This window comes from Peromyscus eremicus, chromosome 1 (genome assembly GCF_949786415.1).
Source record: "Peromyscus eremicus chromosome 1, PerEre_H2_v1, whole genome shotgun sequence".
In the NCBI taxonomy this organism is placed as follows: domain Eukaryota; kingdom Metazoa; phylum Chordata; class Mammalia; order Rodentia; family Cricetidae; genus Peromyscus; species Peromyscus eremicus.
In genome coordinates, this window is record NC_081416.1 from 168,540,987 (window position 1) to 168,776,522 (window position 235,536).

General features: G+C 42.8%; 2 protein-coding genes, 1 long non-coding RNA gene and 2 pseudogenes across 4 annotated transcripts; 3 read left to right on the plus strand and 2 right to left on the minus strand.

The window, feature by feature from the left end:
• Positions 1-16,085: 16,085 nt before the first annotated feature.
• LOC131895470 (carcinoembryonic antigen-related cell adhesion molecule 1-like) lies at positions 16,086-27,526 on the minus strand. Its single transcript, XM_059245929.1, is given in 6 exon segments — positions 16,086-16,384; positions 20,055-20,354; positions 24,815-25,069; positions 25,555-25,830; positions 26,774-26,902; positions 27,463-27,526. Coding segments are annotated over 6 exon segments (1,323 nt in total).
• Positions 27,527-44,739: 17,213 nt separating this feature from the next.
• Positions 44,740-48,409, plus strand: LOC131895536 (carcinoembryonic antigen-related cell adhesion molecule 1-like; annotated as a pseudogene).
• Positions 48,410-49,515: 1,106 nt separating this feature from the next.
• LOC131895619 (carcinoembryonic antigen-related cell adhesion molecule 1-like) lies at positions 49,516-205,778 on the plus strand (annotated as a pseudogene).
• LOC131924979 (uncharacterized) lies at positions 122,978-139,034 on the plus strand. Its single transcript, XR_009383117.1, has 3 exons — positions 122,978-123,326; positions 134,624-134,896; positions 137,589-139,034. It is a non-coding gene; the product is annotated as an uncharacterized LOC131924979 (long non-coding RNA).
• On the minus strand, positions 151,131-154,457 carry LOC131924933 (CD177 antigen-like). 2 transcript variants are annotated; one of them, XM_059280186.1, is made up of 6 exons: positions 154,324-154,457; positions 153,371-153,475; positions 153,144-153,284; positions 152,111-152,347; positions 151,896-152,021; positions 151,131-151,600 (listed from the first exon to the last, which is right to left on the minus strand). In XM_059280186.1, exons 2-6 carry the CDS (start codon positions 153,432-153,434, stop codon positions 151,362-151,364), a joined length of 807 nt encoding a protein of 268 aa, XP_059136169.1. In that variant the 5' UTR covers positions 153,435-153,475; positions 154,324-154,457; the 3' UTR covers positions 151,131-151,361. The 2 variants fall into 2 exon arrangements, with proteins under 2 accessions (XP_059136169.1, XP_059136174.1); XM_059280191.1 differs by lacking the exon at positions 154,324-154,457 and adding an exon at positions 154,252-154,319.
• Positions 205,779-235,536: the final 29,758 nt, after the last annotated feature.

Below are 235,536 nucleotides of genomic sequence, written 5' to 3' on the forward strand. Positions count from 1 at the left end.
GGTGAACCTTGAGATTAGGGAAACAACAGTGAAGGGACACTTTAGGGTTCCTAACAAAGGAGGGAGGGGCTGGGGACAGGAGGGCTCTCAGCACTGCCAGGCCAGGGCAGAGAGGTTCTCTGGGTAAGTCAGAGCCTGGAGATGCTAGACACCATTCTCAGGAGGACACAGGCTCAGAAATTCTTCTGTCCTCAAGAAAATGAAACCCTGGCATGAACATTTGTGACCAGATCAACCACACAGAAGCTGAGGCTCCTTCAAATCTTCCAGAAGCAGCTGCGTGGGGGACAAAGGTGGTTCTCCTGAGAACCTAGACAGCGGTAGGTAGGTCAGAAAGGGAGACTGAGTCTGGAGGGAGCTCTGAGGCCTGGGAAGGTAGACCACCTGGGTTTCTGTGTCCCTGTATAACCACCCTGGACTCTGGATGGGAAAGATCAAGGTCCCTATCTCTCTCACCCAAAAAAAGGTATGCTGGGACATTGAATAGCTAGTGGTCACCAGAAAAGGAGCCGAATAAACAGAAAGAGAGTAAGGGAGGGAAAAGGGAGAGAGGGAGGAAGGAGGGAATGAGGGAAGATGAAAAGAAGGAAAGAGAAAAGGAAGGAAGGACAAAAGAAGGAATGAAAAAAGAATAGGATGGAGAAAAGGAAGGATGAAGGGAGGGAAGGAAGGAAGGAAGAGATGGAGGGAAGGTAGGAGGTCTCTATGAGTTCAAGTCCAGCCTGGTCTATGGAGTGAGGTCCCAGCTAGCTAATGAGATCCTGTCTCAACAAGAAAGCGAGGGGAAGTAGAAAGTGATGGCTCAGAGGTTAAGAGCACTGGCTGCTCTCACAGAGGACCTGGGTTCAGTTCCCAACACCACATGGAGGCTCAAAATCATCTGTAACTCCAGTTCTGAGGGTTCGGATGCCCTCTCTTGAACTCCGTAGGCACTGAGCACACACAGGTACACAGAAGTGTGTGCAAGCAAAACACCCATGTGCGTATTAATAGATAAACTCTGTTTTTAAGAATCCAGATGTGGTAGGGGAACAGGAAGAGAAAGCACACATGAAGAAACAAGCTTGTCCTGAAACAATGACTGTTGAAGGAGAGATGAGTAAATGTAACGTCATTCAGAACTACTTGACTTTTCCAGACAGTTGTAAGTCCCTGCTCTACAAGCTGACAACGCAGTCAGACATCCCAATGAAAGTACTAAGTAAGTTATACAAGTCTTCAGGACAGGGAGTGATCTGGAACAGATGGAGCAGAAGATATCACTGAAGTCCCCTTTGACCAGGGCCTTTACACAGAGCATTCCCAGCCAAAGTGCAGACAGGCAGGGGCAGAAATGGCACCACTCCACTCTTCTCATGACTTACAGCCACATTGGTGACCTGCATGGGTCACGGACCCAATCCCCTTTGCTGGAATCCTGCTCCTGAGACCCAGCTGCTGGCAGACCTCAAGCAAGTTCTATACATCTCTGCTCCTCGGATTCTGATATGAAGCAGGAACCATAGCAGTTCCTACTTAAGGAGACTGGAGTCAAAAGTCAAGAAGTTAATCATTGTACTTAGAAGATAGTTGGTGGATAATAAACGATTCCTATCACCAGTGCTACCTACATCTCTATCCAGAACAGTGCCACATGTTTTGAAAACCTCAACTCATTTATTGGTTACATATTTCCATTGTTATACTAAAAATTTGTAGAAACTCCATTTTTAACTTTATCGAAGTGGGAAGGGTCCATGCTACAGAGCACACGTGGAGGTCAGAGAACAACTTTGGTTCTCTCCTTTGACCTTTACATAGATCCTGGACATCACAATGGAGCCAACAGGCTTGCAGGGCAGGCATCTTTACCCACTCAGCCATCTGGTGAGACCTGTAGAGACTCTATTTGATTTGTCCCTATCTCCCCAGCACCAGGCCTAAGTGTATAACCATAACAGGCCATGATGGCAGCTCTCTTTCAGGCTGGGAAGGGAGTGACCAACAACAGCTGTCTCAAACCACATCAAGACATCCCAAATAGCCAAAACAATCCTAAGACCTTAGGCATCACATGACTTGATCTCAAACTATGCAGCAGAGCAGAGTAATAAAAAAAAAAAAAAACAAAACATGGCAATGGCACAAAAACAGAAATGCAAAGCACAGAAGTACATCAGAAGATCCAGAAATGAATGGACACAGCTCCAGCTACCTCGTTTATGACAAAGGTGTCAGAAACATGCATTAGACAGCGCATGGAAGCTGGCTCACACCTTTAATCTTAGAACTCAAGGGGCAGAGACAGGTGGATTCTCTGTGAGTTCAAGATCAGCCTCGTCTACACAGCAAGTTCCAGGCCAGCCAGTGCTATAATACATAGACACCCTGTCTCAAACCCCTAACAGTTACAACAAACATACATTGGGAGACAAACCTCTCCTACCAATGGTGCTCTGGATAGTCACCAGATAGTCATGGACAAGAAAGAAACTACATCCAGATCTCTGAAACTGCCAATTCAATTTGAAGCAATTCAAAATGAAGCACAGACTTTAATGTGAGACCTGAAATTGTGAAAATGTAAGAAAATACAGTCAAAAAAATCAAGACACAGGCATCTGGGGCTGATGACTCTCAGTCGGTAGAGAGCTTGCATTCGTGAAACCCTAGGTTCAGTCCTCAAAACTGCACATATATTAATACTATTGATTCATCTCACATGTTAACAAACCACATTTTCCAGGACTGGATCTTGCAAAACCATGTAAATAGCTGCTAACGTATAAAATTGCAACAGAGATGTGTAAGCAGTTGTCTCTCTCACCCTTCTTTTCACTTGTGTGGTTTTAACAGGGAGTGGAGAAACTTTTGCTCTGTTTTTTTGTTTGTTTGTTTGTTGCAATGATTGGTTTAGTTTTGGGTTTTGAAAGAGCATCTCACCTACAGGCTACCCTGGAAGTCCAGATCCTCCTGCCTCAGCCTCTGGAGGCTGGGATTGTAGACTCACTGCCTCTCCTCTCATCTGGGCCCTAGTCTCTCCAGGGCTGCTGCTGTGGCAGTGTTTCTCTGGTACTGTGTAGGGGAGGTTGTGCCTCACAGGTGGGAGAAGAAACGATGTGTCATAGTCGTGAGCACACAGGGTGCTGTCCGTGAGGCTCCTGGAGGAAGGCTCCACCACAGGCACATGGTACGATTACTCAAAGATCACCCTGCCTGGCCTGAAATGATCAATTCATGATCAAGTGATCCTGAGAGTAAACTGCTTTGTAACACCACATGAATCACCTGGATAGTCTAACTACCATCCCATAATAACCAAGCTGGCCAGTCTGCCTCACTAAATGAGGCAGGGAAGAGCACTCAGAGATGAGGAGAACAGGCCTTCAGTGAGGAGCAAGGCAGGCCTCAAGCAGATATTACAGTGGCAGGCCGAGATTACCACCTAAGTCCTATGTGGGAAGGAGGGAAAGGTCAGCTGATGAGGATTCCAGCAGATGACTGCATCCAAGATTTGCATCATTTTCAAAGCTGCCTTCTATCAATGCAGGCCCAGGAATGGTAGATAAAATTCTTCCTCTTTCCCTAAAATATTTATAAATTTCAAAGGCTAAGTGTTATCAACAGACTCTCCATAGAAACTTGATGATAAGGATCATGGATCAAAGTGAGTCTGCAAGCTGAATATACGATAGAGACCCAATGTTTTCTGCCCAGATGCAAGCAGGCTCAAGATCAGGAACAGATGACATTTCTGACTGAGTCTGGAAGTAGGAAAACGTGCATTATCATCTCAGTTCAGAGGCAGACCAACAGGAGCAGGTCTCTCAAGCAATGAAGGCTCAGCCCACTTGCTCTACTGGGGTGCCTGACAGATTACATAAGGCCCACCCACATTAGGAAGACCAAATGCCTTTACTCAGTGGACCCATTTAAATGTTAATTTCATCCAAAACTCCCCTCACAGAAACACCCAGAATAATGTGTCACCAAACATTTAGACACTCCATTCCATACCCAGTCACACTGGTACTTCAGATTACCATTACACTAAGTTAGTAATGTAGTTCAGCAAAACAATTCATTCAACACTTGCATGACCCTCATTTAGAAGGTACATGATGCTCATAGCTAAACCATATGCAATTCCCTCCATCTAATGCAGATAAGAACAATACCCATAGATAATACACAGCAGCTAGCATTGAGCGCCATTAGGTGGCTAAATTTGATCTGTTTACAGCAGGAAAAGACTATTATTTCTCAAAGGACTTCATGAAAAAGGCAGTGCTTGTGTTGGAGAGGTGGCTCAGTGGGTGTTATCACTGGCTGTTCATGACCTGGGTTCAGTTCCCAGCACCCACATGAAGATTCACAAGCATCCATAACTGATCTGACACCCTCAAATGGCCTCCATGGGCACCAGACACTGAAAGGTGTGCACATACCTACATTCTGACTGAACACCCATACACAGAAAACAGAATCAATAAATCTAAAAGAAACAAAAGGATAGCATTCCAGGAGGCCACAGAAAGATAACAACATCATGACAACATCATAAGGGATGCATGCTTTTTCCTTTTTTCTGAAGATAGATTTTTATTTTGCCTCACATAATATATCCTGATTAAGGTTTCCCCTCTTCTACACCTCCCAGTTCCTCCCTATCACCCCACCTCCAGATCCACACTCCCTTTCTGTCTCTCATTAGAAAACAAACAGGCTTCTAAGGAATAATAATAAAACAAAATGTGAAATAAATTTAAACTTATTCGCCAGAATAGGACAAAATAAACCATCAGAAGGTGTTGTGGAATATTGTACACTGTGTGAAAATGTATTGCTGTGGCTGGTGTAATAAAATGTTGAATGGCCAATAATAACTAGGCAGAAGTTATTGGCAGGACTTCTAGACAGAGATAGGTGTAGATGAACAGTGTTATTTAAATAAGAAACACAGAGCCAAATGCAGAACTGAAAGCCCAAGTGGTCAGAGCAATAGTTAAGAGCTAAAAACCTTTTCTTACCTTTCACTGCCGCTGCTGTCCTTCCCCTCAGCAAGAGGCCTACTTCCTGTGTGTTTGTCCTTTTATTGACTTTCTGTTCTGCCTTCTCATTGGTTGTAAACCCAACCACATGACCTCCTTGTCACTGTCTTTCTGTACAGACCTCCAGGTCTTCTATTGTTGATATTGAGATTAAAGCCCTGTGTCTCCATGCCTGCTGTATCCTTGAACACACAGAGATCCACCTAACTCTGCCTACCAAGTGCTGAGATTAACGGTGTGCACCACCACTGCCCAGTTTCTGCTATGGCTTGCTATTAGCTCTGACCCCCAGGCAAGTTTATTTATTAAGATACAAATAAAATCACATTTCAGTACAATTAAAATATCACCATATTTACCCTTTTCTATTTTAATAAAAAGAAGAAAGAAAAATGTTATAACTAATATAAGAAAAACTATATACAAAAGTACAATAAGTATATACCATATATACAAGCTATAAATACCTAAACAATGTCTAGTCTATTTGCATTTGACAAATTCAGAGAAAATAATTCCATTATATATGCTATTTTGGTAAGTCCAAAATGTACCTGATTTACTTTCTATCCTAATTTATATTACTAACAGAACTATCTTATAATGTCTTTCAAATTTATACATTTACTCTTTAATGAGTTTCTTTTCTAAAATTCTTAACAAGGAAAATCATAACTATCTAAACTTTATAACGATCTAATCTTCAACTCCCTCAGAGACTCAAGAAGGAAATATTATTACCTAATAAAAATAAAAACAGGAAGTGCATGCAAGTGGCTTCCCAAAAAATGTGAGTCGACAGAAACAGCCAGCTGCCTGGACAGTCACCTGAGGTTTCTCCGCAGTGTTGGGGCATCATCTTCAGCCTATAGGCTTAGCTTATCTGACAGACTCATTTGTGAAGTAGGATGTACACAAGGCTAACAGTTCGACCTCACATTGGGTGAGAGCAGTCCATGTACCAGAAACACCTGAATTCCACTAGTGTCATGTCATGATTCAGGATTTTAAATTCTGGAAATTGTTGATGTTTTTTTAATTCAGCTCTCCATTCTTCTTGGCTGTGTGTGTGTGGCTTCATCTCAGCATCCCGTTCTTTTCCACATCCCTCTATTAAATGCCAGTCTACTATTGAGAGGCATGAGCTTAGTTATTCTTCAAGAATAACTGTTTCAGCTGCTGTTCCACTGCACATCAGAAGCCATCGGCCCACTGCCTGTTCAGCTGCCTTAGAAGAAAGGGGCATGGTACCTTTTCTGGAATGTGAAGGTCACTTCAGGGATGGTGCCATATTGTCCTGGCCTCAGATGATGACTGTTGCTAAAGCCACAACCACACTTTTCTTGGCAAGAATCGGTAGTCCTTTGTTTCATGTCCTGTCTGTCCATTTTGTCCTGTTTGTCAGCAGTCAATTCAAGAATACTTTCTTGTCCAGTGGCTAACTTTTGCCACAATGAAAGTTGACTCCATATGCAGTTTCTTCAATGCCCATATTTTCTCTGAAGTAAATTGGTACTGCCAGGAGTTGACATGTCTCATAGTCATAACAAAAAAGAAAATTTTCTAAGTTATTAAAATATTTTGAATGCCATATTCTGTAGATCTCTGAAGGGTTTGAAGATGACCTGTCTATCTAAAATATATCTACTCAATCTTGAAAAAACACCTAATAAGACTACATCTTCAAGTGTAATATCTAACTACTAACTTTCATTTCTTTATATCCTAATAGTTGGTAATAATAACATTCAAGGATCAGAAAATTGCATTACATTGTTAAATAAATGGTATAAGTACAATATCTTGAACAAGATTAGAAATATATGTATACCATTTTCTAACAATCTCAAACTCAACATATATATAATTTGTATACAATATAAAAAAATCCAATCCAATGTAAAGTATTTAAAACTAGTAATTGTCTTTTTTTAAACAAGCACCTTTAATATAATCTCCTTTGTCTAGTCTTTTTTCTAACCCTTAACAACAACTTGTAACCAACCCTCCAAAACCATGAAAATTATCCCAGACCCCAAAACCCATTAAAACACAAAAATCCCACCCACCCCACACCACCTCTTTGGAAATGTGGCATCGTATTCCTAAAATTGCTTCCTGCTGTGTATGGGTGAAGATATCTTTATTCTGAAAAGAAAATTTTAGGTTAATTGTCAAATTCTAGGAAAGGTAACTATAGCCTTCATTATCCAGTCTGTGTATAATGCCAAAGTTCAGGGTTTATCTCAAGTCCTTACTCAAGTAGTCTTTGAAACTGGATCATCTCATCTAGCCCTTTCAAAATTGCATGAGTACTTTGCAGTCCAAAGCTGATCTGTAAATGATGTTTATCAGCTTAGTGATATTATTATTGTCCATGTGGAATTGTTGTTGTGGGGTCCCATCTTCTCCCTGGAGACTTCAATTGATGTTAGGCCTGGCCGTGATTTCCTGCAGAAAACTGATAAGAGACTCAAACACAAAGACATGTATACGCAGCTAATTGGAGTCTTTTTTCTTGAATTAGTTAGTACTCTACATAACCGTTAATATCTTAACAAAGTTTAATATATATATATATATATATATATATATATATATATATATATATATATATATCTTGTAAATTTTGATATAAAATTCATACTTTAAGAAAAGTTTAAAGAATCAGAATAGAATCAAAGAATTCAGATTAGTATTAATAGGATAGTCCCTTAATTAATTTGTTTTTTTATTTGGCTTTTTCTCCTGTCCCATATCAGAAGATGGCTCTTTCTTCAGGCATGATACAGGGAGTTTGCTTTTTCCTTTTAACGACATGATTGAGTTTAAAGAAGAAGGGAGCCATTCTCCAAATCCAAAGTCAGCTTTAAATTTTAATTGAACTGGGACTACAAGAAGACCAATAGTGTTAAATTTCTTTAGAGAAGAGCAGAAACAAACATTTAGGAAAACTTATGAAATTTTGTAGATGATATACCAGTAGGCCATTTTACTCTTTTTCCTGGGACAGATGATTTGTCCTTTTTCTTCAGTTGTCTCATTTGTCCAGTGTTCTTTAGGTTCCTTAGCCTTCATTCTCCTGAAAGACAAAAACAAAAACTTTTCCCCAAGACTAATTTTGTGGAGATTCCCTTTTGGCAAGTTATTGTCTGATTAAACGAAAAGGCATGTGTTAATGGTATAAGTTAGTTTAAATTTGATGGTCATGCTGGTTGATTATCACCTCTTCTAATTAAGAGGTCTCTCTTGTTCAAAGCAAACCTTTATCAATTTTGATGGTATCCACAGCTTATCTTCTGTAGAAACAAAAGCAAAACCTCATCCCCAATGTAACACATATCCTGGTTTCCATTATGAGGTCAGCATATCCTTAAAGTATATAGGCTGATTTAATTCTGTACGTTTTTCTGTTACCACTGTCTCTCTGCAGCTGTTGTTCCTTTCTCATTAGCATTGAGAAAATTCAAAGTTAATAGAGCATTATGCAGTCTATTTCTGTTTTTTTAACCCTTTCTGTTTATTTAGCATATCCTTTAGAGTTCTGTTTGATCTTTCTATAACTACTTGGCCTGTAGGATTATGTGGTACACCTGCAATATACTTTATATTGTAATAAGCAAAAAACTGTTTCATTTTAACAGAGACATATGCTGGAGCATTGTCAGTTTTAATTTGTGCAGGTATACCCATAATAGCCATAACTTCTAGCAAATGAGTGATTACAGAATCAGCTTTTTCAGAACTCAAAGCAGTTACCCATTGAAATCCTGACTAAGTATCAATGGTATGGTGTACATATATCCATTTTCCAAATTCTGCAAAGTGAAACACAGCCAGATTTCATTCCTCTGAGTACCCTTTGGGTTACATCCTGCTGGTAATGGCATCTGATTGTAAAAGGAACAAATAGGACATTACTTTACTATTTCCTTGGCTTGTTGCCAGGTTATAGAAAAATCCTTTTTTAAACCTTTATTATTGACATGATGTTTTTTGTGAAATTCTGAGGCCTCCAGCACATTTCCTATCAATAATTTATCAATCTCATCATTACCTTGTGCTAGAGGGCCTGGTAGACCCGTATGGGATCAGATGTGAGTTATATATAAAGGATGACTCTTTTTCCTGATTGATTGTGTCTTGTAACTGAATAAATAGTGAAGTTAATTCTGAAGCATCAGGGATAGATTCTGCAGTCTCAATATGTAATACCACTCTTTCAGCATACTGGGAGTCAGTAACTATGTTGAGAGGTTCTGAAAAATCCATTAATACCAACAGAATAGCACACAATTTTGATTTTTGAACTGAATTATGAGGACTTTGAACCACTTTACTTAAATTTTCTGATTTGTAACCTGCCTTTCATTGTTTGTTTGCATCTGTATAAAATGTACAAACTCCAGATATGGATTTTTCCTGTACAATTTGAGGCAAGATCCAATCAGCTCTCTTTATAATATCAATTCTATTGCTTTTGGGATATGTGCTGTTAATTTCTCCAAAAAAATTACTGCAAGCTCTTTGCCAAGGTTCACATTCTGTCCATAATTTTTTAATTTCCTCCGAAGTTAAAGGTATGACAATTTCTGCTGTCTATTCCTGCTAATTGACGAAGTCTCAATTTTCCTTTCAAAATTAAGTCGGAAATTTTTTCCACACAAGTTTTTAATATTTTATTTGGTTTATTGGGTAAAAATATCCATTATAATATAATATCTTCCCTCTGCATTAATATTCTTATAGGAGACTGCCTAGAAGCTAAAATAACCCAAAAATTCAATCCAGCTACGGATCAATACAATCCACATGTCCTTCATGTACTTTTTTTTCTACCAAGGCCAATTCTTTCTCAGCTTCAGGTGTTAATTCTCTTGGATTATTTAAGTCCTTGTCACCTTCTAAGGTTTTGAACAAATTATTCACTTCATCATTTTTTTTTTACCCAAACAATAGTTCGTAGATGAGAAATGTCTCCAAATAGTCTTTGAAAGTCATTAAGAGTCTGTAGTCTATCTCTCCTAATTTGCACCTTTTGGGGTCCAATTTTCTGTAGACCTATTTTATATCCTAAATAATTAATAGAATCTACTCTTTGTATCTTTTCAGGAGCAATTTGTAATACCCAGCAAGGCAAAATTTTCTTTACTTCTTCAAATATTCTTTCTAAAGTATCTGCATTTTAGTCGGCTAGTAAAATATCATCCATATAATGATAAATTATACATTTGGGAAATTTTTTACATATCACTTCCAATGGTTGTTGTACAAAATATTGGCCCAGGGTTGGGCTATTCAACATTCCCTATGGGAGAACCCTCTATTCAAATCTTTTAACTGGTTGGGAATTATTCTAAGTAGGCACTGTGAAAGCAAATCTTTCTCTGTCTTTTTCTTGTAAGGGTATTAAAAAGAAACAGTCTTTTAAATCAATAACTATGAGAGGCCATCCTTTTGGTAACAGAGTAGGCAAAGGAATTCCAGATTGTAGAGAGCCCATTGGCTGAATTACTTTGTTAATTGCTCTAAGGTCTGTTACCATTCTCTATTTACCAGATTTCTTTTTAATAACAAATACAGGAGAATTCCAAGGGCTGGTTGATTCTTCAATATGATGAGCATTTAACTGTTCTTCTACCAGCTCTTCTAAAGCCTGTAGTTTCTCTGTTGTTAAAGGCCATTGCTGGACCCATACAGGCTTGTCTGTTAACCATTTTAAAGGTAGAGCTGTTGGTGTCTTTGGAAGATCATCAGTTGTTGTGCCCTGTTCTTGTATAATATGGATGGCTGGTGACCACTCATTAGAATAATACCTTCTAATATTTTCCTCAGGAACATGTGCTAGTTGATGATTTGTTTTTGAGGTTTGAGGGATGTTAATCTGAGTATTCCATTGTTGCAAAAGGTCTTGACCCCATAGGTTCATAGTTATGTAAGCCACATAAGCTCTTTCTGGACCTATACATTTGAGCCATCTTGCACTCTGTTTCACTTGAGATAATGTTCCAATTCCTAACAGTTGAACATTTACCTCCCAAAGAGGCCAAGTTGGATGCCAAAATTCTGGTGCAATTATGGTCATGTCAGCACCTGTGTCTACCAGACCAGACAACAAAACACCATTTATTTTTATTGTTAATTTTGGTCTTTGTTCATTTATAGAAGTTTGCCAAAAATTTTTCTTTATGGTTTCTCCTGAATTTTCTGTTCTCTGTTTCATCACCTCTAGCAGACTGGTTTATTCCAATAGGCATTTGGTTATTTAATTGCTCTGAGTAGGAGTTTCTTCTTTGACTGCAGGAAAGGTCTGAACTGGATTCACTGTGGGGGCCTTCCTTAGGCCCCTCTGGGAGTTTCCAGAAGACCAAGGAAAAGTATTACCTTGCCTGTCCCTTGTTGATGTACATTCATTAGTCCAGCATTTTCCCTTATCACACTTTCTGCATACTCCAGAAGGAAGGGTCATTCTGTTGCCATTGTTCCTTGAAGAAACATTGTTCCTAGGAATGCCCTGTTTACAGTCCCATTTCAAATGTCCTTGCTTTCCACACCCAAAACATCTGACTTTCCTCAAACCTCCTAAAATTGCTTCTCCTTTCCACATAGCATCATGGTCATGAGCCTCAACATTAAACGTGTCTCTAATCCAGTCTTCTAAGGGTGCAGATCTTGCTTTTAATGGCCTGATTATTCTTTTGCATGCTTCATTCACATTCTCAAAAGCCAAAGATTTGATTATTATCTGGCTAGCTTCTGAATTCAGGCCCATTCTCTTTACTGCTGAAGTGAGTCTTTGTAAGAAATCTGTGAAAGATTCTTTTGGGTACTGTATAACCTTTGTAAATGATTTAGTTTTCTTTCCTGGTTCTTCAACTCTGTCCTATGCATTCAAGGCTGCCATTTGACATAGAATTAGGGTTTGGATATCATATAAACATTGTGTTTGTATTGCAGCATATTGGCCTTTTCCAACAAGCTGATCCTGGAAGATTTGTATACCTTTATCTCTCCATTGTTTTTCCATGTTTTTAGCTTCCTCTTTGAACCACATTTGCCACTGCAGCTATGCCCCGGGTTCCAGAACAGCATGTACCAGCTCTCACCAGTCCAGTGGTATAATCCTATTATAAGTTGACCAGGAGTTTAACATTTGCTTTACATATGGGGAATGCATGCCATAAGATACTATTGCCTCCTTAAACTTTAGTAAATCTAACATTTCAATTGGAGTCCAAATATTTTGTGCATTCACTTGACCAGGTAGCTGCTCTACGGTTACCAGATAAATTAAGCGTGATTGTGTGAAAACAGGCTTTCTTTCTATAACCTTATAATCCAATCCTGAAACAATTTCACTGTTAATTTCTTCTATCTGAATCTGAATTTCTCTATAATTCATTTTAACAAGTTTAACAGGTTTTTCTAAAGCTTTTATCCTGGCACTTAAATTGACTATCTTTTTAAATAGAAAAATAAAGATAAGAAAAGTAATAATGTGCATAATCCCATCAACATTAATCTTCTCATATAGTTGTTCCATATTCAGACTGCCTAAAATTTTATCAAACAAAGCCCAATTTCCTTCCAATGTACACATAAAAACCATTTTTTTAATGTGGAAAAAATTTTTGTTTTAAATAGTTTTTTCCTTTAAAACATCTGATATCTTACTTGACTTACCAAGTTTGCATAGAACAGTAGAAATCCGAGAGAATTTCAAAACAGCTACCTAGTGTCCGAGGTGTGAATCCAGAGAGAGAGAGAGAGAGAGAGAGAGAGAGAGAGAGAGAGAGAGAGAGAGAGAGAGAGGAAGGAAGGAAGGAAGGAAGGAAGGAAGGAAGAAAGAAAGGAAGGAAGGAAGAAAGAAAGCATAGCCTCGAGTTCTTGCTAAAAGCTTGAATCTAGCCAAGTGTTCCCACTTGAGCCTAGTCGAGCCTGTGCTCCAGATTCCTTAAGCTCTGACACTGTGTGTTGGTGTTTCCATGCAGCTGTTGAAATTACAGTCCAGTGCAGCTGACCGGTAGCTCTGGCAGGCCTGAGTTGTTTGTAGCACTGGCTTTAAGCAAGTAGCTCCAGCTATGGGTAACCACTTGTAGCTAAGGTCAGTCGAGCCTGGGGCCTAAGCTGAGCTGGGCCCAGGCAGAGAGCCGGGCCCACCCAGGTGGGAAACTGGGCTGGGCCGCCAACCCAAGCCAAGCGGTTTTTAATGAATTTTTGCAATGTGGCTGCCAAATGTAGATGAATAGTGTTATTTAAATAAGAAACACAGAGCCACATGCAGAATTGAAAGCCCAAGAGGTCAGAGCAATAGCTGAGAGCTAAAAAACTTTTCTTAACTTTCACTGCCGCTGCTGTCCTTCCCATCAGCAAGAGACCTACTTCCTGTGTGTTTGTCCTTTTTATTGACTTTATGTTCTGCCTTCTCATTGGTTGTAAACCCAACCACATGACCTCCTCTCACTGCCTGTCTATACAGACCTCCAGGTCTTCGAGGGTTGGTATTGAAATTAAAGGCGTGTGTCTCCATGCTGACTGGATTCTTGAACACACAGAGAACACAAGAAGTAGATAAAAGCACAGAAACCCAATCATTCACACTTCGGGATCCACAAAAACACTACACTGGAAGCCATAATATATAACAAAGGACCTGCTTCCCTGGACAGAGTCAAAGATGGCATCTGTAATGAAGACAGTAATGTTTCTTAAAATACAGAAAAGGTTGAATTATCTATTTAAGTGTAGTTTGGAGTGCGGGAGGAGGAATGCCAGCCAGTCATTCCTACAGTGGTAGGTGACAAAGGGAATCCTGCTCCCTTCTGCAACCTGTGGCCAAAGCCTCTGGGAAGCTGTTCCATTGAAGTGATAAGTATTCTGAGAAGTTCCCACTCTGTGAACTTCTCCCACCTCCAGTTGCTTGTGAGGTTTTCCTTAGCTTTGCCTGGCACCCAGGCAGGCTGCAGATGAGGAGGCCTCTGATGGGAATGTGAACACCATATCCACCTCCACAGAGCATTCCATGAAACACTCTGCAGGCTAAAGCTTTGTGTTTCCAGTTCATGAAGCAAGTGTCTCTCAGTGTCTGCATGCTGTCACTCCTCCTCACAAGTCCAGGGAACAACAACAAAAACAGGATGAAGTCAGGTTTTCTGGCTGAAGGGAATCAGTATTGACCATGAACAAAAATTATCTCCAGTTGTTGCATGCCTTCTTTTAAAGTATTTTTATTATTTATTCAATGTGTTCCATGATTTTGAGGATAAAAACTTAAACTTTTTTATTTATTATTTATTATAGGGGTATGGGTGTCCTGTCTGCATGTATATCTCTGAACTGCATGCACACTTAGTGTCCGGAGAAGCCAGAAGCAGTCATTGGATCCCCTGGAACTGGAGTTACAGATGGCTTTAATCCATCACCCCAGTGCTGGAATAGATCCCAGGTTCTCTGGAAGAGCAGCCAGTGTTCTTCATCACTGAGCCATCTCTCCAGCCCCCAACCCAAACTTTTCAACCCATCATTCCAGTCTCACATTGTCTGCCCTGCTCCCTTCTGACCCCTGTCCCTCTCCCTGTCCCTCTGTGCTCTGTTACAGTATACATACACAGCTACTTGCAGCTCCCAAGCCCGGTGCAGCCTCACATCATGGACCACACAGGTTGTCCTAGAAGGCCCTGTCCTCACCTTCCATTCCCCCTGAGAATTCAGCTCTTTAAAATAGGCAGAGCAGGCTCAGCGTGGTGGTGCATGTCTTTAATCTCAGCACTCAGGAGGCAGAGGCAGGGGGATCTCTGTGAATTCAAAGGCCAGCCTGGTCTACATAGAGAGTTCCTGGGCAGTCAGGGTTCCAAGTTAAAATTCTTTAGCTAGTCTCAGCACCACCATTGTGTTGGTACTAGTTAATATCCATTTGTTTACAAAGATCATTATTTTGTTTTTACCTGAGTAATGCTCTATTATGCAAATGTACCATATTTATCCATTCGTAGTTGAGGGACTTCTAGGTTGTTTCCAGTTCCTGGCTTGTGTTACTGATCCTAGCCATTCTGACAAGTGTAAGATGGAATCTCAGAGTAGTTTTGATTTACATTTCCCTGATAGCTAAGAATGTTCAACATTTCTTTAAGTGTTTATTGGCCATCTGAGATCCCTCTACTGAGAATTCTCTGTTTTAATGTGTACCCCATTCTTTATTGGATTTTTTTTGTTGATGCCTAGTTTCTTAAGTTCTTTATATACTTTGGATATTAGTCCTCTATTGGATATGGAGTTGGTGAAAATCTTTCCTTATTTTGTAGGCTGAAATTTTGACCTGTTGATGGTGTCCTTTGCCTTACAGAAGCTTTTCAGTTGTATGAGGTCCCATTTATTAATTTTTCATCTTAATTCCTGTGCTAACAGTGTTCCATGCTGGATATTGTCTCCTGTGTCTGTGAGTTCAAGGCTATTCTCACTCTCACTTCTATCAGATACACTATATCTGGTTTCATGTTTGGGTTTGTTTTTTTTTTTTTTTTTTTTGGTGTTTCAAGACAGGGTTTCTTTGTGTACCCTGGTTGTCCTGGAACTCTCTCTGCAGGCCAGATACTTCTCTCCTGTTCCTGTTACTACAAGACAGATGAGTATTGGGGACAGTTCTCCCATGGTCACAGTTTTAGGACTGGCTGTCTCACAACTGATCTAACAGTAGTTGGTTTGTTTGTCTGTCTGTCTGTCTGTCTGTTTGTTTGTTTGTTTTTCATTTTTCAAGACAGGGTTTGTCTTTCCTGGATCTAGCTCTCTAGACCTGGCTGGCCTTGAACTCATGGTGATCCACCTGCCTCTGCCTCCTGAGAGCTGGGACCAAAGTTGTGTGCCAACACTGCCTGGCTTTTCTATTTTACATTATTTTAAAATTTTAAATTTGGTAAGGTTGGCCTTACTTCTGCAGAAGGATTTTGAGTCCCTCTGAAACAATTAGAATCTCGTTCTTTGGAGAGATGTTATGTCAGGTCAGTGGAACAGTCTAGATACTGTAATTCACTGGAGCCAAGGCTGTGTTTGTGTTTTTCCTCAAGGTGCTACCCAATGACTTTTTACAATGAAAATATGGAAGTAGAGATGTTTGGACAAAGGGACAAAGGGGTACACAGTGTGACTTGTTGGGTCCCATTTGAGATTCCTAACAGAGTTTATGCTGAGGGTGCTGTGGTTCAGGGACAGCTTCATACTGTACGCAAAACCCAGACTCTGGCCATGGAAGAGCCAAGAGATGGAGCTATCAGGGTCCTTTGAGAAGCTTGTCAGGAGCACATAGTCCAGGTCTTTGACTGTGGTGTTGATGACTTGGATGAAGGACAGAGTCATTGGCTCTGTGGATAAACAGTGGAGGGGACCAGCTGAGAGTCCTTCACCCTTACATCTCAGTCAGCTCCCACAGCTCACAAAATGGCATGGCTCTCTGCAAGAGCACATGTTTGGATTCAAGACAGGGTGTGAAAGACAGAGCTGAATCTTCCTGCTCTCCAGATCTCCCACAGTGACCCCTGATTCAGGGTATTTGTGTAGATACCATACTGGGTTTCTCTTCAGCCCACATGTCCAGATATCTCATGTGGGTGGGGGTTTATATCCAATTGACCTTTGTTCATTTTCTCCTTCACACTTTCTGTGAGTGTGGTTAGGTCCCTCCATGATGAAATAGCTTTCTGTATCTTTTTCACTAAATAATTTTTGGGCCATTGTCAGGTGTTTGATATTGATTGACATGAATCAGGGAACCCTATAAAAAGTTTGAGTCTAGGAAATGATCCATAAGACTAAAGGTCACCTCGTAAGGTCTCCATGGTGGGGAGGGTGAAGCCATGGCTGTGGACAGAGGGCTTGTGCTACCCACTGCCTCTGTGATCCTGACTCAGTGACTGTGTTTCCTGTCCCAGTTTCCCTAAAAGGACGAATGGTAAATTACCATTGCCATGCCTGCAAGTTAACTTTAATTGTGAACAATGACCTGACTTTTCACCAAGCAGTATCTGCTCCCATTTGCCTGCAGGAAATAATCCATAAATTGGACCCCTGGAGATCAAGGAGCTGCCATGTGTAGAATTTTCCTTCTATCTCTTTTGGGCTTTTGACCTTCCTGCAAGGTCTCAGAAGACCATTAGAAGAGCTGGCTGATTGCCTTTCCTACCTCTCCACCGATGCTGAGCACACTGAGTCTCAGGAGGAGATGACCTACCTCAGACATGGCTCTCAGAGGCTGACTGTCAGTAGGCTCCTAGCCTACAATCCATCATTGTACCCTGTCTGCTCCAACAGGAGGACAAATTCCAATCCAGTCTACAAGCTTCCCAGTACTCCTGGTCCAGTTTTGGACACACTTCTAGAGAAATGCTTAGTGTACTCATCTCTCTGTGAGACTCTCCTTGTTTCCTCAGTCATGCCCTGCTTGAGTTCTGCAGGGTCTTTCTCAAGGCCGTGTTAACGATGAGCATCTAAGACCCTGGGCAGTGTCTGACATGCCTGGGCTTAGTTACCTCACCCCCTCTTCTCTGAGTTTGGAATCAAGTGAGGCATCCTGATTTTTGCTGTTTTTTACCACTGTGTGTCCATTATCAAATGTTTTAACCACAATGTTGGGACCATAACAGAGTCATCCAGGACTGACAACCCTGTGTGTGAAGTAGGGTTAGCTCCACCCACAGCCCAGAGTGCTGGAATCCAGGTCCAGAGGGGTTCTGTGCAACAGGACTTATGTGTGACGTTGGTGAAGAATGAAGAGTCTGACCACCGATTGCCTTTCACACTGATGGTCCCCACCAGCTCAGGCCATCTTCACTATACAAGTTCTAATGCATTCAAGCAATCAAGCATGAGCAATTCATAATAATTTCTTATTAATAATTTTCCCAAATCATTAACATTTATTCATTTTAGTTTTTGTTTTTCATCCCGTTCCCTTGATGTCATTGGCCTTTACCCCATATCATTATAGATTCAAACCCTGTTATTAGTTCTTAACAATATGATACTTTCATATTTTTGTAATCAGCTGAGTATATTTTCACAGCAAGGATATCATTTTCAGGTGTAGGCCAATTTCTAAGTAATCTGTAGATCACTTTTATGTGGACTACAGTAATAATCCAATTCTTTATAAGTTTTCAAAATAGTAAAGATTATTACCTAACTCTTTAACTGCTGGAATAAAATTTTCTATTTTTCCTGATAATTTCTGAATGATGTTTTCCTTTAAGGGAACTGGGAGTTTTAGATTTCTTTATTGATATTTGACATTAGAAAAATATCTGAGTGTTCATGTCCTGGTGCCAGAGAAATGTATGACCATTCATGTCCTATATCTTTTCCTCATATGTTCCTGTAAGTATTGAAGGTCAACTTTTAAGAAATCATTTTCCAAGTTCTTAAGTTCTTTGGAGTATATTTATCTCTTTCTGGAATTGAATAAGCAATAATCATTATCCTTAGTGAGTTCTTCCTGCTTACTCAGGATGACTGCCAAGGCAGCCAGAGACGAGCATACACACTGGTTTCTGCAACAAAACAGAGCTTTATTCCCAGTAAACTCAGGCAAAATCACAACTAAAGAGCAAACTAAGATTTACCCTAAGAATAAGCATAGCCAAGAGAGGCCTGAAGCCCATGAGCTCCTTAGGATCAGCACAGAGGGCTGCAATATTGTTTCCATAGGTCTTTCCAAATGGATGGGATTCTCCAAAGGGCCTTGCCTTCTAAACAGCTCCATTTGCAAACCATTTCTGTGCCTTTCCCAGGGGTGACTGCATGGCTTCTACCAGGAGAGGCTATAGAGAATTACTTGGGATGTACAGTGAACTGCACAGAAGCAAACACAGTATCAAAGTTTTCCATTATCATACATACTATGTAGAATCCTGCGTCTTTCTGAGTTACATTCTGCAAGAGCAAGGATCCATTAGGGTATATCATAACTCTGCTGCTGTATGCAAGCCCTGTTTCATTTGTAAAACTGGATGTTAAAACTTGTGCAATTAGATTACTCTTATTAAGAGTATTTTTCTTGTTCCAGAAAAAGGCTCGCACTTTCCCTGGAAGATTGTGGACAAGTAGAAGAACATTCTTCCCTTCAGTAACGTGGGGTGGAACTGCTTCAATATTGGCTTGGGCTAGTTTAGGAGAGCCTAACAGGGAAGAGAGAAAAATCTATCAATATTGGGACCTTTGCATTTTGTTGAATTTTGAAAGCTGAGTGTGTTCAACACTCAGCCTTGGTGTGCGTATCCTGTTGGGGAGAGATCAGCAGCATCACCATCATTCATCAGTACCCCTGAATCTTTCCACTGTATGAAACTGTCTCCTCAGTGTCTACACAGCTCACCCCTCACTAAACCCACATCCCTGCTCACACTCAGAATCTATGGTGAGTATCGGCATGTCTTGTCTGACCTCCCCTTCTAAACACCCTGTGTCTTCATTTTCTGACTTTTTCCTGCTCTGTTTCTTCTGAAGTGCTCGGCAGCCCCTGGGCCCACCTTCTAGATGTCCTTGCTGCTCTGTCTTCCTGTCCAGTGTACTAGGGCTTTGTGAGGAGGACTAGTTTGATTTTGGTTTAAAGCCCACTGCCTGGAGCAGGCTCAGTTACCTGTGAGCAAATCAGTGTCCCAGAGCCTGGGGTTTATTTGCAGATTCTCACGATCCTATATAATGACTCTGTCTTTTACTCTCCTCAGTTTGAGTTTAACTTGGAGAGTCACCCTGACAGAGGTGTGAATGTCAGACTTCAGGATAGTGGCCAGTGCTGATAAACAAAGGCCAGGGTGGTTGGGAACTCGTAGCACTTCTATCTCTGCCTCTGGCATGCCAGGGTGAAAGGCATGATGCAGCTTGTGTTCAGTTTGCTTGGTGTTTTATCATGAGGTTAACATGAATCCATCTTGAGCCATATTTTTCTCCCTGTGACTTTTACCCATTTTGCACAGTATTGATAGAGAAATTACCCCCACCCCAACACTATGGAGTAAGACGAGAGCAGAGATCACTCACGTATGTCCAGCTTGATGGGGTCACTCCTCTTGGAACTGATTGGATTGGAGAGCTCACACTGGTACTTCCCAGAATCCTCTCTTCTGACAGGGTCTATGTGGAGGGTACTATTGTTCTGGGACAGCTTCATTCTTTTCGTGAGCCCCAGACTCTGGCCATTGAAGAGCCATTGGATGGAGATGTCATTGAAGAACCAACTGATATAGATCCCCATGTCATTTGAAGAGCAGCTCAGGAACACAGAGTCCAGTTCTATGACTTTGGTATTGGTGACTCGGATAAAGGGCAGAGTCACTGGCTCTGGGGATAAACAGTGGAGGGGACAAGGTGAGATTCCAACACAATCAGGGATCTCAGCCAGCTCCAGGGCCCACAGAATGAAGTGGTTCTCTACAAGATCACATGTTTGGGTTCAATATATAGTCTGTAAGGAGAGATCTGAATCTTCATCCTACCCCATCACCCACAGTGACCCTGACGTAGGGTATTGTGTAAATTCCACCTTGGGAGCCACTTCAATCCCCCGTGTCCAGACATCTCATGGTGGGTAATGTATTTCCCATTGAATTTTGTGCAAATTCTTGCTCACACTTTCTGTGAGTGGAACAGTCAGGATCTGTCTCAGTTTCCCTATAATAGAACACATAGTAAATGATCCTTGCCATGCCTGCAAGTTAACCTTAAATGTGAACAATGACCTCACCTTCCACTAAGCAGTGTCTGTTACTATTTCCCTTCAGGGAATTTTTTTTTTTTGGCTGGACTCCTGTTGTGCAAGGAGCTGCCATTTTACACCTCTATTTCTTTAGGGTTCTTGACCTTCCTGTGAGGTCTCAGAAGACCATCAGAAGAGCTGGCTGACTGCCTTTCCTACCTCTCCACCTGTGCTGAGCACACTGTGTCTCAGGAGGAGATGCCCAGGTGACCTACCTCAGACATGGCTCTCAGAGGCTGACTGTCAGCAGGCTCCCAGCCTACAACTTATCATTGCACCCTGTTGAAGGGGAAACATCAGTTTCCATTTTGAGAGTTGTCCCCCATCTCGAGGTATCTGCTGACCTGGGGATGAACTCAGAGCTGACCAGTGACTGAATTCATGTGGAAATGGGCTGGAACAATAAATGTGAATGTATATATCCAGGACCCAGCTCAGCAGGATATAGGGAGTAAAAATTTATGTCTCTATAGATACCCTGCATACTGTCAGCATCCTGGGGCTTACTGCAGACATCCTGTCAGCCATTAGTAAATTCATGCTTATACTTCTACCAATAACTTCCAAGAGTTACCTCACCCCTAGCTCCCCCATCCAATTCCAGGACACCAAGATATATATCCACTGCCTGTAAACGTTTTCCTATCTAAACACCTTATAATAAGTGCCCCGGGCCTTCCTCCTTCACTCAAGGTAACTGAGTGTCAAACAGGGTCCTTCCCCTGGCTTGAAGAAAGAAACATTTTGTCTTTGCGTGGAAAGTCAGCTCCTTGATAGTCTTGTCCCAACGGAGGCATAACATTGTCAGCTCCAAAGGAAGGTCCAATTCAAACCAGTTTACAAGCTTCCCAGGTTTTCTGACCCAGTCTAGGATGGAGGTCTGCAACAAAGCTTCTGGTGCTCATCTCTCTGTGAGACTCTCATGGTTTCCTAAGCCAGGCCTGGCTTGAGTTCTGAAGCGTCTTTATCAAGGCCATGTTCATGATGAGCATCTAAGACCCTGGGCATAGTCTGACATGCCTGGTCTTAGTTACCTCACCCCCTATCCTCTGAGAGTTTAGGTATCAAGTGGGGCATCCTGATTTATTGCTGTTTTTTCCACTCTGTGTCCTTTACTGAATGCTTGATCCACCATGTGGGGACTATAACGTAGAGTCATCTGGGACTGACAACCCTATGTGTGAAGTAGGATTAGCTCCACCCAAGGCCGAAAGGTTATAGAGAATTACTTACGGTGTACATGGAACTGCACAGATGCACTCTCATAATCGTAGTTTTCCATGATCATGTTTAGCATGTAGGTTCCTGCATCATTCTGAGTGACATTCTGGAAGAGCAAGGACCCGTTGGGGTATATTATCTCTCTGCTGCTGTATGCAGGTCCTGTTTCATTTGTATTACTGGGCATTAGAAATCCTGCAATTTCATTCCTGTCATGTACAGTTTCTCCCTTGTGCCAGTAAAAGGCTGCCACTGTCGCTGGCAGATTATGGACAAGTAGAAGAACATTCTTCCCTTCAGCAACATGGAGCGGAACTACTTCAACAGTGACTTGGGCAGTGGTGGGAGAGGCTAAGAGGGAAGAGAGAAAAATCTATCAATACAGGACCTTTGCATTTGGTAGAAATTTGAAACCTACATGTGTTGTTCAACTCTCAGTTTTGGTGTGTGTCCTGCTAGGGAGAGGTCAGCAGCACCACCCCCATTCATGAGTACATCTGAATCTTTCCGCTGTGTGAAACTGTCTTCTCAGGTGTTAAAAAGACTCGGTGCCTTCATTTTCTGACCTTTCCATGCTCTGTTTCTTCTGAAGTACTTGTCATCCCCTGTGCCCACCTTCTAGATGTCCTTGCTGCTCTGTCTTCCTGCCCAGTAGTACTAGGGCTTTGTGAGGAGACTAGTTTGATTTTGGTTTAGAGCCCACTGCCTGCAGCAGGCTCAGATACCTGTGAGCAAATCAGTGTCCCAGAGCCTGGGGTTTATTTGCAGATTCTCAGGATCCTACATAATGACTCTGTCTTTTACTCTCTGCAGTGTGAGTTTTACTTGGAGAGTCACCCTGACAGAGGTGTGAATGCCAGTCTCCAGGATAGTGGCCAGTGCTGATAAACAAAGATCAGTGTGGGTGGGAACTCTCTGTCTGAAGTGTCCTGGGGTTAAAGGCATGCAGCACTGTGTTTAGCTTGCTTGGTCTTTCATCGTGAAATTAACATGCGTCCATCACCAAGCTGGCTGTATTTTTCTCTTGTACCATGTTTTTCTCCTTGTGACTTTGACCCATTTTACACACTGTTGATAAAGAAACTGCCCCCACCTCCAACACTACAGAGTAAGAAGGAAGGAGAGGTCACTTACGAATTATGTCCACCCGGATGGGGTCACTCCTCTTGGAACTGACTGGATTGGAGACCTCACACTGATACTCCCCGGAATTCTCCCTCCTGACAGGGTCTATGCTGAGGGTCCTGTTTTTATCAGATAGCTCCATCCTGTTTGTGAGCCCCAGTCTCTGGCCATTGAACAGCCAATGGGTTGACGACACATCATGGATCCAAAAGAGGGACATGTTCCAGTCTTCCATGTCGTTTACTATGCAGGTCAGGAACACAGAGTTCAGTTCTTTGACCGTGGTGTTAGTGACACGAATGGAAAGTTTAGGTATCCGACCTAAGTGGAGAGTTAGGTATCTGATAAAGTTTGATAAGTTTAGGTATCTGATAAAGAGTCAAGGGGACCAGCTGAGAGTCCTTCACCCTCACAGATCTAGGCAGCTTCCAGGGCACACAGAACAAAGAGGCCCTCTGCAAGATCAAGTGTTTGGGTTCAAAATAGGGTTTGTAAGGGAAGATCTGCATCTTCCTCCTACCCCAATCACCCACAGTGACCTCCAACTCAGGTTGTTTGTGTAACTACCACACTGGGAGGCTCTTCAGCACCAGTGTACAGAAATATGGGGGGAGATGTATTTCCTGTTGATTTTTGTACAAATATTTGCTCTAACCTTCTGTGAGTGTGAACAGTCAGGTCCCTCCGTTATGGATTAGCCTTCTGTTTCTTTTTCATTAAATAATTTGTCATGAGGTTAAGATGGCCCAGCTAATCTTTGAGGTGTTAAAGCCTAGACCTCAGGACTGAGAGAAATCTCTAACTGAAGAATTTCTATTGGAATACAAGTTTTATTTCCTGCCCCATGGGTATGGATTAAATACCACAGAGTAGAATGGAGTAATCACAGTGTTGACCACCACAGCCTGCCAATCTAATCCTCAATATTTAATATATATTTTTTGAGACTGGGTCTCACTCTACAGTCCTGGCCAGCTTGGAACTTACTATGCAGACCAGGCTGCCCTCAAACTCACACTGTCTACATGATTCTCCCTCCTCAGTGCTGGCATTAAAGGTTTGGACCACCACACTCAGCCCACAATTTTTTTTTTGAACCTTGGGAAGAGTAAGCAAAAGAGCATCATCAACTGGTCAGTGATATGGTTCACCTTGACTCAGAACAGGGCTCCCAGGCACCTTAACCCATTCTTCCCATTCTAGAGATTCAGAGCTGAACCAGCCACCAGTGAGACAGGAGCAGAGTTCCCTGAGAGCAGAGCTCTGCACTGCTGGTCCCTTCTGTGGAGAATATTCTCCCTAATTAGGAAAAAAGAATGTGAGCACAGTTGGAAGCCCTGGGTGTTTCTTCTAGGTCATGGAGGTCATAAAATGAAAATGGAGGGGACAGGAAGGCTTGTGTTAGTCACAGAAAGAAACCTTGACCTTAAGGTTCTCTCTCCCCTGGGAGTCCCTCACACAACCTGAGCCTTTCCAATGCTGGGAGAACCTCCTGCTCACATTCCAAGCTCCATTCCTATCAGGCAGGAGAACTCAGAGAAGCAGGAGATGATTAGACATAGGGATGGAACATGCAGCTCAGTGAAAGATTTTGCTTGTTCCCACAGACATGGCTGGAAATTAAATGCTTCTGCTTCTTCCCAGGAAGGCAAAAGACTCTACCCCGAACCCTGTGCTGATATTTCAAAGATCCATTTACTAAGGACTGTAATGTTCTTGACTGTGGTGCTATTGACTCCAGGGAAATAGTTATAGACGAGGCAGATAGAGGATCCACTTTGATTAGTATTGATGTTGGGGATAAAGTGCTTTTGGGAGGATGACTGGAGCTCTCCATTGACAAACCGAGAGTACTGTGGAGTTGGGTTAGCATCTGCGTGGCAGGAGAGGCTGAGGTTTGTTCTTGAACGAAAATGAATATTTAAGGGGAATATGATCGGGACATCTGGACCATCTGGAGCAAACAGAACAAAGCCACAAGTGATGGATATGCAGAGGGAAGGTGAAATGCTGGTGTGTGGAAGGCCATAGTATCTCTTTGAGCTGTGCAATGACTGTAGTTGAGAAGGTCCTACCCAGAACTGGGGTGCAGATTAGCAGAAGAGTATTCATGCAGCATGCACAAGTCCTGATCCATCTTAAGCAAAACACACAAACATCCCCACTGCACACTTATGTGTACACTGTGCCTGAGTCTGACATGTCCCCTCTTTTCATCACCCTGAGCCTCTCTAGGCAGAAGAAGTCCCTCCAGCCCCTTCAGACTAAATGCTGTGCCTGTCTACATGTGCTTGGGTAGGTAGGGCCTGGATGCTCTGGCAGTCTAGGTATCTATATGGTGGTCTGTGTCATGAACCCAAGGGGACCAGGAACTAGTATGGTAGCTCTAGCCCTCTGTATTTAGGCCATTGGGGTCAGGATGAAACAGAAAATACTAACAGGTAATGTTCAGAGAAATTGGGTGACCTCAGGAGGCACTCATTGGGTTCCATCTTGCACACTCATAGGGTCCTGTGTCAGTCCTTACAACACTGAGTAAAGTGAGAGTCCTGTTGTCCTCAGACAGCATCAACCTGTCCTCCTCAGAGAGGCTTTGGCCATTTATCCTCCACAGGTAGATTATATTCTGAGTCTTAGGCTCACACATTAATGCTACTGGAGATCGCTCTCTGGTATAAAAATTCTTGCTTGTGGTTTTGGGCTTGGGTATCATTGCTGTGTGGACAACAGAGAGAAGATTACCTAGTGTGGTACCTCTGATTTTTGCAAGGGCATCTTTCTACCAGGGATAGTCTCTTAACTTCCCAACAACACAGATCCTTAAAGAATCATGTAGGAAGCAAATTATGGGCAGATGGAGTGGCTGAGTGCTCAGAGATAATGGGGCCTCCTGTGTTGTGTGTGGGAGAAGCAAGGGCTTTCTCATGAGTGAACTGAGCTGCAGTGTTTGGTGATGGACAGACTCAAAACTTAGAATCAGAGACCTCATTTTATCTCCTGGTCCTCAGGGATCCATTGCCTGCCTTGAGATACAAGGTTTGAGTCCCTCCAGCTGCACTGACCTCCCTGATGAGTGTAGACCTGGTCCCTAAGCCTTTGTTGTTCAGGGCTGTCCTACAGATGGCTAATGAAGAGTCCTCCCTTTGAGCTTCCCTGAGAAACCTGAAAGCCTGTCAGAGATCTCACACAAATCACGATCAGGTTAGAATTCAGAATGGGCTGGGCCATAAATCTTGTGTTTGATGTTGATTGACATGAATCAGGGAACCTTCAAAGAAGCCTGAGTCTACAAAATGATCTAGAAGACTTAACATCTTCTAGAACCACAATATGTGGACCATAACACATAGTCACCCAGGACGAAATCCCTGTATGTAAAGTAGGATTAGCCCCACCCAGGACCCAGATATTACAGAGAATCACTTACGGTATATACGTAAGTTCACGTATGCACACCGATCATTGATATCATATACGTTGTATGGTCCTCCATCGTTAAGAGTAACATTCCTGATGAACAGTGATCCATTGTTGTATAGTTTCTGTTTGCCTGTGTATCGTTCCCCTGGAAAATGTACTTCTCCATCACTTGAAGAATATCCAATGTATTGTGGTTCATGTGTAAACAAATCTCTATACCTGTGCCAGGCGAAAGTACCCAGACTCAAATTGCGGGCGTGTAGAAAAACATCGTCCCCTTCTCCAACATAGGGTGGAACTATTTCAATCATGGAATACCGATTAGAACAAGAAGTGGTGGGCGAGGTCCAGTAGGTTAAAAGTGAGGCTGTGAGGGAAAAGAGAAAAGTCTGTCAATATTAGGACCTTTACATGGTAGAAATTTGAAACCCGAGTGTGTCCAACTCTCAGTCTGGGTGTGTGTGTCCTGTTGGGGATAGTCAGCAGCACCACCCCCATTGCTGCTCTGACTTCCTGTACAGTAGGACTAGGGCTTTGAGGGGAGGACATGTTTGGTTTTGGTTTAGACCCCACTGCCTGGAACAGGCTCAGACACCTGTGAGCAAATGCGTGTCCCAGAGCCTGGAGTTTATTTGCAGATTTCTCAGGGTCCTATGTAATGAGGCTGTTGTTTACTCACCCCAGTGTGAGTTTTACTTGGAGAGTCACCCTGACAGAGGTGTGAATGCCAGTCTTCAGGATACAGAGGTCTGTTCTGATAAACTTACACTCATTACATCTGAGTTTTTCCTCCCCACTTCCAATTCCCATCCACTGTGAGCTTCCTGTTGCTCTCAGGCTTCAAGTAGAAGCCAGTTCCCTCTCCTAGAAGACCCCATCCAATCTCTGAGATCTCCTACTCTCTTCTCCAGAGGACTATCTCCTCACCTATAAGCAGGAGTCCCCTCCAGGAGACCTGTTCTTTGTGGTGTAGGGCTGAAGTGAGCTCCATAGTCTCTGCTGTGGGTTATGCTCTTCCTCTGGAGAGGAGATTTGCCTCTCAGGTTGCTGCCAAGCTGGGCTCCTCTGGTGTCTGCTCTGCTTTTATTCCCAGAACTGAGCCTCCTTCCAGAGGAGGGCACCTCTTGAAGTCAGATGGGCTGGGGGTGGAGTCTGTGTGTGTACATTGCTCTGTTCTTCTGTGAGTGCTGCCTCCCATCCTTCTATTCCTTTCTGGTTCAGTGTTCTAGAACATACTTTGAGCCCCGAGTCTGAGAAGTGTCCTGTGTTCCAAGAGAACAGCAGCCCACCCCAGGGCCTTGTCCCTAAACTTCCTATAGCGGTGAGTGTATTTCCTTGAGAACCCAAAACCTAGCAGAGCCCAGTCTGCCCTGTGATCTCAATGCTCAGGAATGGAGGGATTTACTCCCAGCACTGAGTGGCAGTCCTCTCTAGGGACTGGAAAAGGTCCAGCTGAGTGATGACTATGGAGGGTCCAGATCCATCCTCACTGGTGTCACCAATCACGTGTCTCATCCAGGGATACCTGTTATCTCAGGGGTTCATACCCTGGTGTGCAGGATGAAGTGACCTGTGTGTCCTAGTAGAGGACCCTGTGCTCCAGGGCACCAGGGAGAGCACCCTCACCCTGGCTTCCAGTCCTGGCTAAGTGTGATTCAGGTCTGCCCATGCCCTCCCTGACCTTTCTGGGTTGCCATTGTTCTCCTTGGTGGTTGCACTGTGATCTTCCTGTCTTTCCTCATGGATGATGAGAGAAGGGAGGGGACTACACAGGGTCTCCTTGCAGAGTGGGGGTCTCTGAAATACAGGAAATAATTATGTGAGGGAGCTCCAGGTCTGTTGGAACTGGGATAGAAACAAGGCTGCAAGACAGGTTCCCACCTCAGGGAGAGTTTTCCCTGTTGATATGAGGTTTATTGTCACCCCCTCTTGTTCATGAGGAGACCTGCAGATCATGGCTCTTGTCTGGGCTGCCACAATGATTATAGCCAAGTTCCAAATGCTGGAATGTAGCTGGGCAGCAAGTTTCCCAGGAAGGTCCCAGTGTGCAGCCACCTTTGAGATCTAGGTAGATTTTTGCTGGAGACTGGAAGAGCTGAGGTGAGATTCACTGCCGTTTTGATCTGCAGTTCCATGAAGACTGATGATGTTGAGTCCCATGGTTAAGACAATTTGCTGGAATGACATCTTCACTCAGGTGTCATTTGATGTCTACTCAACCCCAAATCTTCAGTGGTTCTTTGGCGATCACAGGCCTCATTCAAATGTCTCTGCCTAGCTTCCATGACGCTGTAACCTATGGCAGTTTTGCCAGGTTAGCATTACCATAATTCAGGCACAGTTCTCTTCTTTGGAGGGAACCTTAGAACTCCCACAAAGAGCTGGCATTTTGTCTGTCATGGGAAGCCATTTTCATTTAACACTTTAAATGCCATACTCAGCTGATCTCTGAAGAGTTTTTAAGGGCCATCCTTTAGACATATGTATAACTTTAGATATTTGTTCAGTCTTTATTTTGAAAACCTACACAGCATGTGAAATAAAGTTTATCCTTGTCAATAAACTGCATTTGTTTTTAGCACGACTACAAACAAAGTTCTGAGCACTTTTTGAGGTGGCTGACTATTAACCTGAATGTCCTAATTATAGCCTAAAAAATTACAATTCTTGAATTGAAGCTCTTTTAGTATCAAAATAAAACTTTAAATCAAAATTACAACTCATACAGAGACAGGGAGTCTTATAAACCCATCCATATAGTACACAGATAAATTGGGAACTTCATTTTTTATCCTTTCATACAGTATATTTTGCATCAGTACAGAATATCACAGTTTCTTGTATGTCTCAGTTGACCCAAATAGCTAAATCTGAAAAAAGTAGCAAAGACAAAGAGGCCAGATAAACATTTGCAAGTCAGTCTCTCTTGGCCTGAGTTGACTGAGGTAAGGAGAGACATGTCATAGGCTCTGTGCCAACCTGCTTATGCCATCATCTGGCTGCATGGTATAATAGGAATATCTCAGTTCTTGGTGTTCTAGCTGTGGTCCTAACACCTTGTCTTCTAGTCCCCTGTCTCATATATTTAATTTTCCTTTCATCCTTTCTCACCAATTCACCCTATTTCTCCAACCTCTGATATTCTTTATCTAGAATAACATAGCTCTCTGCTATCTCAGTCTGTGTGAAAGCTGGCCACATCTTATCTCATGACATTAAACCTCTGTTGGTCTTTGTAAGTCATGTTTTCAGTCAGAAGTCCAACTAGGGATGCCAGTCCGTCCAAGCTGGCATCCATCAAAACCTGGCCAGAGGCCAGCAGTCCTAAGCCAGGAGGTGACCTTGGGTGATTTTTTTTGAGAGAGAGCTTCCTTTATGGAGCTTTCCTACTTGGTTCTGTTTCTGGCAGCATTTTATGTCCTTTTTTTTTTCTTTAAAAGAAACTTGATTTATGATGTGCATGTGTTTGTCTCTGTGTGGAAATACACTGAGTGCTGGTGCTGGAGGAGGACTCCACAGGAAGCCATAGGACCCTGGAGCTGGAGTTACAGGCACTTATGAGCTGCTGCTGTGGGTGCTGGAAACTGATCTGGTTCTCTGAAAGGGCAGCAGGTGCTCTTAAATGCTGAGCCATCTCTCAGGCCCCCTTCTTCTTCTTCCTCTTCTTCTTCTTCTTCTTCTTCTTCTTCTTCTTCTTCTTCTTCTTCTTCTTCTTCTTCTTCTTTTTTTATGCTGAATGCTGTTTATTGAAGGAGGGAAGAGGTCTTAAGTACAGGCTTACAGCACAATGGGAGAACCCCTGAGGGCAGAAGTTCCCTACCAATGTTTTACAATCTTGCATCTAAGCTGTTAAAGCCCATTATGCAGGATACACAGACAAGGAACTTTGCTTAAGCATTCAGGAGGGTGGAACCCAGCAGGGAATTAGCATAGGGAGGATAGCAAGGTCAAGGTCAGCAAGCAAGGCAACAGTTACCCAAAGGGCGGGGGGGGGGGGGGGCTACAGGTCCCCCTTTTACTAAAAAATGAGCTTCTGACTTAGGTTGCATGGGAAGTCAGCAGGTCACCTTACCCATCATGGAGATGCCTGCCCAGGCCACACAGGTGCTCTGTCTGAGGATGGTGAGCGCCCCCCAAACATTACCCGTCTCTGAATACTCATTATCATACAGGCTCAATCCTGTGTGAGTTGCAGAGTTAACTGCTGCCAAAGATCTCAAAGTGGCACTGGGCTGCATTTTCTGTCTTGTCCAATTTAATTGGATTTCTGAGGCACAGTCCTCGGGGTCCTGAGCTGATGTATTCTATTAGCTCAGATACGTATCTGTATCAAGTGTAAACTAGAATTGGCATAATTACTAGAAGAATCTTTGCATATATCCAACCACCAATGATTGCAGACACAGTGAATTTTGAGAACATCCAAGGACAAACATTTTGGTTTAACCCTTGACATCTTTCTGAGATAAAGCTGGATCCAGAAAACCTTTATTCAGCTATATTTTAAAAACAGCAAAAATTTATTGAACACAGTAAACAAAAGTTCATTTATGTTGTCTTGATCAAGGAATAAAAATGTTTACATTTTTAATTATCACAGCCTTTTCAGTGTTGTTCCCCCAATTTTTCAGGTTGCTCAGGCCTTACATCAAAGAACATTATACTGGGAAAAGAGAGAATTGCCTACATTCCCCATTTGCAAAGTTTTCTATTTGTATTTTTCCTTACACATAAATACATTTAAGTACAGATTTGATATCCTAGTTATCAACAATGTTGTTCTTAAATCATGATTTTTTATAAACCTTGTTTTTAATACATTTTCCTCCTACGTTATTCTTATCCTCAGGGCAAAACTCACCACAAAAAAATTCATCCCAATCCATTATATCGCAGGAACCCACTGTTACTTAAAAACAGCCATTTCTTTCAAACAAGAGTTGAAACCAATTTACACACATAATATGATGTAGTAAATTAAGATTGCTTATGTATAGATTTTCAACCACTAACTCTCATGCTATAAGCTTTATGATAACTTATTGTAACAGATTTTACAGATTTTTTTTTTGAAGACAAGATTTCTCTGTGTATCTTCAGAGCCTGTGAAGGAACTCACAGAGATCTGTCTGCCTCTGCCTCCCTAGTGGCGAGATTAAAGGTGTGAGCCACCATCACCACACACAGATACTTTGGCTTGGAGGAAACTTTTTTTTTCTGTCTTCAAGTGTGCTTTAGTTCTTTTTTTTTTTAAGGAAGTTTTTATTCATTTTACATTCCAACTGCAGGTCCCCATCCAATCACCCCTCTTGCACACTCACTAGACTCTCTCCCCCATGACCCAAAGACCTTCCCTTTCTCCAAAAGAATGAGTCCTCCCATGGGGAGTAAGTATTGTACCAATTCCCTTCCCCCTGCGTCAAGGCTGAACAAGTCATCCCACCATATATAAAGGGCTCCAAAAGCCAGCTCAGGCACCAGGGATAGATCCTGATCCCACTACCAGGGGCCCCTCCAACAGACCAAGCTGCACAACTGTCTCCTGCATGCAGAGGGCCTAGGGAGCTGCTGTAAACAGTCAACTGGGCCAAGCCTGTTGGGAGCAGATTGGGATTGTGAGGGTCTGAATCTGGCCCCACAAAGGCCCTTGAAATCCACTCATGTCTTCTGCTTAGGTTTTGCTATTGTCAGGTGAAATGCCCATCTTCTTAAAAATCTCTCTCTATCTTTTGTTATTCTCGTCTTTAGTTTCTGTTGAAATAGTTAGTCACCTTGGCTCTGCTAAGTAGAGACAATCCACCCTGACTTCCTGTGGCAGAGTCTTTGTCACCACCCCAGCTCCGAGGCTAGTGCTGTGAGGTTTGTGTTTAACTGAGCTCTTCTCCTCTTTTCCAAACTTCCCTTGAGACTCAAAGATAGAAAGTGTGTTTGCTTCCTGACTTCTGTTGGCATCTGACAAGATGCTGTTTGCACTAGAGATATGTGATAAATGATGGTGAAATTGAAAACTGGGGACTGGAGAGATGGCTTTGTGGTTAAGAGCACTTGCTGCTCTTGCAGAGGATCTGGACTTGGTTCCCAGCACCCACATGGTCACTCACAACTGTCCTAGGATCTGACATCCTCTTCTGGTATCCAAGTACACCAGGAATGCACACAGTGCACATACACATATAGAAGAAAAATATTCATAAGAATAAAGTAAAAGTAAATCTTAAAACATACTAAATTAAAAACTTTTTATGATCTTCCCACATAGATTTCATTCATTTCTTCACTTACTCTCTTAGTAAACATTAGTTTCCTGAATGTTCCCAGACAGTAGGCTCTGTATTAGGCACCAAATACACTGACAGAATGAAATGTGGTAGTTCCTGAGGAGCTCACAGCTTAGTGAGGAAGACAGCCAAATAAACAGGTGGTTACAGATGAAAGAATAGAGGGAGTTAGGGATACAGGGGAGGGGTTCCTGACTCAAACTGCAGTGGTGGTACTGAGGGAGGTAGAGAATTTTAAAGTGTAGCCCTGGCTGGCCAGGAACTCTCTATGTAGACCAGGCTGGCCTTTGAACTCACAGAGATCCCTCTGTCTCTGCCTCTGCCTCCTGAGGGCTGGGATTAAAGACATGCACCACCACGCTGAGCCTGCTTTGCTGTTTTTAAAGAGGCGAATTCTCAGGGGGAATGAAAGCTGAGGACAGGGCCTTCTAGGACAACCTGTGTGGTCCATGATGTAAGGCAGCACTGGGCCTGGGAGATGCAAGTTGCTCTGTAAACTGTAACAGAGAACAGAGGGACAGGGAGAGAGGGACAGGGGACAGAAGGGAGCAGGGCAGACAATGTGAGACTGGAATGATGGGTTGAGAAGTTTGGATTTGTTGCTGGAGAGATGGCTCAGTGATGAAGAACACTGGCTGCTCTTCCAAGGACCTGGGATCCATTCCAGCACTGGGGTGATGGATCAAAGCCACCTGTAACTCCAGTTCCAGGGGATCCAATGCCTTCTTCTGGTTTCCCCAGCACCAAGTGTGCATGCAGTGCACAGATATACATGCAGACAGGATACCCATACCACTATAATAAATAATAAACAAAAAAGTTTATGGTTTTATCTTCAAGGTCATGTAACACATTGAATATATAATAAAAATACTTTAAAAGAAGGCATGCAACAACTAGAGAGAATTTTTGTGTAGTCAATACTGATTCCCTTCAGCCAGAAAACCTGACTTTATCCTGTTTTGTTGTTGTTCCCTGGACTTGTGAGGAGGAGTGACAGCATGCAGACACTGAGAGACACTTGCTTCATGAACTGGAAACACAAAGCTTTAGCCTGCAGAGTGTTTCATGGAATGCTCTGTGGAGGTGGATATGGTGTTCACATTCCCATCAGAGGCCTCCTCATCTGCAGCCTGCCTGGGGCCAGGCAAAGCTAAGGAAAACCTCACAAGCAACTGGAGGTGGGAGAAGTTCACAGAGTGGGAACTTCTCAGAATACTTATCACTTCAATGGAACAGCTTCCCAGAGGCTTTGGCCACAGGTTGCAGAAGGGAGCAGGATTCCCTTTGTCACCTACCACTGTAGGAATGACTGGCTGGCATTCCTCCTCCCGCACTCCAAACTACACTTAAAGAGATAATTCAACCTTTTCTGTTTTTTTTTTTTTTTTTTTTTTTTTGGTTTTTCAAGACAGGGTTTCTCTGTGTAGCTTTGCGCCTTTCCTGGGACTCACTTGGTAGCCCAGGCTGGCCTCGAACTCACAGAGATCCGCCTGGCTCTGCCTCCCGAGTGCTGGGATTAAAGGTGTGCGCCACCACCGCCTGGCTTCCTTTTCTGTATTTTAAGAAACATTTCTCTCTTCATTGGAGATGCCATCTTCGACTCTAGCCAGGGATCAGATCCTTTGGTATATGTCATGGCGCACAGTGCAGTGTTGTGTGGAATCCCGAGTGTGTGAATGAGTGGGTCTCTGTGCTTTTATCTATTTCGTGTGTCTTTTCTTAGGCTCTTTTCCTTCTTGTATTTGTATTTTGCTTTGGGCCACCAGGTCACAAATAGTGACCCAGAGATTTCTTAATTATGAAAGCTTGGCCTTAGTTAGGCATGTCCCACTAACTAGCTCTTATACCTTAAATTAACCCATTATTTTAATCTACATTCTGCCACGTGGCTAGTTACCTCATCACTCAGTACTGCCCATGCTGCTTCCTCTGTGTCTAGCTATCAACTGTACCTTCTTCCCAGAGTCCTCTCTCTGCCTAGAAGTTCTGCCAATAACTTCTGCCTAGTTATTATTGGCCATTCAACTTTTTATTACACCAACCACAGCAATACATTTTCACACAGTGTACAATATTCCACAACACCTTCTGATTGTTTAATTTGTCCTATTTTGATGTGTCAGTTTTGTTTTATCCCATATTTTATTTATTATTATTCCTTAGAAGCCTGTTTGTTTTCTAATGAGAGGCATAAAGGGAGTGTGGATCTGGAGGTGTGGTGATAGGGAGAAACTTGGAGGAGTAGAAGAGAGGAAACCTTAATCAGGATATATTATGTGAGGCAAAATAAAAATCTATCTTCAGAAAAAAGGAAAAAGCATGCATCCCCTATGATGTTGTCATTGTTATTCCTCTGTGGCCTCCTGGAATGCTATCCTTTTGTTTCTTTTAGATTTATTGATTCTGTTTTCTGTGTATGGGTGTTCAGTCAGAATGTAGGTATGTGCACACCTTTCAGTGTCTGGTGCCCATGGAGGCCATTTGAGGGTGTCAGATCAGTTATGGATGCTTGTGAATCTTCATGTGGGTGCTGGGAACTAAACCCAGGTCATGAACAGCCAGTGATTATACCCACTGAGCCACCTCTCCAACACAAGTACTGCCTTTTTCATAGAGTCCTTTGAAAAACGATAGTTTTTCCTGCTGTAAACAGATCAGATTTGGCACCTGATGGTGCTCAATGCTAGCTGCTGTGTATTATCTATGGGTATTGTTCTTATCTGCATTAGATGGAGGGAATTGCATATGGTTTAGCTATGAGCATCATGTACCTTCTAAATGAGGGTCATGCAAGTGTTGAATGAATTGTTTTGCTGAACTACATTACTAACTTAGTGAAATGGTTATCTGAAGTACCAGTGTGACTGGGTATAAAATGGAGTGTCTAAATGTTTAGTGACACATTATTCTGGGTGTTTCTGTGAGGGGAGTTTTGGATGAAATTAACATTTAAATGGGTCCACTGAGTAAAGGCATTTGCTCTTCCTAATGTGGGTGGGCCTTATGTAATCTGTCAGGTACCCCAGTAGAACAAGAGGGCTGAGCCTTCCCTGCCTGAGAGACCTGCTCCTGTTGGTCTGCCTCTGAACTGAGATGATAATGCACGTTTTCCTACTTCCAGACTCAGTCAGAAATGTCATCTGTTCCTGATCTTGAGCCTGCTTGCATCTGGGCAGAAAATATTGGGTCTCCATCGTATATTCAGCATGCAGACTCACTTTGATCCATGATCCTTTTCATCAAGTTTCTATGGAGAGCCTGTTGATAACACTTAGCCTTCGAAATTTATAAATATTTCAGGGAAAGAGGAAGAATTTTATCTACCATTCCTGGGCCTGCATTGATAGAAGGCAGCTTTGAAAATGATGCAAATCTTGGATGCAGTCATCTGCTGGAATCCTCATCAGCTGACCTTTCCCTCCTTCCCACATAGGACTTAGGTGGTAATCTGGGCCTGCCACTGTAATATCTGCTTGAGGCATGCCTTGCTCCTCACTGAAGGCCTGTTCTCCTCATCTCTGAGTGCTTTTCCCTGCCTCATTTAGTGAGGCAGACTGGCCAGCTTGGTTATTATGGGATGGTAGTTAGACTATCCAGGTGATTCATGTGGTGTTACAAAGCACTTTACTCTCAGGATCACTTGATCATGAATTGATCATTTCAGGCCAGGCAGGGTGAACTTTGAGTAATTGTACCATGTGCCTGTGGTGGAGCCTTCCTCCAGGAGCCTCAGGGTCAGCACCCTGTGTGCTCACAGCTATGACACATCGTTTCTTCTCCCACCTGTGAGGCACAACCTCCCCTACACAGTACCAGAGAAACACAGCCACAGCAGCAGCCCTGGAGAGACTAGGGCCCAGATGAGAAGAGAGGCAGAAGGTCTACAATCCCAGCCTCCAGAGGCTGAGGCAGGAGGATCTGGACTTCCAGGGTAGCCTGTAGGTGAGATGCTCTTTCAAAACCCAAAACTAAACCAATCATTGCAACAAACAAACAAACAAAAAAAAAACAGAGCAAAAGTTTCTCCACTCCCTGTTAAAACCACACAAGTGAAAAGAAGGGTGAGAGAGACAACTGCTTACACATCTCTGTTGCAATTTTATACGTTAGCAGCTATTTACATGGTTTTGCAAGATCCAGTCCTGGAAAATGTGGTTTGTTTACATGTGAGATGAATCAATAATATTAATGTATGTGCAGTTTTGAGGACTGAACCTAGGGTTTCACGAATGCAAGCTCTCTACCGACTGAGAGTCATCAGCCCCAGATGCCTGTGTCTTGATTTTTTTGACTGTATTTTCTTACATTTTCACAATTTCAGGTCTCACATTAAAGTCTGTGCTTCATTTTGAATTGGTTCAAATTGAATTGGCAGTTTCAGAGATCTGGATGTAGTTTCTTTCTTGTCCATGACTATCTGGTGACTGTCCAGAGCACCATTGGTGGAAGAGGTTTGTCTCCCAATGTATGTTTGTTGTAACTGTTAGGGGTTTGAGACAGGGTGTCTATGTAATGTAGCTCTGGCTGGCCTGGAACTTGCTGTGTAGACGAATCTGATCTTGAACTCACAGAGAATCCACCTGTCTCTGCCCCTTGAGTTCTAAGATTAAAGGTGTGAGCCAGCTTCCATGCCCTGTCTAATGCATGTTTCTGACACCTTTGTCATAAACGAGGTAGCTGGAGCTGTGTCCATTCATTTCTGGATCTTCTGATGTACTTCTGTGCTTTGCATTTCTGTTTTTGTGCCAATGCCATGTTCTTTTTGTTACTCTGGCTCTGCTGCATAGTTTGAGATCAAGTCATGTGATGCCTAAGGTCTTAGGATTACTTTGGCTATTTGGGATGTCTTGATGAGGTTTGAGACAGCTGTTGTTGGTCACTCCCTTCCCAGCCTGAAAGAGAGCTGCCATCATGGCCTGTTACGTTTACACACTTAGGCCTGGTGCTGGGGAGATAGGGACAAATCAAATAGAGTCTCTATAGGGCTCACCAGATGGCTGAGTGGGTAAAGTTGCCTGCCCTGCAAGCCTGTTGGCCTCATTGTGATGTCCAGGATCTATGTAAAGGTCAAAGGACAGAACCAAAGTTGTTCTCTGACCTTCACAAGTGCTCTGTGGCATGGACCCTTCCCACTTCGATAAAGTTAAAAATGTAGTGTCTACAAGTTTTTAGTCTAACAAAGGAAATATGTAACCAATAAATGAGTTGAGGTTTTCAAAACATGTGGCACTGTTCTGGATAGAGATGTAGGTAGCACTGGTGATAGGAATCGTTTATTATCCACCAACTATCTTCTAAGTACAATGATTAACTTCTTGACTTTTGACTCCAGTCTCCTTAAGTAGGAACTGCTATGGTTCCTGCTTCATATCAGAATCCGAGGAGCAGAGATGTATAGAACTTGCTTGAGGTCTGCCAGCAGTTGGGTCTCAGGAGCAGGATTCCAGCAAAGGGGATTGGGTCTGTGACCCATGCAGGTCACCAATGTGGCTCTAAGTAAGTCATGGGAAGGGTGGAGTGGTGCCATTTCTGCCCCTGCCTGTCTGCACTTTGTCCTGGGATGCTCTGTGTAAAGGCCCTGGCCAGAGAAGACTTCAGTGATATCTTCTGCCCCATCTGTCCCAGATCACTCCCTGTCCTGAAGACTTGTATAGCTTACTTATTACTTTCATTGGGATGTCTGACTGCGTTGTCAGCTTGTAGAGAGCAGGGACTTACAACTGTCTGGAAAAGTCAAGTAGTTCTGAATGACGTTACATTTACTCATCTCTCCTTCAACAGTCATTGTTTCAGGACAAGCTTGTTTCTTCATTTGTGCTTTCTCTTCCTGTTCCCCTACCACATCTGGATTTTTAAAAACAGAGTTTATCTATTAATACGCACATGGGTGTTTTGCTTGCACACACTTCTGTGTACCCTGTGTGTGCTCAGTGCCTACGGAGTTCAGGAGAGGGCATCAGATCCCTCAGAACTGGAGGTACAGATGATTTTGAGCCTCCATGTGGTGTTGGGAAATTAACACAGGTCCTCTGCGAGAGCAGCCAGTGCTCTTAACCTCTGAGCCATCACTTTCTACTTCCCCTCGCTTTCTTGTTGAGACAGGATCTCATTAGCTAGCTGGGACCTCACTCCATAGACCAGGCTGGACTTGAACTCAGAGAGACCTCCTACCTTCCCTCCATCTCTTCCTTCCTTCCTTCCCTCCCTTCATCCTTCCTTTTCTCCATCCTATTCTTTTTTCATTCCTTCTTTTGTCCTTCCTTCCTTTTCTCTTTCCTTCTTTCCATCTTCCCTCATTCCCTCCTTCCTCCCTCTCTCCCTTTTCCCTCCCTCACTCTCTTTCTCTTTATTCGGCTCCTTTTCTGGTGACCACTAGCTATTCAATGTCCCAGCATACCTTTTTTTGGGTGAGAGAGATAAGGACCTTGATCTTTCCCATCCAGAGTCCAGGGTGGTTATACAGGGACACAGAAACCCAGGTGGTCTACCTTCCCAGGCCTCAGAGCTCCCTCCAGACTCAGTCTCCCTCTCTGACCTACCTACCGCTGTCTAGGTTCTCAGGAGAACCACCTTTGTCCCCCACACAGCTGCTTCTGGAAGATTTGAAGGAGCCTCAACTTCTGTGTGGTTGATCTGGTCACAAATGTTCATGCCGGGGTTTCATTTTCTTGAGAACAGAAGTATTTCTGAGCCTGTGTATTGGTGAAATTATTATGGCTACTCCACGTAGTTAAAAGGAGATTTATTTAATGGTGTAACTTACAAATTAAGGGATATGTAGTTGTGGGGTCTGGGGAAGGTGTATCACAGTCCAGCGGTGTTCTCTGGAGCTCTGCTTGGTTCATCTCCACTAAGTCTCAATGGGGGTTAGAACTTCCAGATCAAAGCTGGAATGGCTACCCACTACACCTGTGTCCTCCTGAGAATGGTGTCTAGCATCTCCAGGCTCTGACTTACCCAGAGAACCTCTCTGCCCTGGCCTTGCAGTGCTGAGAACCCTCCTGTCCCCAGCCCCTCCCTCCTCTGTTAGGAACCCTATGGTGTCCCTTCACTGTTATTTCCCAAAATCTCAATGTTTATCCAGATGTGGAGTGGGACAGGCTCTGGGTCACTGGGACAAGAGACTTTAATCCCCCTCATTTAGCACACAGACAGATAGAAGTGGCTGCCCTGGGACTTGGGTTAGGGACCTCTGCAGGGGAGACAGGGATGTAAGATGACAGGGAGGGAGGTTTTTAGTTACTTGCTTTAGATTAACCTTGAAAACACAACAAGAGACTCAATAAAGCTTGTCACTGAATGGATTACATAACAGTTGACAAGTTAGTAGCTTTTTTAGGATTAGGATTTTACAACTTTTATCCCTTTTAAGTTTGAGCCTTAAAGATTTGAGTTGAAAATTGAAGGTAAATATTAGTCCTTAGTAAGTGGATCTCTGAAATATCAGTACCAGGTTTGGAGTGGAGTCTTTTGGCTTCCTGGCAAGACGTTGAAGCATTTAATTTCCAGCCCATGTCTGTGGGAACCAGCAAAACTCAATCCTCACTGAGCTTCTTGCTCCATCCCTAATGGACTCCTGCTTCTCTGAGTTCTCCTGGCTGATAAGATGGAGCTTGAAATGTGAGCAGGAGGTTCTCCCAGCCTTGGAAGGCCTCATGTTATGTGAGGGACTTAACAGGGGAGGCAGATACTTAAAGTCAAGATTTCTTTCTGTGACTTACACAAGCCTTCCTGTCCTCTCCATTTTCTTTTTATGACCTCCATGACCTAGAAGGAACACCTGGGGCTTCCAACTGTGCTCACATGCTTTTTGTCCAAACTGGGGGAGAGAATTCCCCACAGATGGGGACCAGCAGCCCAGATCTCTGCTCCCAGCTAGCTCTGCTCCTGTCTCACTGGTGGCTGGCTCAGCTCTGACTCTGTAGGATGGGAAGAGTGGGTGGAGAAGGTGCCTGGGAGCCCTGTTCTGAGTCAGGGTGAACAATGTCACTGACCATTAATGATGCTCTTTCATTTATTCCTCCCAAAGTTCAGAAAACAAATGTTCGCTGAGTGCGGTGGTCTACGCCTTTAAAGCAAGCATTGAAGAGGGAGAGACATGTAGCTAGTGTGAGTTTGAGGCCAGCCTGGTCTGCATAGCAAGTTGCAAGTATGCTAGAACTATACAGTGATACCTTGCCTCCAAAAAAATTTAATACTGAGAGTTAGAGTGGCAGGCTGTGGTCAGCACTGTGATTATATCTTTCTTCTCTGTGGAATTTAATCCATACCCATGGGGCAGAAAATAAAACTTTTCTTCAAACAGAGATTCTTCCGTTTGGAATTTCTCACAGTCCTGAGGTCTGGCTTTAACACTTTTAACATTGGCTGGGCCATCTTAACCCCAACAAATTATTAAATGAAAAAAAAAAAAAACCAGAAGGTTATAAAGTAGGGACCTTACTGAAAGTGTGAACAAGAATTTGAACAAAAATCAATGGGAAACCCACCCCCATGAGATATCTGGACATGGGTGTTGAAGAGTCTCCCAGTGTGTTTTCTAGACAAATAACCTAATTCAGGGGTCACTGTCGGTGAACTGTTTAGGAGGAAGATTTGGCTTTCTCTAAGACCATGTCTTGAACACATGCATAAGATCTTTCAGAGGTCCCCTTCATTCTGTGAGCCCTGTGACCTGGCTGGGATGTCTGAGAGTGAAGGACTCTTAGCTGGTTCCCTCCATTGTTTATACATAGAACCAGTGACTCTGCCTTTCATCCAAGCCACCAGCACCACATTCAATGACCTGGACTCTGTGTTCTTGACCTGCTTCTCAGAAGACATTGGAGTCTACATCCAGTGGCTCTTCAAAGGCCAGAGTCTGAGACTCATGAACAGGTTGCTGTCCCAGAACAACAACACCCTCTGCATAGATGCTGTCAGAAGGGAGGATTCTGGGGACTATCAGTGTGAGGTATCCAATCCAGTCAGTTCCAAGAGGAGTGACCCCAACCAGCTGCACATAATCCATGAGTGACCTCTCCTCACTTCGTACAAAATAGTGTTGGCGGCAGGGATAGTTTCTTGATCAACCGTGTGTAAAATGAATAAAAGTCACAAGAAGAAAAATATGGTTCAAGATACAAATACAGCCACCTTGGTGATAAAAGCATGTTAATCTCCTCATAAAACACCAAGGAAACTGAGCATAGTGCTGCATGCCTTTAACCCCAGCACAGCAGAGGAAGAGACAGGTGGGTCCCTATGAGGCCCCAACAACCCTAGTCTTTGTTTATTAGCACTGGCAACTGATTCCTAAAGACATTCACACCTCTGTCAGGGTAATTCTCCAAGAAACCCTCAAATTGAGGTGAGTAAACAACAGCATCATTACATAGGACCCTGAGAAATCTGCAAATAAACCCCAGGCTCTGGGACACTGATTTGCTCACAGGTAACTGAGCCTGCTCCAGGCAGTGGGGTTTAAACCAAAATCAAACTAGTCCTCCTCACAAAACCCTAGTACTACTGGGCAGGAAGACAGAGCAGCAAGAACATCTAGAAGGTGGGCCCAGGGTTTGACAAGTACTTCAGAAGAAACAGAGCATGGAAAGGTCAGAAAATGAAGGCACTGAGTCTTTAGAGGAGGAGGTCAGACAAGACATGCTACACTCACCAAAGATTCTGAGTGTGAGCAGGGATCTGAGGGCCATGAGTGGTGAGCTGTGTAGACACCAAGAAGACAGTCTCATACATTCTAAGATTTATGAGTACTGCTAAATGGGGGTGATGCTGCTCAGCTTGCCCCAACAAGATTCACTAACCAAGGCTAAGAGTTGAACACACTCAGGTTTCAAATTTCTACCAAATGCAATGGTCCTAATATTGATAGACGTTTCTCTTTTCTCTCTTAGCCTGACTTGTAAACTACTGGACCTATTCCACTACTGACCAATTCACTGTGCAGGCAGTCCCTCCTCTTGTTGCTGAAGTGGACGATGTCTTTTTACTTGTCCACAATCTGCCAGTGACAGTCCCATAATTTCATTGGTACAAGGGGAAAAGTGTTGATCAGAGGAATGAAATTGCACAATTGGTAATATCCAGAGGTAAAATAGAACAAGAGCCTGTATACAGCTGCAGAGAGACCATATACCCCAATGGATCCTTGTTCTTCCAGAATGTCACTCAGAAAGATGCAGGAGTCTATTTGCTACGTGTGAGTATGGAAAACTTTGATGAAAAAAAATATATGCAGTTTCATGTACACTGTTAGTAATTGTCTGGAACTTCTGGTGGCCGAAGCCATGCTGTCACCCCCTGGGAAAGGCACATAAATGTTTTGCAAATGGAGCTCTTTAGAAGGCAAGGCCCTTTGGAGAATCCCATCCATTTGAAAAGACCTATGGAAACAATACTGTAGACCTCTGTTCTGATCCCAGGCAGCTCATTGGCTTCAGGCCTCTCTAACTTTGGCAATGCTCATTGTTATGATATATATATTGTTTTGTTAGTTGTGATTTTGCCTGTGATTTCTGGGAACAAAAGCTCTGATCTGTTACATAAACATTGTCTCTGGTGGTCTCTGGATGCCTTTCGAGTCATCCTGAGTGAGCAGGAGGAACTCAGTAAGGTTAATGATTATTGCTTATTCAACTCCAGAAAGAGATAAATGAACTTCAAAGAACTTAAGAACTTGAAAACCGGTTTCTTAAAGGTTATCTTAAAAAATTTTAGGAACATATGAGGAAAAGATACAGGACATGAAAGATCAGACATTCCTCTGGCACCAGTACATGAACACTCAGATGCTTTCCAATGTCAAAATATCAATAAAGGAATCTAAAACTCCCAGTTCCCTTAAAAAAAAAGTACATGCAGAAGTTGCGAGGAAGAATAGATATTTATTCCCATCAGTTAATGAGTTAGGTATTAATCATTACTATTTTGAAAACTTATAAAGAATAGAATTACAACTGTAGTTCACATCAAAGTTACATACAGATTACATAGATATTGGCAAACACCTGATCATGATATCCTAGGCATAACAATACACTCAGCTGATTACAAAAATATGAAAGTATCATATTGTTAAGAACTAATCACAGGGCTTAAATCTCTTACTTGTACAAGTGTGTTTGTTGCTGGCTAGGGCACACTATGAAGAAGATATAACCATTTGGCTTGCACTATAATGATAGGGGGTAAAAGTCAGTGACATCAAGGGAGTGGGATGAATAAGAGAAACTAAAATGAATAAATGTTAGTGACTCTTGGGAAATGATTACAGAGAAATGATTAGGAATTGCTCATGCTTGAATGCATTAGAACTTGTGTAATAAAGATGGTGTGAGCTTGTCCTGACCATCACTTTGAAAGGCAACTGGTGGTCTCACTCTTCATTCTTAACCCACTCCACACTTCCATCTTGTGGCACAGAACCTGCAGGAAATTGATTCCAGCTCTCTGGGATGTGGGTGGAGCTAATACTACTTCTCACATAGGCTTGTCAATCCTCGATGACTCTGTGTTATGGTCCCCACATTGTGGTTCAAATATTCATTCAGTAAAGGACACACATTAAAGTGTGAAAAAACAGCAATAAATCAGGATGCCTCACTTGAATCTACCTTCAGAGGAGAGAGGTTGGGGTAACTGAGTCCAGGTACATCAGACTCTGCCCAGGGTCTTAGATACTCATCATGAACATGACCTTGAGAAAGACCCTTCAGGACTCAGGCATGGCCTGGTTGAGGAAACGATGAGAGTCTCACAGAGAGATGAGCACCCCAAGATTTGCTCAAGAACTCCATGCCAGACTGGACCAGGAATCCATGAGAAGCTTGTAGAGTGGGTTTGAATTTGATCTCCTGTTGGAGCTCACAAGGGACAATGATGGATTTTAGGCTGGGAGGCTGCTGATAGTCAGCCTCTGAGAGCCATGTCTGAGGTAGGTCACCTAGATATCTCCTCCTGAGACTCAGTGTTCTCAGCTTATTGGAGAAGTATGAAGGGCAATAAGCCAGCTAACCTATGGTTCTGAGACCTCCTAAAAAGGTCAAGGGCCCTAAAGAGAAAGCAGGTTGGGGGGCAGGGTGGAAGTATACAAAAAGCAGCTCCTTGCCTTCTGGGGATTCAGCCCAGGGATTATTTCCTGCAGGAAAATACTAATAAAAACTGCTTGGTGGAAAGTCAGGTCATTGTTCACATTTCAGGTTAACTTCTATGCATGGCAATGATCATTTATTATGTGTCCTATTACAGGGAAACTGAGACAGGAAACAGAGTCACCAAGTCAGGGTCACATAGGCCATGGGTGGCACAAGCTATCTGTCCACAGTCACATCTACAGCCTCCCTACCACTGATGCATTACTAGGTGACCTTCCGTATTTTAGAACATTTTGTAGACTCAGGCTTCTTTGAGGGATCCCTGATTCATGTCAATCAACATCAAATATCTGACAAGAATGGCCCATCTGTGGCTGAGCTCTACTCAATGCCAGCCAGATCCTGTGTGATCTGTGGAGGATCTCTGACAGGTTGTAAGGTTTCTCAGGGAAGATCAATGAAAAGACTAATCATGAGACATCTATAGGACAGCCCTGAACAGCAAAGGCTTGGAGGGTGTTGGTCTACACTGTGTAGAGGAGGTCAGTGCAGCTGGAGAGACTCAAACCTTGTGTCTCAAGGCACTCAATGGGTCAGTGAGAACTAGGAGACAAATTGAGGTCTCTGACTCCAAGTCTGGAGTCTGTCCATCACCAAACACTGCAGCTCAGTTCACTCATGAGAAAGCCCTTGTTTCTATCATACACAGCATAGGAGGCCCTATTATCTCTGAGAACTCAGCCACTCCATCTGCCTATAATTTGCTTCCTACCTGATTCTTTAAGGATCTGATTTGGCAGGGAGTTAAAAGACTATCCCCGGTTGAAAGACGCCCTTGCAAGAATCAGAGGTACCACACAGGTCAATCTTCTGTCTGTGGTCAGCACAGCACTGCTACCCAAGCCCAAAATCACAAGCAAGAATTTCGATACCTAGGAGGGGTCTCCAGTAGAATTAATGTGTTAGTTTAAGACTCAGAATATAACCAACCTGTAGAGGATAAATGGCCAAAGCCTCTCAGAAGAGGACAGGCTGAAGCTGAGGGCCACAGGACTCTCACTTCACTCAGTGTTGTGAGGACTGACACAGGACCCTAAGAGTGTGAAAGACAGACTCCAGTGAGCACCTCTCGAACTGACCCATTCTCTATGAACATTACCTGTGAGTATTTTCTGTTTCATCCTGGCTACAACTGCTGAGATACAGAGGGCTAAAGCTACCATACTCGGTCCTCTTGGGGTCATGAAACAGACCCACCATGCAGATACCTAGGTAGGCCTGGGCATCCTGGCCCAGCCCAAGCACATGTAGCCACTCCCAGCATTGAGCTAGAATGGGCTTGAGGGACTTTCCTTGCCTAGAGAGGCTCAGGGTGATGGAGATAGGGGACATGTCAGACTCAGGCTCAGTGCACACAAGAGTGTGCAGTGCCGATGATTCGTGTGTCCTGGTGGAGATAGATAAGGGCTTGTTTATGCTGCATGAATGCTCTTCTACAAATCTGCATTCCAGCTTTGGGCCTTATCTGTTCAACTAAGGTTATTGCACAGCTCAAAGAGATACTATGGCCTTCTACAGACCAGGACTTCCCCTTCCCTCTGCTGACATCATGTGTGGCTTTGTTCTGTTTGCTCCAGATGGTCCACATGTCCTGATCCTATCCCCCTCAAATATTCATTTCCATTTAGGACAAACCTCACATCTCCTGCCACACAGATGCTAACCCACCTGCACAGTACTCTTGGTTTGTCAATGGAGAGCTCCGGTCATCCTCCGAAGAGCTCTTTATCCCAACATCAATACTAATAATAGTGGAACCTATACCTGTCTCAACTATAACTTTTTCCCTGGAGTTAATAGGACCACAGTCAAGAATATTACAGTCCTTAGTAAGTGGATCTCTGAAATATCAGCACCAGTTTTGGAGTGGAGTATTTTAGCTTCCTGAAAAAAGCAAAAGCATTTAATTTCCAGCCATGTCTATGGGAACAAGCAAAACTCAATCCTCCCCGAGCTTCCTGCTCCATCCCTATGATTAATGGTCTCTTGCTTCTCTGAGTTCTCCTGCCTAATAGAGATGGAGCTTGGAATGTGAGCAGGAGGTTCTACCAGCATTGGAAAGTCTCATGTAGTGTGAGAGACTTCCCAAGTGAGGGAGAGCCTTAAAGGCACGCTTTCTTTCTGTGACTAACACAAGCCTTTCTGTGCCCTTCCTGCATTTTCATTTTATAACCTCCATGACCTAAAAGAAACACCCAGGGGTTTCAACTCTGCTCACATGTTTTTTCTCCAAATTGGAGGAGAGAATTTCCCACAGATGGAGACCAGCAGTCCAGATCTCTGCTCCCAGCTAGCTCTGCTCCTGTCTCACTGGTGGCTGGCTCAACTCTGACTCTGTAGGATGGGAAAAGTGGGTGGAGAAGGTGCCTTGGAGCCCTGTTCTGAGTCAGGGTGAACCATGTCACTGACCAGTTGATGATGCTCTTTTGCTTATTCTTCCCAAGGTTCAAAAAACAAATGTGGGCTGAGTGTGGTGGTCCAAACCTTTAATGCCAGCACTGAGGAGGGAGAATCATGTAGACAGTGTGAGTTTGCCTGGTCTGCATAGCAAATTCTAAACTAGCCAAGACTGTACAGAGAGACCGTGTCTCAAAACAAAATGAATATTGAGGATTAGAGTGGGAGGCTGTGGTCAGCACTGCGATTATTCCCTTCTTCTCTGACGTATTTAATTCATACCCATGGGGCAGGAAATAAAATTTTTCTTCCAACAGAGATTCTTCAGTTTGGAATTTCTCTCAGTCCTGAAGTCTAGGCTTTAACACTTTTAACATTAGCTGGGCCATCTTAACCCCATCAAATGATTAAATGAAAAAAAAAACCCAGAAGGTTATAAAGAAGTGACTTTACTGTTCACACTCACAGAAAGTGTGAGCAAGAATTTGCACAAAAATCAATGGGAAACCCTTCCTCATTAGATATCTGGAGATGGGGGTTGAAGAGTCTCCCAGTGTGGTATCTGGACAAATACCCTGACCAGGGATCACTGAGGGTGAACTGGTTAGGAAGAAGATTCAGCTTCCTCTTTAAAGACCATGTCTTGAACACATGCATAAGATCTTTCAGAGGTCCCCTTCATTCTGTGGGCCCTGTGACCTGGCTGGGATGTCTGAGGGTGAAGGACTCTTAGCTGGTCCCCTCCATTGTTTATACATAGAACCAGTGACTCTGCCTTTCATCCAAGCCACCAGCACCACATTCAATGACCTGGACTCTGTGTTCTTGACCTGCTTCTCAGAAGACATTGGAGTCTACATCCAGTGGCTCTTCAAAGGCCAGAGTCTGAGACTCATGAACAGGATGAAGCTGTCCCAGAACGACAGCACTCTAAGCATAGACCCTGTCAGGAGAAAGGATTCTGGAGACTATCAGTGTGAGGTATCCAATCCAGTCAGTTCCAAGAGGAGTGACCCCAACCAGCTGCACATAATCCATAAGTGACCTCTCCTCACTTCTTACTCCGTAGTGTTGGGGATAGGGTCAGTTTCTTTATCAAGAGTGTGTAAAATGGGTAAAAGCCACAAGGAGTAAAACATGGCTCAAGATACAAATACAGCCAGGTTGGTGATGGATGCATATTAATCTCATCATAAAACACCATGGAAATGGAGCATGGTGCTGCATGCCTTTAACCCCAGCACACCAAAGGTAGAGACAGGTGGATCTCTATGAGTGCACAACCTCCTGAGTCTTTGTTTATTAGCACTGGCAACTGATTCTTAAAGACATTCACACCTCTGTCAGGGTAACTCTCCAAGAAACCCTCAAATTGGGGTGAGTAAACAACAGCATCATTACATAGGACCCTGAGAAATCTGCAAATAAACCCCAGGCTCTGGGACACTGATTTGCTCACAGGTATCTGAGCCTGTTTCAGGCAGTGGGGTTTAAACCAAAATCAAACTATTCCTCCTCTCAAAGCCCTGCTACTACTGGGCAGGAAGACAGAGCAGCAAGGACATCTAGAAGGTGGGCCCAGGGTTTGACAAGCACTTCAGAAGAAACAGAGCAGGGAAAGGTCAGAAAATGAAGGCACCGAGTCTTTAGAGGAGGAGGTCAGACAAGACATGCCTACACTCACCATAGATTCTGAGTGTGAGCAGGGATCTGAGGGCAGTGAGGAGTGAGCTGTGTAGATACCAAGAAGACAGTCTCATACATTCTAAGATTTATGGTTACTGATGAATGGGGGTGATGTTGCTCACCTGGCCTAACGGAACACACTCACCAAGGCTGAGAGTTGAATGCACTAAGGTTTTAAATTTCTACCAAATGCAAAGGTCCTAATATTGATAGACTTTTCTCTCTTCTCTCTTAGCCTCACTTGTAATCTGGACCCCTTCCACTACTGACCAATTCACTGTGCAGGCAGTCCCTCCTCTTGTTGCTGAAGGGGACAACATCCTTCTACTTGTGCACACTCTGCCAACGACAGTCCCATAGTTTCACTGGTACAAGGGGAAAGCGTTGATCAAAGGAATCAAATTGCACAATTGGTAATATCCAGAGGTAAAATAGAACCAGGGGCTGTATCCAGCTGCAGAGAGATGATATACTGCAATGGATCCTTGTTCTTCCAGATTGTCATTCAGAAAGATGCAGGAGTCTATTTGCTACATGTGACTATGGAAAACTTTGATGAAAAGAAAGCATCTGTGCAATTTCATGTACACCGTAAGAAATTCTCTACAACCTCTGGGCCATGGGTGGAACTAATCCTACTTCACACATAGGGTTGTCAGTCCAGGATGACTCTGTGTTATGGTCCCCACATTGTGGATCAAGCATGCAGTAAGGACACACAGTGGAAAAAACAGCAATAGATCAAGAATCTACCCTCAGATAAGAAGGAGTGAGGTAACTTAACCCAGGCATGTCAGACTCTGCCCAGGCTCTTAGATGCTCATCATGAACATTGCCTTGAGAAAGACCCTTCAGGACTCAGGCAGGGCCAGGCTGAGGAAACCATGAGAGTCTCACAGAGAGATGAGCATCTGGAAGCTTTGCTCCAGACTTCCATGCCAGATGGGACAAGAATCCTGGGAAGCTTGTAGACAGGATTTGAATTTGACATCCTGTTGGAGCTGACAGGGGACAATGATGGATTGTAGGCTGGGAGGATGCTGACAGTCAGCCTCTGAGAACCTGGGCATCTCCTCCTGAGACTCAGTGTGCTCAACATAGGTAGAGAGGTAGGACAAGCAATCAGGCAACTCTTCTGATAGTCTTCTGAGACCTCACAGGAAGGTCAAGAGCCCTAAAGAGATAGAAGAAAAAATGTCCACATGGCAGCTCCTTGCCCTGCAGGTGTCCTGCCCAGAGATTATTTCCTGAAGTCAAATGGTAACAGACACTGCTGGTGGAAGGTCAGGTCAGGTCACATTTAAGGTTAATTTGCAGGCATGGCAATGATCATTTACCATGTGTCCTATTATAGGGAAACTGAGACAGGAAACACAGTCACTGAGTCAGGGTCACACAGCCCGTGGGTGGTTCAAGCTATCTGTTCACAGTCATATCTCCAGCCTCCCCAAATGGAGACCTTTTAGGTGACCATCAGTCATCTAGATTATTTTGTAGACTCAGCCTTTTTATAGGGTTCCCTGATTCATGTCAATCAACATCAAACACCTATCAGGAATGGCCCACAAATTATTTAGTTAAAAAGATACAGAAAGCTATTTCATCATGGAGGGATCTGAAGTTCACACTCACAGAAAGTGTGAGCAAGAATTTACACAAAATCTATTGGATATAAACACCACCCACATGAGATATCTGGACATGTGGGTTAAAGTGAATCCCAGTATGGTATCTATACAAATACCTTGAATCAGGGGTCACTGTGGGAGATCTGGGGAGGAGGAAGATTCAGCTCTGTCTTACACACCCTGTCTTGAATCCAAACATGTGCTCTTGCAGAGAGCCATGCCACTTTGTGAGCTGTGGGAGCTGACTGAGATCTGAGGGTGAAGGACTCTCAGCTGATCCCCTCCACTGTTTATCCACAGAGCCAGTGACTCTGTCCTTCATCCAAGTCACCAACACCAAGGTCAAAGAACTGGGCTATGTGCTCCTGACAAGCTTCTCAAAGGACCCTCAAGTGGCTCTTCCATGGCCAGAGTCTGGGGTTCATGTACAGGATGAAGCTATCCCAGAACTACAGCACCCTCAGCATAGACTGTCAGGAATTTCTAGTGGGACCCAACAATTCACACTATATACTCATTCGTCCCTTTGTCCACACATCTCTACTTCCATATTTTCATTGCAAAGGGTCACTGGGCAGCACCTTGAGGAAAAACACAAACACAGCCTCGGCTCCAGTGAATTACTGTATCTGGACTGTTCTATTGACCTGACATAACATCTCTCCAAAGGACCATGAACCTGAATTGTTTCAGAGGGACTCAAAGACCTTCTGCAGCAGGAAGGCCATCCTTACCCAATTTTAAAATTTTTAAATAATGTAAAATAGAAGAACTGGGCAGTGGTGGCATGTCGGAGCCTGCTGACAGTCAGCTGGGCTGTGGTGGTATTGTGTTCCCCAAAATATTGTGTATCCTAATAAACTTATCTGGGGTCAGAGAACAGAAAAGCCACAATATTAAACATAGAGGTTAGGCAGTGGTAGCACACGCCTTTAATCCTAGCATTCCAGAGACAGAAATCCCTCTTTATCTCTGTGAGTTCAAGGCCGCATTGGAAACAGCCAGGCATGGTGACTCACGCCTTTAATCCCAGAAAGCAGCCTTTAATCCCAGGGAGTGGTGGTAGAAAGTAGAAAGGTTTGTAAGGCGTTGAGGACCAGAAACTGGAAGCATTTGGCTGGTTAAGCTTTCACGCTTTGGAGCAGCAGTTCAGCTGAGAGCCATTGGGGTGAGGACACAGAGGCTTCCAGTCTGAGGAAACAGGACCAGCTGAGGAATTGGCAAGGTGAGATAGCTGTGGCTTGTTCTGTCTCTCTGATCTACCAGCATTGACCCCAATATCTGTTTCAGGTTTGATTTTATTAATAAGACTCTCTAAGATTCCTGCTACACTGGGCAGCTCAGTAGAGGCATGCATGAAGAAGACAGAAAAGAGTGAGCGGTCTGCCAGTCAATTTGGAACAGCTCCCAGTTTATTTCACAGCCATCTTATATACAGTTTTGAAGGACAGAGATAGAACATTGCACAGTGCAGGCACTCAACCAGTATCTATCCTGCCTTGCGTCAAGGAGCTGGCAGTATCATTTTCTATCTCAGTGTATCTCTAGCTGGCATCAGCAGCCTGCGTCTAGCTAGATAGTGTGTTCCTTCTAGTGGGCTAATCAGGACTTTCCTACAGCCTTGGAGCAAATAAGCCTGAACTCTATAGACTCAGAATAAACTAAGTCAGTTGTGGGCTCCCACAATGGCACACAGCTTTGGTCCCAGCACTCAGGAGGCAGAGGCAGGTGGATTTCTGTGAGTTCAAGACCAGCCTGGTCTACAGAGCTAGTTCCAGGAAAGAGAAATCCTGTCTTGAAAAACCAAAAACAAACAAACAAACAAACTACTGTTAGCCCAGGTGTAGGAGAGCCAGTCCCCAAACTGTGACCATGGGAGAAATGTCCCAATGACTCATCCATCTTATGGTGACAGGGGCACAGGAGAAGTGTCTCGTCTACAGAGAGAGTTCCAGGACAGCCAGGGAACACACACAAAAAAAACCCTGTCTTGAAAAAACAAACAAAAAGAAACATAAATCTAGATGTACTGAATCTGATAGATGAGAAAGTGGGAAATAGCCTTGAATTCACAGACACAGGAGACAACATCCTGCATGGAACATTGTTAGCACAATCATTAAGATCAACAATTAATAAATGGGACTTCATATACCTGAAAAGCCTCTGTAAGGAAAGGACACCATCACCAGGACAAAACTGCAGCCTACAAAAAAATGTCCATCAACTCCATATCCAATAGAGGACATACATGCAAAATATATAAAGAACTCAAGAAACTAGACATCAACAAAAAAAAATACAATAAAAAATGGGGTACATATCTAAACAGCGAATTCTCAGTAGAGGGATCTCATATGGCCAATAAACACTTAAAGAAATGTTGAACATTCTTACCTATCAGGGAAATGTAAATCAAAACTACTTTGAGATTCCATCTTATACTTGTCAGAATGGCTAAGATCAGTAACATAAGCCGGGAACTGGAAACAACCTAGAAGTCCCTCAACTACTAATGGATAAATATGGTACATTTGCATAATAGAGCACTACTCAGCTAAAAACTGATAGACCCCAAAATCTAGGGTCTCAAGTGGGTGCCCCAAGAACCCAGACTCCGGTCCAGTTGATGCAACAGCAAAAGGTTTATTGTGGCTGTACAGTTGGGCTAACTCAGCTCCAGAGAGCAAGAGTTGCACCTATTGCAATATCATGGGTACTTTTAAAGGAAAAACCCACAAAAGCCATAAGATTACAATTCCCATACAATTTCATTTCGATTGATTTATGTCTAGAGGCTAATTTCATAAGATCACGGCCTGATCACAGGGTGGGTACAGTCACATCCGCATGCACATTTTTCCCGAAACCTCAAGGGGGGGGGTATCAGGGCAGGAGTTGAGTTTACAAAGGTCACAGTGGTCCTTCCTGGAACACTTGCAATTATCCCAGTCACAGTTGAGCACATCTCTTAACAGAGATCTCGTTACATTGTTACATTGTGGCAGGGGTGGTTGAATAATGGCTGAGTCAGGTTGCCCTTGGAACTAGTTTTCTTTTTAGTTCCTTATTCTCCTGGGGCTTGGAGGGTGTAAGTCTGAAGGGTTAGGGTCTTTCAAAACAAAATCATAATCTTTGCAAGCAAATGGATAGAATTAGAAAAAATATCAGCCTGAGTGAGGTAACCCAGACCCAGAAAGACAAACATGGTATATGCTCACTCATAAGTGCATATTAGTTAAGGGTATGATAATCATGATGCAACACACAGACACAGAAAGGCTAAGTAACTAGGAGGGCTATAATGGGAACACATAGATATCCCTGGGGAGGCAAAGTATATTTTGTGGGACTGGGGTTAGGCAGGAATGGGAACAGGAGGGATCATGTTGGAAGAGAGAGCACAGGAAGAGATGACTGAAACTAGAGGGCATTTGAGGGGTGTAGCAGGAATCTTAAAAGTTCTTATTAATAAAATCAAACCCAGGGCCAGTTATTGGAGTGAAATGCTGGATAATCACAGAGACAGAACAAGCCACAGCTAACCTCACCTGGCCAACTTGTCAGCTAGTCTTGTTTTCTCAGACTGGAAGCCTTTGAGTCCTCATCCAGAATGGCTCTCAGCTGAACTGTGCTGCTAGAAGCCTGAAAGCTTAACCAGCAAAATGCTTAACCAGCCAAATGCTTCTAGTTTCTGATCCTCATGCTTTATATACCTTTCTGCTTTCTACCACCACTCCCTGGGAATAAGGCTCACTTTCTGAGATTAAAGGCGTGAGTCACCATGCTTGGCTGTATCCTTGAACACATGGATTTCTGCCTCTGGAATGCTAGGATTAAAGGCATGTGCTATCATTGCCTATCTTAAGTATCTAGTGGCCTTTCTGTTCTCTGACCCCAGATAAGTTTATTAAGGTACACGATATTTGGGGGAACACAATACCACCACAGAGGGGTGATGTGGAAACGTAGAGCAGTGGAAACTTCCAGGATTCTACAAGTGTGACCCTAGTGAGGACTCCTAGTAATGAAGGATTCAGATCCTGAACTGGCCATCTTCTGTAACCAGGCAACGTCCAGTCATGGGACTGGGACATCAACCCAGCCACAAAACCTTCAACCTACAATCAACCAGCCTGCAAGATGTGTGGGGTCAATGGAGGAGTAGAACTTGTGGGAGTGGCCAAACCATGATGTCATTTTTTAACAGCTGAGTAATACTCCATTGTTTCAACATACCACATTTTCTTTATCCATTCTTTGGTTGAGGGACATATAGGTTGCTTCCAATTTCTGGCTATTGTGAATAAAGCTGCAATGAACATAGTTGAGCAAGTGTCCTGTGGTAGGATGTTGCATCATTTGGGTTTGTGACCTAGAGTAGTATAGCTGGGTCTTGAGTTAGATCAATTCCCAATTTTCTGAGGAACCGCCATATTTTTTCCATAGTGGCTTTACAAGTTTGCACTCCTTCTAGCAATGGAGGAGTATTCCCCCTGCTCCACATCCTCACCAACATGGAGCTGCACTAGGTCTCAGCATACATGTTATGGCTGTTGGCTTGGTGTTTTGTGAGTCTCCCAGCAGTGGGAATGGTGTGTAACTGATTCTATCACCTGCCCTTGGGACCTTTTCCTCCTACTAGGTTGCCTCACCCAGCCCTGATATGAGTGTTTGTGTCTAGTCTTACTGTAACTTGTTATGATGTATTTGGTTGATATCCCTGGGGGCGGGGGAGCTAGGTTCTGGTATTTTCTGAAGAGAAACAGAGAAGTGGACCCTGGGGGAGAGGGGATATAGAGGGAGGATTGGAGGGAGGGGACACTGTGATCAAGATATATTGTATGAGAGAAGGATCAAAAGAAAGAGAAAGCTGTATGATGAAGGCACAACTACACCAGACACATTCGATTGTCCCTCCAGACTTCATTCTCACTTCATCAATAAATCAAAGCAGGTGCAATAAAAATTCATCTCTAAAGTGATTCTAAACCCTTGTTACTGAAGTGAGGTCCATCAACCAGCAGTGATACATTACCAGATCTTGGCAACAGTGTGTGTGTGTGTGTGTGTGTGTGTGTGTGTGTGTGTGTGTGTGTTCGTGCATGCAAGCGCACGTGGGTCCAGGGTCAGCCTAGGTAACACAGCAAGACCAGAGCAGCAAAGAGAACAGTCATGTTGGGAAGGTAGGAGAGGGAGAGGGAGAATAAAATAGGGGGCGGTGGAAAGGAAGGAGGGAGAGGAGGAGGGGGAGGGCAGAGCAACATAGAGACCAGGAATGCTGGGAGGTAGAGGGAAGGAGGAGGGGTGGAGAGGGAAAAGAAAGAGAGGGGACAGGAGGGGAAGGAGGAGTAGGGAAGGAGGGAGGTGGAGGGAAGGAGAGGGAGGGGGCTGGAGGCTTTCAGGTTCCACTAGAAATATCAGAATCTGTATTTAAACAGTAACCTTGTGTGGTTATTGTGTGGTTTGTAAGTACATTAAAGTTTGACAAATTCTTCTCTAAAGTGTCTTCCAATTCTAAATGCGAGTGTTTCACATTCACTGAAAATGGGACTCAGTGGGGGGCAATTGACCTAGTCACCCAGTCTACACTTTTTAAAAATTTATTTATTTATTTTACATCCTGACCATGGCCTCTCCTTCCTCCTCTCTTCACATCCCCACCTCTCACCTTGCCTCTGCCTGCCCTCTCAATCCACCCTCCTCCATATTCACTCAGAAAGGGGTAGGCCTCCCATGAGTATCAACAAAACATGGCATATCAAGATGCCATAAGATGCAGCACCTCCTGCTGTATTCAGGCTGGACAAAGTAGTCCAGCATGAGGAATAAGTTCCCAAGAGTCAGCCAAAGCATCAGGGACAGCACCAGCTCCCATTGCCAAGGACAGACCAAGCTGCACAACTGTCACATATATGTAGAGGTCAGTCCCCTGCAGGCTCCCTGGTTGTTCACTCAGACTCCCATAGGCCAGGCTAGCCATTTCTGTGGGTTTTCTTGCGATGCCCCTGACCCCACCTGGTTCCTACAATCCCTCCCCCCTCTCCTCAGCAGGACTCCCTTGGCTTGGCCCACTCTTTGGCCATGGGTCTTTGCATCTGCCCCCATCAGTCACTGGATAAAAGCTCACCTACCTGGTTTGCTCACTAGGAAACACCAGTGAGGCTGTGCTGCCATCTTGTGACTATAACCGGTAAATCACACTTAACCATTGATGGTGAAGTCCAAGTCCTAGATGTGCTAAGAGAATCACAACCACTTATTAACTGCAACTGACTGTCAAAAACAGCTCAGCCCACATCACAGAGCATGGTCACATTTGAAAAGGAAGGTTTTAATTGATTTTAATTTGAAGTCTATTTTGTTATATTTAGGATAGCTACACCTGCTTGCTTCTTAAGTTCATTTGATTGGAAATGGTTTCGCCAGCCTTTTTTTTTTTTTAAATTTTTATTTTGCAATACAATTAAGTTCTACATACAGGCACAGATTCTCTTGTTCTCCCCCCTCCCGCCCCCCCTCACCTTCCCCCCAGCCCGCCCCCCATTCCAATCTCCTCCAGGGCAAAGCCTTCCCCACAGACTGAGATCAACCTGGTGGACTCAGTCCAGGTAGGTCCAGTCCCCTCCTCCCAGGCCGAGCCAAGCGACCCTGCATAGGCCCCAGGTTTCAAACAGCCGATTCATGCAATGAGCACAGGACACGGTCCCACTGCCTGGATGCCTCCCAAACAGATCAGGCCAATCAACTGTCTCACCCACTCAGAGGGCCTGATCCAGTTGGTGACCCCTCAGCCATTGGTTCATATTTCATGTGTTTCCGTTTGTTTGGCTATTTGTCTCTGTGCTTTATCCGACCTTGGTCTCAACAATTCTCTCTCATATAAACCCTCCTCATTCTCGCTAATTGGACTCCCAGAGATCCACCTGGGGCCTAGTCATGGATCTCTGCATCCAGATCCCTCAGTAGTTGGATGAGGTTTCTAGCACGACAATTAGGGTGTTTGGCCATCCCATCACCAGAGTAGGTCAATTCGGACTGTCTCTCGACCATTGCCAGCAGTCTGTTGTGGGGGTATCTTTGTGGATTTCTGTGGGCCTCTCTAGCACTTTGTTTCTTCCTATTCTCATGTGGTCTTCATTTACCATGGTCTCCTATTCCTTGTTCTCCCTCTCTGTTGTTGATCCAGCTGGGATCTCCCACTCACCGCCAGCCTTTTACTCTGAGGTAGTGTTTGTCTTTGAAGTTGAAGTGTGTTTCTTGTATGCAGCAGAAGGATGGATTCTGAATTCGTGTCCATTCTATTAGCCTGTGTCTTTTTATAGGTGAATTGAGTCCACTGATATTGAGGGATACTAATGATCAATGTCTGTTACTTCCTCTTATCTTTTGGTGGTTGTGTGTGTGTGTGTGTGTGTGTGTGTGTGTGTGTGTGTTTACTTCTTTGGGATTTATTTCTGTGGTGTTATCTATTGCTTGTGTTTTTGTGGGTGCATCTGACTTCCTTAGGTTGTAGTTTTCCTTCTAGTGTTTTCTGTGGGGCTAGATTGTGTATAGGTATTGTTTAAATCTGCTTTTGTCTTGAAATGTCTTATTCACTCCGTCTATGATGATTGAAAGTTTTGCTGGGTATATTAATCTAGGCTGGTATCCGTGGTCTCTTAATTGAGAAGTCGGGTGTTACTCTGATGTGACTGCCTTTATAACTCACTTGCCCCTTTTTTTTTGCTGCTCTTAATATTCTTTCTTTATTCTGTAGGTTTAGTGGTTAAATTATTATGTGGTGAGGGGATTTTGGGGGTCTAGTCTATTTGGTGTTCTATAAGCTTCTTGTATCTTCATAGGTATGTCCTTCTTGAAGTAGGGAATATTTTCTTCCATGATTTTGTTGAATATATTTTCTGTGCCTTTGAGTTGGTATTCTTCTCCTTATTATATCTCTATTATTATTAGGTTTGGCCTTTTCATGTTGTCCCAGATTTCTTAGACATTTTGTGTTATGACTTTTTGGCTTTGGTTTTTCATTGGCTGATGAATCTATTCCCTCAATTGTATCCTCTACACCAGAGATTCTCCCTTCTGTCTCTTTTTTAAAATTTTTATTTTATGTTTTTAATTTTATTTTATAATTAATTTAATTTTACATATCAGCCGTGGATTCCCCTGTCCTCCCTCCTCCCACCCCCAGGCTTCCCCCCCAACCCACCCTACATTCCCACCTCCTCCAAGGCAAGGTCTCCCCTGGGGATTCAGCTCAGCCTGGTAGATTCAGTTGAGGCAGTTCCAGTCCCCTCCTCCCTACACCAAGGCTGAGAAAAATGTCTCAGCATAGGCCCTAGATTCCAAAGAGCCAGCTCATGCACTAAGGACAGGTCCTGGTCCTACTGCCTGGGGCCTCCTAAGTAGTTCAAGCTAATCAACTGTCTCACTTATCCAGAGGGCCTGATCCAGTTGCATGGGGGATTCCTCAGCTATTGGTTCACAGTTCATGTGTTTCCACTAGTTTGGCTATTTGTCCCTGTGCTTTTCCCAATCATGGTCTCAATATCTCTTGCTCATATAATCCCTCCTCTCTCTTGTCGATTGGACTCCTGGAGCTCCACCTGCAGCTTGGCCATGGATCTCTGCATCTGCTTCCATCAGTCATGGATGAGACTTCTATCATGACAGTTAGGGTGTTCGACCATCCAATCACCAGTGTAGGTCAGCTCAGACTTTCTCTTGACTATTCCAAGTAGTCTATTGTGGAGGTATCTTTGTGGATTTCTGGGGACCTCTCTAGCTCTCTGCTTCTTCCTATTCCCATGGGGTCTTCATTTATCATGGTATCTCTTTCCTTGTTCTCCCACTCTGTTTCTGATCCAGCTGGGACCTCCCGCTCCCCTAAGCTCTCTTTCCCTGACCCTTGCTCTTCATTACCCCTCCCCCCAAGTGCAGTTTGTTCATGTAGATCTCATCCATTTCTCTGTCATTGGGCAATCCCTGTGTGTTTCTTAGGGTCCTCTTAACTAGGTAGCCTCCCTGGAGTTGTGAGTTGCTGTCTGGTTATCCTTTTTTTACATCTAGTATCCACTTATGAGTGAGTACGTACCATGTTTGTCTTTCTGAGTCTGGGTTCCTCACTCAGGATGACTTTTTTCTAGTTCCATCCATTTGCCTGCACATCTCATGCTGTCATTGTTTTTCTCTGCTGAGTAGTACTCCATTGTGTATATGTATCACATTTTATTTATCTATTCTTCAGGGCATCTAGGTTGTTTCCAGGCACTGGCTATTACAAATAATGAACATAGTTGGGCATGTGTCCTTGTGGTAAGATCGAGCATTCCTTGGTTATATGCCCAAGAGTGGTATGGGTGGGTCTTGAGGGAGATTGATTTCCAATTTTCTAAGAAAGTGCCATATTGATTTCCAAAGTGGTTGTACAAGTTTGCATTCCCACCAAACATGTAGGAGTGTTCCCCTTGTTCCACATCCTCTCCAACATAAGCTGTCTTCAGTGTTTTTGATCTTAGCCATTGTGACGGGTGTAAGATGGTATCTCAGAGTCACTTTGATTTGCATTTCACTGATGATTAAGGATGTTGAGCAATTCCTTAAATGTCTTTCAGCCATTTGAGTTTCCTCTGTTGAGAATTCTCTGTTTAGCTCTATAGCCCATTTTTTTTTAAATTGGACTGTTGGTTATTTTGATGTCTAATTTCTTAAGTTCTTTATATATTCTGGATATCAGCCCTCTGTCAGATGTGGGGTTGGTGAAGATCTTTTCCCATTCTGTAGGCTGTCATTTTGTCCTATTGACCATGTCTTTTGCCCTACAAATGCTTCTGAGTTTCAAGAGGTCACATTTATGAATTGTTGCTCTCAGTGTCTGTGCTACTGGTGTTATATTTAGGAAGTGATATCCGGTGTCAATTCCTTCAAGACTACTTCCTACTTTCTCTTCTATCAAGTTCAGTGTAACTGGATTTATGTTGAGGTCTTTGATCCACTTGGACCTAAGCTTTGTGCATGGTGACAGATATGGATCTATTTGCAGTTTTCTACATGTTGACATCTAGCTATGCCAGCACCATTTGTCAAAGATGCTTTCTTTTTTCCATTGTACAGTTTTCGCTTCTTTGTCGAAAATCATATGTTCATAGGTGTGCGGATTAATGTCAGGGCCTTCAGTTCAATTCCATTCGTCCACATGTTGGTTTTTCTGCCAGTACCAAGCTGTTTTTATTATTGTAGCTCTATAGTAGAGCTTGAAGTCAGGGATTGGGATACTTCCAGAGGTTGTTTCACTGTACAGGATCCTTTGGCTATCCTAAGTTTTTTTTTTTTTTCATATGAAGTTGAGTTTTTTTCCCCAGGTCTGTGAAGAATTGTGTTGTTATTTTGATGGGGATTGCATTGAATCTGTAGATTGCTTTTGGTAAGATTGCTGTTTTTACTATGTTAATCCTACCTATCCATGAGCATGGGAGATCTTTCCATTTTCTGACATCTTCAATTTCTTTTTTCAGGGACTTAAAGTTCTTGTCATACAGGTCCTTTGCTTCTTTAGTTAGAGTTACCCCAAGGTATTTTGTATCATTTGTGGCTATTGTAAAGGGTGATGTATCTCTGATTTCTTTCTCATCCTGTTTGTCATTTGTATATAAGAGGGTTACTGATAATTTTTTGAGCTAATCTTGTATCCTGCTACATTGCTGAAGGTGTTCATAAGCTGTTTGAGTTCCTTTGTTGAATGGATTAAGTCCATTTGAGTCATAACATCAGTTAAGTCCTTTATTTCTCTGTTAAGTTTTGATTTGGCAGTTCTGTCCAGGGGTGAAAGTGGGGTGTTGAAGTCTCCCACTATTAATGTGTGGGTTTTTTGTTGTTGTTGTTGCTGTTGTTGTTGTTGTTGTTTTTGGTTTTTCAAGACAGGGTTTCTCTGTGTAGCTTTGCACCTTTCCTGGAACTCCCTTTGTAGACCAGGCTAGCCTTGAACTCACAGAGATCCACCTGCCTCTGCCTCCAGAGTGCTGGGATTAAAGGCATGTGCCACCACCGCCCAGCTTAATGTGTGGTGTTTGTATGTGATTTAAGCTTTAGTGATGTTTCTTTTACATATGTGGGTGCCCTTGTGTTTGTGGCATAAATGTTCAGAATTGAAACTTCATCTTGGTGGATCTTTCCTGTGATGAGTATGTAATGTCCTTCTTGTTCTCTTTTGATTGATTTCAGTTTGAAGTCTATTTTGCTGGATATTAGGATGGCGACACCAGCTTGTTTCTTAAGTCCATTTGATTGGAAAGACTTTTCCCAGCCTTTTATTCTTAGGTAGTGTCTATCTTTGATTTTGAGGTGTGTTTCTTGTATGCAGCAGAAATGTGGGTCCTGTTTTCATATCCATTCTGCTAGCCTGTGTGTTTTTATACATGAATTAAGTCCATTGATATTAAGGGATATTAATGACCAGTGGTTGTTCATTTCCATTATCTTTTTGTGGTATTGTGTGTGTACTTCTCTTCTTTGGGGTTTACTGCTGTGGGGTATCTATTGCCTATGTTTTTGTGGGTGCATCTGACTTCCTTAGGTTGGAATTTTCCTTCTAGTGCTTTCTGTAAGGCTGGATTTGTGGATAGGTATTGTTTAAATCTGCTTTTGTCTTGAAATGTCTTATTCACTCTGTCTATGATGATTGAAAGTTTTGCTGGGTATATTAGTCTAGGCTGGCATCCATGGTCTCTTAGTGTCTGCATTACATGTGTCCAGGACCTTCTGGCTTTCAAAGTCTCCATTGAGAAATCGGATGTTATTCTGATGAGTTTTGCCTTTATCCGTCACTTGGCCTTTTTCCTTTGCTGCTCTTAATATTCTTTCTTTATTCTGTAGGTTTATTTGTTTAATTGTTATGTGGTGAGTGGACTTTTTTTTGGGTTCTAGTCTGTATGGTGTTCTATGGGCTTCTTGTATCTTCATAGGTATTTCCTTCTTTAAGTTGGGAAAGTTTTCTTCCATGATCTTGCTGAATATATTTTCTGTGCTTTTGAGTTGGTATTCTTCTCCTTCTTCTATCCCTATTATTCTTAGATTTGGCCTTTTCATGGTGTCCCAGATTTCTTGGACAATTTGTGTTATGACTTTTTTGGCTTTGGTATTTTATTTGACTGACGAATCCATTTCCTCTTTGTATCCTCTACACCAGAGATCCTGTCTTCCATCTCTTGTATTCTGTTGGTTATGCTTGCATCTGTGTTTCCTGTTCGTTTACTCCACTTTTCTATCTCCAGCATTCCCTCTGTTTGTGTCTTCTTCATTGTTTCTATTTCCCTTTTCAGGTCTTGAACTGTTTCCCTCACCTATTTCATTGCTTTTTCATGGTTTTCTTTAAGGGATTTATTGCTTTCTTCCAATTTTTATTTGTCTTTTCCTCTATTTCTTTATAGTTTTCTTCCCATTTTTTGTTTGACTTTTTCTCAATTTCTTTATTGATTTCCTCTACTTTTTTGTACATCTTTCCTTCAAATTCATTTTTCATCTTTTCTTGAAAGGCCTCTAGCATCTTCATGAGGCTATTCTTAAGGTCACTTTCTTCTGCTTCTTCTACCTTGTGGTGTTCAGGTCATGCTGTTGGAGGAGGGCTAGGTTTTGGTGATGCTGTATTGCTCTCTATGTTGTTGTGTGTACTTCTGCCTCGATGTCTGCCCATTTCCTAGTCTAATAGGTATTCGGGGTGACTGTCTCTGAGCGAGTTGCTGTTGGTCCACTCTGTGCTTGTTGTGTCTGTGTCTCAGGGGGCCCTTCTGGGTCTAATCTTAGCTCTTGTTCTAATTGGAGTAGGCAGCTTCTGTGTCTCAGTGAGCTGCTCTTGGGTCAACCAAAGGTAGTTGATTCTGTGACTCACAGATTCATTCTTGGTCTTATCAGGGCTCTTGGTCCAGTCAGAGCTGACAGATTCTGTGTTTCATGAAGCCCTCTTGGTCCAATGAGAGGTGGCAGATTCTACTTCTCAGAAAGCCACTCTTGGTCTAATGAGGGCTGGCAGATTCCCTGTCTCCTGGGGTTACTATTGGTCCAATGACAGCTCTTTGTCCAATGAGAGCTCTCTCTCTAGGCCCAATGAGAGCTCTCTCTCTGGGCTGGATGAGAGCTGGGGGTGTGTTTCCAAGTCTCAGGAAGTGGCGGGGATCTGGGGCAGGTGGGTGTGGGGGCAGAGCATGTAGATTGCAGGATTCACTGGGGGGTCTTGGAGAAGGGGAACCTTGCCACAGTAGCCTTTCCAGCTGGCTGGCAACTGGGGCCAAGTTGGGTGGGTGTTCCCAAGGAACGGCTATGGCCCAGAGATAGGTCCTAGAGGCAGGCCTCCCTGGGTATTCCCTTCCATCTCTTGTATTCTTTTGGTTATGTTTGCATCTGTAATTCCTGTTCATTTACCCAGATTTTCTATTTCCAGCATTCCCTCAGTTTGTGTCTTCTTCATTGCTTCTATTTCAATTTTTAGGTCTTGAACTGTTTCCTTCAATTGTTTAATTGCTTTTTTCATGGTTTTCTTGCCTTTCATTAAGGAATTTATTGATTTCTTCCAATTTTTTTGTTTGTCTTTCCCTCAATTTCCTCAAGAGTATTTTTCATTTCCTATTGGAAGGCCTCTATCATCCTCAAAGTTATTTCTAAGGTTGCTTTCTTCTGCTTCTTCTATGTTGTGATATTCAAGTCTTGCTGTTGTAAAACTACTAGGTTCTGGTGATTCCATATTACTCTTTATGTTGTTGTATCTATTTTTTCATTGGCATAATATGCCTCATGAGATGCCTGAGTCTGAGTGAGCTGCTCTTGGTCCATTACATATTCATCACAGGAAAGATCTGCCAAGATGAAGTCTCAATTCTGATCATGTATGCTCCAAATACAAGGGCACCCACATCTGTAAAAGAAACATTACTAAAGCTTAAATCATACATCAAATTCCACTTCAACACCCAACTCTCATCAATGGACAGATCTTCCAGACCTAAACTTAACAGAGAAATAATGGACCCAATAGAACAGAAGATGTCATGACTCAAAATGGACTTAATAGATATCTACAGGACATTCTACCCTAACTAAAAAGAATATACCTTCTTCTCAGAACCCCATGGAACTTCTCTAAAATTGATCATGTACTCAGTCACAAGGCAACTCTCAACAGATTAAAAAAAAATTGGAATAACCTCCTGTATTTTATTGGACCACATGGATTAAAGTTAGATTCCAACAACAACAACAACAACGACACAAATTACTGAAAGCCTACAATCTCATGGAAACTGAATACTGCTCAACTGAATCATCAATGGGTCAAAGAAGAAATAAGAAAGAAATTAAAGACTTCCTAGAATTCAATGAAAATGAATGCACTACATACCCAAACTTATGGGACACTATGAAAGCAGTGCTAAGAGCACTAAATGCCCACATAAAGAAGTTGGAGAAATCTCACACTAGCAACTTAACAGTACACCTAAAAGCTCTAGAACAAAAAGAAGCAAAGTCACCCAGGAGGAATAGATGCCAGGAAATAATCAAATTGAGAACTGAAATCAATAAAATAGAAACAAAGAGAACAATACAAAGAATCAATGAAACAAAGAGTTGGTCCTTTGAGAAAATCAACAATATAGACAAGCCCTTATCCAGACTAACCAAAAGGCAGAGAGACAGCATCCAAATTAACAAATTCAGAAACAAAAAGGGAGACATAACAACAGACAATGAGGAAATCCAGAGAATCATCAGGTCGTACTTCAAAAACCTGTATTCCACACAAAAAACTAAAAGAAATGGACAATTTTCTGGATAGGTACCACATACACAATTTAAACCAAGACCAGAAAAACAACTTAAATAGATCAATAACTCTTAAGGAAATAGAAACAGGCATTAAAAGCATCCCACTGAAAAAAAAAGAAGTCCAGAACCAGATGGTTTCAACGCAGAATTCTACCAGATTTTTAAAGAAGAGCTAATACCAATACTCTTCAAATTGTTCCATACAATAGAAATAGAAGGAGAGTTACCAAACTCCTTTCATGAGGCTACATTTACTCTGATTCTCAAACAACACAAAAATGCAACAAAGAAGGAGAATTACAGACCAATCTCCCTCATGAGCATTGATGCAAAAATAACCAAAAAAATATTGGCAAACCGACTCCAAGAACACATCAAAAACTTTATCCACTGTGACCAAGTAGGCTTCATCCCAGCAATGCAAGGATGGTTCAACATAAGAAAGTCTGTCAATGTAATCCACCATATAAACAAACTTCCACTGCCTCTTTTCACCTGTGCTAGGGCAGATCTTTGCCTTCTTGCATGTTTCTTTTTTATTTGTAGACAATCTCACATCATAGCTAAAGCTGAGAGAGACCACGGGGTTGGCACAGACGAGTTCCCACCTAGGGACTCGGCTATTCTGAACCAAGCTATTGTTCTGACTCTCCAAAGGTCTGTCCGGATCGAATACTTCTGCTGACTTTTTTACCCATCAGATTTGGTTCCAAATTCTAGAGTCTGCTTCTTCAGCTGAATACTGCTCAACTGAATCATCAATGGGTCAAAGAAGAAATAAGAAAGAAATTAAAGATTCAGTCCCACCTGAGACTTCCTAAGACCCCTTCCTCATCTCCTCTCTTAGGAACTATCTGCAGTCCACACCTACTGTGCCCTCTATCTCACCTCCCTTTTGGAGCTTATAGAATTCCAGATTTTCCTTTTGCAATCCTATCATCTCCTTGGACTACAAACAGCTTGGCCTCAATGCAGCTTAATCGATGGCCAAAGATTGGCAAATTCTCGGTGTCCAAATTCTCTCCTATGGTAACAATTGCCACTGCACAAACAAATGATCCCAAATATCTTCTAACTAAACCTGCTCTGCCCTTCACTTCCAAATGTCTCTTCTAAGGCTTCTCTACTTCCCACTCTGAAAAAAAATCTTTCATCTCTATGATACCTCTGTGCTCTGCTCTCAAAATTCTCTTAAGACTATGGTGTTAACTCCACTTTAAGATTTGTAAGTTCATTGGATATGGTCAAAAAAATCTATAAAATCTGTAACAAAAAAATTGACTTAAAATTGATAACAAATGGATTATACTTAAAAACATCTATACATGGGTAATCTTAATTTACTACAACTTACCATATATAGGATTCATCTCTTATTTAGAATATACTGTATATGTAATTTGGATTCAATTCTTATTTAAAAAATAGATCTACTAAAAGATAGATAGTTTAAATAACAACTGCATAGTTGGCAGCCATCTTAACTAAGGTTAAAGGGTTCACTATTAAAAAGATAAGGAAAGTCCCCAGTCTCTCTATGGACTGCATTTGCAATTTAGAGTTTACTGCATTGTAGGTTTAAAGTTTTATTGAGATGCTGAAAGATCTTCAATTCAAATTTTGACCTTCAATCTTCAAATCAAATCTTTAAGGCTCAAACTTAACAGGGATAAAAGTTGTAAAATCCTAATCCTAAAAAAGCTACTAACTTGTCAACTGTTATGTAATCCATTCAGTGACAAGCTTTATTGAATCTCTTGTTTGTGTTTTCAAGGTTAAGCTAAAGCAAGTAACTAAAAACCTCCCTCCCTGTCATCTTACATCTCTGTCTCCCCTGCAGAGTTCCCTAACCCCAGTCCCAGGGCAGCCACTTCTATCTGTCTCTGTGCTAAATGAGGGGGATTAAAGTCTCTTGTTCCTGTGACCCAGAGCCTGCCTAACTCCACATCTGGCTGAACTTTGAGATTTGTGAATTAACAGTGAAGGGACACTTTAGGGTTCCTAACAGGGGAGGGAGGGGCTGGGGACAGGAGGGTTCTCAGCACTGCCAGGCCAGGGCAGAGAGGTTCTCTGGGTAAGTCAGAGCCTGGAGATGCTAGACACCATTCTCAGGAGGACACAGGTTCAGAAATTCTTCTGTCCTCAAGAAAATGAAACCCTGGCATGAACATTTGTGACCAGATCAACCACACAGAAGCTGAGGCTCCTTCGAATCTTCCAGAAGCAGCTGCGTGGGGGACAAAGGTGGTTCTCCTGAGAACCTAGACAGCGGTAGGTAGGTCAGAGAGGGAGACTGAGTCTGGAGGGAGCTCTGAGGCCTGGGAAGGTAGACCACCTGGGTTTCTGTGTCCCTGTATAACCACCCTGGACTCTGGATGGGAAAGATCAAGGTCCTTATCTCTCTCACCCAAAAAAAGGTATGCTGGGACATTGAATAGCCAGTGGTCACCAGAAAAGGAGCCGAATAAAGAGAAAGAGAGTGAGGGAGGGAAAAGGGAGAGAGGGAGGAAGGAGGGAATGAGGGAAAAAGTAAAGAAAGATAGAAAGAAGAAAAGAAAAAAGAATAGGATGGAGAAAAGGAAGGATTAAGGGAGTGAAGGAGGGAAGGAAGGAAGAGATGGAGGGAAGGTAGGAGGTCTCTATGAGTTCAAGTCCAGCCTGGTCTATGGAGTGAGGTCCCAGCTAGCTAATGAGATCCTGTCTCAACAAGAAAGCGAGGGGAAGTAGAAAGTGATGGCTCAGAGGTTAAGAGCACTGGCTGCTCTCACAGAGGACCTGGGTTCAGTTCCCAATACAACATGGAGGCTCAAAATCATCTGTAACTCCAGTTCTGAGGATTCTGATGCCCTCTCTTGAACTCCGTAGGCACTGAGCACACACAGGGTACATAGAAGTATGTGCAAGCAAAACACCCATGTGTAGCTAGAGTTTTCCTGCAGTAACCGTACAGCAGTTGCCTGATCAAATGACTACACAAAATATTTGGGCTCCAATTGAAATGTTAGATTTACGAAGGTTTAAGGAGGCAATAGTATCTTATGGCATGCATTCCCATATGTAAAACAAATGTTAAACTCTTGGTCCACATATAATAGGATTGTACCACAGGACTGGCAGGAGCTGGCACAAGCTGTTCTTGAACCCACTCAAAGGCTTCAGTGGCTAACTTGGTTCAAGGATGAAGCTAAAAACATAGAAAAACAATGGAGGGATAAAGGAATACAAGTCTGCCAGGATCAGCTTATTGGAGAAGGTCAATATGCTTCAGCACAAACACAATGTTTATATGATGTCCAAACCCTAATTTTATGTCGAACGGCAGCCTTGAATGCATGGGACAGAGTTGAGGAACCAGGAAAAAAAACTGAGTCATTTACAAAGGTTATACAAGGCCCAAAAGAATCTTTCACAGATTTTTTACAAAGACTGGCTGTGGTCTTATTGTGTTTCCCTAAATATTGTGCATCCTAATAAACTTATCTGGGGTCAGAGACAGAACAGCACTCCAGAGGTAGAAATCCCTCTGGATCTCTGTGAGTTCAAGGACACATTGAAAACTGCCAGGCATGGTGACACAAGCCTGAGCCAGGTATTGGGGTAAACTCTGGAAGATGAGAGAGACAGAATGGGCCACAGCTATCTCACCTTGCCAGTTCCTCAGCTGATCCTGTTTCCTCAGACTGGAAGCCTTTGAGTCCTCATCCAGAATGAAACTCAGCTGAACTGCTGCTCGAAAGCCTGAAAGCTTAACCAGCCAAATGCTTAACCAGGCCAAATGCTTCTAGTTTCTGGTCCTCATGCCTTATATACCTTTCTGCTTTCTACCACCACTCCCTGGGATTAAAGGCTTGTGTCACCATGCCTGGCAGTTTCCAATGTGGCCTTGAACTCACAGAGATCCAGGGGGATTTCTACCTCTGGAGTGCTAGGATTAGAGATGTGAGTGCCACCATTTTCTAGCCTTTGTATCTAGTGGCTGTTCTGTCTCTGACCCCAGATAAGTTTATTAGGATGCACAATATTTAGGGAAACACAATACCACCACAGCCAGTCTTTGTAAAAAATCTGTGAAAGATTCTTTTGGGCCTTGTATAACCTTTGTAAATGACTCAGTTTTTTTTCCTGGTTCCTCAACTCTGTCCCATGCATTCAAGGCTGCCGTTCGACATAAAATTAGGGTTTGGACATCATATAAACATTGTGTTTGTGCTGAAGCATATTGACCTTCTCCAATAAGCTGATCCTGGCAGACTTGTATTCCTTTATCCCTCCATTGTTTTTCTATGTTTTTAGCTTCATCCTTGAACCAAGTTAGCCACTGAAGCCTTTGAGTGGGTTCAAGAACAGCTTGTGCCAGCTCCTGCCAGTCCTGTGGTACAATCCTATTATATGTGGACCAAGAGTTTAACATTTGTTTTACATATGGGAATGCATGCCATAAGATACTATTGCCTCCTTAAACCTTCGTAAATCTAACATTTCAATTGGAGCCCAAATATTTTGTGTAGTCATTTGATCAGGCAACTGCTGTACGGTTACTGCAGGAAAACTCTAGCTACACATGGGTGTTTTGCTTGCACATACTTCTATGTACCCTGTGTGTGCTCAGTGCCTACGGAGTTCAAGAGAGGGCATCAGAATCCTCAGAACTGGAGTTACAGATGATTTTGAGCCTCCATGAGGTGTTGGGAACTGAACCCAGGTCCTCTGTGAGAGCGGCCAGTGCTCTTAACCTCTGAGCCATCACTTTCTACTTCCCCTCGCTTTCTTGTTGAGACAGGATCTCATTAGCTAGCTGGGACCTCACTCCATAGACCAGGCTGGACTTGAACTCACAGAGACCTCCTACCTTCCCTCCATCTCTTCCTTCCTTCCTTCCCTCCCTTCATCCTTCCTTTTCTCCATCCTATTCTTTTTTCATTCCTTCTTTTGTCCTTCCTTCCTTTTCTCTTTCCTTCTTTCCTCATTCCCTCCTTCCTCCCTCTCTCCCTTTTCCCTCCCTCACTCTCTTTCTCTTTATTCGGCTCCTTTTCTGGTGACCACTGGCTATTCAATGTCCCAGCATACCTTTTTTTGGGTGAGAGAGATAGGGACCTTGATCTTTCCCATCCAGAGTCCAGGGTGGTTATACAGGGACATAGAAACCCAGGTGGTCTACCTTCCCAGGCCTCAGAGCTCCCTCCAGACTCAGTCTCCCTCTCTGACCTACCTACCGCTGTCTAGGTTCTCAGGAGAACCACCTTTGTCCCCCACACAGCTGCTTCTGGAAGATTCGAAGGAGCCTCAGCTTCTGTGTGGTTGATCTGGTCACAAATGTTCATGCCAGGGTTTTATTTTCTTGAGGACAGAAGAATTTCTGAGCCTGTGTCCTCCTGAGAATGGTGTCTAGCATCTCCAGGCTCTGACTTACCCAGAGAACCTCTCTGCCCTGGCCTAGCAGTACTGAGAGCCCTCCTGTCCCCAGCCCCTCCCTCCTCTGTTAGGAACCCTATGGTGTCCCTTCACTGTTAATTCACAAATCTCAAAGTTCAGCCAGATGTGGAGTTAGGCAGGCTCTGGGTCACAGGAACAAGAGACTTTAATCCCCCTCATTTAGCACACAGAAAGATAGAAGTGGCTGCCCTGGGACTGGGGTTAGGGAACTCTGCAGGGGAGACAGAGATGTAAGATGACAGGGAGGGAGGTTTTTAGTTACTTGCTTTAGCTTAACCTTGAAAACACAAACAAGAGACTCAATAAAGCTTGTCACTGAATGGATTACATAACAGTTGACAAGTTAGTAGCTTTTTTAGGATTAGGATTTTACAACTTTTATCCCTGTTAAGTTTGAGCCTTAAAGATTTGATTTGAAGATTGAAGGTCAAAATTTGAATTGAAGATCCTTCAGCATCTCAATAAAACTTTTAACCTACAATGCAGTAAACTCTAAATTGCAAATGCAGTCCATAGAGAGACTGGGGACTTTCCTTACCTTTTTAATAGTGAACCCTTTAACCTTAGTTAAGATGGTTGCCAACTATGCAGTTGTTATTTAAACTATCTATCTTTTAGTAGATCTATTTTTTAAATAAGAATTGAATCCAAATTACATATACAGTATATTCTAAATAAGAGATGAATCCTATATATGGTAAGTTGTTGTAGTGGGTAGCCATTCCAGCTTTGTTCTGGAAGTTCCAACCCCCATTGAGACTTCGGCAACTGTCACGCCTACAAGGCGGGGCCAAGGGAGGCGCCTGGGGACCGGAGATCTGGATCGGCGAACACTCTCTTGGTTCCAGGACCCTGGATGGTGGAGGTGGACAAAGCAGAGCTCCAGAGAACACCGCTGGACTGTGATACACCTTCCCCAGACCCCGCGACCTACCTATCCCTTAATTTGTAAGTTACACCATTAACTAAATCTCCTTTTAACTACGTGGAGTAGTATGGTGATATTTTATTTGTATTAAAATGTTATTTGTATGTTAATAAATAAAGTTGCCCGGGGGTCAGAGCTATTAGCAAGCCATAGGAAAGCAGGGCAGTGGTGGTGTATACTTGTAATCCCAGCACTTGGTATGCAGAGCTGGGTAAGTCTTTGTGTGTTCAGGGATACAGCCATTATTGGACACACATGCCTTTAATCTCAATATCAAGCAAGGAAAACCTGGAGGCCTATACAGACAGGCCGTGACGAGGCGGTCATGTGGTTGGGTTTACAACCAATGAGAAGGCAGAACAGGAACACTATATAAAGACATTAACACAGGGGTAGTGAGTTCGGAGAGGTAGGACCACTGCAGGAGGAAGGGTAAGGTTTTAGCTCTTAGCTCTGACCTCTTGGCTTTCTTCTTTGCATTGGTTCTGTGTCTCTTATTTAATAAGAAGGTTGGTTGCATCTACATTTGGCGCCCAATGTGACAAGAATCCATTAAAAACTGCTTGGCTTGGCTTGGCGGCAGGTCCGGTTTCCGGCCTGGGCGGCCCGGCTGCCTAGCTCGGGCCCAGGCCTGACTGACCCGCAGCTGGAGCTACTTGCAACTGCTACAAACAACTCAGGCCTGCCCTGCCGAATAGGGCCCATACCCGTAAAGCCAAGGCTTGACTCGGCTCAAGCGGCTACTCTTTCTTTCTCTTTCTCTCTCTTTCTCTCTCTCTCTCTGGATTCACACCTCGAACACCAGGAAGCTGTTTTGAAATTCCCTGGGATTCTACTGTTCTACCCAGACTTGGTAAGTCAATTAACATATCTATTTAAAAGAGAATTTTTTTTTCTACATTAAAAAAAATGGGCTTTATGTGTGCATTGGAAGAAAATTGGACTTTGTTTGAAATTTTAGGCACTCTGACAATGGAACAACTATATGAAAAGGTTAATATTGATCGAATTATTCAGTTTATTACTTTTCTTATCCTCATTTTACTATTTAAAAAGATAGTCAATTTAAGTGCCAGGATAACAGTCTTAGAAAAACCTATTAAACTGGTAAAAATGAATTATAGAGAAATTCAAACTCAGACAGAAGAAATAAACAGTGAAGTTGTTTCAAAATTGGATCATAAGGTTACAGAAAGAAAGCCAGTTTTCACACAATCACCCTTAATTTATCCGGTAGCGGTACAGCAGCTACCTGATGAAGAGAATGAACAAAATACATGGGCTCCAATTAAAATGTTAGACTTATGAAGATTTAAGGAGGCAATAGCATCTTATGGCATGCACTCCCCATATGTAAAGCAAATGTTAAACAACTGGTCAACTAGTAATAGGATTATACCAAAGGACTGGCGGGAATTGGCACAGGCTGTTCTTGAACCTGGACAACATCTCCAGTGGAAAATGTGGTTCAATAATGAGGCTAAAAATATAGAAAAACAATGGAGGGATAGCGGAATACAAGTCTGTCAGGATCAGCTTATTGGAGAAGGCCAATATGCTTCAGTAGAAACACAAAGTTTATATGATGTCCAAACCCTAGTTCTATGTCGAATGGCAGCTTTGAATGCATGGGACAGAGTTGAAGAACCAGGAAAAAAAACTGAGTCATTTACAAAGGTTATACAGGGCCCAAAAGAACCTTTCACAGATTTCTTACAAAGATTGACTTCAGCAGTACAGAAAATGGTCCCGAATTCAGAGGCTAGTCAGATAATAATTGAATCTTTGGCCTTTGAGAATGCAAATGCAGCATGCAAAAGGATAATCAGGCCGTTAAAGGCAAGATCTGCACCTTTGGAAGATTGGATTAGAGATACAGTTAATGTTGAGGCTTATGACCATGATGATATGTGGGTAGGAAAAGCAATTTCAAAAGGTTTGAGCAATGTTAGATGTTTTGGATGTGGAAAGCAAGGACATTTGAAAAGGGACTGTAAACAGGTCATTCCTAGAAATAATGTTTCTTCAAGGAACACTGGCAACAGAATGCCCCTTCCTTCTGGAGTATGCAGAAGGTGTGGTAAGGGAAAACACTGGACCAACGAATGTAGATCAACAAGGGACAGACAGGGTAATCCTCTGCCTCGAGCTTCGGGAAACTCCCAGAGGGGCCTCAGGCAGGCCCCCACAGTAAATCCAGTTCAAACCTTTCCTGCAGTTGTAGAGGAAACCCCTACTCAAAGCAACTAAATAACCAAATGTCTATAGGAATAAATCATGTTAGTCGAGATGATGAAACAGAGAAAATAGGGAATTCAGGAAAAAACATAAAGAAAATTTTTTGGCAAACTTCTATTAATGAACAAAGACCAAAACTAACAATAAAAATAAATGGTGTTTTGTTGTCTGGTCTGGTAGACACAGGTGCTGACATTACCATAATTGCACCAGAATTTTGGCATCCAACTTGGCCTCTTCAGGAGGTAAACGTTCAACTGTTAGGAATTGGGACATTATCTCGAGTGAAACAAAGTGCAAGATGGCTTGAATGTATAGGTCCAGAAGGACAGAAAGGAAAATTAAAACCATATATGGCTAACATAGCTATGAACCTGTGGGGTCAAGATTTGTTACAACAATGGAATACTCAGATTAATATCCCTCCAATCTCAGAAACAAATCATAAATTAGTACATGTTTCTGAGAGAAATATTAAAAGATATTATTCTAATGAGTGCTCACCAGCCATCCACGTCATACAAGAACAGGGCACAACTGATAATTTTCCAAAAACACCAACAGCTCTACCTTTAAAATGGTCAACAGATAAGCCTGTATGGGTTCAGCAATGGCCTTTAACAACAGAGAAACTCCAGGCTTTACAAGAGCTGGTGAAAGAACAGTTAAATGCTCATCATACTGAAGAATCAACCAGCCCTTGGAATTCTCCTGTATTTGTTGTTAAAAAGAAATCTGGTAAATGGAGAATGGTAACAGACCTTAGAGCAATTAACAAAGTAATTCAGCCAATGGGCTCTTTACAATCTGGAATTCCTTTGCCTACTCTGTTACCAAAAGGATGGCCTCTCATAGTTATTGATTTAAAAGACTGTTTCTTTTCAATACCGTTACAAGAAAAAGACAGAGAAAGATTTGCTTTCACAGTGCCTACTTATAATAATTCTCAACCGGTTAAAAGATTTCAATGGAGGGTTCTCCCACAGGGAATGTTGAATAGCCCAACTTTGTGCCAATATTTTGTAAAACAGCCATTATAAGTGGTACGTAAAAAATTTCCTAAATCTATAATTTATCATTATATGGATGATATTTTATTAGCTGACTCAAATGCAGATACTTTAGAAACAATGTTTGAAGAAGTAAAGAAAATTTTGCCTTGCTGGGGTTTACAAATTGCCCCTGAAAAGATACAAAGAGGAGATTCTATTAATTATTTAGGATATAAAATAGAACTTCAAAAAATTAGACCTCAAAAGGTGCAAATTAGGAGAGATAGACTACAGACTCTTAATGACTTTCAAAGATTATTTGGAGACATTTCTCATCTAAGAACTATTGTTGGGATAAAAAATGATGAACTGAATAATTTGTTTAAAACCTTAGAAGGTGATAAGGACTTGAACAGTCCAAGAGAATTATCACCTGAAGCTGAAAAAGAATTGGCCTTGGTAGAAAAGAAAGTACATGAAGGGCACGTAGATCGTATTGATCCAAAGCTGGATTGCATTTTGGTTATTTTACCTTCTAGGCATTCTCCAACAGGAATATTAATGCAAAGGGAAGATATTATATTAGAATGGATATTTTTACCAAATAAACCAAATAAAAAATTAAAAACTTATGTAGAAAAAATCTCTGACTTGATTTGGAAAGGAAAATTGAGACTTCGTCAGTTAGCAGGAATAGACCCAGCAGAAATTGTTGTACCTTTAACTAAGGAGGATATTGAAAAATTATGGATAGAAAATGAAGCTTGGCAAAAAGCTTGTAGTAATTTTTTGGGAGAAATTAACAGCAAATATCCCAAAAGCAATAGAATTGATCTTATAAAGAGAGCTGATTGGATCTTGCCTCGAATTGTGAGGAAAAAACCCATATCTGGAGTTCGTACATTTTATACAGATGCCAACAAACAAGGAAAGGCAGGTTACAAATCAGAAAATTTAAGTAAAGTGGTTCAAAGTCCTTATAATTCAGTTCAAAAATCAGAATTGTATGCTATTCTGTTGGTATTAATGGATTTTTCAGAACCTCTCAATGTAGTAACTGACTCTCAGTATGCTGAAAGAGTAGTATTACATATTGAGACTGCAGAATTTATCCACGATACTTCAGAATTAACTACATTATTTATTCAATTACAAGATACAATCAGAAAAAGGAGTCATTCTTTATATATAACTCACATCCGATCCCATACTGGTCTGCCAGGCCCTCTAGCACAAGGCAATGATGAGATTGATAAATTATTGATAGGAAATGTGCTGGAGGCCTCAGAATTTCATAAAAAACATCATGTAAATAGTAAAGGTTTAAAAAAGGATTTTTCCATAACCTGGCAACAAGCCAAAGAAATAGTAAAGAAATGTCCTACTTGTTCCTTCTACAATCAAACGCCATTACCAGCAGGATGTAACCCAAAGGGTACTCAGAGGAATGAAATCTGGCAGATGGACGTGTTTCACTTTGCAGAATTTGGAAAATTGAAATATGTACACCACACTATCGATACTTATTCAGGATTTCAATGGGCAACTGCTTTGAGTTCTGAAAAAGCTGATTCTGTAATCACTCATTTGCTAGAAGTTATGGCCATTATGGGTATACCTGCACAAATCAAAACTGATAATGCTCCATCATATGTCTCTGTTAAAATGAAACAGTTTTTTGCTTATTATAATATAAACCATATTACAGGTATACCACATAATCCTACAGGTCAAGCAGTTATAGAAAGATCAAACAGAACTCTAAAGGATATGCTAAATAAACAGAAAGGAGTAACCAAAACCCCCAGAAATAGACTACATAATGCTCTATTAACTTTGAATTTTCTCAATGCCAATGAGAAAGGAACAACAGCTGCAGAGAGACATTGGATAATAGAAAAAACTACAGAATTAAATCAACCTATATACTTTAAGGATGTGCTGACCTCAGAATGGAAACCAGGATATGTGTTACACTGGGGACGAGGTTTTGCTTTTATTTCTACAGGAGAAGATAAGCTGTGGGTACCATCAAAATTGATAAAGGTTCGATTTGAACAAGAGAGACCTCTTAATTAGAGGAGGTGATAGTTCATCAACTATCATGAACATCCAATTTAAACTAACTTACACCAGTAACATATATCTTTTCATTTAATCAGATAGTAACTTGCCAAAAAGGAAAATCCCCAAAAAACCTTGGGGAAAGGTTTCTGTTTTTGTCTTTTAGGAGAATGAAGGTTAAGGAATTTGAAGAACACTGGACAAATGAGACAACTGAAGAAAAGGGACAAATCGTCTATCCTAAGAAACAGAGTGAAATGGCGATGGGTATGTTATCTAAAAAATTTTATGTCTTCCTAAATGTTTGTTTCTGCTTTTCTTTAAAGATTTAACACTATTTAACTTCTAATAGTCCCAGTTAAATTAAAATTTAAAGCTGACTTTGGAGTTGGAGAATGGCTCGCTCCTTCTTTAAACTCAAGCATGTTGTTAAAAGGAAAATGCAAACTCCCTGTATCATGCCAGAGGAAAAGAGCCATCTTCTGCTATGGGACAGGAGAAAAGCCAAATTAATTAAGGGACTATTCTATTAATTCTATTACTAATCTCAACTCTTTGATTCTATTCTGATTCTTTAAACTTTTCTTAAAGTATGAAATTTATATCAAAATTTACAAGATTAATATATATAGATATATATACATTTTAAACTTTGTTAAGATATGAATGGTCATATAGAGTACTAACTAATTCTAAAAAGCCGCATATATAGTCTTTGTGTTCGAGTCTCTTATCAGTTTTTTGCAGGAAATCACGGTCAGGCCTAACATCAACTGAAGTCTCCAGGAAGAAGATGGGGCCCCACAACAACAACAATTCCACGTGGACAACAATAACATCACTAAGCTGACAAACATCATCTACAGATCAGCTTTGAACTACAAAGTGCTCAGAGCAATTTTGAGAGCACTAGCTGAGATGATCCAGTCTCAAAGACTAATTGAATAAGGATTTGAGATAAACCCTGAACTTTGGCATTATACACAGACTGGATAACGAAGGATATAGTTACCTTTCCTAGAATTTGACAATTAACCTAAAATTTTTCTTTCAGGATAAAGATAACTTCGCCCACACCCAGCAGGAAGCAATTTCAAGAATACGACGCCCACATTCCTAAAGAGGTGGTGTGGGGTGGTTGGTTTTTTGGTCTTTTAGGTCTTTTAATGGGTTTTGGGTCTGGGATAATTTTCATTGATTAGGGGGGTTGGTTACAAGTTGTTGTAAAGGGTGAGGAAAAGGGCTAAGCAAAGGAGATTAGATTTAAGGTTCTTATTAAAAAAAAAGAGAGAGAAAGAAAGAAAGAAATGTAAATACTTTACATTGGATTGGATTGTTTTATATTGTATACAAATTATATATATTGAAATTGATATTATTAGAAAATGCTATATGTATATTTCTAATTGTACCGTTCATTTAACAATGTAATGCAATTTTCTAATCCTTGAATGTTGTTATTACCAACTATTAGGATATAAAGAAATGAAAGTTAGTAGTTAGACATTATAATAGAACTTGTAGTTATATTAGGTATGTTTTCAAGATTGAGTAGATATATTTTAGATAGACAGGTTATCTTCAAACCCTTCAGAGATCTACAGAATATGGCATTTAAAATGTTTTAATAACTTAGAAAATTTTTCTTTTTTGTTATGACTATGAGACATGTCGGCTCCTGACAGTACCAATCTACTTCAGAGAAAATATGGGCATTGAAAAAACTGTAATTGGAGTTAACTTTCATTGTAGCAAAAGTTAGCCACTGGACAACAAAGTATCCTCGAATCAACTGCTGACGAACAGGACAGACAAGACACGAAACAAAGGACTACTGATTCTTGTCAAAACAAGTGTGGTTATGGCTTTATCAAAAGGCATCTTCTGAGGCCAGGACAATATGGCACCATCCCTGAAGTGGCCTTCATAATCCGGGAAAGGTACAGTGCCCTTTTCTTCAAAGGCAGCTGAACAGGCAGTGGGCCGATGGCTTCTGATGTGCAATGGGGAGGTAGCTGAAACAGTTATTCTTGAAGAGTAATTAAGCTCACACCTCTCAACAGAAGAATGGCATTTAATAGAGGGATGTGGAGAAGAACGGGATGCTGAAATGAAGCCACATACACACATAGCCAAGAAGAATGGACAGCTGAATTAAAAAAACATCAACAATTTCCAGAATTTAAAATCCTGAATCATGACATGAAACTAGTGGAATTCAGGTATTTCTGGTATATAGACTGCTCTCACCGAATGTGAGGTTGAACTGTTGACCTTGTGTACATTCTACTTCACAAATGAGTCTGTCAGATACACTAAGCCTATAGGCTGAAGATGATGCCCCAACACTGCGGAGAAACCTCAGATGATTGTCCAGGCAACTGGCTGTTTCTGTCAACTCACAAGTTTTTGGAATTTGCTTGCATATACTTCCTGTTTTTATTTTTTTGTTAGCTAATACTATTTCCTTCTTGGGTCTCTGAGGGAGTTGAAGATTAGTTAGTTATAGTTGACGATTAATTAGGATAGAAAGTGAATTAGATACAATAGAATAGATAATGGAATTATTTTCTCTGAATTTGTCAAATACAAATGAACGAGACATTGTTTAGGTATTTATTACTTGTATATATTGTATATAGTTATTGTACTTTTGTATATAGTTTTTCTTATGTTAGTTATAAGCTTTTTCTTTTTTCCTTTTTATTAAAATAGAAAAGGGGAAATATGGTGATATTTTATTTGTATTAAAATGTTATTTGTATGTTAATAAATAAAGTTGCCCGGGGGTCAGAGCTATTAGCAAGCCATAGGAAAGCAGGGCAGTGGTGGTGTATACTTGTAATCCCAGCACTTGGTATGCAGAGCTGGGTAAGTCTCTGTGTGTTCAGGGATACAGCCATTATTGGACACACATGCCTTTAATCTCAATATCAAGCAAGGAAAACCTGGAGGCCTATACAGACAGGCCGTGACGAGGCGGTCATGTGGTTGGGTTTACAACCAATGAGAAGGCAGAACAGGAACACTATATAAAGACATTAACACAGGGGTAGTGAGTTCGGAGAGGTAGGACCACTGCAGGAGGAAGGGTAAGGTTTTAGCTCTTAGCTCTGACCTCTTGGCTTTCTTCTTTGCATTGGTTCTGTGTCTCTTATTTAATAAGAAGGTTGGTTGCATCTACAGAGTAGCCTTAATAATTTCACCAATATCTGGTGCTCACGTGGGGCAAATTCCAAAGGTCTGGGTGGCTCCTGCCCTCAGCCTCCTCCCCGGCTAGCGGGTACCTAAACCCGCCTGCAAAGTTCCATATAACCAGGGAATACCTACACGGTTCCATTCCCGAAAAAGGGAGCAGCTAGTCCGGTCTCAGCTCCCTAGCTTAGCCCCGAGACCAGCGAAAGAGGCACTCCCCAGCTTCCTGAGTGCACACAGGCCAGCTGAGGCTCGGCTCCACCATCTTGACTCCAGCGAGCTGCAGTCAGCCAAGATCACCAGCAGGCCCTGCTTTGGAGCTGTACCATCGCCACCTGCTGGCTGAAAAGTGCTACTACACCCCCCAAAACCACAAAAGGTAAGTAAAAGTACCTGATAATTTTACACCTTAAAATTGACTAACAAATTTTGAGTAATTCTTGTAATATGGCTGACAGCATTACCTCACAATAATTTGAAAACCTTTTTGCGTGTATGATGAATGACATCTTCCTGGAAATATATGACCTTCCTAAGGCATATCTGGCCTGTACCATTTTGGCATTCATTGTAATAATCCACGCAGTGTTCAAACACTGGTTTAAAAACAAGAACAAAGATGAGTCATTATTGGGACTGATACAGGCTTTAAGCGAGAGCAATGAAGGCTTACAGAAAAAGATTCTTTCTCTGGAATCTGCTAACCAGGATTTACAGGCTTTCAAAACTAACAATGAAGGCTTACAGAAAAAGATTCTTTCTCTGGAATCTGCTAACCAGGATTTACAGGCTTTCAAAACTAACATTGAAGGCTTACAGAAAAAGATTCTTTCTCTGGAATCTGCTAACCAGGATTTACAGGCTTTCAAAACTAACAATGAAGGCTTACAGAAAAAGATTCTTTCTCTGGAATCTGCTAACCAGGATTTACAGGCTTTCAAAACTAACATTGAAGGCTTACAGAAAAAGATTCTTTCTCTGGAATCTGCTAACCAGGATTTACAGGCTTTCAAAACTAACAATGAAGGCTTACAGAAAAAGATTCTATCTCTGGAATCTGCTTTAATGGATAGCAATGAGACCTTAGAGAAAAAGATTCTCTCTCTGGAATCTGCTAACCAGGATTTACAGGCTTTCAAAACTAACAATGAAGGCTTACAGAAAAAGATTCTATCTCTGGAATCTGCTTTAATGGATAGCAATGAGACCTTAGAGAAAAAGATTCTTTCTCTGGAATCTGCTGATCAGGATTTACAAAACAGGCTTGTACCAAAAATTGATCTTATTGATAATAAATGTGAATATTTAATGGACAGAACACTAATTCTCCAGACACTATATAAGGAAGAAAGATTATCACTAATTGATAAGATAAGGTCCATGGAATCATGTGTTTCTGAGGAACATAAAAAATTCTATGATTCCATGAGAAATCTGGAGTCCCTTGCCAAGGAGGAGGTTCACTCCCTAGAACAGACCCTAGGTGCTCGTTTGCAGGCCTTAGAAGAAACTCTCAGTAAACATGACAAGGGACCTAATAAGCAGAAGGGCAAGACCATAGAGGTTGTAACATCTCCAAATGGCTCTCACACAATGGCTTATCCTGTTATCATCCATGAGAAGCCAGCGGATGACACACACCCCGAGCCATATAATACATATACATTACAACCAATTTCAACAAGGGACTTTAAAAATATAAAGGAAGCAGTAGTTACGTATGGGATACACTCCACATACATAAGACAGATGTTAAACTCATGGTCTACCTCACATAGAATCATCCCAGATGACTGGCATCAGTTAATTTCAGCTGTTCCAGAATATAGTCAGCAGCTACAGTGGAAAAGCTGGTTGAGAGATGAGGCAAAAAATTTAGAACAACAAGGTAAACTCAGAGGTTTTATGATCTCCCAAGATCAAATACTTGGTGAGGGATGTTTTGCTGACAGGAATGTACAAGCCATTTATGATGAACATACAATATCCCTATGCCGTACAGCAGCTCTAAATGCTTGGGGAAAAATTCCAGAACCTGGAAAACCAACTGAGGTATACACAAAGATATTTCAGGGACCTCACGAACCCTTCACTGATTTTTTACAAAGGCTGAACACAGCTATAACAAAAGCTGTATCAGATAAAGAATTAAGAAAAGTATTAACTGAGTCCTTGGCATTCAACAATTCTAATGCAGAATGCAGAAAAATACTTACACCATTAAAGATCAGATCAGCTCCTTTGGAAGAATGGATTCAGTATACTAATGGTGTTGAGTCTCGTAACTACAGTAATGAGGCTTGGATAGGAGAGACAAATCCCAGAGGTGAAAGAAGGCCCCGTGTTACCAAATGTTTTAAATGTGGTACACCAGGTCATATAAGTAAAAACTGTACGTGGGGTACTCCTAGGAGTAATACTCCTTTTAGGAATAGCCTAAACAGGAGACCCCAACCACCTCCCGGATTATGTAGAAGGTGTGGCAAAGGCCGACATTGGACCAGTGAGTGCAGATCAAAAATAGATATACGAGGTAACCCTTTACTGGTGGGAAATGCCTCAGGGGGCCTCTTGCAGGCCCCCAAATCAAATGTAGTACGAACATTCCCAGCCACTGTGGAAGAAATTTCTCTCCAGGACAACTGAATAAACCACTGCCTAATGTAAAAACCGATACTGCAATGGATGATAAAACAGCTCTGATGGATGGATCACAGTTTACAAAGAACACTATAAAACAAATATTTTGGCAGACTTCCATAAATGATCAAAGACCAAAGCTTAGAATTCGAATTAATGGCCTGGTTATGGAGGGCCTGGTAGACACAGGTGCAGATACGACTATAATTACACCAAAATCATGGCATCCGAATTGGCCTCTTCAAGAGGTAGATGTCCAACTTTTAGGGATTGGCACCCTATCTCAGATAAAACAGAGTTCGAGATGGGTTGAATGCATAGGGCCAGAAGGACAGAGAGGAAGACTGAAGCCATATGTAGCAAATGTAGCAGTAAATCTTTGGGGCCGAGATCTGTTACAACAGTGGAATACCCAGATTAAAATTCCTACACTTTCAGAAAAAGAATACAGACCAATGCATGTTTCTAGGAATAATATCATCGCATGCTATAAAAATCAGGCACCAACCATTCAGGCTGTTCACAAACAGAGCACAACTGCTGTTGAACTCTCAGAAGTACCAACTGCCTTACCTTTAAAATTGCTAACTAATAAACCTGTCTGGGTTGGACAATGGCCTTTGACAAAAGAGAAGCTACAAGCTTTAGAACAGCTGGTTCAAGAGCAGTTAAATGCTCAACACATTGAAGAATCTACCAGCCCTTGGAATTCTCCTGTATTTGTTATTAAAAAAAAGTCTGGTAATTGGAGAATGCTGACAGATCTGAGAGCTATTAATAAAGTAATTCAGCCAATGGGCTCCCTACAGACTGGGATGCCCTTGCCCTCTCTGCTACCTAAAGAATGGCCTATAATAGTTATTGACTTAAAAGACTGTTTCTTTACCATACCCTTACAAGAAAATGATAGAGAAAAATTTGCCTTCACAGTACCTAATTATAACAATTCTCAGCCAGTCAAGAGATATCAATGGAAGGTCCTCCCACAGGGAATGTTAAACAGCCCTACTTTGTGCCAATACTTTGTGCAGAAACCATTGGAGATAATTCGTGTAAAATTTCCACAATCCATAATTTATCACTATATGGATGATATCCTATTAGCTGATCCAAAGTTAGATACATTAGAAAGCATGTTTGAAGAAGTAAAAAAAGTTTTGCCTCACTGGGGACTGCAAATTGCTCCTGAAAAAACACAAAGAGGAGATTCTATTAACTACTTAGGATATAAGATAGAGCTACAAAAAATTAGACCCCAAAAGGTACAGCTAAGGAGAGATCGATTGAAGACTCTTAATGCTTTTCAAAAGTTATTAGGAAGCATTTCCAACTTACTGGGTATCATGGGAATACCCAAAGATGGACTACAAAATTTGGCTAATACTCTAGAAGGGGACAAAGAATTAAATAGTCCAAGAGAATTATCAGCCAAAGCTGAGAAGGAATTGGCTCTAGTAGAAAAGACAATTCGAGAAGCATATGTGGATCGTGTGGATCCAGAACTTAAATACATTCTTGTCACATTCCCCTCCAGACATTCCCCAACAGGTATTTTGATGCAGAGGGAAGATATTATATTGGAATGGATATTCCTACCACGTAAACCAAATAAGAAATTAAAGACTTATTTAGAAAAGATCTCTGATTTGATTCAAAAAGGTAAACTAAGACTTCACCAGTTGACAGGAATGGACCCAGCAGAAATTGTAGTACCTTTAACTAATGAAGAAATTTCAGCACTATGGAAAGACAATGAATACTGGCAGAGAGCCTGCAGTAACTTTTTGGGAGAGATTAACAACCACTATCCCAAAAGCAAGAGAATAGAATTCATAAAGAAGACCGAATGGGTCCTTCCTCACATTGTATGACAAAAGCCAATTTCTGGAGTCCTCACATTCTATACTCATGCAAATAAATCAGGGAAAGCAGGATATAAATCAGGAGACTTAAGTAAAGTGGTACAAAGTCCATACAGCTCTGTACAAAAGGCAGAATTGTATGCCATTCTTATGGTACTGATGGACTTCACAGAACCCCTCAATATAGTCACTGACTCTCAATATGCAGAGAGAGTTGTTTTACATATTGAAACTGCTGAATTTATTCCTGATAATACAGAATTAACTTCATTATTCATACAATTGCAGGAAATCATCAGAAAAAGGGAACATCCTATACATATAACACATATCAGATCCCATACAGGTCTGCCAGGACCTCTAGCACAAGGTAATGATGAGATTGATCAGTTACTAATAGGTAATGTGCTAGAGGCTTCAGAATTTCATAAGAAATACCATGTAAATAGCAAAGGTTTGAAGAAGGATTTCTCCATCACTTGGCAACAGGCTAAGGATATTGTGAAAAAATAACCAACTTCCATTACCTGCAGGGAGCAATCCAAAAGGTATACAAAGAAATGAAATTTGGCAGATGGATGTGTTTCATTTTGCAGAATTTGGAAGATTAAAGTATGTACATCATACCATTGACACCTATTCAGGATTTCAATGGGCAACTCCTATGAGTTCTGAAAAGGCTGATTCTGTGATTACACACCTATTAGAAGTTATGGCCATCATGGGGATACCTGTACAAATTAAGATAGACAATGCTCCAGCATATGTCTCCAATAAAATGAGACAATTCTTTGCTTATTACAATATAAAGCATGTTACAGGTATACCACACAATCCCACAGGCCAAGCAGTCATAGAAAGATCCAATCGAACTTTAAAGGATATGCTAAATAAACAGCAACAGGTAACAATGACTCCTAGAAATAGATTGCATAGTGCTTTATTAACCTTGAATTTTCTCAATGCTGATGAGAAAGGAACAACAGCTGCAGAGAGACATTGGACGACAGACAAAACTCCCGAGCTAAACCAACCGGTTTATTTCAAGGATGTGCTGACCTCAGAATGGAAACCTGGATATGTTCTACGTTGGGGAAGGGGTTTTGCCTTTGTTTCTGCAGGAGAAGAAAAGCTATGGATACCAATAAAATTAATAAAAATTTGATTTGAACAGGAAAAACCCCTTGATGAGGTGAAGTAAAAGATCATCCACCAATGTGACATCTCTACAAATTGTAAGAAAAATTTAACAATCAAGGTTGGGGTAGGGTTCTGTTTTTGTCTTTCCAGGATAATGGAAATACCCATCTTCCAAAAATCATAAGGCCTTGGATATCCGGATGTTTACAGCAGAAAGAAAGAATCTATTGGTACCAATCTACACACGGTAAAATCTCACTGTCTAACATCTATCTCTCTATCAATCTAGAAAAGTTGTGGTTCCAATTCAATTATAAGCCAAGCTGGCTTTGGAGATGGAATTGGCTCACTCCTTCTCTAAACCCAAGCACATTGCTAAAAGAAAAGTTTGAGAGATTCTTCAGTACCATATCAGAAGAGCCCTCTGGTGTGAGACAGAAGGAAACCAAGAAAAAGGGACCATTGTCTTCTAGATTCTAATTCTCTCCATGCTTACTCTTGATTTCTCAGAATCCTTTCTTACATGCTATGTCCTCTTTAAATCCAAATCTTCCATTTTGATAACAAATAAGTTTTTCTAATAGCAATCTCAGAAGTCTCCAGAAGGAAGATGGGGTCCCAACAACAACTCTACCCAATCCAGAATGATGCCATAGTAATCATCATCATACTACACTTCTTACCAGAATTTCAGACAATCTTACCCATTACTCTAAGACTTGCTGCAGAACCTACAGTTAGTCTAACTGAAATTTAACTATCTGTGCTTTCTCACAGTACCCAACAGAGATAACATCACCCCCTAAACAGCAGGAAGCAATTCTAAGAAAACGACGCCCCTTCTCCCTTAGGTTTCATAATTCTCAGGGTTATGGATGATGGTTATAGGGTTGGGGGTGGAAGGAAATATTAAACTCAGTACTCCTAAAAAAAAAAAAAAAGGAAAAGGAGAAATGGAATGGATAGGTATAAGACATTATGGTAGATTATTGTGTATACTAGTAAACAAATTTAGTAAAATAGCAGCCTTAAATAATTTGCACTGTAATTTGCACTGTTATGGATTCTTATATGTTGATACAAATGTAAACTATTTTTATATTCCTGTTTAAGATAATTTGTATATTGATACAAATACAGAACTATACTTGTTATAATGTACATATATTTCTACTCTTATTTGAAATATTTGTATATTGATACAAATGTAAATTTATATCTGTCATACTTTATGTACGTTCTACTTCTGTTTAGGATATTCGGTATATTGATATATATTTAAGATTATTGTCATATTGCATATCCCACTACATACTCCTACCTCTGTTATAAATATTTATATATATTTAAGATTATTGTCATATTGTATATCACACTATACACTCCTACATCTGTTATTACATCTTGTGTATTGTCACAATTTTGAAGTCATCGTTCTTTACCATACACTTGCTTATAGACTGTCTACCTTGTTTATGTGAAGCCTTAGTCCTTAGGTTATTTCGGTAGATAAGACTTATAGATTTATAGTCACCTATGCTTGTCATCTCTATAGTTACGTTAGTTAGGTTATACAGATTTACAAATACATAGGTCAGATGGACAGGTAATCTTCAAACACTTCATAGACCTAGAGAATATGGCATTTAAATAACTTAGAATTCTGTCGATGTGAGACACAATTGCTCCTGGCTGCACCAATTTGATCCCGAGAGAATGTTGGGCTTCTAGACATTTCCATTTGGAAGTTTGTCTTCTTGGCACAAAATGGCCTACTGGGCAAAGAACTGCCCTTGCCTTGACGGCTGACAGTACAAATACAATGCTATCCTTTCTGGACAAGCGGGACACAAGGGAAGTGACCACTGTACTCTGCCAAGACAGGGTAAGATGGTCTTTCAGAATTCCTGCTTCTGAAAATGGTCTGTCAGATACTTTAGGCCTGTAGCCAATTTGAATGTACCAACAATGCTGAGAAACATTAGGTGACTGTCCAGGCTGCCAGCTGTCTCGGTCTACTCTCGCAAGATTCCCGAAAGTTGCTTGCATCCATCTACCATTTCTCAGGTACCATTATATTCCTTCTCAGGTCTTTGATGGGATTGAAGACTAGCAGTTATAGTTACAACTTAGTAGATAGAACATATTAAGTATTAGATTCAGGTTCTTTAGGATAGGACACCTTTTGGAATGATCTTTGTAACATGCCATTTACCTATGCTCTATACTTCTCTGGATTTTAATATGTGTTTCTTACTTGATATTGTTTGCATTGGTTGTAGTTCCATCTTATCTAGGTCATTATCCTTCATTATTCCTGGACAATATTTGATAACCATTCCTTTGTATATAGTCTTGTATTAGGTTAGAACTTTCTTATTTAGACAAAAAGGGGGAGATGTAGTGGGTAGCCATTCCAGCTTTGTTCTGGAAGTTCCAACCCCCATTGAGACTTCGGCAACTGTCACGCCTACAAGGCGGGGCCAAGGGAGGCGCCTGGGGACCCGAGATCTGGATCGGCGAACACTCTCTTGGTTCTAGGACCCTGGATGGTGGAGGTGGACAAAGCAGAGCTCCAGAGAACACCGCTAGACTGTGATACACCTTCCCCAGACCCCGCGACCAACCTATCCCTTAATTTGTAAGTTACACCATTAAATAAATCTCCTATTAACTATGTGGAGTGGCCTTAATAATTTCACCAATAAGTTGTAGTAAATTAAGATTACCCGTGTATAGATGTTTTTAAGTATAATCCTTTTGTTATCAATTTTAAGTCAATTTTTTGTTACAGATTTTATGGATTTTTTTGACCATATCCAATGAACTTACAAATCTTAAAGTGGAGTTAACACCATAGTCTTAAGAGAATTTTGAGAGCAGAGCACAGAGATGTCATAGAGATGAAAGATTTTTTTTCAGAGTGGGAAGTAGAGAAACCTTAGAAGAGACATTTGGAAGTGAAGGGCAGAGCAGGTTTAGTTAGAAGATATTTGGGATCATTTGTTTGTGCAGTGGCAATTGTTACCATAGGAGAGAATTTGGACACCGAGAATTTGCCAATCTTTGGCCATCGATTAAGCTGCATTGAGGCCAAGCTGTTTGTAGTCCAAGGAGATGATAGGATTGCAAAAGGAAAATCTGGAATTCTATAAGCTCCAAAAGGGAGGTGAGATAGAGGGCACAGTAGGTGTGGACTGCAGATAGTTCCTAAGAGAGGAGATGAGGAAGGGGTCTTAGGAAGTCTCAGGTGGGACTGAATCTTTAATTTCTTTCTTATTTCTTCTTTGACCCATTGATGATTCAGTTGAGCAGTATTCAGCTGAAGAAGCAGACTCTAGAATTTGGAACCAAATCTGATGGGTAAAAAAGTCAGCAGAAGTATTCGATCCGGACAGACCTTTGGAGAGTCAGAACAATAGCTTGGTTCAGAATAGCCGAGTCCCTAGGTGGGAACTCGTCTGTGCCAACCCCGTGGTCTCTCTCAGCTTTAGCTATGATGTGAGATTGTCTACAAATAAAAAAGAAACATGCAAGAAGGCAAAGATCTGCCCTAGCACAGGTGAAAAGAGGCAGTGGAAGTTTGTTTATATGGTGGATTACATTGACAGACTTTCTTATGTTGAACCATCCTTGCATTGCTGGGATGAAGCCTACTTGGTCACAGTGGATAAAGTTTTTGATGTGTTCTTGGAGTCGGTTTGCCAATATTTTTTTGGTTATTTTTGCATCAATGCTCATGAGGGAGATTGGTCTGTAATTCTCCTTCTTTGTTGCATTTTTGTGTTGTTTGAGAATCAGAGTAAATGTAGCCTCATGAAAGGAGTTTGGTAACTCTCCTTCTATTTCTATTGTATGGAACAATTTGAAGAGTATTGGTATTAGCTCTTCTTTAAAAATCTGGTAGAATTCTGCGTTGAAACCATCTGGTTCTGGACTTCTTTTTTTTTCAGTGGGATGCTTTTAATGCCTGTTTCTATTTCCTTAAGAGTTATTGATCTATTTAAGTTGTTTTTCTGGTCTTGGTTTAAATTGTGTATGTGGTACCTATCCAGAAAATTGTCCATTTCTTTTAGTTTTTTGTGTGGAATACAGGTTTTTGAAGTACGACCTGATGATTCTCTGGATTTCCTCATTGTCTGTTGTTATGTCTCCCTTTTTGTTTCTGAATTTGTTAATTTGGATGCTGTCTCTCTGCCTTTTGGTTAGTCTGGATAAGGGCTTGTCTATATTGTTGATTTTCTCAAAGGACCAACTCTTTGTTTCATTGATTCTTTGTATTGTTCTCTTTGTTTCTATTTTATTGATTTCAGTTCTCAATTTGATTATTTCCTGGCATCTATTCCTCCTGGGTGACTTTGCTTCTTTTTGTTCTAGAGCTTTTAGGTGTACTGTTAAGTTGCTAGTGTGAGATTTCTCCAACTTCTTTATGTGGGCATTTAGTGCTCTTAGCACTGCTTTCATAGTGTCCCATAAGTTTGGGTATGTAGTGCATTCATTTTCATTGAATTCTAGGAAGTCTTTAATTTCTTTCTTATTTCTTCTTTGACCCATTGATGATTCAGTTGAGCAGTATTCAGTTTCCATGAGATTGTAGGCTTTCAGTAATTTGTGTTGTTGTTGTTGTTGTTGTAATCTAACTTTAATCCATGTGGTCCAATAAAATACAGGAGGTTATTCCAATTTTTTTTTAATCTGTTGAGAGTTGCCTTGTGACTGAGTACATGATCAATTTTAGGGAAGTTCCATGGGGTTCTGAGAAGAAGGTATATTCTTTTTAGTTAGGGTAGAATGTCCTGTAGATATCTATTAAGTCCATTTTGAGTCATGACATCTTCTGTTCTATTGGGTCCATTATTTCTCTGTTAAGTTTAGGTCTGGAAGATCTGTCCATTGATGATAGTTGAGTGTTGAAGTGGAATTTGATGTATGATTTAAGCTTTAGTAATGTTTCTTTTACAGATGTGGGTGCCCTTGTATTTGGAGCATACATGATCAGAATTGAGACTTCATCTTGGCAGATCTTTCCTGTGATGAATATGTAATGGACCAAGAACAGCTCACTCAGACTCAGGCATCTCATGAGGCATATCATGCCAATAAAAAAATAGATACAACAACATAAAGAGTAATATGGAATCACCAGAACCTAGTAGTTTTACAACAGCAAGACTTGAATATCACAACATAGAAGAAGCAGAAGAAAGCAACCTTAGAAATAACTTTGAGGATGATAGAGGCCTTCCAATAGGAAATAAAAAATACTCTTGAGGAAATTGAGGGAAAGACAAACAAAAAAATTGGAAGAAATCAATAAATCCCTTAATGAAAGGAAAGAAAACCATGAAAAAAGCAATTAAACAGTTGGAGGAAACAGTTCAAGACCTAAAAATTGAAATAGAAGCAATGAAGAAGACACAAACTGAGGGAATGCTGGAAATAGAAAATCTGGGTAAATGAACAGGAACTACAGATGCAAACATAACCAAAAGAATACAAGAGATGGAAGGGAATACCCAGGGAGGCCTGCCTCTAGGACCTATCCCTGGGCCACAGCCGTTCCTTGGGAACACCCACCCAACTTGGCCCCAGTTGCCAGCCAGCTGGAAAGGCTACTGTGGCAAGGTTCCCCTTCTCCAAGACCCCCCAGTGAACCTTGCAATCTACATGCGTTGCCCCCACACCCACCTGCCCCAGATCCCCACCACTTCCTGTGACTTGGAAACACACCCCCAGCTCTCATCCAGCCCAGAGAGAGAGCTCTCATTGGGCCTAGAGAGAGAGCTCTCATTGGACAAAGAGCTGTCATTGGACCAAGAGTAACCTCAGGAGACAGGGAATCTGCCAGCCCTCATTAGACCAAGAGTGGCTTTCTGAGAAGTAGAATCTGCCACCTCTCATTGGACCAAGAGGGCTTCATGAAACACAGAATCTGTCAGCTCTGACTGGACCAAGAGCCCTGATAAGACCAAGAACGAATCTGTGAGTCACAGAATCAACTACCTTTGGTTGACCCAAGAGCAGCTCACTGAGACACAGAAGCTGCCTACTCTAATTAGAACAAGAGCTAAGATTAGACCCAGAAGGGCCCCCTGAGACACAGACACAACAAGCACAGAGCGGACCAACAGCAACTCGCTCAGAGACAGTCACCCCCTATACCTATTAGACTAGGAAATGGGCAGACATCGAGGCAGAAGTACACACAACAACATAGAGAGCAATACAGCATCACCAAAACCTAGCCCTCCTCCAACAGCATGACCTGAACATCACAAGGTAGAAGAAGCAGAAGAAAGTGACCTTAAGAATAGCCTCATGAAGATGCTAGAGGCCTTTCAAGAAAAGATGAAAAATGAATTTGAGGGAAAGATGTACAAAAAAGTGGAGGAAATCAATAAAGAAATTGAGAAAAAGTCAAACAAAAAATGGGAAGAAAACTATAAAGAGATAGAGGAAAAGACAAATAAAAATTGGAAGAAAGCAATAAATCCCTTAAAGAAAACCATGAAAAAGCAATGAAACAGGTGAGGGAAACAGTTCAAGACCTGAAAAGGGAAATAGAAACAATGAAGAAGACACAAACAGAGGGAATGCTGGAGATAGAAAAGTGGAATAAACGAACAGGAAACACAGATGCAAGCATAACCAACAGAATACAAGAGATGGAAGACAGGATCTCTGGTGTAGAGGATACAAAGAGGAAATGGATTCGTCAGTCAAATAAAATACCAAAGCCAAAAAAGTCATAACACAAATTGTCCAAGAAATCTGGGACACCATGAAAAGGCCAAATCTAAGAATAATAGGGATAGAAGAAGGAGAAGAATACCAACTCAAAAGCACAGAAAATATATTCAGCAAGATCATGGAAGAAAACTTTCCCAACTTAAAGAAGGAAATACCTATGAAGATATAAGAAGCCCATAGAACACCATACAGACTAGAACCCCAAAAAAAGTCCACTCACCACATAACAATTAAACAAATAAACCTACAGAATAAAGAAAGAATATTAAGAGCAGCAAAGGAAAAAGGCCAAGTGACGGATAAAGGCAAAACTCATCAGAATAACATCCGATTTCTCAATGGAGACTTTGAAAGCCAGAAGGTCCTGGACACATGTAATGCAGACACTAAGAGACCATGGATGCCAGCCTAGACTAATATACCCAGCAAAACTTTCAATCATCATAGACAGAGTGAATAAGACATTTCAAGACAAAAGCAGATTTAAACAATACCTATCCACAAATCCAGCCTTACAGAAAGCACTAGAAGGAAAATTCCAACCTAAGGAAGTCAGATGCACCCACAAAAACATAGGCAATAGATACCCCACAGCAGTAAACCCCAAAGAAGAGAAGTACACACACAATACCACAAAAAGATAATGGAAATGAACAACCACTGGTCATTAATATCCCTTAATATCAATGGACTTAATTCATGTATAAAAACACACAGGCTAGCAGAATGGATATGAAAACAGGACCCACATTTCTGCTGCATACAAGAAACACACCTCAAAATCAAAGATAGACACTACCTAAGAATAAAAGGCTGGGAAAAGTCTTTCCAATCAAATGGACTTAAGAAACAAGCTGGTGTCGCCATCCTAATATCCAGCAAAATAGACTTCAAACTGAAATCAATCAAAAGAGAACAAGAAGGACATTACATACTCATCACAGGAAAGATCCACCAAGATGAAGTTTCAATTCTGAACATTTATGCCACAAACACAAGGGCACCCACATATGTAAAAGAAACATCACTAAAGCTTAAATCACATACAAACACCACACATTAAGCTGGGCGGTGGTGGCACATGCCTTTAATCCCAGCACTCTGGAGGCAGAGGCAGGTGGATCTCTGTGAGTTCAAGGCTAGCCTGGTCTACAAAGGGAGTTCCAGGAAAGGTGCAAAGCTACACAGAGAAACCCTGTCTTGAAAAACCAAAAACAACAACAACAACAACAGCAACAACAACAACAAAAAACCCACACATTAATAGTGGGAGACTTCAACACCCCACTTTCACCCCTGGACAGAACTGCCAAATCAAAACTTAACAGAGAAATAAAGGACTTAACTGATGTTATGACTCAAATGGACTTAATCCATTCAACAAAGGAACTCAAACAGCTTATGAACACCTTCAGCAATGTAGCAGGATACAAGATTAGCTCAAAAAATTATCAGTAACCCTCTTATATACAAATGACAAACAGGATGAGAAAGAAATCAGAGATACATCACCCTTTACAATAGCCACAAATGATACAAAATACCTTGGGGTAACTCTAACTAAAGAAGCAAAGGACCTGTATGACAAGAACTTTAAGTCCCTGAAAAAAGAAATTGAAGATGTCAGAAAATGGAAAGATCTCCCATGCTCATGGATAGGTAGGATTAACATAGTAAAAACAGCAATCTTACCAAAAGCAATCTACAGATTCAATGCAATCCCCATCAAAATAACAACACAATTCTTCACAGACCTGGGGAAAAAAACTCAACTTCATATGAAAAAAAAAAAAAAAACTTAGGATAGCCAAAGGATCCTGTACAGTGAAACAACCTCTGGAAGTATCCCAATCCCTGACTTCAAGCTCTACTATAGAGCTACAATAATAAAAACAGCTTGGTACTGGCAGAAAAACCAACATGTGGACGAATGGAATTGAACTGAAGGCCCTGACATTAATCCGCACACCTATGAACATATGATTTTCGACAAAGAAGCGAAAACTGTACAATGGAAAAAAGAAAGCATCTTTGACAAATGGTGCTGGCATAGCTAGATGTCAACATGTAGAAAACTGCAAATAGATCCATATCTGTCACCATGCACAAAGCTTAGGTCCAAGTGGATCAAAGACCTCAACATAAATCCAGTTACACTGAACTTGATAGAAGAGAAAGTAGGAAGTAGTCTTGAAGGAATTGACACCGGATATCACTTCCTAAATATAACACCAGTAGCACAGACACTGAGAGCAACAATTCATAAATGTGACCTCTTGAAACTCAGAAGCATTTGTAGGGCAAAAGACATGGTCAATAGGACAAAATGACAGCCTACAGAATGGGAAAAGATCTTCACCAACCCCACATCTGACAGAGGGCTGATATCCAGAATATATAAAGAACTTAAGAAATTAGACATCAAAATAACCAACAGTCCAATTAAAAAAAAAAATGGGCTATAGAGCTAAACAGAGAATTCTCAACAGAGGAAACTCAAATGGCTGAAAGACATTTAAGGAATTGCTCAACATCCTTAATCATCAGTGAAATGCAAATCAAAGTGACTCTGAGATACCATCTTACACCCGTCACAATGGCTAAGATCAAAAACACTGAAGACAGCTTATGTTGGAGAGGATGTGGAACAAGGGGAACACTCCTACATGGTTGGTGGGAATGCAAACTTGTACAACCACTTTGGAAATCAATATGGCACTTTCTCAGAAAATTGGAAATCAATCTCCCTCAAGACCCACCCATACCACTCTTGGGCATATAACCAAGGAATGCTCGATCTTACCACAAGGACACATGCCCAACTATGTTCATTATTTGTAATAGCCAGTGCCTGGAAACAACCTAGATGCCCTGAAGAATAGATAAATAAAATGTGATACATATACACAATGGAGTACTACTCAGCAGAGAAAAACAATGACAGCATGAGATGTGCAGGCAAATGGATGGAACTAGAAAAAAGTCATCCTGAGTGAGGAACCCAGACTCAGAAAGACAAACATGGTACGTACTCACTCATAAGTGGATACTAGATGTAAAAAAAGGATAACCAGACAGCAACTCACAACTCCAGGGAGGCTACCTAGTTAAGAGGACCCTAAGAAACACACAGGGATTGCCCAATGACAGAGAAATGGATGAGATCTACATGAACAAACTGCACTTGGGGGGAGGGGTAATGAAGAGCAAGGGTCAGGGAAAGAGAGCTTAGGGGAGCGGGAGGTCCCAGCTGGATCAGAAACAGAGTGGGAGAACAAGGAAAGAGATACCATGATAAATGAAGACCCCATGGGAATAGGAAGAAGCAGAGAGCTAGAGAGGTCCCCAGAAATCCACAAAGATACCTCCACAATAGACTACTTGGAATAGTCAAGAGAAAGTCTGAGCTGACCTACACTGGTGATTGGATGGTCGAACACCCTAACTGTCATGATAGAAGTCTCATCCATGACTGATGGAAGCAGATGCAGAGATCCATGGCCAAGCTGCAGGTGGAGCTCCAGGAGTCCAATCGACAAGAGAGAGGAGGGATTATATGAGCAAGAGATATTGAGACCATGATTGGGAAAAGCACAGGGACAAATAGCCAAACTAGTGGAAACACATGAACTGTGAACCAATAGCTGAGGAATCCCCCATGCAACTGGATCAGGCCCTCTGGATAAGTGAGACAGTTGATTAGCTTGAACTACTTAGGAGGCCCCAGGCAGTAGGACCAGGACCTGTCCTTAGTGCATGAGCTGGCTCTTTGGAATCTAGGGCCTATGCTGAGACATTTTTCTCAGCCTTGGTGTAGGGAGGAGGGGACTGGAACTGCCTCAACTGAATCTACCAGGCTGAGCTGAATCCCCAGGGGAGACCTTGCCTTGGAGGAGGTGGGAATGTAGGGTGGGTTGGGGGGGAAGCCTGGGGGTGGGAGGAGGGAGGACAGGGGAATCCACGGCTGATATGTAAAATTAAATTAATTATAAAATAAAATTAAAAACATAAAATAAAAATTTTAAAAAAGAGAAGGGAGAATCTCTGGTGTAGAGGATACAATTGAGGGAATAGATTCATCAGCCAATGAAAAACCAAAGCCAAAAAGTCATAACACAAAATGTCTAAGAAATCTGGGACAACATGAAAAGGCCAAACCTAATAATAATAGAGATATAATAAGGAGAAGAATACCAACTCAAAGGCACAGAAAATATATTCAACAAAATCATGGAAGAAAATATTCCCTACTTCAAGAAGGACATACCTATGAAGATACAAGAAGCTTATAGAACACCAAATAGACTAGACCCCCAAAATCCCCTCGCCACATAATAATTTAACCACTAAACCTACAGAATAAAGAAAGAATATTAAGAGCAGCAAAAAAAAGGGGCAAGTGAGTTATAAAGGCAGTCACATCAGAGTAACACCCGACTTCTCAATTAAGAGACCACGGATACCAGCCTAGATTAATATACCCAGCAAAACTTTCAATCATCATAGACGGAGTGAATAAGACATTTCAAGACAAAAGCAGATTTAAACAATACCTATACACAATCTAGCCCCACAGAAAACACTAGAAGGAAAACTACAACCTAAGGAAGTCAGATGCACCCACAAAAACACAAGCAATAGATAACACCACAGAAATAAATCCCAAAGAAGTAAACACACACACACACACACACACACACACACACACACACACACAACCACCAAAAGATAAGAGGAAGTAACAGACATTGATCATTAGTATCCCTCAATATCAGTGGACTCAATTCACCTATAAAAAGACACAGGCTAATAGAATGGACACGAATTCAGAATCCATCCTTCTGCTGCATACAAGAAACACACTTCAACTTCAAAGACAAACACTACCTCAGAGTAAAAGGCTGGCGGTGAGTGGGAGATCCCAGCTGGATCAACAACAGAGAGGGAGAACAAGGAATAGGAGACCATGGTAAATGAAGACCACATGAGAATAGGAAGAAACAAAGTGCTAGAGAGGCCCACAGAAATCCACAAAGATACCCCCACAACAGACTGCTGGCAATGGTCGAGAGACAGTCCGAATTGACCTACTCTGGTGATGGGATGGCCAAACACCCTAATTGTCGTGCTAGAAACCTCATCCAACTACTGAGGGATCTGGATGCAGAGATCCATGACTAGGCCCCAGGTGGATCTCTGGGAGTCCAATTAGCGAGAATGAGGAGGGTTTATATGAGAGAGAATTGTTGAGACCAAGGTCGGATAAAGCACAGAGACAAATAGCCAAACAAACGGAAACACATGAAATATGAACCAATGGCTGAGGGGTCACCAACTGGATCAGGCCCTCTGAGTGGGTGAGACAGTTGATTGGCCTGATCTGTTTGGGAGGCATCCAGGCAGTGGGACCGTGTCCTGTGCTCATTGCATGAATCGGCTGTTTGAAACCTGGGGCCTATGCAGGGTCGCTTGGCTCGGCCTGGGAGGAGGGGACTGGACCTACCTGGACTGAGTCCACCAGGTTGATCTCAGTCTGTGGGGAAGGCTTTGCCCTGGAGGAGATTGGAATGGGGGGCGGGCTGGGGGGAAGGTGAGGGGGGCGGGAGGGGGGAGAACAAGAGAATCTGTGCCTGTATGTAGAACTTAATTGTATTGCAAAATAAAAATTTAAAAAAAAAAAAAGGCTGGCGAAACCATTTCCAATCAAATGAACTTAAGAAGCAAGCAGGTGTAGCTATCCTAAATATAACAAAATAGACTTCAAATTAAAATCAATTAAAACCTTCCTTTTCAAATGTGACCATGCTCTGTGATGTGGGCTGAGCTGTTTTTGACAGTCAGTTGCAGTTAATAAGTGGTTGTGATTCTCTTAGCACATCTAGGACTTGGACTTCACCATCAATGGTTAAGTGTGATTTACCGGTTATAGTCACAAGATGGCAGCACAGCCTCACTGGTGTTTCCTAGTGAGCAAACCAGGTAGGTGAGCTTTTATCCAGTGACTGATGGGGGCAGATGCAAAGACCCATGGCCAAAGAGTGGGCCAAGCCAAGGGAGTCCTGCTGAGGAGAGGGGGGAGGGATTGTAGGAACCAGGTGGGGTCAGGGGCATCGCAAGAAAACCCACAGAAATGGCTAGCCTGGCCTATGGGAGTCTGAGTGAACAACCAGGGAGCCTGCAGGGGACTGACCTCTACATATATGTGACAGTTGTGCAGCTTGGTCTGTCCCTGGCAATGGGAGCTGGTGCTGTCCCTGATGCTTTGGCTGACTCTTGGGAACTTATTCCTCATGCTGGACTACTTTGTCCAGCCTGAATACAGCAGGAGGTGCTGCATCTTATGGCATCTTGATATGCCATGTTTTGTTGATACTCATGGGAGGCCTACCCCTTTCTGAGTGAATATGGAGGAGGGTGGATTGAGAGGGCAGGCAGAGGCAAGGTGAGAGGTGGGGATGTGAAGAGAGGAGGAAGGAGAGGCCATGGTCAGGATGTAAAATAAATAAATAAATTTTTAAAAAGTGTAGACTGGGTGACTAGGTCAGTTGCCCCCCACTGAGTCCCATTTTCAGTGAATGTGAAACACTCGCATTTAGAATTGGAAGACACTTTAGAGAAGAATTTGTCAAACTTTAATGTACTTACAAACCACACAATAACCACACAAGGTTACTGTTTAAATACAGATTCTGATATTTCTAGTGGAACCTGAAAGCCTCCAGCCCCCTCCCTCTCCTTCCCTCCACCTCCCTCCTTCCCTACTCCTCCTTCCCCTCCTGTCCCCTCTCTTTCTTTTCCCTCTCCACCCCTCCTCCTTCCCTCTACCTCCCAGCATTCCTGGTCTCTATGTTGCTCTGCCCTCCCCCTCCTCCTCTCCCTCCTTCCTTTCCACCGCCCCCTATTTTATTCTCCCTCTCCCTCTCCTACCTTCCCAACATGACTGTTCTCTTTGCTGCTCTGGTCTTGCTGTGTTACCTAGGCTGACCCTGGACCCACGTGCGCTTGCATGCACGAACACACACACACACACACACACACACACACACACACACACACACACACTGTTGCCAAGATCTGGTCATGTATCACTGCTGGATGATGGACCTCACTTCAGTAACAAGGGTTTAGAATCACTTTAGAGATGAATTTTCATTGCACCTGCTTTGATTTATTGATGAAGTGAGAATGAAGTCTGGAGGGACAATCTAATGTGTCTGGTGTAGTTGTGCCCTCATCATACAGCTTTCTCTTTCTTTTGATCCTTCTCTCATACAATATATCTTGATCACAGTGTCCCCTCCCTCCAATCCTCCCTCTATATCCCCTCTCTCCCAGGGTCCACTTCTTCTCTGTTTCTCTTCAGAAAATACCAGAACCTAGCTCCCCCACCCCCAGGGATATCAACCAAATACATCATAACAAGTTACAGTAAGACTAGACACAAACACTCATATCAGGGCTGGGTGAGGCAACCTAGTAGGAGGAAAAGGTCCCAAGGGCAGGTGATAGAATCAGTTACACACCATTCCCACTGCTGGGAGACTCACAAAACACCAAGCCAACAGCCATAACATGTATGCTGAGACCTAGTGCAGCTCCATGTTGGTGAGGATGTGGAGCAGGGGGAATACTCCTCCATTGCTAGAGGGAGTGCAAACTTGTAAAGCCACTATGGAAAAAATATGGCGGTTCCTCAGAAAATTGGGAATTGATCTAACTCAAGACCCAGCTATACTACTCTAGGTCACAAACCCAAATGATGCAACATCCTACCACAGGACACTTGCTCAACTATGTTCACTGCAGCTTTATTCACAAAGGCAGAAATTGGAAGCAACCTATATGTCCCTCAACCAAAGAATGGATAAAGAAAATGTGGTACGTTGAAACAATGGAGTATTACTCAGCTGTTAAAAAATGACATCATGGTTTGGCCACTCTCACAAGTTCTGCTCCTCCATTGACCCCACACATCTTGCAGGCTGGTTGATTGTAGGTTGAAGGTTTTGTGGCTGGGTTGATGTCCCAGTCCCATGACTGGACGTTGCCTGGTTACAGAAGATGGCCAGTTCAGGATCTGAATCCTTCATTACTAGGAGTTCTCACTAGGGTCACACTTGTAGAATCCTGGGAGTTTCCACTGCCCTAGGTTTCCACATCACCCCTCAAATTCCCTCCAGTTTCAGTCATCTCTTCCTGTACTCTCTCCTCCAACATGATCCCTTCTGTTCCCATTCCTGCCTAACCCCAGTCCCATAAAATATACTTTGCCTCCCCAGGGATATCTATGTGTTCCCATTAGAGCCCTCCTAGTTACTTAGTCTTTCTGTGTCTGTGTGTTGTATCATGATTATCATACATTTAAATAATATGCACTTATGAGTGAGCATATACTTTGTTTGTCTTTCTGGGTCTGGGTTACCTCATTCAGGCTGATATTTTTTCTAATTCTGTCCATTTGCTTGCAAAGATTATGATTTTGTTTTTAGCTGAGTAATGCTCTATTATGCAAATGTAACATATTTATCCATTCTTTGTTGAGGGACTTCTAGGTTGTTTCCATTTCCCGGCTTATGTTACTGATCTTAGCCATTCTGACAAGTGTAAGATGGAATCTCAAAGTAGTTTTGATTTACATTTCCCTGATAGCTAAGAATGTTCAACATTTCTTTAAGTGTTTATTGGCCATATGAGATCCCTCTACTGAAAATTATCTGTTTAGATATGTACCCCATTTTTGTTTTGTTTTGTTTTGTTTTTTGTTGATGTCTAGTTTCTTGAGTTCTTTATATATTTTGGATGTTAGTCCTCTATTGGATAAGGAGTTGGTGGGCATTTTTTTGTAGGCTGCAGTTTTGTCTTGTTGATGGTGCCCTTTCCTTACAGAAGCTTTTCAGGTATATGAAGTCCCATTTATTAATTGTTGATCTTAATGATTGTGCTAACAATGTTCCATGCAGTATGTTGTCTCCTGTGTCTGTGAATTCAAGGCTATTTCCCACTTTCTCGTTGATCAGATTCAGTACATCTAGTTTTATGTTTCTTTTTGTTTCGTTTTTCAAGACAAGTGTTTGTGTGTGTGTGTGTGTGTTCTCTGGCTGTCCTGGAACTCTCTCTGTAGACAAGACACTTCTCCTGTGGCCCTGTCACCACAAGACGGATGAGTCATTGGGACATTTCTCCCATGGTCACAGTTTTGGGACTGGCTCTCCCACACCTGGGCTAACAGTAGTTTGTTTTTGGTTTTTCAAGACAGGATTTCTCTTTCCTGGAACTAGCTCTGTAGACCAGGCTGGTCTTGAACTCACAGAAATCCACCTGCTTCTGCCTCCTGAGTGCTGGGACCAAAGCTGTGTGCCACTGTGAGAGCCCACGACTGACTTAGTTTATTCTGAGCCTATAGAGTTCAGGCTTATTTGCTCCAAGGCTGTGAGAAAGTCCTGATTAGCCCACTAGAAGGAACACACTATCTAGCTAGATGCAGGCTGCTGATGCCAGCTAGAGATACACTGAGATAGAAAATGATACTGCCAGCTCCTTGACACAAGGCAAGATAGATACTGGTTGAGTGTCTGCACTGTGCAATGTTCTATCTCTGTCCTTCAAAACTGTATATAAGATGGCTGTGAAATAAACTCGGAGCTGTTCCAAATTGACTGGCAGATCACTCAACTCTTTCCTGTCTTCTTCATGCATGCCTCTACTGAGCTGCCCAGCAGACTGTCGGCAGGCTCCGACATGCCACCACTGCCCAGCCCTTCTATTTTATATTATTTAAAAATTTAAATTTGGGTAAGGATGGCCTTCCTGCTGCAGAAGGTTTTTGAGTCCCTCTGAAACAATTCAAGGTCATAGTCCTTTGGAGAGATGTTATGTCAGGTCAATAGAACACTCCAGATACAGTAATTCACTGGAGCCGAGGCTGTGTTTGTGTTTTTCCTCAATGTGCTGCCCAGTGACCCTTTGCAGTGAAAATATGGAAGTAGAGATGTGTGGACAAAGGGAAAAATGAGTATATAGTGTGAATTGTTGGGTCCCACTAGAAATTCCTGACAGTCTATGCTGAGGGTACTGTAGTTCTGGGATAGCTTCATCCTGTACATGAACCCCAGACTCTGGCCATGGAAGAGACAACAGATGGAACTATCAGGGTCCTTTGAGAAGCAAGCCAGGAGCACATAGCCCAGTTCTTTGACTGTGGTGTTGGTGACTTGGGTGAAGGACAGAGTCACTGGCTCTGTGGATAAACAGTAGAGGGGACCAGTTGAGAGTCCTTCACCCTCAGATCTCAGTCAGCTCCCACAGCTCACAAAAAAGCATTACTCTCTGCAAGAGCACATGTTTGGGTTCAATATAGGGTCTGTAAGGACAGAGCTGAATCATCCTCCTACCAAGATCTGCCACAGTGACCCCTGATTCAGGGTATTTGTGTAGATACCATACTGGGCTTCACTTCAACCCGCATGCCCAAATATCTCATGTGGGTGGTGTTTATATCCAATAGATTTTTGTGCAAATTCTTGCTCACACTTTCTGTGAGTGTGAACTTCAGATTCCTCCATGATGAAATAGCTTTCTGTATCTTTTTAACTAAATAATTTGTGGGCCATTCCTGATAGGTGTTTGATGTTGATTGACATGAATCAGGGAACCCTATAAAAAGGCTGAGTCTACAAAATAATCTAGATGACTGATGGTCACCTAAAATGTCTCCATTTGGGGAGGCTGGAGATGTGACTGTGAACAGATAGCTTGAACCACCCACGGGCTGTGTGACCCTGACTCAGTGACTGTGTTTCCTGTCTCAGTTTCTCTATAATAGGACACATGGTAAATGATCATTGCCATGCCTGCAAATTAACCTTAAATGTGACCTGACCTGACCTTCCACCAGCAGTGTCTGTTACTATTTGACTTCAGGAAATAATCCCTGGGCAGGACACCTGCAGGGCAAGGAGCTGCCATGTGGACATTTTTTCTTCTATCTCTTTAGGGCTCTTGACCTTCCTGTGAGGTCTCAGAAGACTATCAGAAGAGCTGCCTGATTGCTTGTCCTACCTCTCCACCTATGTTGAGCACACTGAGTCTCAGGAGGAGATGCTCAGGAAAACTACCTCAGACATGATGCTGAGAGGATTTCAGCAGGCTCCCAGCCTACAATCATTCTGTGTCCCCTGTCAGCTCCAACAGGGGGTCAAATTACAACCTAGTCTACAAGCTTCCAAGGATTCCTTGTCCAGTCTTTGACTGGCTTCTGGAGAAATGCTTAGGGTGCTCATCTGTGAGACTCTCATGGTTTCCTCAGCCAGACCCTGCCTGAGTCCTGAGGGGCTTTCTTATGGCCATGTTCATGATTAGCATGTAAGATCCTGGGCAGAGTCTGACATACCTGGGCTCATTATCAACCCATCTCTCCTGAAGGTGGATTCAAGGGAGGCATCCTGATTTATTGCTGTTTTTACCACACTTTAATGTGTGTCCTTTACTAAATGTTTGAACCACAGTGTGGGCACCATAATCCAGGACTGACAACCCTATGTGTGAAGTAGGGTTAGCTCCACCCAAGACCCAGAGCACTGTACTCCAGGTCCAGTGGGTTCTTCAACCACAGAATGGATGTGAGAATTCAAAGAAGAATGAAGAGTGGGATCACCAGTGTCCTATCAAAGTGATGGTCCCAACAAGCTCATGCTGTCTTTATTATACAATTCTAATGCATTCAAGCATGAGCAATTCCTAATCATTTCTCTGCAATCATTTCCCGAGGATCATTAACATTTATTCATTTTAGTTTCTCTTCTTCACCCCACTCCCTTGATGTCATTGTCCTTTACCCCCTATAATTATAGTGCAATTCAAATGATTATATCTTCTTCATAGTATGCCCTAGCCAGCAACAAACACACTTGTACAAGTAAGAGATTTAAGCCCTGTGATTAGTTCTTAACAATATGATACTTTCATATTTTTGTAATCAGCTGAGTGTACTTTCATGCCTAGGATATCATGTTCAGGTGTTTGCCAATTTCTAAGTAATCTGTATATAACTTTTATGTAGACTACAGTTATACTCCTATTCTTTATAAGTTCTCAAAATAGTAATAATTAATACCTAACACATTAACTGATGGGACTAAATATCTATTCTTCCTGGCAATTTCTGCATGTGCTTTTCTTTTAAGGGAACTTGGAGTTTTAGATTTCTTTATTGATATTTTGACATTGGAAAAGCTTCTGTGTGTTCATTTCCTGGCAAAGGAGGAAATTCTGACATTTCATGTCCTGCATCTTTTCCTCATATGTTCCTATAAGATGTTAAGGTCAACTTTAAGAAACCATTTTTCAAGTTCTTAAGTTCTTTGGAGTATGTTTATCTCTTTCTGGAGTTGAATAAGCAATAATCATTAACCTTAGTGAGTTCCTCTTGCTCACTCAGGATGACTCGAAAGACATCCAGAGGACACCAGAGACAATGTTTCTGTAACATATCAGAGCTTTTGTTCCCAGAAATCATAGGCAAAATGGCAACTAATGAAGCAAAACTAAGAGTTGCCATAAGAATGAGCATAGCCAAAGTTAGAGAGGCCTGAAATACAAGACTCTCTAGGATTAGCACCGAGGTCTGCAGTATTGTTTCCATAGGTCTTTCCAAATGGATGGGATTTTCCAAAGGGCCTTGGCTTCTAAAGATCTCCATTTGCAAAACATTTCTGTGCCTTTCCCAGGGGTGACAGCATGGCTTCAGCCACCAGAGGTTACAGAAAATTACTTACGGTGTACATGAAACTGCACAAATGTTTTCTTTTCATCAAAGTTTTCCATACCCACACATAGCAAATAGACTCTGGCATCTTTTCAGAGTGACAATCTGGAAGAACAAGGATCCATTGGTATATGGTCTCTCTGCCACTGTATACAGGGCCTAGTTCTATTTAACCTCTGGATATTACCAATCATGCAATTTCATTCCTCTGATCAACACTTTTCCTCCTTGTACCAGTGAAACTATGGGACTGTCACTGGCACAGTGTGGACAAGTAGAAGGATGTTGTCCCCTTCAGCAACGTGGGGGATAGACTGCCTGCATAGTGAATTGGTCAGTAGTATAAGAGGTCCAGTAGGTTACAAGTGAGGCTAAGAGAGAAGAGAGAAAAGTCTATCAATATCAGGACCATTGCATTTGCTAGAAATTTGAAACCTGAGTGTGTTCAACTCTGAGCCTTGGTGAGTGTGTCCTGTTGGGCAAGGTCAGCAGCATCACCCCCATTCGTCAGTACACATAAATCTTAGAATGTATGAGACTGTCTTCTTGGTATCTACACAGCTCACCTCTTGCTGCCCTCAGATCCCTGCTCACACTCCGAATCTTTGGTGAGTGTAGGCATGTCTTGTCTGACCTCCTCCTCCAAAGACTCTGTACCTTCATTTTCTGACCTTTCCCTGCTCTGTTTTTTCTGAAGTGCTTGTCAACCCCTGGGCCCACCTTCTAGATGTCCTTGCTACTCTGTCTTCCTTCCCAGTAGTACTAGGGCTTTGTGAGGAGGACTAGTTTGATTTTGGTTTAAACCTACTGCCTGGAACAGGCTCAGATACCTGTGAGCACATCAGTGTCCCAGAGCCTGGGGTTTATTTGCAGATTCCTCAGGGTCCTATGAAATGATGCTGTAGTTTACTTACGTTCTTAGAAAGTCACCCTGACAGAGGTGTGGGTGTCTTTAGGATACAGTTGCTAGTGCTAATAAACAAAGACTAAGGTGGTTGTGCACTCATGGAGATCCACCTGTCTCTACCTTTGGTGTGCTGGGGTTAAAGGCATGCAGCATCATGTTCAGTTTGCTTGGTGTTTTATGATGAGATTGACATGCATCCATCACCAAGTTGACTGTATTTGTATCTTAAGCCATGTTTTTCTCCTTGTGACTTTTACCCAATTTACACACTGTTGATAAAGAAACTGCCCCTACCTACCACACTATGGAGTAAGAAGTGAGGAGAGGTCACTCATGGATTATGTGCAGCTGGTTGGGGTCACTCCTTTTGGAACTGACTTGATTGGAGACTTCACCCTGATATGCTGTGGATATCACTCTGTATAAATAAAATGCTGATTGGCCAGTAGCCAGGCAGGAAGTATAGGTGGGACAAGGAGAGAGGAGAATTCTGGGAAGTGGAAGGCTGAGGAAGAGAGATGCTGCCAGCCCCCACCATGAGAAGATGTTAAGATGCTGGTAAGCCACGAGCTACGTGGCAAAGTATAGACTAATAGAAATGGGTTAATTTAAGATATAAGAACTAGATTGCTAGAAGCCTGTCACAGCCATACAGTTTGTAAGCAATACAAGTCTCTGTGTGTTTACTTGGTTGGGTCTGCGTAGCTGCGGGACTGGCGGGTAAGAGATTTCTCCTGACTGTGAGCCAAGCAGGACCAGAAAAACTCTAGCTACACTGATAGTCTCCAGAATCCTCCCTCCTGACAGGGTCTATGCTTAGGGAGCTGTTGGTCCGGGTCAGCTTCAACCTGTTCATGAGTCTCAGACTCTGGCCATTAAAGAGCCACCTGATGGAGATCCCCATGTCTTCTGAGAATCGGGTCAAGAACATAGAGTTTAGGTCATTGAATGTGGTGTTGATGGCTTGGATCACAGGCAGAGTCACTGGTTCTATGTATAAACAATGGAGGGGACCAGCTAAGAGTCCTTCACCCTCAGAAATCCCAGCCAGGTCACAGAATGAAGGAAACCACTGCAAGATCATATGTTTGTGTTCAAGATATTGTCTGTAAGGAGAAAGTTGAATCTTCCTCCTAACCAGATGGCCAAAGTGACCCCTGAATCAGGGTATTTGTCTAGATACCACTCTGGGAGACTCTTCAACTCCCATGTCCAGATATCTCATGGGGGTGGGTTTCCCACTGATTTTTGTGCAAATTCTTGCTCACACTTTCTGTGAGTGAGAACAGTAATGTCGCTCATTTATAACCTTCTCGTTTTTTTTTTTTTTAATTTAATAATTTGATGGGGTAAAATGGCCCGGCTAATGTTAAAAGTGCTAAATCCTAGACCTCAGAACTGGGAGAAATCCCAAACTGAAGAATTTCTGTTTGAAGAAGAGTTTTATTTTCTTCAGGGGTATGGATTAAATACCACAGAGAAGAAGGGAATAATCACAGTGCTGACCACAGCATGCCACTCTAATTCTCAATATTCACTTTTTTTGAGACAGAGTCTCACTGTACAGTCTTGGCTAGCTTGGAATTTGCTATGCAAACCAGGCTGGCCTCAAACTCATACTCTATACATGACTCTCCCTCCTCAGTCTTGGCATTGAAAGTGTACACAACCACACTCAGCCAACACTTGTTTTTTTTTTTTTTTTGAACCTTAGGAAGAGTAAGGGAAAGAGCATCATCAATTGGTCAGTGACATGATTCACCCTGACTCAGAACATGGCTCCTAGGCACCTTCTCAACCCACTCTTCCCATCCTACAGAGTCAGAGCTGAGCCAGCCACCAGTGGGACAGGAGCAGAGCAAGCTGGGAGCAGAGCTCTGGACTGCTGGTCCCCATCTGTGGGGAATTCTCTCCTCCAATTTGGAGAAAAAACATGTGAGCACAGTTGGAAGCCCTGGGTGTTCCTTCTAGGTCATGGAGGTCATAAAAAGAAACTGGATGGAGGGCCCAAGAAGGCTTGTGTTAGTCACAGAAAGAAATCATGCCTTTAAAGCTCTCCCTCAATTGGGAAGTCCCTCACACAACACGAGGCCTTCCAAGGCTGGCAGAACCTCCTGCTCACATTCCAAGCTCCATCTCTATTAGGCAGGAGAACTCAGAGAAGCAAGAGACCATTAGACATAGGGATGGAGCAGGACCCTGGGAGAGGATTGAGTTTTGTTGGTTCCCATAGACATGGGCTGGAAATTAAATGCTTCAACGTCTTCCCGGGAAGCCAAAAGACTCCACTCCAAACCTGTAACTGATATTTCAGAGATTCACTTACTAAGGACTGTAATGTTCTTGACTGTGGTCCTATTGACTCCAGGGAAAAAGTTATAGATGAGGCAGGTATAGGATCCACTATTATTAGTATTGATGTTGGGGATAAAGAGCTCTTGGGAGGATGACTGGAACTCTCCATTGACAAACCGAGAGTACTGTGCAGGTGAGTTAGCATCTGTGTGGCAGGAGATGTGAGGTTTGTCCTTGAATATTTGGGGAATATGATCAGGACATCTGGACAATCTTGAGCAAACAGAACAAAGCTACATGTGATGTCAGCAGAGGGAAGGGGAAATGCTGGTCTGTAGAAGGCCATAGTATCTCTTTGAGCTGTGCTTTAACCTTAGTTGAACAGATCTCACCCAGAGCTGGAGTGCAGATTAGTAGAAGAGCATTCATGCAGCATAAACAAGCCCTGATCCATCTCCACCAGGACACATGAAATATCCCCACTGCACACTCTTGTGTGCACTGAGCCTGAGTCTGACATGTCCCCTATCTCCATCACCCTGAGCCTCTCTAGGCAAGGAAAGTCCCTCAAGCCCATTCTAGCTCAATGCTGGGAGTGGCTACATGTGCTTGGGCTGGGCCAGGATGCCCAGGCCTACCTAGGTATCTGCATGGTGGGTCTGTTTCATGACCCCTAGAGGACCGAGTGTGGTAGCTTTAGCCCTCTGTATCTCAGCAGTTGTAGCCAGGATGAAACAGAAAATACTCACAGGTAATGTTCATAGAGAATGGGTCAGTTCGGGAGGTGCTCACTGGAGTCTGTCTTTCACACTTGTAGGGTCCTGTGTCAGTCCTCACAACACTGAGTGAAGTGACAGTCCTGTGGCCCCCAGACAGCTTCAGCCTGTCCTCTTTTTGAGGCTTTAGCTATTCATCCTCTATAGGTTGGTTATACTCTGAATCTTAGGCCAACACATTAATGCTACTGGAGGCCCCTCCCAGGTATAGAAATTCTTGCTTGTGATTTTGGGCTTGGGTAGCAGTGCTGTGCTGACCACAGACAGAAGATTGACCTGTGTGGTACCTCTGATTCTTGTAAGGGTATCTTTCAATCAGAGATAGTCTCTTAACTCTCCACCTACCCAGATCCTTCAAGAATTACAGGCAGTTGGATTAGCTGAGTGCTCAGAGACAATGAGGCCTCTTGTGCTGTGTATGTTAGAAACAAGGGCTTTCTCATGAGTGAACAGAGCTGCAGTGTTTGATGATGGACAGACTCCAGACTTGGAATCAGAGACCCCAATTTGTTTCCTGGTCCTCACTGACCCATTGAATGCCTTGAAATATGAGATTCATGTCCATCCAGCTGCACTGACCTCCCCTACACAGTGTAGACCAACGCCCTCCAAGCCTTTGTTGTTCAGAGCTGTCTTAAAAATCGCTCATGATTAGTCTTCCCATTGAGCTTTCCTGAGAAACCTGACAGCCTGTCAGAGATCCCACATAGAACACCCAGGATCTGGCTGCCATTGAGATAGGGCACAGCCACAGGTGGGCCATTCTTGTCAGGTATATGATGTTGATTGACATGAATCAGGGATCCCTCAAAGAAGCCTGAGTCTACAAAATGATCTAAAAGATTGAAAGTCACCTAGTCATGTCTCCATGGTGGGGAGGCTGGAGATGTGGCTGTGGACAGATAGCTTGTGCCACTCATGGCCTATGTGACCCTAACTCAGTGACTGTGTTTCCTGTCTCAGTTCCCTTATAATAGGACACATAGTAAATGATCATTGGCATGCCTGCAAGTTAACCTTAAATGTGAACAATGACCTGACTTTTCAACCAAGGAGTGTGGTGATATATTGTGTCCCCCAATATAATGTGCACCCTAATACACTTATCTGGGGTCAGAGAACAGTACAGTCACTAGATAGACATAGAGGCCAGAAAATGGTGGCACACACACCTTTAATCCTATCATTTGGGAAGCAGAGATCTATCCAGATCTCTGTGAGTTCAAAGCCACACTGGAAACAGCCAGGCATGGTGACTCATGCCTTTAATTTCAGAAGTGATGGCAAAAAGCAGAAAGGTATATAAGGCGTGAAAACCAGGAACTAGAGCTGGTTAAGCTTTTAGGCTTTTAGCAGCAGTTCAGCTGAGATTCCTCTGGATGAGGACTCAGAGACTTCCAGTCTGAGGAAACAGGATCAGCCGAGGAATTGGCAAGGTGAGGTAGTTCTGGCATGTTCTGCTTCTCTGATTTCCAGTGTTCACCCCAATACCTGGCTTCAGGTTTGTTTTTATTAATAAGACCTTTTAACAACTCATGCTACAAAGTAGTGTCTATTAGTCTTTGCCTGCAGTAAATACTCCCTGGGCTGAACCCCCATCGGGCAAGGAGCTGCCTTTTGTATACTTCCACACCCCACTTGCTATCTCTTAAGGACTCTTGACCTTCCTGGGAGGTCTCAGAACCATCAGGTAGCAGGCTTATGCCTTTCATACTTCTCCACCTATGCTGAGCACACTGAGTCTCAGGAGGAGACACCCAGGTGACCTACCTCAGACATGGCTCTCAGAGGCTGACTGTCAGCAGGCTCCCAGTCTCCAATCCATCATTGTCCCCTGTCAGCTCCAACAGGAGGTCAAATTCAAACCCAGTCTACAAGCTTCCCAGGATTCCTGGTCCAGTCTGGCACATAAGTCTGGAGCAAAGCTTCCAGATGCTCATCTATCTGTGAGACTCTCATGGTTTCCTCAGCCAGGTCCTGCCTGAGTTCTGAAGGGTCTTTCTCAAGGCCATGTTCATGATGAGTATCTAAGAGCCTGGGCAGAGTCTGACATGCCTGGGTTAAGTTACCTCACTCCTTCTCTGAGGGTAGATTATTGATTTATTGCTGTTTTCTTTACTCTGTGCCCGTTCCTGAATGCTTGAACCACAATGTGGGGACCATAACATAGAGTCATCCCGGAATGACAACCCTATGTTTGAAGTAGCATTAGCTCCACCCAGGACCCAGAGGTTACAGAGAATTACTTACAGTGTACATGAAATTTCACATACGCTTTCTCTTCATCAAAGTTTTCCATACTCACGTGTAGCAAATAGACTCCTGCATCTTTCTGAGTGACAATCTGGAAGAACAAGGATCCATTGGGGTATATGGTCTCTCTGCAGCTGTACACAGGCTCTTGTTCTATTTTACCTCTGGATATTACCAATTGTGCAATTTCATTCCTCTGATCAACGCTTTTCTTCTTGTACCAGTGAAACTATGGGACTGTGGCTGGCAGATTGTGGACAAGTAGAAGGACGTTGTCCCCTTCAGCAACACGGAGTGGAACTGCCTCCACAGTGACTTGGGCAGTAGTGGAAGAGGTCCAGTAGTTTACAAGTGAGGCTAAGAAAGAAGGGAGAAAAGTCGGTCAATATTAGAACCTTTGCATTTGGTAGAAATTTGAAACCTGAGTGTGTTTAACTCTCAGCCTTGGTGTGTGTGACCTATTGGGGCAAGGTCAGCAGCATCACCCCCGTTCATCAGTACCCCTGAATCTTTCCACTGTATGAAACTGTCTTCTTGGTGTCTACACAGCTCACCCCTCACTGCCCTCAGATCCCTACACTCTTTGGTGTGAGTGTAGCATGTCTTGTCTGACCTCCTCCTCTAAAGACTCTGTGCCTTCATTTTCTGACCTTTCCCTGCTCTGTTTCTTCTGAAGTGCTTGTCAACGCCTGAGCCCACTTTCTAGATGTCCTTGCTGCTCTGTCTTCCTGCCCAGTAGTAGGAGGGCTTTTGAAGAGGACTTGTTCTTTTTGGTTTTCATCTCTCTACCGAGAACAGTTTCAGATACCTGTGAGCAAATGTGTTCCCCAAATCCTGGGTTTTTGCAAATATCTCTGGTCCTATGCAATGACGCTGTTGTTTACTGGCCTCAGTTTGAGTTTTATTTGGAGAGTCACTCTGACAGAGTTGTGAACATCTGTCTTCAGGATACAGTGGCCACTGCTGATATACTTACAATGAGAAATAACTGAGTTTTTCCTCCCCACACACCAATTTCCATCCACTGTGAGCTTCCTGTTGCTCTCAAACTTCAAAATGTCACTTCTCAGGCTATTTTCCCCTCCCAGAAGACCCCATCCAGCTCTCTACTCCAGAGGAATGTCTCCTCACCTGTGTGCAGGAGTCCCCTCCAGGGGACCTGTCCTTTGTGGAGAGGGGCTGAGGTGAGCTCCATAGTCTCTGCTGTGGGCTAGGTTGTTCCTCTGGAGAGGAGGTTTGTCTCTCAGGCTGCTGCCAAGCTGGACTCCTCTGGTGTCTGCTCTGCTTTTATTCCCAGACCTCAGCCTCCTCCCAGAGGAGGGCACTTCCTGGATTCAGATGGGCTGGGGGTGGAGTCTGTGTGTGCACATTGGTCTGTTCTGTGAGGGCTGCCTCCCATCTTTCTATTCCTTTCTGGTTCAGTGTTCTGGAACATACTTTGAGCCTCAAGACTGTACCCCAAGAGAGCAAGAGACTACACCAAGGCTTTGTCCCTGAACTTCCTATAGACAAGAGTGTATTTCCTTGGAACACAAAAAAAAAAAAAAAAAAAAAAAACCAGCAGAGCCCAGTCTTCCCTGTGATATCAGTGCTCATGGAAGGTAGGATTTACTCCTGGCATGGAGTGGCAGTCTTCTCTACGCACTGAGTGATAACTGGGGAGGGCACAGATACATCATCACTGGTGTTACCAGTCAGGAGTCTGTCCAGGGATACACGTTATCTCAGGGGTTCATGTCCTGGTGTGCAGGAGGAGGTGACCTGTGTGTCCTAGGAAGAGGACCCTGTGCTCCAGCTTCTTACAGAGGGCACCAGGGAGACCCCTTCACCCCTAGCTTCCTATGCTGACTAAATGTGATTCAGGTCTGCCCATGCCCTCCCTGACCTTTCTGGGATGCCTTTCCTCTTTTTGGTGATTGCCCTATGATATCCTTGTCTTTCCTCATGGATGATGAGAGAAGGGAGGGGACTACATAGGGTCTCCTTGCAGAGTGGGGGTCTCAGAGACACAGAAAATGATTCTGTGAGGTGATGGAAACAAGGCTGCAAGATAGGTTCACACCTTAGGGAGTTTTCCCTGTTGTTTATGGGTTTTAATGTCGCCCCCTGGTGTTCCTGAGGAGACCTGCAGCTCATGTCTGGGCAGCTACAAGGATGGTAGCCAAGCTCCAAATGCTGTAATGGAGCTGAGTACAAGTTTCCCAGGAAGGTCCCAGTGTGCAGCTGCCTTTGAAGACCTAGGTAGATTTTTCCTGCAGTCTAGAATAGCTGAGGTGAGATCTGATTTTGACCTGCAGTTCCAGAAAGACTGATGATGTTGAGCCCCCTTTCCCATGTGTTTTTATTAGATTTTTTGGTTTATCTTGTTCAGGGCAGGAATATCCAAGTCCTTTGCTCACTCTAAAATAATTTTATTCTGACTTTTAAATTTTAAAGCAAAGTACATTCATTCACCAACAATAACACATTCTAGACTTATAACATAAAATGAAAACGAAACCAAACCCTGCAAGCTTCTCAGTGTCGGTAATTTCTGGTGTGTTAGTCTGAGATTCAGGGCCAGTAAGTCAGCATTCCCTGGAATTTTCAAAACTTCCCCAATTATGATGATTTAAGCATACTTTGGAAAGCCTTTACTCTCTATAATTTTTATAGCTGAAATTCTTCTTTAAAGAATAGTGGACCCGCCGGGCAGTGGTGACGCACGCCTTTAATCCCAGCACCCGGGAGGCAGAGCCAGGCAGATCTCTGTGAGTTTAAGAGAGTCTACAGAGCAAGATCCAGGACAAGCACCAAAACAACACAGAGAAACCCAATCTCAAAATAAAACCAAAAAAAAGAAAATTAATGCACCCTAAGTTGGTAGTACTTACAAGAACTGCATTGTACAGGGACATTTAAAAGATGAAAAACATAACTTCAAATTTGGTCTCCCAGTAAGGTGACAGCACAGATTTACATGTGGATGCTGCTTGTTAAGGATGTGTTTTACATCAAAACCATTTTCTATGTTGAGAGATCGAGCATTCAGAGGACCCACACAAAGTACAACATGTACATGAACTCAGTAGGGTGTATTTTGTCTCTTTGAAAATACCCTTTCATGTTCCTCTTCCTATAGGTTGTACCGTACCTCTGAATATTTAATTACATATGTACATGCATACATTATATAGGCTAGGATCCACACACAAGAAAGAACATGTGGTTTCCCCCCCGAGATTGGGTGATCTCATTTAACAGTATACATTCTAAGTCTATCCACTTTCCTGTAAATTTTGTGATTTCATTTTTCTCTAGGGATGAATAATATTTCATTTGGTACATGCACTAGACTTGCATTATGCATTCATCTGTTGATGGACATCTGGATTGGTTCCATCTCCTTGCCATATTGAATAGACCAGCAGCAATCATGGGGTGCCAATATCTCTATGATAGGGTACAGGATATCTGGGTTATGCCCAATGTAATAGCTGAGTTGTGGTATTTCTAATGTTTTGAGGGACTTCCACAAGCTCTATATAATGACTGTATTAATTTTCACACCCAGCAGCAGAGAATACGTGTTCCTCTTTCTCCACATCCTCTGCAACACCTGTTGTCAGTTATTTTGATTATAGCCAATCTACCTGGGGTGAGCTGGTATCTCACAGTAGATTTAATTTGCATTTCCCTGATGACTAGGGATCACTTTTTTTTCCTGAGTTGTATCAGTTATTTATTTGAACAAAAAAACTGTACCGTATAGATGACTTACAAATATGTTTTTCTGTTCTGTAGGTTGTCATTTCAGTTTGTTGTTTTAATTTATAAACTTACTGTCTTAGGGTCATTATTGCTGTGATGAATCACCATAATCAAAAGGAATTTGGGGGAAGAAAGGGTGTATTTAACTTACCCTTCCATATAACTGTTCCTCATTGAAGGAAGTCAGGACAGGAACTCAAACAGGGCAGGAACCTGGAGACAGGAGCTGATGCAGAGGCCCTGGAGGAGTGCTGCTTACTGGCTTGCTCCTCAAGGCTTGCTCAGGCTGCTTTCCTATAGAACCCAGGACCACTGGCCCAGGAATGGCTTCACACCCACAATGGGCTGGTCCCTCCCCCATTAAGCACTAACTAATAAAATGCTCTTCAGGCTTGCCTAGAGCCCAATCTTTTTGTTGTTGTTATTAATTTTTTCCCATTTATTTTACATACCAACCACAATTTCCTCTCTTTCCTCTCTTCCCATTCCCTTTCCCCACCTTCCATCCTCCCTCCAACCCATCCCCTCCTCTCCTCCTCCATTCAGAAATGGACAGGCTTCCCATTTGAGTCAACAAAGCATGGCATATCAAGTTGAATAGGACTAATCTCCTCCCCCTGCACCAAGGCTGGACAAGGCATCCTAGCATGGGTAATAGATTCTAAAAAGCCAGATGAAGCACCAGGGACACCTGATCCCACTGCTAGATGTAGTGGGTAGCTGTTACAGTTTGGAACTGGAAGTACTACCTCCATTGAGGCTTTGGTAACAAGGCAGGGCTGAGATAGAGGCCCTTAAGACCCAAGATCTGCATGTGCCGGCTCTCTTGGTTCCTGGATCCTGGATGCTGGAGGTAGATTGAGCAGAGTTCTCCAGAGAACACCGCTGGACTGTGCTACACCTTTCCTAGACCCTGTAACCTATCCCTTTATTGTAAGTTACCCCACAAAATAAACCTCCATTTTAACTACGTGGAGTTGCCTTAATACAACAACCAATATCTGCCACCCAACATGGGGCACAAACCCACGACCCTAAGATTAAGAGTCTCATGCTCTACCGACTGAGCTTACAGACTGTTTACCTTGTTTACATGAAGCCTTAGTCCTTAGGTTATTTAGGTAGATATGACTTTTAGATTTATAGTCACTTATGCTTGTCATCTCTATAGTTATGTTAGGTAGGTTATCCAGATTTACAGATACATAGGTCAGATGGACAGATAATCTACAAATACTTCATTGACTTAGAGAATATGGCATTTAAAAAACTTAGAATTCTGTTGACATGAGACACAATTGCTCCTGGCAGCACCAATTTGATACTGAGAGAATGTTGGACTTCTAAGACATTTCCATTTGGAAGTTTGTCTTCTTGGCACAAAATGGCCTACTGGGCAAAGAACTGCCCTTGCCTCAACTGCTGACAGTACCAATGCTGTCCTCTCTGCACAAGCAGAACACAAGGAAAAGTGACTACTAAACTCTGCCAAAACAAGGTAAGATGGTCTTTCAGAATTCCTGCTTCTGAAAATGGTCTCCCAGATACTCTAGGCCTGTAGCCAATTTGAGTGCACCAACAATGCTGAGAAACATTAGGTGACTGTCCAGGCTGCCAGCTGTCTCTGTCTACTCTTGGAAGACTTCGAAAGTTGCTTGCATCCATCTTCCATTTCTCAGATATCATTATATTCTTTCTCAGATCTTTGATGGGATTGAAGGCTAGCAGTTAGTTACAATTATATATATATATATATATATATATATATATATATATATATATATATATAAAATATCTTATATAGAACATATTAAGTATTAGATTTAGGTTCTTTAGGATAGGACACATTTTGGAATGATCTTTGTTACATGCCAATTACCTACACTCCAGACTTCTCTGGATTTTAGTATGTGTCTCTTGTTTGATATTGTTCATGTTGGTTGTAGTTCCATCTTATCTAGGTCATTATCCCTTATTACTCCTGGACAATATTTGATAATCATTCCTAATGTATATAGTCTTGTATTAGGTTAGAACCTTCTTATTTAGACAAAAGGGGGAGATGTAGTGGGTAGCTGTTACAGTTTGGAACTGGAAGTACTACTCACACTGAGACTTCAGTAACTGTCACGCCTACAAGTCAGGGCTGAGACAGGAGCCCTTAAGACCCAAGATCAGGATGTGCTGGCTCTCTTGGTTCCTGGATCCTGGATGCTGGAGGTAGATTGAGCAGAGTTCTCCAGAGAACACCGCTGGACTGTGTTACACCTTTCCCAGGCCCTGTAACCTATCCCTTTATTGTAAGTTACCCCACAAAGTAAACTTCCCTTTTAACTATGTGGAGTTGCCTTAATACAACAACCAATAGCTAGAGGCCCCACAAACAGACAGAGCTACACAACTGTCTCCCACATGCAGAGGGCCTAGGTCCATCCCATGCAGGCTCCCTAGCTGCTGGTCCAGAGTCTGTGAGCTCCCACTAGCTTGTTTCAGTTTTCTCGGTGGGTTTCTCCATCATGATCTTGACCTCCCCTGCTCATACAATCTCTCCTCCATCTCTTCAACTGGACTCCTGTAGCTTGGCCCAGCCATTGACTGTGGATCTCTGTGTCTCCTTCCATCATTTATTAGATGCAGGCTCTCTGATGACAACTAGGGTAGTCACCACTCTGATTACAGGAGAAGGCCAGTTCAGGCGCCCTCCCCACTATTGCCACTGTCTTAGCTGGGGTCATCTTTGTGGATTCCTGGGAGTTTCCCTTGCACCAGGTTTCTCTCTAACCCCCATATGGCCCCTTTATCAAGAAATCTCTTTCATTACTCTCCCCCTCCATCCCATCCCAGCTCAACCAATCTGATCACTCATGCTCCCATCCCTCCATCCCTTTCCTTCTGTCCCACCGCCCCCACTCCCAGTTTACCCAGGAGATCTCATGTATTTCCCCTTCCTAGGGAAATCCATGTGTCCCTCTTATGGTCCTTTTTGTTACCTAGCTTCTCTGGGGCTGTGGATTGTAGTCTACAAAGGTTATCCTTTGTTTTACATCTAATATTCACTTATGAGTGCGTACATACCATGTTTGTCTTTCAGGGTCTGGATTACCTCACTCCAGATGATTTTTTTCTAGATCCATCCATTTGCCTGTGATTTAAACTTTAGTGGTATTTCTTTTACATATGTGAGTACCCTTGTATTTGGGGCATACGTGTTCAGAATTGAAACTTCATCTTAGTGGACTTTCCTGTGATGAGTATGTAATGTTCTTCTCAATCTCTTGATTGATTTCAATTTGAAGTCGATTTTGTTGGATATTAGGATAGCTACACCAGCTTGCTTCTTAAGTCCATTTGATTCAAAAGACTTTTCCCAGCCTTTTACTCTGAGGTAGTGTCTGTCTTTTAACTTGAGGTGCGTTTCTTGTATGCAGCAGAAAGATGGGTCCTGCTTCCGTATCCATTCTGTTAGTCTGTGTTTTATTATAGGTGAATTAATCCATTGATATTAAGGAATGTTAATGACCAGTGAATGTTAATTCCTGTTAACTTTTGGTGGTAGTGTGTGTGGGGTTTACTGTTGTGGGATTATCTATTGTCTGTGTTTTCATGGGTGTATCTGACTTCCTTAGTTTGGAATTTTCCTTCTAGTGCTCTCTGTAGGGCTGGGTTTGTGGATAGGTATTGTTTAAATCTGGTTTTGTCTTGGAATGTCTTGTTTACTCCAATGATGGAGATTGAAAGTTTTGCTGAGTACATTAGTCTAGGCTGGCATCCATGGTCTCTTAGTATTTGCATTACATCTGTCCAGGTCCTTCTGGCTTTCAAAGTCTCCATTGAGAATTCAGGTGTTATTCTGATGGGTCTGCCTTTATAATTGACTTGGCCTTTTTCCTTTGCCACTCTTAATATTCTTTCTTTATTCCATACGTTTAGTGGTTTAAATATTATGTTGTGAGTGGACTTTGGGGGGGGGGTCTAGTCTGTTTGGTGTTCTATAGGCTTCTTGTATCTTCATAGGTATTTCCTTCTTTAAGTTGGGAAAGTTTTCTTCCATGATTTTGTTGAATATATTTTCTGTGCCTTTGAGTTGGTATTCTTCTCCCTCTTTTATCCCTATTATTCTTAGCTTTGGTCTTTTCATAGTGTCCCAGATTTCCTGGACATTTTGTGTTATGACTTTTTTGGCTTTGGTATTTTCTTTGACTGATGAATCTATTCACTCTACTGTATCCTCTACACCAGAGATTCTGTCTTCCATCACTTGTATTCTGTTGCTTCTGCTTACATATGTGTTTCCTGTTCATTTACTCAGATTTTTTCTATTTCCAGCATTCTCTCAGTTTCTGTCTTCTTCATTGTTTCTATTTCAATTTTCAGCCATTTGAGTTTCCTCTGTTGAGAATTCTCTGTTTAGTTCTATAGCCCATTTCTTAATTGGACTGTTGGGTATTTTGATGTCTAATTTCTTGAGTTCCTTATATATTCTGGATATCAGTCCTCTGTCAGATGTGGGATTGGTGAAGATCTTTTCCCATTCTGTAGGCTGTCGCTTTGCTTTGTTGACCGTATCCTTTGCCCTACAAAAGCTTCTCAGTTTCAAGAGGTCCCATTGATTGATTGTTTCTCTCAGTGTCTGTGCTACTGGTGTTCTATTTAGAAAGTGGTCTCCTATGCCAATGTGTTCAAGACTACTTCCTACTTTCTCTTCTAGCAGGTTCAGAGTAGCTGGATTTATGTTGAGGTCTTTGATCCACTTCGACTTAAGTTTTGTGCATGGTGATAGATATGGATCTATTTGCAGCCTTCTACATGTTGATATCCAGTTTTGCCAGCACCATTTGTTGAAGATGCTTTCTTTTTTCCATTGTGCACTTTTGGCTTCTTTGTCAAAAATTATTTGTTCATAGGTGTGCGGATTAATGTCAGGGTCTTCAATTCGATTCCATTGGTCCACATGTCGGTTTTTATGCCAGTACCAAGCTGTTTTTATTACTGTAGCTCTATAGTACAGCTTGAAGTCAGGGATCGTGATGCCTTCAGAGGTTGTGTTATTGTACAGGATTCTTTTGGCTATCCTGGGTTTTTTGTTTTTCCATATGAAGTTGAGTATTATTCTTTCCAGGTCTGTGAAGAATTGTGTTGGTATTTTGATGGGGATTGCATTGAATCTGTAGATTGCTTTTGGTAAGATTGCCATTTTTACTTGAATTGTTTCCTTCACATGTATAATTGCTTTTTCATGGTTTTCTTGGCTTTCTTTAAGGGATTTATTGATTTATTCCATTTTTTTGTTTGTCTTTTCCTAAATTTCTTTAAAGGAATTTTTCATTTTTCTTTAAAGGCCTCTAGCAACTTCATGACGCTATTTTAAGGTCACTTCCTTCTGCTTCTTCTACACTGTGATGTTCAGATCTTGCTGTCTAGGAGGGCTAGGTTCTAGCGATTCCATGTTGCTCTTTATGTTGTTGTATGTATTTTTGCGCTGGCTTTCTGCCCATCTTTTCCTCTAATGGGTGCAAGAGGTGCATGTGTCTGAGTGAGCTGCTATTGGTCCACTCTGTGCTTGTTGTGTCTGTGTCTCAGAGAATACTTCTGGGTCCAGTCTTAGCTCTTGGTCTAATTGGAGCTGGCAGATTCTGTATCTCAGGGAGTTGCTCTTGGCCCAATTGAAGCTAGCTGATTCTGTGACTCAGGGAGCTGCTCTTGGTCTTGTCAGGGCTCTTGGTCCAATCAGACCTGGGAGATTCTGTGTCTCAGGAAGCCACTCTTGGTCCAATGAGAGCTGGCAGATTCCTTGTGTCAGGAAGGGGGGTCACAGGCAGATAGGTATTGGGGTAGGGCATGGGTCTTGTAGATTGAAGGGTCTCATGGAATGTTTTGTGTAGCAGTAACACCCATGCTACCATCACCCATTCACCATGTCCAAGTGAGGAGCTGTGGATTAAAATCAGAGACAAGAGACAGTGCGTCATTTGCCTCAGCAGAATGCCAAATGCCATTTATTGAAGGAGAAAGGAGTCCTTAAATACAGGCCTACAGCACAATGGGAGAACCCCAGAGGGCAGAAGTTCGCTGCTGTTCTACATGCTTGCATCTAAGCTGTTAATGCCCAATATGCAGGATACACAAACAAGGAACTTCCCGTAAACATTCAGTAGGGAGGAAACTGGCAGGGGATCAGCATAGGGAGGACATCTGGTCAAGGTCAGCAAGCAAGGCAACAGCTACCCAAAACGGAGGCCAGGGCCCTACAGTTTTAATGGGGAGCCTGGTTGCAGGAGTGTGAGTGGGTGTAAATGAGTGTGGGTGTGCACCACAGTATGCAGAGGTCAGATGGTAACTTTCAGGAGTTGGTCCTTTCTTTCCATCCTTACATAAATTCTGGAGGTTAATCTCTGGTAATCAGGCTTGTGCAGCAAGTGCTTTTAGTAGGCAAGCCATCTCACTGGGCCTCTATCTTTGTCTGTGTGTTCAACACTGTGTTAATTAGGGTCTCTTACATGAACAGGAATGGTGAGGTGCTTAGCTACTACATTAAGCACTGAAGTGTGGTTGATATATTGTGCACCCCAATAAACTTATCTGGGGGTCAGAGAACAGAACAGACATAATATTAAACATAGAGGTTAGGCAGTGGTAGCACATGCCTTTAGTCCTAGCATCTCAGAGGCAGAGATCCATCTGGATCTCTGTGAGTTCAAAGCCACACTGGAAACAGCCAGGCATGGTGATTTATGCCTTTAATCCCAGGAAGTGATGGCAGAAATGTATATAAGGTGTGAGAACCTGGAACTAGAGCTGGTTAAGCTTTGAGGCTTTTGAGCTGCAGTTCAGCTGAGATCCATTAGGATAAGGACACAGAAGCTTCTAGTCTGAGGAAACAGAATCAGGTGAGGAATTGTCGAGGTGAAGTGGCTGTGGCTTGTTCTGCTTCTTTGATCTTCCAGCATTCACCCCAATACCTGGCTTCAGGTTTGTTTTTATTAATAAGACCTTCTAAGATTCCTGCTACACTGAAGAAAATAATTTCCCATCCCTCAGTGGCCATTAATTACCAATGGGTTCTGAGGAAGGAGTGTGGCCTCTTGAGCCCCTATCTGGTCCACAGTGTGCTGTTGATGGGCCAGGCTTACACAGGTCTTGTGCTGCTGTGATTTCATGAGTTTATGGCCATATCGTGACCATAAACATGAACTTCCTGTGAAGTCTCCTAAACCCATCAGAAGAGTTGGCTTACATCCTGGCACCTGTCCACTGAGTCTCAGGAGGAGATGCCCGGGTGACCTATGAACTGCAGGTGTCATGGCGGTGTACAGCTGGTTCCACACTCTACGGGTCTTGGACAGTCAGTAAAGCGTTGTTTCCTGTCATCTCTAACAGGAAGTCAAATTCTAGCCCTGGATACAAGGTCTCCATGGTTACCTGGAGTTGAATCTGGAACAGAGGTCTGGAACCAGACCTTCCAGATTCTCGCCTTACTGTGGTGAAATTGTAGATCTCCCAGAAAGGCCCTGCCTGACTCCCACAGGATCTTTCTGAGGGCCATGCTGGTGGAGGAACCCCAAGGGTCTGGCTGAAGATAGTCTCCCTTCTGAGTTACCATTCCACAGGTCCTGCTCTCACTGGATAGATTCTAATAGGGGTTCTGATCTTTGCAGTTTGTCTCCTAAGTGTCTGGAGTCTGTGGCACCTGGGAAAAGTCTAATCATGATTAAAATATTTATTCCTTAGCTGCTAGAAGGACAGAAATTTCTGAGCCAAACTAGAGCTGCCGTGAGAAGGGAGTTCAGGGAAAAAATTTTAAAGATGAAAACCAGAAGAAGACCTGCAATATCTACTCAAGCAAGCAAACAGCGGTGTGTTCTTTCAAGTTAAGTGGTGACGGTGATCCAGAACAATCTTTGAGTGTCTGCATAAACAAGTTACAGAAGCCCTAAAATCATTTAGTCATGACAAGCAGATGGTCACAGCTATACATTTTGGGGAGGAGGGGGTCACTGAGACAGGGTTCCCGGGAACTTATCTTCCAGGGACAAATGGCTACTGGGTACCAAGATGGATGCCTAGCATAAAATGGAGTTTCTTTAGCCACCACAACACTAAATGCTCAAAACCCAACATGGGATCACAATGCAAGGAGGAATTGGGCAATGTCCAAGCTGTCAGTCTTGTGTGTGAGGTGTAATTAATCCCACCCAGTGTCCAGAGGTCACAGATAGTCATTCTTGGTGGTGTACATGGAACTGCACAGGTCTCTGGATGACATTCTGGAGCAGCATGCATTACAGAATATTGTTACTCTCCCATTGTGTGCAGGTGCTGGCTTAACTGAATGAGTGGTTTTTAATAATATAAAATTTCTTGTCTGATGCCTAGAATTTTCCCTTTGTACCAGTAAAACGCATACACAACTCTCTCTGACTGTGGACAAATAAAAGCATGTTCTTCCCTTCGACAACATAAGTGGCATTAATTAGTAAGGAGCAGGGCAGCAGTGGGAGAGGTCTGTTAAAGTGAAACTAACAGTGAAAAAAGAGAAACCCATTGTGACAGTTTGAGTGTAGTTGGTCCCCATAAGCTCATAGGGAATGGCAGTATTAGGAGGCATGGCTTTGTTGGAGTAGGTGTGGCTTTGTTGGAGGAAGTGTGTCACTGTAGAGGCAGGCTTTTGGGGAGTCTCATATATACTTAAGCCATGCCCAGTTCTCAGACCACATCTTGTTGCCTGCAAGTCATGATGTAGGACACTCCTCTACTTCTCTGGCACCATGTCTGCTTGCATTCACTGTGTCCCACAATGATGATAATAGATTAAACCCCTAAAAATGTAAACCACCCCAACTAAGTGCTTTTTCTTGGTAAGAATTGCTATGCTCATAGTGTCTCTTCACAGCAATAAAAACCCTAACTAAGACAATCATCAACATCAGGGCCTTTATATTTGTCAGAAAGATGAGCTGCAGGTTCTAAGCAGGTATGTTCATCACTCTGCCTTGGTGTGTGTGTGTGTGTGTGTGTGTGTGTGTGTGTGTGTGCATTTGCATGCTACTAAGTTGAAGTCTGTGCCATGGCCTCTATCCCCTCAGTGCCTTTGGTCTTATAATTTCTTCTGAATGGAACTCTCTCCTTAGATGTCCATATAGCTCATAACCTCACTATCTTCAGATCCCTGCTCACACTCAGAAGGTTTAGGGTGTATGTAAGTTGTGGGATACCTTCCCTGACCTTCTCATCTAGACCCCAGGTCTTCACTTTTGACCTTTCCCTGCTGTTCCCACCATGGCTTTATCAACCTCTGACCTCCCCCTCTAGATGTCCTTCCTGTCCTGTCTTCCTTTCTCCTGGAACTCTGGCATTGTGAGGAGAAGACTAGTCTGATCTTCACTGAAGCTGCTGCCTGGACCAGGTTCAGACACATGTAGGTGAATGAATGAGTGGTCCAGAGCATTGCTAGTAGCCAAGGACAATGTTTAATGCCCTGCATTGTTTTTATGTGGAGAGTTACCCAGACCCAGCTGTGAACTGTGTCTTCAGACTACAGAGGCCAGTGGTGATGAACTTAGAAAGGGATCACTTATGCTTCTCCTCCTTGTACTGGTCAGTTCTTCGTTGTTGTTTGTTTGTTTTGCTTTTGTCAACCTGACATGAACTAGGTTCATCTGGGAAGAGGAAATCACAACTAAGAAAATGCCTCTATAAGATTGTCCTGTAGGCCAGTCTGTGGGGGCATCTTCTTGACTTCAGTTGATGTGGGAGGGAGGACCCAGCTCACTGAGGGTGGTGCCACCCCAGGGCACATGGTCCTGGATTGTATAAGGAGGCTGAGTAAGACATAAGGAGCGAGCTAGTAAGCAGCACTCCCCTGTGGTCTCTGCTTCAGCTCCTGCCTCAGCGTCCCTCAATAGACTGTGACTTGAGATATATAAGCCAAGTAAACCCTTTGCTCCCCAAGTTGCTTTTGGTTATGGTCTTTATCACAGTAAAAGAGAGCAAATGAAGACACTCCCTGCCCACACCAATTCCTTTTCTGGGAGAGCTTGTTGCTGACCTCTGTCCCTCTGTGTTGTCTCCTTTGATGCTCCAACTATAAGCCCTGTGTCCCCTCTCAGGCTCTTGTCCTCCCTAGGAGACCCAGCCAGTCTCTGTGCTTCCTTCTTCCCATCACTCCCAGGAAATGGTCCCCTCTCCTGCAAGTAGGCGCCCCTGCCTAGGGACACATCTGTGCACGATGGAGTTGTAAGGATCTGCAATTCTCTCTGTCTATGGAGAAGAGTGTCAACTCCAGCATGGCTCCCACGCCCTGCTGCTCTTGTGTCAGCTTTGTTGTCCTTCCTTGAAGCTGAGCTTCCTGGCAAGAGGCAGCATCTCCCAGGGTCACTTCAGCTGAGGGCAAGGTCTGTGTCCCTGACTCTGCCCCACCTCTTCCCTCTCAATGTGGGCCTTCCATTCCTCTCCCCCTTTCTCTATTTATGGTCCGGTCCTCTAGAACATTCTTTGAGTAGAAAAGCTAATCAGGAACCCTTGGCCTGAGAGAACAAAGGTCACCCAAGAACTGACCTCTGCCATGTCCTGTCCCTGTCACTGTCAGCACCAGAGAGAGACCCTGTGCTTCCTAAACCCAATGGTGGGTTTCCTCTTGTGACACAGAAACACACTGAGCCCATCTGCCCTTTGTTCTCACTGCTCTGGGAAGGGGGGATTTACTCCCAGCAGGAAGGTGACAGAGATGTCTGTGAGGGCTGGAAAGGAACCAGCTGAATGACGACTGGGGAGGGGATGGAACCACTGTCACTGGTGTCACCAATCAAGTGTCTGATCCAGGAATTAGAAGTTTCATGTCCTGGGTGTGCAGGAAGGGCTGACCTGTGTGTCCTAAAGAGAGGACGTGGATTTCATCATCCTATGAATAGTCTCAGGGAAACTCGCTAACTTCCTGTGTGGTTTGAGCTGTGGCTGTGGTCTGCCCATGTCCTCTTGACCTTTCTGGGATGTCATCTGTCTAGGTAATTCCTCTGTGACCACCCTGTCTTTCCCTCTGAGTGACACCAGGAGGGAAGGGACTGTCAGGAGGTAAAGTAGCATCCTCAGAGACATGGGAAGAAGATGGAATGTTAGAGTAGGCTTGTGGGAGGAACCTCTAGGTGTTGGGACTGGTTGGAATCAGGTGTCTCAGGTAGCTTTCTATTGCTGTGAGAAACACCATGACCAAAGTAACTTGAGGAGGAGAGGGTTTCTTTTGTCTTACAGTATAGAGTCCAGTGATGGGAAGTCACATCAGGAACTGAAACAGAGGCCATGGAGGACTGCTACCTACTGGCTTGTTCCCAAGGCTTGTTCAACTTTCTTTTTTTTATCCAGTTCAAGACCACCTGCTTGGGGGTGGCATTCCTCACAGTGGGCTTAGCCCTTCCACATCAATTTTAAATCAAGAAAATGTTCCACAGATTTGTCTACAGGTAGTAGGGATCTCTGCAGATGCCTTGGCCCAAAGAGGCAAGAAGAAAATCCTGTTCAACAGGACTCAGGAGTCTGTGATGGTTCAGACTTCAGGAGTCTGACTCCAGTCAGAATTTGAGACTGTTTAAATACAGTACAATTGGGATAAAAAAGTTTCTGTGTGCACAAGGAGACATGATTACATAGAAACTCTTCTCAAACCACATGTCAGTTCTTCTGTGGAACTGAAATTGGGCTCTGTAGATAGGCCACATGTGTTATCTTAAGGACCTAGGAGAGTATCTGGTGTGGTCTCTGTCGTACAGAGAGCACAGAGGTCACCTAGGTTATTAACCATCTCCAGTCCTATATATGGGTGCCTTGGGGAGCCCCTGGCCATGTAGATAGCAGGAGGTCATCTAGACTGTTAACCAATTCTGGTCCTGCTTGTTGGAGGTTGTGAGAGCCAGATATGGCCTGGTCCTACAAATCATGCAGAGATCACCTGGGCTACAGGACATCTCCATTCCCAGCCTTCTGGGCAGAAAGCAGGTTATAACTACCCAGCAAGATTAACTTCCCTGGTTTTCCTAGTGCTTCCCTGGTTTTCCTAGTGGTTCCCTCTTCCCAAATGACCCTGGCTTTTGTCAAGTCGAAAAAACATAACAAGCACACCAGGCTTTGAGATTGTGTGTCTGAGGGAAATATTCTTCTGTGTGTCCCAATGTCTCCATCTGGCCTTCACTATGAGATCTGCAGCTCATCTGTGTGGTGTTGCAAGGAGGCTCCAGATGCTGTGTGGGCCTTTATAGCTGTCTGTAAGATGCCCAGGGAACCTTTGAATATCTATCTAGCTTTTATTAAAAATTGGTATGACAGTGGAGATGTCACTGTGATTTTGATATGTATTTCCACAATGGTTAATGATATTGAACTTTTTATTTATGTGTTTTTATCCACTATTTTTTGATCTTCTTTGGAGGTATGTCTGTTTGAAACTTTTGCCCACAATTTTTTTTTGCTGTCTTTTTTTTTGAAAACTTTTATTCTTTTCTCATACATTACACCCCAAGCTCAGTTTCTCCTCCCTACATGCCTACCCCTTCTTCCCCATATCTCCCTTCTCCCTCAGATCAACTCCACCTTTGTTTCCCTTTTTAAAAAGAAAGGAGGGAGCTGGAGAGATGGCTCAGCAGTTAAGAGCACTGACTATTCTTCCAGAAGATCTGAGTTCAATTCCTGGGACTCACCTTGGTTCACAACATTCTGTAATGAGATCTGGCGCCCTCTTCTGGCCTGTGTACGTAATAAATAAAATAAATCTAAAAAAAAAAAATAGGAGGAGGAGGAAGGAAAAAAGGAGCAGGCCTGTAGCTAGAGTTTTCCTGCCTGGCGCACGATCAGGACAAATCTTTGTCACCCGCCAGTCCCACAGCTGCTCAGACCCAACCAAGCAAACACAGAGACTTATATTGGTTACAAACTGTATGGCCGTGGCAGGCTTCTTGCTAACTGTTCTTACAGCTTAAATTAATCCATTTCCATTCATCTATACCTTGCCACATGGCTCGTGGCTTACCGGCATCTTCACATGCTGTTTGTCATCATGGCGGCTGGCAGTGTCTCTCTGACTCAGCCTTCCACTTCCCAGCTTTATTCTCCTCCTTGTCCCGCCTATACTTCCTGCCTGGCCACTGGTCAATCAGTGATTTATTTATTGGCTAATCAGCAACACACTTGACATACAGACCATCCCACAGCACAGGCCTCCCAGGGACATTCATCAAACATGACCTAACAAGATACAATAAGACTGAGCATGAACCCTCATATCATGGCTGGATATGGCAGCCCAGTAGGAGGAAAAGTGCCCCAACCACAGGCAACAGAGTGAGAAACCCACACACACACCATGTCCACTGTTGGAAGTCCCACTAGAACACCAAGCTGCACAACCATAACATATGCAGAGAACCCAGCTCAGACCCACACAGGGTCCACGTTTGTCTCTTCAGTCTCTAGAGCCCTTATGAGCCCTGCTTAGTTGTGGGCCCTGTTCTCATGGTGTCCTGGACCCCTCTGGCTCCTACATCCTTCCTCCCCTCTGGCTCTGCCTAGTGTTTGGCTGTGGGTCTCTGCATTTGCCCATTTTAAAACTAGATTTTGTTTTCTTTTTCTTGATCAGTTGTATTTTGCTTTGGTGTTCTTCTCTTTCTTCTATCCTCTAACCCTGACATTAGGTGTTTTTGTCGTATCCCCAAACTCCCATGTCCTGTTCATACTTTTGGTTAAATTCCTGACATTTCCTAATGATCCAGTTTCTCTCCTTGGTCTTCCATCCCCAGCTCTCTATTTTCTACCTGGGCCATTATGTTGGTGAGGCTTTCCAAGGAATTTTGTTTTGTGTCATTTCATTTTGTTTGGAGACAGGGTCTCACTGTGTAGCCCTGGCTGTCCTGGAACCTACTATGTAGACCAGGCTGGTCTGCAACTCACAGAGATCCTCCTGCCTCTGCCTGACAACTTTTGGGATCAAAAGTGTGCACCATCATGCCTGACTCCACTGAGCTTTTTAAACAGTTTATTGAGTTTTCCATTTCCAGCACCATTTCTGTTTAGGTTTTCTTAAACTCTACTTTTATGTCTTGTATTGACTTTGTTATTTCACTCTTCTTTTAGTCTTTGACTGTTTCGAGAGTTCTTCCAAGTCATTTTCAATAGGGGCTGTTACTGGGGGTTTGTATCTTTCTTCTTCTTTTTTTTTTTTTTGTTTTTTGTTTTGGTAGAGATGTGTTACTTTGGTTATTTGTATTATTTTCATTTCGAAGTTGGGATTTGTGCATCTGGAGTTGGTTATTGGTTGAACTTTTTTTTCTGTTTTGTTTAAGGCCCTCTTCTTTTTGACAGAGGTATTTACAGTGTTCAGGAGGGAGCTGATTCACAGCAGGTTAGGGTGTCGATTTTCTATGTCTGGTATTGGGGCTGCAGCCTCTTCCAGATGTTCTGGTTGTCAGCTATAATCTAAGGTCTGCATCAGCTTGGCTGAGAAAGTTGGAAGAAGTTTCTCTGGCAGTGTGACCTGGTCCTGGGTCTCAGGCTGGGTAGGAAAACTAGAGGGTCCCACTTAGACAGCTGACAGGGCACTGGTGAGTCCCTAAGAATAAAGTCACCTGGATCTCCCAGCCAGTGTGGTGGTTGGAGAGTTCCTCGTGGGGAGCAGGCTGAGAACTGGTGAGTCTCAAAGGGAGAAAAGGGGCCAGGAGGAGGTAGCAGCTCCTAACAAGCAGCTGTGTGTCAGCTGAGCACAGCAAAAATGAAGGGTCCTGGGAAGTGGAGGACAGGTCTTCTCCCTGAGTCTCCTGCATTGAGGGCAGGTTCTTCATATTGGTTTATTATTTGTGTGTGTGTGTGTGTGTGTGTGTGTGTGTGTGTGTGTGTGTGTTTGACACAGGCTTTCTCAGTGAACTTGGAGGTATGTGAGAATCACCTGACAGTTGTCATGTACACTTTTGATTCACACTTCCCTGGTGGATAAGAACACTGAATTTTTCATGTATTTACTCCCCATTTGCACTTCTTTTCTGGATTCTGCTCCGTACATTTGCCTATTATTGCCCAGATGATTTGAGACTCTCTTGCTATCTGATTCACTTTTTGAACTCTTTCTATAGACTCCGTGTTAATTCCTTGTCAGAAGTGTATCTGACAACCTTACCGCCTATTCTGGCTGAATCTTCACTCTGTTGTTTCCTTTGCTGTGCAGAAACTTCTCAGTTTTATGTAATCCCATCTGCCAATTCTTTTCTTTCTTTCTTTTTTGGTTTCTCTAGACAGGATTTCTCTGGCTGTCCTGAATTCACTCTGTATATCAGACTGGCCTCCAACTCACAGCTATGCTCCAGCCTCTGCCTCCTCAGTGTTGGAATTAAAGGCATGTGCCACCACTGCCCAGCTTCATCTGCCAATTCTTGTTGTGATTTCTGAGGCAGTGGAATCCATTCCAGAAAGTCCTTGCTGGTGCAGGTTCTTGAAAGTTTCTTCCTTCAGAAGTTTCCAAGTTTCAGGTCTCACATGGATTTTTGGGCAAATGACAAATAGGGACCTAGTTCTGTTCTTCTATTCAGTTTCCCCATGAACATTGGTCAAAGAGGCTGTCTTTACTCGGATGTATTTTTTTGGCAATGTATTTTTGGTCACAGATCGGCTGTGGCTGCTCAGTTTATCTCTAGGTCCTGTGTTCTGTTGCACTGGTTTGAATGTCTATGTCTTACCAGTAACCATACCGTGTTGTTAGGTTTGCTCTTAGGGATATTTGGCATGGAGCGTGGTGATTCATCCAGCATTCCTTTCTGCTCAGGGTCACTTTGGCCATTGAGGTCTCGTTTGCTTCTGTGAGAATGTAGTGTTTTCTATTTCTCTTCACAGATTTCAGTGTAGCAGATACCTACCAAACTTCATTCCAGTGTTCAGCTAATTGTCTGTTTTTGTTTACGTACAACAGGGCCATTCAATTTCCTTTTACAACTTTGCTTTTTCAAGGTATGTACCAGGGCCTGAGATTAATTCTGTAAGCTACATGACAGAGGAACTCAGGCCTAACCTTGGGTGTAGGGACATCACTGCTTTCTTTAACCCTCAGCCTGTTTTTCCACACGCAGGATCCATGGGCCTGTAATGCATGAGACTTCCTTGTTTTCAATTTCCATCCTCTGCAAATCCCACAAAAACCAAGGGGAAAGTGACTTTTTTTTCTAGCCTATTTATTTTTCTTTTTGTGTCTCGTATTGGATCAATTGGCAGAATAACCCAAACTATTTCCCTAATCATCTTCACTACCTGTCTTAGTCACCTGTATCTTTCAGACTGGCTCAGAACGTTCAGTCAAATCATTGATCTAACTAAGCAGCATTGTTCTTATAAAAATCATCTTCATTATGATCTATAAGTAAGTTGCCCAGTGAGGAGTGGGATTTTCCCAAGAAACAATCACACTGTAATAGATAAGGTGGGATCCTTTCACATAGTAATCATACCGTGTCACACACAGCAGCAGCAGCAAGGGGGCATTCTGGAGACTATTTACCCCAGGTGGGCAGGGCTTTGCCTCTCCAGCATTTAGCTTTGCTATTTGGTGAATTGAACTTCATAAGCTTAATTGCTGACTGCAGCTCCTCTTGACATAACCACCGACAACATTTGAACCCAACTGTGACCCTTCCAGTCTCCTGTGGGTACTCCCTTCACATCATGATGCTTCTCTCCATTTCTTCCCATTACTCACCCTCCAGCACACTCCAGCTTAGCCCCTGCCTCTGAAATGTTTTATTTTATCCTCTGAAGGTGCTTTTTGCCCAGTGCCAGGCTTCCCATGTCTACGAGCCTGACTGATTTGCTCTCTGACATGAAGTATCTACTAGAGCATCAGTTCTCAATCTGTGGGTCTCGACCCTATTGAAAGGGGTTATGAACTACCCATTCACAGTATCAGATATCCTGCATATCAGATATTTACATTATGATTCATAACAGAAGTAATCATAATTCAATGAAATATTTCATAATTATATGAAAATAATTCTATAGCTGGGGGGGGGGGTCACCGCATCATGAGGAACTGTATTATAAGTTCACAGCCTTAGGAAGGTTGAGAACTACTGCTCTAGAGGGCAGATGCCGGAGACAGAATATGAAAACCCTGATGTGTTGCCAGTGGAATCTGTGCTGGAGGTACACAAGAATGAGGACATTGATCCCTCCAGGGCCTGCCCTGCTGAATATTCTATTAAACCTGCCTTCTGTGGGCCAAGGAGAAAACAACCTTTGTGTCCTGAGGGCAGACTTTATGGTGTATGCTTGTCATGTTGTCATTCATCCAAATGTTACTGGTTCTTGTGATCCTCCTACTCTATTTGTTCTTTATGACTTTCTTTCTCTCTCCTGCAGTGGTTTCCATGAAATTAGAAATGATATTGAGATTGTGACAGTGGCAGGAGTTAAAGCTGTTATGCAGGTCATGGGAAAAACCCAGAAGGCTGGTGGCAGAAAACTGTAGATGGAGTGACACACAGATAGGATAGAAGACAAGAGTTGTCCAGAACTAGTTAGAAGACAACTTGATGAAATGACAGTGAGATGAAGACGGACTTAGGCTGAGAGGAAGCTGGCAGTCTGGTACTTTAAACTTTGGTACTTTGTATTTCTGTGCTTTCTGAGAAACCACAGGTGGATGGCCTCTGGGGTGATAACCTCAGATGTTCTGATAATTATTAACCTGCAAAAGAATAATCTGGTATGCTTTGGCTTTCTTCCTGGGAACGTCTATGTGCAATCAAGGGGCATGGGGTACACTTTGCTGATTTCCAAAAAGAACTTTTGAAACTATTGTGAAGAACCCAACTACCTCTTGAATTTTCTCATCCCCTTTTCCTTGTATTATTACAATAAAAGACTGGGGTTGAGTCAGATCGAGAGAAGGCAGAGAAGATGCATGTCTCCAGATCTGACAAGACTCGTCAGCTTGCGCCAACTTGGGTGTCCGAGTCTTTTCTTGTGCCTGCCAGACATTCCTGCCCTTAGAGATCCTTGAAACTGCTGAGTCTGGTCCCCAGCAGGCAGACATGCTCCTTTTTTGAGATCATGTGACCCTGTCATCCCTAAGACAAGTGTGGCTGCTTTTACAGCCCCAATCTCAGTTCACAGACAGGACTGGAATTGAAATTCCTGGTACAGTCCTGGCCCACAAGGGCCTCAAGTGGAAGGTGTGATGGCATGACCTGGTGATGGGGAACCAAGGCAGGACCCAGATTCACTTGAAGGGGCAATGGTCTAGGCACAATGGCTAGACACTCAGAGCCCAGTTCCTCTGTCTGTAATTGTGAAGCTGGGCTCAGTCACTTCAGATCTATGTACATGGGCCTTAAAGGGGATGCTGTGGAACATTCTAGACAGTATCTTAAATAGTGGGAGCAAGTTCTTCCCAAGGACTTGAAGTAGCACTCTCACCTGGAAGATCAGGAGGGTGTGGCAGCCACAATGGGACAGATGCCGCCTGGGCCTGAGGGAGCAGATGGCTTCTGGGTTTCAGGGTCACCCTAGAAGTGGGATGTGGTGCTGCACACTCCCCTTTAGCAGACCCTATTCTTGGTTGTCTATGAAAAGCTGGGTCTCCCACCTGTGCAGGATAAACAGACCATGTGGGTTGACTCTAAAAGAGGGGACTATTGTGTGTCTCTGTTCCTTTCCAGAAGGCTCCTGCCACATAGTAACTTACATTCTTCTTAGCAATTGAGATGGTCACTTAGAGAATTTAAAGGCTGGAAATGTTGTCCTATTGCTAGAGTGCTTGCCTGGCTGTCCCTGGCGTAGGTTTGATCCACAGAATCACAGTGGAGCACACCTGCAGTCACAGCACTTGGTCCCTGGAGAACATGGGGACTCCCTGGGCTACATGAGAGCGGGTTCACACCAACACACACACACACACATACACACACACACACACACACAAACCAGGATTAAAGCAGATGAGATGGTTTAGTGTGTAAAGTGCAGTTTACAAATCTGACACCCGAGTTCATTCCCCAAACCCTGAAGTGAAAGGAGAGACCCCTTCTGCAAGTTGTCTTTTGAGATGCACCCATTTTCTGTCTGTCTGTCTGTCTGTCTCTGTCTCTGTATCTCTCTGTCTTGAGACTGACTGTACGATCATACTTTTCAGGTGGATAGAGCTTCACATTATTTCTTGGAGAACAATGTCCAGCAACACAAATCCCTAACTTCAGTTCTCCCATCTCCACCAGCAACAGCAACGGTCTTCCGAAGTAAAAACACAGCAATGGGACCTGTCCCATTAGCTGCTGCTCATGTATTCCCAGTCTCCTGCCCCTCACTAGGAGGGAAAGGGGAGGAGAGTCCCCAAAGGACACAACCCTGCAGTCCCAGCCTTCAGAGTCAGCAGAGTGAGGCTCTTTCAGGCTGAGGAATTGGTGAGGTAAGAGGTGGTGGCTGTGGCTTGCTCTGCTTCTCTGATCACCAAGCACATTTTATTAGGGTACACAATATATCACCACACACATGGATTTAGAATTGAAAGACGCTATAGAGAAGAGTGTGTCAAAGTTTAATGTGCTTACAAACCACACAATAACCACACAAGGTTACTGTTTCAATACAGATTCTGACATTTCTAGTGGGACCTGAAAGTCTCCGGCCCCCTCCCTCCGCCTCCTTCCACTTCCCTCTCTCTCCCTCCTCCTCCCTACTCCTCCTACCTCCCTTTTCCCCTTTTCTCCCTTCCCCTCCCTCCCTCCATCCAAACATACCTGGTTTTCTTTGATGCTCTAGTCTCCCCCTACTTACATCCCTCCCTCCTCACCTCCCTCCCTCCCCTTTTCCCTCCCTCACAACATGCCTGGTCTCTCTTTGATGCTCTGCCCTACCTCTGCCACCCTCCAGGGATCCATCCATCCATCAATCCATCCATCCATCTCCCCTCCCTCCCAACATGCCTGGACTCTTTGCTACTCTGGTCTTGCTGTGTTGCCTAGGCTGGCCCTGAACCACCACACAACCCCAGTGCTGTTAAGATCTGGTAATGCATCACTGCTGGTTGGTGGATCACACTCAAGTAACAAGGGTTTAGAGATCACTTTAGAGATGAATTTTCATTGCACCTGCTTTGATTTATGGATAAAGTGAGAATGAAGTCTGGAGGGACAATCTAACTTGTCTGGTGTAGTTGTGCCTTCATCATATAACTTTCTCTTTCGATTCTTTCATACAATACATCTTGATCACAGTGTCCCCTCCCTCCACTCCTCCCAGTCCCTCCCTCACATATCCCCTCTCCCCCAGGTCCACTTCTCCTGTTTCTCTTCAGAGAAGACCCAACCCCCCACTGGGGATATCAACTAAATACATAATAACTATGCATTACCATAAAAATAAGCATAGAGCCAGGCAGTGGTGGCACATACCTTTCATCCCAGCACTCAGGAGGCAGAGGCAGAAAGATCTCTGTGAGTTTGAGGCCATCCTGCTCTTTAGAAGTCAGTTCCAGGACAAGCTCTAAAGCTACACAGAGAAATCCTGTCTCAAAATACCAAAAATAATCTTAATCATCATCATCATCATCATCATCATCATCATCATCATCATCATCATAGTGATAGTTAGAGAGACCTGAAGCCCAGGCCTACCTAGGATCAGCACAGAGGGCTGCAGTATTGTTTCCATAGGTCCTTCCAAATAGATGGAATTCTCCAAAGGACTTTGCCTACTAAAGATTTCCATTTGCAAAACATTTATGCTCCTTTCCCAAGGGTGACAGTGTGGAATTCACTACCAGAGGTTACAGAGAACTACTTAGAGTATGCAGTGAACTGCCCAGATGCACTTTTGATTTTCCACTTTTCCATTACAATAAATAACATGTAGGTTCCCATATCTTTCTGAGTGACATTCTAGAAGAACAAGGATCCGTTGTGGTATACTGTCTCTCTGCTGCTGGATGCAGGCTGTGTTTCAATCATATTTTTGGACATTATAAATCATGCAATTTCATTCCTCTGAACCACAGTTTCTCCCTTGTACCAGTAAAACAAAAGGACTGTCCCAGGCATATTGTGTACACGTAGAAAAACGTTCTTCCCTTCAGCACTGTGTAGTGGAACTGCTTCAACAGTGACTTGAACAGTGGTGGTAGAGGCTAAGAGGGAAGAGAAAAAAAATCTGTCAATATTAGGACCTTTGCATGGTAGAAATAGGAAACCTGAGTGTTTTCAACTCTCAGCCTTGGTGTGTTTGTCCTGTTGGGGCGAGGCCAGCACCACCACCACCATCATCAGTACCCCTGAATCTTTCCACTGTATGAAACTTTCTTCTTGGTGTCTACACAGCTCACCCCTCACTACCCTCAGATCCCTGAACACTCCAAATCTTTGGTGAGTGTAGACATGTCTTGTCTGACCTCCTCCTATAAAGACTCTGTGCCTTCATTTTCTGACCTTTCCCTGCTCTGTTTATTCTGAAGTGCTTGTCAACCCCTGAGCCCACCTTCTAGATGTCCTTGTTGCTCTGTCTTCCTGCCCAGTAGTAGTAAGGCTTTGTGAGGAGGAGTACTTTGATTTTGGTTTAAACCCCGCTGCCTAGGGTAGGCTCAGATACCTGTGAGCAAATCATTGTCCCAGAGCCCTGGGGTTTATTTGCAGATTTTTCAGGGTCCTATGTAATGAGGCTGTGATTTACTCTCCCTAGTTTGAGTTTGACTTGGAGAATCATCCTGATAGGTGTGAATGTCAGTGTTCAGAATACAGTGGTCAGTTCTGATAAACAAAGACTAGTGTGGTTGAGACTCATAGAGATTTTTCTGTCTCTGCCTCTAGTGTGCTGGGGTTAAAGGCATGCAGCACTGTGCTCAATTTGCTTGGTGTTTTATCATGAGATTAACATGCATCCATCACCAAGCTGCTGTATTTATATCTTGAGCCATGTTTTTCTCCTTGTGACTTTTACCTGTTCTGCACACTGTTGATGAAGAAATTGCCCCCATCCCCAACACTATGGAGTAAGATTGAGGAGAGGACACTCACGTATTATGTCCAGATGGATGGGATCACTCCTCTTGGAACTGACTCGATTGGAGACCTCACACTGATAGTCTCCCAAATCCTGCCTCCTGACAGGGTCTATGCTGAGAGTGCTGTTGTTCTGAGACATCTTCATCCTGTTTGAGAGCCCAAGACTCTGCCATTGAAGAGCCAACTGATAGAGATCTTCATGTGTTTTGAGAGGCAAAACAGGAACATAGAGTCCATTTCTTTCACTGTGGTGTCAGTGATTTGGATGGAGGGTGGAGTCCCCTGCTCTGTGGATAAACAGTAGAGGGGACCAGCTGAGAGTCCTTCACCCTCAGAGATCTCAGCCAGCTCACAGGGCCCACAGAATTAATGGGACTCTGTAAGATTGAATGTTTGGTTTTAAGGTAGGGTTTTTAAGAGGAGATCTGAATCTTCCTCCTACCCAGATCACCCACAGTGACCCCTGACTCAGGGTATTTGTGTAGATTCCACACTAGGAGCCTCTTCAAATCTCCTGTCCAGAAATCTCATGAAGGAGGATATGCTTCCCATTGATGTTTGTGAAAATTCTTGTTCATACATTATGAGAGTTTGAACAGTCAGGTCCCTCCTTTATAAAATAGCTCTCTGTTTCTTTTAATTAAATAATTGCTATGGGGTTAAGATGGCTGTGGTGATATTTTATTTGTGCTGAAATGTGATTTTATTTATATGTTAATAAATAAAGTTGCCTGTGGGTCAGAGCTAATAGCAAGCCATAGCAGAAATCTGGCAGTAGTAGCACATGCCCTTAATCCCCATCACATGACAGGCAAATATCTGTGTGTTCAAGGACACCACCAGCATGGAGACACATGTCTTTAATCTCAATACCAACCATAGAAGACTTGGAGGTCTGTACAGACAGGCAGTGATGAGGAGGTCATGTGGTTGGGTTTACAACCAATGAGAAGGCAGAACAGACAGTCAATAAAAAGACAGACACACAGGAAGTAGGTCTCTTTCTGAGGGGAAGAACGGCAGCAGCTGGTAAGCTAAAGGCTATTCGTTAGTGCTCTGACCTCTTGAGTTTTAACTCTGCATTTAGCTCTGTTTCTTATTTAATATGACCATTTACATCTACAGATGGCACCAATGGAAGCTTCATCTTCTAATCCAGTCCTTGAAGGCTGAGTAGAGGATGGCCCTCTTCCCTGTCACTTAAGATGCCTCTAAATATTGTGTGCAATATTTAGCAACCACGTGACAGCACAGGTGGCCTCAACATCAAACAAATCCACATGTCCTAGTCAGGACTGTGAGCCAGATGAATGCTCAGACTGATTATGCATAGATTTAAGTCCTTTGAAAATATTTTAATTTATTTGATGTGCATGGGTCTTCATGTGTGTGTCAAGGCACATGCCTGAAACTCAGAGGTTGTTAACTCTCTACTTCCAGCACGTGGGTCCTGGGAATCAAACTCAGGTGTTAGTTTTGGTGGCAGGTATCTTTACCCCCGAGTCATCTTGATGGCCCCCAGTAATCATCATCATCATCATCATCATCATCATCATCATTATTCCTCTCCCTCTCCCTCTCCTTCTTATTCCTTCTCCTCATCTTCCTCCTCCTCCTCTTCTTAATCTACTGTATATTAAGTAATTAAAACAAAATAATGAGTTTCATTGTAATCTTTTAATAAGTGCACATGATTTATGTTGTTCAAATATTGTTTTTTTGAGGCAGAGTCTTCTAGCTCAGGATAGCCTTGAACCCTCTGTGTAGCTGAAAGTGACCTTGAACTTCAGATCCCTCTGACCCCTCTTCCTGAGTCCTGGGTTACTGGTGGGTGCCACCATTTATGTGGCCCTGCGCATGGGAGCATGCTAGGCAACACTGTTTCAGCTGAGCTCCAGCCCAGAGGCCCTCGTTCAGGTTTATGACTTATGTTCCCTTCCACCTTCCCTCAGTCCTCTACTTTCATGTCCCTTCTGCCTAAATTCCACACAGGGAGGACACCTGTGCTCTTTGTCTTCCTGACTCTGCCGACTCTGCTTTACACAGGGTCCTGAGAAGGGCAGGTTTTGTTGATAATGGCCCCTTAGTACGGCACTGCACACTGCACACTTCTTCATCGGTTGATGGACACACTGCTGTCATGAAGGGCATAGTGATCATGGTGACCAGGAAGGAGTCTCCAGAGCAAGCGGACTTTGGTACAGATGCATCGCATGGGGTTCAGGGGCAATCATGCTGTTTCACACAGCTGCTAGCTCCTTGCCTACAAAGTACAAAGCATCAACCTTGAGAGTGTCAGTGTGGTCTGGAGATCTGCTGCCAACAGCATGATCACTGCTGAACTACATGATCACTACTGAACTACATGATCACTACTGGACTGAACTACATGATCACTACTGAACTACACGATCACTACTGACTGAACTACATGATCACTACTGAACTGAACTATATGATCACTACTGAACTACATGATCAATACTGGACTACGTGATCACTACTGGACTACATGATCACTACTGGACTGAACTACGTGATCACTATTGAACTGAACAGTGGAAATGCAATATGGTGATATTTTAATTGTACTGAAATGTGATTTTATTTGTATGTTAATAAATAAAGTTGCCTGGGGGTCAGAGCTAACAGCAAGCCATAGCAGAAACTGGGCAGTGGTGGTGCACACCTTTAATCCCAGCTCTTGGGAGGCAGAGCTAGGCCGTTCTCTGTGTGTTCAAGGATACAGCCAGCATGGGGACAAATGCCTTTAATCTCAATACCAACCATAGAAGATCTGGAGGTCTGTACAGACAGGCAGTGACAAGGAGGTCATGTGGTTGGATTTACAACCAATGAGAAGGCAGAATAGAAAGTCTATAAAAAAGACAGACAGGAAGTAGGTCTCTTGCGAAGAAAGATAGCAGCAGCAGTGAAGGGTAAGGTTTTTAGCTCTTAGCTATCGCTCTGATCTCTTGGGTTTTCATCTTTGCATTGGCTCTGTGTTTCTTATTTAATAAGACTGTTACATCTACAAAATGCTAACAACCAAAATTTGTTTTGTTTTCATTTTGAGATAGAATCTTATGGAGCCCAGGCTGGCTCTGTAAATGATTTTTTACCATTTATTAATAAACAAATCTTGTGCACAAATATTAAGGAAAAAGAAAACCAGAGGCTAATGCACGTGACTTTGAAACACTTCCTGGCTGGAAAAGGCCTGAGCTCCTTCTCACCCTGACTCCTCTTCCTGTTCTTGTCCATCCTTAATATAAATCCCGCCTCTCAGATTAAAAAGCTCCTTTCAATTGGATAATGGAGCAGTGATAGAATTCCAGTAACATTTCCCCCTTTTTGTCTAATGAAGAAGGAGAGGTTCTAAGCCTAATGTAGTAAAACTATATACAATAAGAATTATTATTAAGTATTGTCCAAATAGGAAGGAAAGGTAATAACTTAACAAAAATGAAGCTACATACAACAAGAACAATTATCAGGTAAGAAATACATTCTCAATATGCCATCCACAAGGGATTGGCAAATTTATAGAGATTATTCCATTAGTTGTCTTCTCCTGAAGAGTCCAAAGTTTTGTACATAATATAACTTTCACCAAGATTTAGGAAAGCCGAAACTGTAACTGTCTAGTCTACAACCCCATCAAAGACCTGAGAAGGATAGAATATTAGCTGAGTAAGGAGGATGTGCAGAGCAAGCGACTTCCAAAAAATATGAGAAGTGACAGAAAGAGCTGTCTGTCTGGACAGTTACCCAAGGTTCCTCTGCAACATTGGAGCATTTGTCTTTGGCTTGCAAGCATAAAATATCTGACAGACTTTTCTCAGAAGCAGGAAAATTTTGAAGGACTGTCCTAATCTGTCTTGGCAAAGTTCAATAGTCACTTTTCTTTGTGTCCTGCTTGTCCAGTTTGGACAGCATACTGTCAGTAGTCAAGGCAATGGCATTTACTTGCCCAAATGGGCTTTTGCCACAAAGAAACCAAATTCCATATGAGGTTTCTTTTGCCCATCATCCTTTTTTTTAAAGTAGATTGGTGCTGCTAGGAGCATATGTGTCTCATGTCATAAACAGCCAAAGTCATTAAAACATTTTAAATGTCATATTCTGTAGGCCTTTCAAATATTTGAATATTACATATCTCTCTACATTATATCTCTATATGATCTTGAAAACCTAACTAATATGACTGCAACTTTGGTAGTTATAGGTGGCTATTAACCTGTATTTCTTAATTATGTTAAATAGTTTGCACAGATAACTTTCAAGGACTAGAAATTTACATTACATTACATTGTAAAAGGAATTGCAAAGGTACAATACCTTAAACAAGAGCATAAATGCATGTACAGTATGTTCTAACAACAATAACCTTAAATTTGTATCAATATACAAAAATTCATACCAATGTAAAATATTTGAGACTAGTATTTGGCGTTTTTTTTATTGTTTTTGTTTTTGTTTTTCAAGGCAGGGTTTCTCTGTATAGTTTTGGTGCCTGTCCTAGATCTCACTCTGTAGACCAGGCTGGCCTCAAACTCACTCACTGGCTCTGCCTCCTGAGTGCTGAGATTAAAGGCGTGTGCCACCACCACCCAGCTATTTGTGGTTTTTTTTTAAAGTTTAAAAGTAGATTCGATAATTTTCCCTTTTATCTTATCATCTCCATATCCCCCCTTTTTCTTCTCAGAATGAGATACCCGAATCTAATCTCCTTTGTTCAGCTTCTTCCCTGACCATTACACATAACAACTTGTAACTAACTCCCCTAGCAATGACAAATATCCATCCCCCAGTGAAGGACCAAAAACTACGCACCCCACCTCTTGTGAATGTGGGTGTCATTTTTTCTAGATTGCTTCCTATTGTATTGGGGGCAATGGTGTCTCTAGGAGACCCTGATAAACTTGAAACAGTGGTCAAGTCCTGGGAGAGGTAGCTGTATCATTTGTTGCCATCTCTGTGTGATAAGAAAGTGTAAGGCTTATCGGAAGTGCTAGACTATCTCAGCTAGCCACCTTGAAATTGTCCTGAGCACTATATAGTCCAGAGCCAATCTTTGGGTGATGTTCTTCAGTTTATCAGCATTACCACAATCCAGGTAGAATCATCCTTGTGGGACCCCATCATGCTTTTGGAGACTTCAGAGACCTCTGCTACTAATGTTTATTGTTCACTGTGGAAAACTTAGACACATTAAATGTCATATGCTGTAAATCTTAGGTAGGTTAAAGGAGCATGATCTATTAAATATATCTGGGATATACAGGCTTAATTCCTAAATATCTGCTTCAGACTCCAGCCTGAAATCACACATAGGAAGGTACATTAAGCCTAAGGTTAGAATTAGTACTCTATGAGACCATTAATATCAAAACAGAAAGTTTAAATTTTGAGATAGTATTCACACTTTAAGAAAAATTTTAAAGCTTCAGAATAAATCTGAGGGGTATGAGATTAGTGACCATAGTAGTCCCTAGATTTTGGTCTTCATCTGTCCCATACCAAGTGGTTCTTCTGATAGGAGACAGTGACTGGATTTTCTTTTAACAAGCATGCTTGGGTTTAGAGAAGGAGAGGCACACTCCAACTCCAAAGCCAAATTTAGTTTTGAATTGGACTACACAAAGATCACCTGCTTAACCTGTCTGTAGAGTCCAGCAAAAACAGACATTTTGAAAGGTTTATGAAATTTTACCCTGTTGGAAGTATTCTATATCCCTAGGGCAGATTACTCCTTCTGGGGGGTATAGTTTTTGGGGAGTGGTTCTCTTTTTTTGATGCTACATTTGTTCAAAAGTCTTTAGATTCCTCAGTTGGATGGTTTTATTTTCCTGGAAAGGCAAAAGCAAAACCCTGCCCTGACCTCAAAGTTTTCCCTTTGTTGGGTATCATTTGATGTCATTTTAATCAAGAGGTCTCTCTTGTTTGAATGGAATCTTTACCAGCTTTGATGGCATCCATAGGTTTTCTTCTCCTGTGGAAACAAAAGCAAAATCCACTTTACTTAATTTCCTGATTAATAACCTGCCTTTCTTGATTTATTTGCATTGGTGTAGAATGTAGAAAGTAGAGGCTTCAGAAATTGGTGTTCTTCATACAATGGGAGGAAGAATACAACTAGTTCTTTTTATAAATTGAAGCCTGTTGCTTTTGGCATATTTGTTGTTAATGTCTCCCAAAAATTACTGCAAGCTCTTTGTCAATGTTTATTTTCTACCCATAAAGAGGAAATTTCAGCATTAGTAAAAGGTACTACAATTTCTGCTATATTCATTCTCATTAATTGACAAAGCCTCAATTTTCCTTTTAGAATCAATTTAGAACCCTGTTCTACATAGTTTTTTTTTTCTCTGTGTGGCAAAACTATCCATTCCAGAATGTTAGCTTCTCCCTACACAAGAATTCCAGTAGGAGAATGAGTAGGAGGTAGAATGACCAGGATACAGTCAAGTCTGGATCCAAGCAATACACATGGGCATCTGTAATTTTTTTCTCTACCAGAACCAGTTCTCTCTCAGCTTCAGCTAAAAAGTTTCTAGGACTATTTTAAGCCCTCATCACCTTGTTAAGTTTGAAATAAATTACTTAGTTCTTGTTTTGTTAATCTAGTTGTGGGCTCTAGTCAGTCAATGTCTCCCAGTAATTTTTGAAAGTCATTAAGAGTCTGAAGTTGATTTCTCCTGATTTGTACTTTCTGTAGTTGATTTTTTTTGTAAACCTGTCTTATATCCTTGTAGTTAATAGAATCTCCTCTTTATATTTTTTCAGGAGCCATTTGTAATCCCCCGCAAGGCAATATTTTCTTCACTTTCTTCAACATTTCTAAAGTATCTACATTTGAATCAGCTAGTAAAATATCATTAATATACTGGTAAATTATAGATTGAGGAAACTGTTTACAAATTATTTTCAATGGTTGTTGTACAAAATATTGGCACAAGGTGGGGCTGTTTAACATCCATTGTGGGAGAGCTTTCTATTGATACCTTTAAATGGACTGGGAATTATTATAAGTAGGCACCATGAAGGCAAAGTTTTCTCTATCCCATTCTTTTAAAGTTATAATAAAAAAAAAACAGTCTTTTAAATCAATCACTATAATAGGCCACCTTTAGATAATGAGAAGGCAGGGTATTTCCAGGTTGTAGAGAGTCCACTGGCTGAATTATTTTATTTATGACTCTTAGATCTGTTACCATTCTCCATTTTCCAGATTTGTTTTTAATGACAAATATAGGAGAATTCCAAAGACTGGTTGATTCTTCAGTATGTTGAGCATTCAGCTGCTCCTGTACCAGCTAGTCTGATCCTTGTAATTTTTCTGATATCAAAGGTCATTGTTCCACCCAGACAGCCATTTAAAGGTAGGGTTGTTGGTGCCTTCAAGAGGTCATCAGCTGTTTTGCCCTGTTTGTGTACAACTTGAACAGTCTGTGACTGCTCTAGAAAATACCTTTTAATATTGCTCTCAAAAGCATTCTCTACTTTATGGTTTGTTTTTGAGATTGGAGGAATGTTGATCTCTGTTTTTCACTGCTGTAATAAATCACATCCACATAAGTTCATGGCTATATTAACCACATATGGATTTAATTTTCTTCACTGTCATTTTGGCCCTAAGCATTTGACCCATCTCATGCTTTGTTTCTCCTGAAATAAAGTTATAATCCCTAGAAGCTGTATGTTTACCTCCTAAAGAGGCCAATTTGAATGCCAAGATTTCAGCTCAATTAGAGTTATGTTTGCTCCAGTGTCCATAAGACCTTCATTTTCAATGCCATTTATCTGTATTGTTAACTTTGGTCTTTGATTGTTTATAGAAGTTTGTCAAAATATTTGTTTTATGATTTCTCCTGAAAGTTTTGCTTTATCTTCTAAAGCTGTTCTGCCTTCCAGAGCAGTCTTTTTTCTTTTTTCTTTTCTTTCTTTCTTTTTTTTACAATAGGCATTAGGTCCTTTAATTGCTGTGTGGAGGAGTTTCCCTGATGGGAACAGAAAATGGTTGAACCAAATTTCACATGGGGACCTCTGAGAGGCATCCCCAAGAGTCATCTTGATGGCAAAGGGTTGTCTCACCTGCCCTTGTTGATCTTCATTCTTTAGTCCAATGTCAGCCTTTGCCACACATTCTGCATATTCCAGAAGGCTGGCGCCTTGTGTTTGCATTATTGCTAGGGAAAAAAAAACCAAACTATGGTTTTAGGAATGCTCTGCCAACAGTCCCTTTTTGGGTGACCTTGTTTACCACAACTAAAACATATGACATTTTGATTTTTCTGTAAGCCTTTGGAAACCACCTCTCCTATGCAAGTGTTGTCATGATTATGAGATTCAGTATTGAGTGTATTGCTGTGGGATGGTCTGTATGTCAAATGTGTTGCTCTGATTGGTCAATAAATAAAACACTGATTGGCCAGTAATCAGGCAGGAAGTATAGGCTGGACTAACAGAGAGGAGAACTGACAGAACAGGAAGGCAGAGGGAGACACTGCCAGGCTCCGCCATGACAAGTAGCATGTGAAGATGCCGGTAAGCCACGAGCCACATAGCAAGGTATAGATTTGTAGAAATGGATTAATTTAAGATGTAAGAACTAGATAGCTAGAAGCCTGAGACATTAGGCCAAACAGTTTAAATAATAAAAGGGTCTGTGTGGTTATTTTATAAGTGGACTGTCAGACTGCCTGGGATTGGTGGGACCCGGAGAGAAACTCTCCAGCTACAATGTATCTTGGATTCATTCCTCTATGGGTGCTGATCTTGCCTTTAAAGGCCTAATTACCCTTTTGCATTATGAATTAGCATTTTCTTTTTTTATTTTTATAATAAGCTTTACTTTTTTTTCTTAAAATAGATCCCTCACTAAATTAAAGAAGCACACTTAATACCATTCAGTCCTTCACAGTTTGAATGATGAGATCTTCTTCTACTTGATCCTTTTAGTAATTGTTATTCACAGAAAACAAGTGCTGATGTGTAATCGTGGGTCAGAGTGCTTTTGTCCTGGAACCAGCAAAGCATTTCTGAAAGTCCAGAAGAATCATTTCCACCTTTGTGAAAGTCCAGGCAGAGCCTAGGAATTTTCAGTAGACTGTGAAGGCTGGAATTCTGCTTCAAACTTTTCCTTGAATTTTAAGTAGTCTCTTCTTTTGTCAAAATATTTTATCCACTGCTGGGGGCAGCTGGCCTTGAACGAGCTCCTCAGCGGATGGCACTGAGCTGCGTCCTTTGCCAGTACACCTGCCTTTCCTTCATGGACAGGGATGCCATTCCTGAAGGGGTCATGCAGGGAACAATGTGACTGACATGTGATCACACGACTAGCCTACAACCTGAGGCTGAGGCGCTAAGGGCCCTGAGACTTCTGGTCCCACACTCAGTCTACTGAGGATCAGCCAGCATGGGAGAGTGTGTTGCAGAGTTCAGTTCCTGTGCTGCAGAGTCACAAAGCAAATTCATGGTCAACACAACTCATGGTCACTGAGAAAGCTCCAGCCTCGGGTTGACCCTTCCGGGCCACCATGAATTAACATTTTCAAAAGCCAGATATTCAATTAGTATTTGTCTAGCTTCTGGAGTTGGTATAATTCTATTTACAGCTGAAGTCAATCTTTGTAAAAAAAAAAAAAATTATGAATGTTTCTTTTGGGCCCTGTATAACTTTAGTAAGTAACTCAGTTCTCTTTCTGACTTTCTTAACTCTGTCCCAATCATTCAAAGCTGTTGTACAGCACAGAGTCAAGGTATGTTCATCATATATAGAGTGTCTTTGTACATTAGCATAATCATCCTCTCCAAGAAATGGGACTTGGGAAATTACAATACCTCTAGTCCTACTTCCTTATTCAACAGTCCTAGCCTCATCTTTCCACCAAGTCCTCCACTATAATTGAGGACCAGGCTCTAATACTGCTGTAACTAAGTCTTCTCAGTCTTGTGGGACAACTCTGTTACTATTTGCCCATGAATTTAACATCTACCTCACAAAAGGGAATGCATATCATATGAGACTATTGCTTCCTTAAGTCAACTCTAACATTTCTACAGGATTCCAATGAGCTCTGACACAGCTTTGAGGCTATCTGTCATTTGGTGATTGTTCCTGTGTGGTGACTGGATAAATTAAGGTTGTTTTTGTTTTTTGTTTTTTTTATAATCTTAGACAGTTCCTCTCTAATTTCATAATGTAATGATGAGGTTGGTTCTCATCTAAACTCCTCTATCTGTATCTGAGTATTTTTATTATCTGTTTTAATAACTTCTTTCAATGCTTGTAACTTATCAATCAAAAGTTTATTATCTTCTTTAGTAATAATTTGTAGGACTTGTATATTATCAGTACTAATCTTTTCTAAGGCTTGTATTTTGTGAATGGTGTTTTCAAGGTTGGTTTCTCATCAGTCCATTTCTCCTATTTGGCACTGATATCAAAGCAATTTTTAAGGATAAAATACAAATTGCCAGACTGATAATATGACCGACATTATTTAGTTGTTTATCTCCTCATTTATTTTACCATATGTATCCCGTCCATAGTAGGAAGACAGGGCCTTGTTCTCTGCATTGTGATCATTCCCATTTTTAACATAGGGAAGGTTTTAAGATTATCCTTTCCCTTTTTTCTTTTTTAAATTTGTTTATTTATTTATTTTAATTAATAAATTCATTTAATAGCCTAGTTTACTGTTTAAAAGTTCTCAGGTGTCTTTCCAGTTCTGATGCCTATCCTCTGAAGATTGGGTTGTGCAGATGTAGTGACCATGTCTGACCAGCAGGTGGAGCAGGCGCAGCACCAAGGCAGCATTGCTATGGGAGCTCCAGGTGCAGAAGCTGCAGTGACTGGGCACTCTAGGAGTGCTTGTGCTCTGGCTGGTGCCCTTGGTGACTGCCTTGGGGAAGTTCGGCAAAGCAGCTGGGCTACAGAGGCACAGCTATGGTACAAGGGCCTTGCTGGAGGCAACTACAGTAGCTGTGGGGTGTGGCTTTCCTTCCTGCAGCCAGGGGCTTGATAACAGCTGTAGGGCCCTGGCCCCCCATTTTTGGTAGCTGCCTCCTTGCTTGCCGACCTTGACCAGATGTCCTCCCTATGCTGATTCCCTGCCGGTTTCCTTCTCCCTGAGCACTCACGGGAGGTTCTTTGTTTGTGTATCCTGCATTTGGTGTGAACAGCTTAGATGCAAGAATGTAGAACATTCAGTAGCGAACTTCTGCCCTCAGGGGATCCTCCATTGTGCTGTAAGCCTGTATTTAAGGTTTCCTCCCTCTTTCAATAAATGGCATTCCCCATTGTGCTGGGGCGAATGACCCGCTGTTTCTTGTCTCTCACAGCCCCTCACTCAGACATGGTGATCAGGTGGTGGTAACGCGGGTGCTACCACAACAAACAGCAGCCTCAAAAGTTCCAAGCCCTGAGCCTGTCTCAAGGCCAGCTGAGCTGCCTGGATTGGGAGCCTGGATTGGTTGGAAAAAGCTCCTCAGGCAGGAAAACAGCCTAGAAGGGGGATGAGGAAATAGTGAAGTGTGCAGGCTCCCCTTCTCAGGACTAACAATGGCTCTCATAAAGTCTAACAATGCCCTACTTTGAGTGCCAGATATAAGTGATTTCTTTTACCGTTTATTAATAAACAAATCCTGAGCACAAATATTTAAAGGCAAAAGAAAATCTGAGGCATATCCAAGGGACCACGAAAACACCACCTTGGTTAGCTTCTCCACTCGAGAAGTCCCTTGCTCCTCACCCCACCTCTTCTCCCCCACTTTTGTGGTCCTAATTTTTTTGTTTTAAATTGTTTTTGAAACAGGGTTTCTCTGTACTGTACTGGCTGTCCTGGAACTGGTTCCATTTACCAGGTTGGTCTTGAACTCAGACCCGCAGGCCTCTGTGTCAGGAGTGATGGGATTAAAACAGCGTGTTTCAAACACAGGTCTGTGCCTTTGTCTTCCAGCATCTGTTTCCCCAGGACTCTGATGTTACATCATTGGGTGTGGTGGCACAAACCTATAAGCCCAGGATGGGGTGCAGAAGCAGGATGTAGGGAGATGAGGTGGCTAGTCAAAGGCAGTTCTGATTGTTACCAGCTGTCACCTCCAACCCGAGCTGCTTTTCTGTGTAATCTTTTCCCTCTTTTTCTGTTCATGATGTGAACTAAGGGGGACACTGTGTAAGGTTATTACATAACACTACAGTGATGGAGCAATGGGATCTTATCCTTCTATATGGAAGACTCCAACATGTCAAAGAAAAAGGGTGGCTGGTAAGTATTTGGTTAGTATCTTTTGATAAGGAATTAGATTGAGAGACAGGGCATTAATAGCAACATTTGGGGATGTGTCTGTTGAGTGTGTTTCCAGAGAAAAAAAATGGAGTAGGGGCAACCCACCTGACTGTGGGCAGGGGACCATGGCATGGCTGAGACCCATCATTCCAATGTTGCCATGCTCCCCTTCCAAAATGAGCTATTATGCTGCCAACAAATCTTCCCTCCATTTAAATTTTTTTCAAGTTTGCATCACAGCAATGAAGAAATTGATTAATCCATGGAGGAGTGTGTGTGGACTCCCCTGCCTCAGTGGATTGATGGCCATTTCTGCCTCTCCAGATTCACTCTTCCAGAGTTTCCCTATCTCAGCAATGTGGGTGTCAGATCTATGGGGATTGACTGCCTTAGTCTCTGGGTTCAGCCTTTGCATGTCCAAAAGGGCAGTGACAATTGGAATATGAATTCCTGGCTCCCTCCTTACAGAGCCACTGCTGGGCAGGATGCAAGTTTCAGCCCAGAATGAAAACTCTAAAAACATCAGTCAGTGAGATGGTTCATTGTGGGTAATGGGACCTGCCTCTCTCTAAGCTTATGAATTGAGTTCAATGCCCCAGAACCACATTGTGGAAGAATAGAACCAAATCCTCACACACACAAGCAGCTGAGGGTCACAGGTCAGACTGAGTAAGGCCCAGCGACCAGTGATCCCCTAGGTCCCAGTGAGGCCCTGTGCTTTAGCTACAGCACCAGGAAAAAGAAAGCAAAGCAAAGCAAAGCGAAGCAGCCTTGGAGTCACCCATGTGTTGTGAAAGTTTCCTCTGAGATGGAAACATTCCATCCTGCAGGGCAGCTACTTAAGCAGGAAGCTAAACAACTCAAAATAACTTCAGGAAGTTCCTGAAACCAACCAGATCCCCCAGTCCCCTCTCAGCCAGGGCAAGCAGTAAGTTACAAAGGAGACTCAGAGACCAGACCAGCTGCCTGCAAGAGGTTTAGACCAACTGAGGCACCTGGAAAAGACACCCTCCAGCCTGTGGAGCTGCCTGTAGGCTGTGCCATGTTCCCCAGGATCCCAGCTCTGGGAGCTCTCACTCATGCAGTGGTAGGCTTTGGTGATGAGCTGTCTTGGAGTCATTTCTGCTCCTGTAAGTAATTCTTGACCCAAACATTTTCTTGTAACTCTAATATAAAACGGATTGGTTCACCAAGTTGGACTTTGGCCAAGGGGTCCCAATCTGCAGTGAGTAGATGTGTATGTTGAGTCTCCCCAGGAAACATTTTGTCACACAGCACTATGGAGGCCAGGCCTTGGCAGAGCAATGGATCCCACCATTGGTGTTCAGCTGGTCACATTGAAAAACAAGTATTTGGGGAAAAAACAGTGAGTTTATTATTCCGCATGTGTGTTGAACATGTGTATGTGTCCCCTCTGGGGCACAGTGAGTTCAGTGTCTCCCATGTAGAAATATCAGGAGGCAGAGATGTGTGGTGAGGGTTGATGGCACCAGGACAGCACAGGCTGACACTTCCAAGTGTAAGGTCATAGGTTATGATGTCAGAGGAGGGATGGGTGTGGGTGGCCAATAGGGATTAGGAATCACAGGAAAATGGGTTCATCAGAGAGGACCAAGCCCTCCAGACAAAGGGCTAAAGAGAGCCCCAGCCCTAACACCCAAGCCAGGGTGACAGGGACAAACATATGTGGGGATGAATTTATAGTGATTGAGTTCACATTTTCCAACACGCTGAAGATCCCAAGTGTTTCGTCTCTCTTAAATATGTTTTTAGTCATCACGTCCAGACATCCTTTAATGCTAAAATTGGCATTAACTCCACCTAGAAGATGAAGATCCAGTCAGGTTCAAAGGGAAGGAAGGGATAGTTCAGGAAACCTAAAAAAAAACTCACACCCAGGAATCCAGGCTCAAGCCCTCTTTCTATGGATGCAGGAGCCCAGGTTCTGAATTTTTCCCTCAGTCCCAGGGTTCTCCATCCACACTCCCTCTGCTACAGCAATGAGGGCCTCTGACCTCCCCTCACACCCAGGGTTCAGTCTCCATCCCTCCTGCTGAGTCTCTGGAGTCATGGCCTCTGTCTCCCTCATCCTGGGGATGCAGCCTCCAGCACTCACCTCCTTCAATGGCAATTTCACCATCATAACAACCAGTGTCCTTTGGACAGAAGACAAAGTTTTTGTGGCAGGAGCCCCAATAGTGCAAGCAGACAGGACACCTGTTGATTTTTGACTGATCGGCGGCTGAGGAGAGAGGAGGAGTTGGCTGTACAGTGTGCTCTCAGCTGCAGCCCCAGACAGATCGCTCAAGTCTGTGTGCCCAGATCCCATACTTGCAATATGAAGGCCCCTAAGGAGGACTCTGGTGGTGTTATCGCTGTTGCACAGATCAGCATGACAGGTCTCGTGATATATGGCAGCCAAAATTCCAGGACCATAAGAATACATAAGGACAGTGCCGTTATCAGGATATATACCCACACCCGAGTAATCATACATACGGATATTGTGGACATCCTCATCCTTAGGGATGCCTGTACCTTTGCTCCCCACTAGGAGAGATTTGGGACCTAAGAGAGACAAGAGTGAAAGCCAGGCTTGGATGGGGAGGATGGCCAGGCCTGGGAGCCCACTTCTTGGGTCCCGTGATGTTCCCAGTCACAGGGAGAGCACAGTGCCCAGTGACAATGGGACCCAGCATGTCCTGTGTCCGCCAAAGCCTGCAGCACAAGCCTGGCTCCTTCTGCCCTGCCCCTGCACATCCTGTTGAACAGTCTCCACAGTCTGCCCTGAGCCCTCCTACAGGCTGCAGCCTCACTCTGCTCACCATCTCCTCTACCCTGCTGGATTTGTCTGCACACTCTGCCCTTCACACCCACAGCTGCCTCCCTGTGGTCTGCTTCTCTCTCCTTTCCCACTTCTGTAAAGCTGCAAAAGGACTCAGTGGCTTAGCAGAGTCCCAATCAGGCTCTCAGCATCCTTCCTTCCCTCTTTTTATCCCTCCCTCCTCCCTTCCCTCCCTTTTTTCTTATGTTTTTCCAACCCTGAGTCTCATCCAGTCCAGGCTCCTCTGGAACTCCCTATATAGCTGCAGGTGAAGTCGACTGTCTCCACCCACAGCTCCATGCTGCCATTACAGACAGGTGCCACCACACCCAGTTCACATGGTAGTGGGGAGCAAGTCCAGGGTTTTCCCCCTAATTACCACAGGACTACCTTATATATTCCTATCATGACCCAGATAACAAGGCACAGAGGAAGAGCCTAGGCAGTAGGGGAGCTGAGCAGGAACTCCATGGCACAGAATCCAGTGCAGGGCTGGGCTGGCAAGTATGGGAGTGCGTCCCTCCATCACATCCCACATACCTACGTCTATTAGCACAAGGGTCTCATAACATGCCTCCTTAGGTCCAGCAATCTTGGTTCCCTGTGAGGTCCAGTCAACAAGTGTCTTAGGGAAACCGGAGCCAAATGTCACCATGACCCCCTCCTTACAGAGAAGACTATCTGTGGAGAGGAAAATCACCAGGGTTTGTGAGAGACAGGGAGCCACAACTGATGCTGTACCCATTGCTCTTCTTTTACACCCTTACCTGAGAAGGGGGTGAAGCCCAGCAGGAAGAGGAGCAGGAAATACTGGATGCAGCAGGCTGCCATGGCTTCTCTTCTGCTGGGAAGAGCTGGTCGGGACCTGGGAACTGATGGAAACAGGAGACAGTTCAGACAGACAGACAGACAGGGATTAACCCTTGGCCTGTGCCAACTTTAAGGTATGCCAGAGCGTGAAGCTAGTCTGTCCTGAGTTGCTTGGGAGTTACAGCAGCCTTACTGTGCCTCATGTTCTATGGCTGCAATTTTCAGACTCAGCCATGGATTCCCAACTCCAAGAATCCAGCAAGTCTGTTCCTTCAGTGTCTACATGGATCCTGGGTCACGGAGCCCTCTGCCTCAGGACTTCCGATCGTAAGCAGGTCCTTCTCAAGGTCTCAGGGTCTCAGCTCTCAGCACCCAATCTGCCCAGATCTTGAATCTGAGGGACCTGGCTTGTCTATCCTAGGAATGTGACATTCAGTTTCTGCTCCTCCTACCCCACAGGACCCAAGATTCTGGTCACTCATCTTCCTTCTTCAGGCCTAAGTGTACAGTACTCAGCACCCTGCCATGAAGGAGTAGCAACCATGGGCTCCTCCTGCTGTCATGGCTGGCTGTCTAGTACCCAGATGCCTCACAGAGACACAAGACCCAGGAAAACAAACCCAGCTTCCTAAAACCAGAGTCCCTCCCCCATCCTCCACCCCCCGACCCCGCATCCGATTCAGGTTCCCGGGCCCTGTTCTCCCTCAGACCCAAGACTTCAGTCCCTGTTTATCAGACTCAGGCATCCATGCTCCGGCCCAGGAGTCCAGGCCCAGCCTCTTCCCTCAGAGGCATGACGGCCTGTTCCCTTCCCCTACTTTTTCCAGTTTATCCTCACTGGCTTCTGGGATCTGGCCTTTCCCTGTTCTTTTTCTCTTTTAAGCAGCAGAATCTTTCTGGTTCCACTCACCAGATCTTGGGAGGCGTGTCCTGAAATGTTCCAGTCTCACCTCTGTCTCCTCCCAGGGTCACAGGACGAGGTAAGAGAAGACACTCGAAGTCCCATTGGCTTATGAGAATCCTTTGCAAACTTCATTGGGTAAGCCTGGAAAACGGCTGCATCCTATTGGTCCCCAGAGATGCCAATTACTGGGCTCTTCACAAAGCATGCATGCGCAGAAAATGAGTGTTGGGCAACGGTCAGTGGCAGTTGCTGCTTAGGTCATCCTCCTCCAGTTGCAGGGTCACATGGTATCCTGGAGTGCCACGTGGTGGAAAGTCCGTTGCCCTGTCACTTAAAATGCTTCTAAATTGTACCGATGAGCAGTGAGCCGGTGACCGCACAGGTCGTTATCACAGATATTACCCTCGTCATTACTGTGCGGGTGACCACTCAGATTATACACATTTGTCAGTTCTTTTATTACATTTTAATATATCTTGTGTGCATGTGTTTGACAATCGTATGTCAAGGTGCACACGACAGGGGACAATTTGGGGAGTGAGTTTCTCCTTCCACGCATAGCCCCAGGAGTCCAACTCAGGATTTCAGGCTCGTGGATAGGTCCCTTTACCGGCGGAGTTGTTTTGCTGGCCCTGATTTCTTTCCTTAGAAATAGTAACATAGTAACTATATACAAAGTAACTAGTTTCGAAGCGAAGCGTTTCTAAAACCATGTAACGTACTTCAGATGTTATATTTTGAGGCAGAGTCTTCCAGCCCAAAAAGGGTTGTAGTGTTGAACCCTTTGTGTAGCTGAAACTGACCTTGACCTTCTGATCTCTCTGACCCCTCTTCCTGAGTCCTGGGTTACTGGTGGGTGCCACCATTTATGTGGCCCTGGGCATGGGAGCATGCTAGGCAACACTGTTTCAGCTGAGCTCCAGCCCAGAGGACCTCGTTCAGCTTTATGACTTATGTTCCCTTCCACCTTTCCTCAGTCCTCCACTTTCTGTCCCTTCTGCCTAAATTCCACACAGGGAGGACACCTGTGCCCTTTGTCTTCCTGACTCTGCCGACTCTGCTTTACACAGGGTCCTGAGAAGGGCAGGGTTTTGTTGATAATGGCCCGTTAGTACGGCACTGCACACTGCACGCTTCTTCATCGGTTGGTGGACACACCACCTTTTTCTTTTATTATTGGGTCGTTGGGTATTGGGCAATCGGTCATCTTTCTCTGTGGCTGCTTCTTGTTGATAATGGGGACCCAAGGAAGCTGGGTTGCTGGTCAAGGCTTGGAAAAGCAGGCTGTTTCACTAGTTGTAACATTGGGAAGTGTTGTCTGTGAGGCTTGACCAGTATGTAGATTCTGAGGAATCAGCTAGAGCTGGTGCTGGAGTTGTCTGTTGTTGATTTATTGGGACAGATGGACAAGGGACAGTAAAGTTAAGTAGTTTAGAGAAAAAAAATTTTATCTTGGATGTCAATTGAAACTTTTAGGCCCATGGTCCTTGTAGTTGTGAAGGGGAATCCTAAGACCGGGGAGAGGGGAGAGACCCCACCTTAGGCGTAGGCAGTAGGCAGGGAAACTTGGCTCTTGGATGGCAGGATACTTACCTGGTGTCTGTTTGAGAGTTCTTGAGAAGAGCTAGGACAGTTAAGACTGGCCTTATAAGGTCAGTTAGGGAACACTTGTCATCTAAAAGCTGGGTCTGGGTGTGCTGGGGAGAACACACTTCTAGAGGCTTCAGTTACAGCAGAAGAATCTTTCCTGGGGTGTTCAGGTGGGTCCTGAAATGGAGATATTTTGGGAACATGGGTGATTGGGGAGGGTCATGGCGAACGGTGATAGGGACTGTCTGTAAAGGTTGAGAGAACTTGGCTTTGCTTCCCAAAGAGGGACTTGGAGGATCAAGGGGACAAACAGTCAGTAATGGGGGTTGGGCATTGGCATCTGGGGTAATTGGGGGGGGACTGTGGTTAAAGGAGGGATTTGAAGAGAGGCACAAAGAAAGCAGTGGGAGGTGATGAAGGAGGAATCAGTGAAGATGAGGAGAGAGTTTGTTGGATGCCCTTAGCCCAAGTGAGTGTGTGTTGGAAAGGGGATGGCTCAGGCTATGTCTTGTAATTGAAAGTGTAGAATTTTCTCAGAGTGTTTGATGTCTGAGATGTCTAGACAGTTAATGAATTTTGGGGAGGCAGTAGGCAGTAGATCTGTGGCAATTATTTGGGCAGAGGAAAAGTAAGAGCGTGAGGAGATGAGATTCATTTTGTTTGGGAATAGTTGTCAGTGGGGAATGGGTGACCGTGAGGGAACAGGCATCAGAGGGTGAGGATGAAAATACAAAGTCGGGTTAGCAGAGTGTCCTGTGTTGAAGGAGGGTTAGGTATGTTACTGAGTTGTATAGTCGGGTAGCCTGGAGGAAAGTGGGGTGAGTTGTAAGGGATGAAAAAGCAGCTTGATGACTGTCATGTTGGCATGATTATCATCTTTACTGATAATAGAGGGGTCAGTCTGATACAGCCGACAGATAGGAAGGAGCTGTCACACATATAAAAAGTGCAGGCAGAAGTAGCTGGATGACCCTCTTGTCTATGAGAGGGACGGGGAGGAGGTCTTTAAGAGTTTTGGACAGGAGTGCAGAGGATCTGGGGAAGGTTGAGTCAAAGGGATAAGTGTGGATGGGTTGAGGGGAGGATGGGTAAGGAATGTGAGTGATGTGTTAATGCTAGAAGTTTGGAGGGATGGAATCTGAGATGTGGAAGGGATTGGATATCCCCTCTAAGTTAGGACTTGGGGGCGGGGAAACATTGTCGGGAATGGATTTTGAGAGGGGACCTTAGAGTTTGTTAGATTTAGAGGTGGGCAGAGAGGCAAGAGTGTAGAGACAAAGAGCTAGGCTGTGGAGGGTCTGTCCAGTTTTGGAGAGGTAGGAGACAGGGCCAATGGTCAGTCTAAAACAGTTTGTTTCTGTTAGAAGTGATTTGTTTTGGAAGTATAAGTTCCAGATAGATATTGGAGGCAGAGGGCTGGAGCTGAAAGGAGAGCGTTTAAGTTTTGGGAATTGTTGTTGTTGATGATGGGAGGAAGGAGGAGGTCCAGAAGCAGCTTGGTGTAGGGAATGTATTAGAAGTGAGTATTTAGGAATGTATGAGTGGAGGAAGTTGGCCATGAGGGCAGAGATAAAGGATGGAGAAGAGCAGGGTGGTGTACAGTGATGTGTTATGGGTGGGGCTGAGAGAGAAATTGAGATAGGTGACTTGGGGAGAGGAGATTGAGCTTTGGAAGTTGAAATCTGGTGACTCCTGGAACTGAGGAAGTTGAGGAGTGAGGCAGTATCAAATTGGCTGTCAGAGAGGGAAGGACTGCAAAGGAGGAGGCCATCTATATCATAAAGCAGGCGGGAGGGGAAAGGTGGAAGGCAGGTAGCAAGTGCCTGGCTGAAAAGGTGGAGACTGCCTGAACCCTTCGGGGAGGATTGTCCAGGTTGGTTGCTAGGACTGTTGAATGTCAGGATCCATCTATGTGAAGGCAACAAGGTCTTGGGAGTGGGTGGAAAATCCCCTTAGGTGTTTTGACTGTTCACATGGGAGTATTGTAGGGTGAGGAGATGGGGGTAGAAATGATGGGTTGGAGGCCTAGGCAGAGGCTGGTTAGGGTAGGGAGTATCGGGGTTTGGAGATGTAGGCAGAAGGGTCTTTGAGTATGATGTGCATCGAGAGAAACTAGGGTTGACTAAAGAAGTGGGCAGGGGAGGTTTTGGGATTTTGGAGAGTGGGAGAGTGAAGAAACAGAGGCCAAGGAAAGGACAAGTGGGACAGGAGTGTCTTGGGAGCTGTCGTCAGCACAGAAGGCAAAGTTTATTCCTGTTGGAGAGGACATCCCTTCCTAGTAGAGGGATAGGGCCTAAGGAATGAGCAGAAAGGAGTGGGAAAGGGACAAACCTGGGAAGGTGCAAGTTAGGGGCCTGTGGAGGGGACTGGAGGGCTGGGGTCCTCCCTTGTATTGGAGCAGGGCCAGTGTAAGACTCGGAGGAACTGAGGGTTTTTTAGTCTCGTCTCGAAATGTTGTTTGGATTTACAAAGCTTAATTTACTTTCTCAGACCCATAAATCACTTAAGCTTTCATATTTTCAGACTTCAAATTATTTTCTTACCTACATCACCTATTTGAGTTTCTCTGTCCTTAGACCCTATAACTTACATCATACATTTTTCCTTGACCTACATAACTTTCATGTCTGTTTCTCACATCCTTTAGAAACTCCAAATCTCTTTTAGTGTGAAGCTTATTAGAAGGTGAACTGTACATATCAAATGGGCTGACCAGGCAGCAGGGGGTTTGCTGTTGCTAAAGACAGAGCTTGTCATCTGTGTCCTCAGAGATCTGAGTAGGATAAATTTGAGTAGGATGTATAATTTGAAATTTCTTTCTTTCTTTTCTTTCTTTTTTTTTTCAAGACATGGTTTGTCTGTGTAACAGCCCTGGCTGTCATGGAACTGACTCTGAGGACCAGGCTGGCCTGGAACTCAGAGATCCGCCTGCTTCTGCTTCCCAAGTGCTGAAATCAAAGGCGTGCGCCACCACTGCTTGGCCTTAAATGGTTTTGTATTAGTTAAAACAACAGAGACTTAGTCGTTTGAGGCGGTGGTTCAGAAGGTAGAAGCAGCTGGTCTTCAGCTGTCAGACAGGAGCCACGTGTTGTCTTTAGCAGTCACACAGTGCTGTGGACTTCCTTCAACTGTCAGACCAGGTCAGAGGAATTCTGCCGGTCGAGGAAGAACGCGGGAAAATGACTTACTGTGCCCAGGCCGGGCACAGCAGTTAATCTAAAATGTCCACAGTTTGTGCAGGTTCCTGGCAGCCGGTGAGGCATGGGGCAGTTTAGACCTGTGGTTAGCGTTACCACAGGCCAGGTGGTGTTATCTGTGCAGGGTCCCATCTGCCTTCTTTGGAGGCCTTCAAGTTTCTTGTTAGGAGGGTTCTCTGCTTATTGTGTGAAGTTCTTCCTCGGACATTTTAAATGCCGTATTCTTCACCAGATAGCTGAGGAGTTTGAGGACTAGATACTTATTAATAGACCTGATTTTAGGCTTACCCTTGAAAACACATATAGGAGGCAAATAAAGCTTGTTCCTATAATGAATCATGACAGTAAGTATAGTTCTGAACATTAAAGAATTTGATTATTTATAAGGTGATTGACTATTAACTTGCATATCTTAATTACCTTTAGCAGTCTGCAGAATGTTAGTACAACTTCATCCCTGTTAAGTTTGAGCCTTTAGTGTGAGGTAGAGATTTAATTGGAGATCCTGTAGCATCAAAATAAACCATAAATGCAGTAAACTTTAACCATTACAGAATGTCATTTTTGTGTGTGTGTGACTCAGTTTAAGCTATAGGCAGTGCCAGGACAGAAGGGGTTACCCTGGTAACGCAGCCATCGTGGCCATGGCGGATGATGGGCAGGGAATTTGTTTTTAGCATGGGAGAGGTCCTTTTGGTGGCAGGGGAGAAGGGGAGCAGAGGTGGGTTGGTAGGGATTGGAGTGGGTGGGTAGGTGGGGAGGGTTGCAGAACTCCAGACACAGGCCTAAGAAGCTGTAGCTCCTAGCGGGAGGAAAGGTGTGAGTTTGTTTGGGATTTTGATTGCTGGGAAGAGGAAAAGTAAAGATGGACAGGCTCAGCTTGGGCCTGCTAATGCTCTGTGCTCATGAGCATTGACTCCTCCCAGCCAGCCTCGGCACGACTGCGCCATGCAGAATGGGCAGGGTGGATTGGTAGTGGCGGGGGTGGAGGACTAAGGGGTGGCTGGGGGAGGGAATCTGCAGAGCCAGTGGTCTGAATATAGAGCAGAAGGAAAAAGTAAGGCGGCCCTGGGGCCTTTTGCGAGGGGTGAGTGGCAGATGCCATGGGCGTGGCCTGAGGTGGTAGCAGGCGTGCCCAGGCCTGAAAGATGAGGCCTGCAGCCTCTGTGCCTGTGGCGTTGGTGCAGAGGGGATGTGTGTAGCTAGCTGTGCAGCCTCAGTGGAAGTGGGGGCTCAGGGAGGCTTTGAGGCAGCCTGGGCTGTACAGCCTGCAGGGATCACTGCATGGGCAGCAGGCTAGTGGGGCAGTGGCAGGCTGTGCTGGCAGAAGAGGCAGGCACACAGCAGGATTTTGTTGTGACTCCTAGTCATGCCAGGGCACAGGTGCAGCAGCTGGTGGGCACAGAGGGTTGGACAGTCAGTATTCCTACAGTGCGAAGAGGTTTAAATAGGACACGAGCCGGGTGGTGGTGGTGGCGCACACCTTTAATCCCAGCACACAGGAGGCAGAGGAGGCGGATCTCTGTGAGTTCGAGGCCAGCCTGGGCTACAGAGTGAGTTCCAGAACAGGCTCCAAAGCTACCCAGAGAAACCCTGTCTCAAAAAACAAAACAAAACAAATAAATAAATAAATAGGACACGAAACAGATTGTACATGAAACAATGCAGTGTAGAAAAGCTGAGAGTGTTAAGAGTCACACAGAGGACTTGGAGCAGACAGAAGAAGAAGTGCAGACACGTTCAGAGTTATTGTTGGGTGGCAAAGTGCACCATTAATATTGGGTATGAGTTTCTGGAAGCTATTCCCATCACCAGTGGAAGGCTGGTGGGCCAAGATGGAAGCTATTCCCATCACCAGTGGAGGCTGGTGGGCCAAGGTCGAGAGACAGGGTGTCCCCATGAATCTCGAGAGGTGATAAGGAGATCTCTGGGAAGAAAGAGTCATCATCCAGACTCTGTCACCAAGAAAGGGCACAGTTGTCTTGAACAAATCTGGGACCAGCCATAGGATTTTCAGAGGGGTGAGGGGCAATCGTCAAATGTGAAAGCAGAGCTTACAAACCACACCTAATGAAACAGAGTGTGCTTGTCAGAGGTGTAGGAATGTGGCAAGTCTAGGGAAAACTCACCAGTTAGACACTGTTGGGTGGAGAAGGCTGGCAAGGAAGGTCAGAATGTGTGAGACCTGGGCTGATGAGGTGTCCTGCAGCCCGAATGGAAGTCATGGACGGCATCAGTAAGAGGACCAGTATCAGCACAAGACACCCCAAGAACAAGTTCTCAGCACAAGGGAGATTTATTTGCCCCAGAAGGACAGAGGGCAGGGAGTAAGAGACAGAGACAGGAGACAGAGGAAGAGGGAGAAGGGGAAGGGAACAGGAGAGGGAGGAGGTCTTATTTGTCCTAGAGGGATGTAGGACCACCTCTGGATAGAAAGGAGACAGACGTGACCCATAGGAAAATGGCGGTTTATAAAGGTAAAAGGGAAACCCTGTGTTAGGATAAAGTGTTTAATTTTAATCGGGCATGTTAATTAGGGCCAAAGGGGGCTTTTGATTGCTGGACTTCAACACTTTGATAGCTGGACCTTGGTAGTCAGCCTCAGGAGGAGGAAGTGGCCAAATAAGGGAGTAGACCTTGGTGGCTAGCTTTAGGAATGTAATCTAATGGTTGTTAGCAAGACAGAGGGAATGGGGGAGGGGCAAGACCTGTCAGAGCTGTGTTTGTCATGCCCAGGCCGGCTAGAGTCCCTTCAACAGCTTCAGCTACAGGGTGTGGGCAAGTAAGCCATCTGATCATAGACTGAGAGTAAGGGATGAGGAGGAGTCTGTAATTGGGAAACACACGGAGGACCCCCGGGACCACAGAGGATGTGGTACTGAACCTAAGCAATAAGAGAACACCAGCTCCAGGAACCTTATGAATTAAAATTAGGACATGATGGTTCTAAGGTATTTTTATCTCAGATATGAGGCATAGTACAGCCAGAGGCATCTGGACATAGACAGTAAGACCCTATTGCTAAAGATACTGCAGGACATGGAGAAATTAAACTGGGACTTGATTGGAAACTCCCAACCTGCTGGCTGACTTTCATGGTAATGGAAGGGGCCATATAGGCTGCTGGTGGAGAACAGTAACCAACATTTCTGTTTGTCTCTGTGTAGCTTGAATCTTAATTGGTCTTAATAATAAAAACCCAGAGCCAGATATCAGGGTGAATGCTGAAAGATCAGAGAAGTAAAGGAGCAGCCACTAGAGAGACTTCTCACCTCTAACGCATCCTCAGGCCCCCAAAGGGACAAATCCTGTGTACTTCTGCCTTATGTTCTTCATTCTGCCCAGCCATATCACTTCCTGTCTCCACCTCCCTAGTGCTGGGATGAAAGGCATGAGATCCCAAGTGCTGGGGTGAAAGGCATAAGCCTCTACCACCTGGCTCTGTTTCTCTTTTAGACTGGATCAATTTCTTGGAGCTCAGGGTGGCCTTGAACTCCTGATCTTCCTCCTCCCAAATGCTGGGATTAAAGTTGTGTGTCACCACTGCCTGGCCTCTATGGTTAACAAGTGGCTGGCTCTGCCCTCTGATTTTCAAGCAAGCTTTATTTATTAGAGTATAAAGGAAATACCACCACAGCTATGGACCCTGTGGGCTGAAATACCAAATGCATACAGGATGTGCCTGCTTTTTCAATAGTGGTTTTGTGATTAGGGGTAAAGCCTTTGGTGTGAATGTAAGGTCCGTTCCACACGAGGAAGTTCACATGTGGTACTGTAAGCAAGGAGAACACCTTATCTGGGGAAGTCATAGGTTCCCAGTGAGGAAGCAACTTCTATGGCTTTTCTAGATGGATGTGATGTGCCCATCAAACTGCATTCAAAACGTGTTTACACCCATCGATCAGTTGTTAGCAGCCTCAACTCAACACCCTGTGAAGCTCCTGAGAACCAAAGAATGTTATTGTGGCATGGTGGCCTATATCTTAGCCATAGGTGGACATCTATAGTCACCCTTTCAAGACTATAAGGAGGTGAAAAAATGTAAGAGCCAGAGAAAGGGGTGGAGTGTTGTGTAACAGCTTAGCAAGGTGGAAACATTCCGCCTTTCAGGGGACCTGCTTTAGCAGGAGGCTAAACAACTCAGAGTAGCTTCAGGAAGTCCCAGAATCCAACCAGATCCCCTTGGCCCCTCTCAGCTAAGGCAAGCAGTAAGTTACAAAGGAGACTCAGAGACCAGACCAGCTGCCTGGAAGAAGCAGAACCCAGACGAGCTGCCTGCAAGAGGTTTATTTAGACCAACTGAGGCACCTGGGAAAGATACCTTCCAGCCTGTGGAGCTGCCTGTAGGCTGTGCTGTGTCCCCAGGATCCCAGCTGTGGGAGCTCTCACTCATTCAGGGGTGGGCTTTGGGGATGAGCTGTCTTGGAGTCATTTCTGCTCCTGTAAGTAATTATTGACCCAAACATTTTCTTGTAAGTAACTCCAATATAAAACGGATTGGGGGGCGGTGGTGGTGCACGCCTTTAATCCCAGCACGCGGGAGGCAGAGGCAGGCGGATCTCTGTGAGTTCAAGGCCAGCCTGGTCTACAGAGACCCAGGACAGGCTCCAAAGCTACACAGAGAAACCCTGCCTTGAAAAAACAAAAACAAAAACAAACAAACAAACAAATAAATAAATAAAATGGGTTGGTTCGCCATCTTGGACTTCGGTGGTATCTATATTGTGTTCTCTCAAGGTGTCCTGTCTAGGGTGAGTGGATGTGTATGTTGAGTCTCCCCTGGAAACATTTTGTCACAGAGCACCATGGAGGCCATGCCTGTAAATGCTCTACTTATTACTCAGCCACATTCACCTGATATGGCCCAGAGGAATTAAGCTAGACTGGTAAGGGTGTGCACAGCCACCCTGAGGCTATGGAAACTTTACTGAGAGCAATCAGGCTTTTTATCACCTTATCAGAAAGAGAATGTAATGGCGGTTGCCAGGATCAATACAGTTGTGGTTGTCAAGATACAATGAAGTGTGTAAGCTGTACGGGGTACACCGATCTAAGACCAATTGTCCTTGTGAAGCTTCCATGCTTGACAGTCAAGCATGCTTCCTTGACTACTAAGGGCCTATGAAGAGAAACACAAAGTGTCCTGAACACTTCACTTCCCCACAGAGCATGTGGGTCTCTCAGGAACTGGAAGGCACATTATGCTCCAGGAGCCATAGACTCTAACCTGAAAAACCTATGACATGCCATTCTAAGCAGCTAGGCCAGGACAACTCCCTTGTCCCTGCACAGGGCTTGGCAGTGGTCTCTTCATGATGCCACTGAGTGTTGCTATCACCTCACAGAGCAGAAACCCAGTATTTGGAGAAGAAAAAGTGATGTTATTATTTCACAGGTATGGATGTCTGCTCTGGCACAGGATTAGACTGCGGCTCCCATATATAAATATCAGGAGGCAGAGATGTGTGGTGAGGGTTGATGGCACCAGGACAGCACAGGCTGACACTTCCAAGTGTAAGGTCATAGGTTATGATGTCAGAGGAGGGATGGGTGTGGGCAGCCAATAAGGATTAGGAACCACAGGAAATGGGTTCATCTGAGAGGACCAAGCCCTCCAGACAAAGGACTAAGGAGAGCCCCAGCCCTAACACCCAAGCCAGGGTGACAGGGACAAACACATGTAAGAATGAATTTATAGTGATTGAGTTCATGTTTTCCAACACGCTGAAGATCCCAAGTCTTTCTTAAATATGTTCACTAGTCATGTCCAGACATCATTTAATACTAAAATTGGCATTGACTCCATCTAGGAGATGAAGATCCAGTCAGGTTCAAAGGGAAGGAAGGGATAGTTCAGGAAACCTAAAGAAACTCATACCCAGGAGTCCAGGCTCCAGCCCTCTTTCTATGGATGCAGGAGCCCAGGTTCTGAATTTTTCCCTCAGTCCCAGGGTTCTAGACTCCATCCACACTCCCTCTGCTACAGCAGTGAGGGCCTCTGACTTCCCTCACACCCAGGGTTCAGTCCGCATCCCTCCTGCTGAGTCTCTGGAGTCATGGCCTCTGTCTCCCTCATCCTGGGGATGCAGCCTCCAGCACTCACCTCCTTCAGTGGCAATTTCACCATCATAACAACCAGTGTCCTTTGGACAGAAGACAAAGTTTTTGAGGCAGGAGCCCCAATAGTGCAAGCAGACAGGACACCTGTTGTTTTTTGACTGATCGGCGGCTGAGGAGAGAGGAGGAGGTGGCTGTACAGTGTGCTCTCAGCTGCAGCCCCAGGCAGATCCCTCAAGTCTCTGGACCCAGATCCCAAACTTGAAATATTGATGTAGTCAAGTAGGACTTGACTGCTGGCAGCACTATTGTGCAGATCACAGCATTTGATACACATGGCAGCCAAGATTCCAGGTCTATTGGCATACACCTGGACATGGCCTGCATCAGGAAACTCATCACCGTACACATTGAAATCGTGGGTAGCCTTACCTACATGAATGCCTGAGCCTTTGCTCCTCACTAGTAGAAAGTTTTCACTTAAGAGGCAGGAGAATGAAAGCCAGGCTTGGATGGGGAGGATGGCCAGGCCTGGGAGCCCACTTCTTGGGTCCCCTGATGTTCCCAGTCACAGGGAGAGCACAACGCCCAGTGACAATGGGACCCAGCATGTCCTGTGTCCGCCAAAGCCTGCAGCACAAGCCTGGCTCCTTCTGCCCTGCCCCTGCACATCCTGTTGAACAGTCTCCACAGTCTGCCCTGAGCCCTCCTACAGGCTGCAGCCTCACTCTGCTCACCATCTCCTCTACCCTGCTGGATTTGTCTGCACACTCTGCCCTTCACACCCACAGCTGCCTCCCTGTGGTCTGCTTCTCTCCTTTCCCACTTCTGTAAAGCTGCAAAAGGACTCAGTGGCTTAGCAGAGTCCCAATCAGGCTCTCAGCATCCTTCCTTCCCTCTTTTTATCCCTCCCTCCTCCCTTCCCTCCCTTTTTTCTTACATTTTTCCAACCCTGAGTCTCATCCAGTCCAGGCTCCTCTGGAACTCCCTACACAGCTGCAGATGAAGTCGACTGTCTCCACCCACAGCTCCATGCTGCCATTACAGACAGGTGCCACCACACCCAGTTCACATGGTACTGGGGAGCAAGCCTAGGGCTTTCTCCCTTAATATCCCAGGGCTTCCTCATATACTCCAATCAAGACCCAACAGAACAAGGCACAGAGAGGAGGAGAGCCCAGGCCTGAGGGGACCTGGGCAGCCACTGCAGGGAACACAATCCAGGGCAGGGCTGGGCTGGCAAGTACAGGAGTGAGGCCGTCCATCTCATCTCACATACCTACATCTACTTTCAGGATTGACTCCTGGCATATCTCCTCATGTCCAGTTTCCTTGGTAGCAAATGATTTCCATTCAAATGATCTTTTAGTGAAGCCACTGCCAAATTCAAACAAGATTCTCTTGTGATATTTCAGAGTACCTGTGCAGAGGAAATCAGTAGGGTTTGTGAGAGTCAGGGAGCCACAGTGTCTGTCCCTGCAGTGTTCGGGTAAGGGAGGCCATCACACTCTGAATCATATTCCCAGTGCTCTGGCTGTGACCTCCCTGTCTGGATTAAGAAGGGACTCAGAATCAAGGCTTCCAAGTCTGCAGCTCTGTTCACCCTGTTCCTCCCTGAACACCTACCTGCTCTTCTCAGGGCCTCCTGAGGAAGGCTTGCTCCTCCACAGATGGCTCCCCTTCAGCCATTCTCTACTCCCCATCTGTTTCATGTCCTCGTTAGTGCCATGGGATATTTGAACACTGTGTGAAAATGTATTACTGAGATTGGATTAATAAAAAGCTGAACGGCCATTAGCTAGGCTGGAGGTATAGGCAGAACCTCTGGGCAGAGAGAAAGGATGGAGGAGATGAATCTAGTGAACACCAGACACCAAGGAGACTTGGAGGGAGTCAGACATATGGAATGAAAGAAATGTAAAATGGCACAAGGCTAAATGTAGATGAACATAAATGAGTTAATTTTAGTTATAAGAGTTTGTGGGATAAGCCGAAGCTAAGGTAGAGCTTTCATAATTAATAAGAAATATCTGTGTCATTATTAATGAGCAGGCAACCCAAAGGAAGCCAGATTACACATTAGAATAATGAGGAGGGAGGCCTGGAGTCATCTCTTTCCTTGTGTGTATTTGTGCTGGTGCTTGCCCAAGTGTGTGTGTGCATGTGTGTGTGCTCAGGGGTCAATGCCTGGTGTTTTCCTTAATCAGATTTCATTCCCTGTGTCTACAGGGTCTCTTGCTGAAATAGAGCTCACTCATTAGACTTGACCCACTAATCAGTAAGCCCAGGGCTCCTCTGCAGCAATTGCAGACCCTTTACCATCAATGCCATCTCCCCAGCCTAAAACATTTCTTTGGACTGAGAAGCCCTAGATTACAAACAAATCCCTGGATCCACCTCTAGTGAGCACTGGGTCTGCTGGGTGCTAGGGTACAGAAGTGGCTCTCCACAGATGAGCCCACTGTGTCCCCGTGTGTGTGTGTGTGTGTGTGTGTGTGTGTGTGTGTGTGTGTGTGTGTGTGTGTGAGCTCTGCTATGTGGTCCAGGCTGGCCTCCAGCTGGCAGCCCTCTAGCCTCTGCCTCTGGAGCACTGGGATTGCAGAGCAGCCCTATCTTCACTGCCCACTGGACTGTCTCATTTCCCCACCACAACCCACAGCAAGTGGCAGCATCTCAAGGCAGGGAAGCAGAGCAGCAAGTGCTGAGGACTTTGCCCAATGTCACCAGGCATTAGGTGGCAGAGCTGGACACAGAATTCAGGCTTTCTGTCCCCTTAGGGTCAGGTTGAACACAGCAGTCTAGTTTGAGGACCTTGAAGTTGGCTTTCCCTAAGGACCTGACATGATCATCACATAATGTCGAGTACCCTGTGATGAAGAAATTCTGAGAGCTGGGACTGTGTGTCCACTAGCACCCCAGCCTTCTTGATGGCTCACAGTGGGGTGCTGGCCATTTCCTCATTTCCCAGGTGACAAATGTGCAGCTCCAGCTGCTCTGCTCCTGCAAACCAGATGTGCACTCTCCCTGCTCCACCCCTCCACAGCCTCCCCATTTGCTCAAAGGTGGCCTCTTTGCCCTGGAGCACAGCCACTGGATTCTCATCCACGTTTTCTCTCCAGCCCATGTTGCCTTCTCCAGGAAACCCTGTGGCTTGGGCTGCACAGTATTGCAGAACCCTAGCACTGTCACCACCTCGAATGTGCTGCAAGATCCAGCTGCAAGATCCCAGGGCTGCTGCCTGACTGCCGTGGGTCTCTCTGAGCCCCTTCACTTCTCCTCTACCTATTTACCACCAATAACTGGAATCCTCTTAAAGGATAAGGCAATCATGTCAGGACTCTGAGAAACCCTGAGAAGCCCTGAGAAGGCAGAAACTTCTGTTAGGTCCCCATCTCTCCCAGAATAAAATCTGCTGTCTTAAAATGGCCCCCGGGTCCCCATGTGAGCTATCCTTCCTATTTTATGGTCGCATCCTCTTCCTCTCTGCCTGGTCACTATGCCACAGAAATAGCCCTTAAGGCTAGGGGGATGACAGTGTCAGGGACTAATGGAAGACAGAGGATGTGCTCTGGGGACAGCAAGGGGAGGAAGGCAGAGGCAGTAGAGTGTCACTGTTAATCAAGCACTGCCTCCCTACGGACCAAGCAGGGTTCTGGTGGCCAATGGTGTGTCAGTACAGACATGGAATATGACAGGCACATGGCCCACCTCTAGGTACTTCACAGGCTCCTGTCCCCAGTGTCACAGAGCATTTTCTCCACCCTCCTCAGCCTGGTCTAAGAGGTTCTGGGAAGTGCAGTTTTGACATTCATATGGTATTTGGGACTCCTCTCCTATGTAGACTTGAGGTTCTTAACATCTGGGCAGTGGCTTCCATGATCTAACTCTTTGGTTCATCTTCAAAACGGTCTGCACAGTCACTGACAAGCCGTTTCTACCAGGAAAGCTAAGACAAGTCAGCTCCTTGACGGAGCTCTTTTTGACACCATTGTTAATCTCTGCCAGTTGTGGGTCCCATATTCAGTACTGCCTCAGCTCAGAATGACCAAGCGGAGGTATCTCCCCCGCACAGCCCAGGAGGCCCCTTAGATGTGCTGCATTAGTTTATGCTGTGAAATATTTGTTTACTATGTAAAGATGTTTGCATTTGTTCATGCTGAGGAATATTTGTTTAATTAGGTGAAGGTGTGCTGCATTTGTTTATGTTGTGGAATCTCTGTTTAACTATGTAAAGATGTGTTGCTATCTTACCTTGCCTGTCTAAGGCATCTGATTGATCTAATAAAAAGCTGAATGGCCAATAGTAAGGGAGTAGGTATAGGTGGGACTTCCAGGCAGGAAGAATAAGTAGGAGGAGGAATTTAGGCTGGGGTCAGGGAAAGGTGGGGAGAAAGAAAAGAGATGTCAGAGGCCAGACAGACAGGGAGGAAGCAGGAAAGTAGCACATACAGAAAAACGAAAGATAAAAAGCCCCGAGGCAAAACATAGATGAATAGAAACAGTTTAAGTTAAAAGAGCTAGTGGGACAAGCCTAAGCTAAGGCTGAGCATTCATAATTAATAAGTCACTATGTCTTTATTTGGGAGCTGGGTGGAGGCCCAAAGAAAATTCCAACTATACCCACCCATTCTTAAGATTTTCTTTACCATGGAGCAAGGCCACTGGAGTTCTACACCCTCATGAATGGGGATGAAAGGAGGTGCAGAGAATGGGGGGTCATCTAAGTGAAGTGGGATAAATGGGTGACCAGAGGTCAGGGTACATGGAAATGTAATCAGAAATAAACACTTGTGTTCCAAATGAACCTGGCCAGGTGTCAGGATGCTGACAGTAGCAAGGTGACCACTGTGCACCCCAACTGTCCTCCTTTACATCTCACCTCACACATGGACGGGTCACCCAAGTTCAGTTTTCTCAAACTTATTTAAAGCTCTCCCCAATGGGCTCGTTGTCTCCGTGCCTTGGGCCACACTCCCTCCCTCTCTCAACGGGACACCTCTGTAGATGTAACCAACCATCTTATTAAATAAGAAAGCCAAGAGGTCAGAGCTAAGAGCCTTACCTTTCCTGCTTCAGCAATCCTCTTCAGCCAAGAGAGTTCTCCGTAAAAAGGACTTACTTCCTGTGTGTTTGTCTTTATATAGTCTTTCTTTTCTGCCTTCTCATTGGTTGTAAACCCATGCCTCGTCACTGCCTGTCTGCAAAGACTTCCAGGTCTTCTATGGTTGGTATTGAGATTAAAGGCGTGTGTCTCCAATGCTGGCTGTATCCTTGAACACACAGAGATCTACCTAGCTCTGTCTACCAAGTGCTGGGATTAAAGGTGTGCGCCACCACCGCCACGCTCTTGCTATGGCTCTAATAGCTCTGACCCCCAGACAACTTTATTTATTAACATACAATTAAAATCACATTTCAGTACAAATAAAATACCACCATATTTCCCCTTTTCTATTTTAATAAAAAGAAAAAAAGAAAAAGGTTATAACTAACAAAAGAAAAACTATATACAAAAGTACAATAACTATATACAATATATACAAGTAATAAATACCTAAACAATGTCTAGTCCCTTTGTATTTGACAAATTCAGAGAAAATAATTTCATTATCTATCTTATTTTGGTAAGTCCAAAATGTATCTAATTCACTTTCTATCCTAATTAATCTTCAACTATAACAAACTAACCTTCAACTATAACTAACTAATCTTCAACTCCCTCAGAGACCCAAGAAGGAAATAATATTAGCTAACAAAAATAAAAACAGGAAGTGCATGCAAGCAATTTCCAAAAAATTTGTGAGTTGACAGAAACAGCCAGCTGCCTGGACAGTCACCTGAGGTTTCTCCGCAGTGTTGGGGCATCATCTTCAGCCTATAGTCTTAGCTTATCTGACAGACTCATTTGTGAAGTAGGATGTACACAAGGTCAACAGTTCAACCCCACATTGGGTGAGAGCAGTCCATGTACCAGAAACACCTGAATTCCACTAGTGTCATGTCATGATTCAGGATTTTAAATTCTGGAAATTGTTGATGGTTTTTTAATTCAGCTGTCCATTCTGCTTGGCTGTGTATATATGGCTTCATCTCAGCATCCCATTCTTCTCCACATCCCTCTATCAAATGCCAGTCTACTATTGAGAGGCGTGAGCTTAGTTACTCTTCAAGAATAACTGTTTCAGCTGCTGTTCCATAGCACATCAGAAGCCATCGGCCCACTGCCTGTTCAGCTGCCTTCGAAGAAAAGGGCACTGTACCTTTTCCGGATTGTGAAGGCCACTTCAGGGATGGTGCCATATTGTCCTGGCCTCAGAAGATGCCTTTTGATAAAGCCATAACCACACTTGTTTTAGCAAGAATCAGTAGTCCTTTGTTTCGTGTCCTGTCTGTCCTGTTTGTCAACAGTTGACTTGAGGATACTTTGTTGTCCCGTGGCTAACTTTTGCCACAATGAAAGTTAACTCCAATTGCAGTTTTTTCAATGCCCATATTTTCTCTGAAGTAGATTGGTACTGCCAGGAGCTGACATGTCTCATAGTCATAACAAAAAAGAAAAATTTTCTAAGTTATTAAAACATTTTAAATGCCATATTCTGTAGATCTCTGAAGGTTTGAAGATGACCTGTCTATCTAAAATATATCTGCTCAATTTTTAAAACATATGACTATAAGTTCTATTGTAATGTCTAACTACTAACTTTCATTTTTTTATATCCTAATAGTTGGTAATAATAACATTCAAGGATCAGAAAATTGCATTACATTGTTAAATGAATGGTATAAGTTCAATTAGAAATATACATATAGCATTTTCTAACAATATCAATTTCAAATTTGTATACAATATAAAACAATCCAATCCAATGTAAAGTATTTAAAACTAGTAATTGTCTTTTTCTTCTTTTCTTTTCTTTTTTTTTTAAAACAAGAACCTTAAATCTAATCTTCTTTGCTTAGCCTTTTTCCTAACCCTTGACATCAACTTGTAACCAACCCCCCTAAACAATGAAAATTATCCCAGACCCAAAACCCATTAAAAAGACCAAAAAACCACCCGCCTCACACCACCTCTTTGGGAATGTGGGCATCGTAGTCTTAAAATTGCTTTCTGCTGGGTGTGTGCAAAGGTATCTTTATCCTGAAAAGAAAAATTTTAGGTTAATTGTCAAATTCTAGGAAAGGTAACTATAACCTTCATTATCCAGTCTGTGTATAATGCCAAAGTTCAGGGTTTATCTCAAGTCCTTATTCAAGTAGTCTTTGAGACTGGATTGTCTCAGCTAGTCATCTCAAAATTGCTCTGAGCACCTTGTAGTTCAAAGCTGATCTGTAGATGATGTTTGTCAGCTTAGTGATATTATTATTGTCCACGTGGAATTGTTGTTGTTGTGGGGCCCCATCTTCTTGGAGACTTCAGTTGATGTTAGGCCAGGCCGTGATTTCCTGCAGAAAACTGATAAGAGACTCGAACACAAAGACATATATATGCAGCTAATTGAAGCCTTTTTTCTAGAATTAGTTAGTACTCTATAGGACCATTCATATCTTAACAAAGTTTAAAATGTATATATATCTATATATATTAATCTTGTAAATTTTGATATAAAATTTATACTTTAAGAAAAGTTTGCCAGGCGGTGGTGGCACACGCCTTTAATCCCAGCACTCGGGAGGCAGAGCCAGGCGGATCTCTGTGATTTCGAGGCCAGCCTGGGCTACCAAGTGAGTTCCAGGAAAAGGCGCAAAGCAACACAGAGAAACCCTGTCTCAGAAAAAAAAAAAAGAAAAGTTTAAAGAATTAGTAATAGAATAGTCCCTTAATTAATTTGGCTTTTTTCCTGTCTCATAGCAGAAGATGGCTCTTTTATTCTGGCATGATACAGGGAGTTTGCATTTTCCTTTTAACAACATGCTTGAGTTTAAAGAAGGAGAGAGCCATTCTCCAACTCCAAAGTCAGCTTTAAATTTTAATTGAACTGGGACTATTAGAAGACCAATAGTGTTAAATCTTTAGAGAAAAGCAGAAACAAACATTTAGGAAGACATAAAATTTTTTAGATGATATATACCCATACGCCATTTCACTCTGTTTCCTGGGATAGATGATTTGTCCCTTTTCTTCGGTTGTCTCATTTGTCCAGTGTTCTTCAGATTCCTTAACCTTCATTCTCCTAAAAGACAAAAACAAAAACCTTTCCCTAACACTAATTTTGGGGAGGTTCCTTTTTGGCAAGTTATTATCTGATTAAATGAAATTAAATGTGTTACTGGTATAAGTTAGTTTAAATTGGATGTTCATGCTGGTTGATGAACTATCACCTCTTCTAATTAAGAGGTTTCTCTTGTTCAAATCGAACCTTTATCAATTTTGATAGTACCCACAGCTTATCTTCTCCTGTAGAAACAAAAGCAAAACCTCGTCCCCAATGTAACACATACCCTGGTTTCCATTCTGAGGTCAGCACATCCTTAAAGTATATAGGCTGATTTAATTCTGTAGTTTTTTCTATTATCCAATATCTCTCTGCAGCTGTTGTTCCTTTCTCATTGGCATTAAGAAAATTCAAAGTTAATAGAGCATTATGCAGTCTATTTCTGGGGGTTTTTGTTACCCCTTTGTGTGTATTTAGCATATCCTTTAGAGTTCTGTTTGATCTTTCTATAACTGCTTGACCTGTAGGATTATGTGGTATGCCTGTAATATGCTTTATATTGTAATAAGCAAAAAACTGTTTCATTTTAACAGAGACATATGATGGAGCATTGTCAGTTTTGATTTGTGCAGGTATACCCATGATGGCCATAACGTCTAGCAAATGAATGATTACAGAATCAGCCTTTTCAGAACTCAAAAGCAGTTGCCCATTGAAATCCTGAATAAGTATCAGTGTACATATTTCAACTTTCCAAATTCTGCAAAGTGAAACACGTCCATCTGCCAGATTTCATTCCTTTGATTACCCTTTGGGTTACATCCTGCTGGTAATGGTATTTGATTGTAGAAGGAACAAGTAGGACATTTCTTTACTATTTCTTTGGCTTGTTGCCAGGTTATGGAAAAATCCTTTTTTAAACCTTTACTATTGACATGATGTTTTTTATGAAATTCTGAGGCCTCCAGCACATTTCCTCAATAATTTATCAATCTCATCATTGCCTTGTGCTAGAGGGCCTGGCAGACCAGTATGGAATCAGATGTGAGTTATATATAAAGGATGACTCCTTTTCCTGATTGTATCTTGTAATTGAATAAATAGTGAAGTTAATTCTGAAGCATCAAGGATAAATTCTGCAGTCTCAATATGTAATACTACTCTTTCAGCATACTGAGAATCAATTACTATGTTGAGAGGTTCTGAAAAATCCATTAATACCAACAAAATAGCATACAATTCTGATTTTTGAACTGAATTATAAGGACTTTGAATCACTTTACTTAAATTTTCTGATTTGTAACCTGCCTTTCCTTGTTTGTTGGCATCTGTATAAAATGTATGAACTCCAGATATGGTGTTTCCTACAATTAGTTAAAACTTTTTTCCTTTTATTAAAACAGAAAGGTGCTGTGGAATGTTCTGTATGGCAAATGTGTTGCTCTTATTTTTAGTAAATAAAACACTGATTGGCCAGTAGTCAGGCAGGAGGAAGTATAGGCGGGACAAGGAGGAGAATAAAGCTGGGAAGTGGAAGGCTGAGTCAGAGAGACAATGCCAGCCGCCATGATGAGAAATAGCATGTGAAGATGCCGGTAAGCCACAAGCCATGTGGCAAGGTATAGATTTATAGAAATGGGTTAATTTAAGCTATAAGAACAGTTAGCAAGAAGCCTGCCACGGCCATACAGTTTGAAAGCAATATAAGTCTCTGTGTTTACTTGGTCGGGTCTGAGAGGCTGTGGGACTGGCAGGTGAGAGAGATTTGCCCTGACTGTGGGCCAGGCAGGAAAACTTTAGCTACAGCCGACCTAAACTGTACATTCTTAAGGATAAGTCATATGTGACTTATAAACTATAAAAGAGAGTTATTAAGATACAAGTGAAAGCTTTATCATCTTATAAATGATCAAATTCTCTATACAAAACTATGTTTGGAAACAGACTAAGTATGCTGAATATTAATAGAATAAATTACTTTATGTGTTGTTCTAGTTAGATTTCCAGTAACTGTGATGAAATGCCACAACCCAAACCAACTTGGTAGTTAGGGGTTTATTTAGCTTAAATGTCTTGATCAGGGTGTGTCATTGAGGGAAGTGCAGGCAGGAACCATGGGGAAAGTTCCTGGCTTGCTCCCACAACCTGCTCAGCTGCTTTTCTTTTTTTTTTTTGTTTAATAATTTAATTTAATTCTACATATCAGCCATGGATTCTCCTGTCCTTTCCCCCTCTTTCCCCAATCCTACCCCCCATTCCCATCTCCCCAAGGGCAAAGAATCCCCTGGGTATTCACCTCAACCTGGTAGATTCAGTCCAGGCAGGTTCAGTCCCCTCCTCCCAGGCTGAGTAAAGTGTCCCTGCATAAACCACAGGTTCCAAACAGCCAGCTCATATACTAAGGACAAGTCCCGGTCCCACTTCCTGGGTGCCTGCCAAACAGTTCAAGCTAATCAACTGTTTCACTTATTCAGAGGGCCTGATCCAGTTGGGGCTCCTCAGTTATTTGTTCATAGTTCATGTGTTTCCATTAGTTTGGCTATTTGTCCCTGTGCTTTATCCAATCTTGGTCTCAACAATTCTCGCTAATACAATCCCTCCTCTGTCTCGCCAATTGGACTTCTGGAGCTTCACCTGCGGCCTGGCCGTGGATCTTTGCATCCCCTTCCCTCAGTCATTGGATGAGATTACTAGCACAACAGTTAGGGTGTTTGGCCATCCTATCACCAGAGTAGGTCAGTTCAGGCTTTCTCTCCACCATAGCCAGTAGTCTATTGTGTAGGTATCTTTGTGGATTTCTGGGGACCTCTCTAGTACTTTGCTTCTTCCTATTCTCATGTGGTCTTCATTTGTCATGGTCTCTTATTCCTTGTTCTGCCTCTCTGTCTTGATCCAGCTGGTATCTCCCGCTCCCCTAAGCTCTCTTTCCCTTGAAACTTGCCCTTCATTAGCCCCACTCATGTCCAGGTTGTTCATATAAATCTCATCCATTTCTCTGTCATTGGGTGGTCCCTGTGTCTTTCTTAGGGTCCTGTTTTCTAGGTAGCCTCCCTGGAGTTGTGAGTAGCAGTCTAGTCATCTTTGTTTTACATCTAGTATCCTCCTATGAGTGAGTACATACCATGTTTGTCTTTCTGAGTCTGGGTGACCTCACTCAGGATGATTTTTTCTAGGTCCATCCATTTGCCTGCAAACCTCATGATGTCATTGTTTTTCTCTGCTGAGTAGTACTCCATTGTGTATATGTACCACATTTTCTTTATCCATTCTTCAGTTGAAGGGCATCTAGGTTGTTTCCAGGTTCTGGCTATTACAAACAATGCTGATATGAACATAGCTGAGCAAGTGCCCTTGTAGTATGGTTGAGCATTCCTTGGGTATATGCCCAAGAGTGGTATAGCTGGGTCTTGGGGGAGATGGATTCCCAATTTTCTAAGAAAGTGCCATATTGATTTCCAAACTGGCTGTACAAGCTTGCATTCCCACCAGCAGTGGAGGAGAGTTCCCCTTGCTCCACATCCTCTCCAGCATAAGCTGTCTTCAGGGTTTTTGATCTTAGTCATTCTGACAGGTTTAAGGTGGTATCTCAGATTCATTTTCATTCGCGTTTCCCTGATGATTAGGGATGTTGAGCAATTCCTTAAATGTCTTTCAGCCATTTGAACTTTCTCTGTTGAGAATTCTCTGTTTAGTTCTATAGCCCATTTCTTAATTGGACTGTTGGGCATTTTGATATCTAATTTCTTGACTTCTTTATATATACTGGATATCAACCCTCTGTCAGATATTGGGTTGGTGAAGACCTTTTCCCATTCTGTAGGCTGTCGTTTTGTCTTGTTGACCATGTCCTTTGCTGTACAAAAGCTGCTCAGTTTCAAGAGGTCCCATTGGTTGATTGTTTCACTCAGTTTCTGTGCTACTGGTGTTATATTTAGGAAGTGATCTCCTATGTCAATGCATTCAAGACTACTTTCTACTTTCTCTTCTATCAGGTTCAGAGTAACTGGATTTATGTTGAGGTCTTTGATCCACTCGGACTTAAGTTTTGTGCATGGTGACAGATATGGATCTATTTGCAGCCTTCTACATGTTCACATCCAGTTATATCAGCACCATTTGTTGAAGATGCTTTCTTTTTTCTATTGTACAGTTTTGGCTTCTTTGTCAAAATTTATATGTTCATAGGTGTATGGATTAATGTCAGGGTCATCAATTCGTTTCCATTGGTCCACATGTTGGTTTTTATGCCAGTACCAAGCTGTTTTTATTAACTCTATATGAGACCTTCAGGTCAGGGATCATAATGCCTCCAGAGTTTGTTTTATTGTGCAGGATTCTTTTGGCTATCCTGGGTTTTTTGTTTTTCCATATGAAGTGGAGTATTATTCTTTCCAGGTCTGTGAAGACTTGTATTGGTATTTGGATGGGCATTGCATTGAATCTGGAGATTGCTTTTGGTAAGATTGCCATTTTTACTATGTTAATCCTGCCTATCCATGAGCATGGGAGATCTTTCCATTTTCTGACATGTTCAATTTCTTTTTTCAGGGACTTAAAGTTCTTGTCATATAGGTCTTTCACTTGCTTAGTTAAGGCTACCCCAAGGTATTTTATATCATTTGTGGCTATAGTAAAGGGTGATGTATCTGTGATTTCCTTCTTAGCCTGTTTTTCAACTGTATATAGGAGGACTACTGATTTTTTTTTAGTTGATCTTGTATCCTGCTATGTTGCTAATGGTGTTTATAAGCTGTATGAGTTCCTTGGTTGAATATTTTGGGTCACTCATGTATACTATTATATCATCTGCAAATAGGGAAAGCTTGACTTCTTCCTTTCCAATTTGTATCCCCTTAATCTCCTTATGTTGTCTTATTGCTCTGACTAGAACTTCAAGTACTATATTGAATAAGTATGGGGAGAGCAGATGGCCTTGCCTCCTTCCTGATTTTAGTAGAATCGCTTTGAGTTTCTCTCCATTTAATTTGATGCTGGCTGTTGGCTTGCAGTAAATTGCCTTTATTATGTTTAGGTATGTTCCCTGTATTCCTGATCGCTCCAAGACCTTTATCATGAAGGGGTGTTGGATTTTGTCAAATGCCTTTTCTGCATCTGGTGAGATGATCTTGTGTTTTTTTTTCTTTGAGTTTGTTTATATGGTGTATTAGATTGATGGAATTTTGTATATTGAACCACCCTTGCATCCCTTGGATGAATCCTACTTGATCATGGTAGATAATTGTTTTGATGTGTTCTTGGAGTCTGTTTGCCAGTATTTTATTGAGTATTTTTGCATCAATATCCATGAGGGAGACTGGTCTGTAGTTCTCTTTCTTTGTTGCATCTTTGTTTGGTTTAGGAATCAGGGTAATTGTAGCCTCGTAGAAGGAGTTTGGTAAGGTTCCTTCTGCTTCTATTGTGTGGAACAATTTAAAGAGTGTTGGTATTAACTCTTCTTTGTAGATCTGGTAGAATTCTGCATTGAAGACATCTGGTCCTGGGCTGTTTTTGGTTAGGAGACTTTTAATGACTGATTCTATTTCCTTAGGGGTTGGGGATATTAGGATGGCTACACCCGCCTGCTTCTTAATAACTTTTGATTGGAAAGTCTTTTCCCAGCCTTTCATTCTTAGGTAGTGTCTATCTTTGAATTTGAGGTGTGTTTCTTGTATGCAGCAGAAAGATGGGTCCTGCTTCCGTATCCATTCTTGTTAGCCTGTGTCTTTTTATAGATGAATTAAGTCCATTGATATTAAGGAATATTAATAACCAGTGATTGTTTATTCCTGTTATTTTTTTGTGGTACTGTGTGTGTACTTCTCTTCTTTGGGGTTTACTGCTGTGGTGTTATCTATTGCCTGTGTTTTCGAGGGTGTATCTGACTTCCTTAGGTTGAAATTTTTCTTCTAGTAATTTCTGTATGGCTGGGTTTGTGGATAAGTATTGTTTAAATCTGGCTTTGTCTTGAAATATGTTGTTCACTCCGTCTATGATGACTGAAAGTTTTGCTGGGTATATTAGTCTAGGCTGGCATCCATGGTCTCTTAGTGTCTGCATTACATCTGTCCAGGTCTTTCTGGCTTTCAAAGTCTCCATTGAGAAATCGGGTGTTATTCTGATGGATTTGCCTTTTTAAGTCACTTGGCCTTTTTCCTTTGCTGCTGTTAATATTCTTTCTTTATTCTGTACATTTAGTTGTTTAATTATTATGTGGTGAGGCAACTTTTTTGGGGGGTCTACTCTGTTTAGTGTTCTATAGGCTTCTTGTACCTTCATAGGCATTTCCTTCTTTAAGTTGGGAAAGTTTTCTTCTATGATCTTGTTGAAGATATATTTTCTGTGCCTTTGATTTGGTATTCTTCTCCTTCCTCTATCCCTATTATTTGTAGGTTTGGTCTGTTCATGGTGTCCCAAATTTCTTGGACATTTTGGGTCATGACTTTGTTGGCTTTAGTGTTTTCTTTGACTGATGAATCTATTTCTTCTACCGTATCTTCAACATCCCTTCCATCTCTTGCATTCTGTTGGTTATACTTGCATCTGAAGTTCCTGTTCATTTACTCAGATTTTCTATTTCCAGCATTCTCTCTGTCTCCTTCATTTTTTCTATTTCCCTTTTCAGTTCTTGGACTGTTTCCCTCATCTGTTTCTTTGCTTTTTCAATATTTTCTTTCAGGGATTTATTGTTTTCTTTGCTGTATTTGTCCTTTCCTCTAGTTTTTTTTAATAGCGTTCTTCCCATTTTTTGTTTGTTCCTCCAATTCATTTTGGATTTTTTTCTTTATAAGCCTCTAGCATCTTCATGGTGTTATTCATAAGGTTGCTTTATTCTGCTTCTTCCATTTTGTGATGTTCAGGTCTAGTTGTTGGAAGAGGGCTAGGTTCTGGTGATGCTGTATTGCTCTTTATTTTGTTGTATGTACTTCTGCCTTGATGTCTGCCCATCTCCTTATGGATTTGTTCTTGGCCTTATCAGCACTCTTGGTCCAGACCGAGCTGACAGATTCAGGAAGTCTCTCTCTGGTCCTGATGGAAGCTCTGGGCCAGATGGGAGCTGGGGGCTGGTCTCTGAGTCTCAGGCAGTGGCTGGGGTCTTGGGTGTATGGGTGTGGGGGCAGGGTGTGTAGATTATAGGGGATGCCTGGGGTCTTGGAAAAGGGGAACCTGCCCGGTGGGGTGGCGGTAGGGTCCTGCCTGATGGCCGGAACCTGGGGCCAAGTTGGGCAGGTCCTCCCCAGAATGCAGCCAGTGTTCTTAACCACTGAACCATCTCTCTAACCACAGTCCAGGGATTATTTCCTGCAGGCAAATACTAGTAGACACTGCTTGGTGGAAGGTCAGGTCATTGTTCACATTTAAGGTTATCTTACAGACCTAGCAATGATCATTTGCCTTGCATCCTATTATAGGGAAACTTAAACAGGAAACACAGTGGTTGAGTCAGGGTCACATGGGCCATCAGTGGCACAAGCTATTAGTCCACATACACATCTCCAGCCTCCCCACCATGAAGACCTACTAGGTGAACATCACTCCTCTAGATCATTTCATAGATTTGGGATTCTTATAGGACTCCCAGATTCATGTCAATCAACATCAAACACCTGACGAGAATAGCCCAGCTGTGGCTCAGCATGACCTAAATGTCAGGCAGATCCTGAGCCTTGTGAGATCTCTGACAGGCTGTCAGGATTCTCAGGGGAGCTCAATCATAACCTATCTGGAGGACAGCCCTGAACAGCAAAGGCTGAGAGGGCTCTGGTCTACACACAGTAGGGGAAGTCAGTGTAGCTGGAGAGACCTGAACCTTGTGTCTCAAGGCAGGCAATGGGTCAGTGAGGACCAGGAGATAAAATGAGAACTGTGATTCGAAGTCTTTAGTCTGACCATCACCAAACACTGCAGCTCTGTTCACTCATGAGAAAGTTTTTTTCTTCTCCCATACACAGCACAGGAGGCATCATTATCTCTGAGCACCCAGCCACTCCACCTGCCTCTAATTTGCTTCCTGTCTGATTCTTTAAGGATCTGGGTTGGCTGGAAGTTAAGAGACTGTCTCTGGTCGTAAGAGGCCTTTGCAAAAATCAGAAGTACCACACACAACAATCATCTCTCTGTGGTCAGCACAATACTGCTACCCAAGCCCAACATCATAACCAACAATTCCAATCCCATGGAGGGTGAGGACTCAGTAGCATTAATGTGAGAGCCTAAGACTCAGAATACAACCTACCTGTGGAGGATAAATGACCAAAGCCTCTCAAAAGAGGACAGGCTGAAGCTGAGGAAAACAGGACTCTCACTTTACTCAGTGTTGTGAGAACTTACACAGGACCCTATGAATGTGAACCTGGAACTCAGTGAGGGACTCCCCAAGTGATCCATTTTCTCTGAACATTACCTGTAAGTATTTTCTGTTTCATCTTGGCCCCAAATACCTAAATACAGAGCGCTTGATCTACCACAATCCGTCCAAGTCCCCTTGGGTTCATGACACCGAGCTACCACACAGATTCCTAGGCTGCCAGGGCATCCTGTCCCAGCCCAAACATATGTGGACAGGCCCAGCATTGAGCTTAAATGGGCTACAGGGACTTCTCCTGCCTAGAGAGGCTCAGGGTGATGGAGAGAGGGGACAAGTCAGACTCAGTCTCAGTGCACACATGAGTGTGCAGTAGGGATGTTTGTGTGTTGTGCTTAAGATAGATCAGGGCTTATGCATGCTGAATTAGTACTCTTCTGCTAATCTGCACCCCAGCTCTGGGTATGACCTGCTCAACAAAGGTTAAAGCACAGCTCAAATAGATACTATGTCCTTCTACAGACTAGGATTTCCCTTTCCTGTGCTGACATGTGTGATTTTATTCTATTTTCTCCAGTTGGTGCTGATGTCCAGATCATATTCCCATCAAATATTCATTTCCATTGAAGGACAAACCTCACATCTCGTGCCACATAGTTGCTAACCCACCTGCACAGTACTCTTGGTTTTTCAATGGAGAGCTCCAGTCATCCTCCCAAGAGCTTTATATTCCCAACATCAATACTAGTAAGAGTGGATCTTATACCTGCCTCATCTATAACTGTCACTGTCCTCTGTAAGTCCACAGTCAAGAACATTATAGTCCTTACTAAGTGGATATCTGAAATAGCAGCACCAGGTTAAGAGTAGAGTCTTTTGGATTTCTGGGAAGTGGCAGAAGCATTTAATTTCCAGCCCAGGACTATGGAAACAAGCAAAACTCAGTCTTCCCCCAAGTCTCCTGCTCCATCCCTATGTCTAATGGCCTCCTGGTTCTCTGGTTCCTGGCCAATAGGGATGGGGCTTGCAATGTGAGTAGGACGTTTTCCCAGTCTTGGAAATTCTTCAGTTATGTGAGGGACTTTCCATGGTTAGGAGAGCCTCAAGGTCAAGATTTGTTTCTGTGCCTAACACAAGCTTTATTGTCCCCTCCATTTTCATTATGATCTCCATGACCTACAAGGAACACCCAGGGCTTTCAACTTTGCTCACATTCTTATTCTCCAAATTGGGGGAAAATATTCCTCACAGATGGGGACTAGACCTCTGCTCCCAGGTCTGCTCCTGTCTCATGGGTGGGGTGGCAGGCTCAGTTCTGACTCCATGGAATGAAAGAGTGGGTTGAGAAGATGACTGGGAGCCGTGTTCTGAGTCAGGGTGAGCTGTTTCTGACAGTTGATGATGTTCTTTTGCTTACTCTTCTCAAGGTTCAAAAAACAAATATCAGCTGATCATGGTTGTGCACACCTTTGATGCCAACACTGAGGAGGAAGAGGCAGGTAGATAGTATGAGTTTGAGGAGAGCCTGGTCTACATAGCAAGTCCCAAGCTAGCCAGAACTATACAGTGAGACCCTGTCCCAAAAATATTAGTACTGAGCATTAGAGCTGCAGGCTGTGATCAGCACTGTGACTATTCACTTCTACTCTGTAGTTTTTAGTCCATATCCATGGGGCAGGAAATGTAATTTTTCTACAAAGAGAAATTCTTCAGTAAGGGATTTCTCCCAGTCCTGAGGTCTAGCCTTTAACACCTTTAAGGTTAGCTAGGCCATTCTTAACCCTATGACTAATTTTTTAATAAAAATTAAAAGGATATTTCATAAAGGGAGGATCTGTCTGTTCACACTTACAGAAAATGGGAGCAAGAATTTACACAAATATCATTGAGAAATACATTCCTCCCCCCCCCACCCATATTTCTGGACATGTGAGCTGAAGAGGCTCCCAGTGTGGAATCTACACTGTGGTGGTATTTTACTTGTACTGAAATGTGATTTTAATTGTATGTTAATAAAGTTGCCTAGGGGTCAGAGTTTTAGAGCCATAGCAAGTGCGTAGCGGTGGTGGCGCACGCCTTTAAGGACCTGGAGGACGGTACATACAGGCAATGACAAGGCAGTCACGTGTTTAGGTTTACAACCAATGAGAAGGCAGAACAGCTAGACTATAAAAAGGCATACACACAGGAAGTAGGCCCCTTTCCTCGAATCAACTGCTGACAAATAGGACAGACAGGACATGAAACAAAGGACTACTGATTCTTGCCTAAACAAGCGTGGTTATGGCTTTATCAAAAGGCATCTTCTGAGGCCAGGACAATATGGCACCATCCCTGATGTGGCCTTCGCAACTCGGAAAAGGTACAGTGCCCTTTTCTTCGAAGGCAGCTGAACAGGCAGTGGGCCGATGGCTTCTGATGTGCTATGGAACAGCAGCTGAAACAGTTATTCTTGAAGAGTAACTAAGCTCACACCTCTCAATAGTAAACTGGCATTTGATAGAGAGATGTGGAGAAGAACGGGATGCTGAGATGAAGCCATATGTACACAGCCAACAAGAATGGACAGCTGAATTAAAAAACCAACATTTTCCAGAATTTAAAATCCTGAATCATGGCATGACACTAGTGGAATTCAGGTGTTTCTGGTACATGGACTGCTCTCACCCAATGTGAGGTTGAACTGTTGACCTTGTGTACATCCTACTTCACAAATGAGTCTGTCAGATAAGCTAAGCCTATAGGCTGAAGATGATGCCCCAGCATTGTGGAGAAACCTCAGGTGACTGTCCAGGCAGCTGGCTGTTTCTGTCAACTCACAAATTTTTTGGAAGTTGCTTGAATGCACTTCCTGTTTTTATTTTTGTTAGCTAATATTATTTCCTTCTTGGGTCTCTGAGGGAGTTGAAGATTAGTTAGTTATAGTTGAAGGTTAGTTAGTTATAGTTGAAGATTAATTAGGATAGAAAGTGAATTAGATACATTTTGGACTTAACAAAATAGGATAATGAAATTATCTCTGAATTTGTCAAATACAAATGGACTAGACATTGTTTAGACATTTATTATTTGTATATATTGTATATAGTTATTGTACTTTTGTATATAGTTTTTCTTTTGTTAGTTATAACCTTTTTCTTTTTTTTCCTTTTTATTAAAATAGAAAAGGGGAAATGTGGTGGTATTTTACTTGTACTGAAATATGATTTTAATTGTATGTTAATAAATAAAGTTGCCTGGGGGTCAGAGTTTTAGAGCCATAGCAAGTGCGTGGCGGTGGTGGCGCACGCCTCTAAGGACCTGGAGGACGGTACATACAGGCAATGACAAGGCAGTCACGTGTTTAGGTTTACAACCAATGAGAAGGCAGAACAGCTAGACTATAAAAAGGCATACACACAGGAAGTAGGCCCCTTTTTTTCGGAGAGCTCTCTTGGCTGAAGCAGGATAGCTGAAGCAGAAAGGATAAGGCTCTTAGTTCTGACCTCTTGGCTTTCTTCTCTGAATCGGCTCTGTGTTTCTTATTTAATAAGACGGTTGGTTACATCTACATTACACAAATACCCTGAGTCAGGGTCACTGTGGGTCATCTTCATAGGAGTAAGATTCAGCTCTTTCTTTACAGACTATATGTTAAACATGTGATCTTGCAGAGGGCCCCTTCATTGTATGTACCCTGGGAGCTGGCTTCTCAGCCAGCTCTGAGGGTGAAGGACTCTCAGCTGGTCCCCTCCACTGTTTATTCACAGAACCAGTGATTAAACCCTCCATCCAATTCATCAACACCACAGTCAAAGACCTGACCTCTGTGTTCCTGAAGTGCTTGTCAAACGACACTGGGATCTCAATCCATTGGTTCTTCAAAGGCCAGAGTCTGAGGATCACGAATAGGATGAAGCTGTCCCCGAACAACAGCACCCTCGAAATAGTCCCTGCCAGGAGTTCGCATTCCGGGGACTATCAGTGTGAAGTATCCAATCCAGTCAGTTCCAAGAGGAGTGACCCCATCCAGGTGAACATAACAGGTGAGTGACCTCCCCTCCCTTGTTACTCCATAGCTTTCAAGGTGGGGGCAGTTTCTTTATCAACAGAGTGCAGAATGGGTCAAAGTCACAAGGAGAAAAACATGGCTCAAGATACAAACACAGCCAGCTTGGTGATGGATGCATGTTTATCTCATGATAACACACCAAGCAAGCTGAGCACAGTGCTGCATGCCTTTAACCCCAGCAAACCAGAGGCAGAGACAGTTGGATATCTATGAGTTCCCAACCACCCTGGTCTTTGTAGCCAGTTTCAGGTTAGTCAGAGCTATATAGACTCAAAAGAGAGAACATGAAGCAAAAGGCATAGAAGTACAAGGCCACTCAACTGAATGGACTAGGCTCTGCTAACTCCCCATGGGAGACATTGCCTTGGAGGAGTTGGGAGTAGGGGTATATTGGGTGGGAACACTGGTGGGCTAGGGGAATGAGGAAAGGGGAATTTGTGGTTGATATGTGAAATGAATAGAAAATCTCTTAATAAAAAAGAAGCACAAGGCCAGCCCAGATTACATTGTGAGACCCGGACAATAATAACAACAATAGATGTTAATATAGCAAATAGAAATGCAAAGTGATTAAGAGTTTAGGGTCTGAATCAGACACACAGACTACACTCAGAATCTAGTAAAATATTCATATTACGCTACATCCCATACCACACAATCAAATTTTCTTTAGATTATTTCCAATACCTAATATGAATACTGCATAGACCCTAGTCTTATTCTGTTGAATACAGGAGAAAGATAGGAGGAAACAATACATTTTTCATTCCAGACATACTTTTCCAAGTAGATTGTTTCCAAGGTTTTGATCCATAAACATAAAATTCATAGATAGAAAGGACCTGTATTGAGTTTCTTACTATGTTTGCATATGTATTCATTTTGCATGGTTGTTCCCCTCTAGTGTGTGGAGGTCATAGGACAATTTGTGGGGGCCAGTTCTGTGGGTACAGAGAATTGAACTAAGGTAGGTGAGCAAGCCCTTTATCTGGTAAGCCATTTCACTGGCCCACATGTTTGTGCATTTATATCTATCTGTGTGGCAGTTGGGGGTAGGTACTGGGAGGGAGTACAGCAGGCACTCTTCACAACTGAGCTATTTTGGTGGCCCATATACTGAGTTTCTTATCCTCATGCTCCTTGCACAAGAATCCTTTTTTCTGATACCTGTTTTTTGTGGTGTGTAGTAGTAGTGGTGGTGGTAGTGTGTGTGTGTGTGTGTGTGTGTGTGTGTGTGTGTGTGTGTGTATTTGATTCTTAACTATTGAGCTATCTCTCCAGTCCCATAAACCAAATACATACAGAGATAGCTCAATAGTTAAGAGCCCTGGCAGCTCTTCCAAAGAACAGGGGAACAATTCCCAGGACCCACATGGCAGCTTATTACTGTCTGTAACTGAAGTTCCACGGAATTCAACACAATCTTCTGTCCTCCTCATGTAGAAAACATGCATGTGGTATAGAGGCATATAAGCAGCCAAAAGGCCCATATGATGCATCTGTCATCACAACAAAGACAACATTTGAAATCCAACTTCAAGGTGCTTTCATGCTGTTTCCTAAAAGTCTGATGACTTTCAGCTCTGATCCATGTGAGGTCTTTGATCCATGTAGAGTTGATTTGTGTATGTTGTTAGGTGAAGGCTTAACTTCATTCTTTTACATGGATATTACATCTTCTTAACATCCCTAACACACACACACACACACACACACACACACACACACACACACACACTGATTTTTCTTCCAACATTGTGCAGTCTTAGCAGCCTGATCAAAACTCATCTGGTCACAGAGGGTCAGATGGACAGCAAGAATGCCTTCCAAGTTCTGTAACTCAATAGAACAACTCTGTTTCACACCAATTAATTCAAAAGAGCCAGCAGAAATGTATGTTTTTAACAAACATAAAAAGTGACAGATGAAATGCTGGGTATGCCAAGTGTGCATATCTGACACACATGATAATATAATTGAAAAACTGTGCCCCATAAATACACATATTGATCATTTCAACTAATCTTTAATTTAATCATGGCCAGTGTGCATGAGCAGTTCTGGGTTTTCCAATTCTATTTCATTGATATGTATATCTGCCTTTATGTCAGCAGTATACTATTTTGATTGTTGCAGCTTTCTACTAAAATTATGAAATCATGGGGGATGACCTGCAATTTTATTCTTGTTTTTTTTCAAGATACTTTTAAGGCCATTTATGGTGGTGCTTGCCTCTAACCCCAGCTCTTTGAAGCAGAGACAAGCAGTTTGAGGCCAGCTTGATCTATATAGTGAGTTTCAGGACAGCTAGAATGGACTTTGCTGTTTCTGTGCAAAATGCCACTGGGGTTTTGATCTGATATGCATAGAACTGATAGAGTACATTCAGGGATATTGTCATCTATTTAAAAAAAAGTCCCAGCTACTCAAGAAGTTGAGACAGGAGTACCAAGTTCTAAAAGTGCCTACTACAACCAATTCAAGGCCAGCCTGATTAATTTAGTGATATCCTGTTTCTAAATAAAAATTAGAAGGCAGAGCTTAGAGTATAGCTCAGTGGTAGTGCATTGCTTGCCGTGGACAAAGCCCTGGGTTCAATCCCAGTACTGCAGAACAACAGTAATAATGAGATTAAGTCTTCCAACCCATCAACCCTAATGGCTGTCATTTCTTGTCTTCTTTCATCATCTCTTATTTGGTAGTTTTCTGAGTGCAAGTCTTTTATCTCCTTGGTGGAGTTAATTCTAAGTATTTTATTCTTTTTGGTGCTTTCACAAATAAATACTTTCTTCATTTCCTTTCCAATTGTTCACTATTAAGGCTGGGACTATTTATTGCTCAGGGGCTGAACACTTGCAGGGCATGCACGAGGCCCTAGGTTCAAGCTCCACTACTGCCAGGAAAAACGAAAATCAAATTGTTCATGGTCAATAGCAGTATACAGAAATACAGCTCACTTGGGCGTGTTCATTTCGTTAGCCAACCAATTTACTAGTTTTGCTCATGTAGTTCTGAGATCTTTCTGTAGAATGTTCAGGACTTTCTATGAACAAGTTCCTGTCATCTACAGATATCTTTAGCACTTCATAATTGGGTACCTTCATTTTATTGTCTAGTCTAATGGCTCTGTGTAGCACTCCTAAAGGTCTCTTGAACAGAAGTGGTCACAGCAGCATCTTGTGTTCTTCCTGATCTTAAAAAGAAAGCTGTCAGTCTCCCCACTGCATATGATGTTGGCTGTGGGTTTCCATGTGTGGCCTTTGTTACACTAAGCTGGACTTCCATCCAGTTTCAGTGTTTTTATTATCAAAGTCTGTGAAATTTTGTCAATGTTTTTGTTGATTCAATCTTATTGGTTATATAGCTATTCCATTTGGTTTCTTTCACCCTTCCATATCTAAAGAATCCGGGTTTGTAGGAATTTGTCCATTGCATCTAGGCCACACAACAGTTAGCATATAACTACTGAGTGCTCTTGAAATTCTTCATATTCTTGAGAATGGATGGTGAGGTCTCAAATTGTATTAATATCCACCTCATTTTTAAAAAAATTCATCTGGGAAAAGGTTGCTAATGTTGTTAATCATTTTTTTAAATTACATTTATTTTTATTTTTATTTTGCAATACAATTCAGTTCTACATATCAGCCACGGATTCCCTTGTTCTCCCCCCTCCCGCCCCCCTCACCTTCCCCACATTCCACCCTCCGTTCCCACCTCTTCCAGGGCAAAGCCTTCCTCACAGACTGAGATCAACCTGGTGGACTCAGTCCAGGTAGGTCCAGTCCCCTCCTCCCAGGCCGAGCCAAGCGACCCTGCATAGGCCCCAGGTTTCAAACAGCCGACTCATGCAATGAGCACAGGACCCGGTCCCACTGCCTGGATGCCTCCCAAACAGATCAGGCCAATCAACTGTCTCACCCACTCAGAGGGCCTGATCCAGTTGGTCACTCCTCAGCCATTGGTTTATAGTTCATGTGTTTCTGTTCGTTTGGCTATTTGTCCCTGTGCTTTATCCAACCTTGGTCTCAACAATTCTCACTCATATAAACCTTCCTCATTCTCGCTAATTGGACTCCCAGAGATCCACCCGGGGCCTCGTCATGGATCTCTGCATCCAGATCCCTCAGTAGTTGGATGAGGTTTCTAGCACAACAATTAGGGTGTTTGGTCATCCCATCACCAGAGTAGGTCAGTTCGGGCTGTCTCTCGACCATTGCCAGCAGTCTGTTGTGAGGGTATCTTTGTGGATTTCTGTGGGCCTCTCTAGCACTTTGCTTCTTCCTATTCTCATGTGGTCTTCATTTACCATGGTCTCCTATTCCTTGGTCTCCCTCTCTGTTGTTGATCCAGCTGGGATCTCCCACTCCCCCAAGCTCTCTTTCCCTCGACCCTCGCCCTTCACTACCCCCACTCATATCCAGGCTGTTCATGTAGATCTCATTCCATTTCTCTGTCATTGGGCGATCCCCGTGTCTTTCTTGGGGTCCTGTTTTCCAGGTAGCCTCCCTGGTAATGTGAGTAGCAGTCCAGTCATCCTTGTTCCACATCTAGTATCCTCCTATGAGTGAGTACATACCATGTTTGTCTTTCTGAGTCCGGGTTACCTCACTCAGGATGATTTTTTCTAGATCCATCCATTTGTCTGCAAACCTCATGATGTCATTGTTTTTCTCTGCTTAGTAGTATTCCATTGTGTATATGTACCACATTTTGTTTATCCATTCTTCAGTTGAAGGGCATCTAGGGTGTTTCCATGTTCTGACTATTACAAACAATGCTGATATAAACATAGCTGAGCAAGTGCTCTTGTGGTGTGGTTGAGCATTCCTTGGGTACATGCCTAAGAGTGGTATAGCTGGATCTTGAGGGAGATGGATTCCCAATTTTCTGAGAAAGCTCCATATTGATTTCCAAAGTGGTTGTATAAGCTTGCATTCCCACCAGCAGTGGAGGAGGGTTCCCCTAGCTCCACATCCTCTCCAGCATAAGGTGTCTTCAGTGTTTTTGATCTTAGCCATTCTGACAGGCGTAAGGTGGTATCTCAGAGTTGTTTTGATTTGCATTTCCCTGATGATTAGGGATGTTGAGCAATTCCTTAAATGTCTTTCAGCCATTTGAGTTTCCTCTGTTGAGAATTCTCTGTTTAGTTCTATAGCCCATTGCTTAATTGGACTGTTGGGCATTTTGATGTCTAATTTCTTGAGTTCCTTATATATTCTGGATATCAGTCCTCTGTCAGATGTGGGGTTGGTGAAGATCTTTTCCCATTCTGTAGGCTGTTGCTTTGTCTTCTTGACTGTATCCTTTGCCCTACAAAAGCTTCTCAGTTTCAAGAGGTCCCATTGATTGATTGTTTCTCTCAGTGTCTGTGCTACTGGTGTTCTATTTAGGAAGTGGTCTCCTATGCCAATGCGTTCAAGACTACTTCCTACTTTCTCTTCTAGCAGGTTCAGAGTAGCTAGATTTTTTTTTTTTTGGCCTGTTGCGAATAATCTTTTTTTTTTTTAATTTTTATTTTGCAATACAATTCAGTTCTACATATCAGCCATGGATTCCCTTGTTCTCCCCCCTCCCGCCCCCCTCACATTCCCCCCAGCCCGCCCCCCATTCCCACCTCCTCCAGGGCAAAGCCTTCCCCGCAGACTGAGATCAACCTGGTAGACTCAGTCCAGGTAGGTCCACTCCCCTCCTCCCAGGCCGAGCCAAGCGACCCTGCATAGGCCCCAGGTTTCAAACAGCCGACTCATGCAATGAGCACAGGACCTGGTCCCACTGCCTGGATGCCTCCCAAACAGATCAGGCCAATCAACTGTCTCACCCACTCAGAGGGCCTGATCCAGTTGGTCACTCCTCAGCCATTGGTTTATAGTTCATGTGTTTCTGTTCGTTTGGCTATTTGTCCTTGTACTTTATCCAACCTTGGTCTCAACAATTCTCACTCATATAAAACCTCCTCATTCTCGCTAATTGGACTCCCAGAGATCCACCCGGGGCCTCGTCATGGATCTCTGCATCCAGATCCCTCAGTAGTTGGATGAGGTTTCTAGCACAACAATTAGGGTGTTTGGCCATCCCATCACCAGAGTAGGTCAGTTCGGGCTGTCTCTCGACCATTGCCAGCAGTCTGTTGTGGGGGTATCTTTGTGGATTTCTGTGGGCCTCTCTAGCACTTTGCTTCTTCCTATTCTCATGTGGTCTTCATTTACCATGGTCTCCTATTCCTTGGTCTCCCTCTCTGTTGTTGATCCAGCTGGGATCTCCCACTCCCCCAAGCTCTCTTTCCCTCGACCCTCGCCCTTCACTACCCCCACTCATATCCAGGCTGTTCATGTAGATCTCATTCCATTTCTCTGTCATTGGGCGATCCCCGTGTCTTTCTTGGGGTCCTGTTTTCCAGGTAGCCTCCCTGGTGATGTGAGTAGCAGTCCAGTCATCCTTGTTCCACATCTAGTATCCTCCTATGAGTGAGTACATACCATGTTTGTCTTTCTGAGTCCGGGTTACCTCACTCAGGATGATTTTTTCTAGATCCATCCATTTGTCTGCAAACCTCATGATGTCATTGTTTTTCTCTGCTTAGTAGTATTCCATTGTGTATATGTACCACATTTTGTTTATCCATTCTTCAGTTGAAGGGCATCTAGGGTGTTTCCATGTTCTGACTATTACAAACAATGCTGATATAAACATAGCTGAGCAAGTGCTCTTGTGGTGTGGTTGAGCATTCCTTGGGTACATGCCTAAGAGTGGTATAGCTGGATCTTGAGGGAGATGGATTCCCAATTTTCTGAGAAAGCTCCATATTGATTTCCAAAGTGGTTGTATAAGCTTGCATTCCCACCAGCAGTGGAGGAGAGTTCCCCTAGCTCCACATCCTCTCCAGCATAAGGTGTCTTCAGTGTTTTTGATCTTAGCCATTCTGACAGGCGTAAGGTGGTATCTCAGAGTTGTTTTGATTTGCATTTCCCTGATGATTAGGGATGTTGAGCAATTCCTTAAATGTCTTTCAGCCATTTGAGTTTCCTCTGTTGAGAATTCTCTGTTTAGTTCTATAGCCCATTGCTTAATTGGACTGCTGGGCATTTTGATGTCTAATTTCTTGAGTTCCTTATATATTCTGGATATCAGTCCTCTGTCAGATGTGGGGTTGGTGAAGATCTTTTCCCATTCTGTAGGCTGTCGTTTTGCCTTGTTGACCGTATCCTTTGCTCTACAAAACCTTCTCAGTTTCAAGAGGTCCCATTGATTGATTGTTTCTCTCAGTGTCTGTGCTACTGGTGTTCTATTTAGGAAGTGGTCTCCTATGCCAATGCGTTCAAGACTACTTCCTACTTTCTCTTCTAGCAGGTTCAGAGTAGCTGGATTTAAGTTGAGGTCCTTGATCCACTTGGAGTTAAGTTTTGTGCACGGTAATAGATATGGATCTATTTGCAGCCTTATACATGTTGATATCCAGTTATGCCAGCACCATTTATTGAAGATGCTTTCTTTTTTCCATTGTGCACTTTTGGCTTCTTTGTCAAAAATTATATGTTCATAGGTGTGCGGATTAATGTCAGGGTCTTCAATTCGATTCCATTGGTCTACATGTCAGTTTTTATGCCAGTACCAAGCTGTTTTTATTACTGTAGCTCTATAGTACAGCTTGAAGTCAGGGATCGTGATGCCTCCAGAGGTTGTGTTATTGTACAGGATTCTTTTGGCTATCCTGGGTTTTTTGTTTTTCCATATGAAGTTGAGTATTATTCTTTCCAGGTCTGTGAAGAATTGTGTTGGTATTTTGATGGGGATTGCATTGAAGCTGGAGATTGCTTTTGGTAAGATTGCCATTTTTACTATGTTAATCCTGCCTATCCATGAGCATGGGAGATCTTTCCATTTTCTGACATCTTACCAAACGCAATCTACAGTTTTTAATCATTTTTGAAGAACCAACTTTTGGTGCATCAGCTTTCTTTGCAGTTACTCTAGACTCTGTTTTGTTTATCTTCATCCTCATCTTTAGTTTTTTCCTTCTACTAGCTTGAGGGAACATTTTAGGGGACAGAGGTCTCTTTATAGAACCCAAACTTGTCACAAATTCACAATCATCCTGCCTCAGCCTCTGATGGTAGGGTGCTAGGTTATATCACATCCTTCATCTGCCTCATAGTAGTTTTGAAAGACTTAATATAATAATCAAGTGACCTTTTTTGGCAAAATACCACAAACAGAGAAAGAAAAAAATGTTGCTGCAATTATTCCTACCACTAGTGTTAGCCTTGAAGTCAGGTAGCCTGGTCTATCTCTGATTAACCATACAGATTTAAGTAATTTTTGAAAACCACTTTAAGCTCATTTTTCATTATCTGAATGGAAATAATTTCTATGTGACAGACTCATCATATAGATGAAACCAGATACAAATACATTCACATCATAAATACCATACCACCTTGGTCAACATTAGCATTAATAATCACTCTTGAGCAGACTGGTGAGGTTTGAACCCCAAATGGTCACAACAAGGAGTAAAGAGGTGAGGACAGCATTGATACATAAGGGATGTGGGGAGACACATGTTATGCAAAAGTGAAACCACTTTAACATAGCTACTAAATAAAAATGGGAGAGAAAAAATGAGGGGGGTGTCTGATGCAAAATTTCTAAACCTGGTAATTTACTATATTTCATCCTCCAGGATGTGACCATGAAGGGCTGAGACAAGCAAGTTATTAGCAGAGGAATATACTTGTGAAGGTGAGCCTGGGATAGCCCTCAGGACACATGCAGATATAATCTCTGTGGAGGTAGAGAAGGAGGCATGTCTTAGATGGCAGTGCAGTTCCAACAGAGTCTTTTCTACAAGTTTGAGGCTGAGTTCCCTACAGTCACCAAGCAGGGGGATTTGGGGTCTTACAGAGTCTGCCTTGCTGTCCTACCCCACTGCAGAAACCATGGTCTCTGCAGAGGACATGGTACAATGAGAGTCAATAGCCTGGGCCTTCTGTCACTTAGGTCACAGCCACAAGAGACCACTTATTCATAGCTGCCACAACTGAGACCCTGAGAATAAGATGGAAACGCTGGATATTCAACACACAAAATTGCATTCGCCCTGTCTAATATTCCCTCAGCTTTACATGATTGCCTCAATGAAATTGATGGAATTCGAGGATTGGAAAGAAGAGGGAGAACTAACCTAGAAACACAGGGAAGTGAAAAGGACACTTGATAAGATCCTCACACTTCAACTCACCCAATCAGTTTTCCGCCAGCAAGGTGGGAAGGTGTTTATCAGCTGTAGGAGTTTTCTGGTAGAAATTCCGGGTCACTTATGCATACTATCGTATCTTCTGCAAATAGGGAAAGTTTGACTTCTTCCTTTCCAATTTGTATCCCCCTGATTTTAGTTTTTGTCTTATTGCTCTACTTAGAACTTCGAGTACTATATTGAATAAATATGGGGAGAGGGGACAGCCTTGTCTTCTTCCTGATTTTAGTGGGATTGCCTTGTGTTTCTCTCCATTTAATTTGATGTTGGCTGTCAGATTGCTGTAAATTGCCTGTATTACATTAAGGAATGTTCCATGTATTCCTGATTACCCCAAGACCTTTGTCATGAAGAGGTGTTGGATTTTGTCAAAGGCTTTTTCAGCATTTAATGAGATGATCATGTGGGTTTTTTCTTTCAGCTTGTTTATATGGTGGATTGCATTGTCAGATTCATGTATTTTGAACCATCCTTGCATCTCTGTATGAGGCCTCCTTGATCATGTTGTCCATATATATATATATATATATATATATATATATATATATATTACTCCCTTCTTGAATTCAATTTGCCAGTTTTTTATTGAGAATTTTTGCATCAATGTTTACGAGGGAGATTGGTGTGCAATTCTCTTTCTTTGTTGCATCTTTGTGTGGTTTGTGTATCAGTGTGACTGTAGCCTTGTAAAAAGAGTTTGGAAATGTTCCTTCTGTTTCTGTTATGTGGAACAATTTGAAGAATATGGGTATTAGCTCTGCTTTGAAAATCTAGTAGAATTCTGGTCCTGGGCTTTTTCTGCTTGGGAAATTTAATGACTGTTTCTAGTTTCTTGATTGTAATAGGTATATTTAAATTGTTTATCTAGTCTTGAGGTAATTTTGGTATATGTTACCTATCCAGAAAAAATGTACATTTATTTTAGATTTTCCAATTAATTGGATTAGAGTTTTTGAGGAATGACCTAATCATTCTCTGGATTTTCTCATTTTTTGTTTTCATGTATCCCTTTTCATTTTTTATTTTTTTATTAGGATGCTCTCTCTGTGCCTTTTGGTTAGTTTGGTGAGGGGCTTGTCTATCTTGTTGTTTTTCTCAGAGAACCAAGTCTTTGTTTCATTGCTTCTTTGTATTGTTCTATATGTTTCCATTTTATTGATTTCAGCCCTCATTTTGATTATTTGCTGGCATCTATTCCTCCTGGGTGACTTTGCTGCTTTTTGTTCTAGAGCTTTCAAGTGTGGTGTTAAATCGCTAGTGTGAGATTTCTCCAACTTCTTTATGGGGACATTTAGTGCTTTGAATTTTCCTCTTAGCACTGCTTTCATAGTGTCCCATAAGTTTAGGTATATTGTACATTCATTTTCATTGAATTCTAGGAAATCTTTAATTCTTTCTTTATTTCCTCCTTGACCGATTTGTGATTCAATTGAGCATTATTCAGTTTCCACGAGATTGTAGATTCTAATTTTTGTTGTTGTTGAAATATAACTTTAAGCCATGGTGGTACAAAAAATAGAGGAGTTATTCTCAAATATTATTAAGGACCCACCTTAATAATATTCTTCCCAGGAGCCGAAAAGGGAAGCCTGTAAACACTGACAATTATTTTTTAGAAATGAATCTGAGGAAACCAAGCTCTTTTCTTTGTCTGTCAATTTTATTCATCTGGGATAAAATCCTGTCTACAGAGCTACAGTTCTGTTCTCCTGCCTAGCTCCTGTCTTGCCTGATTTCTCTCTATATTTACCTACTGTCCCCTCTAAGCTCTAACTTAATTCTACCTTGACAGGGCCGTCTCATCTTGGCCTTACTCATCTAGTATTTCCCTATCTGGCTCTTCCTCATCTTCCATCTTGTCCTCTAGATCTCTCTCAAAATCTTTCTCTAAGTCTCCTTGTACCTCTCAGTTTCCCCACATGTCTGAGGTATTCAGTCATAAACCCAATCAATAGCAATCCCCTGGCAGAGCAAGTCATCAGGCTTGAATTCCTGCAGGGTCATAAAGGCAGGTAAGAATTTTCGTCAAGGAGTGAGTATCAGGCTTTCTTTTACAACCCAAAACAGAGTGGTAAAAGAGGAGGTAAACTGAGAGGTAATGATTGGTTAGTAGATCAAAAAAGGGGATTTATGTACTCAGTCTACATTTCTAGAAGTGGTTAAGTAAGAAGTTAGGAGTCTATAATGTTAGTGAGGTTGTATTAGAAAAGAGGGTCTCTGATTAAATTGCACAAGAAATGAAGCTGTACTCCTGACCTAGGAGACAGGCATTGTTTCTATAAGGTTGTTACCTTAGTTCTGGAGATTGTTTGATTTGATGCTTGATGGGTATTTTAGATAAATACACAGTTAGGAGTTCTTGGAAGCACACTTAGCATACAAGGAAATCATTATAGGAACCAGCTAATTTATATACAAAAGCTAAAATATCACCAAGACTTCTTAAACCATGACTTGACCTTTAGGAAATTCCTTGACCTTTCCAAGTAGTAGCTTTTGGGATAGTAGCTGAATTCCATTATGTTTTCCTATGGCTTGCAGCAGTTCCAGTGTTTTCATTTATTAAAAAAGAGAATGTTTAATTCTCTCTAGGGTAGAGAAAAAAGGAAAAAATTAAATTTGGAGATGACTTGAAGAATGAAAAGTAATGGTTAATTAATATTTATAATCAATAATCTCTGTAGATGGCAAGCTGAGAATTAGTTTAGTCATCTAATAGGTGTAGTTGTACATAATCAGAATATCTATGTCCCAAGAAGGGTGCAGAGGAGTACCATAAAAATTTATCATTAGCTAGTATAGCATAATGTGGTCAAATGTGTCTAATTACTATAATTGTGACTTATCAAATAAATGATTTGTTTGGAAGATACCTCTATAAATCTCTGATTAGTGGTATTAATTTGGTTAAACTGTATTTAAAAGAGGCATTGTTAGATAAGGAGTTACTTGAGTTAGTCATGAGCACCTGTGGGAACAAGGCTGCAGTTAAAACTGACCTAATAATTAAAATTTGTAATCAAGGCAATATTAACCATTTAGCTATGGGAGGAATGTAATAATCTGTGTCAGGGTATACATAGCAAGACTTATATACACAACAATGTCAGAAGTACTTGGGGAGGAAAATGATACTATATATATTTCAGGATCATGGGCAGAATTTATAGAATTAATAATAGCGTTTTTTAAGGGCAGTCCAGTCCCTGGGCTGGGGAGTTCAGCACTGAAAGAGGGGTAAGTCACAATGGGGCTGTAGAAATCGTTCATGGTTACTTCGTGCTGATATGGGTCTGAAGCTGAGGGTCTTGAAGGCTGGAATGCAGTGGAAACCCAGGAAGAGCAGGCTGTTTCAGGCTCTGCAGGGTAAGACATGGGTAGCACGATTTTCTGTCTCATGTGCTAGAAAGCATGATGCAGGGCTGAGCTGGACTACACATCCATGTGAGCTGGAGGATGGAGGATAAGGTGCAGACCTACAGCTAGACAGTATTTCTGTGGTCCAGAGGATGACAACGTGTAACTCTCTAAATCATCAGAATTTCTGCTGGAAACAAATGTATGTATTAGTACATGCATTTGATGAGTTCTAAGGAGGAAACTTTTTCTCTTAAGTGTACCTATGGAATATTAAATGTATGGTTTTAGAAGATGAGAGAAGGGGATATCAGGCCAGGGAGAGAAGGAAAACCCACCATCCTAGAGAAGAAAAAGAGAATTTGTAAGTGGAAGACATAAAGTGTAGTCAGGTTGCATTCCTCAAGATCCTTCTTGGCTTGTGAGCGATGGTAAATCCTGATCTCCTGAAGCTTATAAGAACCTTCTAAAAAGACAAAATCTTTAGACATATTAGCAATATGATAACAGTGGTTATGTGTCAGAGCAAGATTATGAATCTTTGGTGTCTCAAGAAAACAGCAGGGTAGTAAGAATATGAAATCTGAAATGTTTTCATTTATTATATATCTCAAGTCCTGATTATCTTTTGAACAAAATTAATAAAAATTCATTTAGGACAGGATTACACAATGTAAGAAATGTCAATGCTTATGTCTAGCAAGTCAATTATTTTCTTTCCCTGTATTTTAAGGGTTTAGTTGGTCTGGAATATTTAATTTCCTGAACCCAGAAGACCATAAAACTTGAATCCAAACTGGCAGCTCCCTTAGGTGCTGCCCTGTAGAATCTGAATTGTTTTTGTAGGAGGTTTACAATAATCTTAATTTTCCCAGTAAAGTCAGGATCAATCATTCCTTGGACAATTATTATACCTTGTACAGTGGAGGAGCTATGGCCTTTTATTAGCCCCAGGTCTCTTCTGGGGGACGTCTGTAGACTAATGTATTCATGCATACATAAGTCTATTTCTAAAGCCTATATATCTCAGATCTCAGATCTCAAGAAAAACTTTATCCATAGATCTAACTTAGGTATACATCCTCAGTATCTCTAGGTTATTTACTGAGATGTGGGTATCATTTATACCATATCTACATGTTTATATGTTATATTTGTCTATCCAATAACTGGCAATTCATATATCATAAGTTATTTTTCAACTTTCCTAAATGGTCTCTATATCTAAACTTTTATACCCTTGTAAAAACTTTACATCCAAAGCATTTATGTATTTAATTAGTCATTAGACATAAGTGATTGATTATTGAGAACAGTCAATGTAAAGTAAATTTCTTTTAATGAAGGAATAGTAAAAGTTTATTCTGAAATCTGTTTGGTGAGCTATCTTTTATTGAAAATTGGATAGCAAAGCATATTATCTTTAGACCTGGTAAATGGAAATATAATCTAAATTATCTCAAAGTATAATTTGGACTAATTCCTGGCTGTAAGAGGCATGGCATAGTTTAAAGTGAGAGGCTTAAACATTTTTTAAATGTCATAGGTGAAGTAAGGAATTGATTATGCTAATGTTCAGCATATTTAGCCTGTTTCTAAACATACATTTGTATAGAGAACTTGATCATTTATAAGATGATCAAGCTTTAACTTGTATCCTAAAAACTATCTTTTATAGTTCATAAGTTACATATGACTTATCCTTAAGAATGTACAGTTTAGGTCCGTCAATCATGTGCATTTTTACAATGACTACTGGTGTTAAGCATGTTTTTGGTTTTTGTTTGTGAGACAGGGTCTCACTATATACTCCCGGCTGGCCAGGCTGGAATTCCCAGAGTAGTGGGATCAAAGGTGTGCACCACCTTGCCTGGCCCATAAGAATTTCTCTTTTCTTTTTTTTTTTTTTCATTTTTGGTTTTTTGAGACAGAGTTTTTCTGTATATCCCTGGTTGTCTTGGAACTCACTCTGCAGCCCAGTCTGGCATGGAACACACAGATACACCTGCCTCTGCCTCCTGAGTGCTGGGATTACAGCCATGTGCCACTACGCATAACTCCATAGCATTTCTTTTTTTTTTAATTTTTGGTTTTTTTGAGACAGGGTTTCTCTGTGAAGTTTTAGTGCCTGTCCTGGATCTCCCTCTGTAGATCAGGCTGGCCTCAAATCCCAGATATCTGCCTGTCTCTACCTCCCAAGTGCTAGGATTAAAGGCATGTGCCACCACCACCACCACCACCACCACCACCACCACCACCACCACCACCCGACTCCCATACCATTCTTTATGTGTTGTTCTAGATAGCTTTCCAGTTACTGTGATGAAATGCCACAACCCAAACCAACTTGGCAGTTAGGGGTTTATTTGGCTTAAATGTCTTGATCAGGGTCTGTCATTGAGGGAAGTGCAGGCAAGAACCATGGGGAAAGCTTCCTGGCTTGTTCTCACAACTTGCCCAGCTGCTTTTCTTACAGAGCCCATAAGAAAGGGGCTATCTGCAAGGTGATAGCACAGGGTCCTCCTCCACCAAACAGTAATTAAGAAAATGCCTTGCCAGCCATTGTGATGGAGGTGATTCCACAACTGAGGTTTTCTCTTCCCATGTGAATTTAGTCTGTCAAATAGACAAAACTTAAGCAGCCTGTCTTTATTGGTCATCTGTTCCTCTTTCTTTAAAAGGAATGTCAGGTCTTTTCCTTCTCTTTGGATTGAGCTGCTTGTGGTTTTATTGTTACTATTGTTGAACTGTGAGAGTTCTTTATATATTTTGGCCCATGTTCAGATGTACAATATGTAACATGTTTTGGCACTTGAAAATGATATTCCCACTGTTTTGATCCATGGTCTATTACTTGTTAATAGTGCTTTAAATGGCCTCCCAACTATACTTAGTCTGAAGAAATAGAGTGTAATCTTTGATGTCTGTATACAAGACAGAATGATTAAGTCAACTCCGTAATACCCACTACACTTTCATCTCCAATTTGTTATGGTGAGAAATTGGAAATTTGTCTTGACTACTCTGAAATGTACACTGCCATTGACTACAATTGTCTGTGAGTTGCTTATAACCTGCACCTCTTTCCAATGTGAAATTTACATATTTCTACCAACAGCTCCTTGGTGTTTTCTTCCCACAGTCCGATTAGCCTTAATTTATTTATTTATTTATTTGTTTGTTTATTTATTTATTTATTTATTATAAAGTGTTCTGCCTGCACACCAGAAAGGGTCACCACATTTTAATTATAGACGGTTGTAAGGGAATTGAACTCAGGAGCTCTAGAAGAGCTGCCAGTGTTCTTAACCACTGAGCCATCTCTCCCACCGCAGTCCAGGGATTATTTGCTGCAGGAAATACTAGTAGACACTGCTTGGTGGAAGGTCAGATCACTGTTCACATTTAAGGTTAATTTGCAGGCATAGCAATGATCATTTACCATGTGTCCTATTATAGAAAAAGTGAGACAGCAAACACAGTCATTGACTCAGTGTCACATAGGCCATCAGTGACACAAGCTATCTGTCCAAAACCACATCTCCAGGTCCCCATCATGGACAACTACTAGGTGGCCTTCACTCTTCTAGATCATTTCATAGACTCAGGATTCTTATAGGGCTCCCAGATTCATGTCAATCAGCATCAAACACCTGACAAGAATAGCCCACCTGTGACCCAGCATGACCTAAATGTCAGCCAGATCCTGAGCTGTGTGAGATCTCTGACAGGCTGTCAGGTTTCTCAGGGAATCTCAATGGGAAGACTAATCATAACATGTCTGTAGGAGAGCCCTGAACAGCAAAGGCTTGGAGGGCTCTGGTCTACACAAAGCAGGCTAGGTCAGTGTAGCTAAAGGGACCCGAACCTTGTGTCTCAAGGCAGCAATGGGTCAGTGAGGACCAGGAATAAAATGAGAACTGTGATTCCAAGTCTTGAGTCTGACCATCACCAAACACTGCAGCTCAGTTCTCTCATGAGAAAGTCCTTGCTTCTTCCATACACAGTACAGGAGACCCCATTATCTCTGAGCACTCAGCCACTCCATCTGCCTGTAATTTGCTTCCTGCCTGATTCTTTCGGGATCTGGGTCAGCTGGGAGTTAAGAGGCTATGTCTGGCTGTAAGAGGCCTTTGTAAGATACAAGAGTACCACACAAGGCAATCATCTCTCTGTGGTCAGCACAGCACTGCTACCCAAGCCCAACATCACAACCAACAATTCCAATCCCATGGAGGGTGAGGACTCAGTAGCATTAATGTGTGAGCCTGAGACTCAGAATATAACCTACCTGTGGAGGATAAATGACCAAAGCCTCTCGAATGAGGACAGGCTGAAGCCGTCTGAGGACAACAGGACTCTCATGTTACTCAGTGTTGTGAGGACTGACACAGGCCCCTATGAATGTGAACCTGGAACCCAGTGAGGGACTCCCCAAGTGACCCATTCTCTCTGAACATTACTTTAAATATGTTCTGTTTCATCCTGGTCCCAACTGCCTAAATACAGAGGGCTAGATCTACCACACTCAGTCCCAGTTCCCTGGGGTTCATGACACAGACCTACCATACAGATACCTAGGCTGCCAGGACATTCTGTCCCAGCCCAAGCATAGGTGGACAGGCCCAGCATTGAGCTTGAATGGGTTGCAGGGAATTCTGCCTAGAGAGACTCAGAGTGATGGAGACAGGGAACAAGTTGGACTCAATCTCAGTGCACACATGAGTGTCCATGGGGAGGTGTGTGTGTTGTGCTTGAGAAAGATCAGGGCTTGTGCATGCTGAATGAGTACTCTTGTACTAATCCCCTCCACAACTCTGGGTAGGACCTGCTCAACTAAGGTTAAAGCACAGCTCAAAGAGATACTATGTCCTTCTATAGACCAGGATTTCCCCTTCCCTCTGCTGACATCACGTGTGGCTTTGTTCTGTTTGCTCCAGATGGTCCAGATGTCCTGATCATATCCCCCTCAAATATTCATTTCCATTCAAGGACAAACCTCACATCTCCTGCCACACAGATGCTAACCCACCTGCACAGTACTCTTGGTTTGTCAATGGAGAGCTCCAGTCATTCTCCCAAGAGCTCTTTATCCCCAATATCAATTCTAATAATTCGGGATCCTATTCCTGCCTCATCTATAACGTTTTTCCTGGAGTCTATAGGACCACAGTCAAGAACATTACAGTCCTTAGTAAGTGGATCTCTGAAATATCAGTTACAGGTTTGGAGTGGAGTCTTTTAGCTTTCTGGGAAGTGACAGAAGCATTTAATTTCCAGCCCAGGACTATGGGAACTAGCAAAACTCAGTCTTCCCCCAAGCTTCCTGCTCCATCCCTATGTCTAATGGCCTCCTGGTTCTTTCGTTTCTGGCTGATAGGGATGAAACTTGCTGTAGCAGAAATCTTAAAAGGTCTTCTTAATTAAATCAAACCTGAGGCCAGTTATTGAGGTGAACACTGGAAGATCAGAGAGACAGAACAAGCCACAGCTAACCTCACCTGGCCAACTTCTCAGCTGATCTTGTTTCCTCAGCCTGGAAGCCTCTGTGTCCTCATATCCGAATGGCTCTCAGCTGAACTGTGCAGCTAGAAGCCTGAAAGCTTAACCAGCCAAATGCTTCTAGTTTCTGGTCCTCACGCCTTATATACCTTTCTGCTTTCAACCACCACTCCCTGGAATTAAAGGCTTGCTTTCTTGGATTAAAGATGTGTGTCACCATGCCTGGCTGGTTCCAATGTGGCCTTGAATTCACAGAGATCCAGAGGGATTTCTACCTCTGGAGTGCTAGGATTAAAGGTGTGAGTGCCACCATTTTCTAGCCTTTGTATCTAGTGGCTGTTCTGTCTCTGACCCCCGGATAAGTTTATTAGGGTGTACAATATTTTGGGGAACACAATACCACCAGAGCTTGCAATGTGAGGAGGAGGTTCTCCCAGTCTTGAAAAGCCTTAGCTTGTGTGAGGGACTTTCCATGGTTAGGAGAGCCTCAAGGTCAAGATTTCTTTCTGTACCTAACACAAGCTTTCCTGTCCCCACCATTTTCATTTTATGACCTCCATGACCTACAAAGAACACCCCGGGCTTTCAACTCTACTCACATTCTTATTCTCCAAATTGGAGAAGAATATTCCCCACAGATGGGGACTAGACCTCTGCTCCCAGGTCTGCTCCTGTCTCAGTTCTGACTCCACGGGATGGGAAGAGTGGGTGGAGAAGGTTCCTGGGAGCCCTGTTCTGAGTCAGGGTGAACCATGAAACTCTCAGTTGATGATGCCCTTTTGCTTACTCTTCTCAAGCTTCAAAAAACAAATAGCAGCCAGGCAGTGGTGGCACATGTCTTTAATCCCAGCACTCAAGAGCCAGAGGCAGGCAGATCTCTGTGAGTTCAAGGCCAGCCTGGTCTACAGAGCAAGATCCAGGAAAGGCACAAAGCTACACAGAGAAACCCTGTCTTGAAAAACCAAAACAACAGCAACAACAACAACAAACCAAAAACCAAATAGCTGAGTGTGGTGTCACACATCTTCAGTGCTAGCACTGAGGAGGAAGAGGCATGTAGATAGTATGAGTTTGAGGAGAGCCTGGTCTATATAGCAAGTTCCAAGCAAGCTAGAACTGTACAGTGAGACTCTGTCTCAAATAATATCAATACTGAGGATTAGACTTGTAGGCTGTGCTCAGCATTGTGATTATTCAGTTCTTCTCTGTAGTATTTAATCCATATCCATGGGACAGGAAATACATTTTTTTTTTTACAAACAGAAATCCTTCAGTTAGGGATTTCTCCCAGTCCTGAGGTATAGCCTTTAACACCTTTAAGATTAGCTGGGCCATCTTTACCCTATGACAAATTATTTAATTAAATATAAACAGGAGGTTATTTCATAAAAGAGGGACCTTACTGTTCACAGAAAGTATGAGCAAGAATCCCCACAAAAATCATTGGGAAATACATTCCTCCCAACCATGAGATTTCTGGACTTTTGGGCTGAAGAGGCTCCCAGTGTGGAATCTACACAAATACCCTGAGTCAGGGTCACTGTGAGTGATCTTGGTAGGAGTAAGATTCAGCTCTCTCCCTACAGACCATATCGTGAACCCAAACATGCAGTCTTGCAGAGGGCCCCTTCATTGTATGGCCCTGTGAACTGGCTGAGATCTCTGAGTGTGAAAGACTCTCAGCTGGTCCCTCCACTATTTATCCACAGATCCACTGACTCTACCCTCCATCCAAGTCACCAACAACACATTCAAAGGTATGACCTCTGTGTTCCTGAACTGTTTCTCAAACAACACTGGGATTTCTGTCCATTGGCTCTTCAAAGGCCAGAGTGTGGAGCTCACAGACAGGATGAAGCTGTCCCACAACAACAGCACCCTCCAAATAGAATCTGTGAGGATTGAGGGTTCTGGGGAATATCAGTGTGAAGTATCCAATCAAGTCAGTTCCAAGAAGAGTGACCCCATTCAGCTGGACATAATACGTGAGTAACCTCTGTTCCTCTCTTACTCCATAGTGTTTGGGTTCAGGGCCAGTTTCTTTATCAACAGAGTGGAGAATGGGTCAAAGTCACAAGGAGAAAAACATTGTTCAGGAAATAAATACATCCAGCTTGGTGATGGATGCATGTTAATCTCATGATACAACAAGCTGAGCACAGTGCTGCATGCATTTAACCCCAGCACACCAGAGGCAGAGACAGTTGGATCTCTATGAGTTCCCAACCACCCTGGTCTTTGTAGCCAGTTTCAGGTTAGCCAGAGCTACATAGTGAGACCCTGTCTCAAAAGGGAGAGAGCACGAAGCAGGAGACATAGAATTACAAGGCCAGCTCAGATTATATTGTGAGACCCAGTCAATATTAACAACAATAGATGTCAATATAGCAAATGGAAATGTAAAGTGACTAAGAGTTTAGGGTCTGAGTTTGTCACACAGTCAACCCTCAGAAACTAGTAAAACGTTCATGTTACTCTACACTTCTTTCGACACATTCAGATCTTCTTTAGATTATTTCCAATGCCTAATATGAATACTGCATAGACCGTAGTCTTATTGTGTTGAGTACAGACACAGATAGGAGGAAACAATACATTTTTCACTGTAGAGATACTTTTTCAAGTAGTTTGTTTCCAAGGTTTCATTCCATAATTATAAAATGCATAGATAGAAAGGACCTGTCATGAGTGTCTTACTATATTTGCATATTTATTCATTTTGTGTGCATGTCCTAACCCATGAGTGGAGGTCAGGGGACAATTTGTGAGAGCCAGTTATCCAAGGACAGGGACTGATCTCAGGTGGGTAAACCAGCTCTTTATCTTCTAAGCCAATTCACAGGCCCACATTTGTTTGTGCATTTATTTCTGTGTGGCACTTAGTGGCAGGTACTGGGAGGGAGTACAGCAGGCACTCTCCCCAGCTGAGCCATCTTGGTGGCCCATATACTGAGTTTCTTATCCTCATGCTGACATTTGAAGCATGACATTCCTGCACAAGATGCTTTTTTTCTAATAACTGGGTTTTTTTTTGGTGTGTAGTAGTATGTGTTTGTAGATATATGGTTTATAGGACTGGAGAGATAGCTCAATAGTTAAGAGCCCTGGCAGCTCTTCCAAAGGACATGGGTTCAATTCCTAGCACCAACATGGCCACCTATTACTATCTGTAACTGAAGTTCCAAGGAATTCAACACCCTCTTCTGTCTTCCTCAGGTACCAAACATGCATCTTCTGTAGAGACATATAAGCAGCCAAAAGGCCCACATGATGCATCTGGCATCATAACAAAGATACCATTAGAAATCGAGTTTCAAGATGCTTTCATCCTGTCTCCTAAAAGTCTGATGACTTTCAGTTCTGATCTTTGATCCATGTAGAGCTGATTTGTATATGTTGTTAGTGAAGGCTTAACTTCATTCTTTTACCTGGATATCCCATTTTTTCCAACATCCCTTGTTTAACATTATTCATTCATCATTGAACAATCTTAGCAGCCTGATCAAAACTCATCTGGTCACAGAGGGTCAATGGAGCGCAAGAATGCCTTCCAAATTCAGTAACTCAATAGGATAACTCTGGTTCACACTAAAAATTCAAAAGACCCAGCAGAAATGAAATTTTTATATCTATTTTTTCTTTTCATTTTATTAAGATATGTTTTATTCATTTACATATCAACCACAGATAACCCTGTCCTCCCTTCTCCTACCTCCCAGCCTTCCCCCCAAACCCACCCCTCATTCCCACCACCCCCAAGGCAAGGTCTTCCCTGGGGTGTCAGCAGAGCGTGGTACCTACATTTGGGGCAGGTCCAATTCCCTTCTCCCTGTACCATGGCTGAGCTAAGTGTCTCTGCATAGGCACTAGGTTCCACAAAACCTGCTCATGCACTAAGGACAGGTCCCAGTCCCACTGCCTGGGGTCCACCTAAACAGTTCAAGCTAAACAACTGTCTCACTTATCCATAGGGTCTAATCCAGTCTCATGGGGGTTCCTAGGCTATTGGACACAGTTCATGTGTTTCCACTACTTTGGCTAGTCATCTCTGTACTTTTTCCAATCATGGTCTCAATATCTCTTGCTCATATGATCCCTCCTCTCCCTCATCGATTGGAATCCTGGAGCTCCACCTGGGGCTTGGCCGTGGATCTCTGCATCTGCTTCCATTGTCCCTGGATGAGGGTTCAATCATGACAGTTAGGGTGTTCGACCATCCCATCACCAGTGTAGGTCAGCTCAGGCACCCTCTTGACCATTGCCAGTAGTCTATAGTGGAGTCATCTATGTGGATTTCTGGGGACCTCTCTAGCACTCTGCATCTTCCTATTCCCATGGTGTCTTCATTTATCATGGTATCTCTTTCCTTGTTCTCCCACTCTGTTCCTGATCCAGCTAGGACCTCCTGCTCCCCTAAGCTCTCTTTGCACCAACCCTTGCCCTCCATTAACCCCTCTCAACACCAGCTTGATCATGTAGATCTCATCCATTTCTCCATCGTTGGAAAATACTGTGTCTTTCATAGGGTAATTTTTACTAGGTAGCCTCCCTGGAGCTGTGAGGTGCAGTCTGCTTATTCTTTGCTTTTCATCTAGTATCCACTTACGAGTGAGTACCTGCTATGTTTGTCTTTTTGAGTCTGGGATACCTCACTCAGTATGATTTTTTTCTAGTTCCATCCATTTGCCTGCAAATTTCATGCTGTCATGGTTTTTCTCTGCTGAGTAGTACTGTATTGTGTATATGTACCACATTTTATTTATCCATTCTTCAGTTGAGGGGCATCTAGGTTGTTTGCAGGTTCCAGATATTCCAAATAATGCTGCTATGAACATAGCTGAGCATGTGTTCTTGTGGCATGATTGAGCATTCCTTGGGTATATTCTCAAGAGTGGTATAGCTGGGTCTTAAGGGAGATCAATTCCCAATTTTCTGAGAAAGCACCATAAATATTTCCAAAGCGGCTGTACAAATTTGCACTCCCACCAACAGCGGAGGAGTGTTCCCCTTGCTCCACGTCCACTCCAACATAAACTGTCTTCAGTGTTCTTGATCTTAGCCCTTCTGACATGTAGGTGTAAGATGGCATCTCAGAGTCATTTTGATTTGCATTTCCCTGATGACTAAGGATGTCTTTCAGCCATTTGAGCTTCTTCTCTTGAGAATTCTCTGTTTAGCTCTATAGCCCATTTTTAATTGGACTGTTGTGTATTTTGATGTCTAATTTCTTGAGTTCTTTATATGTTCTGGATATCAGCCCTCTGTCAGATGTGGGGGTTGGTCAAGATGTTTTCCCATTCTGTAGGCTGTCATTTTGTCTTATTGACTGTGTCCTTTGCCCTACAAATGCTTCTCAGTTTCAAGAGGTCCCATTTATTAGTTGTTGCTCTCAGTGTCTGTACCTCTGGTGTTATATATAGGAAATGATCTCTGGTGCCAATGCGTTCAAGACTTTCTCTTCTTCTCTGCTGTGGGATGTTCTGTATGTTAAATGTGTTGCTCTGATTGGTTAATAAATAAAACACTGGTTGGCCAGTAGCCAGGCAGGAAGTTAGGTGGGACAAGGAGAGAAGAGAATGCTGGGAACAGGAAGGCTGAGTAGAGAGACACTGCCATCTGCCGCCATGGAAAGTGTCATGTAAAGATACCAATAAGCTGCCAGCCACATGGCAACTTATAGACTAATAGATATGAGTTAATTTAAGATATAAGAACTAGATAACAAGAAGCCTGCCATGGCCATACAGTTTGTAAGCAATATAAGTCTCTGTGTGTTTACTCGGTTGGGTCTTAGCGGCTGCGGGGCTGGCAGATGAGAGAGATTTGTCCTGACCGTGGGCCAGACAGGACTGGAAAAAAGTCCAGCTACAATTCTTCCTACTTTCTCTTCTATCAGGTTTAGAGTAACTGGATTTATGTTGAGGTCTTTGATCCACTTGGACTTAAGTTTTGTGCATGGTGACAGATATGGATCTATTTGCAGTCTTCTATATGTTGACATCCAGTTATGCCAGCACCATTTCTTGAAGATGCTTTCTTTTTTCCATTGTACAGTTTGGGCTTTGTAGCTAGAGTTTTCCTGCCTGGCCCACAGTCAGGACAAATCTCTCTCACCTGCCAGTCCCACAGCTGCTCAAACCCGACCAAGTAAACACAGAGACTTATATTGGTTACAAACTGTATGGCCATGGCAGGTGTCTTGCTAACTGTTCTTACAGCTTAAATTAATCCATTTCCATTAATCTATACCTTGCCACATGGCTCTTGGCTTACCGGCATCTTCACATGCTATTTGTCATCATGGCAGCTGGCAGTGTCTCTCTGACTCAGCCTACCACTTCCCAGCTTTATTCTCCTCCTTGTCCCACCTTTACTTCCTGCCTAGCCACTGGCCAATCAGTGATTTATTTATTGACCAATCAGCAACACACTTGACATACAGACCATCCCACAGCAGGGCTTCTTTGTTGAAAATCATCTATTTGTAGGTGTCCGGATTAATGTCAGGGTCTTCAGTTCCATTGGTCCATGTGTCGGTTTTTATGCTAGTACCAAGCTGTTTTTCTTACTGTAGGTCTATAGTAGAGCTTGAAGTCAGGGATCATGATGCCTCCAGAGGTTGTTTTATTGTGCAGGATTCTTTTGGCTATCCTGGGTTTTTAGTTTTTCCATATGAAGTTGAGTATTGTTCTATACAGGCCTGTGAAGAATTGTGTTGGGATTTTGATGAGGATTGCATTGAATCTGTAGATTGCTTTCGATAAGTTTGCCACTTTTATTATGTTAATCCTACCTATCAATGAGCATGGGAGTCTTTCCATTTTCTGACATCTTCTTCAACTTCTTTCTTCAGGGACTTAAAGTTTTTGTCATACAGGTCCTTTGTTTGCTTAGGTAGAGTTACTCCAAGGTATTTTATATTATTTGTGGCTTTTGTAAAGGGTGATGTTTCTGATTTCTTTCTTAGCCCATTTGTCATTTGTATATAGGAAGACTACTAATTTTTTTGAGTTAATCTTGTATCCTGCCACATTACTGAAGGTGTTTATCAGCTATAAGAGTTCCTTGGTCAAATTTTTGGGGTCACTTATGTATACTATCATGTCATCTGCAAATAGTGAAAGTTTGACTTCTTCCTTTCCAATTTGTATCCCCTTGATCTCCTTTTGTTGTTTTATTGCTCTAGCTAGAACTTCAAGTGCTATATTGAATAAATATGGGGAGAGCAGACCATTTTGTTTTGTTCCTAATTTTGGTGGAATTGCTTTGAGTTTCTCTCCATTTACTTTGATGTTGGCTGTTGGCTTGCTATGAATTGCCTTTATTATGTTTAGGTATGTTCCCTGCATTCCTGATCTCTCCAAGACCTTTATCATGAAGGTGTGTTGGATTTTGTCAAAGGCCTTTTCAGCATCTAATGAAATGATCATGTGGTTTTTTTTCTTTCAATTTGTTTATATGGTTTTAATATATTGACAGACTTTGGTTTCTTGAACCATCCTTGCATCTCTGGTATGAAGCCTACTTGATCAATGTAGACAATTGTTTTGATGTGTTCTTGGAGTTTGTTTGCCAGTATTTTATTGAGTTTTTTGTTTCAATGTTCATGATGGAGATTGGTCTGTAATTCCCTTTCTTTATTGCATCTTTGATTGGCTTGGGGATCAGAGTAACTGTAGCCTCATAGAAGAAGTTTGGTAACGTTCCTTCAGTTTCTATTGTGTGGAACAATTTAAAGAGTGTTTGTATTAACTCTTCTTTGAAGATCTGGTTTAATTCTGCATTGAAACCATCTGGTCCTGGGCTTTTATGGTTGGGAGACTATTAATGATGGTTTCTATTTTGTTAGGTGTTACTGATTTATTTAAATGGTTCATCTGGTCTTGATTTAACTTAGGTGTGTGGTAGCTGTCCAGAAAATTGTACATTTCTTTTAGATTTTCCAATTTTTTGGAGTAGAGGTTTTTGAAGTATGACCTGATGATTCTCTGGATTTCCTCATTGTCAGTAGTTATGTCTCCTTTTTCCTTTGTAATTTTCCGATTGGATGCTCTCTCTCTCTCTGCCTTTTGGTAGTCGTGATAAGGGCTTGTCTATCTTGTTGATTTTCTTAAAGAACCAACTCTTTGTTTTATTGATTCTTTGTATTGTTCTCTTTGTTTCTACTTTATTGATTTCAGCTCTCAATTTGATAATTTCCTGGCATATATTCCTCCTGGGTGGCTTTGCTTCTCCTTGTTCTAGAGCTTTCAGGTGTGCTATTAAGTCACTAGTGTGAGATTTCTCCAACATCTTTATGTGGGCATTACTGCTATGAATTTTCTTCTCAGCACTGCTTTCATAGTGTCCCATAAGTTTGGGTATGCAGTATGTTCATTTTCATTGATCTCTGGGAAGTCTTTAATTTCTCTCTTTATTTCTTCCTTGACCCATTGGTGATTCAGGTGAGCATTATTCAGTATCCATGAGATTGTAGGCTTTCTGTAATTTTTGTTGTTGTTGAAATCTAACTTTAAACCATGGTGGTCTGATAGAATACAGTAGGTTATTCCAATTATTTTGTATCTGTTGAGGTTTGCTTTGTGACCGAGTATGTGGTCAATTTTAGAGAAGGTTCCATGGGGTGCTGAGAAGAAAGTATATTCTTTTTTGTTAGGGTGGAATGTTCTGTAGATATTGATTAAGTCCATTTGATTCATAACATCAGTTAAGCCCCTTATTTCTCTGTTAAGTTTCAATTTGGCAGATCTGTCCAGTAGTGAGAGTGGGGTGTTGAAGTCTCCCACTATTAATGTGTGGGGTTTTATGTGTGATTTAAGCTTTAGTAATGTTTCTTTTACATATGTGGGTGCCCTTGTATTTGGGGCATAAATGTTCAGAATTTAAACTTCCTCGTGGTGTATCTTTCCTGTGATGATTATATAATGTCCTTCTTGATCTTTTTTGATTGATTTTAGTTTCAAGTCTATTGTGTAGGATATTAGGATAGCTACACCAGCTTGCTTCTTAAATCCATTTGGTTGGATAGTCTTTTCCCAGGCTTTTATTCTGAGGTAGTGTCTATCTTTGAAATTGAGATGTGTTTCTTGTATGTAGCAGAAAGATGGGTCCTGTTTTTGTATTCATTCTGTTAGTCTGTGTCTTTTTATAGGTGAATTAAGTCCGTTGATATAAAGGGATATTAATGACCTGTGATTGTTAGTTCCTGTTACCTTTTGGTGGTAGTGAGTGTGTATTTCTCTTCTTTGGGCTTTGCTGCTGGGGGTTATCTATTGCCTGTATTTTCATGGGTGTATCTGACTTCCTTAGGTTGGAATTTCCTTCTAGTGCTTTTGTAGGGCTGGATTTGTGGATAGGTATTGTTTTAATCTGGTTTTGTTTCAGAATGTCTTGTTCACTCTGCCTATGGTGATTGAAAGTTTTGCTAGGTATATTATTCTAGGATGGCATCCATTTTCCCTTAGTGTCTTCATTATGTCTGTCCAGGTCCTTCTGGCTTTCAAAGTCTCCATTGAGAAATTGTGTGTTATTCTGATGGGTTTGCCTTTATAAGTCACTCAGCCTTTTTCTTTTACTGCTCTTAATATTCTTTCTTTATTCTGTAGATTTAGTTGTTTAATTATTATGTGGCAAGGGGACATTTGGGGGGGTCTAGTCTGTTTGGTCTTCTATAGGCTTCTTCTATCTTCATAGGTATTTCCTTCTTTAAGTTGGGAACGTTTTCTTCTATTATCTTGTTGAATATATTTTCTGTGCCTTTGAGTTGGTATTCTTTTCCTTCTTCTATCCCTATTAATCTTAGATTTGGCCTTTTCATGGTATCCCAGATCCTGGACATTTTGTGTTATGACATTTTTGGCCTTGGTATTTTCTTTTTCTGATGAAACTCTTTCCTCTATTGTATCCTCTACACCAGAGATTCTCTCTTCCAATGCTTTTATTCTGTTGGTTATGCTTGCATCTGTGTTTCCTGTTTGTTTACTCCATTTTTCTATTTCTAGCATTCCCTCTATTTGTGTCTTCTTCATTGTTTCTATTTCCCTTTTCAGGTCTTGAAGTGTTTCCCTCACATGTTTAATTGCTTTTTCATGGTTTTCTTTAAGGGATTTCCTGCTTTCTTCCACTTTTTTTTATTTGTCTTTTCCTCTAGTTCTTTATTGATTTCTTCCAATTGTTTGTTTATCTTTTCCTCAATTTCATTTTTCATTTTTTCTTGAAAGGCCTCTAGCATCTTCATGGTGCTGTTCTCAAGGTTGCTTTCTTCTGCTTCTTCTACATTGTGATGTTCAGGTCTTGCTGTTGGAGGAGGGCTAGGTTCTGGTGATGCTGTATTGCTCTTTATGTTGTTCTATGTATTTTTCCCTTGACTCTGCCCATCTCCTCCTCTAATAGGCATAAGAGGTTGCTGTGTCTGAGTGAGTTGCTATTGTTCTACTCTGTGCTTGTTGTGTCTGTGTCTCAGGGGGCCCCTTTAGCTCCAATCTTAGTTCTTGGTCTAATTGGAGCAGGCAGATTCTGTTTCTAAAGGAGCTGCTCTTGGGTGAACCTAAGCTTGTTGATTCTGTGACTCACAGAGCCACTCTTGGTCTTATCAGGGCTCTTGGTCTAGTCAGAGATTACAGATTCTGTGTTTCAGGAAGCCTCTCTTGGTGGAATGAGAGGTGGCAGATTCCCTGTCTCAGGATGTTACTCTTGTTCCAATGAGAGTTCTTTGTCCAATGAGGACTGCCGGCTTGATTTCCATGCCTCAGGAAGTGGCTGGGGTCTCAGGAGGATGAGTACAGGGGCAGGGTGTGTAGATTGCAGGGTCCAGTAGGGGGTCTTGGTGTGGGTGGGGCCTTCTCGCAGCAGCCTTGCCTGCTGGCCAGCAACTGGGACAGAGTTGGGTGGGGGTTAACGGGACCAGCTGTGTCCCATGGATGGGGACAAGGGGCAGCACTCTCTGGGTATGGAGCCTTAATATGCTTTCAGTTAACTCCTGGCCACAGGAATCAGAGAGCTGAATATTTACATCTACAACAATTAGGACAATGAGAAGAAGATGTGATCATTAAAAACAACTGTAATGTTAATGTAAAAATTGCTATGTGACTTTCTCTCATCTTCAGATACTTCCAAGGACTGCCAGAGTGGATATGAATTAGACTGCAGCCTAAAGCACACTCTCTCCCCACCTGCCACAGGCAAGGACTTGAAGGAAGACACATGGCCAGCCTAGAAACAGTACTTATGGGAGTACTAGGAGAGAATATCCTCCTTATTGCCTCACCTCTCCTAATCTACCTTCTCACAGGAGGTGCACTCCCCAAAGGAACAAACAGATGTCACACACAATCAGAGAGTTCTTATCCACTTGCTCAGTGAGGATGAATTTATGGTGATGCTTCTTCTCTTTTCTGTCCATGACAGGTGAACATCGACTTTCATTACGGAGTATTATTGGCATTGTTGCCCAATGTCTGATGGGGCTGATTGCAGTAATATTTGTACTGTTTTTCCTGTGGCGCAGCCGTCGTGGCAGGTGAAGTGTCTTCCACCCTTCCACCTACTCTTCCATTCCCTCCATGCTTGGGAAAGGGAAGCGGTTTCCTTCACTTTGTGTCTGGACTCCATCTTCTTCTCTTTGCTATGTGTCTGCTGTGTTCCTCATATCACTGCCTTCCTATGCCCTGTACCCCACTGTCTGTTGGTCATGTCACTCCTTTCCCTGTGAAGTTTCGAGATAAATTGACTTTATCTTTCACCAGGGAGCCACAAATTGAGAACGACATTAAACAGGTGGACAATGAGACAACTAACCTCAATGAACAACCAACCTCAAGAAAACCTCAAAAGCATCCTAAAATGTGAAACCTCAAAAGGAAAAGAAGGTAAAAGTAAATTCTCAACCAAAGTACCACCCCTAGAACCAATTAGAAAACAGCAAATATGATGGGGTAAAAGGATCAAAGTTTGGGGGGGCTGGTTATATGGGAAAAGGAGGCAACACCATGAAAGCCAGTGGCAGCCATGGTGTGAATGCACAGCAAGGACACCAAGCAGCTCCCAGGAAACATTGGTTCCCAGGGTCCTTCCCAACTGAGGAACCAAACAACAGTGACAGTGTCTCCCACCTCTTTAGGGCAAGAAGTAAGAGCATGTTCAGTGAGGACAACTGGACCTGTCCACCCTCAGTAAGTAAAGGCACTGACCTTCAGGAATCAATGGTCCCACCACCTGCCCATCCTTCCACAACATCCTGGACACCAGCCACTGTCTCCTGTCTGACTTACAGAGCAGATCTTCTTTCCCCAGCCTCTGGCTGGCATTTTCTTGAGGCTACCAAGTAGCTCCCAAATAAAGACATGGAGACTTATTATTAATTATGAATGCTCAGCCGTAGCTTAGGCTTGTCCAACTAGCTCCTTTGCCTTAATTTAAACTGTTTCTATTCATCTATGTTTTCCTCAGGCCTTTTTACCTTTCTTTCATTCTGTATGTCCTACTTTCCTGCTTCCTCCCCATCTGTCTCTCTGACCCCAGATATCTCCCTGGCTTCTTTTTTTCTTTCTTTTTTGAGCCTAAATACCTCCTCCTACTTATTCTCCCTGCCTAGATGTCCCACCTATATATCCTCCCTCACTATTAGATATTCAGCTTTTTCTTAGACAAGTCTGTTGCCTTGGGCAGTCAAGGTAAAACAGCAACACATGTTTACATAGTTATACAAACACAACACATCTTTATATTGTTAAACAAATATTGCACCACACCAGCCCTCAGGTGCTGTAGGTCCTCATCCTCTTTCCAGCCACAAGAGACCAAGTCAATGCTGAAGGGAGACTCAGTTCACCTAGGCTAGGCTGGCATGAGGGAACCACATGTCCAAGAGCAAGTTCCTGAACCTAATGCCTTCCCTGCTGTGTGTGAAGGTTGTGGGCATTCATTATCCCTTAGGAGGACTCTCTACTGTGTGAGTCTGGGTCCCAAGTACCACTGTGCTCCTCTTTGTCATAGGAACATGTCAGTCACAAATAACCACTGAGGAAAGAATAATCAAGGCTTTGTGAACTTGGAGAACTCCTGAACTGAATAATCCAGGTCTCTGTCCTTGTTACCTCTCCTCTGGTCCTAATAAACTAGGTCTGTGAAACAGACTCTGGAGGATGCAAATCCTCTAACTGGACTTGGGCATCACCCCCTTCAACCCCACCCCACATCTACAACTACCTCGTGCCGCCTCCTTGGCTACAAATCACAAGTCTTAGATGAGCTTTGTACTTCCATGATCTGGTGACTCTTCTCTTGCTTCTCCAGGTCACGTGACAACTCTCCTAATGAGGTAAGCACTGCCACTTTCACTGCCTGCTTCCTCTCAGATGTCTCTGGAGAGATGGGGACACTCAGAGCCCCAACTGTGTGTCCTTAGTTCCTCATGCAGCAGATGAGGAGCTGCACCTCTCCACCCTTTAGGCTGCTCACCTGCATTGTGCCCACTACAAAAGAGGTTGCAGGTGTGAGTGAACTAGCCCCTGTGTAGTTCCCAGCACAGACTCAAAGGAGGAAGAGCCACACTCCTCTCCCTTGTCTCTCCTCATCTGAACCTGCTCTGGCCTTCAAAGGAAAGACTCCATTCCAACCAGTCAGAAGTGCAGGCTCTGGGATCTCACTCTGACCCCTCCTCTGCCCAGCATCCTAGTCCCTTGTAGTCTGGCAGATGGATTCAGACCAGAGACATCCTGTCGTGTAGAAGACTGGCAGGTTTCTTAGAGAATGATGGGAGGCATGCTCAAAAGTGAGGGTGGACATTGGCCAAAGGGCCACTGCAGATGAAAGGCCTTCAAGGAGCGACAGTGGACAATGGCCAGGGACCACAGGCTGCATGTTAAAGTAGGCCAGGTGCTGTCTTCTAAAGTCTCTGGCACAGGGAACCTTCATGAGATGTTGTTCTGTGCAGGACAAAGAGATCATGTGGGTTGACTCCAAAGGAGGGGACTATTGTGTGTCTCTGCTCTTTGCCAGAAGGCCCCAGCCACATAGTAACTTATATTCTTCTTAGCAATTGAGATGGTCACTTAGAGAATTTAAAGGCTGGAAATGTTGTCCTATTACTAGAGTGCTTGCCTGGCTGTCCCTGGCCTAGGTTTGAAACACAGAATCACAGTGGAGCACCTCTGCTGACGCAGCACTTGGTCCCTGGAGAACATGGGGACTCCCTGGGCTACATGAGAGCTGGTTCACACCAACACACACACAAACTAGGTTTAGGGCAGATCAGATGGTTTAGTGTGTAAAGTACAGTTTACAAATCTGACACCCGAGTTCAGTCCCCAAAACCTGAGGTGAAAGAGGAGACCCCTCCTGTAATTTGTCCTCTGAGAGGCACCCATGTTCTGTCTGCCTGTCTGTCTGTCAGTCTGTGTCTGTCTGTGTCTCTGTCTCTGTGTCTTGAGACTGACCGTATGATCATACTTTTCAGGTGGCTGGCCTTCACATTATTTCCTGGAAAACAATGTCCAGTAATCCAAATACCTAACTTCAGTCTTCCCATCTCCACCAGCAACAGCAACAGTCTTCTGAAATAAAAAAAAAAAAAAAAAAAACAGCGATGGGACCTGTCCCATTAGCTGCTGCTCATGTGTTCCCAGTTTCCTGCCCCTCACTGGGGGCGGGGGTAGTGGAGGAGATGCCCCAAAGGACACAAATCTGCAGCCCCAGCCTTCAGAGTCAGCAGAGAGAAAGGCAGATAATGGATTGGGTAGCCAGTGGCTAGCAGGAAGGTATTGCTGGTGAGGGATTGCACCCTTTAGACCACAGAGCAAGAGAAGTTTATGAAGTCCACTGTAGCCAGGGAGCCAGCTGAGTAGTGATCAGAAAACTGGCTGTGGCAGAGAAAAATGGGCTGTGATAGGGGATGACCTCCACTGGGGAAAGCCCTCTGACAGTTAGGTGACTATGTGTGCAGGTTCCTGGCATGCGATCACTGCCATCAGGAGGATGATAATATAGACTGGCTTGTGTACAGTTCTAGGAGTCCAGTGCCAGCCACTCTGTACCTATTTCCTGTCATAGGATTTTTGCTATACACATGGCGGGCCATGAAATCCAAGGTCCTGCAAACAGGAACTGTCTTGGTTGGTCACAGCTGCAGTTCCATGGTGGAGAGATACAATCTCCCATGCATGTCTGTTTGGGATTCCATTTCACCTCTCAGCTGTGACTTGTTCTCTAGTCCCACAAACTAAGTGGCCAAGCCTTCAGCAAGCACATGAAGCACTCCCGGACATTTGCCCACTCTGTTCTCAGGGCTTCCTCACACACACTACTGTCTCCTTAGCTCCCCGACACTAGCTCCTTCTCCTACTGGGGAATGTCCAGTGTCCTATCACATACTCCAGATTCCTCTCTTGCTCACACTTCCTGCTCTTGTCAACACTTAGCTCTGTGGGGCCCTCTGTTCTAATTGCATCTGTCTCCCTGCACACCTCTGCCCCACTACTGTGACAGGAGAGTAGTGATGGAAAAGGATGCATCAGGAAAGGAACTAGTTGACCAGGAAGACTAGAAGCCTGTCCCCACCTGACTTCATACAGTCGAGCATACTCAAGAGATGCCAGGGATAGGAGGTGGAGAGGTGGTTGGTGGATCTAAGCACTGAGCTGCTCTTCCAGAGGACTCAGATGCCCATCAACCACACAGCTGAAAACCTTTTGTAACTGTGGTGTCAGGGGATCTGATACCATCTTCTCTCCCCAGGGGGTACCAGACATATACATAATGTACAGACATACATGCCAGGAAACCACCAACCACCACCAGCACCACCAGCACTACCATCACCACCACCACCATCACCACCCACATACACAGGCATAGAGGGACAGGCAGGGAGTGTACACAAACACAGAGCAGTGACCACTAAGTAAAGTCAGTTGAGGTTTGTGACATACAGTAGGTACCATGGATGCACAAAAGTCAGAGAGGCCAATCATAGGGTACACTTGGAATGTCAGATTGGAAAAGTGAGGTTGTATTAAGCCCCCTTGGCCACTGTGACCAAGCTTCAAGGTCATGCCCAGTTAGATGTGACATGGGGAGACATGCTCCACTTTTGGCAGGTGGAGGTGTATAGACAAGGACAAGCAATTCAGGAGAAAGTAAATAAAAGTGTGTCAAACACCCATCCAAAGACCACTATTTACTCTTACATTTTCTTTACTGACTTTTTAAAAATTTTTGGTGAGTGTGTCTCACATAGCCCAGGCTAGCTTCAAACTCAGTACACAACCAAGGATGACTTAAGGCTTCTCATCCGCCTGTGTGTATCTTTTCGAACAAAGTCCTGGGGATCAAATCCAGAGCTTGGTGCACACTAAGTAAGCTCTGCCTACAGAGTTACACCCTAGCCTTCAAATTTTTACAATTAAATATTTGTTGAATGGTTCTTAATTTCTCATACTTGAGACTGTACATGTGTCCAGGTGCACACTCATGCACATCATGCATGCACACGTTTGCTTCTCCTAGGAGGATATACATGCTTTGACCAGCACCAGGAGCAAACACTTGTTAACAGGATGGTGCTGAGATGGCCAGCTCAGAGTTCTGTGAGGGCCGAAAGGGGCCTGGGATTAGCAGAGGAGATGGACCTGCAGTGAGAAAGCAGGAGTGGAGTCCTGACTCCCTGGAGAAGGGAACTATTCTCAACACATTGCCACAACAGGGACACAACTGAGGGTCCCTGGATCAAGAAAGGCTGGTGGTGGCCCAACCGTCCACCTCATAACGGTGTAGAATACGAGGTTTGTGTCACAGGTGGGTTAGAAAGAGATTGATAGTGACATGGAAAGAGAACCTGCAAACTAAAACCTTCCAAACACAAAATTTAAAAACTCTCAGAAGCTAAGAGCACTTGCCACTCTTCTGAAAGACCTGAGTTCAGTTCCCAGCACACACATCAGGAGGTTCATAGCTGCCTGCAGCTTCATATCCAGGGGCAATGATGCCCTCATCGGGCTTCATTATGAACCCCACACACATGTGGCACACTCACATACAGAGAGAGAGAGACAGACAGAGAAAGAGACAGAGACAATGACACAGGCTGAGAGGCAGGGAAAATAAAAGCAAATCTAAAATAAGAGAAAACAACCTCACATTTCCCATTATAATTCAGGTTCTCACAACACAAGCCACCACCTTCTCACTGAGCAAATTCAGGCATTCCCTGAGCTGTTCTGCAGCCACAGCATGTCTGACATTGGTTCCTGTCCCAGTGCTGCTACCTCTTGGAGGATGACTGATAATCAGGACTGTCTTAGGATTTCTATTGCTGTGAAGAGACAGCATGACCACAGAAACTCTAATGAAGGAAAACATGTAATGGGAGGGCTTATGGCTTAGAGATTCAGTCCATTATCATCATGGTGGAACATGGTAGCATGCAGGCAGACATGGTGCTGGAGAAGGATCTGAGATTTCTACAATTTTGATCCAGAGGCAAAGGAAGTAAACAGAGACACTGGGTATGGCTTGAGCATAGGAGACCTTAAAGCCTGCTCCTACAGTGACACACTTTCTCCAACAAGGCCATATCTACTCCAACAAAACCACATCTCCTAACAGTGCCACTCCCTGTTATCTTGTGGGGGCCAATTACATTCAAACCACCACATCCCACTTTCTGGCCCCCATAAGCTTGCAACAATATCATAATGGAAAATATATTTAGTCCAAATTCAAAAATCTCCATAGTCTATCACAGATCAACAATGTTTAAAAGTGCAAAGTTCAAAGTTTCTTCTGAGATTCATGCAATCTCTTAACTATAATCTCCTATAAAAAAATTAAAAAAACACATGCTTCCAGCATATAATGGCACAATATATACATTACTCTTGCAAAGTGTAGGGAAGGGAGCATAATGAGGAGATACTGGACCAAAGTGAGACTGAAAGTAATCTGGGGAAACTCCAAATTCTGCATCTCCAGGTCTTACTTCAAACTGCTCTTCAGAGCTACAACTTCTTTCAGCTATGTTGACCACAACACATTACTCTCTTGGGCTGGTTCCACTTCCTGTTACAGCTCTTCTCAGCAGGTATCCCAAGGCTCTGGCACCTCCAACATCTTGGGTCTCCAAGGCAATCCAAGCTTCTCCTTCACAGCTTCACACGATGGTCTCTCTGTTCCTCCATTTAGGGACACTCCTGGCACATGCCTAGTCTCAGTGGTTTTCCTTAGTCAAGGAGGCAAATTTCATAGCCCATTTCTTCCATCCTTAATCCAGAATCAGGTGGCCAAAGCTGCCATGTTCTGCTGCTTGCTGGTTCTGAAATTTGACCCCTTTGTTTAATTACATCTCCACCAATTTTCTGTTATGTTGGTTTCCTTCACTGCCTAAGCATGGCTGTACTGAAATTTGCTCTGTAGACCAGGCCGGCTTCAAACTCAGATATCCCCCTGCCTATGCCTTCTCAGCATTGGGATTAAAGACTTGTACCACCACACCCTAATTTAAGCTTTTCTTTAATTTCTTTTCACCTGTTGGAAACTTAGCTTGGTAGGGTCTTGCCCTGAGGCCACCACTCCCTGTATTCAATTTCTTAATAGGTTTATCTCTTTGAATACTAGAATTAGTTCCATTCAACTTCCTAGTGCTCTTTCTCCTCAAATTGTACATTTTGTGTTTTTACCTTGCTCAGCTTCCTCTTTTTCATTATAAATCTGTATAAGTGTGGTGAGTCATAAAAACACAACAGAGTCTATACTAGGCTTTTTTGAGATTTCCTCTGCCAATGTAATTAATCCAAAACACTTCACTTTAGCCTCAGGCAGACTTTTGGGACAAGGACAAAAAGCAGCCATATTCTTCACCAAAATATCACAAGAACAATCTCTAGGCCACATATAATATTCTTCTCCTCTGAAATCTCTTGACCAGGCCCCCACAGGTCAAATAACTCAACAGCAATGTCTTCCATGTTCCTACTAGTCTGTCCCATTAAGCAGTACTTAAAGCATCCCACTGCTTTCCTAATCCAAACTTCCATACTCTACATTACTCCAAATAAAAACACGTTCCAGCCTATCACAATACTCCAGTCCCTGGTACCATCTTCTGTCTTAGTTAGGGTTTCTGTTGCTGTTAAGAGACACCATAACCACTGCAACTCTTTTTTTTTGTTGTAGCAGAAATATTTGTTTAGAGAAAAGAATATCAATTTTGAAACAATAATCAATAATATGACCTTACTAAACAGACGCCAATTCAGTCAACTTTCCTTTGTTATTTGTTTGGATGGAAATTTCAATAGAATTTAACATGTGATTGAAGCCTGCTAATTTAGTGGCTCAGTTCACTGTCTTTGTTTCTCTGGTAGCCTCCTCTGATAGACTGTCTGTAGGTGCATACATAGATCTTGGAAAGCATCCATTATTTTTCCTTCATTTTTTTGGAATTCTCAAAAGCCAATTGTCATTTGAGAGGTCCAAGCTTACCTTCTAGAGAATGACACCCTGTAGAGCAATAATAATCTCTTCTAGGCAGCCCTCACTCAGTAGAAGGTAAATTGTTCTTCACATTTAGATTAATCACAGAGTTCGTGAGCCAACATAGAATGGAAAGGTAGAAAGGTTAACAGGAATTTAGATGAGTGGAGTCAGGGAAAGCAGATGAATAGAAAACACATAGGTGTATCAATTAATAAAAAATTTAGCAAGCTAGTCACAAATGTAGTGAATTTTATATGATCTCCACAATAATTAACCTTTTAAAGAGTAATTATCAAATGCATGATAGGACCCAGAGTTTATTCTGCAAATTTAAAATGCAGAATTTTATCCATTATATTTTACTTCTAGATTTGAAGTTTAAGAGTGTGTCTGTCTAATCCAACCAGTTCTCACTGTTCTATTATTTCTGGAAAAATCCATTTCCCTGTTTTGGAAGCAAAATTCTATACAAGTAACAGCAACAGTTAATTTTGTCAACTTACCGTAACCTAGAATTGTCGTGGAAGAGAGAGAGATTCAATAAAGAAGAGTATACATTGGTGATTCTATGGGTGTATTAGCTGCTGTATGGTGACTTCCCCTGAATTAAAACATTCTCTTTTGGGGGTCAGGGGAGGAGATTCAGGAAGCAAATGAAATTCACAAGTTTCAGGAAGTTTCTGAAGCTTAAAAAATTCATAAGCCCATTCTCAAGGTTACACACAGGCTAACAATTGCTGGGGACAAGAGAATCTGAAATCAGCTGAGATGCCTATGAGTCACATGAGGAGTGCAAATAGATGCAGTTTCCATGAGTTATCATCCATGTTGGGGTGATCTTTTTGATATTGTCTTCTGAAGTTCAGTACCAATATCACTTTCATATTATAACCCTAAAGGAAAATTTAGCTGTTTATTACCCAATGTTAAAAAGATTAGCTGCACTAGCCAATAGTCCTAATAGTGCTTCTCCTTGTTTTTTAATACATAATCTTTTCAGATGCCATCAAACAGGTAAGGAAAGAGATTATAATAATATCAAAATTTAAACTGTAAACCTTATTAAAAGCAGTTTTAGTGTGAGACTTTCCCCTTTTTCTGCATGCTAATTTCCTGGGGCCTAACAAACAACACACACTTGATCGATCCTCAGAGTTACAAATATTTGCTAATCTTCACTAGGAAATAATCTGTACTTTACAAAAAGTAAATAAGAAATTTTTACAAAGTAAAACAGTAATGAGAGTATTATGTGTTTTTACTACTTTATTTTATTTTTTATGTTTTTATTATTTTATTTTTAAGATTTCATGTGTGAAAACAAGTGTAATTTTAATAGGCCATCCAATGTGTTTGCATGACAGATTCTTATAATTTATTGGATAGCAAGTAAGTGTGCTATTATGTATTTCTACCAGAAAAATTAACAATTGTAAGCCAAGATTGACAAGTACATTAAAATACATATATCACTATGCTGAATGTCATTTTTTGACTCCATGGAAAATAAATACACAACTTTTTTTTTTTTTTTTTTTTTTTTTTTTGGTTTTTCGAGACAGGGTTTCTCTGTGTAGCTTTGCGCCTTTCCTGGAACTCACTTGGTAGCCCAGGCTGGCCTCGAACTCACAGAGATCCGCCTGGCTCTGCCTCCCGAGTGCTGGGATTAAAGGCGTGCGCCACCACCGCCCGGCTTAAATACACAACTTTTAAGAATGACATAAGTAACAGAAAATTATTTACACTGAAATTCTTTTTTTTTTTTTTTTTTTGGCCATTAAGCAATACTTAAAGCATTGCACTGCTTTCCTAATCTGAACTCCCATACTCTGTACTATTCCAAATAAAAACATGGTCCAGCCTATCACAATATTCCAGTCCCTAGTAACATCTTCTGTCTAAGTTAGGGTCTCTGTTGCTGTTAAGAGACACCATGACCACAGCAACTCTTATAAAGGAAAACATTTCATTGAGGTGATGGCTTACAGTTTCAGACCTTTCGTCTATTATCATCATGGTAGGGAGCATGGCGTTGTGCAGACAGACATGATACTAGAGAAGGTGCTGCTACATCTTGATCCACAGGCAACAGGAAGTAGTCTGAGACACTGGGCATGGCTTGAGCATAGGATACCTCAAAGTACACCCCCTACAGTTACATACTTCCTTTAACAAGGTCACACCTACTACAACAAAGCCCCACGTCCTAACAGTGCCACTTTCAGTAAGCTTATAGGAACCAATTACATTCAAACTACCACAAGGACTCAGGACCTAACAGCTTGTCTCACATTGGCCTCCAGCCAGACAGTCACCTTGCTAGGGACAGGGGCAAGAGGAAAGCCATTATGAAGACCTGAATGTTCTAGAAAAGGTAGTTGACAACAAGAGCACACAGTGTGATGAGGACAAGTGACTTATAAAGAGGTCTCAGTTGTTGGGGGATATTGTGTCTGGAAGCTCAGAATAAAGCCAGGGAGCCCTAGCCAGAAGCATTTAGCATGAAGGGCTCCATAAAGTTGTAGCACAAGGCTGTATACTCAGAGAAACCACTCTGCCAATAGACTTACTCTACAGTAACCAGCAATTGTGCATCACCTCCTGGTGACCATCAGCCAGCTGCTCCACCACCAGGACCTACAGGTGTTCCTCACCTCCACCTGCCAAAACTCACCTGCATTCTCTACTGTCTGACTCTGGGAAGATCCCACTCCTCGGCCCTCAATAGGGTGGTGGGAGACCCAGCTTCTCATAGACAACTGAGAATAGGGTGTGCTGAGGGGAAGTGTGCAGAACTACACCCCATTTCTAGGGTGACCCTGAAACCCAGAAGCCATCTGCTCCCTCAGGAGCAGGTAGCATCTGTCCCATTGTGGCTGTCACACCCTTCTGATCTTCCAGGTGAGAGTGCTACTTCAAGTCCTTGGGAAAACCTTGCTCCCACTGTTTAAGATACTATTTAGAATGTTCCACAGCATCCCCTTCAAGACCCATGTACATAGATCTGAAGTGACTGAGCCCTTGGGGGCACAGCTTCACAATTACAGACAGAAGAACTGGGCTCTGAGTGTCTAGCCATTGTGCCTAGACCATTGCCCCTTCAAGTGATCTGGGTCCTGCCTTGGTTCCCCATCACCAGGTCATGCCATCACACCTTCCACTTGAGGCCCTTGTGGGCCAGGGACTGTACCAGGAATTTCAATTCCAGGCCTGTCTGTGAACTGAGATCGGGGCTGTAAAAGCAGCCACACTTGTCTTAGGGGTGACAGGGTCACATGATCTCAAAAAGGAGCATGTCTGCCCTCTAGAGCAGTGGTTCTCAACCTTCCTAATGCTGCAACCTTTTAATACAGTTCCTCATACTGTGGTGACCCCCCCCAACCATAGAATTATTTTAATAACTGTAATTTTGCTGCTGTTGTGAATCATAATGTAAGTATCTGATATGCAGGATATCTGATATGCAACCCCTGTCAAAGGGTAGTTCATAACCCCTCTCAAAGGGGTTGAGACCCACAGGTTGAGAACTGCTCCTCCAGTGCATGCTTCCTGCCAGAAGGAGCAAAGCAGTGAAGGGAGGACCCACAGGAGACGGGAAGGGTCACAGTGGGGTTCAAATGTTGTCGGTGGTCATGAGGAGCTGCACTCAGCAATGGAGCTTATGGAGTTTGATTCACCAAATAGCAAAGCTAAAGGCTGGAGAGGCACCTGGGGAATGAAATAGTCTCCAGAATGCCCCTTGCTGCTTCTGTGCTTTCTCCTGCTTGCTGCTGCTGGGTTCCTGCTGTATGTGACATGGTGTGAATACTGTGTGAAAGGATCCCACTGTATCTAGTATAGTGTGTTGTTGGATTTTCTTTTACTCTAGCCCCACATAGGAACATCATAATTTTGTTTTCACTCTTCTGGGGACCAGCTGCCACTCAGCTCCCAAATAAATCACACAGAGAGGCTTATTTTTAATTATAAATGCCCAGATTTGCCTTCAATTGCTGCCAGTAAACTTTTCTTAACTTTAAATTATCCCTTCTACCTTTTAAAAAGCCTCTGGGCCTTTTCCTTTTCTTACTTCTGTAATCCTTCTTTCACTCTCACTCCATGGTTGGCTCTGTAGAGAGGGGGCTGTCCCCTAGCATCCTCTGCCCCTTTTCTCCTCTCCTGCTCTTTTTTCTCCTTCTATTAATCTTCTCTCCTGCCAGCCCCACCTATCCTTTCTCCTGCCTTGCTATTGGCTGTTCAGCTCTTTATTATATCATCAGGTGTTTTAGACAAGTTAATGCAACACAATTTCACAGAGTTAAACAAATGCGACATAAACAAAAGTAACACACCTTAAAATCATATTCTCCAACAATTGTGTGATTGTTTCTTGGGAAAATCTCACTCCTCACTGGGCATTTTCCTTTCAGTTCATAATGAAGATGATTTTTATAAGAGCAATGATGCTTAGTTAGATCAATGGTTTGACTGAACTTTCTGAGCCAGCCTAAAAGATACAGGTGACTAAGACAGGTAGTGAGGATGATGAGGGAAATTGCTTGGGTTATTCTGCCAATTGATCCAATAAGAGACACCAAATAGACAAAAATAGACTAGAAGTCACATTCCCCTTGTTTTTTCGTGGGATTTGCAGAGGATGGAATCTGAAAGCAAGGAAGTCTCATGCATTATAGACCCATGGATCCTGCCTGTTGGAAAACAGGCTGATGATTAAACAAGGCAAGTATGTCCCTACACCCAAGGTTAGGCCTGAGTTCCTTGGTCATGTAGCTTACAGAATTAATCACAGGCCCTGGGATGTAGCTTGAAAAAGCAAAGTTGTGAAAATAAATTAAATGCCCCATTGTATGTAAACAAAGATAGACAGTTAGCTGAACACAGGAATGAAGTTTGTAGGTATCTGCTATACTGAAATTGCAAGCAGCTTCCTGCCAATACAAAAGGAACAGGCTGAAATATACATGGCTTCCTTAAAACTTTGTTAACCAATTATAAAATAGTCATTGCTTTGGGGTAGAGATGTTATGGAGGGGAAATTAACATAACAAAAGATGTTAAACTGCTTGTGAGCTTTAAGGAAAACATGTAACTGGTTATCATACTGTGATTTCTCTATATGTAAAGATTTTAATTTTGCTTTTGGAAAACATATAACTTGTGATTATGAGGTAATCTTTTCTTGTGTAGAAATTTTTGTCTTATGAGGTATAAAAGGGATGAGTGGAAAATAAGGAACATAGAAGGGAAACAGCAGGGAAGAAGAAGGAAACATCACGGAAGAAAAAGAGAAACAGCAGGGAGGAAGAAGGAAACAGCAGGGAGGAAGAAGGAAACAGCAGAGAGGAAGAAAGAAACAGCAGGGAAGAAGAAGGAAACATCAGGGAAGAAGAAGGAAACATCAGGGAAGAAGAAGGAAACAGCAGGGAAGAAGAAGGAAACAGCAGGGAAGAAGAAGGGAAACAACAGGGAAGAAGAAGGAAACAGCAGGGGAGAAGAAGGAAACAGCAGGGAAGAAGAAGGGAAACAGCAGGGAAGAAGAAGGAAACATCAGGGAAGAAGAAGGAAACAGCAGGGAAGAAGAAGGGAAACAGCAGGGAAGAAGAAGGGAAACAGCAGGGAAGAAGAAGGAAACAGCAGGGGAGAAGAAGGAAACAGCAGGGAAGAAGAAGGGAAACAGCAGGGAAGAAGAAGGAAACAGCAGGGAAGAAGAATATAACACAGGAAGAAAAGAAGCAGCAGAAAGAGAAAAATGAAACGAAGAATTAAGCTTTGAAACCTCAGATAATATCTCCTGGCTGTTAATGCACGATCATCAAAGAAACACCTTCTCGCTCATTTCTCTGACTTGCTGAAAGCTGGTTCTTCAGCAAAACTGTCCCTGTGGATACTTTGGCATGGTCACTCTTGTGGGACTGTCTGCACCTTAGAGTTGTCTGGCATTATGTCTCTGTGAGAACTGCCACATGGAGGGAGTGACACTGTTAGTGCCCAGAGCTCTGGGGAGGGAAAAACTGTCCAGCATCCAGCTGCAGTGACTGATGCTCAGCTCCACATGCATGACTCCTGGCTTTTGTTACAGCTTTTCTGTAACCTATACCACTGCCATGGACAAGACAGAGACAGACTGAGTCATTTCCTCCCCAGTTTTGTCCACATCTGTCTGGGGTAGATGAGACCCGCCTATAGACATCCTTGTCTACCTCAGCCTTCTGAGGGACAGCACCAACTCAGGGCCAAATTCTCAGCTGGAGAGCTGAGAGAGCATGTGGAACACCAGGACCACCAGCTCCCTCCAGTCCACAGCAGAAGACACTCACACAGGCCATCTCTCCTGAAGGATGTCTCCTGAGCCATGGCTCCAGGCCCAGCATGTGCCAGTGTACTCACCCTGACCAGTCCTGCTGCCCAACAGAGGTCATAAATCTGCCAGAGCATCTCTTCACATAGTCCAAGGCCTGTAGAGATGCAGCTGCAGGGAGAAACATGTGGCAAGGATGCAGAAAGACCAATATGTGAAACTGCCAAAGCACATGCTGGCCTCAGCCTGGAACCCACATCTCCTTCCCAGGGAACAGGTGTTCAAGGTCCTGGATTCCTTAATGGAAGGCAGTCTAGACACCCCAGGACCCCTGCCCAAAAGACCAAACATTGAATAGCCTCTAAAATGCTCCTGTCCTTGAAGTGATGCCCTCCATTAAGAACTATGAAAGCTCAGTTTTAAAAAGACAAAATATAGTATTCAAAATAATCTTGAAAGACAAAAACATAATTGGACACACTTTAAAGATATCAGGGCAACAATCCCACATATAATAGCTAAATAAAAAATAATATTTAAAAATAATTTAAAACTAATAAATAAAAATAAGAGTAGCCTGAGCAACAATGTCGGAGACTCTAACTCAAAACATAAAAGCACAGCTGGAGAGGTGGCATGGAGAGTCAAAGCCCTGCCACCAAGCCTGGCAACCTGGGCTGACAGAGGAGAGCTGTCTTCCAAAATTATCCTCTGACCCTCTGACCTCCACATGTGCACCATGGTGTGCAGAAACACATGTGTGGACTTACGCACACAAGCAAACATCATACCCATATATATATGATAAGTTAAATTCAAAACCATACAACACCAAAGAAAGGACCTAAATAAAAACATCAGATAAAAAAGAAGTTCCAGGTACACAGGTTGGCAGAATTAATACTGTGAAAATATCTATATTACCAAAGGTGCCAAATGGGGATCAAAATTCCAAAAATGTTTCTGTGAAGAGAAATAGAAAACACTACATCTCACAGACGCAAACAAGACCCCAAGGCCAAGGTGACCCTGAGCAGAAAGAGGAATGCTGGAGGAATCACCATGCTCCATGTCAAATATCCCTAAGAGCAAACCTAACAACATGGTATAGTTAGTTGTAAGACACAGACATTCAATCCAGTCCAACAGAACAAAGGACATAGAGATAAACTGAGCAGCTGCAGCTGATCTGTGACAAAAAATACATTGCCCAAAAATACATCCGAGTAAAGACAGCCTCTTTGACCAATGTTCATGGGGAAACTGAATAGAAAAACAGAACTAGGTCCCTATTTGTCATTCACACAAAAATCCATGTGAACCTGAAACTTGGAAACTGCTGAAGGAAGAAACTTCAAAAACCTGCAGCAGCAAGGACTTTCTGAAATGGATTCTTCTATCTCAGAAATCACCACAAGAATTGACAGATAAGCGGGGTAGTGGTGGCTCATGCCTTTAATCACAGCACTCAGGAGGCAGAGGCAGGAGGATCTCTTTGAGTTGGAGACCACCCTGGTCTACACAGTAAGTTCCAGGACAGCCAGGGCTACATAGTGAGACCTTGTCTCCAAACAAAATGAAATGAAATAAAACAAAATTCCTTGGAAAGCCTCACCAAAATAATGGGGCAAGTAGAAAATAGAGAGCTGGGGATGGAAGTCCAAGTAGAGAAATTGGATCATTAGGAAATGTCAAGGAATTTAACCAAAAGTATGAACCGGACACGGGAGTTTAGGGATATGACAAAAACACCTAGTGTCAGGGTTAGAGGATAGAAGAAAGAGAAGAACACTAAAGCAAAATACAACTCATCAAGAAAAAAAAATCAAGTTTTAAAATGGGAACTGGTTTACCTCCTTAGGCTTTCTGAGAAGCAAAAGGACACACATTTTTTTAAAGTTTTTAAAGGACATAAAATATTTTTAAAGATTTTTCAAATGTGAAACATTAATTTGCTTTTAAATTCTAGAAGAATTTCATATAAAATGCTAAGGTTGATTTTATGATGAGTATTGACCTTTAGTTTAGTCAGATTTAGTATGTGTGCTGGATAATTCTATGTCAACTTGACACAGGCTAGAGTCATGTGAGAAGAGGCAAAACCAGTTGAGAAAATACCTCCATGAGATCCGGCTGTCTATCTCAACAAATGATGCTGGCATAACTGGATGTTCACATGTAGAAGAATGGAAATAGATCTATATCTATCTCCCTGCACAAAACTCAAATCCAAGTGGATCAAAGACCTCAACATAAATCCAGTGACACTGAACTTAATAGAAGAGAAAGTGGGAAGTAGCCTTGAATGCATTGGCACAGGAGACAACACCCTGAATATAACACAGGTAGTACAGATACTGAGATAGACAATTAATAAATGGGACATCCTGAAACTGAAAAGCTTCTGTAAGGCAAAGCACATGGTCAATAAGACAAAACGAAAGCATACAGAATGTGAAAAGATCTTCACCAAACCCACATCTGACAGAGGGCTGTCTCCAAAATATATAAAGAACACAAAAAAACCCAGATATCAAAATACCAAATATTTCAATTTAAAAATGGGATACAGATCTAAACAGAGAATTCTCAACAGAAGAATCTCCAATGGTCAAGAAACACTTAAGGAAATGTTCAACATCCTTAGCCATCAGGGAAATGCAAATCAAAACAACTCTGAGATACAATCTTACACCTCTCAGAATGGCAAAAATCAAAAACACTGATGACAGCCCATATTTGAGAGGATGTGGAATAAAGGAAACACTCCTCCACTGCTGGTAGGAGTGTAAAATTGTACATCCACTTTGGAAATCAGTATGAGGGTTTCTCAGAAACATGGGAATCAATCTACCTCAAGACCCAGATATACCAACTTTGGACATATACCCAAGGGAAGCTCAATCTTCACAACACACTCAACTATGTTCATAGAAGCATTTTTTTGAGATAGCCATAACCTAGAAACAACCTTGATGCCCCTCAACCAAAGAATGGATAAAGAAAATGTGGTACATTTACACAACAAAGTACTCAACAGTAATAAAGAATGACATCAGGAAATTGGCAGACAAATGAATGGAACTAGAAAAAAAATCATCCTGAGTGAGGTAACCCAGACCCTCAAAGATAAACATGGTATGTACTCACTCATAAGTGGATATTAGATATAAAGCACAGGATAACCAGGCTACAATCCACAGCCCCAGAGAAGCTAGGTAAAAAAAAGGACCATAAGAGGGACACATGGATTTCCCTGGGAAGGGGAAATATATGAGATCTCCTGGGTAAACTGGGAGTGGGGGCGGTGGGAAAGAAGGAAAGGGATGGAGGGATGGAAGCATGAGTGATCAGATTGGTTGAGCTGGGATGGGATGGAGGGGGAGAGTAATGAAAGAGATATCTTGATAAAGGGGCCATATTGGGGGGGGGGGTTATAGAGAAACCTGGTGCAAGGGAAACTCGCAGGAATCCACAAGGATGACACCAGCTAAGACACTAGCAATTGTGGAGAGGGGGCCTGACTGGCCTTCTCCTGTAATCAGAGTAGTGACTACCCTAGTTGTCATCAGAGAGCCTCCATCCAGTAAATGATGGAAGGAGACACAGAGATCCACAGTCAATGGCTGGGCCAAGCTCCAGGAGTCCAGTTGAGGAGAGGGAGGAGGATTGTATGAGCAGGGGAGGTCAAGATCATGATGGAGAAACCCACAGAGACAATGGAAACAAGCTAGTAAGAGCTCACAGACTCTGAACTAACTGCTAGGGACCTTGCATGGGACCAACCTAGGCCCTCTGCATGTGGGTGACAGTTGTGTAGCTCTGTCTGTTTGTGGGGCCTCTAGAAGTGGAATCAGCTGGCATTTTGGAACATATTCCCCATGCTAGGATGCCTTGAAAGCCTTGATGCAGGGGGAGGAACTAAGTCCTGCCTCAACTTGATATGTCATGCTTTGTTGACTCCCATGGGAGGCCTGTCCATTTCTGTATGGAGGAGGAGGGGATGGGTGGGAGGGAGGATGGGAGGTGAGGGGAGGGAATGGGATATGAGGAAGGAGGGGAAACTGTGGTTGGTATGTAAAATAAATGAAAAAAAATAAAAACAACAACAAAAAGTTTGGGCTGTAGGCAGCCTGAAGAGCATTTTCTGAATTAATGCTTGATGGGCAAGGACCCAGCCCATTGTGGGTGGAGCCATCTTGGGCTGGTGGGCCTGAGTTCTATAGGAAAGCAGCCTGAGTAAACCATGAAGAGCAATCCAGTAAGCAGCACTCCTCCAGGGCCTCTGCATCAGTTCCTGCTTATTTGAGTTCCTGTCCTGACTTCCTTCAATGATGATCAGTTGATGAAATGACAACCTACAGAACAGAAAAGCATACTTATAAGTCTTATATACAGTACAGCTTTTGTTGTATCAGAACAAATAACTGATACAACTCAGGAAAAAAGTGATCCCTAGTCATCAGGGAAATGCAAATTAAATCTACTGTGAGATACTAGCTCACCCCAGGTAGATTGGCTATAATCAAAATAACTGACAACAAATGTTGCAGAGGATGTGGAGAAAGAGGAACACGTATTCACTGCTGCTGGGTGTGAAAATTAATACAGTCATTATATAGAGCTTGTGGAAGTCCCTCAAAACATTAGAAATACCACATGACTCAGCTATTTTACTGGGAATATACCCAGAAATCGTGTATCCTACCATAGAGATATTGGCACCCCGTGATTGTTACTGCTCTATTCAATATAGCAAGGGGATAAACCAATCTAGATGTCCATCCACAGATGAATGCATAATGCAAGTCTAGTACAGGTACCAAATGAAATATTATTCATCTCTAGAGAAAAATGAAATCACAAAATGTACAGGAAACTGGATAGACTTAGAATGTATACTGTTAAATGAGGTCACCCAATCTCAGGGGAAAAAACCACATGTCCTTTCTTGTGTGTGGATCCTATCCTTTCTAATGTATGCATATACACGTGTAATTAAATATGCAGTACAACCTATAGGAGAAGGAACATGAAAGGGAAATTTTACAGAGACAAAATGCTTCTTAATGAGTTCACATACATGCTGTACTTTATGTGGGTCCTCTGAATGCTTGCTCTCTCAACATGGAACACAGTTTTGATATAAAACAGGGTTTTAACAAGCAATATCCACATGTAACTCTGTGCTGCCACCTTACTGGGAACCCAAATTTGAAGTTATTTTTTTCATCTTTTAAATGTCCCTGTACAATGCAGTTCTTTTAAGTGCTACCAACTTAAGGTGCATCATTCTTTAAATAAGAATTCCAGCTATAACAATTACAGTGAGTGAAGGCTTCCAAAGTATGCTTAAATCATCATAATTGGGGAACTTTTTAAAATTCCAGGGAAAGCTGACTTACTGCCCCAGAATCTCAAAGACTAACACACCAGAAATTACCAACACTGAAAAGTTTGCAGGGTTTGTTTTGATTTTCATTTTATGTTGTAAGTCTAGAATGTGTTATTGTTAGTGAATGAATGTACTTTGCTTTAAAATTTAAAGTCGTAATAAAACTACTTTAGAGTTAGCAAAGGGCTTGGATATTCCTACCCTGATTAAGATATACAAAAAAATCTAATAAAAACACATGGGAAAGGGGGCTCAACATCATCAGTCTTCCTGGAACTGCAGATCAAAATGACAGTGAGTCTTATCTCAGCTATTTTGGTCTCCAGCAAAAATCTACCCAGATCTTCAAGGCAGCTGCACACTGGGACCTTCCTGGGAAACTTGGTGCTCAGCTTCATTCCAGCATTTGGAGCTTGGCTACCATCCTTGTAGAAGCCCAAACATGAGCTGCAGGTCTCCTCGTGAACACCAGGGGGCGAAAAAAACCACATATTCAACAGGGAAAACTCCCTAAGGTGTGAACCTATCTTGCAGCCTTGTTTCCATCCCGGTTCCAACAGACCTGGAGCTCCATCACATAATCAC

Excerpts from the sequence above, each read along its gene's own strand:
- LOC131924933 (XM_059280186.1), bottom strand. The coding sequence starts at position 153,434 with ATGGCAGCCTGCTGCATCCAGTATTTCCTGCTCCTCTTCCTGCTGGGC. Across the intron at positions 153,285-153,370 it reads GGGCTTCACCCCCTTCTCAG|ATAGTCTTCTCTGTAAGGAG; the intron begins GTAAGGGTGTAA and ends TCCTCTCCACAG. Across the intron at positions 151,601-151,895 it reads TGAAATTGCCATTGAAGGAG|GTGGAGTTAATGCCAATTTT; the intron begins GTGAGTGCTGGA and ends TTCATCTTCTAG.